General features: G+C 40.4%; 5 protein-coding genes across 12 annotated transcripts; 3 read left to right on the top strand and 2 right to left on the bottom strand.

Moving 5' to 3' along the window:
* The first annotated feature begins 20,287 nt into the window (after window positions 1-20,287).
* Window positions 20,288-41,593, top strand: SLC34A2 (solute carrier family 34 member 2). 2 transcript variants are annotated; one of them, XM_065699555.1, is made up of 14 exons: window positions 20,288-20,619; window positions 20,710-20,765; window positions 26,398-26,512; window positions 26,618-26,755; window positions 27,426-27,554; window positions 28,472-28,615; window positions 29,224-29,335; window positions 30,407-30,602; window positions 31,290-31,385; window positions 33,740-33,860; window positions 34,579-34,746; window positions 36,113-36,229; window positions 36,318-36,442; window positions 38,066-41,593. In XM_065699555.1, the coding sequence occupies exons 3-14, from the start codon at window positions 26,407-26,409 to the stop codon at window positions 38,639-38,641; spliced, it is 2,028 nt and encodes a 675-aa protein (XP_065555627.1). In that variant the 5' UTR covers window positions 20,288-20,619; window positions 20,710-20,765; window positions 26,398-26,406; the 3' UTR covers window positions 38,642-41,593. The 2 variants fall into 2 exon arrangements, with proteins under 2 accessions (XP_065555627.1, XP_065555637.1); XM_065699565.1 differs by lacking the exon at window positions 20,288-20,619 and having other exon boundaries at window positions 20,694-20,765.
* Window positions 41,594-57,651: 16,058 nt separating this feature from the next.
* Window positions 57,652-96,490, bottom strand: SEL1L3 (SEL1L family member 3). The gene is made up of 24 exons (XM_065699534.1): window positions 95,903-96,490; window positions 91,817-92,378; window positions 88,685-88,811; window positions 86,012-86,133; window positions 84,525-84,640; window positions 81,764-81,819; window positions 80,627-80,759; window positions 79,905-80,037; window positions 79,005-79,151; window positions 78,379-78,590; window positions 76,104-76,283; window positions 74,932-75,051; window positions 73,986-74,126; window positions 72,837-72,899; window positions 70,533-70,709; window positions 68,798-68,925; window positions 68,069-68,152; window positions 65,844-65,934; window positions 65,659-65,743; window positions 63,726-63,835; window positions 62,321-62,448; window positions 60,435-60,537; window positions 60,268-60,340; window positions 57,652-58,941 (listed from the first exon to the last, which is right to left on the bottom strand). Exons 1-24 carry the CDS (start codon window positions 95,972-95,974, stop codon window positions 58,775-58,777), a joined length of 3,330 nt encoding a protein of 1,109 aa, XP_065555606.1. The 5' UTR covers window positions 95,975-96,490; the 3' UTR covers window positions 57,652-58,774.
* Window positions 96,227-101,043, top strand: SMIM20 (small integral membrane protein 20). 2 transcript variants are annotated; one of them, XM_065699540.1, is made up of 3 exons: window positions 96,227-96,523; window positions 99,290-99,346; window positions 100,660-101,043. In XM_065699540.1, exons 1-3 carry the CDS (start codon window positions 96,415-96,417, stop codon window positions 100,695-100,697), a joined length of 204 nt encoding a protein of 67 aa, XP_065555612.1. In that variant the 5' UTR covers window positions 96,227-96,414; the 3' UTR covers window positions 100,698-101,043. The 2 variants fall into 2 exon arrangements, with proteins under 2 accessions (XP_065555612.1, XP_065555607.1); XM_065699535.1 differs by having other exon boundaries at window positions 96,342-96,523; window positions 100,619-101,043.
* Window positions 101,044-111,020: 9,977 nt separating this feature from the next.
* Window positions 111,021-250,971, top strand: RBPJ (recombination signal binding protein for immunoglobulin kappa J region). Of its 6 annotated transcripts, none has more exons than XM_065699467.1 (12): window positions 111,028-111,095; window positions 216,693-216,751; window positions 228,847-228,885; window positions 231,938-232,033; window positions 238,275-238,440; window positions 239,561-239,735; window positions 241,186-241,323; window positions 241,539-241,651; window positions 243,787-243,927; window positions 244,959-245,114; window positions 245,848-245,951; window positions 246,756-247,257. In XM_065699467.1, the coding sequence occupies exons 4-12, from the start codon at window positions 231,945-231,947 to the stop codon at window positions 247,069-247,071; spliced, it is 1,398 nt and encodes a 465-aa protein (XP_065555539.1). In that variant the 5' UTR covers window positions 111,028-111,095; window positions 216,693-216,751; window positions 228,847-228,885; window positions 231,938-231,944; the 3' UTR covers window positions 247,072-247,257. The 6 variants fall into 6 exon arrangements, with proteins under 6 accessions (XP_065555532.1, XP_065555539.1, XP_065555547.1 ...); XM_065699492.1 differs by lacking the exons at window positions 111,028-111,095; window positions 216,693-216,751 and adding exons at window positions 222,397-222,418; window positions 250,279-250,971 and having other exon boundaries at window positions 246,756-246,815; XM_065699460.1 differs by lacking the exon at window positions 216,693-216,751 and having other exon boundaries at window positions 111,021-111,095.
* Window positions 250,972-268,339: 17,368 nt separating this feature from the next.
* CCKAR (cholecystokinin A receptor) lies at window positions 268,340-274,884 on the bottom strand. Its single transcript, XM_065665292.1, has 5 exons — window positions 274,764-274,884; window positions 273,794-274,045; window positions 271,555-271,816; window positions 270,007-270,134; window positions 268,340-269,379 (listed from the first exon to the last, which is right to left on the bottom strand). Exons 1-5 carry the CDS (start codon window positions 274,882-274,884, stop codon window positions 268,853-268,855), a joined length of 1,290 nt encoding a protein of 429 aa, XP_065521364.1. The 3' UTR covers window positions 268,340-268,852.
* Between the last annotated feature and the right edge of the window lie 13,474 nt (window positions 274,885-288,358).

Here is a 288,358-nt window from a genome sequence, read left to right as displayed (position 1 = left end):
TGTAGTTATGATTTGCACTTGAAACCAGGGTCAAAGACCTGTAGGATGCTAATAGAAAGTGGTGCAGAGTGGCAGAGGACTCAGAAAGGCCTTTTATCAGAACTGTAAAAGAGTTAAAAGAAGAAGCAGAAGGCTGGCAGTGAGGCAAAAGGCAGGCAACACACTAAGCAGGTGCCAATGCCAAAGGAAGGTGGGGAAGCAGAACCTAGGCTGAGGTCATTGCAAACTTTGGCTAGACAGGTTTCACAAAATTAAGTATTGCATTATATCCGAATGTCACCTCGCATGAGGTAGGTGTGGCCCAGCACCTTTTGTTTGGTGAGTGTAGACATAACAAGTTTGAGAAACCCTGCTTCTGGAGCAGCCAGCCTTTCACAAGCCTGGGGCTGCAGCACTGGCAATGTGGGATCCCCTTTACAAACCCTTTGCCTGCTCACCCATTGCAGGGGTTAAAGGGCATGGCTACTTCATTGTGTGTGCTGGGGATCTGTTGATCTCTCCCACTGCAGCATCTGGAGGTGCATGGTCCTTGGCTGGTGCTGTGCAGAGCAGCCGGGGTACTTGCCTAAGGCTGTGCCGATAGGTGCAGCTGCAGCATCTATGGGTCTACAGCCACACCACCCTCCTGCACAGGGACATGAGAGGGACCTTCTGCACCCTTTGTCTCTTCTGTGCATAACCTGCTGCTTGTTATTGCTAAACTCCTTTTCGTAAATACTTTTGGAAAAGAACAGGGAAAAAAAGCAAATATAGTAACAAATCCAGATGCTTGGTTGTCATCTGTGGATTTACACAATTATCAGGTAGAGGGACTGCACTCTCTCTGGTAGGAATGATGTAGTCGTTTGGTGAATCTCTGGTGATATTATAACTGAGGGATGGTAAAAAGAGCTGAGTACGAGCAAGATTTGTGTGATTTGGCTGTTTCCTTGATGGGAAATAAGCCTGTTGACCAATGGGCAGCATAGCTGGTGTCAGTTGTCACAAGCGATGCGGTTTCAAGTGTGAATACATGGTGGAATGAATCCAAATTTTACCAGCTATGGAAATGGTGTGTTATTACAGGTACTGATTTTCAGCCTGTTGCAGTAATCTTCAGTGTAAATACATGACAGGATTAAACAGCTTGATCTGGGAAAGGTCTGGTAGTAGGAGTGTGCAAGGTAAATAAAGGAGGAGAAACCACAGGTCAAAACAAATAGACATATAAATTATTCTTTAATTTTGGCCACGGTTTTTCTTCCACATGATAACGTAATTTATATTTCTTATCTGTGAATGTCTATTTGCAAATTTAAACCCGTTTAAATTTGTCTTCTAATTATAAACATGCTGGGATGAATACAGGAAATGGAAAATGGATTTGTGATGGATTTGACCATAGCATTTGATTCTAAAGTAACAAATGATCTTGGAAAAATCACTTGCTCTGCTCTGAAAATCCTTTATTTAAACTCCTGTGTGAAGTTTTCAGGCTGGCAGGCTGGCAGACACAATTTTAAGTATGCTGAAGCTAGAGCTTGAATAGTACCAGACCTTTAATTTCATTGCATCCAGAAAAATATTCAAGATCCAAAGGATGGACAGATAATGGCTTGGGATACAGTTCACATTTTTAATTGTGACAATCATTTACTCTGGAAACAGTTAATTCAGGGATGTATTGGCTTTCTCATCATCCGCTCTCTTTAAACCAAGAGTAAGTATTTTCTGTAAGCTTGATTCTTCAATCTAAAATTGTGGGTTTAGTGCAAAGTCATTTCCACAAATTCAGAAGCTGCAGTTGTGCAAACCAGAAGGGTTAATAAATAATCATTCCCTCTTACATCTATACAAATTTTCTTCTCAGTTGTTGCTTTTATAGAACTCTACACTTTCTTGAAGGCATTTCAAGGATATAGTGCATGTTCTCAGGGACTGACACAAAATATCATCACAATTAAACAGCAAGGTATGGCAGCCGCAGTCTCTGGTGTGGAGGAGAAAGCAGAGCAGATAGCAGTCTCCAATCTATTAATAAACCAATGCTAGTGCCATTGTTTCTTTCTCTACCAGGGACAAATCACCTAAATATGCTTTGCTTGTTCTCCCTCCATGAGTTTTTAGGGGATTCTTTTCTCTTGTTTTTCGGGAGCAGGTCCAGGTCTGTAAATAGAAAATACATCCATTAGATTCTGATATTTGTATTGAGAAAGCTTTTCTATACCCTGTAATTTAAATAGGCCTACTGTAGTGAGAAAGGTGCTGTTACTGTGAGGACACAAAAATGCAGCCCTTTCCTTGCTCCTTTTCCCTGCAACGCATGTTACGCAAACCAGTGCTCACTGGTTTGTACTCTCTCAACTTACTCAATTTGAAAAATAAGACCTATTCTTAGACATCCCAAGCATGCAGTGCTACATTGGCCAGCGTTGTGGATATCTGCAGTTCTGGGCATTATGCAGCTTTAAAATTTAGTGTTCATTTTGGTATTGTTCCCTAAGTCGTTTCTTGCAAGGGCAGTCTTATCCAGAGCCATCTCTCTGGATACTGTTTCTTTTTTGGTTGCAAAGGAGAAAGCTTCAGCAGTTTCCTCAGAAGTCAGTGGGTGGTGAGCCTGCTCTGCTGATGGAAAACATGCCTCTTGGTCACTCGCACAGGAATCAAGATAGTTGGGTCCTGTTATGTGCCAGCTTGTGCCTGCACTCGCCTGGTCAAGGCCATAATACTTACAAACTTCACAGGGGGTGTTATTCATGTACTCAGACTTACTCTTTCCATAGTCTTCCCAGACCTAGGCTGGGGTGCCCTATTGTCTGTTTGACTTTCCTTTCATTGTAGGAATGCAACTCTGCTTATTTTGTTAATGTTCAGAGAAGTATGTTGTTGGTGCTAAAACCAGTAACAAATACTCATGAGCACGAAGCCAAGGGAAACAAAGAGAGAATCTGGGAACCCTGAAGTCTTCAGGTTTGGCTGGTGTTTGCTTGGCCTTTTTGTTTGGATTTTTTAATTTATAATCAAATGAAACTTTGACGGATGTGTTTGCAGCTAAGCTGGCTTTATCTGAAAGGCTAACAAACTTTTCAAACAGAATACTCTATTTTTTTTTTTTTTTTTTGGATCATAAAGCTGTCTTCTGTGATACTTCACAAGAATGAAGCAATGTTAAATGTTCAAGAGAAGCCTAGTGGGCAGAATTCAACATTTCCAGAGGCTGGGAAAAAATCTAGGCTTCTCAGATTCTTTTTCTGTCTTTATCTGTGGTTTGCTGCCACCCCAGCTGCAGGCGTTTGGTCATTCACATAATGCGAAAGAGAAGAAAAGTAGAACTGATGTAAAAACTGCATTCTGGCAGACCTTTTTCATGTTCTTCTCCTGTTCTGTGAAATGGAGAATCCTTTAACATCACTCTTCTACTTATTTTCACCTGTAGTTCAGCTCCATATGCTTTCTTGGCTACAAGGCTATTAGCACAGAGGATAACATACAAAACCAAAACAGGTAAGTTTTAGCAAAACCATCCAAACCTCACTATTGTAAATGATGGAGAAAATTTATTTTCTGAGTTTGGTGAAAAGCTTAACAAGTGAATAGGAGGGCTGTAGGCCCATGAAAAGGGAGAGGGAGATTCCGAAGGGCTTTTGTGCTGAAGGGCAAGCAGATATGTAGAACCTAGATGTTAGCATTTAAGACCACCAACACCTCAAAGTTTAAGCCTTTTGTCAGCTAATTATGAGCATCCTTTCTTTTGCTCTGGGTACTGCACAGCTACAAAGTGTGACTCTGGAATCCTGCTGCCCAGGTAGCAGAGGTGCAGAGAGCTGTACCCCACAGTCCCATCTGTGCTTTTCCTCCTACAAGGTTAGCTGCTATTTTTATTCTTTTCTGAAAATTGAACTATTTTTATTATGCTATATGTATGTTATTGTTATTATACTGTTTTATTATATATTTTTAATTAGAGACATGAAGACTGTTGGTGATAAACCACATGACCACCTATGAGAATAAGTGACTCTGAAACGTGGGATGTTGGGTTCCTCATCTGTGCCTGTAACTTGGCTGTCTTGGCAAGAAGAGGAGTGGTTGTCACAGTACAATGAAGACCTTGGTAATGTCAAAACCAGTCTCATTAGATATCTGTGGAATTTGGGCTTCTAATTCACAGCGGATAAGTCTGCACCAGAACATGGCACAAGAAAGACTTGAAGTAGTGTCAACCCAAGCTCATCCATTCTTAAACAGTGCCTTTGTACAGAACTGTGTTCTTGGATCTAAATCAAGGTAGTTGCATTAGAGAAAAGCTGCACCCGATCACATATAACCTGGTAGTTTAGCCACTGCTTAGCACTGATGTGGCAGCACCACTTAATCGCTCTGAATTCTGCTCCCTCAGAGGCGTCTGTGCTTTGTGTCTGTGCTTTGTTTCAGCAGATCGTGAAGACCAAGGTCAGCAAAGAAGAAGCCTGAGACACACACACTGATGTTTGACAAAATGTGCTCCTCTGCACTTTCACTGTAATCTCATGAAACAATTTTTCTTACAGTCTCACTTGCTTTAGATAGAAAACTAGTTCTGTGGAAGTCCAGGAGTCCATTTTTTCTGAGAGTGGAAACATCTAATTTATCCCTTGGGTTTTTGTTTTTAATTTTTTGCCTTGCAATCAGAGTGTTGGCTTGTAAACTCCTCATACCTTGCATACTATTTGTCACCAGAGGCAAGGCTGAGGTTTCTGTAGCATGCAGAATCAGCAGTTGAGCAACAGGGAATCTTTCCTTTGTCGTGATTTGCATGCCATTAGGTTTGGGGCACTGTTACTTGCTTCCTTCTTGTGAGTTGGACATAAATTAGAATTCCTGAGTATTTAGTATGTTTAAATATACCATGACATTTCTTTCCTGAACTGTGTAACTCAGAAGTAAACACCCAATCTTTCTTCACTGGGTGGTAACTGCTGATGTTTGCCAAGCACTGTGCATCATTCCAGCTGAACTCTCTAAGATGGGTCAGTGTGGTACAACGCACTAATGTGGCAGTGCAAGGGCACCTGAAGAGTATTGCTGCTGTAGGATGGCACTATCTCCAGCCTAATTATAATATCCTACCTGCAACACTGCTTAGGTGATGCTGTTACACTCTTTCAGCTCTGGAGCTGGGATGGCAGTAGGTCAACAAACTTAAATGCTGACTTCACTGGGCACATGAATATACCTCAGACTTCTGTAAATGTCATTTGTAGACAAGCTCACACTGCAGTCCAGTCTACATCATGACTGGAAACACAGTGTTTTTTTTTTCTCCCTGTTTTCTTCTTCTTGAGGGGTTTGTATTCTTAGTGGCTTGTTTCTCCTGTGTTCTGGCCTTATCCTGCTGCCTTTGCTTAGGAAGCCCCATCTTCCCAAGGAGAAGACTCACCACTGCTATGCATAAAGTCATCAAGTCCTTCAGCCTAGTCCAGTGGACAAAAAAGATGCTTACTAGTGCCTCCTGGGAGCACAAGACACCAAGGTTATTCCCCTGCCGTAATCCGTCAGGAAGCAGAGGCCACAGCGTGCTGATGTAGCTCAGAAAATCATTTTAGGGAAATAATGCAAATGCACAAATATTTGTAGGCCGCCTCTTCAGTTAAGAGAGGAAAAAGCTGGTTTTGCAGGAGTGCTGTGATTTTAAAAGACAATGCAGCCGTGTGCTCTTCTGCAGTTCCCAATTATTTCTCTCTTCTTTCTGGATGATAAATATTCTTGCTGTGCCTTTCTATCTGCTGCACCTTCCAAAGTATCTCCAAGACTTTCTGCAGTGAAGGTATATGTTGTCAGAATAAACCCTACTTGACAAGAAACCCAGAATTCTTTTGGTCTGAGCACATTCAATGTGAAGTTTTGTGAAGAACTGGCCAAATACTGACACCTGACAGTAGACTGACCCAGGCTGATGCCAGGCTGACGCAGATGGACTGCTTCCAGCACCTTCGTGCTTTGCTTAGTGCTTTTATAATGTTCTTACGCACAGGTTAAGAAGAGTCCTCATGTGGAGGTAACTGAAATACAGATGTCAGGAATTTGTAAGGATTTATTTTTGCTTTATTTCTAGACTAGAACAAGACAGTGACTACTCTGCTAGCATTCGTTTCACTGAGCTTAGACTCTGAAGACACCAGTGGTAGTTCAGGCTGTCTACTGTTAACAGAAAGCAGATAAATCTATTTTTGATAAAGCGTTTTACAAAGGGGAATGAAACAGCTTGTTTTTCCAGTGACTAGAAAGGAAGCTCATTGTTTCTGTTGCTTCAGCGGCCACAGGGTCTTTACATCTGGGATGAGAGAAAGGATAACAAGGAGCCAGCTCAAGAAAACTATGATAATGTAACTAAGCACCTCTGTAGTTAGGTCCTCTTCGAATAAAAACTGCAAGCTCATATTATGGAAAGTGGTTACAGATCAGTAGCTGTATCGTACAATTAAAACCCTGCTTTTAAACTGGATATTCATTATGTGTGTCTATGTAGCAATAGTGTCTTTTATTTCTGTTCTATGGAGTGGAAGTTTCTAGGCAGCAATTTCCAGTACTGAAATGATGGCTCTAAACTCAAAGAGGGTTGATTTGAATTAGGTATTAGGAAGAAGTTCTTTACTTTGTGGGTGGTGAACCACTGGCACAGGTTGCCCAGAGAAGTTGTAGCTGCACCATCCCTGGCAGTGTTCAAGGGAAGGCTGGATGGGGCTTGAAGAAACCTGGTCTAGTGGAAGTGTCCCTGCCCATTGCAGAGGGTTGGAACCAGATGACCTTTAAGGTACTTTCCAATCCAAACCGTTTTATAATTCTATGACTAGCTGTAAGCTTGCTCTCTTCTAAACAGAGGAATTTAAGCACTAGTAAGGTCATGTGCTTTCTTTTGGTCTGTATCACTATAAATGCAGCTCTTAAAAATGCTGATAAACTTTACAGATCTCTTTGAGTTCTTTGATGATCTTCATCACATCCATAAGTACTTTTTACCTTTTCTTGGCAATTGTTTGTTATTCTTACAGTCACTGTTAGATCTAATCAGTTTTAAACATCTGAATCACATGAATGTAAAAGCAGTAATGTAGGTAAAAGGAATTTTAATGTGACTTAATCTTCAAAGAATGGTGGAATTATTTTATGGATTGCTTATATATCTGGAATATATGGCAAGCAACAGCACGAGAGAGGTGTTTCCATGGGACCATCTCCTGAAAGTGTTGTCCTTAACTCAGTCAGTAGAAGAGACGGTAGGAAAGACAAATTTAAGGAAATGATTTGTACATCTGTTTGGGTTTTTTTTGTGAGGATTGTCTGCGTTTTTTGTGTGTGTTTGTGTTTGTGTTGCTGTTGGGTTTTGACTTGTTTTAAAGCATGTTAAGCTTTGTATTTAACTACATTCTTCATGTGGCACTGTAATTATTGTCTACACCCATCATCTTTTTTATCTACTCCTTCTTTTCTTTGAACTTCTAACTTATAAGCTTCCATTGATTATGACCTTTATGTTTTGTTTGCCTATAAATGATTTTCATTTATTTATTTCCTGAGCTTTGCTCTGACCTGCTGTTATTAGGATGCAAAATTTCATTCACACATGGGCCCTCAATTCTTTTCGCATCCAGGAGTGATATACATCCAATGTGGGCAACAGTAAAGAAGCTATCACTTTCTCCATTTTCTGACCATTAGGTAAATGTAAGCTGAACATTTCTAACCTTATCATGTTTGCTTTGTATTCTTACTCATCAGACAACCGGTACTTGGTGTTAAGCATACAAAATTTGATATGCTGATTGCTACTGGAAATTTTGGTCACTTCTCACTGTGTGAAGGGCAATGGCATTAGCTAAATGAGGTGTGTCTTCAGGCCGCTGCCAGAGGGATGCCCCTGCTCCAGAGCCAGCTCCGCTGTTGAGTTGCTCATGTTACCAACTTCTAATATTTTTTGAGTGAAAATGAGCCCAAGTAGTTCCTGACTCGAGCAACTGCTGTTCAAATGACCTTGTCCACAGGTGTTTGCATGGAATAGCTGTGGTTAGAAAAGGATGTACAGTCAGGCCTTACTGGAAGTTACTCACAGACTAAAATTCCTGGGCTCGCATCCCACAAACCTTTCCTCTTTTTGAACAGCAGTCCAACTCCAGTCCAAGAAACATTTCTTTCAGATACTTTATCGCTATAAAACGTACGAATCTCAAAGAGTTTTGACAAATCAGCATTCCCTAAGAAGTAAAAGGTCCAAAAAACTGCCTCTAGCTCTAACCTCATTTCCTGATTCCTTGGGGTTTTAGGCCATGCTTCAGAAAGGCAGCTTGAGTGATCTGCTGCCATTTCTCTTGAAGGGCTCAAATGACAAGACCCTGGATATATGGCTGGTGAGGCACTGGGATATTATGTTGTTCCATCATGCTACGATGAGTGGCTAACGTGTTGAATTTCTCTTCCAAGTTCCTGGTTACCTTTGTGTACAATAGTGTTGAATACAAGCCCATGTTTACTGTGCTGGCCTTTGACAAAATATAAGTAATAAATTGTACAAGCCATTTTGAATCAAATGTAGGAATACCAAAGTTAATTGGAAAGGCTTAGAGGTGGAGGGTGTTGGCGTATCTTCCTTCTTCGCCAGGGTCCTTGAGATCTGCCATGCTGGTACTCCTACCCAGTGTTTCTGTACTAGGCAAGGCTTAAGTTGTGTGGCAAACCTGACCAGGTTCCCAGGAAAGGTGGAGGGACTTTCCTGTGAGCTGTTTCAGCTTTTCAGTTTGTGTTCAAGGGCCATGGAGTGGGCTCCCTCCTTCTTCTCAGAAGCTTCCACTGGTGAGCATAGGAGATGTGCTGCGGCACATCTCACAGCCACCCTAAGCTGGCTTTGTGCTTGTGTCTTTGGCTGTGAGTGGTAGTCCTGAACTGACGTGGACACCCTTCCAAGGTGCAAGCCGTGTGACTTGGCACCAGATGAAGGCTGTGCCAGCTGCTGTGCATGACACACTGAGTAAAATTTCTCTGCTGTCAGGTAGGAAAGCATCATTTGCTGTAATGACTGGAAGCGTCCCCCATTTTGTTTCTCAGGCATTTTTGACACACTGCAACTGTATGCAACGGCATTTGGTGAATAAAGGTTTACAACGACTTCCCGTGCTGTACGTGCAGCAGATACTATGTGCTCTTAAATGCTGTTATTTATTCTAACAGCAGCTGGGGTGATGACGTGCTCTATAAGGCAGTTCTTCCCTCCACGATCTACTTAAAGAAAGAGAATTGCAGAAAAGATTTTTTTAAGTGATACTAGGTTCAAAAGCCTAGAGCCTTAGAAGGCTCACGAATGTAAATCAGAACAAATCTTCTGTACAACCCTTTTCTGGCTGTGGAAATGCGAGGTGTGTGGTTTGGCTTTAAATAACATGATTTGTCTTTGCTTATGCCCCTAGCACAGGGAGGACCTACTCCATGATGGGCTTTAGGTGAGTGGGTTTGCTAAACGTTGCTCAAATGGTCTCTTCCTTTCTTCACCATTAAATAAAATCTGGCATTGTGGGTATCTGTGTCTCCTGTTGATCACCAGGTTAATGGTGCATCTTTGAGGGGAAATGAAGGAAAGACTACTCTTCCTCCTTTGAATAAAACCATTTATTTTCTAGGCCTCCCAAATTCCTTATGTGCGTTCCTGTGAAACTGTGAGCATAGTCTCAGAAAGGAAGTAATATCTGAATCTGGAGGAGAAGTATTAGTGTGAGAAGCATGACGTTGGTGAAGAGTTATCTGACAGATGTCAATAACAACTGACGGACACACAAGGTTCAGAGTTTCATACCAAAAAATTTTCATACTAAAACCCAGGCTAAACATGTATAGAATACGAAGTGGCTGGATGACAAGAACATGAGCAGTCAACTGTTGTTTGCATTAGATGGAGAAGTAGGCCGAGGGAGAGTAGTTCATGTAGCCAGTTCTGTCTTCTTGCACTTCTATAGCACTGAAGGAGTTCTCTTCCAATACTAGAAACTCCATTATAGCTGTAATGCCACCTTTTAACTTTTTAAATCTCAAGCCAAGGCTGAAATTCCTTTAGTGAGGCTTGCTCCACCTGCTAGCGTTAACACTGTACAGAAATGGCCTTAGCATCCAGATTGTCCTAATTCAATGGAAAAAATAAATAAAAGATAGAACTGTCTTGCAAATGTTTCTTGTGATCCCTGCAATCCAAAGCCCCACCCCCCACAAAAAAGTAAAAAAAAAAAAAAAGTGTTATCTGTGAACAGTTTTACTGTGTCGCTGGGATCTACAGACCAAAGTATCAGCAAGTTAAGTGAACTTTCTTTCCTTCTGGCTGGTTGTAAACTCTCTGGGGAGGATGAGATCTGCACGTCTCACCCTGTTCATTGGTGGACGTTTCTGTGTGGCATCGAATGGAAGCACAGGTGGATTTGCTGGCTGCCAAGAGCAAGGACCAGCTCACACACTGACAACTGTGGAGTGCAGAGAACACTTCAGCCCTCATCCTCCTGCCCTCCCTCTGTGAATGCCTGTCCTTGCACACCACAACCAAGCTGTCAGATGTGTGCTTTATGGGGCTTGGTGGCAGCACTGTGCCATTCCCTGTCTCTGCCAGCTCTTCCTCATCACCTGGCTGTGAAGCTCCAGTTCATTCCCAAGGGATGGCCCACCTTTGCAGGCACTGACACGTTACACCAGGACAGCTGTGTGGGGTGAGCAGCCCTGATGTGCTGGGTTGCTCCTGCATCCCATGGATCTGCAGCCAACCGCTGCACCTGAAGTGCTGTGAGCTCCATGTCTGCTCCTACCCGCAGCCAATTCACCTCTTCTGCCAGTGTCAGGGAGCTGCGGGCTACTGTGGCATGCTGCAGCATGCTGCCTGCCTGGGATGAGCAGGAGGAAGGTGCTTGCTGGGGAGATGCTCTACACTGATGGTGGTCTGGGGAGTACAGCTCAAAACAGAGCAACCCAGCAAGGGCTGCGGCTAGGGTAGGAAGGTTTCCACTATTTCCCTACAGCTTGTGTAAGCCCAGATGTTTCAAGTGGTGGCAGCAGGATCAGGGGTGCTGTGGGAAGCCTGAGCAGATGAGCAAGGGGCCATAGGGAGTCTGAGGGAACTGCTCCATGGGTAGGGATAATATGATGCTATGGCATGACTGAAAGGTGGCACATTTTGAACAACCTAGCAGAAAGATTTTTAGCTTTCTCAGACCGTGAGAAAGTCTTCCTGTGTTCTTGTGCTTACCAGTATGGATAAAACTGCCACTAAACCACTTCCTGCAAGAAAATGCTTTCAAAAAGAGAAAGTTCTCAGAAATAGTTGTTCAAAACGGGCATCTCCCTGCCCTCCCCTTCAAAGATCAGTTTTAGCTGAGGACCACCTGAAATCTGGAAAGTTTAAAACAAAGATTGCAGAATAGAGATGTGTCGGTATGTCTTGCATGGTGTGGTATCTATCCCAGGCAACATTAACTTGTCTTTCACCAGGAATTGCTCTTAACCATTTATATCTCTCTTAATCTTACATCTTCAACATGCTGTAACAGATTAATTCTCTTTAATGCGAAATGCGCTATACAAACATCAGATGTCATTATACTAATATCAGACATAATTAGCTTTATGCATTTTGTTTACAAAATACACCAAAGGTTCTGGGAACTGTTCTGTATGTCTCCTGAACAGATTGTGTTGGCTTTCCAATAATACCATTTATGGTCTGTTTTAATCTTCAAAGTGTAAGACCAGTAATAGTAAATATTACACCTTTCAGAATGCGGTGGGACTAAACCCAACAAGAAGCAGTGACTTGCCAGAGAAAATATCAGTAAGTCTGTAAAAAACACTCAATAACATGCTCGATATTTCAAATAGATGGGTTGTACGAGCTATTTCTCCTTCCTCATGCTACCCTTTGCTGTGATGTCTTCATCTCTGTGATAACCTGCTGTGCAAGAGCATTTCGTCTTTGCAGGCAAGTGCTCGATGTATCACAGACCTGAAAGACAAACTGCAACTGATAACAACATTTATTCGGACTACTTCTATGAGCAGAAGGGGAGGGATCGAGTCTTGTGCATTTGTTTGGTGCGTACAATTACACTGTAAACTCCAGTGGAAAATTTAAGAGTTCACGGTGTCCCTATTTTCCTATTTTCCAGGGCTCATACCTCCTCACATTACTTATTCATTCACAAGAAATAGCCATGTGTTTCCCAAGGCACCACATCTAGAAACTGATGCTCCCTTGTCCCCAGGCCTTGGTGCAGCTGTCAGAGTGTGCACTAAGCATCCTCACAGGACCTGCCTCCTCAGTACCCTTTGTCCTGGCACACTGCAGTTCCTAGTGAGTGCCTTGGGTGGGCTTTCTCCCCAGGCACAGTGTGACCTGCTGTCCTTAATGCACAGGGACTGAAAAATATCCTGATTATTACTCCTGGCACTAAGTTTCAGTGAAAAGAGTAGCCACAAGCATGGAAACATTAAATCTGATCCAGGGCTTCAGTCTGTGGAAAAGTCATGTATAACAGTTATTCTGGCAGGTCTGTTTTGAATATCTCTGATTATCACAAGCTCTATATTGCATCCTTTTTTTATTCAATAACATTTTCAGATCAAGGAGTTCCATGGACTTTTTTCAAACTCGCAGAGTGATGAAACAAAGTGCTCTGTGGTGCATGGCATGTAAAAACCCTTGCTGTGACTAACTGGGGACGAGGCTGATAAGTCAAATCTCATTTCCTGTAACTACTAGCAGTTTATGAGGCCTGTGGAGATGGACCTGATAAATAAATAGCAGACCAATCCGAGCACGGCGTGGGGATCAAGGACAGCACGTAACATATTTGTAAATGGGCTATACATAATTTATCGAAATTAGCATAAAGTTACAGTTTTACAACTCTGTAAGTCTTGAGTTACTCATTGGCTGTAACAGAGACACCTCTTTAAATCTTAATATATGCAAAATGATACTTGTTACCTTCAGGTTTTTTAAAAAAAGGAGTCCTTCCACTACAGTTGAGAAGCAGTTCTTGTCTTCTTCCTGCACTAATGTATGCTTGGTACTGAAACAAAGAAACGCCTCATTTTAACATAATGGAAGTCTTGGGTTTGCAATATTGTCATTTTTACTGATACTGCAACAATTTTAATGAAAGTGCACTTACTGATTATTAAGATTTTGTTCCTGTAGACTGATAGAGGTACTTGGCAAGAATCAGATGCAACATTTTAATTAGGTCAAACTATGCCAGGAAATTCATGTTCACCAACAAACATAATATTTGACCATAAATTGGAAGAGGCTTTGAAGAACAGCCAAACTATATACCCAGAGGTTTATCAATCAGTCTTTTCAGAGAGGTAAAATTATATTTTCTTATGCAGAGGAATTGTTCATAATCATTTTAATAGTTAACGACATCTACCTTTTACAGCAAGAGGATGATCTCTGATGTAGTATTACCTTTTTGGACGTGAGCAATCAGCCAAAGTCTGGATCTGTTTGCTTCAAGAAAAAAACTTAATGATGGAATTAGGTATCCTTGAAGTATACCTCTGTCTTTCCAAGAAATGCTCAAACTCATGTTCCATGACTTCAGCTTGAGAACAGGACAGAGAATATTTTGCTGTGATTTGATTTCTAAGTCCCTTGGTTACTTTTCCCTGCCTCACTGCTTGAAGCATCTTCCCGCCAGCACTGAGCCCAAAGATTCACAGATTTATTCAATACCTTTGAGTTCGGCTTTGTGTGCCCCATATGAAAGGCTACTATGTATTTTCCCTGTAAAGGGACACAGCTACAATAAAAGCACTCATGTTGGCTTCCAGTTTTTTAAGGGAAATAGGCAGGAAAATCCCTGTTTATTGGCTGAGGCTGTGGGCTGTGAGGCAATGTTTTCTGTCTTGGATTCCCCTTCAGGTTTATGTTGTGTCTATTACAGTTCTCCTTTGGAAAAGCAAATACTGGTCTCATTACTCCCTTAATTACCCCTTATAAAGCCAAAGTTATTTGTTCAAAAGGTTGAACTGTAAACAATTAAAAAGCAGCTACTGCCTGCGTGCCTTGGTCCGTATGATGTCTTACTTAGGTACATATAAGTTCTTCTAAGTCAATAGGAACTGTAATTATGTGTCTGTGGTAGATTTTAATTTTCCAAAATTTCTGAGAAGCTATGCTGTTAACAGGTAGAGACTGTCTTCTTGTTCCAGTGAAGTCATTCATTACCTGCATCTTAAAAACAGGCATTTGAAGTCTCTCATTACCTGCATCTTAAAAACAGGCATCTGAAGTCAATAGAAGTCCATGCAGATAGAAGTATGTTTGTTAAAGAAAAAACACTGAATTTCTCCATGTGTAATTTAAGGCTGAGGACCCTAAACATCCAATTTACACTGCAAGGAGAGTGGGAACAGTTCCTGTACCACAGGGACAGTGTCATGTTTCTGGGAATAAAATCCTCCAAAGCCATCCACAGTTTTTACACTTGCCAGTAGGACTGGGTCAAAACAGTGTGTGTATGTGGCACAAGAGTCACTTGAAGAAGTTGCTGTGATGGAAGGAGAAAATTTTTCTGATGCGTGGCACAGAGAGGTCTCCTAATTGCAAGATCTCACAACTATGCAGCAAAACTAGTTTGCCTAACACAGCAAGAAAATTACTGTAGTGCTCACTCTGGAGAAGGCTGTTCTTGCACCCAACTTGACTTGAGATCCTTTACTGATTATTCTGGCAGGAATGGAATGGAACAGAATGGAAAAGAATACTTTCAGTGGGAAGGGACCTACAACAATCATCCAGTCCAACTGCCTGACCACTTCAGGGCTGACCAGAAGTTACACCATGTTGTTAAAGGCATTGTCCGAATGCCTCTGAAACACTGATGCTTGGGACATCGACCACTTCTCTAGGAAGCCTGTTTCAGTGTTTGATCACTCTTTTGGTAAAGAATTGCTTCCTAAAGTCCAGTCTGAACCTTCCATGGTCCAGCTTTGAACCATTCCCACATGCCCTATCCATGGATCAAGGGAGAAGAGCCCAGAACCGTCCCCTCCACATCTCCTCCTCAGGAAGCTGTATAGAGCACAGGTCACCCCCGAGCCTCCTTTTCTCCAAACTAGATAAACCCAGAGTCCTTACCTGCTCCTCAGAGGATATTTCTTCCAGCCCTTTCACCAGCTTTGTTGACCACCTCTAGATGCATGCAAGGATCTTCATATTAGATATTAATCATGGGTAATCCCTCATGAACTATACTTTAAGTTACTGCACCTGAGATTTATTCAATACCAGATGGTTTGATTTTGCTGTTGATTTTGCAGATCTAGTTTAAAGATCTGTACAGAATTAGCGCTTTGGATAATTAGTTGTATGGAAAAGAAGTTCAGAGAAAAGAGATCTGTTCTCTCACCTTATGGTAACAGGTTGCCTTTAGGTAACTCGCCTAGAGTTGTCCAAAAGCTGTTTCAGGGATGAAGGTTCAGAAAAGAGATACTGCCAAGCATTTTGCAGCAGTAACAGGGTCACTGATAAAATAATTTGTGATCTTTACTAGAGATTGAGGTATCTAATGGTTTATCTGGAATGTACAAATCTACACAAAATTAGTGCACATACGGCCTTTGAAAAAGCAGCAGTTTTGTGTGAGATTATTGATTGTGGTAAAAACTTTAAGTCACTCTCAAATTCTTCATTTAGGCATAAGTCATTTGGGTAGAAGACAAGCATGGCTGTTGCACCTGGGCAGCTGCGCTGTAGACAGTGCACGAAGGCCAGCAGGCTGCACAACACAGGTGCAGAAGTGGGCAGGTTGGAAATGTGAGATGAGTCTTCTCTTCAGTGTAAACATGCTCAGCTGGCTGCCAGTAATTATACTTGCTCATCCTGCTACCGGCAGCACCATGTCCAGAGTCAGCCAAGGGTTAACTTATTGTACAGGAAGAAAAGCATGGATTTCTTAAAAAACCCCTTTGTACTGTCTGTGAATACTAAAGGAGCCCGCAATCCTGCTTTCCCAAAACACTCTGAGATCTGTACATTTAGGTTTATGCAAGGGTCTAAATATTATTATTTATTTAAGAGCTCTCACGTTTCTCTTCACTTCTTCTCTTCTTCCTTTTCCCCATTACTTGTTTGTTGGGAAGATGCTATTTGCATTCATGAATATGTGTCCAAAGTGGGAGGCAACGGGAGGATGTGGAATATAAGATTGGTTGAGAGAGTGAAAAGGAGCAGGGAGGAGAGGGGGGTGCAGGGTGGGGGCAAGGTAAGGGGAGAGACTATAAGAAGAGTAAGGGAAGGTTAGCATGAGGGGAATAATATTGGGTTTCTTTTGTGATTAAAAATTTCGTACCCTAAAGCATCAGCAAGTCTTTGTTTTGGGGTTGGGGTGGTTTTAACAGATCTTTCTTAAACCTTTTAGTTAATCATTCCGGCCAAACAATACAAGTTTGGAGCAGCTATGATAAGAAAAGTTTTAAAAATTTTCTGGGCTTTAGTTGTCTAAATATGATATATTATTCATATTTTCAGCCTTCTGGCTGAAATCAATCTCAGGCTTCTGGTGGTGTCATTTTTTCACATGTGCCATGGTTTAGTCAATGCCTTGTTGCCCGTGGTCATGCCTTCCCTGGGAGAGGGTCAGAAGCACTTGCTGTCCTGTGGCAAGGCTCTGCAGGGCTCCCACTGCTCGCCCTCTGCCTGGTGCTGCAGGCTCTGGATCCCTTAAATTTTAGTAAGTGTTGAGCAAAATATCCACTAAATAGGAAGTTAAAATAAGATAAGAAAGAATAAAAACAATTGTAATATGTGACTTCAATGGAAAACATAAATATCGTGGAGGATGGGAATAACCCCTCTAACTTGTATCCCAAGGATGCATTTGTACTGGCAAAAACATTTGAGGCATGGTTGTAATGAGATTAAACTGGTTCTGTTGTGAAGGGGCTTCTAAATTATTTTAAGTCCAAAGTCTCTTTTTCCTTTCAAACACATCTACCTGTCTAAATTTTTTGGTCATGTTATTCCTTCATCCTTTCCTGTACTGGAATATTTATTTCCCTTATTATGTCTGAAAGCCCTTTCTGTGTTTTTTCTCTTTGTAACACCATCACTTCACACTTTATTTCCCCTCCCATTCCTGGCATTGGCTCTGTTGCATGCTAACTCTTTATGATTTTATTCATTATGCAGCTCTGGAAGTATGTTAACTACCCTAACTCGATTACTTTTTTTATGTATCATGTATGTGAGATGAAGTGCAACATTGTAATAAAGAACCTTGTGATAGGATTCAAGTCCTTTATACTCTAAATCAGGTGTTCTCTTATCACTGCCAAAATAGTCTTAGGAGTTCTTTACTATTCCAAACTATAGCAGAAATATTGGGCAAAAAATTGTTCTGACAATACATTGCACCCACCTAAAGCAGAAGAGTACAGGGGAGCTAAATTTTCTTGTATGCACTGAAGCTTCAAAGACAAATTTACACTTCTTAATGGGAAACAAATTAATCAATAACAAAATCGTAGCATTTACATTCTGTTCCAAAATCAAAGCCTGCTACAAATACTAATCCCTAGTAAATACCCAGGTGCATATCAAGATGGTATTTAACATTCACAAAACGTATCTTGACTGGGTTTTTTCATTAATAAATTTCATTGCTCAAATATTTACATGCAGAATACTTTTCAGACAACAGAGAAAGCCAGGGCTTCAATTCTTCCAGGTAACTGCACAAAGAAGGAAGGTGTTCAACTGAAAGGGATAAGTCCTTAACCAAATAACTCTTCTGGCTGTAATCCGTATTGGAATCAGCACTGATCTCTCTCTTTAATAATCAGGGCTTTGTGTTTTACATCTCTGGAAGAGGGAAGGCTAATATATGTTAATGCTGTTCCAAAATGCAGACAACTAGATCCATTCAAGGTTTCTGCACAAGTTAAAATAGACAATGAGGTTTTCAAATGATGGAAACAATGCCAGTTCTCTTCAGCAGAGTTATGTAGCTGTACTCGAACACACAGAAATGTTTAGCTGTGCATTCTTTGGATATGTGGAGCACTGAAAATTAAACTGTAAGAGAGACTCCTGATATTAGCTGAGAGTCTTGCTTGTGCATTCTGTCTTTTCAAGCTGTGTCTGCTAGAAAAGCAAACCTCATCATGTGAATATTATTGTTGGTAAATACATATCTTGAGCTGCTCTGATACATTTGTAGTGTGGATGACTTTTACTTTATTTTGGTTGTGACTTAGGTATACTTGGTTCACTGTATTAAAGATGAATGGGATTGACACTTGCATGGCAAGTATTCCTCTTGAATGGGAGATCTGTAGGGGAGCTTGTAGTATCTTTGTGATGTAGACATGTTTCTTGCCCACATTGTTCTAACTTCTTGCAACATAAAAAGAGTGTCTGGACAGAGTTCACCCTCACAGAATTTGCACATGCCAGGAATTTTTTCTCAATCTTTGTTTGAGACTTTTTCTGTGGTTGCACCTCCTGCTAAATGATAGACTATCGCAGATACTATTCCAGGTAGCTGCAGAGGAATCCAGCACCTTTGTGAGAGGAAATCGGGACCCTGGACATTCACTTGCTTGCTTTGCTTTATTAGCAATTCCCTATCCAAAAATATTTTTTTTTTTAATTAGTTCAGTTGCTTCAAAGTAAACCCTGAAGGGGGAAGAAAAAGCATTGAGTTATAGCACTGAGTTATTCTTCCTCAGCAGTAGCATCTTTTGAATCTGTGCTTGATGCGTGAAAAGTGCTCTGAGCTATCGCTCTGACCTCCCTCTTGTCCCAGATATAATTTCAGCCTCTTTTCTCCCAATTCTGAATGAGGGAAAGGCTTCTAGGCCAAATAACACCCACTTTCATCCCTCGTATCTAGCTCTTCCAGAGTGGCTCTGCAGAAGTTCCACCCTGGACCTTCAAAGCACACTGTAGATTGTCTGCCTTTGTGTGGGCTGCCGAGTGACTGGTAGCTTTGAGTGACTTGTTTTTTCTTTCCTAAAGTTCTTTTTGGCAACACAATGGGTATGATCTAGGATTGTTCCCTTCCTAAAACATTAACATGGTCAGCACATAAGATTGTTCTTAGCAAATGGAATGAGCAGCGCTGGAAAAAAAGTGCCGTGGAAGACGTCACCGTGCTCTGGCTGAGCCTTAACTGGGTACCTGAAACGTGCACATCTCGCACCTTCTCCCTGTCAGAGCTGGGTTTCGCAAACAGTGACTCAGAGGAGAATAAGACACAGCTCAGAGAAACTCAAGGATTCCCAGTTACAAGCTTCATCTCATTTCCTACATGTAGGGCATCAATGAGAAAATGCTGGGTTTAGCTGCAATGTTAAAGTGCACTTTTGTTAAGAAAACTGAGCCTGTGAACCACAAAGGTGGACCTTGGGCCCATTTTCCGTCACTTCTTTACACTTTGGGCAGTTCTCCACTTTGCACAGAAATAAAAATCAGTTTCAGTTCCATAGCCATCTCCATGCAAACTGCAGCTGGGAGGAGGAAGTCAAGCCTGGTGCTTTTGTCCTTGGGCTCCAACATCAGCTGTGCCCCAGGTAGTAGGGGGTGGTGGAGTCTACACCATCAGAGCCACTGCAGCCAGGGGAGGTGCTTGTTGGTTCCACTGCGATGATGTGATGCTGCGTATGGGGCTGTGGAGGCTTTTACGATCACCACTTATTAAAAACTTCTGATGCCGACACAGGAGAGGAGTAAGTTCTGACTCACAGCTCCAAAGGCTGAGCTTCTCTGCGGGGCTGAAAGGTGCAAAAAGCAAGAGTTTTATTTTTCTAAGTTACTAAGTCACTAAGCTGCTGGGAGATATGACCCCACACACGCAGACAAAGCAGATCTGCTGATTAGGCTGCTGGTTTACAGCTTATTTTCTCAGTATATGATGTCTGTTGAAACAGAAAAAAATCAGAGTTAATAAAGCTACAGTGCCTAATGCAGCCCCCCTCTCCCTGCTCCTCATTAAGCTCATCAGTAGAACAGACAGCAATGCTAGTGGCTGCTTTGTCTAATCTGTAATACCACACTGTATTGAATAATGCACCTATTTATCATATAGTCTTCTTCCTTGCTAGCATTCTGAATGCAATTATCAAAGGTGTCCTTGCATCTTTAAATCTCATTTAGAATGAGAGCCACAGCCAAAATGCTAATGAGCTTGCCTTAATTGTAAACACTGAGCACTGATAAGAATGAAACTCCATCCTCCGTTCTCAAAGAAGTTCTTACGTGTTTCCTACTTACACAGCTTTTTATCAGATTCTCCTTCGCTTCTGTTCTTCAGCAGTTTAATAGGCACCTGAACAGACAAATAACAGTACTACATCTTCTTCACACCCTTTTGACAGACTTTTGAGATTGCAAAATATTTTTGGAAAATTATTATTGGAAAAAAGATTACTGAATGATCAGGTGGAGGGCAATTTTCCAGGCTGGAACAAACCGTTCCCCAGCATTCACATGAACACATTAGTAACTTGTACTTAAATGCTGATGGGACATTTTTTAGAACGTGATAAGTGTGAAACAGCCCATAGTTTTATCAGTCTTGGTTGCTGCCCACTACTGCTAAAAAAAGGTTGATTGTGATCATTAAGCTGCAGGTAGGCAGTGCCTCTGGACTGTAAAATAGGAATGTTAGTGCGCAGTGATGAAAGCAAACTTTGCTCAACACCTGTCTATATATATTGCAGGTTTCAGTGGCTGCCCAGCTGATCCGTTTGCTCTGTGGTCTGGGAATAAAGAAGTGGTAAGTAAGAAAACTGAGCCCAAGTTTTCTTTCCTTCTCTTTCGAACTTGTTTAGCTTACAAATCTAAAGCTCTGCCAAGGGATGGCAACAGAGCTCTAACATGGAGAACCGGAGTGGCATGTGAAATGTCATCCACTTGTTAGTATTTTCACCTTCTGTTCTTTCAATTGCATTTCTACTTTAAGGAAGTGATAAAAATATCATAGTTCTGAAAACAAACTGTGCTACTTTCTGCCTGCAAATAATGAGATTTATTTTTATGGAATATGATAAAGGAAAAGAGCATTTTATTTGCAGCTGTCAAAAAACCCAAACCAAAACCCACACAGGAAAAAAACTGCCTATAGCATAAGAAAGTATTGTTTTAACTATTATTTGGATTGAAAAGAAGTGAGGATTTTAAGTCATAGCATTCAGTGGCATTGGATACTGGAAAATGTCTAGGGTATGATTAATGAAACATTGGAAGGAAATACTGCCAGTTTGTGTGTTAGCATAGATAGTGTGTAACGTCTGTGTGCTGAAGTACGGCCGTGTCAGGCTATTCTTGATGGAAACATTTTCTGATGCTAATTTGGTTTGATACACAGCAGTAAAAGGAATACATTAGTCTGATGCAGTTAGCTCAACTAATGTGGCAGTAGGCAGAATTCAACTGGTTTCTCAATAACTTTTATTAGCACCTCTTCCATTAGACCAGTAAGTTTTTTATGCCATTACTTTTTCCTCTCTCGATTCTTTACTGTGTGTTGTGTTCAGTATGGGGTAGATCTGTTGTATTTCCTTGTGGGTGGGATTTTGTTGCTGATGCTGTTTTATTGTAAAAAAGTTATTGTTTTATATAAGTACCTAGTAAGCATTTGAAGTAGTTCACTGAGGATTCCTGTCTCTGGGTCCCCAGAGGCAGTGTCTGGTGCTTTGCTTTGTTGTGAATGCAGAAATTAATGTTTGGGATTCATTTTCTCTTCACTTGTTTAGAAATTAGTTCTCTTTACTAGTTTGTTTTATGTGGGTTTTGTTTTGGGTTTTTGTTAGTTTTGCTACGTGTTAGATTCAAGCCTGTGAACAATGAGACTCCGGGATCTGTAGGAACAAACAGTGAGCATAATGCTCATTTTTCTCTTAGCTTTCATGTATGTTTCTATCCCCTGACTACTACATTAGCTGAAAGTTTACATCCTGGCTAAGCCTCCCAGGCTATTCAGAGAAAAACCCCAAGGAGGCAGCTGATGCCAGAGCAAAGACAAGACTTGCTGCTAGTAAGGCTGAATCATTGCTGGTGTTTATTTAAGTCGCTGCCTGTCCTGTCGCACCTGGGGCTCTGTGGCTGCCATGGAACAGGTTCTGGGGCAAAGTTATCAGCTACTGTAAAGTTACCGAATGGATCTGTGCTGACTGAGGATCTTTCCTGTCTCTACATAATGTGCTTCTATGTTGGAAATGATGCATTTCGAGGGGGAAAAGAGTATTTTTTCAAACTGTGTGTAAGAAGGGTTGCTACATGGCTTGGTATTTACTCCTATGAAGTACGTGGTGTATTGGATATCCAATTAGCTGATAAATCCCTTTTTAACTTACAAACTGTAGCATAGTGGTGAATGACAAGAAAGTTAAGGGTTTGTAGAAAAGCTTTGAGACAAGGAGAGAGAGCAAGAGAAGGGGAAGCCTGGCTGAACCCAAAATTAGATTTGGAGCTGCTGAAGCAACTTTTAGGCACATGCATGGTCATGTTGGTGGTTGGTGCAGTGATTACCAGTTGGTTTTTAAAGTACTGCAATTTTTTCCAGTCCTTTTATTTCCTCTTGGAAATTCACTGGGGCTGTTCCCCTGGAGGTGAGATTTCTTTAAGGCTTACTGCTTTGTAGTTCTTATTTCAGGCACAATGTGGCCTCTCAGTGAGCTGTCACGGGTGGAGAGGTACAAACAATACCATCCAGGCACATGGAAGTGGTAGTTCATATTCTCTGTGTGAACTCCAGCAAAATAAATACATTTACTACTGTTTCTGATTTGAAGCTGAGAAGCACTGAGAGCCTAGCTCTGCTGCAGAGGCAATGCTGTTACAGTAAATGAGTCACTGAGGAATGCAATATAGGGCACCTGCATGACACCTAGTGTTGCTCAGATAATTCCCCAGAGACTTTTAACTCTTTGAAATGCTGCAGTGAGAGAGTCAGTATGGATTTATATCCATAATTAAATTATCCATAACTAAATACTATGCTAAACCATAGGAGCTGACTTTGAGTTTCTCCCATGTTTTATTTCAGAAGTTGAATGCCATTGATTTTCATCTATCTCCCTTGTAGGAGCAGGAGGTTTCAGTTTCTTTTGGAGTTAGAAAGGATGTCACACATATTTAGCATTTTCCAAAGGCGAGGAAAGACTATACTTACAACGAAAGGAGCACACACGATGGTGTGAGAGGATTTGCCATGAGGTTCACCGAAACGGACTGGATTACAGTTTGCGCAGGCATTAGTTTTCAGACCTTTGCAATATGCATAGCGTATTTTGACCTGCCACTTTCAGGAGGAAATTAGCTCCCATTTCAGCACAGCTCTGAACAGGTGGATATCCAAAGCACCAGTGCTTTTCCGGACGTGAGCGCCATGACTATGCCCTGGATGTAGGCGTCCTGGCCGGCTTCTTGCCAGCTCAGGTGGGAACCAGAAGAATGACACTGAGACACCCGGGCTGGCACAGGGATGGGCAAAGCTCATCACTCCTGGCACCTCATCCAGCAATTGTGGCTATCCTGCCTTTGGACCTGGACCGGTGTGTCCAGCTGAGTGTAGTAGCTCCTTGATGCAGTGTGCGTTGTCACAAGCCCATCCTCTGCCTGTTCTGTAACATGCTCCTTCACAGTGTAGTTATGTCCTTGGTGTTCAAAAGAGAACCACTATTAGGGTTTTTATTGTCATCTTCATCTTGCGTCAATGTTGTTGGTCTTTTATCCCGTGACATCAGGCTTTCCAAGGGCTCATGTGAGCTGCCAGAGACTGATGCAGTTAGCTTTGTCACCCCACTGCTCTACTCTTCCACAGCACTCGGGTTATCCCCTGAGTATTTTCTAAAGATGTTAATGTCTGTATGTGGGCCAAGCAAGAATTCTGTGAAGGGAAAACTGTAGAATGTAGATTACCTTTGTAGCCCAGTGATTAATTAACAGCAAGCAGCTGTGGCCAGGACTCTAGCAGAGTATCGGGTGGCTCTAAACTAGCTTCTCAGCTGTTCCTCTTAACAAGAGTCAGGATCTGGAGAAAACTGACAGCTTTGGTGATGCTTTCAGGATCTGCGAGGTTCTGCTTTCATCTGTCCTTGATACCAATCACACAGAATGGGCTGTGCTAGTTATACCTCTGCAAACCCAAATGCACAAGGCAAACACTTCAAAGACCTCCAGTATTCAAGTCTACCTTCCCAAATCAGAGGCTGACTAGGGCTCTAATGATTTTATAAACATACCTACAAAAAATCTTCCTCCACGGATGTGGTCAGTTCTCATTCTATGGTATTTAATCACATAAAGCAAAACCAATAATACATGACATACCTGTGGGATCCTGAGCACCTCAGGAATATGGGAGATGCTTATTAAGAAAAAATGCCCTGCTGAATTCTTGAATGGGGGGAGTTTATTTAGGAGACGTTGAGGCTGTTTGTCTGATGATGTTTTCAAGCTCCATTTTCTCCAGTGAGAGCATCAGCTCAGTTTCCATACAGTAATCATGCAGGCTGAATCCTTCATTTCCATACTGAGCATAACAGAAGAGCTGTAGAAGTACTGATGGCATCTCTAGGTATGGTGGTGTCCAGCATATTCTGCGTCTCTCCATGGTGGGAATATGCCGTTGAAGCAACTTCCCTCTGAATTTCCAATGCATTTTCATGATTACATTTCACTTCAGGAGCACTTGTGCTGAGCAGTTATTTTCTTTAGAGCTCTTTAAATGCTGAACATGTATAAATGAAACTTGTTTAACGAGATGGAGGTGTTCTGGCATGGGTGGGGCTTGGAGGTTGTTCTGGCATGGGGGAAAATAAGGGAATTTGCTCCAAGCAATGCCAACTCTTGTTGAAACAAGCAAGAGTGATTTTCTTCCATCTCTTCTGCAGTCTTTCTTTGTGTATCTTGGGAGCTGCTCTGGATCTTGCACCACAGATAAAGAATGTGTAAAATCAAAGTTTTTACTAATGCGATTGTAGAATAATTTTTCCTATTAATGTTGAAGGGGAGATGCTCTTTTCTTTTTGGAGTACCAAAAAATAATACCCTCCAGTAACAGTAAGAGATGAGTGATTTTGTCTGTGACATTTCCTCCCCAGCTAAAGGAGGAGGATGCATGGCTTATTGACATAGGCAGGGACAAAACATTTCCAGCATCAGCTACATAAAGGATTATGATTAAATGAATAATAAATTATACTCCTTTAGAGTGGCTGCTAAATGCAGATGAACCTTGTTTACGGGAGCATGATACCAACCCTGGCATTGACTTTTGGAGGCTGGGTGTATGTGCCCTGTTTATGAGGAGTGCTGCAGGCAGATTTGCTCACCTCAGATGTTCCAGCTGTGTGTGTGCCAGACATGGTAGCCGTGGGCAGCTTTGCCCCCAGCACTGATTGATTTGTGTGGCAGAGAGGGTGGAAGAGACAGACCCTAAGGTGAGACCTTTCTGGGTAGGGTTCACTTCTCCCACCTCTTCCACTGAGTATTTGATCATGCTGGCTGAGCTAACCAACAGCCTTACAAGCTTGGAAAGGCAGAGGAATTATCATATGCTACCTTAGCTCCCCATGGTCACCTTCCCCTCTTTCATGACCCTCCCTCTGGCTTCTGATGTTGGTGAAGTAAATCAGTAGGACTTTTCCAGACTTTGGTTGAAGGAATGGCTGCCTTCTCCTCTTGTGCCTGGGTTAGGTCTATCATGCGCTTGTACTTGTGCTGGCCAGATTGGGCCACCTGATGTCTTATTTTTTAGGTTATTAATACAACAATCCATGCCAAATGTGCTCAGAGGAGTCAGGAACGAACAGGTTCATACAGAGAGATGGGTATATGAGATGGGTAGGCTGACCTTGCTGCCACTAACTCAGCTTCACTTGCAGCATCAGCTCTGAGTTATAGGCAAATATAGACCTGCAAATGGCCACTGCTGCCTAATTATGCTCTTCTCCCCTTGTTCAGCAAGCATCATTCTGGAACTTGAAACTCTGTGATCTTTCTCCACCTTGTCCAGGGTCATGTTCGCCTCAATGCTTCCATAGGAATGAACCAGTAAAAGCAACAAGAAGACTGTTTAGCATATGTGACCTAAACAAGGCAATGCTTTAGGGAAGAACTTTCTTTGCTAAGGTCTTGGTAAGGTTTACCAGTTTGGTAAATGCAGTCAGTTAAATCCAGAAGGTGGAAGAAATAGTCCTCTGACTTTTTGCTGGAAGGAGATAAAATGAATTAAATAAAGGTTGTTTAAAAGCTTTATTCAAGGACATATTGCTTCTGTTCTATTTCCATCTCTTTTGTTTTTAACTCAATAATATTTTTCATATACACTGTTGTAAGTTGAATATTTTGATATATATTTTGATAATACTGCACGCGCATTTAAATCAGCACCACTTTGTTAGTCACAGATCATGGCTCCCTGGCCTGAGGTGGAAAAGCCTGAAACCAATAACTATATTGGGGACTCTTCCAAACAAAACCAGAACATGGCTGGGAAAGAAGGAGAAAATCATAAAGGTAATGTGTGCTCACCTGTGAGTGACAGAGGTATATATGTTTTGTGGATCTTTGGAGAAGACAGAAAGTAATTTAACTGTTTTATTTAATGTTCTATTTTATCAGGCAACGTGGCTTCACTTGGAAATAAAGGGGAAATTCAACCTGCATTTTCCACAATAGCCTTGATAGATGAGACCAGGCAAGAAGAAGAAGACCCATGGGCTCTGCCAGAACTGCAGGATACTGGGATCAAGTGGTCAGGTAGCCATTTCTCAGTAAAGAAGTTACCTGCATTTATTTTTTCCACTAATTCTGTTCTCTTTGTCTCCTTTATTTTTCTGAAATCATATTTGCTGCAGAATTGAATTTAAGATTTGAGGAGAGCCTTGGGTGACACGGTTTAGTGTGAGGTGTCCCTGCCCATGGCAGGGGGGTTGGAACTAGATGATCTTAAGGTCCTTTCCAGCCCTAACTATTCTATGATGCTATGTAGACTTTACACTCTCTCACCTTCCCCGACAGTGAATGAGGATATTATATTTAGTCAGTTAAGAATTTGGAAATCATGCTGCTTACTCTCCTTAAAACACAAGGAATATATGGGAAATTATCCAAAATTAGTATGGTTTTATATCCAGGCACCCATTGGTTTTTCTTTATTCAGTAGGATGACTGTCTAAAACCAAGGTTTTCAGAATTCACAAGACTTTTCGTCATATACCAAATTCTTTTACATGGTAAATCTAAGTAAACAAACCACCTGCTTCTGCAGTAAAAATTTGATTAAGAAGAACATTCTTTCAGGTTTAATTGCACACTGGAGTTACAACACTGTCTTTTGACTTCCTATTCTCTGCTTGTGTGCAGACAGTTCCAGAGAGAACACCAGATACATCAAGCAAGTCTCATGCGTAATATATTTGTTTTGCAGAACTGGATAGAAAAGGAAAAATCATTCGTGTACTCTACGGGATAGGGAAGTTTATTATGCTACTTGGATTGCTCTACATGTTCGTGTGTTCTCTGGATGTACTGAGCTCTGCTTTTCAGCTAGTAGGAGGTACGAAAATGTCTAAACCATGAAGAATAAAATGTAAATTAGGCAGTAAATTTCATCTTAGTGACTAAATTACAAGTACCACTTTTCAAGAACATTCTCCAGATTTATGTGTTGTGTTACAGATTCAGAAGGATGAAGGTTTGGTTGAAGGCTGACCTTCATTTGTTTGAAAGGGCCTTTGTTTCTCAAATTCCAGAAAGCTGTTGATATAGGAACTATTGGCTGTAATTTCGTAGGCGGTTCCTGTTACTTTAGTGACAGTTTGCATGAATACATCTGCGCATAAAACTATCCCATGTGAAAGACATTTCAACAAGGTGAAATATAAAAATTGCACCGAAGCACCCAGCATTGGAAAATCCCCCAAACCCTTCAAAGACAGAAACTATTGAAACGTATTTTGCCTGTCTCCAAGGGTTTAATTCTGCTGATGGATTCAGCAGTGGATATCAGAGAAATACATGAGGTTTTGTCCAGGTATCTTTTATTTTTGGCCACACAGAAAGCTGTGGGAACAGAATTACTCAGGATTATTAAAATAGGGTTTTTTTTGATGTACTAACAAAAATACTAAGGGAGTAGTAATATTTAAATCTATGTATGTGTAGTTTTTTGTCCTGCGGTCTTTCCTCTGATAGCTGTGTTTTTATGTGGTTTCATATGGTTTTATACGGTTCTCTTCAGAGTTCAGTAGAGCTTGTTTAGTCTCTGAAAATGAGGGAATATAAAGTATCTGGCAACTGAGAAGCTGAAAGTTCAGGACCTGAATTTGGATCCCTGGGCTACATCATCTTGCGTACTTCTTGTCTGTATATGTATCTCAATTAAATGGCTGGATGATCTTTAATTAAATGCTCTGATAATTCCTATGGATTTTGCCTCATGCTTCCCTCACACTGAGAATATGATTTTTGTAGGTAAAGCAGCAGGGGACATTTTTCAAGATGATTCAGTGCTGTCTAATCCTGTTGCGGGGTTGGTGATTGGCGTTCTGGTGACCGTTATGGTCCAGAGCTCCAGCACTTCTTCATCCATTGTGGTCAGCATGGTGTCCTCCACACGTAAGTCTGCTTACAGTGTTTGCCCAGAGATCACTCACGAATCTTGGACTGGGGTGCAAACATTCCCATCTGTGTTCAAATTAGAGAAGCTATTGGGTGTAAGAGTAGAGGTGGCAGGTTGTCACAGCTGTTGGTCTGAAATAGTTTTTTTAAATAATAGTAGTAATAGTAGTAGTAGTAAGATGACAACTGCAGTGAAAACCATTGGAAGCCCTGACACTGAACGTATTAATTCTGAAGTACCTGCGTACTTTCCTTCTGTTAGCCAGTTACTGAACTTCATCTGCTTCTGTGGCATCATTTCAAAATTCTACAGTAAGTAGGAAAATGCCTGGGAAAGACGAAGCATCATCTAATCTGGCCCTCTAACATGTGGTGAAAAGGGATAACCGAGAGCTGCAGTTTCAGTGGGATCACAGGACTATGGAAGTACCATGTTCCCAGGGTGCTTGATTAAAGTAAACATATCTGGGTTGGAGCACCTAATCCCAGTGACACCAAGGGAAATCAGGGTTCCAGTGACATTAATCAATGTTAACTCTCATTGGAGCAAAGAGCTTGCTGATGATTAGATTTTTTAATTCACTGCTTCCTTTTCTGCTTTCCAGTGCTGACTGTTCAATCAGCTATTCCTATCATAATGGGGGCAAACATTGGCACCTCAGTTACAAATACAATTGTGGCACTCATGCAAGCCGGGGACAGGAATGAGTTTAGAAGGTATTGTACTCAAACACTAGATCTGAAAAGTTGCTTTTCTTCCTTCTTTGTATGTTTTCTTCTGAATTCCCTACCACGGCTACAGCCATTCAACCTATTGGCCACTAGTTGAAGGTCTTGTTAGGAAAGTCACAAGATGGCCGTGGCTAAGGTATAATACTGTCTAGATATAGGACTTCATATACTTGAAGAAAAGCATATTGGGTTCCTTTAAAAATTTGTGGGTTTGTGAGAATCCACTGTTTTTAACTGGATAAATTTTCAACTTCTCCCACTATAACAACTACCTTTGATTCTCACTTATGGGATGGCTGTACAAGAAGTTAATATTACAGTATTTTGGTTTACTGTCCTTAAAAGAGACTTCAATATTGAAGCTTTTTTTAAAGTCTACAGTAAATAAGAGCTGGTAACTGTAGAGATATGAAATGTTCTGGCTGTCAGATATATACAGTGACAACTTTCAGACTGCCAGTTGACATGATCACTGACGGAGCTCATGGCTTACTGGAGATGGGCAGTAAACTTGGCAATGATATGAGACTTTGATACCTTGTGAATTATGGCATACCAGTAGTAAAATACACTTAGCCAAAGCCTCTGAAAGAAGAGCTGTGGCTCCTCAGGCTGTGGAGGAGAAGCTGGAAGGGAGCTGCTCACCAGTCGTTTGCATGACCATGTAAGAGAGCCATCTTCCCCCAGATCAGGTCCCAGAGGCAACACATGGTTCAGGATTAAAAGTGTACCAAAAATGGGTGAGAGGCAAAACAAATGCAGGCTGTACAGGCATTTCTTTCTCCAGACAAGTACACTTGGCAGCCTCATGTTAAGGACCACTTTTGCCTTTTCTGCTTTGTGTTGTTTCACTCACCTGGCTGGCTCTTTCGCTTGGTCAATGGTGTGGAGAAAGCTTAGTGCTCTATAGCAAAGCAGCCATCTCCTGTGACCCCAGAAATTAAATGATTGCCAATGAAATGGGCTTCATTCTCACTTCTATGATTTCATATTTAACTGATGTTGTGCACATGTTGTTTAACTAAAAGCAGCTCTGTTTTTACTTTCTTCTCTCAGGGCCTTTGCTGGGGCAACAATACATGATTTCTTTAACTGGCTTGCTGTGTTTGCGCTGTTGCCCATTGAAGTTATTTCTGGCTATCTTTACCACCTCACCAATGTTATAGTTGAGTCTTTTCATCTTGAAAGTGGTGAGGATGCCCCTGAGCTACTGAAAGTTATCACAGACCCCTTTACAAAGCTCATCATTGAGGTAAGCTCTTTCTCACTTCAGGGAAGCTGCTTACTTGGTTCAGTCACGGCTAACCAAAATGCTCTGAATGTGTAGGAGAAGAGGGAGCTCCCACTCACTTCTGTGTGTCCTTGGGGTAAAACTCACTAGCAGATGGATTCTTCTTTTTATCCACATTTCCTAAAGCCCCAGCTCTATATTTCCTGTTCCCATTTCCCCCACATTCACAAATACAGTGATGTGGGATGGATGGGATGACAGCCTGTTGCCTAGACATTGGCAGATAGTACTCACCGAGACAGCCTAGTTCAACCAGGACCTGAATAGAGGACATTGAAATTAAGGGAAACTTGCACATATCTAGAGGGACAGCTGGAGGCCAGAGGGGATGCACACAGGTCCTAAAATGACAGGAAATGCATCTAGGCAGTTGTGTCAGTATAGCTGTTTGAACAGAAGCAATGAGATGAGGTAGCGGCTGATTTGGGGAGAATGAGACACAGTGTTCGTGTGCATAGAGCTTTACCTTTTTCTGAGAGTAAAGCCCCTCCTACCTGCTGGGCAGCAGCTCTAGCATTAGAGATGGTCATGCAGGCGTTATGTGGTTGAGCTTCCAAAGGGAGTTATTTGAGTAGAGCTGAACAGAAGTGTGTGATGTAAGCTGGTGTAACACTGTTTTTTTATTTTTATTTTTTTTTTCTTTTAAAGCTTGATAAATCAGTAATAAATGCAATTGCTACAAATGATGAATCAGCAAAAAACAAAAGCCTGGTAAAGACTTGGTGTGTAACTGAAACCAATGTGGTGAGTATCATGCTAAATTAATTGTCAGGTTCCTCAGGAAATACATGACTGATCTGTAGCTGACACTCCTTTTCACAGGGTTGTGAAATTAGGCTTTTAAATGAGGTATTTTTTTTTGCAGCAGCAGAAAAAGAATGAAAACAATTTACTGTAGTTTATGCTCCACTTAAATCAAGGATGTCAGACCAGTGGTGAGCTTGACCTGGTTGCTCTCAGTACCATGCAGGCCCTTGCTTATCAAACTGGTGGTTTGGAGCCAAACCTTTTACTCCTTTCACATCCAAATGCCTTTAAACCCTGATACTCCTACTGACTCCTTGAAAGTGGAAAAAATCTGCACTGTAAGCCAAAGAAAATATCTTTTCCCCTGCCATTTATCTATTGATCTAACCACCATGAGGCTTATGTGTGTTAGGGTGATCTGGTGGCAGCTGGTTATTTGCAGCTTTCTTGGAAAACTGCCCTGGGAGAAAGCCTCTGTAGGGCTACGTCCCGTTGCTCTTCATTCAAGCAACATTGCAGATCGAAGGAATCTGTTGCCCAGATTGACACCAATGAGTATTTTAGTAAACTGTGGAGCTGAGTGTATGGTTTGCATTGTTCAGCTAACTGACAATTAGAGCGTTAGATATACCTTGGATCTCTAATTAGGCTATTCTATTTGTTGATATGTATAGAAAAGTAATTCCTGAATTCCTGAGGCAGAAGACACTTAAAGACACAGAGCAGAGGTTAAAATTAAGTGCTTGGGTTCTTAGAGGAGCCCAGCTCCTATTGAATGACAGTCTGGATGGCCACTGAAATGCTAGCTAGGGAGATAGTGCCAGGAACAGAGCTGTGCTAATGTGAAACTCCGCTCAGGTTACGCAACCAAGGAGCTGGGTATATCCATCTCAGGGGAGGCACGATGCTCGGGCAGCCATACAGCTTCCAGGCCCCTGGCACACACTTGGCTACCCCTTTGCCGCACTGGCTGGGCAGGCACAGCCTGGCTCCCAGTGAGGTCTGAGCCCCTGAGCCCGGCAGACCCCCCCACCCTTAGAAGACAGGCAAGCACACAGAAAGTGCAGGCTGAAGGTTGCATTTGCCTATACACCATTTCTTCTGTATTTGTCTATATTTTGGCTGTGTAACAACTGCCCAAGCATGTAGTCAAATTACGGAAACACATGAAACCCTTACAAGCTTGACTTGAACTTGGTCATGGAAGAGAAAGATCATTTAAATGATTTACATTCCTAGCGGGTTAAACCCACTTCTGGCAAAAATAATAAAACAGACTTATGGCAGGGATAAATGCACGCAGATCCCACATGTTTAAAGCGAAATATAAGGGTAAATATTTTGATCCAAAGTAGCTGCTTTGAAACTCAGATGTCTGAAAAAAAAGGGCAAGAAGCAGCACTGCGTTGCGTTTGTAAAAGCTGATATGCTGGAGACCTCCATGAAAGTGTGAGGGCACTGGAACCACCCCGGGCTTTGCCCATCTACGTCAGCTGGAGGAGGGATAAGAATGCAGGTGTCTGCAGGCAGGGCTCAGCAAGAAAATATGATTTTGATTTCCCTCTTTCTGCAAATAGAATCACTGAAACATGTCTTAGAGATACCTCCTGCTCAGCAGTGTGGTTCGAAGTCCATTTAGCTCTTAGCTGCTCTTGTGGGGAAGTTCAGTTCAGTTAGTGAACCTTTAATTTGCATAAGGACTTATGAACCTAGCATCAGATTGCAATATGTCTGGGTTAGGAGCTCTTATAAGTAAGGGTTTATTGCAGTATATAGAAATTCAGGTTCAGCTCTGTAATAGTAATGCTAATCAGAGCACTACTAATTAGCTTTTAGATAGCACTTGAGCTTTTAAAAGGAAAGTAGTAGCAGATGGGGAAACTGAAGCACAGCAAGGCAGTGTGGGCAGTTTGTGCTCATGCAGGACAAAAGCTCTACTAGTATTGTAGTATTCTGAATTATGGTCCTGTGCAGTACTCACCAGACCATTAACTGCTGTTAAAATGACAATAAAGAGGTCCTTCTTTGGTGCAAGTAAGCTGGGCAATGGCTGTACAGACCCTGACATCAGTGGTTAAGGTACTGATGACTTGGTGCTACAGTTAATACAATATAGGTTTGGGGAATATTTTAATCTTTAAGTGTTGAATTGGCGGACCTGGATAACAGCCCAATTCTCTGTTTAAAGAATGCAAAAAATATTTGCCTTGTTGTCAGTGTGGTGCCAGCTTACACCCCAGCTAACACATTCACCTTTACTGATGAATGCTTGGTGTAGTAAAAACCTAGAACTTTGCATGAGCTCTCAATGAAGGGTGACTGAACTATCTGCTCTGTCCGGCAATTTGTAGACACTGCAGAATGTCACAATTCCACCATCAGAAAACTGCACATCTCCTGACTTTTGCTGGACTGAAGCAAATGTGACATGGACCATCAAGAATGTAACTGAAACAGAATATATCAGTAAATGTAAGTGGTAGAACAGGTTCTCTTCTGGTAATATCTTTATAAGAGTATACAGCTTTCTAATGGTGTTAACAGACCACTTCAGAGGTGTATCAAGAAGCAATCACCTGTATATGGATAGAAGGTACTACTGCATGTGTAGTCAGAGCTGTTATAGCTACACAGCTGGAGTTACCAGCATCATTATGATATCTGGCTGCTGATGGATCTCTTTCCATGCTCCCTGATATCAGTAAATTGAGGTCTCCAGTATCATGTAGCCCTCACTGTTCAGGTGACTTGGAGCTACAGTTACTTTGCTGCAATGGTTGGTTGGATATCTCCATCCATATGCAATGCCTTTCAGGAGTTTCAACAGCCCTTCTCAGGTATGCAGCCACCTCTGGGAAGAGCCAACCCACCATTCACCTCACAGCACACTAAAATGTCCTCACGCTGTTGCATTCCTCCCCCTTGCACATGGTCACCCATCTCCTGCCTGCCCTGCAGGGGTGCCTGCTGTGCGTTTTGTAAGTGCGTCTATATAAATGCCCCTCTTGCCACCCTCAGATGTGGCTTTTGTGGAGCAAGAGAGGTGGAATTTTCACTCCTTGCATCACCCCCTCAAGCTGTGTGCGCTTTGATCCTCTTTTCTTAGAGGCATACATGAAAACCAGAGCTGGGCTTGGGATCAGCAGCAAAAAATGTGGCCAGGCCGATTCATTTTCCTTTCCTTTTTCAGGCCGGCATCTCTTTGCAGAAGCAGACCTGCCTGATCTTGCCATTGGTCTCATCCTTCTGGCTTTGTCCCTGCTTGTTCTGTGTTCCTGTTTGGTGATGATCGTTAAGCTATTAAACTCTGTGCTTAAAGGACAAGTGGCAAGCGTTATCAAGAAAACAATCAACACTGGTAATTATCTGCTTTCCCTGAAGATTGTTTTCAGGAATGACAAGGACACTGAGCACATTTATTGATATCTCTTGTTCTGGAAGCTATTATAGGATAGTTTAAACAAAACAGAAATTATCAAACCAAAATCATACACACACTTTTTTTTTTTCTTTTTTGCTCCCAAGCATGTTATTCTCTTTTTTAAAAAAATCTATTAGCAAACAGAGTAACTGCAGCAGATTAACAGCAACAGAGGCCAAAGTCCAGGCTCTGTTTCTTGATGTATAATCATTAGCTGTTAGAAATGCAGTGTTCCCATCCTCAAAAGATAGCACCGAAGTGCTGAAATGGTGATTGCCTGCACTGGCACAGAGCCTGCATGTTTCTTTTAAAGTAAGTCGGAAAAAAGTTTGTAGTGATTATTGATCTAATTACCTTTGCTTGCCCTGTTCCACTGCTTAACCCTTTCTTCTGTAGGATAGGGCAGCCCCAAATATGTTCCATCTTTCCCTGTGCTCTCCAGGTTTTTTTTCGTCCTGGATCCATTGAGGGCAAACGCTGAGTTTTTTTCACTTGGATACTTTTCTTCAGCCTCCCTTGAATGGAGAGGTTAGAACCCGTAGAAGAGAAAAGCAGTCCTAGCACATCTCTGATAGTGGCTGAAGAGAGGGTTCACAGAAATAGGGAAGGCAACAACATGGTCCCAGGGCTCTCTTCTGTTCTCCTGGGCAAAGAACATGACCTGAATCAAAAATGAGGGATAGAAAGTAATCACCTGTTGGTTACTGTTCATTTGTGATCTACTCTGTGTTCATTTGGGTCTTCTTGACTGATTAAGGCCCCACTTCTTGGCTTAATCATAGTCCCCCCACAGGGGACCATTGTGCCTGTTTTTTCTAATCAGTGTAATAAGCTTTTCTTTGCAAGGGTTAACAAGTGGATTTTTAGGAGGTGTTTGAAGCTGGTTGGAACAAACAACCTGATTCTCTCCGGATGGTCTTCAGAGCTTTCTGAAGATTGATCCATGCAGCAGGTGCCTGGTTGCTGAAATGAAGGCACTCAAGCCACCAAGAAGGTTTTGTTTTGACCTCTGTGGAAACATTTCTGGTACCTAAATATAAATGCTACCCTGGGTCAGGACAAATGTCTACCTAGTCTAGTATCTGTCTCAAAGTGTATTCAGTTGTGGAAGGCCAGAGAAGGAGTACAGCAAACAGGGTGAATTAGAGTAGTGACTGACTCTGTTGTAAAATTGTCAGTTAAGAGGCAATATGCAAAAAATACATTTACATATGAAATGCTTAACAGCCCTTTCGCTGCTGTGTTACTGTTGCATAGAACATTGTGTTATGCTGAAGATGATGTTCTCCCTCTATCTTTTTAGATTTCCCATTTCCTTTTACTTGGCTAGCTGGATACCTGGCAATGCTTGCAGGGGCTGGTATGACCTTCGTTGTCCAAAGTAGTTCTGTTTTCACATCTGCTATTACACCCCTTGTTGGTAAGTTGTCAATACTGTATCCTTTATCCCCACATTTTGTCTTCTCCACCATTCCGAAACCACTCAATCCTGTTTTTTTTTCTCCTAGGCATTGGTGTTATAAGCATTGAGCGCTCTTATCCCCTCACCTTAGGAGCTAACATTGGCACAACCACAACAGCTATACTTGCTGCTTTAGCAAGTCCAGGAAGTACATTAAAATATTCATTACAGGTCAGTATAAACTGGTGCTTCCTTCCTTGACTTCACTAGAAGTTGTAACTTTTCTGAAGATAAACCTGACAAAATTGGCTCTGATGCAAATACACCATGAATGTCATGCCTGATTTTGTATGTTCTATTTATGACAGCTCATTCCTTTCAACTGCTTAGAGCAAAAAGCTTGTATTAAACCTTCCCAGAATGTCAGTATACAGTAAAATGTTACTTTTGTAAATTGGGTTTGATCTGATTAATTCAGAACTGGCACAAGGTGGGTCACTTGACCCCTGAGCATGCAGTCTCTGCAGCTTGGAATTCAGTGCCCACATCCCTGACAACCCTCTCAGATAGTCCCCTAAGAGGATAACCAATTTCTGTAAGTTATCTCCTCAGGACCCTAACTCTGCTCGTACAGTGTAGAAGGACTTCTGTAAGCTAGGTGAGGACCATACAAGCCTTAAGATGTCAAGTCATCTATCTACCTGAGGTTGCAGTGAGCGTCATAGCATCTATTTTCTCATTGTAAATCCAATCTGAGTGGGTTTTATTGAATTCCTTCTCTCTCCGCACCTCAGACTGTTTGAAAAGTAGGCAGCCTGGCTCTTGGGTCCCATTTACCACCCAGTAAAGAACATTCCAGCCAGCAGATAACATTTGAATGAACCCTCTACATCAAAGAGTGAAAAGATAATGAAATTTTCCTTTGTGAATAGGATGAATGTTTTTTACTAGCCACAATAAATCAAGAAAATTACAGAAGTCATTTTATTGTCCTCAGGCACGATAGAACAGATATAATCATGAGATGATGCTATCTTGACCAAGCTCAGATTTCATGATTACTTGTTGTTTTTATAATGTAATTTGAAAATACACCCTTGTACTTTCATATTCATTTTAGTCTGATAACAATTATGGAATGAAAATAAGATACGGTGAGCAGTGAATACACTGGTTTGTTCTGTATATGCTTATTCTGTCTAAGTGACTTCTGAAAGCTTCAGCAAGTAGGTGTCTTTTCACACTTATTTAAAAAAAAAAAACGATTTTGAAGTATGTGAATCAAACAATTGCAAAAGGCCCGGACAGAGTCACATTCCAGGAATCTCTTACAAACTTTTATATAATTTCTGTAAAATTCATGTTTGTGCCATTAATACTTTCTCAATAGCCTGTATGCAATACCTAATTCACACTTCCCATCTTTTCATTAATAACTTATGGGTACATAACCCGATAATGTACAGTTCTCATGTGATTCTCATACCTTAATAACAACAGGACTGTTTCTTGATATCTGTTTGGTTTGTCAGCTTTATTTCTGATGGACTTCATTTCTTGTAGTTGAAAGCTGCATTTTAAGACTTCTCCATCTGCAGGGAGATAAGCTATACCCTCTAAGCCTGTCTTGTGTCCAGATGTTATCCTCTGTAGGCAGTGATCTTTACAATCTGTGAGGTCTAACTGAGTCCTTGCTTCCGGCTAGGAAAGGCCTTGCAGTGAAGGACAAGAAAAACAGTAGGGGGCAAGGGAAGAGAAACTATAGTCTTAGTGCAACTGGAAGTTATAATAATGTGTGTAGCAGCACTTAAAGGCATTTTATCTAATGAACTGCTCAAACATTTTTGCTTTCAGATTGCCTTGTGCCACTTTTTCTTCAATGTCTCTGGGATTATTCTGTTTTACCCGCTACCTATTACCCGGCTGCCAATTCGCATGTCCAAGACCTTGGGAAACATAACAGCCAAGTACAGATGGTTTGCTATATTTTATCTTCTAGTCTGCTTCTTTCTTTTGCCTTTGTTTGTATTTGGTCTGTCATTGGCAGGCTGGGCAGTCCTTTTGGGTGTTTGTCTTCCCCTGAGTGCTCTTTTTATTGCTGTGATTGTAATTAATATTATGCAGACAAGGCGACCACATTCATTGCCTGAAAAGCTCCAAAACTGGGATTTCCTACCCATCTGGCTGCACTCCTTAGAGCCCTGGGACAATATCATTATGTCTTCACTCGCCTTTTGTGGGAAACACTGCTGTGGCTTCTGCAAGTGTTGTAAAGTCAATACAGAACAGGAGGGTGCCAAAGACAAGCAACTGAAAACTATGGAGGTTTACGAAAACACCATTGTGATGGCTGATGAAGAAAGAGTTGGAAGAAGGGCACCAGCCACAGCTTGTGTTGAAAAAACAGGCACAAACAACACAGCCTTATAGGAGTGTATCAACCTGTATTAGCAGAGATACAGCGTAGGACAGTCAGGCTCTTGAAAACCACCTTGGACAAAGCACTGAGGACAGAGTGAACATTTTATTAGGTTCCTGCAGCCAGTGATACATCACTCATCAAGGAATGGAGTCAAACAAGCTTGACAGGGTCCCTAGACTATCTATGATCTGTTGAAAAGCTAATGACAGATTTGCTTACAGAGGATCTACTATGCGGTAACTTCATCCAATGCTATCAGTAACAAACAAAAGAAATCCTGATGTAGTCCCATGAAAAGAGGGATGAAAAGAGTCGTGATCAGTCCAAACTTAATTGAACAAACAAACAATGCACTTGTAGAGCAGCCTTTACTACCTACTGGCGTATTCAGCAAAAGTTGCTTTATAATATTGAAAAAGCTCTGGAAATGAAAAGAAAACAGGGAGAATTCTAATGTTGCTATTGGCCTGTTTGCAGTGGTCAAAAAGGAAAACAGTCATTTTCCCAGAATGGAGAAAATTTATTCTATGTGCGTGAAGGAAAATTAAATGCTGGGAAATCCTTCAGAAGCTCTGGGAATCCTACTCTGGCATGAGGATGTCCATAAGCCCACTTTGAGCCCTCTCTGTCTCCTTTAACACTGGGTGCAGGAGTTACAATCTTTTATTATCACAAACTTAATGCCATAAAAGTAATTGCTCACCCCTCTGCCTGCTGAAGGTTAAGCACTGGGTTTGGAGACACTAGGTGGCTACCAAAGGGCTTGATGGACTGAGGATGTGATTGTGTGGCCATTCCTCTTTCTAGATGGTCCTCTCCTACTATGTTACCCCACAATTCCAGGAATGGTGGCCTGTGTAGGGGAGGAGACAGCCACCCAAGCCTGAGCTTGTGTGGGGAGATCTGTGTGCAACTGTGGCTCCCTTTGGCTGAGCCACAAAATGATATTTCAGAGTAGCGGTGGAAACTGGCTTTAGAGCTACAAAAGAGGGAACCTGGAGAGCAGATTATGGCACAAGACATGTGGTAATCCTCACTGGAGAGAAAGCAGTGTTCACTCTGCACCATCACTTTGTGCTCTGAACCACTCTCCTTGGAAATAATGTGAATTTCACTGGCAATTGTATGTAGCAATCCAAATCCTAAGTAAAATCCGTAAGTTGTGTAGTCACTACTATGTGTAGTCAATCCATAGGTAGTGTAGCACTTGGTGGGAACTTGCTTGTGCTCAAATCATATTGTTACTGGTGTTTTAGTAAATGCTTGTGAGCCTATTTGAATCATGGGCTGATAAAAGGCACAATTTCAGTGCCAGAAAAGAGCATTTCAAAGATGCACCGAGTACTTCTGCTGGCCTCCAGTAGCCAAGATGTCAGGGACTATGGGATAATAGCTGAAGTCCAACCACTAATGTTAAAAGGTGACTGAGTGTAGGCCAAGTGTCCTTTAAAACCAGTTTATGTGTCTCAGTTGTAGATTAAATTTGTAATGGAAATGCTGAGAAGACCCCTGGTTTAACACTCAGTGCCGCTAGAACACATCTACTTTTGAGTAGCTGTTTCTTTTCTGCAGAGCTCTGGATTCAATAGATTGAATTCGGCTATCAGGTAAATACATACATTTTAGAAGAGAAAATCTTTTTAATTGACTTTTTTTAACCTGACATCCAGATTGGCGAACTACGTTGCTGAAAAGGTGTTTGCAAATTGCATTCATACTGAGGTTCCAACTGTTTCTGTAATTGTGAGCCAGTGACAAAATGCTTAGAATCAGAGTGAGTTTCCAAAAGCATCTAGTTCTGGTGTAGTTCTGCTCTTTGGAGGTTTAGTAGCAGAGAGCAGAATTATGCCAAACTATTACTTTAGAAATTATTTTCTTTGTCCCTCATTGTGTTGAAGCAGAATTCTGTCAGCATCTCATTTTTAAATTGGAATTTTGATATCTTCAATAATTCTTCATTTTATTTTCACAATTCTGGATGATTTCAGAATGATTTCTTTAAGTCCCGGTGTGCATTTCCCATGCTCTGTTTCTTTGGGAAAAATATGATGAAAATATCCAGAATTCTTTCCAAGTTATCTTAAGTTTCCATTGACCACCCATTGAAACGGGAAACATTTTAATCTACTTTCACTCATTTCTTAAACAAAGTGCACATTATTTTGCGTCTTGAAGTTAAGCCATCAAGCACAGTGACAATAACTGTGGGAAAGCAGTTCTTACAAAAGAATCAGGGTAAAAATTGTTAGACACATCAGTACTTTATGATTCCTCATTGTAACGTTTCCCTTATGATCTATTCTTACACTCCTCTTTCCTTGATCTGGGCCATATTGTGCCATTGTTTTAGGCAGATTCCGAGAAAGATTTCTGCTTAACACTTGGCAGCACAACATGTCCTGGCATATTTTCTCCCCTGCTCTTACCAAAAGATATTTACACTTTATTTATCATTATTTGAGTGTACAGATTTTTTCATAAGTTATAGAGGAAAAGGCTCTTGATTGTGTTATATATTACATATTTGAAAACTATGCAATGTTTATCTATAAAAATGTAAAAAGGAACTACTGTATATTTTGTAATATAACTTTTAAAATTGTTTGTAACTGTGTATACTGCATAACATGGAGGCTGTTGGCTCCATCAGTAGGTTGCGTAAAGATTGTTAGCAATGCAGAGACAGATTCCTTAAAGTAAAGACAAAAAACACCTACATACTTTCATAACACGGCTTAATGCACAAGGATATTGAACTCACCTTTTCTAAACTATTTGAATTTTCTGTAATGAAGAATTTTGGAAATACAAGGTTTCTAAAGTACTTTTTAAAACTCGTAAAAACTGTATCTTTTAACTGTTTTGAGGACAGCATATGGCTTTGTACCTTGTCATGAATCTTCATCTTGTCTGTCCTTGTGCACTGAATGTAAAAATAAAGAGAAGTTTTAAAAAAATAAGTTCTTTTCACACTATCTGTTTATATACATACCGTGGTAGCTTGGAGAAAAAAAGTGTGCAGACAAGTTCTAGCCTGAGCTGGTGCAATGTACAAGAAATGAGGTTATCATCAAGCATTAGAGAGAACCACCAGAGTCCTGTGTGTTCAACATTTCATGTGAATGAGAGATTTTCATATGGAGATAAACAAAAAGAATTGCTCAGCGCAATTGTGTGGGTCAACATACTTTCTGGCAGGGTTCTGCAGACTGTACCCTGTGAAGGTAAGCATGGGAGAGCAAAGCCAGGGCTGTTGTAACAACAGGATGTGTGGTGAGCTCTAACGAATGATCTGTATCACTGTGCTAGGCCAAGATCCTCCCTCCTACATGAAAGATGGCAGAGTGTTTCCAAAATGCTCCTGTATCTGATGACCTGGGAGATGTCCGGCTTATAACTGCGTAAAAATATCCATCTTATTCTTTTTTGAATCACACATGACCTTTGGAGCTTAACCTTAAACAGAGAACTAAAAAGTACTCCTTAAATGCCTTGAAATTATTAAAAATGTTATTAGACCCCCCAGCAATGAGCTCGACAGTAGCTGAGGAACCAACCCCAAAAGCAGCTGTCATTCCCAACTACACATTATTTTAGTGAAACAAAGATAACAGAAGTATTTCTTATAACACAAATGCTTATGCATTACAGTGTAAACTGTCATCTTCTAAAAATGCAGTAAGCATTAAGCACCCCAGGCCTATGATTTAAAACTTAGAGATTCTTTCACCCATGCAGAAATACCGTAATTCTATGTGCCATCATCTTCCATGACTCATTGTCCAGCAGGAATCAAAGCACATCCAGGAAACGCGCACAAGTTGTGCCATCCATCTCTTCACTTTCAAATCCTTTGCAGAGCAACGCAGGGCAAAGTTCAGTAATGCCTGCAGGTATCTAACAGCAGGCGTGTGTCATGAAGTGCTGCACTTATCAGAAGCCTTCAAAATGTTCAGGATAATGCTCCTGCTACTGAATTCATCCTTCCTCCTCTCTTCTTGCAACTGAACCGTGTTGTTCACAGCTCCTTCTGCTGCTCCTGTGCTGTTTTACCCTCTGCTTAAGTTTCATGTTCACTTCCCCAATTTCAGATTCTCGATAGCACTGCATTTAACCTCACCAGACCTACCACTATGGTAGGGTTCTCATCAGTCAGAAATGCAGGATAAATGCTTCATCCTCTCTTTCTTCACCTTACCAGGTAGTGACGGGCACCCAGTCAGGTCCCCAAGACAGCTGCTGGCCATTCCATTGAGGAAGCTTGTTTGTTCTCTGATTTACAGCAAATTATCTGGGGGGTGCAGAGTGGTGGTGCCATTGGCAGTAGCTTAACCAGCACACACTAGCAAAGGACCTGATCTGGTCAGTGAAAAATAAGCAGTGAGTAGTACTGAGCAGAAAATCTACTTTTTCAAGAGCTGTGTAAGGTAGGATATACTCCATACAAGTACCAGGGAATGCCAGGCCGTGCTTCAATTGCACCATTTCAATAGGCTGTGCTTCCATGTAAGTGCTTTATCTACATTTGGACGTTTTTTCTCTGTAGCTAATGGCCAATCCTGCTGCAGCCACATGCCAAAGGCATGACACTGTATGTGTAAACCCACTCATGATATCTTTACAGTGAGTACTCTGTAGATCTTAGTCTCTTTATTACAATTCTCCTACAAAGGAAACACGTGACTCATACAAGAGAGCTGTTTACTTTGCATATTGCATAGTAATTATATTGATTTGCATTGAGCTGTCCCTAAGCAGGTTTCCCTAACACCTGAGATCCGAGTGTTTCAACAAGACAGAGAAACAGAGCGAAGGTTAGCATTAAAGTGTCACAAACATCCTGTCTTACTCAGCACCTGATGAAACTCTCTAATTGCCATTTACACTTTTGGGGTGTATCAATCCTTTTACACAGCTCAGTGTCTAAGGGCACATTACCATGGCATAAACAATCTGAGTAATTACAGGAGGAGATATTTTGCAATCAACACCACAGCTGATAGATTGGGATTTCTTTTACACAATGCAAAACGCATAAATTACAGGACATGCAAAAAGTTTATGGACCAAAGTCTGCCCTTGATTAGGCAACATGCAGCCATAATTGACATTGGGAAAAAGGGTGCACGTTTGAGTATTAAGCCCTGTTTTAACTGACTAACGCAGTGGCCTCAGGCAGTGGATCTCAAATGGTTGCTAGCAGAAGGCCAGCTCTGGCCTTGCTGTACAGTAAAAATATATGGTATTCACTCTTGCTTGTTGCTTCCAGCTGTTACATTGCCTGCAAAGACATTCTTACATGTACCTACCAGTGTAATTTATGTCTTCTTTCAAGACAGTGCTAGAACACAGTCTCAAGCACTCCCCAGCAGACTGGGAAGCATTTGCTCCTCCTACCCTCTAGGTACAGAGCATCCTTCTCTCAAACATGCTAATGCTGCTGAACCAAGGAACCCCCAAGCTGATGCTCACCCAGTTTGGGAATAATAGGGGCAGGGAATGATATTTCATTTGTGTCCTCCCTTGCCCATATTGCAAGCCTGGGAGGCTGGGGTTTGAGGAGTCATAGAGCAGGAGAAGGGCTGGAGGGACAGAGCTCCTAAATAGCTTAGGACTTCTGGAGGTGGATGAGGTGAAGCTGGTATTGGGCCTGGATGACAGCTTGGACCCTGTGGTCAAATGACTGCGTGTACATCACAGCAGGCAGAGATCACTTTGGATTCACTATCAGCAATTTCAACATGAGCTTGAGATGCAGGGAAAGGAATACATTTTATTTCCTTTGGATAAAAGCAAAATGCCTGGTGAGCCCAGCAAGGCGTCCTAAGCCCTGGCTGATGGATCTGGCAGTCCTTTAGATACCTCATGGTCGTGAATGACCAGAGACACCTCCAGTCTGGTGACAGAGTGACAGAGCATCTCCTGTCCACACATCCTAGTCAGATAGAAGACCACCAGCCACACATTCACATTCTCAGCAAAGTCCTCATTAAAGTGGACTCAAAGCATTCACTGAAGTTGCTAACGAGAGGAAACAATCCAGTGTTCAGGGGCACCCGCTGGCAGGGCTTCATCTTGTGCACTGCTCAGGGAGAAGTGGAGAAGACCTCTCTCCCACTGCAGGATGGCAGCGAGGCCATCTCCCCTCTGATATACACGCACATGGAGGGGTGCTGATGTGTTGGGTGGAAGCACCAGATGTTGGTACATTTAGGACATATATCTGCAGCTAGCAGAATGACCCATGTGAAGAAGTAGCCAGGCACCAGTGACTATAAACCTGGGAAATACAGCTGGGAAAACAACACTGCTGAAATCAGTGACTGAAAAATAGTCAGATTAAGTGTGAGGATCATTGAAGGTCGTCATCTTAAGGTCCTTTCCAACCCTAACTATTCTATGATTCTATGTTTCTGTCATTAGCCCCTCCAAAGCATGAGAGGTCCGGTTTCTGGTGAACTTGGAGATTTTGCTTGTCAAGTGGTCTTCTACTGTTGCGACTAGTTATCCTGTGATGGGTATGGGCATTGCCTGAGAGCAGCATGAGCACCCCTCCTCCTCTGACAGCAAAACTAGCTTGTTCCCAAGCGATATTCAGCTGCCCCTCTTAGATGTGAGTCAGAGAGGTCAAGCCCTGAGAGACAACTTTTAAAGCTGTTAGGATGTGTCTCAGCCATGTGTAACAGGTGACAGGGATGAATTACAGCACACCACAGTTTGATGTGTAGCTTTGGGGCTTTCTCACATCGTATCAGTTTGTTTTTGCCGTGCCTTGCAGGGGAAGACCTGTTGCACAGTGCTGGGAGGAATGTTTGAATCTATGTTTACTCAGCCATTGCCACTGTTAATTAATAATCTGTTTCAGGATACACCACAGGCTGATTTTTGAATAAGAGTAAATAACGAGAGGTTCAGACAATGAAAAACCGTACTGCAGGGATACTACAGGTAAGATCTCAGAAGCTGTTCTGAGTAAAAAAACCTATCTGGTAAGAGCTGGAAGCATCACTCAGCTGAAGCATCCACAAAGGCAAAACAACCTCTGTTGTGTGTTGGGGCATTTGCATGGCAGAGAGGACTTGGCAGGATGCAACAGCCAGGAATGTCCTCCTGGAGCAGTCCCCGCACTCCCTTTAGCAGCGTGGTGGAGCTGCTGGGTCCCAAGGACAACCCCATTCCTGGGGGCTCAGCCACCAGGACTCAGGGCTGGCACATGCACCAGGCAGCATGTTGAGGGGGCTCAGGGGGTCTCCCCACTATTTTGGCCTGGAACAGATTTAAGCCAAAACATCAAATAAATCAGCTTTGTGAAACGCCTTATTTCTCACTAGAAAGCAGCATTTTTAAAGATGACAGGGAAGGGTGGATGGCAGCATTCCTTCAGCGTACATACAGCAGCTTCAACAAAGCAGACTACTGTTAATGGAAAATACCACAGATTAGCTGTTGTTTTGTTGTTTGTTTTTTATTTATTTTATTTATTTATTTAATAACCATATATTTGCACATATGCAAATGAAGAAGAAATGAAAAAGAATAAGCAAACACTCAGAATGTCACCTAATATCTATTGGGCTACAAGTGAACACCATTCAAGATGGGCTGGGGAAATTTCCCCCCCCTTAAAAGCTTCAAGTTATTTTTCAGCTTAGAAAGGGTGTGGGAAAACTGCCCTAGAGAGATACAGTACCTCAAACAGCTGAATCAGGGCTGCTGGGGCACAGCTGGTGATGCTTTAAAGCAAGAGGAGGAAGTGATTGAAGACAGCTGAAAACTGACCAAGGGGAAAACCCTCACTATGGATTGTCATCTTCCAGTTTCAGTGTATGACCAAAAGCTGCTATGCATTTAAGTGTCTGAAGCTCATGGTAGGTAAGGGTGTTTATGAAGATGTGCAACTTAAGATTGTGGTTGTTTAATGAGGATGTAAGTGCCTAATCTTTTTATTATTTGGCACCAGTTGGTTGGTCTGAGTCCATTGTATTATAGTAGAAGGGAACGAGGTGTTTATTCAGAGTGAGTATCCTCTTGAACTAGAGTAGAACTGGGAGAAGGGGAGGGTATTTTGCCTTGGCCACAGCAGCAATGTTCATAAACATGGGCTCATTGAGAATCTTTTTGCTGATCTTTATTGTAGAAATGATACTATTTTCCCTTTCTCTTCCCTAGTTGTGAGAGAACTGTGAACGTTTTATGTACAATCAAAGCTTGCTCTGATAGCTGTGTAGTGGGCATGATGGATATATATTAGTTAAAACTTGATTCTGTCTGTAGGAGGGAAAAGTAGGGCAGTAGATACCTGAATGTAGTTATTGTTCATTACCAGTATAATGATTTAGGAGGGATGGATCAGGCTTTTGTGCTTTGGGTGCTATTAAATACAGAGCAGAATGTTTATCTTTCTGAAGAAAGCTTGTACTTCTTGTTGTGGGGAAAAAAATGGATAAAATGTGGCTAACCATGGGTACATTAAATAATGTCAGAGGAACTGAGGTACTGGGAGTTTTTGCTGCAGATAGATAGAGAATCATGGAATCATTCAGGTTAGAAAAGACCTTTAAGATAATCATGTCCACCTGTAAACCTAACACTGCCAAGTCCACCACTAAAGCATGTCCCTAAGCACTATGTTTACATGTCTTTTAAATGTCTCCGGGGAGGGGATCGAGTTCACTCTCAGTAAGTTTGCAGATGACACCAAATTGGGTGGGAGTCTTGATCTGCTTGAGGATAGGAAGGCTCTGCAGAGGGATTGATGGGCTGCAGGCAGTTGTATGAGATTCAACAAGGTGAAGTGTCAGGTCCTGCACTTGGCCTTGTGTGTTTGCACTTGTTCCACCAGCATCCACCCCTCAACTGCGCTTGTACCTGTAGTACAGGGGAACACGGGAGGGACCTGAATGAGAAAAGCCACGAGGAAATGCCACCCAAAATTACCCTGATACAGGTCAATGTCTATTCTTCAGCTGCCTGTAGTCTTTGCTTAAGACAATCAGCTAGAGCTGGCCCAGCCTGTTCCCAGCAGACCCAGCTCAAGCTGCGCCAGAAGAGAGGATCTGAACCAAATGAGCATCATCAAATGATGGTTTTGTACATCCATAAAAAACAATGGAAATTGGACCAGCCTTGCAGTTTGATTGTGTGATAAAATGCTCAAATACGATGCAGCTTTCTCGGCCGTGAAGGGTTTAAGAGGAAGTGCTGGTTTCTCCAATGGACTGAAATAACTATGAGCCTTAACAAAGGTTGCAATGCAGTCTTAAACCTGGTTAAAATGTTCTCTTCTTGAGTGAACCTCTGGATGGATTGTGTTGGGATTGCGCCAGTCGGGCTGATAGCTGGTAGGACAGCCCACAAGCAGACCAGGAACACTGATGAATAACAGTTGACAGGAGGTTCGGTCAGGTCCTGACCAAACTGCTTGAGGATCAGATAGTCACTTAGTGACACTACTGTTCTAAACAAATTGCACATCAAGATAGATGTGCAGAAAATATTACTGTAGCAAAGGTCTTAACATGCTGAGGGATCATAACATGTTATTTATTATCCAAGAATCTTTTCAGTAGAAATGTATATGGTATATGGGATTACAGAAACAAAATGGGGTTGACAAATGCTACATTAGGGTTAACTCAAGTTTGAGGCAATACAATGTTTAATGTAGCAAAAATCCCACCTGGTTTGCTTTGTGTCAAGCAGCAGAATTCTTGTCCTGGAAAGAAAGCTGAAGCGCCGCAAGTTTTGGCATTGCACTGCCTAGCTTCAGGCATTTGATCACCTTTGTGCAAAGGAAGGAAAGTTAGGCAGTTGAGAGGAAACACCACATAACTTGGGAAGCCATCCATTGGAGAGAATGTTGAGGTGAGGGTTAGTGCAATGTGATGCTGAGATCCTCCAGCCTAGTGACAGGCAGCTCTGGTGCTATCTAGAAGTTGCATAGTCCATATACTGCATATTGTAGAAATCTTAGCCCTGTGTTAGTTTCCACAGGACCACGTAGCAACCAGGAAAGCACTCGTGAGTACCAGCAGCACCTGAAATGCTGACTCTGGGTTAGAATAGCATTGGAGTGTAAAACAGCTCCTGAGAATGCTTATGGACTAGCCACAGTATGAAGCCAAGCTCCCATTCGTATCTTCTGTGCCACAAATACAAGTCTTACTGACGGGACTTTCATCATCTCTGAGGTATCAATAATTTGTAGGGGCAGGGCAATTTTCACTGGAGTGAGAGACATAGATATGAACCTCCTAAGAGGCTGTTGAGGACTGCTTCAGCCTGGGTAGACTCTCTAGTCAAAATGCTGGCTTTAATGATAAAAAAGCTGACTTCTTATACAAAGACAGTATAATTACAGAGCCCTATCTGTATATTGTATGTAAGACAGGAGCAGAGTAGCAGGTTCTTGGACATGCTTGGCACTGGGGCACCTTCACACAGTTTTTTGGCATTACAGTAACCAGAAGCTGTAACCAAAGATAGTCAGAACAATGTACACAAGTATCAGAGTTCCGAGTTCCTTGTTGCTATTTCTCTGGGTCTGAAAGAGTTCTGGAGAAAATCAGTCAAAAATAAGGACAGGCTTTTCAAATGGATTTGGGGGCTTATTACTGCAGATGTTAACAAAAATTGCATAACGAAATCCTAGCTTGTAAGGCAGAAAAAGGCTTCAACTGAGAATCTAACTATTCTGAGCTTGAAAAAATCAGCTACCTGATTGTTACCTTTATGTGGGAGAATGAGTTAGAAATACTAATTTTTAATATAGTTAGACATTCAGCTCCCAAATTTCATAGAATCATAGAATAGTTAGGGTTGGAAAAGACCTTAAAATCATCTAGTTCCAACCCCTCTGCCATGGGCAGGGACACCTCACACTAAACCATGTCACCCAAGGCTCTGTCCAACCTGGCCTTGAACACCACCAGGGATGGAGCATTTGCCATGTCCCTGGGCAACCCATTCCAGTGCCTCACCACCCTTACAGTAAAGAATTTCCTCCTTATATCCAATCTAAACTTCCCCTGTTTAAGTTTTAACCCGTTACCCCTTGTCCTGTCACTACAGTCCCTAATGAAGAGTCCCTCCCCAGCATCCCTATAAGCCCCCTTCACACTGGAAGGCTGCTATGAGGTCTCCACACAGCTTTCTCTTCTCCAAATTTGCGCTTTAGCTCCTGAATACTCACACTTGCAAAGGCCTATGGGCCTTCTCCCGTGATCTTTGAATAGGAAAATGTTTCCTGTAAAGGCTTGTGTTTTCAGTCAGGTCTAGCAGAGTAATTCGGCCTTCTGTTATAAAACACAAGGACAGTTGGGATATTTATTCCTATGTTGAGGGGAACTGCTCTGGAGCAGTGTTTCATTTACATGGTGGTATAAAGTCCGGTCTTTCTGCAACAGTAACCCATTTCAATCAGAAACTGTCGTGTTGAAATCATACAGTATCTCATCTGTAAGTCCAATGCCCAAGGGAACTGTCTAATTTATTACTTTTTTTTATTGGTAAGACACAAATCCTGAGGACAAGCTCCTATATTTACTTCTAATGAGCAGAAGCCTTGATGGAGGACTCTGCGAGAGTGACTCAATGTTCCTAATCTGATGGAAGTAAAGTAAATTTGTCTTGCAATGTAGATTATGCTCCTCAGGATTGTACTTCACATGTGCCAATAAACGTATGTTGGTGTGGACTAGCCTCGAGTGGCTGGGTTGTATGCTGGGGCTGGTGGAACATAAACTATGGCAGGGTTCAAGCTCCAGCTCACAGTCCAGCCATGCCCTGAACCAGTTACGGGTGTTCAAACTCTGCGCTGCTCCCTGTTGCATTACCAGTCAACAGCAGCAATCCAGCATAGTTTAGAAGCTCATGCAGGGTTCAAGTACAATCCCGTCTGGACCTTTGCCCAGTACTGTTGGCTGAAAAGGGACAGTTATCACATCACTGAAGAGCAAGTACAGGCTAACTTGCTGATAGCCCATGCAAGGAACTACTGCAATGAGCCATCCTTGAACTACTGTCTTGACTTGTGCGAGACATAGACTTCCAGGAGAATATTCTAAGCCCTCCTGTACTGTTGCAAACAACATCACTGTATTTATCAGACAACTGCAGTAAAGATCCAGATAGTTGCCCCCTTTTTTTTTTCCCCGCTGGATAAAAGGGTGATGGAGACTGTGGAAGACTCTGGAAGACTTTCAGGACCCCGGTGACTGTGGGTTTAGCGTTTTTTTTGTGTGTGCTCTTCTCCCTTCTTTTTCACTTACTTTAACTTATTCACAGCCAAACAAAAAAGTCTTTCTTTTCCAGCTAGCCCCAAAGTAAAGCACCACACTCTGCAATGATGGTTTTGTGTGTTTTGCTGGCTTTGGCTAGAGTAGAGTTAATTTTCTTCATTTTAGCTGATATGGGGCTCTGTTTTGGATTTGTGTTGGGAACAGTGTAATCCAGGGATGTTTTAGTTGTTGCTGAGCAGCACTTACACAGTCAAGCCCTTTTCTGCTCCTCACCCCACCCCACCAGGGAGTTGGCTGTGGGTGCAAAAGGAGTTGGGAGGGGCCACAGACAGGACAGCTGACCCCAACTGATCCAAGGGATATCCCAGACCATAGGGTGTCATGCTCAGCATAGAAAGCTGGGGGAAGAAAGAAGGGTTTGATGGTGTTTGTCTTCCTAAGCACCCTTTACATGTGATGGAGCCCTGCTTCCCTGGGGATGGCTGAACATCTGCCTTCTGATGAGAAGCGGTGAATGAAGTCCTTGTGCTGCTTTGCTTGTGTCCACGGCTTTTGCTTTGCCTTTAAACTGTCTGTGTATCAACCCACGGGTTTTCTCACTTACTCTTCCGATTCTCTCTTCTATCCCACTGAGAGGGGCAGCGAGCGGGTGGCCTGAGTTGCTGGCTGGGTTAAACCACAACAAGTGTGGAGGAGATCAAGGGTGAGACAAATATGTAAGAGTTTTCAGATTAATTATTCTTCAGTTAAGTAGCACTGATATCATGTATCTTCAAAAGTAGTGTTTTACAGGCTGGACTTCTCTTTGTCCTAGATGTGCAGTTCTTAACACTAGCACTATCTTTCAAATGTTACAAAGGAAATCCTTTTATTTGATTCAGTGAAAGAACCGATTGTGTGTATCTTTACGTATTTGCAGAAGGGGCCTTTATTAAAGCCAAACTTCCATCTTCAGCCCTTGGAATAGTTCTGGATTTATATGAGGCAGGCACACAAAGTGGGATCATCTGCAAGCGGTTGTGGGGGAGGTGGGTGCCTGGGGAATTTACCTGTTACGGTTTTACAGGCAGGCTTACGACCATAAGAATTATTCCAACTGAAAAAGAGATTTTACCTTTTGCACACACCATTAATAAGCATGTAGTGCATCACAAGGGAATTTAAATGTTCCAAGGAACGAACAGGCATAAGGCAGGGGTTTGGACAGTAGCCTGGTTTTTTATTTGTTTCTTCTCGCTTGCTACCTGAATTAGCGCATGGGGTAATGAGGCTTTGTTGGAAAGGTGCACAGGTATTTTATTACTCAATGCTGAACGAGGTGCTGCTTATCCCTGATATCAGCATCAGTGTAACTGACTCTGTCATATAGTGTTCCTTTGCACAAGCCTGTGTCGGGCTGATAGTATCAAAGTGCCAATGATCTCCTGTGTATTCTCACCGGATACGAAAGATATGAAAATGAAGATTTTATCTCTCTTTAGGAGAGGCACAGAGGGTATGTTTGCAGCGTGCACTAAGGTCGTGCCATGCAGGACAAGAGTTAGCCCTGTAAGAGCCCAAGAAACAGGCTGGGCAGCGACACCACTGCCAAATTGCTCCTGCCCCCTGCCCTAAAAGGTTGCATTGACTTCACCATGGTTATCTCTGCATGGCTGTCACTTCGGTTGTGGATTTCAGCCTCTCTAAGGACTTCTACATAGAATCAATAAGGTTGGAAAAGACCTTTAAGATCAAGTACAACCACTGTCCCAGGACTGCCAAGACCACCACTAAACCATGTCACTGAGGGACTCATCTACACAGTTTCTGAACACTTCCAGGGACGGCGATTTTACCATTGCCCTGGGCAGCCTGTCCCAATGCCTGAGCACCCTTTCAGTGAGGAAATTTTTCCTAATAGCCAATCTAAACCTCCCCTGTTGCAGCTTAAGGCCGTTACCTCTTGTCCTATCACTTAGCTGGGAGAAGAGACTGGCCACCTCCTTGCTTCATCCTCCTTGCACGTAGTTGTAGAGAGCAATAAGGTCCCCTTTGAGCCTCCTTTGCAGCTGAGCAGTAAGACTTAAAAGTATTTACAGGAAAGATTTCTGTTCCTCCACAACTTCTCATATTTAAGGTAGAAAACCAGGCTGCTTTCATTAGAGTAGATGTATCTGGGCTTCACCAGTTGGTATTGTAAGCGACTGAATTGAAATGGTTAACTTTTTTCTGGGGCTTGCAAGCTGTGGTTGACTCAAATGAAACCAGAGGAGCTGTCCACCTGCAGCTGTAAGCCTCTAAACCTTGTCAGCTGGGTAGGACAGCAGATGGAGTAAGTAGGGGAGGACAAGGAAGCAGAGACAGCCTGCACTAAGCAACTCCACAGAGCAGAAGGGGAACACTATGCCCTCAGTCTTCCTGACGCATTAGTGGGGACTTTGATTTATCATTCCAGTCAGTCAGTACTGGTGTGTTCTGGAAAGCCTGTCCTGTGGTCTGCAAAAACCTGCTAAACACACTGCTCTAGAGAAAGCAAGCCATGAACCAGCTCTGACCATCTTTGCACTGCTGGATGGCACACACTTGCCAGTGAAACTGGAGAGACTAATCTTACAGTAGTTGCTTGGAGGTGGAATGGAGGCTCAGAGCCTGTAAGTGAGGCCAGTAGTCTCAGCTCATCTGCACAATTAGTCTAAACAAGGTCTGAAGGATATGCTTGAGCATTGGGTGGTTATCTCAGCTCCTAGTGATGTGCTTCCTGTCCTAACTTGAGTAGAATCCTCTTGGAGAATAGCTGGGCACCATTTGGGGGTACCATTTTACACACCAGGACTGGTCCAAACAAGTAGTACATGAGGCAACCAGATTCCCGGGAAAAATCTACTCCCAGGCAGATAACAGAGCCTGGCCTTCATTAGTTTATTAATACAAATCTAGCCAGGAAGAGTTGCTTCTAACTTGCACAAAGATACTGGTTGTGTAAATCCATGACTCAGGCCATGCCATTAATGAACAGATAGAAAATGCTGTGCAGGTATCTCTCTTCCTGCTTTGGCAGACTGTCATAAAACAGTGCTAGGCTCTGCTAATGGACTTGTGCTTTCTCCTGTTCACCTGACAGAACTGATAAGAGCAAATAGCAGCGCTGAGTGTTAGGAGCTATCTAGAAGGCTAATGAGTGATTAAGGAGAGGTCAATGTGGACAAATGAAGTAGAACAACAGGAACTGGAAAACGTGAACCGGGGAGGGAGGCAAGGTCAAGGAATACGTTAGTAGAGGGGAAAGGTCACCAAACACAGAGTTATAAAGGAACCTGTTGCAGCCAGTTTTCTTCTAAGGGGTCATTAGGATGCCCAAAGGTGGATGGATATCTCATAGCACCTACCAAACAACCCAAGTCCCTTAAGCCAATGGGCACATAGCACTGGTGCAATTTAAGTTCGTAACCTCTGTGCTTCACAATATCTAATCTGCTCCAAGTGGTTGGGGGTTTTGTTTGGGGGGTTTTGGTGGGTTTTGTTTTGTTGTTTGCTTGGGTTTTGCTGGTGCTTTTCTGCACACACACCTAATGCTTGCTGTAACATAAGCATATACTACAATTATGCAAGTGATCTTTTAATTTCCACTTTGGTTACTTGTTACTCCGTATCTTTTCTGGTTTTGATGCTAACTTATCTGCACACAACAGCTGTAACAGAGGTGCCTTCTCTTTAGGCATAGACTCACCATTTATTTTTACTGTTAATAAATTATTTGGCTGGCTGGCACTGGAATCAGGTGTTTTCATAAACACTCAAGCTGTGATGCGTTTCCAGCACATCTATATCCCAGTGGTTGCCTTATCTTCACTTACAATGTTCTGTTGGTTATTCAGGAATTACTCCCGTCACCTAGAGCTCAGAAGACAGCGTAGGAAATTGCCCCATGCCCAGGCTCCCCTTGTCTTTCCTTATAATTGGCCTTCTTTTTAAAAAAATCCAGCTCTTTCATTCAACTCTGTTCTCTTTGTACATCCCAGTCTTTCAATGCACTTGGTGCATTTATGGGAGGGAGGAGAGGGTGTGTGGGTGGAATTCCTCAACCAAAGCTTATTCTATCTGTTTCGTACCTTTGTGCTTCATTTCATCTAGGATAAGGGTCAACAGTCAACCAGTGTTAAATGTCAGAGTCCATTAGTCAATGGGGATAGCTTACACAGACAAGAATCTGCTATAAAACAAATCTCTTCACAGATAATCCATGCTTCCCACATGCTTTTAAAGACCATCTATGCTTTCCTAGCAGCTCAAATGGGAATACAGAAGTCCCAACACAGGGTACACTTATACAATCAGTATGTCAGGACTAATTTCCACATATTTGTTCCTTTATTGCTGAATAAAATTCCTATTGCAAGGTATTAATATACAACTTTAAGCACACACTCATGCTGGTATATTGGGATGTAATGTTCACCACTATATGGACTGGAAAGCCGCACTGGACAGTGGTCACAAAGTCACCCATGTAAGGATGCCCATGTTCTGGTCTGTCCTGCTGTTACCCTGCTATGTAATTCAAAGCTGAACAAACTTTTTGGCATAGCTGCAAATTCTGCGAACCGGTTTGAATCGCCTACTGTGTAACCGTAAAGTCTTTAACCACCCAGGACTACCCAACACCACCTTTCTTTAAGCTTACCTTCACCTACCTCCCCTTCCCAATCTGTAGTTGGTATCTAATTCTCACTCACTCAGTGCATACATTACACTGTATGTAATAACTTCGCTCCCTCGTCACTTCCTGTAACACACATCCACTTACTGGGCTGGAGTTAATGACTAGGATGCTGGAGAGGGACTCTTCATCAGGGACTGTAGCAATAGGACAACAGGTAATGGGTTTAAACTTAAACAGATGAAGTTCAGGTTAGATATAATGAAGAAGTTCTTTACTGTAAGGGTGGTGAAGCACTGGAACAGGTTGGCCAAAAACATGGTGAATGCTCCACCCCTGGCAGTGTTCAAGGCCAGGCTGGACAGAGCCTTAGGCAACATGGTGTAGTGCCCTTGCCTATGACAGGAGGTTGGAAGTAGATGATCTTGAGGTCCTTTCCAACCCTAATAATTCTATGATTCTAATTTTAGGTAATTGGGTGCCTATCGTGTAAACAACCACTCAGAAATTCTTTGCTGTCTCTAATTCATTTGCTGAAGATGATTCTGAGCTGAATCAAGGGAGAAAGAGAAAAATGGCCATCACTTACACTACCTTAAGCACTGCCCGTGTTGTTCAGACAGCTAGGCTTCTAAGAAATGTGTAGGAACAAGCAGCATTTTAGCTTTCTACTTGTGATTTATTATTTCCTCACTCCTGTCCTGACTTCTCACCATGGGCTGAAGAAACTATGAGCTTCAGTGGCCTTGTTTCAATTTACAAAAATAACTACTGATAATCTTCCCCTCTTCCCCCCCTATATTGTCCCCTTCTTATTTCTCCTTCCTTGTGGATGTAGTAGAATTACGTAGCTGCTTTGCTTAATTAACCATCTTCTTTCTGGGAACTGTTTGATTCTCTAGGCTGTCAAATAATAGCACCCTAGATCTTATAAGAAGTGAAGGATAATAATTTAACTATTATTACTTCAGCCTTAAGTATTGCCACCATTTTATTGTGAAGAGTTGCTCATCTTAACATACTTTGGCAGAACTTCTGATGCAATAGATAACAATAAACAAAGACCTAACTATTAACTGCTGGCATCAAGAAATGCATTGCAGCTTCAGCAATTGTCTTCTGAAATACAGATGTGAAATCATGTTTCTGGCAAACCTCCTCAAATTAGTTCATTACCAAAGTTGAGAATGTGGGCTTACTTTGGAGAGGAAAATGCAGTCAGCCTGACTGTTAACACTTAACTCTGACCCATGTGTGCTCAACCTAAATCACTGTTGCTTTAGGATTTCAACACATCGGTTGTGATCATACCACCACCGATAAACTCCCATGTGATTAGTATTTCACTAGAAGCTTCAATTTCGCTACCTACATACAACATATATAGTAAAATACATCTTGCACATGTAGCTTACTGCAAGCAATATTTGTGACACGAATATACAAATAGTTTTTTTTGTGACCATCTAACTGCCAGCATCATGATGCTGTGACAATTGTCTATTTGCCTGCAAAGCCTACACTTGACTTTCTTCAAAACATCTGGGCTCACCATCTAAACCTGCGTGTTCTCGTATAAATGCACAGCTGTCCTTTATCAGGTGAGAGAAGTATGAAATAGCCATATATTTGTGTTAAGGAATTTTGAATCAAGTTTAGTTGCACAAGGTTTTGCAACTCAGACTCAAAAATGATGGTGAGCCATTTGCAGTAGATATCAAAAGCACAACATATAACCTTTGAAAGCCAACAACAGTTTAGTATGTACAAGCGAAACTCCTTTGTAACACTTCCAAATAATTGGTTATACATGAAAAGCACACACCTGAGTTACCACTTTTCTGGAAATGAAACATACCTTGATGTGTGTATGCGTATATGCATATATTAATCCCTTGTGCTGTTTGGAGGCTTTTTCCTTTTAACCCATTCCTTTCTTACTGAAAACTCCTATGTCTTGCTTGAAAACCAACAAAAACTCTTCCAGGTCTGTAAGAATGCTGCATTCTTCAAAAAAAGCAAGAGTTGATCGTCCCATTTGAAGTCAGGAAAACAGACACCTAAATACTGTTCTTGAGAATATGCAACAGCAAGATGCTATCTCATCTGAGAGGTGCTTCAAAAAAACCCTCCACATACAAGCTGAATTAGAAAAATATTTTTATTTACAAGAGCAAATAATGTAGTGCAAGAAGAGTGGATTTAACCCTCAGTAATGCATAGATTGGTGCAATTTATAACCTGTGATCTACATCATTTTGCAGAGGTGCAGGCATACCTGCTTTAAAGGTCAGGCCTTTCCTACAGCCACTTAATAGACAATTTTAAATGAGACAGAAGGCATTTGCACTCTGTACTTGTTACCTATATATCCCATCTAAACTTTACCAAATAAACTGTCACTTAAATAGGTGTTTTTAAGAGTTACTGCAAAACATGAAATAAATCCTTGCCAATGTTATCTATGGAAGAATCCAAAAATAAACTGTTTACTCACTTTGTGAGGTGTCACCTGTTCACACTTAAATATTTTTCTATTTATTCATTAGGGAAGTTACTTTGTCTCATCAGTGGCTCTTGGCAGGGCCAGAAAGTGTTTTGTTGACCAGGGAACTGCTGAAACTCATGAAACTTTGCCTAAGGCTCAGCCAGCAAAACTCCTGTGTTATGATCATATTGCAAATCTCGCTGGTGTTTTTCTTCCAAAATAAAACATTATTTCCCATCAAAGAGTTGAGATGGAATATAAAATGCCAAAATCCGAATTGTTATCACTGCATGTACCGAAGCCTTGGCTGGTGTGCCACAGCACTTTGAAAGTGTTGGTGGCCAGGTTTCACTTTTATGTGATTTTCATGCTTCCAACTTCGAAAAATCTTTAACTTCACTAGCATAATACACTTAAAAAAGCCAATTTCATAAGCCATTAGATATGCGAGTAAAATTTCTTCATCATCAAAATTGGTGGGAAGTTTGCTCATTCTTCGATTAGGCAAAGACTTTGCAAGCTTTCTTCAAATCCTTCAATGAAATACAGTATGATCATGTATTGGGGACAGAAATAATTGCATTATCTGTTTGGAGTGTTAAATTATAGGGATGGTTTTCCTCTATAGTGGAGAAATCATATCAGTGAATTTCCCCACAATTTTAACTGTTGGACTGCATTATTAATGCCACTAATAGGGTTGGTTGCCAGTTTTTAGATTTGTAGTTGTTCACATCACATCTTCCCAATGGGACACCAACCTTAAGAAAACTACACTTCAGCTTGTAACAAGAGGATTCTGAGGGTTTGACTCCGGCTGTGCTAAATCATTTGAAAATGTAGATTCATCTTGCTGTATGAGTCTGGTAGCATCCTCATTGCTACTCCCTGAGGAAGAAAGTTCATCTGACGATGGTTCTGCTCTTGCTCCAGGAGAATTATGGGCTTTGGAAAAACATCGAAAGAAATTATTAAAACAGACCCCATTGCATCTAGGAAGTATATTTATAAATATTTAAATGTGTATATAAAAATCACATATAAGGATAATACGCAAGGGTTAGGAAATATTGAAGGAAGAATAACTGAAACTTTAACTGTATACTTTGTATATATGTAGTATGATTCCCAACTTCTATAAATTATAGCTGGTAAGAAAAGAAAGCAGGGTTTCATAATTAGTCAACATATTATTCACAGCTACATATCTTATGTGCTACCTAGGAATTACAGAATTCAAATAATCTTTTTACATTTAATGTTTTTTTGTTTTGGGGGTTATTTTAAATGCTATTCCCTACAGGTGTAGGTTGTCAGCGTGGAAAGTAACTTTTTCTGTATTTTATTACGGAAATATGTCAGAAAGTAGTATTTTCTGAATAACCTTAAACTGCCTCCTGGACTTAAGAAAATGCATTTAGTGGAAGAAATTATTTCCATAACTGGAAATACTCTTTTCACAACATCCCCATCAAGGTCCTCTCTTGCAATCTGAAGTGAAACACTTGGTTGAAGCTGGTAGTGCTTTTTAAATGATGACTAGTTATTTTTGTATGGGATGGTAGAGGTTTTTCCTCCTTTCCTGAGCAATGTAGTTCTGTTTCTGATATCTCCTTCAATACGGTAAAACAAAATAATTGGAGTTTTAATAGACTGAAGCCTGGCATTTGGCTTTCTAGCCCGTAATATTCTTTGTCCCATCAGAAAAAAAAAACAGTATACAGCAAAACTTTCTATTTTAGGACAGGAGGAGTCTGCAGGAGCTGACTGAACGTATTTACTGATTCTGTCACTGACCTGAAGAGGCTGAACTGCCTCTTCCTAAGTTACTCTAATTTATCAGCTCTCCGTACCTTGCTTTTTCCTCCCACCTTGTATCTGAATGGATAGAGTTTATGAAATAGGGAACACAGTCTCATTGCATATCACAGAGACAGTACATGAAATCAGTCATGTAATGATGCTAATGATACTGCATGCTGGGACATGGGAAATAATTTCTTATTTACAGTCACAATCTCTTGCAGTTAATGCTTTTATTAAGTCTCCTTTACCAAGGGACATTCTCAAGAAAGCAACAGCTTTAAACCTGTGTCTTGCCTCATCCACCCCTTTTCAGTAATTAAAAGATGATTTGTGTGTCAGAAGTTGCTGTTCAGAGGTACCTCTACCAAATCTAGAACATCTCCTTTTATTTTAAAGATTTTATTGAAATACAAAGATAACTCCTCTTTCTTCAGTTTTACTATGACATAAACTTAAAATACTTACCAGATAAAGACTGAAAATACTGCACTGCAAATGCAACCAGAATTGATAAAAGAAAGGTTCCCATGAAGTAGATCTGTGACAGTGAGATTAAAAACATGATTACAGCAGTGTAAAGCCAAGGTACTGCTCCAACTGAACTCTGCATGTACCAAAGGAGCAATACATACCAGAGTAGATTGTAAAATATTGTTCCAGAAAACTCTCATGTAAAAATAAAGCAACGCTAATGAGCATGGACTAATTGATTCTTGGTTACTATTATTCCAGCACCTACGAGAAGAAGATTGAAACAACCAATTAGTCCTTTACAATGGCACTAGTCAGCTGGGAATCCTCAGTGGGTTTGCAGCAAACCTCAGTAACCCAGGAAAACAAGCAGATATGATCATCACTGTCTCACAGATGGTGAAGTAAAAATTTATAGATACACCAGATGAAACTCATTGAGCACAGAGTACCTTACCCTAGGAGTGTACTTTTTATTTTCTTGTTAGCCTACAATGGGTCTAAGCATTCAGGGTACCCTTGTCAAGCAGCCACAGTACAAGGCTGTATCTAATATGTAGTATTAGCTGTAACTAATATGAGACAACAGCAGTAGGACTTAATTTAGGATTAGATGTACAAAATTTAGTTGCCTATGCAGGACCATGGTGTCTAAACCCCCTTCAGAGACAACAGAGTGCTGCACAATGCAGTCAGAGCTCAAAGAGCACTTTAGCTGACCAGCTAAGAGGTGTCTGTTGTGGGGTGAGCTGAGTGAGCAGCCTTCTCAGTTCTATCAATTACGACTTTGCCTACTAAGGGTGTTTAGACAGCTAAATCACAGGCACCTATTTTAAGCTACAATTGAATTTTTTAACCAAGCTGAGGAGGGAGGGGTGAGGTGTGCATATAGACACATAAATTTTTTCATATAAAAATTTGTATATAAAATACATATCAAATTTATATATATTAATGTAAAATTCTGTGTTACATATTTTTATATATAATTTTTTTTTAAATGTGCCCTTCTGGACAAAAGTGTATGAAGATGGGAAAAGCCCACAGCACTGTTCACTCTGGAATTACTCTCACTGCAAAGCAGATGGATTGAGCCCAAGTAACAGCAGAATTGAGGTTCAAGCTTACAATCCCAGATGGGCCAGCTGGTCCAGAAGCCCTAATTATCAGACTCGTAATTTCATGTGCAGTGGAGGTCATTTAGGGTACAAGTTCATGCTAACTGCAGTGAAGAACAATTTCAGTGGGTTGGTGGGGAATCAACAAATGACATTTTGATGCTGATATCATGTCCACTTTTTTTCTGATCACACACCACTCTGTAGCAAAACAGAAGATAACCACTTAGTCTGGTTCACAGCCTCACCTTCAGCTTCTCCTTATTTAAATATCTGAGAGGCAATTCCACAAATCTACCAAATACTGTGTAAGTGTCCCATTTCCACTTTTTTTCCAACACATGCTGCTCTTCCCAGGTAAATGAAACCTAAGTTAAGTTCTGTGCTGGAACCAGAGGTCTCTAGGTGATTTGTGCATGAACAGTGCTGGCATGTGCAGTTCAGGCAGCAGAATGGGAACCTTCTTCCCTATCTAATATTCTGTGCCACAACATCTGTGCAGGCTGGAATGTCTTTGCAGAATAAATATGAAGGACTGCTGTTATCCCAGTTATGTATTTGTAAGATCTGTATGAAATTATGCTCTATTTAGCATTACAAGATTGTTTTGGACTGTATACAAATTGTCAGTGCTTAACTAAGGAACTTAAATATATATGTAATATTGTATATTAAATACATTGGAAAAGACCTCCTGGATCATTATATCCAGTGCCTGCTATTTCAGGTAATCACATATAATCTGGTCTCTTTAACAGGCATAAACTGAAATATTTTGGTAATTTAAACATTTCAAGCATGTTGACCTTAACCTGCCTTAAATCAAACAAGTGAACAAAGTTAATAATTACAGGAGTTGCTGTTCTCCATAGTAAATGCTACTCACGTGGAAAACCAGAAGATGCTGATTAAAGGGAAAAAAGACTCACCTGTAATAAAGTTCCTGAAGAAGTGACATACTACTAGAATGCAATGCCCGATCAATTTCCAAGTGATCCAGAATGTAAGAAGGTATGGAGTTGCCCTCTTCTATGACCAGGGCCAAATTAAAGAAACCCTAACAATAAAAAAATCACACACACTTCTTAACCATTAAATTTTCATATATATATTTAAGGCCTACTGTAAGCATCAAGTATCTAAATAATTGTAACTGCCTTCTATAAACTCATTTAGTCTAATGTGATCTTCACTGAGTAATTATGAAAGCCTCCTCTCCTAACCATAACCCAGGTAAATACTGAAAATGCAAAATAATTAGCATTCATTTGTTGTGACACTGTTTTCTTAGAAGTCATCTGGAAAAAGATCTGAGCTTTCTTATTTTAATTATTCTTTAAATGCAGCCACCATATCAAACTCTAACCTTTTATCTACTAGGGAAATACAGACTGAAAGTAGAAATGGATTCCTGTTTCATTCCTGTCCACCTAGCTCTATAGATCAACAGCAACCTGAATAGTGACATTGAGAGCAGAAATTTTCTCCAGACAATCTAAGTCCTTAATCTTGCAGTTTTGCTTGCTTGGACAAGTCTTAGGCACCTCTATGTCTCTTGGAACCATGAGGGTGAGTACATGAGAAGGATTACAAAATTCCCCATCACTTTAGTTTTCATACTTTAAAAGTTCAGGCACCTCTCTTCTTTCCTTTGCTAGTTTAACAGTAATGTTATCCTCAAAACAGAATCCAACTATGCTACCTCTAATAAATTAACATACAAGATACTGTCTGAGGACATCTTCACAGGGACGGTGAGAACAGAATATTGCACCCAGGACACTTCAGGAAGATCTGAGGGCAGGAAATGCAGAGTTGAAACACTGCATGTGTTTGGCAACATGCTATGGGTGTATCTTTGAATTACAAAGCATTTTTAGATGAAGCTTTTGTTGGTGGAGCGAACAAAATTCACCCTAGGATTCACAGAGTATACCAAGGGAAAGAGGCCAGTCTTCTTGTTTGCATCCTAAAATAGCAGAGGATAGGACTGGAACATAACTCAGCAGTCTATTAATTGTTCCTCTTTGCAGCAGCAAAAATATCAAGGTCACAACAGAATCAATAGTGCCAAGGTAAGACAGCACTCAATTGAGCCATTAACTTCTAGCTTTCAAACTGGCCAAATTCTGTGACTGTCCATCTATGGTAGGTTTACTTTCTGTTATCATGAAACAGCAATCACTGACTCGCATAGTATTCTGAAATAGTAATAACTTATTCTAGCAGGCTTCTTCAGTGCAGATGTAGCCAAGCAGAATAAGCAGTCTCAGATAAATGCTCTATTGTTCTAAGCTCTGATGTATTATAAGCACATTATGACTGCAGACCCACCTGTGAATCTCCCTCTAGTGCAGCTTGTGCATACATCCGCATTGAGAGCTCGAGATCTTTAGACTGGTTCTGGTAACCGTAGTAGTAGAAATCACCCATCTTCAAATAAGCTGTTGAAGAAACCAGTAGCAGATCATTGAGTGTAGTTGTGGAAATAGGATTAACCAACTATTAATGTGATGGAGAAGGTAAGAGTAATTCTAGTCTTTCTGTCTAGTTGTCTCTGTGGCTACTTCACACCAGCCTGACCACTGAAAATATTTGTTCCTGGGTGAAACTTCTCACGATTTCTCTTTAATGAATGAATGATACTGCTATTTTCACAAAAACTGAGACTTAGAGACTTTATACTACATTTCTTCTTCACTTGCTGAATCTGTCTTTGGGCAACCTGTAGCCTTATTCAGGTTAGCCCTACTAACTTGATGAGACTTAAAAACATGCTGTCTTGAGTGTTTGTTCTGTACCTGTCACTATGGTGGCTGAACCAATCCCCCAAATTATGGAACTCTGCTAATGATTTTGTTAGTTTCAAACCCAACCCAACTCAGGACAACAGTAGGTATAGAATTATCCTGGTCTAGAAGGAAGCAGTGCCCAGAAAATATTTTACAAACATCTCTCTGTGATACTGTACAGTAATTAATGCTCCAACAGGGTGGGCATTGAGCCAGACAAGAGAAAGCATGACACTGCACTAATCTAGGCTAAAGGGTTTAAAATGATCCCCCCATGATCATGGGGATGCTTGTCTGACCTAAGCATCCCCCAAATGGTTTGAAACATTTTTATACCTTGCCTTGTGTATTTAGAAGTCCCATTTGTTTTTACAGTGGACTATATCACAGCTCTTCCAGGAAGCAAGTTGGTCACTGACCCAACAGCAGAGGCAGAATGGAAGGCCATGAACACTGGTGAATCATCAAGAAGAGAGCTCCCCTCCACCATACCAACAACTGCACCATTTCAGCCCTGGCCTAAAGAGCTGCAGTGATAAAGTAGGCCTGGAAATGAATTCTGCCAGGGTTAGACTCTCTATCCCAGGCCCTGCACTGGGGATTTGATCCTCCGCTACTGCAGAGAGGAGTGACATATAAAATTCCCCTTATATTACTCATCTGAGGAAGAGATAAAGTAATAAAATTCTACCCTTGTTGAACCCAGCAAGTTTTCGAATCAGTCTCACCCCATGAGTCTGAACTTCAGAAGCTCCTCTAATATTGTACCATTGGATTTGCTAAAAGGTCAGCCAAAGTTCACAAATGCTAATAGGGTTTGCCAACTCCTGTGGTTTCAGGCTGTATCAGTGTGATATTCAGTCTCTGCACTGCTGTGTACTTAAATTAGCAGCCTGAATTATTTTTACACTCTATTTTTCATGTGCTTTTTTACAAAACACTTAAAACTTGTTTTTTAAAAAAACAGAGAATCCTTCAGTTCCCCAAAACAAGCTGTGCCAATGCTGATAAACCCTGTACCTTAACAGAAAAACTCATAATAAATTAGATAAGGGGTACTTTAGCCTTCATTAGTTTCTCATGACTCAATTATGATATGGAAGTATATTTGCTTTTGGATTTTGCCTTTGATAAACTAAACAGCATGAGCTTGTAAAGTCTGCCTTTTTCTTAAACCTTGAGTCAATTGCTCAGGCTCCTCAATATTCAGCCCGTTCTCAGGGCTTGGCTTTTTATTATGTCTTTTTATTCATATTTTATCAATTTTATGCCATATAAAGTAAACTCTCAGAAAACCTGTGTGGAAACCCAATACTTGGAATACTTATACCTGATATTCCTATCAAAACACTAAAAAGGAAATGTATGATAAGTGGAGATTACTCTTCCCTTGGCTTGCTCACTCACACAGAAATGATAACAAGCAAACAAACAAAAGGTAAAATTAAAATTCAGAAAGAATTCCTTATACATACCAAATGATGGTGCATTGACTTGAGAAACAGAGAAATTGTAGTATCTCCAAACACAATCAGTTGCTAGGTATTTCCTTGCTAGGTCCTGGAAAGAAAGTAATTGATCCATTCATATCACAGATAAGAAATTAGAATCACATTAGCATTGAGAAGTGTTCCTTTTAGTTGTGAAGACATTTACTTACTGGTCTTTCTTCACAGATGTGTGCTAAATTGGACTGTGACACTTCAATCCCAGTTTCAGCTGCTAAAATATAATGCAGCAACGCTTCATGCCTAACGGTAGATGAAATAAATTAGTGAAAAACTTAACAAAAATATTTTAGTTAAATAATCCCCATTAAATTGATAAAAATCACCTAAGAGCAAAATTTTGGTATAAAGTTTCAAAACAAGGAGGCTGACAAGCCCATGCAACAGCTACACCTACTGGCAATGCTTGGTGTAACAAACCATGCTGGATCTCCAGGATTTGCAGGTTTCTCTCTTGCATTGAGGCTGGATTGGCTCCAATGGGCACTTAGAGTAAGTGCAAGACTGATGATAAAGTTGAATTGATATTAAAGGCCAATTACCTATTTAAATATTTCAGATAAAATATTCTTAAAAGACTCTTCCCTCCTCCACTAAAAAAAATACATAATTAACTTAGATGCATACATATGTCAATCACGCATCCAACTACTTTGATATTCTTTTCCGTTTTCTTTCTATTACTGTAAAGCAAGTAATAAAAGCTAATTCTGCATTTGCAGTATAGCAATTCATTATTGCAGTACAGTGGTACACCACTGCTCACGTGCGCTCCAGAGAGCATCTCTAACATTCTGTCCTGTACCTACTCAGTATTACGGAGACTAAACATCCAAAGTTAAGAGGAAGTCTTTAAGATTACAAGATAAAAAAACAAAAACCAACAAACCAGTTGGTGAGCTTTTTTCCTACCAAAACTTCCTATTAAAGGGTCATGCTTCGAGTGATTCTCTCCACAAACTGGAAGCAAATACGGTTAAATACACATTTGATTTCAAGAGGTGCTTAAGCAAAGAAATTTCACATGAAATTGCACAAGCAGTTACAGAACTAGCAGGTGTAAACTCCTGCTCCCCAGCTGCTTCTGAAAGATTACAAATTATTCCTTGTACTTGCTGTGTACCCTGGCAGCACAGAACAAATCCAGGATATCTAAGCTGGGAAGTCAGTTGTTCTGATCCCTAAGTCTCAAAGGGCAATTCAGAAAAATTTGTACATTTAAGGCCTTTAAATCAGCCACTGAGAATCAAACCACCATGACTAACAGGTATGTAGAACACATGGCTGCTGACACCAACAACCCAGGAACACCTTGTTTGGTCTGCTTGGCAGTGTAATGATTTACATGTATGCAAGATATATGAAGAAACATTCAGGACCAAAGTTTTCAACATGAACATACTCCTATAACTAGTTGAAAACTAAAGTTTTCAACATGAACATACTCCTATAACTAGAGATGACTAGGACCAGTATCTGTAAGTAAGTACCCATACACTCCTGATCACTGGCATCTCAAGTGTGACTCCAGCAGATTTTTACTCCTATCTACAAGGACCAGATGTTCTGGGATCTTAATGCCCTGTCACATGCACAGAACTTTAATGGGACTGTATGCGGTACATCAGAACATGCTACAAAAATATTACAAGAGAGTTGTTCACTCTTAAAAAGTGAGGTCAAGTCTCAGTTACTCCAGAACAATCCACTGATAGTTTCTTGTAGACCTCCTAAGCTTGAAGCACTAATTAAGTACTAACAAGGGAAGGCTGCAGGACTAAACAAGCCATTGTCTTAATCATGTATGACAGTCTGATGCCTGCATATACAGCATCTCATACTCATGCCTACAGGTCACTGCAAAAATGGAGCATTAACCTGGAAGCTACTTTGAAACCTCTTTGTTGGCTGACTGGATACTGCAGCCTCCTACTATACTTTACAGAGAAGATAGTATTAACCATATACAAAAAAACAACAAACACAGTCCAGCAGCCTGAGTATTCACGACATAGTATTAGACAGAAGGGAGAAAGCAAAACACGTTTTTTGGAACAGAAGGAATGTTAAAAGTGAAAGGTGCTCCTCTGGCTAATCCAGTGCACATTACATGCTATAGTACTATGGGATGAAAATCACAGGCAGCAGATACACTATTTTCCTCTACAAACTCCCTCTTTTTCACTTGATTCTGAAAGAACTGTTGAATTATGCTTTGGGTCACTCCCCCTTCCTTTTATGTTAATGAGTGTTTTGCTACTGATTTCAGTGGTGCTGCTATTTGTGCTTTTCTTTGAGGTAATGGCCCAATGTCAATTATTTTATCATGCTATAAAGTGAAAATAGAAAATGAACTTGAAGAGAACAGCAAACATACCATGAAAGTTCCAGATAAGCATTGAGAGCTTTTCTGATGACATGACCTAAGTAGCCATTTTTCTCTGCAATGTGTTTTGCCCAGCTATAGAAAAGAACAAACAACAAAAAATGAACAGCTGTGCTCCAGTAATGTTATTCCAACTCACACTGACTCAATGAACACAAAAGGACATAGGATCACCTTCTGACTTCTTCCATAAGACAAACTATGGGATTTCACAGTAATTGCTCCATCAATCTTGCAACTGCTGACTGAACTGAGAACATTTTGTTCATTCATCTCCACGAGGATACCAGAGACATCCTATGGGTTTTTTTCCTTGGCAATATTAAATTTAATTTTTTTTTTTTTAAGAAAACAAACCTAACTCAGCAAGTGCTATAACTAACTACCTGCCTTTTTCTTGATGCAAAACGCCAGTTCTACCACATCATTAGCCTGGTATTTCTTGAAAATCAAATAAGCATAGCTTTGTTAGATACAACCTCTCAGAGTTGTTCTGGTAAAAGACAGTAACTGGAAGTACTCAGCATTTCTCAAAATCCCTGGTGATTTAAGTAATACACATATTCATGTGGATCAAACTTTACTACCGAAGAGCCTTTTGTCGAGGGGGTAAGCATCATGGAGTATAAGACATTTAGACTACGAACTTAAAAATCATCAATAACCAAAATAATCCCACCAGAAATATATTCTCATTTAACAAACGGCTTCATTCCTTACATTACAGCTTTTTCTGGATCTCTAGGAAAGTCTTCCATATTTCCTGTGATGTAATACAGAGAGCATCGTAAAGTCCCTTCTATATGTCCTCCTTGGGCGGCTTTATAGAAATAGTGTGCAGCAACTGTCTGTGAAGAAACAAGACACAATTAGCAACTCTGCATTATTAATGTTTATTGAGTTTCATTTCTTGGGACTCATTTAATGAAATTAATTAGAAGAGGCAATTGGATAATGAGTGCAAGCCAGTTTAACTACTTTTAACATACTTAGACGAAATAGACCCCTTTTTTTTCTAGCTTTTTAATAACTGAGGCTCAAGAACGTTTTTAAAATCATAAATTCTGGTAATATATCGAATATCAAATAGAAAAGTGTCTAAATACGTTAACCAACACCTGGCAGCATACAAGTCTTGTGTGCACTGACAAAAGTAAAATTAGCTATTCACTAGTGGGGAGGTTAATAAGGGATCCTGGAGAACAGGACCTCATGCCTAAGTGAAGGCTGGGAGGCAGCAGCTATGCTCAGTATGACTAGCAGGGCACACAGTGCTCAAGCCTCTGAAACTGGTTCATAGAAGGTAACACAAGCTGAGTAGGCAGGGCCAGAGCTGCAGAAGTAGGTGGGCTATGTGACTCTCCATGTTTTACCCTCACGAACAGTAATCTGTAATATAAACCGAAGCAGCATACAGCCTTAAATAATTTATTTCAGGAGACTTTTAACAATCGATATATGGGGTTTTTGTGAGTAAGCATGGACTTCAGAGTATCCATCACAGCCATAACAATGTACTTCTCCTTGCTTATGGCTTTGGTGAATAAAGAATCCAGGGCACTTTAGGTGTACGCTTACAACCAGCCAACTCTGAAATAGGTATTTTTGTCCTTGGGGAAGGAAAATGTGTTTGCCAAATGCACACACTGGCAAGCACTGCTGCTGTTGGCAGGCAGCAGAAATGCTCAGTCTGGAGTATATCCAGATCTCAGAACTCACAGGCCATACTGGAAACATCTTTTAGTTCCAAGTACAAGGTCTACTTGCATCTATTACAGCCTTACTCATTATGTTTGTGCTGTTGGTTGTAAACTACCTAGCTGGTTAAAAGAAATACAACCTAAGTAGACCCTTCTTATTAGAGGAAAATTAATTTTGCATGTGAGTGAGAAAATTTAATAAATGGGCTGTGTCACAGAATGACAAACCAAAATACTGCAGTCTCTCAGGACAGTATTAAATAGTTACATCTGCAAGTCTGGCTTGAAGGACTTTCACTGCAGTTCTGAGGTTCACAGAAGCAATACAAACGTAGCATAGCTGTTCACAAGTTCAGGAACAAGGTTCTGCTGCTTTCATCTATTGTGGAAAGCAACTTCAGCCTATACACTTTCCAATCTAAAACTGAGAGAACACAAAAACATCACATAATGTGAGAGCATGCACTATCCTGGTGTTGTCATTGGAAGGAGGAAAGCAGAGGCAGTCCCCAGAGTTAAACCTGTGCCTGCTTTGTTTCTAAATTAAGGAACACAAATACACCCTTAAGTATGACCAAAATATTTGTGTAACATGTCTCTCTAAGCAATATGACTGAATTCCCCAGTAACAACCTGGTTTGTGATAAAAGGTATCAAAATCCAACTCAGAGCGAACACAGCAGTCTCAATAGCAAAGCAAAAAAATTCTAAACGGGGTCCTAACATGGTAGTGGTACTGTTAAATATTTACTTACTTGATTTCTACCAGGTACTCCAGGGTAAATTCCATCTAAATAAAGGACTCCAAGGTTGTATGATGCATCTGGATTTCCCAATTCTTCAGCAACTAACCAGTGTTCAGCTGCTTTTCTGTAGTCTCTTTTAAAATTGTGGTAATACCATCCCAATCCATTCACTGCCTGGGGCAAGCCCTTAGGGAAGAAGAGCGGTGTCAGGTCACACATTTGATTCTACTTTGGGTCATTTTGCAATTCCAACCTGCTGCTCAACTTTGTGTGCTCTTGTGACCTTGCCTAAATTCTAGATGCCTGGATGCACAAGGATACAGCCAAAATTACGCTGATCTGGGATTAAGAGATACAAAGGTTCACTGGCTTTTTTTTCACTTTATTCTTCCTTGTGGCCTCATACTAAGAGCAAGGAATATGACTCCAGTGCTCCAGTGTTGTCTCATTCTACAGAGTCTCAGCTGTGTCTGCAGCCAGATTTGTACTTGCTGACAAGAAAAAATCGTGAACTTTTAACCTGTTTTCTCTACAAAACCATGCCAGGACATCTGCTCTTGTGAACTCTTAGAACCTGGCTGACAGGATTAGCAATCAAAAATCCCTGCTTTTAAACTAGACTATTTCCATGAGAATGACTAGGAAGCAATGAACACAGAACTTTGTGATGCTGTTTTCAAAATGTATTTGAACAACACCATCCAGGTCTGCTTAAGAGAGTCCTACATGCTATTACTAAGTTGCATCTTTGCATCAATAACTATGGATCAAGATGAGAAAGTCTTCCTGGGACAGATTTTATTTTGGTTGCAATGAGTCACCGTCTCCTTCCGTAAACTGGTGGGTCATATGGTGGCTGTAAGTCTGCCAGCAGTTCAAATTACTCTCTACCAATAGACATAAATATGCTATTTACTCCTATTTTATAATGTATGTTTAATAACAAACAAGAACCAGAACAGTGATATAAGGTAAAAACTACATAAAAAAATCTCTGTGCGCAAATGTGAGTTATTTGCTTGCTACTGCTGGCTTCTACACTAGTCTCCTTATGTAATCTCTATAGAAAGAATTGCAGACTACTGGCACTTACAAAGGCCTTCTGGAAAATTATTCCTTTCAGGTTTAAACCGTGTTACTAACTTACCCATTAAAAAATGCAAAAGCAGTTAAACTTTTCAATAATTATGATGTTATTTTTGTATAGGAAATTTGCACCAGAGCACAAAAACGTAAGTTACTAGGTTCAAGGAGAGTAATGAAATTGTTGTCTCTAGGATGCTTCCTGGAATCTGTTCCTCAGATCCTGAGACAAGGGAATTTTGATAACACTGTGAAAGCCAATCAATCTACTCAAGCTTTATCCAAACAGGCAGTAGAACAGGTAGTCTCTCCTGTTTCAAAGGAATGATAGAACAGGCACAATTCTTTTCTGATGGTGGTCAGCAATGAAGCCCTATTGTTACTGTCAGTAATTTCACTAGTCCTGCTTCTCAAAGCTAGGAAGATATTCAAGGTCTAGGTGCTCTTTTATTTTTATACTAAGGGCCAGATCATGGCTTGGGTAATCAGACTGTACTAGATCATTGAACAGATTGAGGCTCCTCTCTGTGGTGCCCCTGCTATGCAAAAAACAGAACACTTTGAGACATCCAGGTCTTCTCCCTGAAGTAGTGAAGAGCTGGTCAGGGAGAGCACATACAGTTTTTTTCCAGTCATCACCATTCTCTGGAGGGGTTCTAACTCTAAGCAGAGAGAACTGGCCATATAGCCATAAACCACCACAGCTCCAGGGTGGTTGGACAGGAAGCCACCATTCTTCTGCATTCAGCTCTTGTGCTGAAGGAATGCATAATCACTCAGTGCAGACTGTGGAAATACAATCCAGACCTCAGTCTTAACTCCTTTTCATCCACTTTAAAACTTGAAGACATTGTAATTGTAGCAAAGCCTGCTGCCATGGATATTCAAAGACACCAGTTCTCTCTACCTGGCTGCGAAGAGATCACCATGTCAAAATTTTAAGTCCTGGTAGGCACCCCTGTGAAAAACATACCCAGTACGGTCTGGAAAAAAATGCTTAGGAACATGAGGCAAAAACATACTCCTGGATCAACTATTCACTCTGTAAGTCACTTAACTATCATCAAATTCCAAAGATGTAAGTAGAGGGAATTTTTTTTCTCCCATGGAGATTTCGGCTTTTTATATAAATAGACATTTTATATACACAGGCATTTTATATAAATCAGAGTTCACTATTATTAGCATCCGGTATAGGACTTTTACAATAAAATATTTATTACATTTTACCTTGGCTGCTGCCTTCTTCATTAATTCCAAAGCAAGTTTTGTATTTTTTTTCACACCTTGGCCCTACGAAAAGGATATGTGAAACAATTTATAAATACAGAAAATTTACAGAAATTCACGAATACAGAATACTGGCTAGTGAAAATTCACATATACACATTGAAACTGCATTTTCAAATGTATACTGTTATTTACTATGTGTTATTCAGAATCTCAATGATTCAGTCTAGGAAAAAATATTTCACCAGTTGATCCAATTGACTTTTATTGGTAAATAACATCATAGATCTTTCAGCAACTAAGGAAGAATAATTAGCATTCCAAGGTACATAGATTGCTCACAATTTGGCAATGAGTAACAGCTCTCATCTTCCCTGAAAAATGATGGCAGTGTCTCCAGAGGAAATACATAGATGTCACTCTGATGATACCCATAAAAATTAATTCCAGACATGGAATTAATAGCTATGAGAGCTCACAATTAACACAAGCAAAACTTAAGCAAGCATTTGGTAGGGAAAAGCCCTCTACAGCCAAAAGATTGAGACAAAGACCTAACGGTTCTTCACCAATATCTCTAAGCTGCAGTACTGGTGAATGTGTTTGGGGTGATGCTGCTTAGCTGATTCAACTTACCTCACTCAGGTGGAGTTATGCCTGAGTTTAGCCTCTGCTGTCTACTGCTTCTAGCAGGGTACAACTAACTGCATGCAAAGACTATTTAATTCCTACTAAAAAAAAAACCAAAACCCAACACCAGAACAACCAAAAGTCACAGAGGTCTAAATAAAGGCCACTCTGAGAAAGGATCAAACTTTCACCTACATCTCTACCCCAAGGTCTATGCCCACTAGCAGGTTAGAATTTTTAGGTGACAAGCCATTAGGAAAACTTAGGATCCACAATTTAGGTGGTATTTTAATCCTGCATCTGGGTAGGAACAAAGTGATATAACTGCTTCAAACTTGCCATTTTTAAAAATGTTGTGCATACAGGATAAAAATCAATACAAGTTTCATAACCATTGATTTTCAGAGCAAATCTAAAAGCATCTGTATACACTCTCACAATGAATCACTACATGTAACTTTAAAACATCCACCTCATAGGAATGATTTTTTTAAAGTGAGACTATGAAACATGACTTACCTTAAATAACACAATGGCATAATCATATATTAACACTGGATCTTCTGTTTCTATTGCACCCTTTGCATACCATTCTATTGCAGCTTCAGGATTCTTTGCCACTCCTTGTTGGCCCCAAAAAAGCATCTGAGCCAATCGTTGCTAGAAGAAAACAACATAAACTCTTATGTTATAAATGCTAGTATAGAATTGTAGGATCAGACTTGTAAAATCCATTTAAGCCTGCAAATGTGTGAAGAAACTAGGTATACACCCTCAACAGTCTGAAAACAACTGGTTATCAAGAATATTCATAGGGCTTCCCAGTGGAGAAATGTACTGATATTAAATCTACATCAAGGTTATTCTTCACAACTGTCAGTACCATGGAAGTCTGGCTTGATTTAAGCAGAGAGGTAAGTGACAGAGGCAGACTTCATGTACGTAATGGCTCAGTATTACAACATATTGCTGCTGGTCTCAGATTAAGCAGCAATAACTGCACCATGTCAAATACAAAGCCAGTGAAAACGACCAGAGAAGGAGGTTGCTAAGTCTTGACAATAATTCCCTTTTGCCTTGCATCATCGGTGGTGAGGCACTCGAACAGGCTGCTGAAAGAAGTGGTTAAGTGCTCCATCACTGGCAGTGTTCAAGAGCAGGCTGGACAGAGCCTTGGGTGACATGGTCTAGGGTGAGGTTTCTCTGCCCGTGGCAGTGGAGTTGGAACTGGATGATCTTAAAGTCCTTTCCAACCCTAACTATTTTATGATTGTTACAGCTTTTTGCATGGTTACTGGATATTATCAGAGAGAAACATGGGAAATAGTTTAAGCTCATAAAAAGAAGCAATTCAGGGTGGAAGGAGAAAATGCCTGTCTGCTCTCCTCCACAACTTTCCTACATAGTCTATATACTTACATGACGTGTGTATAAAATGAAGAAAGGGAAATGTATTACTTCATACCTGTGCAGCTGCGTTTCCTCTTGTTGCTTCATGTTTTAACCACATAAAGACATCACCATTTTCGTTTGTCTGAGCTTTTAGCAGTTCATCATCCATCAGCCTTATCGTTTCAACAAATGCCTGAAGAGCAGGTGAACAGAAAAAAAAAAAAAGATTACACAATGAATTCATACATCTGCCACTAAAAAAGGTTACCTATTTCCTGTTTATCCCTGAAAATTTGAGATCAATTCTGGGTTTTAAAATTCTCACCACCCCTCTACTGGCCAGCACATTAAGACCCATCCTTTCACCCAGTGTAAAACCATTTACTGTTTCGTTACAGCACAAAACTTGCAAGTCTACTCTACAGTGGAAAGATATGCCAAGGCATCAACAACTGAGCCCCCTTTCCCCACACCTTTGTAGTTTTAAATGCACTTAATAATGGCAAAGAAATGCTTTTAAGCCTTTTAAGACTTCTTAGTTTCTATAGAAATCTCTCTTTAAAGATAAAAAAGGAAGCTGGCAGAAAGCTTGATGAAGACCTGCCCTACAGCACTCTTACCTAGGTGCTGTCTGCTGATTTTTTGTGCTTTAGTAAGAAAAATATCTCTGGTTTTGATAAGTTGTGTTGCCTCCTGTTTAGCATTCTAAAAACATTTTACTGTAACTTTATCTCATCAGATAGCTATTTAACAGTTAAATCTTTCCATTAGATTATACAAAAGTGTAAGTATGGAGAGGACAATTCCATCTTCTCCACAAACTTTATGATGTTTGGCTAATGACACAGATCAGTTGCTTAGTAAACACATCCAATTATATTAATAATTAAAATCTAAGTGAGGAATTAGAGCCCAAGAACAAGACTTAGACTTTACTGAAAGACAGGCCTGTGGCCAATTCAGAGGATTTGAGCCTAACTTCGATTTGTTTTCCCCCTTACTAAGAAACAGAGCAATGGTACCTACTTACAATTTGGAGGATTTTGTAACACTCACAGAATCATAGAATGGTCTGGATTGGAAGGGACCTTTAAAGATCACTTAGTGCAACACCCCTGCCACAGGCAGGGACATCAATGAGATGAGCTAGTATTTGTAAATCAAGGCAAAAACATTCTGGCCATGTAAATAATATATGAAGTCATTTGCACAGAAAATGAGCTCAGACACTTTTAACTCTTTTACCTGTTCCCCTTTTATAGTGTGTTGATCCAATGATGTCTTTATTGCAATATTACTGTAATAAGCATATGACAACTCCAAATCAAGTGGATAGTTATTAATGCCTTGGTAATGTTTATAGCCAAGATTCATCACAGCAAGTCTCTCATTCCCCTGAGCTCCAACCAAACTATACAGCAGTCCCTGGCAAAAATCAATAGACATAAACAAGAGTGAATTCAGTGCACATCTCACAAGTTTTGCACTTTGGTGGAGGTTTACAGTGAACAGTGTTCATACCCGTAGCTGATAGACTAGCAATACAACGCAAACACAGTGTTGCAGTTTAAGCCACTCGCTCACTCCCTCTCTTCTTCCTCCCCCCGCTCCCAGAGGAATGGGGAGGAGAATGGAAAGAAGTAACTCCCCCGGGGGTTGAGATAAGAACAGTCCAGTAACTAAGGTATAACACAAATCACTACTGCTACCACCAATAATAGTAATGATAAGGGGAATTACCGATACCCAGCCTGACCTGAGCAGTGATCTCACCCTTCCAGGTAACTGCCCCCAGTTTATATAGTGGACATGACGTGCTGTGGTATGGAATACCCCTTTGTATAGTTTGGGTCAGGTGTCCTGCCTCTGCTTCCTCACGGCTTCTCCTCCTCCCTGGCAAAGCATGAGACTCAGAAAGCCCATGGTCAGACTAAACATTACATAGCAACAACTAAAAACATTGGTGCCATCAGCGCTGTTCCCAGGCTGAAAGTCAAAAACACAGCACTGCACCAGCTACTAAGGAGAAAAATTACTGCTACTGCTGAACCCAGGACACACAGTTACAGAATCAAGCACAATCCTAAAGTAGTTAAAACATCTTCTATACATATAGAAAGATTTGACAGAAAAACTAGATTCTAAATACTTTTCAAGTATTGCACTTATTCTGTCACTGCTAAGTCTGCAGCAATTTTTAAAGACACCTTACGATAGTGTTACTTATACTCTGACACTTTCTATACTCAGCAGTACCTTAACTAGTCTCACTGATGTCAGCCGGAGTTTTTGCACTGAATTCAGTGGAAACATCTGGAAGTTAACAAACACCACTTGAAAATCTTGCCCTAAGGATCTGACAGGAATAGAAGGATGGGACTTGTAGCTGACAAGGTTTCAGCACGAAGCTCCCTTGACATACCTGTTAATTAGTGCTAGACATAGTCTGGGTACCTGCACATTTGCCAAAATCATTTTCAGCGCTACTATTATTTTTCACCTGCAGAGTAATAAAAACAGTGGTGTCCCATCTGTGCTGGATATTAAATTATTTCCTACAATATCTGAAGCAGATCCAATAATGGAATTACTTAGCCTCCAAAATTAGCACTAGATATAACCCATAATTAGGGTATAAACCAGGCTCCTGTCTATGGTTTCTTGTGTTTGAGAAAATACAGTGAGCTTGGTCTCAGATTGGCCTCTCAGGGGTACTTCTGATTTAGTATCCTGTAACCAAATTAGGCAGATCTGCTATTCTTCATGAGCATTTTATATGATAACATTATATCACAATTAAATATCTGTTGGCAGTTTCAGTGTAGCTCTCTTCCAGTGATATATAAACACCTTTCCTTTATTTGACCTTGCAATGGAATCACATGGAAACATTCTAGTTATTTCCAACTTGCCTAAAAGGTCAGGAGTTCACCTGCTCTGCAGTTGGTAAGGTGAAGCACAATCACTTCTTCTCCAAAGAAAAGTATTTTACTTTGGTTACCTCTAATCATTTGACCGTTATGTATATATATTTGACCATTATGTATATATTTGACCATCAGTGCCACAGTTTTGCACACTGTAAAATGTGACTGCTTTCCTGACTCTACTATGCAACCTTTCCACTTTAGGAGATTTGCCTGACATGAGACTATTTTCATACTCATCTACAGATATGGGTGACTCAAGTGTTATACCTCATCCTACCTCCTCAGTGACTGGGAAAAGCGATATGTTCCATGCTGTTCACTTTAACACTATTTTTAGGCCTTACTAAAACATTGATTTCCTTGTTCTGCATGAGCAGGATAAGGATTCTCACCATCAGGACATCATAAAGACTACACTGCCATTAGGCTATTTAGAAGTAGTTGTATTGGGGAATCCCTTCAGCTGCAGCCTGGATCTGGAAGCCATTACACAACTTTTAATTCAACTGATCATAAATTCATTCCATTTCTCAATTGCTTTTAGAAGAAATTAATTTCACAGACATAACCAAACATATTAAATATACTACCTTTGTGCGATCCACAGACACACCAAGCCCTGTTTCAAATATAACTGCAAGGAAATAGGAAGCCTTATGGTATCCACAACAACTGGACTCCACCAAGAGAGGGACAGAGGAGCCCACATTGCTCAGGCCATCAGTGCTGGACAGACCCTTTGAAACCTTCTCAAATATCCTTCGACCAACTTCTAGAACTGTATCACTTCCATCTTCTAACACTAAAAATAAAACATAGGACACACAGTTTCTGCAAGAGTTAAAATCAGGTACTGATTTCCCCTCCTTAATTTCTTGGGACTGGGGCAGATTCTATTATTTCTTACGCTGAATCGTATTCTCAATGCAGACAACCAAATTTCCTAGAGATACAAGGTACTATTGAATAGTAAGAGTGAATAAAAGTCTGAAAGATCATCCCAAAGTAACCAACCACTAAAAACGTATGGATATCTCTATTTCCTTTTATATAATATGCCATACTTCACTTGCAGCACAACATATAAGCCACATTACACTCCATTACTCAGCTGCTACCAAAAAAGATGTGTAAGACATGAAATGAAGTCAAAGCATACTAACTTATATGACATATATTGTGGAGTTTTTTAAAGGCAATAAAATAAAATGATTACCATCTGGAGCACTGAAATCTGTCTCTTTTAATAGTTTGAACAAAGTATGGTATTTTTCCCTGAGCTCTTTTCCCCACATGAAGGCTTCACATTTGGATTTTTCACCATATTTATGAATCAGCTTCGAATAATAGTTTTCACAGTAACCTAGAGAAAACAACATATTTAAGACATGAAAGCTGACTTGGCTGGTCTTTAAAACAAACTTTTGGCAGATAAAAAAAGATATTTCTAAGGTAAACTAAAAAATTAACTAAAAATTTCTAGCGTAAACTAAGATAATGTATTGATAAAAACTCATATACCTAGCACAGACCACTTACAAATATGTATTTCTTCTACTCTCTTCCATATTCTGGTCACAATATATGCAATCAAATTCTAATTGGAAATATAAGTTAGTTTTCAGCACACATTTAAGCTATGTTGTTCTCCTTTCACTGAAGTGGCTGCTTTGATATAAACCTGTCAATTACTACACATCAGGCAACTGTGGCAGAGACATTCTAGCAAAACCCAGCCATTCTGGGGAAAAGGCTTAAAATATGTGTGCCTTTAGGGTCATTTAGGATTGAAACTGAAGAAGGGCAATCAAATAGCTTACATGAAAGCTTGAAACTTTATCTTTGTCCCTTTATGCAACTGTCTTGTTAGAGAAGAAATATCAAGAACATGATTTAAGCTTGTATTCCATGGCATGAAAGTCTTTGCAGGAACAAAACCACAGCTTTAGCTTTAGTTACCAGTAAAAGGCCTAATCTCTTCAAATTGCCTTTTTTCTTGTTATGGCTAAATTTAAGTTTACTTTTGATGATCGTTATCCAGATTCTGGTAAAAGGAAAGAAAACAGGTCTCCAAAGATGACAGTTTAAAATTCATATGTCATAGATCAACACTTACGATTTCTCTGCGCTTTTTCACCCTGCTTTACAATATGTCTGTACTCATAAACTATTTCTTGAATGTCCATGCATCTCTCGTAGTAAAGTTCAATTTGTTCCACTGTTTCTTTGTCATGAAGAGGGTTAGAAATCTATAAAATGGCAAATTATGGATAAATAGCATCCACAGTATCTATTGCTGTCAATGTTTAACTAGAAAGTGTTACACACAAAACCTAAAAGGAAACACTGTTTACTCCAATCAGCTTACCTAGCAAATCATATTAATGTGCCAGGCAACCTGACGCTGGCCACAATAGGCTATGATTTTAAACATTCAGTGTAATCCAAAAAAACATGGATAAACTTCAAAAATTGACTAAGCCTTTGTGACCTTCACCACCTTTTTCAATAAAACCATTAATTTATCAAGTATGTTCAATATTGTATCATCAAAAACTCTGGGAAACAAAGCAATTCTGCTTACTTAAATATAGATATATGAACATTGTTTTACACACTTCACGAAGTCTTATCTTTTAGCATTCGAAGAGGTAATTAACATTCTGAGATTTCAACAGAAAATTATCACATTTTAGTTATATGCTCCCAAGTACTATTATGATTTATAGCTAGTTTATCACTTAGTAAGAGCTTCAGTTAAGAAAAAAAATACAGTAAAAAGCACAGCCATAGCTGGCAGCTAACATCTAAACATTTCCAAATACTGCTTTCATTTACCTGTTCTGTTTCCAACACACTGAGACGATAGTACTTCACAGGTCCAAAGAATGCTTCAATGCCATTTACATATCCACTACCTCCAAGAACAAAGTAGCCAGCAGTGTCATCATAATAGAAATCTTCCCTAAAACTTGAAAACATTAAAGAGAAGTTGGCAATCAGGAAGTACTATGAAAGATAAAAAGAAATATGTATCTCAAAATTTCCATAACTGACAGCCTTAAGCTCATTGCCAGTATCTTCTTTTCTCATCTGTTTACTCTCAAAATCTACTCTGCAATTTGGTGTGGCAAGCTGTGGAGTAAATTTAACAAACCCTTTGTCTACAGACATACTAAACCAGCAAGGTGTTTTATTTTTCTGACCTGTAGGTATCTTCTGGTGTTTTATACATCATTACACAACCTCAGAGATTTCAGTATCACCTCTCCCTTGCACGTTTCTAAAATTGGCATATGAATTTAAGTTATCTGTCTCCTAGAGTTACTGTCTACAAATTTATAATTTCTGGTTTGAAACCATAGAGAAGGAACAACACTGAAGTCTGTCATGCAATTTACTGTAACTGACTTTCTGTAAGTTTTTTTTATCATTATTATGTGCACAAAAAAGAGTGAATCTTAAATTACAGTGAAGTAAAACAATTAAAGATCCATTAAAAGAATATTCAGTTCCTTAGAATGAAGGATAGAGCAAGAACATTTTTTATAGAAATTCTGCTCTCTGCCTAAGCAAATTAGGTAACAATTTCACCACTGAAATCTGAGCTCTCTCACAGCAAAAGCAAAACTTCCCTTGACTTCAGTAAGGCCAAGACTTTGTTTGAAGGTAGATCCTAATACCACTTACCTTCCAATCAGACTTTAGTGAGGGTTATTAGACCCTAGAGCACAAGATCATGCAGCATGTTAACTCGATGAGCTCATGGCATTAACAAAATTTTTTAGCTCATGCTCAATGTAAGTGCAGTAAAATGCAAACTGTTTTTGAAAGCACAGAATGGAAAAACATCCCATAGAAATTTTGAAAATCATCTGGAATCTCAGTTACAAACTTGTGCCCTCCTTCTCCCATTTCCTGTATCTGAACGCACGCACAAATCTATTACTCAACAAAGGGGAAAATGCTGCTTACATAAAAGACTGATGATGATGTCTTTTCAAATTCTTCCCAACACTGCTTACTTCTATCTAAAAGAACACAAAATATTAATTATAGCAAACATGATATTACAAGATTTATTTATTAAGCCATTTCAACTCATAGTTCAGAAGATTACAGCTGCAGCTTGTTGCATCTCCTCTGCACCGAAGAGGAAGATGTCATATACCCAATATACATCATAAGAGTTTAATGGAACGTATTGGCACTGGTCTGTCCTGGCCAACTGCGAGCAATCAAAAATAGCACAGATGGTGCCTACTTCAGCTATTTCATTCCTGTATTCAATTACAAGACATCTGTACTCTGCTGAAACTTTTACCCTTCCCAAGTGTGAAATGCTGTTTTGCTTGATAATAGCAGAGATGCTAAATCTCTCCTCAAGAACTTGTAGGTTACAGGTGAAGAATGGCCATGAAGCTAATGTAAGAGACCATGATTTAAAAAATATCTGGGTTCAACTCCTACTTCTACAAATGTACTTTCAGTATGCTTTCAGTGCCAGACTGGATAAAGGAATTCCGATGCTTGAGAAGGAAGATTTTTATACATGTTGGTATTGTAAAAAGTTGCCTAAGGACTCACAAAACAATCCTGCAAAATTGTTTCACATGCCTGGGGATTTTTAGGGATTCATCTGCATCTTCAGATGCTCTTAAAATCTCGTTAATTTCTTGATGCCTCAATTTCTCAACCTTCCCTAATTTATCTATTTTGTTCCAGATCATGCAGGACTAAATGTATTTAAATGAACAGAAGTGAAATACTCACGGAACGACTTAGGTTGGAAAAGACCTTTAAGTCCTGAGTCCAACTGTAAACCTGTGTAAAGACTGCTAAGTCCACCACTAAAGCATGTCCCTATTCATCACATCCACGTCTTAAATACCTCCAGATATGGTGACTGAACAACTTCATTGGGCAGCCTGTATTCATGCTTGATAATCCTTCCATTGAAGAATTTTATCCTAATATTCAATCTAAACTTTCCCTGGGGCAACTTGAGAGTGTTTCCTCTTGGCCCATCAGTTGTAATCTGGGAAAAGAGACCAACACTCACCTCACTACAACCTTTCAGGTAGCTGTAGAGAGTAATAAGGACTCCCCCGAGCCTCCTTTTATCCAGACTAAACAACCCCAGTTCCCTCAGCCACTACTCACAAGATTTGTGCTCCAGGCCCTTCACCAGCTTCTTCACTCTTTTGGACTCAAAGTGCCTAAATAAGGAGATTCTTCTGTACGTTTTGAGGATATAGCATTTAAAAACTTATTCCAGGAAGATGTGTCATTAAGATGGAACTGAACCACACCTTTACCTCTTCCAAGGAATGGCTCTAAGTACTGAAATGTTCTCAAGTTTAGTCCTATTTCCTCTTTCTTTTCCACAAGAGTATCACTAAACTCTTCATGGCTCCCTTATTTTGTCCAGAAGTGGAATTTTTTGACCATAAGTTTTATCTCACACCTGAATAAATTCACTCTGCTGTCTGATGGAAGAATAATTTTTCTTAATCTAATCATACAAGCAATCCCCAAATTTCCAACAATTCAAGACAAATATACTCTCCATCAACATTAACTTTTACATCTGCACCTGAATCCATAGGGTCTTCCCTTTCCCATGAACTTAAATTATAACTACAACTTAAACAAGCAGAAAAAGACAGTTCTGATTCTAAAAAAAAATGCACTTTTCCCCCCACTTGTCCCTTTAACAGTATATTTAAAAGCATATTATAAGTAAACACACATTTCTACCTGATTTTCTTGCAAGACAATCAATTGCTCACCATTTACATACTTAAGGGTACTTAAAGGTGGGGGTGCAAAGGAACAGCAGTAGCTTAGCCTGTACCTTGCTCTCTCATTGCAGCATTGTTTCAGCTTTATCAGTCATTTACCCCATACTTTAAATTTGCTTAGTTGTTCTTGCCATTAATTAGCAATTTCTTTTTTCAATTCAGAATGTAATCTATTCCACCATTTTCAAGGAAATTAATTTGAGAAAGAGAAGACAAAGGGGGTTGATTATTTTCACATCCTACTATCTTACAACAGCTGAAGGTTCAGACAAGAAGGGATCTTGGGCAGGGATCCTGCATTTTCAGAGCTGCTTTTAGAAGGTTTTGTGAAAAACCAATTGTGATTTCTTAACATGTAAATGACGTATTTTATCTACTACAGAGGTATACTCCAATATTTTTTGCCTTTTAATGATAGTCAATCCTATGCCACTTCGTGAAATATGCAAAACTTAGAAACTGCACATGCCACCTGCTAGCTAACACATCTAGGCAAGAGGCATGCTATGGTACAGAAGCCCAGACTCTTGTATTTTCATATCAGAATGGTAGAAATGGTAAGCCTCCACGTGCAAAGTCCCTCAGAGCTATTCATACCATGTAACTTAAAGCAGATAGATAAGAGACCTGTGCCAGGAGTCCTGGTTGCATGCATAGTTAACAGTGTCTCTGGAGAGCAACCATGAGCCGAGACAGCTACTGTAACACTCAGTATTTCTAGGCTTGGCTCTTACACATCTGAGTGATTTCCTGAAGTCGGATGGTCTCAACCAACATCCTCCAACAATTTCTAGTTATAGATTTTTATTCTTTTGCTATGTAAGCATGTACAAATTACAGTATTTCAGCCTCAGCTATTAAGGGGTTTGTCAGAAGCATAATCAAATTAGACAAATCTCAGCCTTAGTCCAGTAATTCAGTAGCATGCATACCTGTCCACCCTTAAAAGAAAGATCCAGTCGAAACCACTGCTTCAGAGGAAGACTGAAGCTAGTTTTCACTGCAAGGTCATCTCCTCTCATGAGGTGCATCTGAATATGGACATAACCTGACAGAACAACAAACGAAGAAAAAGTAAACAAACACCACAGAAATATAAGAATGGGGTTCCTAATGTACTATTTACAATGATTCTGTCTTCTTCATCCTCTTCATCGCCAACAGAGATCTGGGCATTTGCCAAGCCATACATCAGCTCTCACAGAATCCCAGGGAAATGCGCTCCACAAGTCAGATACACACACCTTGGATGCTAGTGCCCAGGCTCCCACATGAAACCACAGACTCAAAAAAACTGCCTGAGGGCTAAACATACTAAACATAAGGGTGTCACAGTTGATCTCAAACACCAGAAAGCAGACATGACTTGCAGCAAACAGAAGAAGGGAACAGCAGATAATAGTACCTGCTCAACACTCAACTGCTAGGATGTGAGAGTGCAATGATCACGAAGAAGATGACTCTACCCTCCACTACTTGGAACTGCAGAACCTGGACATGGTCTGAGCTCTAAAGATTAGAACAAGCTATTATGGCAATCTAGCCCAACACTGAGAATAAAACTGCCCCAAAACCTCTCCAAGGAAATCTCATATCAAGCAGACAACTTCCAGTTGAAGTGCCATTTTCGTTTGTTCTTCAAAGCATCCAGTTTATAATGGATAAATTAATTAATCTAGATTGGTTACAAGACAGCGAAAATGGAAATAGCAAAAATAACAGAGAGGAAAAAATTAATTGCAAAGAAGGGAAAAGAAAAATGTAATGTCTTATAAAAAGCCAGGTATGCAATTTAAAGACTCTGCACACTTCCTTCCCCTCTGAGCCTGCCAGCAGCCCACAGCTGCTGAATTTCATTCTCTATCAGAGGTTAAAGAGCCGTCTTCTGGTAGGAATGCTCCTCTACTACAAGTGTTGCTAGACTAAGACAGTGCCACCTCTTAACTACTATTGGATCGGGGAAATAGACTGTGCTTCTTGAACACTGCCATACAGGCAAGGCTTTTTTCTGATGCTATTTCAGATTTTTAAAAATTTTCATATAGTATGTTTATAAGACTCAAGAAGAATATTAAAATAATACTTCAATAATAATAGCAAAGGTTGTTCATTGATATAAGGCTGTTTAATCCCACTGTGTGTTCCTGACCTACATGTGAGGATTCAGTCTACTCTCCCGACAAAGCAAACATTTTCTGTAGTTTGCCAAGACTAGATGCTATGCAGCTATTTCTCAGTTTTACCCTATTAATATGGTAGCTATGTTCCTACTGAGACACTATAGTCAAAAAGAAGAATTTTACAAGGGATCAGTTTCACAAAATAGGTCTGATAATACATTTATAAATGTCATTTCTAGCCACCAATCTATGAAGATTATATTAGACCCCTTCTGAAGGCTGTTAATAATATCCCTTACCTTCCTCATTTAGAAATACAGCAGGAGTACTGTACATTTCTTTTGGGTCAATAAAATAGAGTATACCACACAGATCCTTTTCACAGTGGTGGAGTAAATACAGCCAGATAGAAACAGTGAACCTGCATGAGCAAAAATAAACAAAAAATCCACTTTTAATGAGAAATCTCCCTATATAATTTGAAAAGCACACATTTCACTTTAATTTAGCAAACCTGTTTCACACACATGATCTTCAGAACAGAACATATCCTCTGCAGTGAAAACCTTCAGAGCAACAGTACTTAAGGTTCTTGGATCTGTGATCTCCTTTTAACCACACACTTATGTGGTAACAACACGAGAGAAGAGTACAGGAATGTTATCTGAATCTATTCCAGAATGCTGGTTCAGAGCTACTGCCAGATCCCACATCAATAAAGAACTACAAACACTACTGAGACAACTTGGAGCCAACCTCCCGCATGCAGGCTACAGTAGAAAATCCCCAAATGCATGGTCGTGTAATCTTGATTGTCAAAGGCAGTAAAAACTAAGTTGTGTCTTCTATGCTAAATGCAAACTGTGAAAATGTGCTTGGAAGAAGTAGCTGAACATGAATCCAGTGGCTGGGTAGTACGGATAGGTATGAATAGCTGTCACAAAGTTATCACAGGATAAATAAAGGTGGAAAACTATGCAAACTATGTGCAAACTATGAAGTGCTAAATAAAAGCCTGAAGACCCAACAATGAGATCTAGTTAGAAATTTCTGTGCAAAGCTGGCTGAGGCACTAAAAGCAGAACTTCTACTCCAGTATCTAATTTTAAGTAATTTCTCTGTGCCAGACTAAATCTGCTTCAGTGCTTTTAACTGAAACTTGACCACTTATTTCCATAACCTTTCCATAGCACTTAGGCCAGTGCTGAACATCTATATAAAAAACATACCCCCGGTGTACAGCCAGTGAAGCAATACGACTATTACAATTTCTGATAAAAATAGTTCTCTTAGTGACTTTTAGAAGGAGATATGATCACAAAGACTTGTATATTGATTGTTATGACCTACAGGCAAACACTGTGTTTCCAGAAATAGTGCTTATGCTTATATACCACTCTTTTCATCTTTCACCTCTGGCAATATAGCAAACTTAAATGCTGCAGTCTAAATTTAATCCTCAATTGCTAGATTGCCAATCTGAGCACAGAACTGTTCTGGACATTTCCTGGGACAGGTCTGGGACAATGCTGACTCATTTCACATCTCCACTGCTGCAGAATGCACTACAGTGTGAGTAGTCCCTTACAGTCCCAGTCCATCCTTGCTGCAGGCTGTCCACTGGTAGCTACCTCAAATGACAGCTGTCTATCTCCAGTCCTCTTTCTTTACAAATCCCTGATTAAAGTAAAACAAGTAACTTCAGTTAGATCCATCTGCTTCTGTTGGCCTTTTGCTGCAACAGGGAACAACCGCTCACATACAGAAAGCTGAGGGAAAACTCTCTTCCTCTTCTTACCAGAGCTACCCTAGGCTGTCACAACCACAGGCAACCATGACAGGCAATACTGCATGTTAACATTGGAGACACCACCTGAAGGCAAGAGAGGGTGGAACCATGTGCAGCAGGTCAAGGCATGCATAAATTCATGCCATATATTCTCAGCCACAGCTTGAGCACCTCAGGAGCAGAATGCAACTGTGCTGGTGAGCAAAGGGCAGCAAGCTGTGCAAACCAGGCTGTCACCTATCCTGAAGAGGCCAGGAGCTAAAAACTGCTCTGTACTTATGACTTCATAGCTATAGTTTGAGGGCTAGTAATTTGTATGCAACCTGCACTATCTGGCAAGTCTTCTTTGGCACTCTTCTTGTGGTCACAGGCCAAACACAAACCAGCAGGCAAGTTCCAGTTCCTGCGATCATTTCCTATTTCTGTAATAATGTTGCCGGGGTAACAGGATCTGGTGGAAGGGAGATATATTTATGTATCTCTATATATACTTTTTCCTCTAAAGTTGCAAAATATAACTGAAGAGTTGTGACAGTTCTGGGAAGACGAAGAAGAGTAGAAAAAGATAATCTTCACAGAATGATGCAGGGGCTACGGGGTTTTACTCCTGTCCAACTAGGAGAGTTTACAGAGTGATAGTGGAATGAAAGAGTGTAAGCTCAAGCTGTAAGACTTATCTAAGCAGGGGATTCTATCACTAAGGGCTTGTCAGCTGCAACATAAACTGGAGTGTAAAATTATGGGGAAAAAGCTGCTTCACAGTGCTTGCCCTTGCAAGAAACCACATTCTGTACTTGGCCTCAAAAGGATGTTTGAAATGCAGATCTCTCCGTAATGCAGAAAACCCCAGGCTAGCTAGTCATGAGACAGCAATCTGACTATGACAGAACAGCTAACTTACCCTTCTAAAGATACCTAATCAGCTCAGTTTCACCTACTATTGGAACCCCTTACACAGCACTGCACTAACACATACTTTAAGTATATTCCTGAGGTTCAGCTTGATCCTCTCCAAAACCAAAATCAGAGAACAGAAGGAACTGCCAACTAGTTTCCTTTTGTGCCTTTTCTCAAACTGGTAGGCAGTATTCTTTTTATCTGTGGTATAGCCTAAGAGTTTAAATACGTTCTATAGCCTTCAATAATCAATTACAGCCTGCTTCAATTATTTCACTATACTTACATGGGATAATCAATCTGATGTTGTCTGACTGTCTCAAGTTCTCTGTTTTCAAACTGTTCAAATTTCTTCACAATTCCTGTTTTCTCCCCACTGGAAGCGTATATAAAGTTGAGAATCTGGACACCATCTGCAAAATACAATCTTTCTTAAATCTGCCAGACAACAAGCATTGATAATTAATTAATTAGCTCATACTCATACACTCAAATATTTGAATCACATAACAGATTAAAATTAACATAAAACATCCGCGGGTCCTGAAGGAGCTGGCGAATGAAGTTGCTAAGCCACTGGCCATCACAGTTGAAAATCATGGCAGTCAGGTGAAGCTCCTGACGACTGGAAAAAGGGAAATATAACCCCCATTTTCAAGAAGGGGAAAATGTAAGACCCGGGGAACTACAGACCAGTCAGTCTCACCTCTGTGCCTGGTAAAATCTTGGAGCACATTCTCCTGGACAGCATGCTAAGGCACATGAAAAACAACAAGGTGCTTGGTGACAGCCAGCATGGCTTCACTAAGGGGAAATCCTGCCTGAGCAATTTGGTGGCCTTCTATGATGGGGCTACAGAGATGATGGACAAGGGTAAAGCAGTTGATGTCATCTACTTGGACTTGTGCAAAGCGTTTGACACTGTCCCACACCACATCCTTCTCTCTAAATTGGAGAGATATCAATTTGATGGATGGACCACTCGGTGGATAAAGAACTGGCTGGATGGCCGCACACAAAGAGTTGTGGTCAATGGCTCAATGTCCGGCTGGAGACCGGTAACAAGTGGTGTCCCTCAGGGATCGGTGTTGGGACTGGTCTTGTTTAACATCTTCATCGCTGACATGGACAGTGGGATTGAGTGCGCCCTCAGCAAGTTTGCCGATGACACCAAACTGTGTGGTCCGGTTGATATGCTGGAGGGAAGGGATGCCATCCAGAGGGACCTTGACACGCTTGTGAGGTGGGCTGATGCCAACCTTATGAAGTTCAACCATGACAAGTGCAAGGTCCTGCACCTGGGTTGGAGCAATCCCAGGCACAGCTACAGGTTGGGCAAAGAAGAGATTCAGAGCAGCCCTGTGGAGAAGGACTTGGGGGTGCTGGCTGATGAGAAAATGAACATGAGCCAGCAGTGTGCGCTCGCAGCCCAGAAAGCCAACCGTATCCTGGGCTGCATCAAAAGGAGTGTGACCAGCAGGTCGAAGGAGGTGATCCTGCCCCTCTGCTCTGCTCTTGTGAGACCTCACCTGGAGTATTGTGTGCAGTTCTGGTGTCCTCAACATAAAAGGGACATGGAACTGTTGGAACAAGTCCAGAGGAAGGCCACGAGGATGACCAGGGGACTGGAGCACCTCCCGTATGAAGACAGGCTGAGAAAGTTGGGGCTGTTCAGCCTGGAGAAGAGAAGGCTGTGTGGAGACCTCATAGCAGTCTTCCAGTATCTGAAGGGGGCCTATAGGGATGCCGGGGAGGGACTCTTCATTAGGGACTGTAGTGAACAGGACAAGGGGTAACGGGTTAAAACTTAAACAGGGGAAGTTTAGATTGGATATAAGGAAGAAATTCTTTCCTGTTAGGGTGGTGAGGCACTGGAATGGGTTGCCCAGGGAGGTTGTGAGTGCTCCATCCCTGGCAGTGTTCAAGGCCAGCTTGGATGAAGCCTTGTGTGGGATGGTTTGGTGTGAGGTGTCCCTGGCCATGGCAGGGGGGTTGGAACTAGATGATCTTGAGGTCCTTTCCAACCCTAACTATTCTATGATTCTATGATTCAATAAATCCTTAAACACAACTTCACTCACTGCTATTAAATACAGTACAGTCTTAGACTGAATAACCCACAGAAAGTGAAATCCATTTTCAGTTTGTATTAGGAGCAGGGAAAGAACAGACTCATTTAAATCTGAGACACTTCAAGAACCAGTTAGTAAGGAAGAAATCTTCATTTATGTTGTTCACCTAAATCTCATTCTATCTTTGGTTATGTCTTCGTGACATTACTCCACAGCTCTTGGACTTTACCTCCATTTTCAGCTCTCCAGTTTATACTGTATGTATGTATAGATACCAATTCTGTTCTTAACTGATAAGCATAATCCCATAATAAATCTGACAAAGCTGTCCCTGCTAAGAAACAGGAAAAAGATTTTCAAGGCCATGACACATCATCAGCTTTCCTATCTTATTTTAAAAACCAAATCAGAGTATAATGCTATTTCCTCCCGTTTCGTGTTATACTGTTTTCATTTATAATATAATTTTATAACAGAGAAGATGTTTCACACTGTTGTCAGAGATCATGTGCTGTCTCCAACAAGAAGCAACATCATTGCTTCCCTATTTGTCTTCAGAGCATTTTACATGTTAAAGTAGCGAAAACAAATTACACAAATGCCACCATGGGATTTCCTAGGAAAGACACCATTAGAAGCAAATGACCCAATTCCTTTTAGATTCTGCTTTCAATACATATTGAAGAAAAAAAAAGAATTGTCAGCAGGTGTAAAGCTAGAGACAGGTAGAGAGAAAAATAATCAGAATTCAGAGAAAATCTAGAAAGCAGAGTTGTGAGTTTCAGTAATTCATAGTTGGTAAGTCACATTTTCTTATTTTAAACTATAAATTTTAAAATCAAAACTGCCTGTACATAATGTTTTGGGGAAAAAATATGAGAGCTATAACTATTTTATTGCATTATAAAGTCTTAAAAATATGTTTCTAAGTGCATGGCCATCATCTTAAGCAGCAGTAGACTATCTGTGTGAGAATTACGCACGCAAGAACTGACCTAAAGCAGTAAGGACTGAACAATGCTCTCTGAAGAGAAAGGAATGATGTCCATTGGCAATCACTGGGTTTTAAATAACGCTGTTTGAATACATTAGAAAATAGAAGGCCATGCTGCTACAAATCTCCAAGCTGGTGGTGATGAAACAAGTCAGTCCTGAGAGACACGACAGCTTCAGTCATTTGCAACTCTCACCCCTCAGTTATGAAGCTTACATATTCAATGCTTGCCAAGTAAATCATCCTACATAACATTTACTATTTACTACTGGTATGTGCTTTTAACAGCTTACCAAGGATGTTATTTGGGTCCCATTAGTGTCCTGGGGGAAAAAAGTGACATTATACCTACCACTTTCATGAGGGCACTGAGGTATCCTGTTTGCCTGGAGCATCCACAAATAGTCAGCACCCCACTGAAGGCAAACTTTGTGGTCCTTGAATGGGCGCTCAAAAGGTGGAACTGCTTCTAAGAAAGTGTAGTTCTTGGCAATTGCATCCTGGTAGTCTTCATTCTGCTCAGTATCATAGCTGGTAACTGATTTGTGACTAATCCATGCATATAATATCACACTGTGCACTATTATTGAGTTTCTGATGATATAGTCATCTCTGTAAACCATGATGCTTGGAAATTTCAAATGTATTTGTCGAGTTCTGCTAACATACAGGTTCTTCTCATCTTTCCATCTCCTTCTATACACTGGTACACCAGTCCTGAACTCGGAAGAAGCTACTGCTTCCAAGTTGATAATACAAGGCTTAGAACATAAATACTGAACTGAAACTTCCGAACTGTTAAGAACCTTCCTTTCTAAAATGTTTAAATGAATAAAGTCCACATAACTCATGTTTGGTTCAAACTGAACTGCCGTTGTCCGCAATGTCTCCTTTCCAAAGGATAGCACAAAATTCTGGAAAGAAAAACGAACAAAAAACAAAACATGTTAACCAGAGAATCTAAGTTTACATGATTAGTAATATACCTGCAGCAATAACAGAACACTGGGCAAGCAGAAGGTTTACATACCATGCACGAGCTCCAGAATACCAGGTTTCTTTCACACAGCAAGCAGGTGTGCATTACTGGAGAGCTATCATCAAGGTTTTAATGGTAGCAACTCCCTTACATCAAGTTCTCATAGTTACACATGCTTCTACAAACAAACTGTATTTACAGGGTGTATCCTTTCGCCCTTCCGCAAATGGAATCCGGTCTAAGATACTGACTTACACGTCATGCTATTAACATATGCTCCTAGAATCAGCCCTAAAGAGTATATACTAAAAAGTACCGGCATTTAGTCATTGTATTGTCCACTAGTACTGCCACTACATGAAGTTTCCGCATCTTTTGTAAAAGTTAGCTAATTTTGTCACCTCTCATACAGATACCTGTAGGACATCGTAAGAACTAAGGCTTCCTGAGAATGAATTAATGTCTGTGAAGTGTTAAGGAGATTATTATTGAGATGTTCTTACCCTGGAGACAGACTTACAAATCTGAGCAGCAAGACCAGCAGGCATCATTTGCTCAGCTTCTGCTCTCCACAGCTATGCACATACATTATAATAAACTTTGTGAGTGTTTGGACATACATCAGGATCATACTCCATGCTGAAGTTCTTGGACCTACGGCTTCAAACAGCTTCTTTTCTTCTTGCTCTGCAATCAGCATCCGGCTTGATGCACTGCCAAGGATACTGAGGATTACTCAGCTCAGAGGGCAGTCACCAGGACTGCACTTCTGCCATGTCCCCTGATCCATCTAAAACGTTCAGAATTGCCTGTTAGGATTACCAGGGAAGCTGGTCATTACGATTGCTTAAAATAAGAAGATACGTCTTTGGCAACTTTTAACTTTGCTAAGCTTAAACAAATTGAACTGAAATTTATCTTGGATTGATGGCTTTTTCACCGTGATTCTTAAAAGCTTTGGCCAAGTTATTAGTACATTTCTAATTATCAGCATTATGTGTCATGCACCTGGAGGACAAGACCTTCACTGTGATCCAGTATGGGGATCAGTAAAAGTCCTTAATGATACACTATTCTGCTTTTATTTCTTAAGATATGTTAACACTGCTTGAGAGCTACACTCTAAAAACATAAAGCCAGCAAAACCTGTGAAGGCATAAATATGGGTATCAAAAAACAATGCCTACTGAAGGGGCTAAAAATGTAATCACAATTGGAGGCTGATGTCCATTGGAAAAGTTACCACCACATACTGTAACAACACATATGCACAAATACTCATACAAAAGTTGACAAGAGAATCCTAATTTTAATATTAATTTGATTATCTTTCAGAGCTTGACTTGACAAAGATACTATTCTTTTATGCTTCCTACATAATTCTTCTTTGGTCATAGATACCTCTAAAAACATCAAAAGTGCATAGCAGTAAAGACAAATTCTTGTAAATCTCTTCTACTTGGTGGTTATAATTCATATTTCTAACTTTTTTCTTTAATCTTACAATAAAAAGTACTTGTAAACAGCTTAATCCCTGTGATATGGGGCTGCGTCATAAGGAAGATGGTAATATGTTATGGAAATAATGCCACATGGTTAGCACAAAATTTAGCAGTCTAGCAGGTAGACGCTACAAAGCACCGTGGTACCACTGTGTGCCTACCACATACACATATTTACTGTCAAAATACACACAGGCATCTCCCAATCTTCTCAGGGGCTTATCCAATAAAGCAATATGGGAGCTGGCCTCCAGCAATGACAGCTTGGGTCTGGCACAGTTAACAAAGATACGGCAGTGTATGACGGTGGCCATCTGACTTCCAGTGAGTGGCAGAAAATTTGCGGTGGGGATCTCATGGTAGAAAGCTCTGCAATCCAAAGCCAGCTCCTTGTAGAATCAACTCCATGATGCTCATAGAGCACTTAAGCATGATGTACCGTGACTGCTGATGCACAAGCTGAGCTTCAGCTGTGCTAGCCTTACTGCCTTTCCTTTAGTGCCTGTTCTGCTAAATGACTTCCATAGAGTTACTCAAGAAACTTTTCTTCTTTGGTGCCTTGGGTATGAGTTGAGACACATGCTACAAAAATGCAAGAAGCATGTTTTGGTCTGCCATTAGGCCACACCTAACCTACCCTTCTGGAAGGCTCATACTGCAAGGAGCATGGTGCAAAGACCCCTGAGCCATCCCACACCCCTGCAGCAGAGACCACAAACCGTAACCTCTTTCAGACCACAGCTGTGTCTCTATTACCACTTGGCTGCCTCTACACAGGGTCCCCAGAGCACTGCATAATGTGCATAGTACCTTCCCCCCATTATCTCAGACAAGGCAGAGCTAATTGTGTATCATCTCCAACCATGAGAGCGAGGATGAAAGGATTACACAATAAGCGTGATTATGAGATTTAAATATAAAAGTTTCCCAGCACAGTAAAGAGGCCATGTATGCTGGATTCAAACCGTGACCATGAACTGGCAGAGCTCAACAAAAAAGGCTTCATTGTGTGGGGCAACTTAGCCACAAAAATGTAAAAGTTCTTTTTTTCCTTTATCTTTTTCTTAAAACCTGATGAATCTGAAGGAGTTAGCGCAAGTCACCCCATCAGACGCTGGGATGAGAATCATCGTGTGAGGCAATCAGAACAACCAATAGGGAAGTGACATTTTTCAGCAGTGTATTATATACAGAAATGATGAGAAACTGTTCCTTCACTTGCTGGAAATAAGATCTCAGCAGGACCCTCCCGGAGTTCACCCCTGCAGAAATCCCACACAACCCCTTGAAACGGCACCTGTTTGCACAAAGTCTGCAGATAACCGGAGTCCTTTCCCTGGGAACACCCACCATGCCACACTAGATCTTGAGATGCTTGAAAAGGAAACATGCCAAAAAGCTGCCCATCAGCATCAATGCCCTACAGGCATAGAGAGTTTAACCGAGTTCGTGTTCAACAGCGTTAAGAGGAAAAAGCGGTTTAGTAGATGCTTCTAAAATGCATCTGTCTCCGTAAGCCAGCGCAGCCCCACAGTGACACGTGTATCTGTAAGTAGATGTCAAAGGCACCCCCCTTCTTTCAAACCCCAAATATCACGTCACGTCGGGAAAGCTTTTTAACACTTCGATTTAATGACCTCATGTCCCCCAGCTCCATACCGCGGCATAACCGCGGGGCTGGAGGGGTTTAGCCGGGCCGCGCCAGGCCACGCCGGACAACCGCGAGGCTGGCTCCGAGCAGCGGCCTCGGCCCCCGCGCACCCCTGGGCACCGGCTGCGGCCCCGACTGACCACAACTGCAGTCCCGCACCGGCCCCCCCGAGAGCGGAGCTCCGCCGCGGAGCACCCGCGTACCCCGCCCGCGGGGCTGGGCGCTCACAGCCAGCCACTCGCCGCAGCCCCGGTCTTCGGCCGCGACGTGCCATGCCAGGGCAGGTGCGGGGCCGGCCGCACTCACCGTGAGGAACAGCAGGAGGAGCAGAAGGGAGCGGCAGCGGGGCACGGCGGGGCGCTTGGCCGGGGGGCCCATACTGCCGCGGTGGCGGCGCTGCCCAGCCCGGCCAGGAGTGCGCGCCTGGCCCCGCCGACAAGGACGCGGCAGGTCCGGCTTCCTGGAGGAGGGGCCGCCGCCGCCAGGTGCCCAGGGCGTGGAGGGGCCGGGCCGAGCTACACCCGGGGGCAGAGCTCCTTGCGGGTGCCGAGCTCCCCGGCCGTGCCGTGGGGCAGCGCAGAGGCCTGCGCACGCCGGGGCAGCGGGCGCTGGGCTGGGTGCCGGCCGCCGGGCCTGTCGCGACACAACGAACCGCGGCGGGCGCGCCGCGGCACCGGCACCGCCCCCGCCTCCGCCTCGCCGACGTCCGCGCACACTGGGCTGTGCCCCGCCGACCCGCAAGGGGGCGCTGCCCGCGGCTGTTGCCGGTGCGGCCCGGAAGGGGGATCCACATCGGTTCCGGGTTGTGTCTGCCGGCGATGGCGGGGCTGTACCGCACGGTCGGCATCTTCGGTGGTTTCGTGGCTGTGGTGGCGGCGGCTTTTTACCCCATCTACTTCCGGCCTCTGCTGATGCCGGAGGAGTACAGTGAGTGCCTGTGCGGCGGGAGGGGACGGGACGGAACGGAAAGGGAAAGGGAAAGGAAAAAGGAAAGGGAAAGGAAAGGGAAAAGGAAAGGAAAGGGAAAAGGAAAGGAAAGGGAAAAGGAAAGGAAAGGGAAAGGGAAAAGGAAAGGAAAGGGAAAGGAAAGGAAAAAGGAAAGGAGCGCTGGCGGGCCGCCTAAGGGTGCGCTGGGGCTGGCTGGCGGTGGGTGAGAGCGGCCGAGAGGCTTCTGCCCGCTAGAGAGATACTTAAAAAACCCCAACTAAAACTCGTACTACTCTTGTTTCAAGTTACAGGCCAGTATGTGATCAAGGGCACCCTTTAGCTGTTCACTGAAGTTGCTAAGAGGACGGAAATGCAGTTACAAGTTTCGATCAGGGGGCTGGAGCATCTCTCCTGTGAGCTGAAACTGAGGGAGTTGGGTTCTTTCAGCTTGGAGAAGAGGCGGCTCAGGGAAGACCTTAGAGCCCAGGGTTCCCAGTGCCTCCGGGGGGCTTATAAAAAGGATGGGGACAGAGCCATAGGACAAGGCATGATGATTCTAAATTTAAAGAGGGCAGTTTCGAACTAGATCCAAAGAATACATTTTTTACAATGAGGATGGTGAGGCATTGAAGCAGGTTGTAGATGCCCTATTCCTGAAAACAGTCAAAGTCAGATTGGACAACGCTCTTGAGCAACGTGAGCGGGTTGATGTCCCTGCTTATTTTGGGGGGAATGGACTAGATATCCTTTAAAGGTCCCTTCCAACCCAAACAAGCCATTCTGTGACTCTTCAAGTTTCGTTTTCCAGCTGCAATGTAAGTGTTTACCTGAAACAGTGCTAACAGATTCTGTACCGGTTGCGATGGTTTGCTAGAGCTGCTCTCGGTCTGAAGCTGGCTGTTGAGGAGAGCCCACTTTCCTGCCAGTGCCACACAAAACCCGCCGAAGCCCGTCCCTGGGCGCTGGGACCAAGGAGCTCTCGTAGGCGCCTGTAGGTTCGGGTGCGAAGCCCCGCGGTTGCCGGCGATGGCTCCCTCCGCGCCGCGGGAGCGGTAGGGGGAGCACCCGTGGCTCCTGAGCTTGTGTTCAGTACCGCGGCAGGGAGCAGGTAAAGGTTCTGGGTGAAAGTTCTGCCTCATCCCCTTGCTTCAGCTTGTGCAAAAATCAGCAAGGTGTTGACAACAACCTGAAGATGCGATTTCTAGGAAGAAGTAAGAAAAAAAAAGGAAAAAAGTAACAGACTTATTGATCTTGGAGGGACTTTAGCCTTGCATCAAAGATGATGTAGAATTTAACTTGCAAGCAGATTTTTATTTAAGGAAGCTATGCCTGTGAAGTTGAAAACTGCCCACAAAGACAGGTTTTCTACTCTGTGTTCCCATATACAAACCTCATTCTTAATTTTTGCTTATGATGCACTTTCCAAGAATATAATATCAGAAGTGAGACTGCATTAAGGGGACAACTAGTAGACAACATCCTCTTTTGTACCTGTATACTACATAAGCATATGTTCCCTTGTAGGTTAGGGATTTTTTTAGTCTTTGTTTAGCATATAAGTGATGCACAGTTAACAAGTGCTTAAATTTTCTATTTAATATGTAATTCTAAACTTACTGCTTGCTGGTCAAATTCTCCTTTGATCTGACCTTTACTTACTTCTTATGTGCTTTTCTTGGTGCTTATCAGTGCATTGTGAGAGAAGCACAAGCATTAGTTCTCATAATACTTGAGACAAGAACGTGGAATTTCACAGCTGTGGTCCTTGAGCAGAAGTATTTTAACCTCTAGGGTACAAAAGATTTGATTTTTCGGAGTGCAGTCTAGTAAGCTGTATGGCAACTTCTGTAGAAGCTTACAACTTCCATTGCCTTGATCTGTGGTGGATACTCAGTTCTCTGGAGCAACAGCTGGATCTGCCTCCAGTGCCTACCCTCCTTGCAAGTAGAATCAATTGCTGTGATATGCCTGCTAGTTTCCAGTAGCATTAGGCTTGTACCTAGACAGCCTAATAATACATAGTGCCTGGCCATTCTCAGTGGGATAGGATGCTGAAAGGTTTCAGTTTTAAGTTGAACGTAGTTCTGAGTTTCCCCTGAGAATGTGCACCCTAGAGTTGTTTAAAGTTCAGTGGTCTGGGCAGAAGGCTAATTCAGAGCTTTGATTTCCTGCTTCAAAGTACCACAGGGGTCAAGTATTTAACTGGCAGGGGAGAAAAAAGGAGGTGCATTTAGTAAAGGGAAATAACATTGTTTTTGCTATGTCTTGTCTTTCAGGTGGTTGAATCTTTCAAACAAAAAAGAAAAGCCTGAGACAGGCCCATTGTAGGGACAGATATCCCTCCAATACTTAAATTCACAAAGTTTTACGCTCAGTAATTTTGTAGATGCTGTCATGAAATCTGCTTGTGGTAAGATGCAAAATCTTTCAGGGCCTGAAAATGGGGGTCACTGATCTTGGAAAGAATAAATTTTAAGAGTTATGTTCAGCCTGTGAGCTCTTAAAATTTCTAGTCCTTATGTGATAAGATCATGATGTGTTTTGGCATCTTTTGTTGAACAGTAGTCATTACTTTAAGATCTTATTGTTTGTAATCTCTCAAAACAGACAAGCTGTTAGTTTCTCAGTATATTAAGACTACATTCCATCATGTAGGTGGATACTCAACAGAATTTTACTGTGTAGCATGTAGAATGAATAAAATGGGTGCACTCAAGATGTCTGGTATTCTCTTCTTAGTAGTGTCCTTTCTGTTCTGTTTTCCAGAGAAAGAACAGTTAATAAACCGAACTGGGGTTGTTCAAGAGGATATTCAGCCTGCAGGTATACTTGATTCATGTGTTTGCATTGATTGTTTGAAAGACCTTCTTAAAGTAAGACTGGAATACTTAACATGGATTTAAATAATACAGTAAAGAATATATTCAAAGAATATCTATAATAAACTTGCCATGAATTTTTTTTTCAGGCTAATTCTTGAGTCAAAAAGTACAAATTAATGAAACTTGTCTTAAATTGGCTTAACAAGCCAAATAAATTGCAGTAATTCTGTTATTTTCACACTTTCTTCAATAGATGCCAGTTTCCATACTACAAATTAACTTCTGAACCAGAACAACCAAGAACCATGGGTGAGCTGAGCTGTAGCTCACAGTTGTAGCTGTAAAGAATACAGTACGAGAATATTGTACTCTGGTTTGTGGAATACTGCTTTACAACTCAGCTGAAAAACAGTTTATGAGCACTTTGAAGTACCTTCCAGCCTCATGGGTGGGGGGATGAGGCAGAAATCCACTACATACAAAGAAAATTTGGAATGCTAATAGGCTTTTAATCCCAGTTGCCCGTAGAAGGGCATATGAAGGGAATAAAATGAAAGTATGGCAGACTGTCCTTGGTAGTTCATTGTTTCATGGCTAATGGAACTGGCTATTCAATATGTAAGGTTAGCACATCTTGTTTAAAGGCATGAGAGTGCTTGTCTTGATGAAGTAGTTCGTATCTGAGTATGTTAAAGGGTAATGTATTCCTGTTTTTAGAAAATCCTGCCATCAGCATCAGGGGAAAACCAAATAGGATTAATGCTGTGTCATTACTACACATATCAGTTAAATTGTTGGTGCAGGACTTATTTTCCAGGAAAGTGGTGAAATGCTGAAGAGGAGTAGGAAGGGTATTGCGAAATAGAAGTCAGGTAAACCTGCCTTTTGACTAAATAAAGAGGACGGACTGGCTTATTTATCCAAGATGCTGGTACCTGAGGACCAGTTCTCCTCATTATAACTTTTCCATCTAAATTTAGCTGCTGATGAGAAGTTATGAGATCCACTAGTTGAAAGTGAAATCTAGACAAGTTCAAGTACAAGGTGCAATTCTAGATGGTTGTTCCAGCAATATTAGAACACCTTACCTATGAATGTAATAAATTTTTCCATTATCTGAAGCTTAAGATCAAGAGGAAGTTGCCTTTTAAAATATTTTTGCAAGCGTAAGCAGAGCTGTGAGTTCAGGGCAGAAATTGTTTGGTTCCTTATTGTTTCGTACACCAGGCTGCAGTAGCAAACCAATTTTCTTCTATTTTTTTCCTCCCAACAGCCTACTTATGAACTGCTGGTATTCTCATATTTGATTTGTAGGGTTAAAAGTGTGGTCTGATCCATTTGGAAGAAAGTAATGTTGGCGGCTGGGTGTGTTGCAAGGCAAAACTGAAGATAGACATCTTCAGCCGTTTCTTCTTTCACTGAACTCTGTCTTTGGGTGTCGCTGGAGAAGAATTCTGAATATGCTGTGTGGGCACGTGAGGAGCAACAAAGGCTACTGCTTGAAGTCCTAAGAGATAAACTCAGGCTAGTTTTAACAGAGGATACTGGGACATAGTGCACAGACTGTAGAGAGCTGAATGATTCTTGAGATTAGAATTAAAATACTTGTTTCTTTGAGAAAAGGGAAGAGGATTTTTTGTTAATATGTAGACACTTGTATAATAAATTATGACTAGAATAAATCATGCTGACACTGCAGTGTCCTTCCTAGTTTGAGAATTATTTTTTGTGGTTTTATTATGAAAACATGATAAAAGTATATACTGAGAGAGATCAGTGCAGAAAATATAACAAGGTGAGTGTGCATTTATACATTAAAATTTCTTCCTTTTAAACCAGTGTGCATTTTTCAATTTGTTTCGCAAGTAGGCATGCAGGTTAACCTTGGCCAGGTGCCACCCAGCTGCTTTCTGGCTCCTCGACAGGACAGGGGAGGAAATTGGATGAAAAAGCATGTGGGTCCAGATAAACACATGGAGGTTGCTTACCAGTTACTGTTGCAGACAAAACAGACTCAACTTGGGGTAAATTAATGTAGTTTTAATGGCACTTAAAATAGATTTGGATAGCGAGAAACAAAATTTAAAATAGCACCTTCCCACTGCCTCTCTTTTTCCAGGATCAGCTTCACTCCTAACTCCTCCATTTCTTCCCTTCCTGGTCCCCTGAGCAGTTGATGGGCGGGTAACAGTCAGTTCACAACAGTTCTGTTGCTTTTTCCTCCTCATGTTTTTCCCCTGCTCCTGCATGGGCTCTTCATGAGCTCCAATTCCTTCAGGAAATACCCAGCTGCTCCAGTGTGGGCTTCTCCTCAGGCCACAGTGTGGATATCTGCTCCAGCACGGTCTTCTCCACAGGCTGCAGGGGAATACCTGCACTGGTGCCTAGAGCACCTCCTTCCCCACCTTCTTTTCTGACTTTGGTGTTCATACTGCCGTTTCTCACTTTTTTCCTCTCACTCCTCTTGTCTGGTGTTCTCACAAAGGTGCCACCTGCCTGGCTGCTGGGCTGAGCTGTGTCTTGCAGTGGGTTCTTTGCAGAGCCAGCTGGAACTGTTTGTGGCCAGCATGGGGCAACTCCTGCAGCCTGCTGTCCTTGCTGCCAAAACCCTAACTGGTACACCTAATACAGGAGGTTAACACCAGATGTTTGGGTAAAAGAGCAGATACTTTAAAGAATCTCTTTTTGAAAGTACTTTTCCACAGTGAGCATAATGATAGAACAGGCGAGCAAAGGATTGCCCCTACTGAAAATCCTTACCTAAATTCCATGTCTCTTTTAATAATTGTTTCTGAATAAACTATGTGTTTTCAGATTTCAGTGGAAATAAACAGTCTATAATCTATAGCTACAGTCCATAACTGAACCGGTATTGTACTCAAGTACAGGTGTAGCATGTACATTGAATATACTACCTTTTGATGTTTTTGTCACTTCATTATGGTATATAACATTTTAAGGACCACTGCAAGATCATATATGTTATGAAGAATGTATGCCTCATGAGTGTTACTTATGAAGTCAGTAGTTTGTTATTTTTTTGGACATCACACATTTATTAAGGTGACAGATGAAAGACTGGATGTTCACAGTGTTCTTTCCCAAGCCGCTGTTCTGCTACTTGCCATTCTTTTTCTACCTGTCGTTACTGTTCCCGTCCTAGTCAAACACGTTTCCGCTTTGAGTTGATTTTTTTTTTCCCCTCCCCCAGTCTCCTGTTACCACTATAAGCATTACAATTTTTTTTTTTGTTTGCTTGCTGGAAAAATGAGGTCAAACTTGATTTCCTTGAGTTCTCAGGTGATTTCACATGATGGCTGAAGCCGGAGGAAGTGTACGCATTCACTGTAGGGGTAATGACAGATGTTTCACTATATAGCACAGTCACAACTGCTAAAACTGTCACAAAGCTAATTCAGCGTTTCCTAGGAAAAGAAGCAATAAATTGAGGAACAGACTGTGTATTTAATCACTTAATTCTTTCTTCAATGAAACTGTGGAAATGAGGGAGCCTTGGGTTCTGTTTTCTTGGACAAAACATTATAGAGATGCATCAGTTTCAGCAAAGTTGTCTAAAGTATGTTTGCAGTGGAAATACAATATTGCTTAAACTTGGGCTGTCCATGTATAACTGAGGAGCTGCAAAACAAGGAGTTTTTGGAGAAACTGGGAACTGTTAAATAATGCTGCTTCTGTCACTTGATGACGCATGCTTAAAAAACATACGTCATGGTAGTGTGAAAGAAACCACTCTTCAGGATAAGTGATGTGACAGAGGATATTAAACTACTGAGTTAAGAGATAAGATAATCTGCCTGTCATTTACTTTGTGAAGTTGAGCAATTTGCCGAGTCTGGATCTTGCCTAGAAAAATGGATGGTTTCGGATCTGGCTGTTGCTGGCAGGTGCTGAGCCTTCTGCCTTCTTATTACTTAAACATTGCAAAACATTTGAGTACGTGAACGCAGTAGTGTAGCATTTATAGAAGTGTGCATGTTTGTTGGTCCTGATCTGTAGTTCATTCCATGGCAAAAAACCTTTTTAAGTTTTGTGACTGCCTGTACAGTATTTGCAACAGTGTGTATCACATCCTGAAGTGAACCTGAACTCTGGAAAGCGTTGGTTTTAATGATCATCACTTCTTTCTTGCTGTGTTCCACCTAATAAAGTGGGCTGACTGCCCATGTCTTTAAACTGTTAGAGCAGTGAATGTGTTTTTCAGCTCTTTGGTATTCTGTCTGGATAAAACTCAAGTCAACAAGGAACATACTGCAATAATTCTCCAGAACTATTTACACTGAAATTTTCTGTGATTGCTCTGGCATTTGCCAGCTGCCTGGAGACTAGCACAAGACTCAGCTGGGAAGTCCTAATCCTGCAGCTGGCTTTCTGGGCTTAGTGACAAAGCTTTGTTTTGCTCATGGACACTGGGGATAAGCCTCTCTTTCTCCTAGCTACCCAGTAACAGGTGAAGTTAAGTATAGCAAATTGTGCCCCCCAGGACTCTCCTTATCTTGCTCTGGAAGTAAGAGGTTTTGCTACTTCTGTAGCCTGTAACAGCTATCACTTTTCAATGCCATCACACAAAGTTGATAGATATGTTTACAATGGTGGATAATTCTATATAATTATTAGTAGTTGGGACAGACTAGTCTGCCTTCTGCAGAGGAACCCATTGAGTCCACCTGTTCTGATTGTTTTGATAGCAAGGTTGGGACAAAACATTTGATAAAAATGCCTTTTTAGGATTTTTTTAAAACAGTTTTTGTAATTATTCTGTAATACAAATGCATTTTTTTTCTTATTTATACTAGTTGCAGTAAGAACAGCAAATATAACTTCAGCCTTTGGAGGACTGGGGGAAAGTTTTAACCAGTGCTTTGATGCCCCAACAGGGCATCATTGTACTAAGTTTAGGCCTGCTGTTGTATGCTTATAAGTTATGAAATTACTAAAACTTGTGCCATGAAGAACAAGTCTGGCATTTTGGTCTAAACACAGCTTAGTTTCAGAGCATTATAGACTATTGATGATGCAATGAAACCCTCAAGCACAAACACTTCAGAAGGAGTAAATATGGCAAAAGATACTGCAAGCTGCCAGATTATACATAGCAAGAAAAACGGGATTTTTCTTGCTAAATATTGTGTATGTTTCATTGAGATTGTTCACACTGATGAGAGGACATTTTTTTCTGTCCTACTCAAGGCACATTGTTTTTAATTGTTGCTAAGTAATGTTTATTCAGGCTGACTTTGTTTAAACCACGACGCTTCAACAAACGTCATAATTGTTATTGTACATATGGCCTTCCACAAAATACAGCGAAGAAAAAGAAGCAGTTCTTGTGATTTGCAGTCTTCTAAACCAATATAAGTCATGTATTTTCCCCTGTTGCAGTCTAGCAATCATTAACTACTCATTTTCTCAGTACTGTGTACAGTCCTACTGACCTTCAGGTTAACATGCAGACACAGCAGTAAATGAAACACTGTATTGGCTTTTTCTGTAGTGCCAGGCAGCCCAAATAGTATGTTTGATAATGGAAGGAAATTATTTTCTAGCTTCTGAGAAAGTGCTGCAGATAGACACTGTTTCTATGAGGACAGTGTATAATGAGAGAGAACAAAACCAAAGTACAGGTCAAAGCATATTAAAGCTCTCATTTTCACATATTAGCCTCTGATCTGAGGTGTATTTGTAAATATCACAGACTCTGTGGGTCTTGCAAGAAAAATGGTGCAGTGTTTAAGACACTGTCTTGGGAACAGGACTGTAGTCACTTCTCTGTTCCACCATGCTTCTGTCTGATAGCAGGCAAGTGATGTACCCTCTGAGCTTCAGTTCCATATGTAAAATGGCAGTCAGAGTACTCCCCTTCTTTGCAAGGCATGATGAAGGTAAATACGGGGTGTATGTGTGTGTGTGTTTATGCTGTAGAAAACATTTGGTTCTTGTCTGAGGAGTTTTCTTCATGTTTAGGGTAAACAGGCCTGAATTTGTGTGAGAATCTTTTATTTTGGTTCCAAGAATTTAAAATGTTTTGAAGAATCTTTCCTAAAAGGAAACAATTTCTGAAATTTCCAAGGACTTTACACTGCTGAAATATATGCTGTGAATATGGGAGTTTTATTTTCTGGGGAGTCAAACAGAAAACTCACCTGCTTCTCACAATACTGATGTTTTTCAGAAGATCTCCAAGTTGGAGTATAAGCTTCTACATGCAAGTTGAAATGCAACCCACTATGAATGTTATTGCAGTTGCACAAAACCACAGAAAATTGGTCAGCTTCTGCTACTGGCCCAGGTGCCTCAGCAATTTTTTGACATTCAGCAATTTTCAGTGTTTTGACTTGCTACTTCCCTTCTGTAACAATGGGTCCCCTCTTCTGACCTTTGGATACCTGAAAAATAGCTAAAAGTCTTCTAAGATTGCTGCAAGTACTGAGCAGGGGAAGCTGGGTTGCAGTTAAAAGAGGTGAGGAAGATCTGAAGATACTCCAGGGAAGAGAGTATTGCTCCTCTAGCCCTGGAGGAATATCTTGGAGGTCAGGTGATAGTTATGAAGAGGAGACAGGGCATACTTCAGTGGGCAGGAGCATGAGGGACATAGAACATAAATCCATTGCAATACAGCCTTCAGATGCTCTGCTGCTCACAGGGCAATTTGGGATACCTCTTTCCCTCTTCTCTGTTTCCTCCCCAGCAGATCAGAGGTGAACATTTCTAAAGAAAGTTCCTAGCCAAGATGAGGTTATCATGAGCAGAGAAATTCATCTAAGCAGATAATTTCATCTAAGGAGAAATTATCTAATTCTCCTTCACTCTAGCCTACCTTGAGAGGTCAGAAATGAGAGTAACTTGAGTTGGAAGGGACCTTATGCTGAAAAGTGTCTTTAAGGTGACAGGGAAAGGTGCCTCCTTTGCTATCAACTTCTTCCTGTAATTTTGTACAGTGAATATCAGCAATACCAATCAGGGTAGAGGAGGAAGGTACTCCCATTGCCTCAGCAGAAATTCCTGTAGGAGGAGTCCTCTTCAGCCACCCATTCACTCCCAGAACTGGATGGCTCAGGCACATTTTAGGAATGTATTTATTTTTCCACCCTGCATGAAGAGGAAGCCACTGTGGATGTTAACCAAAAAGCATTTGCTCCCTGGTCTATTACCTATGACTTCTGGAGTGCCAGTGATTGTGGCAGGCCAGCTCTAGCCTTATCTCCTCCCATCTACAGATACAAGGAAGGTTCATACAAGAACTCTTGTGCCATTACTGGCTGAACAGCACCTTTAAGAGTCCTCTGAAGCCTGGAAAGCAGGTAATCCTAGCAACAGAATCTTCACTGTCTGCTTGTAGCTTCTTCTGAAATAAGCTCCATTCCCTTGTCCTTCTTATAGTCATCCTGTGAGTGGGTAACACAGGAATGCTGGATGTCACATATAACACAGAATTTCCCATAGTTTAGTCCAAAATCCTGTGTCCCACCTGAAAAACTTGTGGGGTATTACTTCTCCCTGCATTTTCTATGTGCTTTTAATATGGGTTATGTGATTTGGTGGCCTCTGCTGCCTGCTCCCTGCTACCTCTCTCTGCCTCTGGATCACAGCAACGATGCCACCAGCACCCTTAGGTGAAGGAGCCTGTAATGAGCTGTGAGGATCTAAAGAAGGCATTCCCATACATGAAGTCTGACAATCCTACTAATATCTTCCAGAATTCTTCCTAGTTGTTTTCAGCTTTTATTTTATGGCAAAGCCTCTTGTTACTGTTCCTTATTACACTTTGCAGTTAAATTTTGTCCCATAGCTACCGTTCCAGCTATTCTTTTGCACTGACATTGCCTCCCAAGTTTAATCAGAACATTTCATTAGTATACTGCTATTTTTTGTGCCAGACAATTGTTACATCTGTCCCTGGACAGCTCTTTGAGGACCGCCACCAGTAAAATCCCTCCAAGCCAATGACTTCCCTTTTGTCCTTTCTGCTTTAGCTACTTTCATACTTGGCTTACAATTCCTACAGCTACTAATTGTGTCCCACGTGACGTCCTTCAAATGCTTTGCTGAAGTACAGATGGAATATATCCCCTGAACTTCTGTGGTGTTCACACACAGCTGGTGTGTCCCATTAGGTAGCAAGATTGATACTCTGACATGTTCTACTTTGGGAATTTTCACTTGTGTCCCCACTTTGCATTACTGCAGAACTTGCCATGTGTGTTGCACACAACTTGTGTGCTCCTCTGGAAAGAATAGAGCTAGGCAGATGTTTTCCAAAAGAAGTCCCAGAAGCACCCAGACATCCTCATAATCTTTCTTTCTTGGTGCATTGGAATGCATATAAAATGAAAGACTGGGTCTGTTAGAAGTACCTAAACATCATGAGAGCGACCTGCCGCTCTGTCAACATTATTGTCAGACTAAAGCCAAAACACAGCACTGTACCAGCTACTAGGAAGAAAATTAACTCTATCCCAGCCAAAACCAAGACATTCCAGCCCAGGCAGAAAGGAGAGATATTTGCTGCTGTTGGTTACTTTCAAAAGCCCAGAAGTTTATATCCATCCTGTTTCAGTGTCATTGATTATTGACTTACGAGAACCAAGCCCAGCTAATAGAAAATTGCTGTAACCAGGCTTGTGTCTGACAGCACAAGCCTGGTTTTATTTAGTCAGAAAAACTATCACTCATGAAACTCAGATCAGGAAGGACAGTTAGCAAGCCTTATTGACAAAATGTGATGAAGTGAACTGTCACATCTGCATTCACTAGCAAAATTATTCAGGAGGGTGTGAAGGAATTTACGCCTGGTTCTGGTTTCTGCAGGTCACTGGGTGCTGCTGACAAAGCCAGCATGATTTCCAGATAATGACTGTTTTGAAGAAGATAATTTTCCCTTTGGAATCATAGTAGACATACAGATAAAGGTAAATACATAATGTTTAAATTGTGCCAATGGTTTTAGTGGAAATGTACTGATGGCCCTTTGTGATTCAGTTGAGAACTTACATCCTGTGGGAACTACCTGGAATAGGATTTGTATGCTGTGTTGGATCCTAGAAATTGTAAAGGTGTCTCACTTTATTCAATTCCATGCCCTATATACAGCCAGTCACTTTGTTCTGCCCTTTTCTAGAAGTCTTCCCATGATGGCTAAAGTTTGGATCATCTTTAAGTCTCTGAAGAGAAGAACATAATTTGTTCCTGGTATTTTCTGTCTTCCAAGATAAAATAAGTTTGCATGCTCCTTTCTGTTGAGACTATCATGAATCTTCAAGACAAGGTTCTAGCTCTAGCCATAAATGTATGAAAGATTTCTTATCTTCTAGATTATTTTTCCTGTCTACATTTTCAGGCAGACAGCTTCAATACTAGAAGTGTCCAGCTACTAGGTTTTGTGCTAGTAGTACAGAAACGCTTAGTCACAAATACAGTTTGATTCTGAAGAAGCATTTAGGATTACCTTGCTTAGGAACCTGGCTCCTGGAGCAAGTATTTACTATAGGTATGGGGCTTCTTACCACTTAATTCTCTCAGGATTCAGGAATTTTGTCTCCTCTGCAGGTTTTGAGCTAAATCAAGGGAAATACTGAGCTTCTCCTTTAGATATAGGGACCTGTGTCACTCATGGTCTGTCTGTCCTGAAACAGATCCTGAGCGGGATTTTCAGATCCCAACTATCTGAAAATGTCTTCTGACATTTTCAAGACTGTGTTGTGGGTGAATAGCCTTCTTTGTGTATGAAACAGCTTATGAAATGTTACCTCTCCTGCATAGTATGCAGGATGGTAATATTCATGTGTGCTTTGCTGATGTTACCTGGATGGGAATGGAAACTGTACCCTCTGTTCTGTTGTATTAGTTAATGTGTTGACTCCTGTTACTGTTAAACTTCTCTCTCAGGAACATGGCAGGGGAGAGTCCTTAAAACTATCTGCATATTCTAAGTCTGTATCCTTTATTGTCAGCTTAATATGAGTATTTCTGAGTTGAATGCCAGCTGTTATAAGTCTTCCTTATAATTCTAATGGATTTACCTTCTTGTATCATCTTGGAATACATTACAGTGATACTCTTGAAGTAATGAAGGAAGGGCCACATCCATTTAAATTTGCAGAAGCTGGGTCTGGGGAATTATTATATTTAGTACAATGCTGCTCCATATATTTGCTATTGTAGGAAGTGACAGGGAGTTTTCAAAGAGGAATTACATGTAGGAGAGAACCCAAGACATTCCTTGGGCAGGAATACCCTTCCCCTAAAGAAAGTGAAAGCTTAATGCCTCAAGTCTGCTCTGAATGTTAGAGATCTCGTTAGTGTGTTTCCACTGTGTTTGTATTTTGTTGATCACAAGGGTCACAAAGAATCTTTGCCAGGAAAATGTTAACTCTAATTGAATCCCCAATCCCAGATATGAGGCAGAAGCAGTCTTTCCATTGTTCCTTCACAAATGTGCTATCTCAAAAGCAGTGGTATCACAAAATCACAGACTCTAGACCGGAAATTACTGTTGTAGATCATCTGATCCATTTTGCTTCTGAAAGTGGGGCAAATTCCAGAATCTGATCAAGTTGCTAAGGATTTTTGTTTCAGGATTATGCGCTGTCTTGTAGCTAGTCCCTCAACCTAGGATAAGTCAGCACAGGACATCATCACCTCTGGGAGCACTGCAAAATGATTGTGCATTTTGGTCAAAGCTTGTCAGACTGTACCAGGGACTATGGTGTTGATTGTCTCCAGACTTAACAGCTCTGCCCTGGAGAAAAAACATCCTTGCAGTGATTAAAGAGTTCACCTTTGTCCCTTTGCTGTGTGTAAGATGGCATAATCAATGAATGCCAGATAAGCTTCTGTGCAATCTTGAGGGGACAGATGCAGAGATCTACATGCCACTGACTGGATCTATCTATCTGGCCATCATTCAGCCTACAGTAGTTTTAGGGAAGTAGAGGGTCATGGTGAAGTCTCAGTCCACCTGAGTAGGGACCTGTCCAAGGAACACTCTCATTATGTGTCCATAGTGCAAAGAAAAGCTAAAGAGCTATATTTGCTTTTCCCACCATAGATGAGGGAGTGGTAACCAGCAGTTACTGCCTGGTGAGAGTATGGATAGAACAGGCTTTTGAAAAGATGCCAGGAGAGGTGAGGAGCTATTTCTGGGCAAACTGGCCAGCCATGCTCCCTTTTGAAGCCTCACTAGCAAAGAGGTATTTGGCAGCTGGAAGGTAGGCATGCAGTGGGGCACGAGTGATAATCACACCTCTCTTCACCCAGCAAAGCAAGAGCCACAGTCATGTTTGTGCAAACACCTTTTACACACCAGCAAAAGAATGGGGGCTCCTTACCCCAGTCCAGGACAAGAAGAGAACCATCCCCCAAAACACCTCGAACAGTCCAAACCATCTACTGATCTTCAGCCTAGGCAGTATTCCTGTTCCTCTAAAGGAGGGCTACTACTGTTTGGAAGTGCTCTACGCAAGCTCTTTCCAAACACTCTTCCATTTCCCTCAGGCTGGAAGTCATTTTAGATTTGCCAGCTGGGACTTGGCCCTTGGGCCAATTCCAGCACCTGACCCTAGTTCTTTTGTCAGAGTGAGCTGGCTGATCCCGTGGGACATTCCAGTGTGCCCTGACGCAGGTGGTGCTTGAAAAGGCACTGCCGGACTCTGCAAGGAGGTAGAAAGTGACAGCGTCAAAACTGAGTGGTGGCAAAGCAGGGATCTCCAGCTCCTTCTGATGTTTGTTTCCTGGTGAGTGAGTGGCATGTTTAACAATATTCTTACTGCCTGTGGTGGTAGCAAGAAGTGATACACTAATTGCTTTGCCTATTTCTGGTTTTTGAATTTTAGAATATCTGTGGCTAAAGAGGTAGTTACTCCTGTATCCCAGAAGACTCCCCAAAACAGACACTAATATCTGGATAATCACCCACTCCTAAGTGTCTGAATGCAGAATGAAACTTCTGGTTTAGTATTTTCTGTGCTGCTTATTTTCCAGTGAAAGCAAATTGCCTTTTGATATAGAATACATGGTTTGGTCTCTGGGGAGCCCTGTCTTTGTATTCTTCTTATGCATTATTATTTAAACCTGAAGATCTCAACCAGTAGCCTGAGTGATCGCAGCTGAAGAATGCAGACTGTTCCCAGGAAAAAGGTTAAGGGGAAGAAAAATTGCATTCAGTTCTGTTATGTAACCAAGAAAATAAATTCTTTTGGAGAGGAATAGTGCTACATATTCCTCCTCAAAGGTACTGTAAATAACTAACATAGTTAATTATAGAATTATTCACGACTGGGAACACGGATGTTTGGTTCTCCTTGTTTTACAAAGAAAGAAAAAGGGTCCTCGATATGTTGAGTGCCAACAATTGGAGATTGTTTTTGAACACTGATAATGGAGCAGAGACTGAGGATATGGAGGATTGTCTCATGTACGCTGATGGCAACAGTAAAACAAAAACTAATGGTTTATCTGCAGTCATGGTCATAGCTTTTATTTAAAGCCTGGTTTATATTTCGAGCTCTCGCCAAACATTTGCTTTTGCCAGTTTCTGGATTATTTATCAGCTCAGACTGACATATTAAGTTTTGGGCCTGTGATATAAGTCAGATGCCTAAATTTGGCCTTGTATAGGGAAGAGTGAATTTTCCCAGCCTAACAAGCCAGAACTTGGCCTGTCGAAGGTGTCTGCCGTGAGGGACTAAAGGATTAATGAAGTCTGACTCCTGTCTGTGGAAGCCGCTTTTGAGAGCGATCCTACTCAGTGGTTAGTAAAACAGGGCTGGCAGCCTTTCAGTGTCTGTCTTCAGCAGGGTCACCTCTTTCACAACTACCTGTTACGACTCCATTTCCAGCAGCTTCCACACAACCAGCTGGTCTCAGTGGGTCCCCCCAGCACAACGGGTTAGAGGCATTTGCTCTGGGGGTGGCTGCTTGGGTGGCTAAGCACCATGATTCCCCATGGGAGGGAGGAACCCTGAGCTGTTGTGAGGGGTGTTTCTCCAGGTGTCTCTTCACGTGTCGGCTGTTGTGCATGAATTCACAAGCCCAGCACAGTTGGCACCTGTATTCTCGGTGTAAATGCTGTCCCCCCTCCATCACTCAGTGTTTTATAGGCTGGAGAACTGAAATACTCCTAAGTTGTACTACTGGTCCCATGCAGCTGATGAATTACTGAGGAAGCCTGTGCTTAGCTACAGGACTCCCAGCACGCCTGCCCTTGAGGAATCCAGCTTATACTGCAAGCTGTTCTGGGCACAGCCCGGCTTTGACATCTCTGCGCTGTCCTGGGTGACACCTTAGCTGTCAGCTGTTTGCTTCCCTGCTGCCCAGTGGAGTACGCCAGGTGCTGGTGTGCCTGCAGAGAATCTCCCAGCAGGCTTGTGATGCTGGGAGGACCTGGGGAGGTGGCCCTTGTGGTCTTTCCTTGCAGACACTTCAGGACGCCGAGTGTTTCTTCTATCCCAGCTGCTGGGTACCTGAGGTACTAGCTATCATATGCTTCATCTGAGAAATCTCTTGGCTGGTTTTGTGACCTGTCTAGGGATGGCAGCTAGAAATGCTGGATCCCAGTTTACTCTGCAGTTATGAAGCTATACAAGCATTTGCTCCAAGACACTACTGTCCGTTGTTTGTCCATTACAGAGTCTTTGACTCTAGTGATTTCTTGAACATTTAAATATACTCTTAAGACAGATAACTCGGTCCAAAATACACTTCTGGGAGGAGGCTAAGCAAACTTTCTGTTATGATCTTCAGAGTAGTGATGTGCTTTATATGCTTTATACACATCACTTGGTATACCAGGAGGTCTAGACCTACTGACAATTTCTTTCCTTGCCTGCTATTTAAACATAGTTACAGTTGCTTCTCAGATTTATCACCAGAGATGAAATAATCTCAGTGGTGATGCTGTTGTTTCTCCTCTGCAGTCTTTTCCCTGCAGGATTATTCTCACAGAGTTTGCTGGGTAACTAGAGTTGTGGCTCCTTAAGATAGATGGTCACACCTGTGCTTTGCCACCTGTGATTCCTGAAGACAATGTTGGGATCTCCTTGTTGAGAGTGATAATTCATCAATCTCTGTTGTGGTGTGACAGCAGCTCCTCTCTGAACTTTCATGCATGGGCCTTGGTAGACCTGTCCAGTCTCTGCTTAGACTTTTCAAGACCCAGCAGTACTTTGAGCAGGAAACTTGTGTGTCCTGTGGGAAATGCAGCTACTTGCATACTGGGTGTGTGCCTACACAAACTGTCATAGGCTTGTTGGGGGTCACATGGAGAGACCATGGCTGGGTGTCAGACTGCATGATGAATCAGCTTGCAGGTATATTGGATTACTTGGTAGGCACCTTGCTGCCAGGCTTTTTTGTGGCCTTTCTGTTGGCTGCAGCTTGTCTCTGGGCACGTCTGATCAGACCTGCATCCAGCATGGGAGGTGATGGAGCAGATGGGTGTTACAGTACGAGTGCAGGTGCTGCCCTCAAAGAACACGGATGACAGTGAGGCATGTGCTCAAAGTGAGAAATGCAACAAGTCATCCTACCTGGGGTAGGGTAAAATGTCTCTTCAAGCCAACCCAAACTTCACATCTTCACTCTAGACTCAGCCTCTTCCCTTGAGGAACAGGCCCACTTTGGAAGGATGGATGCACTGCATGCAGTGATGGAAAATATAAGGTCAACAGGCCTATAGGGAATCTGACTTTCTATTTAGTAAACAAATACTTATTAAAAAAAATCCCTAAGAAGCCGTGGTAACCTTATGATGACCTTACTGAGCTGCAGTACATATGGCTGCTTTGTGGCAAGGGTTCTGCAGGCTGCTGTTTTATAGTATTAATGACCTTAGCCCACTTCAGAACAAAAGAAGGCATATTTATTTAATTTTTCATGGTTAACAAGACAGTGTTGCTGAACAGGCTGTCCTAGTATTGTCTTTGAAAATAATGTGTTTTTCTCTTTGGTCGTAAAGAACTCATAACCCTGTTCCGGCCATGCTAAACAATCGGCCTCAGGCCCCAGTTCGGCAAAGCACTTATGTGCTTACTGAAATGCTACTGTCAGTGGCACTTACGCATCTGTTTAAAGTTAGAAATGAAAACTCTAGAATTCGACTGAATCAGGGCTTCGGTGGTAATGCTTTTAATTGTAGTTTAGTCCAATCTTCCCATTGACCAGTAGATGGGGAAAGTGAGCCTCCTTATAGTTACGGTCAAGGTTTTTCTGAATGCAAGGTTAAACTGTAGCCCTCGTTGGCTCTTAGCTCAACAGTCTGCTTTGAACGCGCTTTACCTTTGTACTGTAAGGGTAAATCACTTACTTTGACGCAATTGGACTATTTTCTTTACAAACATGTGTCGTAAACAATTGTTCTATGCCTTGAAATTCTGAGATTTAAAATTATGTTCCTTTCTTTACACAGGAATGGAAACAAATCTTTTGAAGGTTTTGCTGTCCGAAGATGTGGGAATGAGTGTTCCCTCCCCAAAACTAGCCAATAGTTAGGTGTTTACAACACTCACAGGGATGCAAATGATCCAAGTTTTAGTCTCTGGTAGTCTTCCATGTGCCTGTAGAGGGTACCGATAACAAGATCACCTTACCTGCCTTTGGGTCATCTTCTCCAATTCTCTCCTCCAAAAGCTGTTGTCACTTTTATATATTTATCAATGCACCAGACTTGTACAGACCACATGAGTGACCACAGTTGCTGGCCACAGTTGCTTTCTGCCCGCATTTCTGGCTTCCTGCTCACACTTCATGTGACATACTTACTCAAAGAGAAGCTGACTCTCAAAGTAAGTCAGTCCCTGCATACTGCCTGTTATAAAGAGTAAAAGCTTTTTCTCAAACACATAGGAACGTAGTTTCCCTTTAGACACAATCACACCTCTGCATGTTCTTCTACATATTCCCTGACTGTGTTCTGCTTTGTTCTCATTCCTTGGAACTCAGCTTGGTAGTGTGAGCCATGGAACTGGTTGTGTTATTGCAGGCAATATGGTGCAGGTACAAGAACCATTTCCTGCCTTACACTGGGGCGAACAACACCAGTGAAGATGGCCTTATGTAAGGTAGGAGCCTCTGCAGCTGCAGAGCCTGGTGACAGCAGGGACCTTCTGCTTGTCCTCTAGATGAAATATCATTGTTTGGCTAGTTGGGTCTATCTTGCCCTTGTGGAAGCAGCTCCCACTGTTCAGCCTTGAAGAAAAGGTAATGATGTATCTATCCTGATTATATTAGTGTGGGGCAAGCTTCCCGAGGTAGCTGGGTGTAAGGGTGAAGAAAACTGTATCTATATTAAATTGGATAGGTGAGGCAAATACTTGTTAATATAAAATAAAACAGCTTGGCCAAAGATTATTAAAACAAAACAACAACAAAACAACCCAACAAACCCCACTCTTCCTCCTCAAACTTTCGAAAGGTGGAAATGTGATCCTGTCTTCTGAGATATATAGGGAGAGCCTCAGCTTCTGGGCTTTAACTAGTTTGGCACAGGGGTTTATGTGCCACCATCTGTCATTATCTGTTTGTGATAGCCAAAACTTCACTGGGTGGGAGGAAGCATGGAGGAATTCCTGCCTGGATTAGCATGACTTTGTGCTTTTGCTTGAAGCCATTATGTGGTTAAAACCAAGATGGGTAATATTGAGTACAGAGGGGAACAAGGTTTAAGCTGGTAAACTGAGAGCAAGTCCTTTGCAGACAGCAAAAGTAACCAGACTCCACAGATGTCTAAACTGGTTAGATTCTGGCTCACCTTCTCGTAAACTGCAGCATACAGAATATAGGCACTACCTTAACCTATTCTATACTTTGGAGGAGCAATTTGTGTTACCTTTTCCTCGTGTCATTCAAAGAGTGCCCCAGTTTCTCCCTCTTTCACAGCCTTATTAATGCCCTTGGACCTCATCTGTAACACCACCTCCTCCAAGGTGAGCAGTCTGACTCAGACTGGGCTTCTCACAGCCAAATTCCTACAGCCTGCTGCAATCCTGCTGTCATGACTTTCCATTCAGTCTACTGACAGTCCTACAGCAAAAATTCCTTTGGCTCCTGCCACATCTACCTTCACCTTTGAATGTTTTCATCGGCTTACTATGTCTTGAATGAAATTTAAATTCCTCAGTGCATTTTCAATTAGCATTTGCATTTTGTTCACTCTGCATGTTGACCATCCAGCATCCTCCGAGTTCTCCCTTGTCCTCATGGTCTTCCTATTTGTTTTCTTCATATCCTTCCCTGTTCCTGAAAAGATGTTATCCTAATAAGCTGAGCAGTGTTACTAGCTCTCAACCCCCCTACTTTCATACTCTACTTCTGACCTTCCCTCAAGAGCCAGTGATTTTTCTTAGTTTTCTGCTTTGTGGATGGAAAGAACTTTATAAGGCGTGCTGCTCCTGGAGTAGGTATAAAACATGGCTTAGACTGCCCAGGCTCCTCAGGAACATGGGTTGTGACACAAACGCAGCATGAGGCAGCTGGAAACACCTACAGCGTGCGGTAGTTTATACTAAGCCAGCTGTCAGTGACATGCTGGCCTCTGAGGAAAGCTGTGCATGTTGTTAGCCAGAGGTATCTCAGGAGGATTGAGAGTCTGTCTGCTGTTTGGCTCCTCACAGATAGCAGATGTTCCACAAGAAGGTGAAACATGCAATACATGACTGTATTTACTTGAAGCAAATCAGAGCTCAAAAGAAGTCAGTGGTCCAGCCAAGTGTGTTTACTGCTGCAGGAATGCTTTTGTGCTGATGCAGCATCTGAACATTTTGAAAGCATTAACAAAGGTGGGCTAATGCCAGTGTGTGCAGATATATTTGAGCCAGGGTTTTACTGCCTGTTTTGGATACTGCCATTGATATAGCCTGCACTGACTTTGGTACTGCAATGGCTACTTGGCCAAGTATTTCCTTAGCTGCATAGATGGTTTCTGCATCTGGTGCTGAGCTCATGTTGATGCAGCTACATTGGTAACAGGAGCTGAGCAGGCCACTGCATGGCTAGCTCAGGTGGGTACCTGTGAGCTGCAGTCACTTTAGCATAAAGATACGTTTGCCCTATTTTTAGGAGGAAAAAAAAGCCTAAGACCTGGAATGAAGACAAAAGAAAAGTCACAAAGATACATCTCTCCTTTCTGCAGCTTCTTCTGAGGGGAGGGAAATGGAAAAAGTCAAATACTGGCTAGATTATCACTGATGAAAATAGGTTCAGGCTAGGCTGTGTCATATCTGCCCGCTGAGTGAATGTTCAGCTCATGTCTAGTACAGGGGAATGTCAAGTGACCCAGAAGGGTCTCTTTGTGTGCATGCATATTTCCCTCATTGACCAACAGATTTCTGTTTGGATGCTGATTTTGAGATCCAGAGGTCACTTGTTAGTCTTCAGGGGCATACAGATGATGTACCTTTAGCCAACAGAAGGGTGTTAATATAGGGATTTCATATTGTTTTTCTAGTAAAGAATGTCCTCCCAAATAAATATTACCTGGTTCTGGGTATGTGCCAGGGGTTATGCGATGAGTGAGGAGCCAGTAGAACTGCCCCAAACAATTCCAGCAAAGCCCTGGAGACAAATAGCTCCAGGATGATTGGGGGTGGTTCTTCCTCCCAAATATATCCCCAGGTAATTGTGGTTGATGGCTCCTCTGTGAAGGTCTGGTGGTGGTCCTCTACTCACTTTTCCACAACATGCAAAAGGGAGCTATCTCTGAAAAGTCTTGGAATGGACAAACAGCCCATGTCCTTTCAACTGGTGTAATTGTTTTACTGAGAAACTCACATTGTTCCCTTTGCTCAGCTTACTCCTGGTGGTTTTCTGCAGCCATTTCCCCCAAATGACCTTGCTTGAACCAAAGTGAAATGAAAGGCACTACCTACGATCTGCTTTGAGTCCCTTAACTACAAAATGTTTTCAGTCTGTGGAGAGGGTTTTTTCCTCTCTTGTTCTCTCTGCTTCTTGGCTGCCCACAGTGGCAGCCGTATCTGTTTGATTTGAGGAAAGCCTTCCATGTGCTGCGAGTGGCTCCTTCTGCTAATAATTTGTTCTCTGAGCCTGTTGCTGCACAGTATAAATAAATTTCACTGTTTAGCACTTTCCCTTTTTGTGCCCCTGCTGCTGGCAGTGCGTTGACCCACCCTGGTTTGTTTTTCAGATTTATCTGCCTTTGCCTTTCCTATATGAGACAAAAATCAAAGTTTAAATTAACAAAGCTGTATTATTGGTGCATGCTTTGTTTTGGTTGTCTTGTGTTGTACTTAAAGTTCTACATGAAACAGGAATTAAAATGCAGCTGACATCCTGGAACAATATTCAGTTTGGTCAGAGAGTAAGACTTTATCCCACTTCAAGAAATCTAATGGTGAGTGCTGAATAGATGCAGTCTCTGTATAAAAAGCATTCAGCCATCCTGCCATGTAAACTTAGTCCTTTTATAAACTCTCTTAATTTTGGCCATTCTGCATGTGTATGCTGCTAGAATGACCAGGATGTTTAGCACATCAGATCTAGCTTTGCAGTGGTGAATGTAGGTACTGGAAGTTCTCCAGGCATGGTAGTATGCATGCCCTGCAACCTCTAGCTCAGAGTAGGGTAAATATTTAGAGTGGCTGAGCCCAGTTTGGGCTCTGTGCTGTTTTAACTAGATTGTTTCTGCACCACACCAGAATCACTGCTGAGTACATGTACCCCTAATTGGGTATGATGAAGGCCACAGTCATATTTTTCATGTTTCCAAATCTGATGCTCAGAGCACTTGAGATTGTTTTTATTGTGTGATTGTGATTGCATGTGCATTTTAATACAGGGAAAAACAGACTGTAATAGCCTAATGAAGTCCATGGGGTGGTTAAATTTGCCTACTTTCTTGGAAATCTTCATCATTCCTGTCTTCCTTAGGATGAATAAAAAGAATCTATCAACCTAGACAGTATTCTTACTGTGTACATTTGAATCTTTTTATGGCATAAATAGGTTTCACATAACTTAAATCAAGGGTATTTCTGCTTCCTTTTCTACTGATTTCTTCTAAGCAAAGGAGGACATCTCCATGCACAAGGTAAAAAAGGCTAAGAGAAACTAACCCTTTGCGATTTCCATTTTACATATCATCTCTTGGGGTGGGGGGGGGTAGAGGGGATGGAAATGACAGACTTGAAGGAGGGGAAATTTGTCACCTTAACATTGCAAATGATGTGAAACCAGAATGTCCTCCCACCACAGCATGTGTTTGTGGTGGGTAGGCGGGGGAGATGCAGGGAAGAGGTGGTGGTATAAAAATACCTTGTAAAAACAAATGTTTGGCTAGGTGAGTTTGTCACTTCAGTCAGACTAGAGGGGGGAAACCAGACAGACCGGGGGTGGTTGGGGGGAAGAGCTTATGTCACTTCTGCAAGGTAAATAACTAGACAGTGTCGCAGAAATAGCAGTCAAATAATGAGCAGGAGAAGATCAGATATTAAACAAGTAGGTGGCCTAGAAAGTTAAGATGAAGGAGTAAAAGCTATGAAGATCATAAGAAACAGTTAAACATGTGGCAGATACTGAGCAGAAGGGTGAAAAAACCCTGAGATACAGCACACAGACTTGCTAGTAGCCACTCTTCCTGTGCTTTCATGAACTGAGAAGTGTGATATTCTCATTTATCCAGATAATGATTCAGAACTGCCAAGTCAAATGCAGACCAGGGGCTCTATATGGTAACCTGACTGCTAAATGCAGTAACATACTGCTAGCATAGCTCTCCCTGCACAGGATGTTTCTTTCCATGTGCCATATGGAACAGTTTGTACAATCCACAGGGTCCAGTACCATGCAAATGTGAGCAGGCACCAACATGACCACCCACAATGGCAGCGAGGATGGAAAATGACAGTTTGCCTTGTCTTGCTCAGGAACAGTTTGTATGCTGTGGTGTGAGACAGACATCTCCATGTTTTGGGAGCTGTCGGGTGCGGGAGCCGACGGGAAGGAGGGTCAGGAGGCAGGACTGTGCAGTTCATGTTGGTGGTAGCAGCTGTCGGCACTGGGAGGGAAGTCTCCTTCTTATGTGTGATATTTATAGTTTTTATTTGGCTTTAATTGACTTCCGCAGTGCTCAAGAAGGAACCTGGCCCAAGGAAGATTGAGTGTGTGTGACAGAAAAAGAGAGAGAGAAGAGGTGGGGAGAGAGTAGGCTGGTGAGGTGCCCTTTACATCCAGTAATCTGTTATCCAGACGTGTATCACCCTGTTATACAGACACCTTCAGAAGCCACTTTCCTTCCCACTTCTCATTCCCCTGTTGCTTTAATCTCTCAACATTTGAAAGTGGCTTGGATGGATCTCTCCATGGAGAGCTTTGCTCAATCAGACAAAACCTGCCCACCTGCTTCCTCTCTTACTTCACTAGGAAGTGTGCCATTCTCCTGCCTTGGTGGAGACTTTTGGTGATGGCTTATTCTCCATACCCCATGGTGTGGGACCTGCAGGGTATGTCAGCTGAGGCGGCGTGAGCAAAGCTCTGGTGCTGTGCACGAGAGGTCTGTACCTATTGCAAGGACTTTATGGCAACTCACCCCCTCTACTAACAGACTGGCTGGTGAGGCTTCAGAGGGGGACAGGACTGTGTTTAGTGCAGGACAGGTTTCAAGAGTGGCATATGCTATGGCATATGCTTGTTGGTGCCTGATTTCCAGTCAAGGATGGAAGAAAGATCATCTCTTCTCCTCCTCTGACCTAAAGCATGTTGCTGAGGTTTGTTGCACAGGGTGGAACTTTCCACTAGTAGGTGTTTGTACAAATTCAGCTATATCTGGCTATCTTCATATATTGATGTGCAGTCATTTCATACTTGCATTTTACAGAACAGCAACGGGTATTTTCCCCCTTCAACAAATTTCAAAGAAAATGCACTAACAAAACATTGTTGGAGAAACTCTGCACACTCCAGTCAGCAAACTGAAACCTGGAATACCTTCTGACACCCTGTCTGTGCAGCTGCATTGTTGCTTTGTCCTCCAGGGCTGACTTGGAGTAGCTGTGGGGATTAGTAGTCTGAGTTCCCTGACTTACATGCATGTAATATTAATGAAATATTCTGGTGGAAATCTAGCTTTTACATTTCAGATTTGTTTCGTTGCACCAGTTGGTGGATTGAAACTGCCATCACAGCAGCTGCCTGAATATCATGTAACGCAACATGCCTTGATGCCTTGTCATATTTCAGTGTTTGCTCACAGCATGAACAGTCCCAAGCATTGTGTTGGGTTTTTTATGAAGGACCAGAGTCAGTGAAATAGAAGGGATCTTTTTTCCTGCCCTTTCTCACAAACCCTCAATTCTCATGCCTTTCCACTACGCCTTCCTCCCACCACTTTAGTGATCACCATTTTTTACTAGATTTCTGATAAGAAATGCAATATAGAAAGCCTAAGTAGGTGCTTCTGCATATGTCTTACTGAATATACTGAGGTCTTCCTTAATATAGTGAGCATATAATGCTATAGTAACTGAAGAGTGGATGTTACAATAGTGAAAGCCTAGAGATGTACAATTAGTCAAGAACTTTTTTATGGAGATGTTAAAAGTAAAACCTAAAACTTTTCATGCAAATTCAGTACTTGTGATGAAACTCTGAGGAGAGTTTCTTACGTGTAGCATGCAATTTCTGATAAAAGGGGAGAGAAGCTCATTGCAGGGTGTCCAATAATCTGGTTGCTCGGCAATCTCTGAGCTGTACAAGACCAAGTTCTAAGTTCTCAGATGAATTAGAAAAAAATAGGAGTAGGAATTAATCTCTTCAGTACTGTAGATAACTGTCCTAACTTTTGAGTGTCTTAGCTTTCGAGGAGGGTGCAAGAGTCTGATTTCTCTGATTTCTGTGGTTTCTTTGTGTGAATACTCTCTGGGTCCTTGTTCCATTCTAAAATTCTTTTTTTGTTAAAAAAACACCGAACAAAACCCAACAAACTCTGGGATTAAAAGTTTAAGTTTTTTCAAATTAGAAACCTTGTTATTCACCCAGCTAGAATAATAAAAGCTGTAGGTGTCTTGTGAATATGAGGCAAAGAAGAAAATGTGTTATTTCATTGGCTCTGTGTGAGAGCAAAGTCTGGGCTTCATTTAAAAGTAAAATGTAAATATATTTTTGCTAACTTTGGTTTGTGACAGATCAAGATTTGACATAATCTCTTTTTTCCTTGTGAGCTGTTAAAGGATTCAGACCAACTTGAGCGCAATATACCTTTGACAGATGACAGCAGGATTTCATGAACGATTTGTGTCAAGGCGACTGCCCCTTCTCCAGAACCAGCAAGTGGCAATAGCATTTTAAAGGAAGGATATCAGAGAGCAGCTTGCTTTTCTCACTTGTCATCATTATTTGTTTCTCTTCTGGCCGAACCACAAGAAGCAGGTTAAGGATGACACAAACGAGCAACAAATCACGGGGTGGAGGACAGAGCATGTGACAATGCCCTGGCTGTGGTGCAAACATTTGAGCTACGTTTTGAAAGCCTGGATTTGTGTTCAGTAGAGTTCATGAGTGAAAAATAAGAGTCTTTGACGATAACAATCAACAAGCTCAATCTCATTAGCATCTACCCTTCAGAGAAGAGGCTGGAGTGGATCCCATCAAGCTGTGATTTGGTTCAGTGCACTAGGGAAGGTTCCTAGAAGCATTCCCCCAGCTTCTTCACGCTGTGCACTGAGGGGAAAAAAACAACATTTGGCAATTTGTTGTCAATATTTGTATAACTCCTGATGCCACTAAAACTGCATATGCAGGCTTTAAACTAACAAAAACAAAGCCATGGCCAAGCTGGAGAGCTGGATTTGTTTCCATGCGCAATTAGGTTTATTTGTTTAGGTCTCATTTTATTTGCTTTCAGATGACTCAGATAGGAGTATTGCAATCCTTTCAAAGTGAAGTAGTGTTCTGTGTATTTTGGGCATTGGGCTAAGCCAAATGTGGAAAAAATTGGCTGCTCAATAGTATTTTCCTATCCAGAGGTTTTTCAAACTTTTGAGAGGAACTGAAGGAATGTCCCTTCCATGCCAGGCCTCCCCACTGTCCCCCACCCCCTTCACAGCGTCTCTCCACATTATTGTAAAAGAGCACAGGAATTTTAAAACACTCCTCTGTTGTACAACTGTTAGCAACTGCTCTTACTAATTACCTTACTATTATGCTGCATGCTTAAATTCTTGCTGGTGTCATCCGTAGCGTGCTGCTGAGAGTGCCTTTTAACCCATTCCAATAAGAATATATGGATGGTGCACTGCTCAGAATCTCCCATCCTGCTAGACCAGCTCTGGGTTTGCTGAAAATAATTTCCTGCATACATGAAGGATATTTACATTTTGGCAAGTAGCCACGTTTTCTGCTGGGAGTTAGTCACTAACGGCAGATTATTTTCCAATGGACATGCTTGCACGCTATCGGTGTTAAGAAAATTGTCTCAAGTCTCAGTGCCGTGGTGATCCTTTATCTTCCACCTTCAACCTGCAAAAACCAAAACAAAATAGGGTTTTTTCTTGTCTCTTCTTCTGTCTTATATGAGTAGGAGGCAGTGGCCTTTAATTGGTGCTTTAGGCACCACGGTGTTTTGTGGGACACTTTTTTGTTGTCTTTGTTTTCTTCTGATCATTTTGCTTCTAGAAATGCCTTCTTGAGTGCTGTTTCAGAAAATGTAGACAGTAAGAATAAATCCACATTTATTCCTATTTCCATGAAATAAAAAGGTTAAAGGATTTTCTACACTCACCAGAAGTATGCATCTGATTTATGGCCTTCCTTATTGCTCTTCCCACTCACACTCATAAAAGAAATATAGTAACAAAGGCTAATAGACAATCTATTTTAAAGTTTGTCCTGATAAAACCAAACTGGAACTTTATTCAGTCTTAAATGTCAATTCTAAAATTTGGAATGTTTTTATAATCAAGAACAATAAACGTGGAAAGTCTTTGTGGAATGGAGCTGCTGCTCAGCACACTGCTGGCCCAGTGCTGCACACACACTTCAGGGACAGATGGAGTCTGCACATCACATAGTCTTCCCTGTGCAATAGCTTGCTCTGCAAGACTGCTTGGCCCCAGGAGGGACTGAACAATGCTTAGGATATGTGATTTGTTGTTTTATTTTGCTTTTAAGAGGATATGAACCCAAAATATACCTATGAAAAATGACCAAATTGAGATGGGATGTATATCTTCAAATACAGTAAAGAAAAAAAAAAAAAGCTATAAATTTCCAAGCCTGTGATAAAAACTAGAAGTAATAAGGTTGGAAAATAGATTGGATGGTGTCTAGAGACCTGTTCCATGCCTGTGATGCTTTGTTTCTCTCCCTTTAGCTGTGGAGAACTGAGACTGTCAAAATAGATAAAACCCATTTAGTGGCCTTACTTAAACATGGTATCACTTTATAACACCTTCAGGGCATTTCAACGTTGTGCCTGGAAAGTCTCCAGCTACTCTCACAATGCAGTCCAGTGCGCAGGCTGCAAACCTCCTGCCCTCTCTCTGCATGCATCATTTTGCTACATGCAATTCTTCAGGTCTAATCGAAGACTGAATGGAACTATGGACTTCACTGGGAGCAGGGAGAGGGGGCTGCATCAGGACCTGTCAGAGCTCATATTCTATGGGCTAGTGGTAAATATTCAATTTCATTATCAAAGTATGCTGTTGATGCAGGACACTTAATTTGACTTCTGTTGACTTATAAACATAAAATTAGATTTTTTACACTGCAAATGTGGAGCCATTCCAGATGCATATGCTTCAAGAACACATGAAAACATAAAACCAGTACACTATATTATAGCTCCCTCATCACATAAGATACTTCCTACATTAAACTGATTTTTACCATGTATGGGCTCCTTTAGTTGCCATGTACAATTAACTGGTAAGACAGACTTTTTTTGGCATGTTATATGTACCTTTTGCTTTTTTACTTATACCACATTGCAAGCTACAGCTGGGCAGGTTGTGATTTCAGCTTAAGATGTTTTTACCCCTTCCTTCCTGCAGATGTGTAGGTGTGTGTAGGCAGATACTTGCTGATGTCTGGCTCGTAATTCAAATATAGAGACTTGAGGGCTTACCGCCATTTCCTGGTGTGCATTACAGGTGAGCCTGCAAGGGGAAGGAGACCCTGGGGAAGAAAACTAAGAGAAAAAGACTTTAAGATCTAAAAGCATCAGCCTTGAAGTTACAAGGCAGAGTTAGGACATGGAAGGAAGGCAGACTGAACTTTCTCTTCCAGGTGAAAAGGGACCTGAAAAGTTTAGGACTAATTAAATCTTATGGCAGTGACAGTCACAGGTAAGATAGTGCACACATTAGGTTTCTGTTATGCTATCCCTCTGTTCTTTTCACTAAGACAGAGTGAGACAAGTCTGTATCTAAATGTAAGCTCCTGTTTGATTTCAGAGTACAATAACTCACCTTGAAACATTTCTGGTGAGGTATAAGTAAATCTCATGGTCTGGATGATACATACATGCTTTTCATCTGTTATGAAGTATTACCTTTTAGCTGAGGTGGCTACCAGCCATGAAGGAGTAACTTAGACCACTTGAATATTAAACATACCTTAATCAGTAATGACAACACCAAACGCTGGGAAGCATGAGGGGGAAGAAGGATGGGGGGAGATGAACCACCAGTGGTGCTCTGAGGACTGAGGAAGACTCTGGGGGCTCGGAGCATACTCTGTCCTGGTATCCTCTGACACTGTTTTTTTCTCCATATCTGAGGCTTGATGCACATAATTTGCCTAAGTAAAACAGAGGAGAAACTTCTGACTGTTTGGACCTACAGGTGCTACTGTCAAAAAACACTTTTATCCCCCACTCATGCAGATCAAGCTGTCATCCAAAAATCAATTATTTTGATAACCTACTTGATTGCTTCTTTGTGATGTTTCACTTTCTACCAATACTCTTTATTACCTTATCCTGTTAATTTTGAACAGGACTTTCAATTTGGCTATGATTAATAACCATTATGTATATTATGATTAATAAACCATTATTTACATTATGATACACGTTTACTTACTGCTGCATTTCAAAAAGTTAAAGTTGCTGGTTTTTAACTTTATACTCTTCAACAAAGTAACACATATCAGGCATCTTCATTCCAGCAAATTTTTCTGTGTGGCTTTTCTTGTTATTGCTCACTTCCTTATACGTGTATCTATAGCTATGTGGTCACTCAGCAGCAGATGGGAGCTCCCTCTGCTTGTGCTCTGAGCTGTGACTGTAGTTAGCAAGGTGCAGAGCCCAACTCATAAACTTGCAGCTGTGGCTTAACACTTCTATGGCTACATAGCTTCCAGTCAGCCCTGAGCGCCGAAACATCTGTTGGCAATGTACTTTGTAAATAAGCCCTGAGTGAGTCAGTGTAGTGGCTTCCTAGACAGAGGAGTATTATACAATTAAGTAGTACATGGAAGTAACGTGTTTCTGCCACAGGTAGCACAGGTTTGAGTCAGAAGTCCAGTAGAGCTAAATGATGTCATGTATGCAGGTCAAGTGAACAAGATCACATTTGCAGCATTGAACAATAAGGCACAAGTGAAGGTAAAACTGCAGGTTGTGAGACCACAGGGTTGCAATTTGAGACAAACCTTCAGACAGATGAGGAGAAAATGGCACCACGCAGGACAAGAAATCTTCTGACCCTTCTGAGCTGACATGCAAAGCAGAATCACTGGAGAAAGCTCTAATTCATGGTATTTGCCCTTTCTTCCCTCCATGACTCCTTACTATCACTCTGAAGAGTGAGTGGGGCAGGGGACTAAAATTGTGAAGGTAAATGGCACCATGATACCTGCCAGCCATTTGCAGAAAAGCCAGTGTGCCAGAGAGAAACACAGGTCTGTAGTACAAAACATGCTTATATGAGGGGGTGAATCTGGGGGGTATGAAACTGCGCCACTATTTGACCATGCAGGGCTGAGCTCTCACTTCCATGTGAGAGGGGAAAATCCTTGTGATTGCATGTTAAGGCAAAAATCCATCATTTCCACCCTGCTTTCATTCACCTCTTGCTAGCTTTATGACTAAGAGTCTCTCTCTGTTGTATCTCGTGCTTCCTCTGTCTCTTGCTACGTTTCTTCTTCCCAAGCATCCCATTGAGGCACTGTGTAGAGCCTGCACACCCTTGCCAGAAGCTGCAGCAGTCCTTGGGAGCATGTGCTGTGTCTCTTGCCTGCCCTGTGCACAGCCATCTGTAAATATCATCCAAGCCCACTCCTGCACCTGCTTTAATCGCCTGTGTGCTTGCTGAGGGCCCGGCTTTCCAGAGGAGCACGTGTGACAGCTTTGCATTGCTTTTGGGACTCAGATGTTCTCTCACAGTCTCAGTATTTGTCAAGGGGACAATCTTCTCAAGAAGTGTTATTCCAAACTGACCCTTTACTTCAGGGTCTGTAGGGGTTCAACACCTGCTGATCTCATGTAGGGATGCTGGCCCAGGCGCAGTGGACCATGACCACTAGAATGGCCATTTCCAGCAAACCATAGTTGAGCAGCCGCTCTTCAGTCGCCCTTACCATCCCACAGATTTCCAGTTAAAAGCAAAAACAGAGCTGTCTGCAATGAAATGTACCACTTGCATAGCAATTGCTGCACTAAAGGACATTCACAGAAGTAAATGAAAGCCATGCTGGTAGCTGTTGCCCCTTTACAGCAGCTTCAAGAGCTCTTTCTGTTTTCCTCAGCTAAAATGATGCCAGGATGCTTTTGTTGCTTGACAGGCTGCTGACAAGAGCCCCCCCTTTGCCTACTGCCGATGGTGGTCCTGCTTACCACTGCTGGGCCTGGCAGCTGGGGTCTGCCCCACCGCCTCAGCCAGGAGCAGGCAGGGCAGCCCTGGCTCCAGCCATCAGGCACCTTCCTATGGACGGGCTGAGGCCGGGCCAGGACACGGGGCAGGGCATGGCTGTGGGGAACTGGTAACTGACCCTGCTGTGGTGACATCGGGGAAGGGACTGATGGCCCCCCCAGGGGAGAATGAAATGGGGCCCTGGGCAGGGTGGGGAGCCCCAGGGGCTGGCAGGGCCCCAAAGGACGCTGTGGCTTTCCGGTGCCAGTGTCACCCCGCGCAGGAGCCGGCGGCACAGCACGTGCAGGCCGTGGGGCTGAGGGTGAGCACACCTGCCTGCTCCAGGCCAGACCTCCCCAGGGCCTCCTCCAAGTCATAAACCTCAGACTTAATCAAATACTGGGTTTTAATGCTTCTGCCAGAAGAGGGTGACTGCTGGATCTGGCTCTTTTCCTGGATAGCTAGAGAAGCCTTAGTAATGCTGATGTCTCCTGGGTGTAGCCAGACAAAACTATCATCTGGCCAGGCAGTAAACAAAGCCATTTGTTAAAGGTGAGTGCAAAATCTCAGCACGGGCCTGGCCTTCTGTCTGTAACCGAAATGTTTATCCCATTTGTGTTCAAGTCTCCCTGCAAACTGGAGTAAGTTTATGCCTCAGCAGAGCACTTTCAAATGGAAACCCAAGGAGAACATCAAGCACTCAGCATCTGAAAAGTCACCTCACAGAGAGGCAGCCATCTGTAAATGGGTAAAAGGGTCCCAGTGCCAAGGTTAGTTTCCAGCAGGTAAGAAGGAACTGGGAATAACCTGCTGCTTAACAACCACTAAGGAAAAGATGGCATGATAGCAGAGGCTTCAGTTTATTTCAGAGGCCTGACTTTTGCCTCCGTGCTTATGGCAATATTCTTCTTTTGTGCAATGTTTCCCACCTGAGCAACAATGCTGTTAAGGAAGAAATGGTAGTGTTGATGAATTATTTGGTGTTAGCTTTCCAGTCAGAAAAGTGAGAAGAGATGCATTTGTCATACTGAGGTGATGTCACTTTGGGACGGGAATAATGTTTTTGGACTACAAGATAATTAATGTCTGCTACCCCTAAGGGTTTGATTAAACTATCAAGCACCAAGTGACATCTTTGCCACATGACACTTCTTTGGAAACCGTAAGCACCAGAACAGCATTTCAGCGTATACTTTGGCTAACGTGGAGACATTGCTCCTCCCCAGGGCTGAATTTGTCATGACTCCTGGGCGGTGAGGAACCTTTGGTCTCTTGAAATAGGTTGTTTCCTTTTTTTGAGAGAAATAAGAAGACACAAGCTAGGGATTAATAAATATTTTGCATTCCACAATCAGCATCATGGAAGAAACTCTATTAAATTATATCTTGGGGGAGTTGGTCGATGAGAAAATGAACATGAGCTGGCTTCAGTGTGCGCTCGCATCCCAGAAAGCCAACCGTATCCTGGGCTGCATCAAAAGGAGCGTGACCAGCAGGTCGAAGGAGGTGATCCTGCCCCTCTGCTCTGCTCTTGTGAGACCTCACCTGGAGTATTGTGTGCAGTTCTGGTGTCCTCAACAGAAAAAGGACATGGAACTGTTGGAACAAGTCCAGAGGAGGGCCACGAGGATGATCAGGAGACTGGAGCACCTCCCGTATGAAGACAGGCTGAGAAAGTTGGGGCTGTTGAGCCTGGAGAAGAGAAGGCTGCGTGGAGACCTCACAGCAGCCTTCCAGTATCTGAAGGGGGCCTATAGGGATGCTGGGGAGGGACTCTTCGTCAGGGACTGTAGTGACAGGACAAGGGGTAACGGGTTAAAACTTAAACAGGGGAAGTTTAGATTGGATATAAGGAGGAAATTCTTTCCTGTTAGGGTGGTGAGGCACTGGAATGGGTTGCCCAGGGAGGTTGTAAGTGCTCCATCCCTGGCAGTGTTCAAGGCCAGGTTGGATAAAACCTTGTGTGGGATGGTTTGGTGTGAGGTGTCCCTGCCCATGGCAGGGGGGGTGGAACTAGATGATCTTGAGGTCCTTTCCAACCCTAACTATTCTATGATTCTATGATTCTAAATACTTTTTTTGCTGTAGGTGTTTTAAACGCAGATAACTAATGTTGGCACCAGTAAAGTTCCTTTAACTGAAGGAATTACACTGATAAAGAGTGACAAACACCCACCTTATACCAAAGGGATGGTGAAGGAAGACAGAAACATCAGCAAAAAGGGGAAGGACATACAGGTGAAAGAAAAAAGAAGTCACACTAATATGGGAGAAAAGCAGACAAAGCAATTGTTAGGAAATTAATCAGGGAATTATCCCGACATACTGGAAATCTCTCCGTTCCGCAGGCAAATGGACCCTGCTGTGGTAGATAAAACTGTCCTAGCTTCTAACACTTTACTTCTAATAGGTAAAATCTGTCCAGATCCTCAAATGTCTTCAGCCACCTTGTCCAAGTTCATGCAAGTGCTGTGCAAGAAAAACCCATGCACGCTATAGCTCTGATACAGTAGGGAATACAGCAGGTGAAAAAAGAGAAAGCTAATTAAAACTAAATATTAGAATGTTGTTGCAGTCCCATCATGGAGATTGATGAAAAATTAATTTTCATTTAAAAATAAAGGGCAAACAGTTGTTTTTTATATTACTAATTTTTTCTTCCTTTTAAGAAAGATGCCAAAAAATTTTATAATGTTCAGCTGTCTTCCCATACATTGAGCTTATTTCCTGCTCTGTAGCTTCATGACTTATAAGGACATCACAGGCATGATGCTTTGTTGCTCCATAAGTTTCCCAATTGGAAGGAAGTTTCTTGAGTAAGTGAAACAATAGACATGAAAATAATAAAGGAAGGAACATCCCCATAACTTGACTAAACTTACTGCATTCCAAACAGGGTGAAGTGAGCAAAAAACCCCAAACAAAATCCAATTTGAAATATTTTGTTGGACTTTATTTTAAAACTTTCTGTGAAAAGATTCAATAGATTTTTAATTTTTTTTATCCTCAACTTCTTTTGGGTGAAGCTGAATTTTCAGGATCCAGACCTTCTACTGGCTGTAATATTTGATCGTTGTTAGAAAACTTCAGGCTTGGATTCCTGAGACTGTTTCGTTCACCTGTATCAGCCAAAATGCCAGAGAAACAATTTGGGCATGCAGGGCCCAAACAGAAAGTGTTTAAAATGTTGCCTCATCATTCAGAACATGAAGATCAAGATTTATTTCCTTCTTTTTCACATGCTGCAGGAGAAATTGTCTCCAATTTCAGTGATCTTGAATAGAAATCATTTTGCTGGCATAATGTGGAAACCAGAGAAAATATGAAATAAAAGGTGTTGAGTCAAAAGCTATAGTTAACTGAACAAGGTATTACAAAGTTGTCCTTAATACGTTCCACTTTTATTTAAGTTTTATTAAATAATTATGTAACCTGATGCCTTTGTTTTATTTGTTTTACGGATTTGTGTGTTTCTTAGCTTGCTAGGGCATGGGATTGGAAAATCTCATGGAATTTGTCATGGCTTCAAGGAAGGAAGTAATTCTTTTCTGGAGTCAAGTTCCATGTGTGACAGAAAATGTTTGTATATTCTCTCCCTCAGTGAACTTACTCGTGTTGAAAAAGAAACCTATGAACTGCAGTGGTTTTAGCTAGAGATATGAACTCGTACCATTAGTACCAGGAACAATAGTGAGCACCCTCCATCTTTGTTCAGCTGTCCCTGTACTTTATGTCCCTGTGCCAGTCACTTTGCCACTATATTGCATTATTCTGTAGAAACCTGATTCATAGTTCTTGGAACAGCTGCCTGAAGCAGCAATTTATGGTAAGTCCCGGAAGATTCAGTAAATATAGTAAAGTTCAAAGGCCCACCATTTTTTGGAGGTAGGTAGAATGTAATATTTCTGGAACTTTTACACTTTTAAACAAAGGCTAAACATCCAGTTCAGTATTGGCAGAACTTCCTGCTGAGGTCTGGCAAGATAGCTGTGATTGAAATAAGATTTTTATGCCATACCTGTGGAGACTCAGCAACACATAAGAGGAAGTGATGGCACTGCTTTGGTGGCAGTGGTGCCCTATCTCATTCAGACAAGAAAACCCTTGTGGCACATGTGGAAGGAAAATTAAAGCTCACCTGAGGAAGCACAGCTTTTCAGTTTCTCTTACGACTGCTACCAGGTAGAGATGAATTGTTTGAGGAATTTGAAAGTGTAAGTTGGATGCAAGACATCAAAAAGAGCAGGGAGGCATTTATGTTCTCACATGACAACCTAGTTGTGTTATTGCTGTGAGTGACTTATAGCTTTTCCTAAGTAAAAGAGAACAGTAATTTGGTTTTTGGAGACTGATTTCTGTTGAGGAGCTAAGGGATGGCAGTTTCCACCTCTGGGTATCTTATCAGCAGGAAGAAGAATGTGATAATACGCAAAACTTTGTAGGAGTCTCTGTGATTCTCTCTAGGCAGCCTGTTAGAGAGCAGTGAAATGTTTTGGATTATTAGAGTTCTTGAAGTATGAAGGAATTATGTGAAGTAGTGAGATTTCACTTTTATACTTTCCCTATAAAATGTATGCTTACCTTAGTAAAGCAGAAGTGAAATGCATGTTGCCAGAATATTTAAGAGCTCTGAACTTCACAGAATCAACCAGGTATTTGTTCGACACATATGGTAGACCTGAGGTGTGTCTCTTGTGTCTGCTTTTGCACTGTTGAAAACATTCCCAGACTTCACAAACAGGGACTATCACCTGGTCAGTAATATTCTCAGAGGAGGGTAGACAGTGGGATCTGAAGCTGCAGTCTGGTTGCTATGAACTGTTACTGCTGGCAACCCTGTATGTGAGATTTATAGGTGAATGTCCTACCCACAGCTTTGGGAATTCATTTTTCTCGTGCTTTATTAATAAACTGTCTTACTTTTGCTGAAGGAATTTATAGCAATATGGATTGTTATTGTTAGTACATTGAAGAGCATGGAGACTTTTGAAAAAGACCCACATCTTTTATTAAGTGATGAAGAAGAGTGTATGGAGAGCTGGGGTGGAAGGTAAGGCTGCAAAGTATATCACATCTGGGGGTTTTTTTTGAGTATTGGTGAGACTTCTTGTGCCCTTTGCTGAAATATTTCCTGCTGGACACTTAAATGGAAGTGTTGTGGTCTAAATGGACCTTGTGTCTGAGTGGATCTGGCAATTCCTATGTTAAACGTTAAACCATTTCTGGAATATACAAATAAAGGAGCAGATAGATTGCAGAATGCTATTAAAATTATATCAATTTCTTTCCATAATCCTTTAAAGGTGTGGAAATGAGGTTAAAGATATTCACAGAGTTCATGGTTTATTTCATCCTGATTTGTTATTATATTGGAAAAACAAGTTACCAAGTCAGTGTTCTAATCATTTTTTTCCTTAGCTGTTGATAATTCCTTGATCATGTTGCTTTTGGAAGCCTTTATGCTTTACTCACAGTCTGGAAATCATTCTCAGTTTCCAAACGTTGGTCTCAGACCATCTTGCTTCTGTAAAGTGGTGCCTTGCTTCAATTTATTTCTCAGACTGATAGGTTACGTGGAAGTTCCCCTCACGTGGCATCTCACCACTGCCCTAGTGTGTGTGTATTCTTGGAGCAATCACCACATTGCAATATAAGAAATGTTACAACCATTACTGAAGCGCTTAAGCATTGCACATTGAAATACTAAATATGCTGAAGAAAGCATTTCAGCTTCTTTTTTAAAGATCTGGAATACAAAGCAGCCATCTCCTGCTAGTACTACAATTAGGATCATAACATATTCTAAGACTAGATTTTTCAGTTGACTTGAAGTGGCTTGTGTTAGTACTTAATTTTTAAACAGTTTGGTTTAGTCTTTTTTGCTTTATTAGTATCTTGCAGCAAACTATACTACGTGTTCATCACAGAGCAACTAGAGATCTGGGACAGAGGGTCAGGAGGAACAGATGTGGCTTTGTAGTTGCAGGTTAGAAGTTCATTCAAGTGGGAGGGAAAATAGCTATGTGTCTCAATGGGAAACAGCAAAATAGGAAAGGGGCAGCAAGTCATACATGTCTCCAGAATGCCTTGCATCTATAGGATGCAGCTTTCTCTGAAGGGTGGCTTTTCTGCTACTCTGAATTTCCAAAAGGCGCAGAAAGCATTAATCTGAAACATGAAACCAGGCCCAAGGTCCTAAGCCACACTAAAATAGCAGTGTTGTTTCATTTTCCAGCTGAGTAATTACTCCTCGGAGCCAGGGAGAAGGAGGGGCTTGGAATGCCACTTGGAAATGACTTCCCCCACACACACCTCCACATTTTTTTAAAGACTTTCCATGCAGTGAAGTCAGTGCTTAATTCTGAGGAGCACACAAATGGTGATTAGTATACAGTATGCATGAGGAGTACCTCTTCAGAACTGCTGGGGGACTGCTTAAAATAAAATAGAAGCAAAAGGGGAAAAGACATTTTAGATTCCAGGTTGTCAAATCACAGAGACACATTCAAGGTCCATTCCAGTTGTTCTGTATCAACAGAATGGTGCAGATACACAGGCTGTTGCTCTTCATGTTACTATTCTTAGGATGGTCCATGTCAAAAATGATAGGGTACTCTCCAAAACTAGGAAACATTAAATTTCATGATATCCACCACAAAACTGAGAAGTATTTAGGGTACTCAGCTGAGAAACTCACTTTCATAATATTGTCCTTTGGCCGCTCTGTTCTTGACCACCTTCTTTCCACACGAGTAAAAAGAAGCGTTCCTATTCCTTCAACTTCTCCCTTATCTAGTTACCATCACTCTTTTATCTGACTGCCTATGTTCCTGGCTTTATTTCTCCTCAATATAGAACTTACCTATTATAGAATCATCATCCTGGTTGGAGGGGACCTTAAAGATCATCTAGTTCCAAGCCCCTGCCAAGGGCAGGGGCACCTCCCACTAGACCAGGCTGTTCAAAGCCCCATCCAACCTGGCCTTAAACACTTCCAGGGATGGGGCAGCCACAGCTTCTCGGCACAACCTGTGCCAGTGTCTCACCACCCTCACAGTAAAGAATGTCCTCCTAATATAGAATCATAGAATAGTTAGGGTTGGAAAGGACCTCAAGATCATCTAGTTCCAACCCCCCTGCCATGGGCAGGGACACCTCACACTAAACCATCACACACAAGGCTTCATCCAGCCTGGCCTTGAACACCTGTTTCAGATAGAAGCCATTCTGTTTTGTCCTATCATTAGATCTCCTTGTAAAAAGTCCTTCTCCAGCTTTCTCGTAGGACCCCTTTGGGTATTGAAAGGCTCCTCTAAGGTCTCCTTAGAGCTTTCTCTTCTCCAGGCTGAACAACCCCAACTCTGCCTGTCTTCATAGGAGAGGTGCTCCAGCCCTCTGATCATCTTCATGGCCTCCTCTGGACTCTCTCCAACAGGTCCATATCCCTCTTGTGTAGGGGGCCCAGAGCTTAATTCCAGGTGGGTTCTCATGAGAGCAGAGCAGAGGGAGAGAATCACCTCCCTTGACCTGCTGGGTATGCTTCTTGTGATGCAGCCTGGGATACAGTTGGATTTCTGGGCTGTGAGCATACATTGCTTTACATTGCAGGTACCACAGGCAGTGTCACCTCTTTCCATATCCAGCATTTGATGGCTTATTGCCCCCCTGCATATGGCTATGTACGGGAGTTATCAGGCTTCTCTGGTGGTGGTAGCTTGAGTGGCAATAAAGACCGTCTCTGTTCTGTGTCCTGATGTGAACCCTGACTGCGAGAACTCCAGAAAGCTGGCAGTTGTACGCTGTTGGCACTTTCTGGTTACTCTGTTTTTAATAGTTTTGCCCAGAAATAAGATGGCAATTGCAGAGATCTTCAGAGGATAGTGTTTCCTTCCTGAGGAGTTGAAAACCTACTTATTTTTCAAGGAGCATGATAGGTGGATCTCTCTGACTGAGGCACTGGCTATTTTCATCTTTGGCAGACAAACGTCTTCTGCACTGTTACCAATGCAGAAAACCACAGAACTGTTTCATAGTTTATGACTCCGATTTTTTACCACTTTTCTTGAGCTTTGCCATATGGATATGGGATGGAATCATCCAGAAGTGATGAAACAGGTAGTGGTATCTGTTGGAAGATGAAGCATTTTTTTCCTGTGCAGGTTTACTTGATCTTACCAGTCCTGTATATTGATGATTCTTTATAGATTCCAGGGATCTAACTTCTTAATCAAATTGCCTGGCTTGATCTGTTTTGCGTAGTGAACAACTATTCTGGTTGTAATTGTGCGACACTTTGAAAGAGTGATTTCTGTCTGTCTGATTCACTGAACCATCTCTCTACCATGATGAGCTTCCTACCAGTGTGGGCAGTTTGGAATGTATATGTTGATGGCAGTTAACATCGGGTAGTTGGGCTGCTGGTTAAGGTATTAATGAATATTTGTTTTCCTAAGGTGAGTGAACTTTCCAGAGAGGAGGTTCTCTTTAGAAACAGACCTGTTTGGTAAGAAAGCTCCAAAGCACCGAGAGAGCAGTGGTGAAAGGAGAAACTTGGGCTTGATAATGTCCTGATCAAACCAGAAAAGTGGTATGCTGGTTTCACTCCATCAGCCACTCCTAAGTGTCCAATCCTATGCATAAGATTTGTAGAGCATGTAGCTGTTCAGCCAGCATGCTTTCTCTGACCACTTTCAGTGAAAACCCTGCAGATATTACTTCCTATTTGTCTTCTGTCCAGTAGAAGATTCTGGTCTAAAGTGGCTGTGCAGCCACCCTCTATTTTCTATTTGTTCATTTTACGAATTGTTCTCACAGACTAAAGAGCTCTGTAGACCCAAGAAACATCTGTAATTGTGTCATGGACAGGGCTGGCTAGTCCTTATCCAACACTCAACCTGCCAACATATCTAAGATAGCTGTTAGTGTAATAATAAAGAATTAGTTCTTGCGCTTTATATACTACAGCTTAGCTTTAGGTTTGTGAGAGTGGGTTGCTATATTTGTTGGGGGGGTGGTTCTTTTTATTTTTCTCGAGAGCTGTGACTCTGTTTTTGTAATGTCTGAAACTAATTTCTGTTTCTCATCATTCATAATCAATTCCAGTCCTGTCAAATATTGTATAAAATGGTGCTGCGCATTTTTTTCCTACGTCAACCATTAGGACTAAAAAATAAATACATATAATAGGGCCAGAATCTCAAGCCTGTGAATATCACGATTTGCAGCATCTGAAAGTTCTTTTTCTTTTTACCGACTGTATTCTCAACTACCGATCTATTCAAGTTTAGCCAAAGCCATGTCGTTCTTGTTCTAGTTCCCATTAACAAAACACATAGCTTTTAATTTACATTCTTGGCCTCATTTATGATGATAATGCAAAGTTACAAAACAAATATAAGCAGTGAAGAACCTCTAGCTGAATGTCAAGTTCCGCTGTAGGATACATGCTTTGGGAGTCCCGTGTAGGCAGCTTATCTGACAATCAAGCAGTTCTTTTATAACTCATTTAAAACTGCTGGAAAAGGTAGTAATGAGAAGCATTTCCCAAGTGATGTGAGAAAACTAATGTTTCACTAACCAAAAATCTCAGAACACTCGTTACTCAGTACCCGCAAGCAGAGGAATGTGGCCTCTAAAATATGTGTGCCTCAGAAAGGAGTCAAATGGTATTCTGGGCCAGCAAAGTCTTCTTAAGACTCTGTAGGTGTACTTTTTGACTCTTCCTGAAGAAGTTCAAGATACACTAGTTGTGAAGCTTACATTCTCTCTTGCTTTTCCTTCTTCTGTCACCTTTTTGTGTACATAAACAAGGAATGCTGTTAGTACTGCTTCCAGTGGCAGCTCTTAGGCAAGTGAAGGAATGCCCAGTACAAACTAGTTTGCTTACCTCCAGCATGGGCTTGTAGGCGTGGGAAAAATATATGAATGGAAAATGCCATCCTGACTCTTATACTCTATTTTTATTGTATTTTTGAATGTTTATGTATGAGCCTTTAAACATCATTATTGTGAGCAATGGAGTCAGAGAGTTGTTCCTTCTTATGGCATAATTCTCTTTGTCACTATTGTGCATATTACCTTCTAAAACCGGACTTAATCTGTGGCTTGGATTTGTGGGAGCTGCTTTTCTTGGCTTTGTTACGTAACCGCACTTACTACTATGCCAAACAGCCTGCCTGTTTCAATAGGATGATAATTGGTGAGAGCAGGAGGGAGGACAGAGAGGGGATGAAGTGCCACGTCTGCTTGGCTCTGCAGATATGGCACCTCATACCACAAAGCATTTGTAAACGTATAGCCAGCAGTGTAGGTGGAAGTTGCAAAGCATACTTTAGAAATTACTTCTTCTCAAAGCCTCAGAAATCTTGTGGGCTCAAAATCTTCATCAGCATACTGATGTTTTATAAGTTACCAGCTGTCAGCTGAGACGTGGTAAATCCAGTGTGAATGCTTTTAGCCCACAGAGAGCGTAAGGCAAGTTGATGTCGCTTTGCCTGGGAGGAAAGATGGCCAAACTAAGCCATACTGTTTGGCCAAATTAAAAGTGTGCAGCCAGGTATTTCCTGGGGCTCAGCTGATTTATAGTAACTTGACCCATGCTTGTGAGTCCTTCTGCACCTTCATCTGCAGCCAAATGATGTTCAGAAACTGAAATCTGGAGGGACAGCTAAATATAGCCATTTTTAAATTTAATTCAACTGCTTTGGCACCAGAAAGTGTTTCAGAATTTGCTCTGGCCAGATGCATGGAAAGAATGCTTCCCTGACAATGTAACACTGATTATTTTACAGATTTCTACACTTTGATATAGCAAGCATACAGGAGGTACCCCAAAAAAGTCTTTCCAGTGATCTTGTGGAGAAAGATTTCAGAGAACAACTCAAGAAAATGGAGTTACGTGCTTTTTTTTTTTTTTTTTTTGTTACCACTGGCTACTCTTGCAAAACTGCAGCGGGGATTACAAGCGTACAACTCATGCTACACATACTACACACAGTGTTACTAAGTACAGTACTGTCTTACAGGAAGTAAGGTTTGGATATCACTCTTGGGCCTTGAATACATTGTAGTTTGAAATGAACAGGAATTACAATTTCATCATGTATCAATTGATATTTTCCTTTGACAATTCAACTTGTATTCGATTGCCATATTCTTAAGGCTAGAAGGGACATTATGTTCTCCTGTGCTTGTCCTTCCACGTGACATAGCTTGCAAACACTAATTTTACAATTCCCTATTGAAACAAGCCTAGAACCCAAGCAAGCTCGACACTGCAAGTTTGTAAAAGTCCATTTTTAAGAAGAGTCAGTTGGAAAACTCAGGCTGCACACACTCTAACTTTAGAGGAAAGTTAATCTCATTTAGAGCTGAACTTTGTGCTTGGCCTTGACTCATTTTTTTCCAAGTAAAAGTAGTATCTGGCAAAAATACCCCAACCCCCTCACTTATTGGGTAATATAGTTCACTAGTCATTTAAAGAACTGTAAAAAGATATACTTGGGAGACTTCATCCCTTTGGAAGGATGCAGGGTACCTCAGATGCACAATAGCCCCTGCTATGGTGTGAAGTGCAACAGTATTATTTTGAAAAAGCAACTAATTACAAAAACTTCTGATCAAAACCAAGATACAAATAGTCCTCATCTATCCCATCTTCACTGAGGCAATGACCTATTTGGAAGAAAAAAGTTTGGATTTCACTTCTATTTTTTATTTAATGACTAAGTGTAGACACTGAAGAAGGGAATTGCCTGTTTTTACTAGCTGATTCCCTTTCCTTCCTCCTTGGCTCATGTGTCTCTCTGGTGAGTAATGGGGAGGTTGCTTCTCTGGAACACAAGGGGAAAGTTTCAGTAAATTGCAAAAGCATGTTTGTTACTTGGAAGTCTTTTGGCACATTTTTGAGCAAAGTTCATGGAAACCTTAAAACTATTCTGACGAGAGACTTAGAGGCTACGTTATCAAAAAATAAGCACCAACGCACAGGGACCTGCTTATGTAGAGTTCATTGCAAGATCAAGAATCTAAGCTGTTGTGCAGTCAAACAGGTGTGCATAAAATACACTGCTGCATCTGCAGATGAGGCAGTTTCCCTGTCATGGTAATATACAACTCTCAAATATGCATGGATGTCTCCATGTTTTATAAGGATGACTTAAGTACCTGATTTTATCTGAGAATTAAACTTTCCCCTAACTTCTTTCCCTGACCTTTCTCTTTTCCATGTGCATGAGATAAAAGTTCGCCCCACAGAGCAATCTAGACTCTAAAATGTTCTGCCCTCAGAGACAGCATGATGTGAAGCAAGATTAGTAATAAGCTAATATTGGAGACTGATATGTTCTTACAGAACCTTGATCTCAGAAGGACTTCTAAGTCCTCCCACCAGCAAGTTGGGTTTTATTTTCTCATTTTAAGAAAACCCATCAGAACCTAGGGATTTTTAGGGGAAATAAACAGATCCTCAAGATGGCGAAGGGTGTTTTGAGAGGGAGGAGAAGATGGATGTCCTCTGGCATGCTTTGAGGTCTAGAAGAATATGCTTGCACTAGTATTTGGCTGCCTGGATTACATTTACATCTGCAACTGCTCATGTGCTCTCTGGTTTATATGTCTGCTTTCTGGCTTTAGTAGTCATATTAAAAAAAAGATTTTTCTTTTCTTAAAATGACCATTAAAAATGGATATTGCACTTGTGAAAGGTGTTAACTGGGCATGCTGAGACACCTGGGACACATATGTAGCACAGGAATAGTTTTTGTGTTTCACTACCACTATCTTTCCAACTCAACCGAGAGAAAACAACTGTAATAGGAAAAGGAAGCTTCATTTTCCGTAGCCCTTTAGGTCTTGGCTTACCCAACAAGGAAGTCATATTAACGTCTTCTCTGATGATGACTTACATGATGCAAATAATAGACCTTTGCTGAAAATTGAACTGAAACATCTTCATTTCATACAACACATAAAAATAGATATAGGTTATCATTGGCAAGGTTTTAATTAGAGGCCTGATAAGAAAACTAGTTCATATGCCAGCATCATTTTCCTGAGCTTCTCATAGTTCTTTGAACTTGTGCATTTTTACCAGTCCTGTACCCACCTTGGAGAAATTTGCAGTGTGTCCAACAGGCGTGTGTCTGCATGCTTGCAATTGACTTTAAAATACCTGCCGGTATGGCTGTTGTCAGCAGTTTGCTCTGCCTTTGTGCTCTTCTTGCATACTCACATGACCTGCAACATCCTGGGAGGTTTTCTCTTTCCCCTGTGATTCACCTAAATTCTTTCCTTTCATATTTACATTTCATGTCAGATGTATCTACATGGCGTTTGACTTCTGCAATACACTGTCTTAAAAGGCAGACACACACACATACTCAAACGGACAGGGAAGCTGTTGAAAACTCAATAGATGTGACTTAAATGTCCTGTACTGGGAGAGCATAAGAACATAAACAACAATCCAGTATCTGAAATAAATTATATTAGCAAATGAAAGCCAAGGGGAGAGCTGACATAAGCAATCTGCCTCACATACAAGGCGTTAAATTTCTAGAAATGCCCCATACGTGTTGACTGTAACTACCTAACTCTGAAAACATTCATACACATGATTTGAAACAACAATTCATAAGAGTAACAACTCTGACACTGGGTGTTGCCTTAGAATTAATGACTGTCCACGATTAATGGCCCTCAACTGCGTTTGAGCCATCAGCTCCTCCCAGCTAGTCATTAATCCCCACAAGCAACTCTCAAACTCCTGTTGTCCATTTGGTATTGGACAAGCTGAAAATACATTGTCTTCAAACATTGAAAAAGCTTACAGCAGCATAAACTTTCTCTACTGCTTGCTTGAGGTTTGTGCTAGGGAAATTTCTATCTTCAGTCTGGTCCTAAGTTATGTCTTCTACATACCTTTTGATTCCCACAATTAATCACAGCACAGCACCATAGGGAAAGAGAACTTCCATGTGTTGTAGTAATGAGAAGCCTCTAAGAAATGTGACTAATAGAAGAAATGCGCAGCTTAAGCTGTGAATTAATAATTTATGTGAATTGCAAACAGGACTTTGCATATGGTGCATGTATGATTACAGTTGAAGCTGTTCATGCAAATAAAAGGATCTACAAAGTAGTTGCACAACTCAAGACCCAACTCACTTCAAGACTAGGTCATAGTAACTCTTATGACCTGGAAAATGCAGGGCTTGGACACTCACAATATATATTTAATCTGGGGCTGTGACTTTGGCTTTGAAGTGAGATTCTGATCTGAAGAGAAACACCTCTAAAAAAATGGCATGCTCATTTCATAAAATCTTCTTCCTAGCCCTGTACTGCAAATCATCCCTGCTAAGCTTGGGAACATAAATCCTGAGCTGAAAAGCAGCAGTAAGTAATGCAGGAAGTGACAGGATTGGCACTGGAGCTGGGAGTGAGATGGAAGGAGTCACCCACATAGTTCCTTGCTTTACAACAGGAATGAGCTAAAAGCTGGGATTTCCATGTCATGGAAAATATTGTCAATTTGCAAACTGCTCTTCTTCAGCATGAAAACAGCCTGAAGCTTCCTGTGGAATGGAAATTCTGTTGAAATATTCTGTGAAAAATGTGTCACAGTACAAACAGAAGACCTCCCAATCCATAAACCAAAACTAAGACACAGCTGTCCATATATAAACTAAATGATGAGAAACAGCTCATAGAATATCAAAGGTATTGTACAACATTACATGTCCTGTGAGACAGCATTGCTACACTACTGCATGAGATGTCAATAATAATATTTTAAAACCCGCTAAAAAGAAATGACTTTTCATGACAGATTTCATTTTTAAATGTTCATAGATTGTCTGGTTTTGGTTTTAGGGCAATTTGAAGTCTTGTCAAAATCAAGTTATTTTGGCTTCAGATTAAAAAAAACATTCCTTTTTAATCTCTTTAAGACCAGTGCTTAGAAAAGATAAAGGCACATCAATCCAGTGCAGAGTTGCAGTGCTAGTACCTCACACAAACCAGTGCACCAATGTTACTGAACAAAGTGCCGTGTATCTGTTTTGAATTGGCTCCTGTCGGGGCGTCCATCATAATGGTGTCTGCAAGTCTGAGAATGTAAAGCTACTCGCTTTGCGGCCAACCTCTAACTACTAATAAGGGTTAGAGAAAAAGTTTCCTTGGAGGCGTTTCATCCCCTAATTCCTTGCACAGATTTTCTAAAGCCCTTCTCAGATGAAGTTGGCCTTAAGTCCTGTCAGAGACAAAGGTTTAGACCACAAGGACAACAGCAGCTCCTGTGCTCCCACAGCCATGGCTTCCAGTGCCCCAGGGCCCACGGGAGCTTTGGGGGCACTGGAGATGCTTAGTGCTGTTTATAGAGGTAGGCTTCAATCAGGGCCAGCTGCCAGCATAGGCAAAGCAGAGCATTATTAAGGGTGACAGATGTCCGGGGGCAGCAAACAGGCTCTGCAGCTTGCTTAGTCTGTTGGAGGTCCTGCTCCTTGGCTTGTCACCATGGTCTTTGGAAGGGATGAGCAGCAGGGCAGGAGCTGTTGATCTTAAGGCCTCTTCCAACAGCAGGATGAGTAATGAGGGCTCTCCCCTCAGTCTTTGTCTTACCTCTGCCTTTTGCCCTCCCTTCCAATGACAGAAAGAGTCTGACCTCTTATCCACAGGGAGGCAAAATGCATTTTTGTCTGCTGTACTGAGAATCTGTGAGGCCCTTCTGATGCAGCGACCTGTAATTCCCTTGCCTAAAGAACAGGGAATGTGGGGTAGCAAGTTTGTGAACAGAGGTAAACAGGGAATTTGTGAGATGCAATTTTTTTTTCAGTGAGAGGTTTAACAGTAACCATACCTGTCAGGAGACTGGGAGTATACCGAATATGACCAAGTGTGTTTGTGCTGGTGTAGACAGTCCAAGAGTCCTTTGAGCTGACTGAATATGGCCAAACTCTGACAGGAAAGCCCTGACCCTTGCTAACACAGGGTGTCTTAGCTTGGACATGGCTATCTGTGGCTTGCAGACCACAGCTGGCTCACAGCTGGCCAGGCTGGAGTCCAGCTATTTACCTTGGCCATGAGTCTAGCAGATCACTGGGACAGCTAAACAAAAGCCTGGTGAATTCTGGGTGGCAAAACCTGTTTTGGACATCTTTCGTTTCTACTCTTTTATCATGCTTACAGTCTAGGCTTTTTCTTCCCCTGTCACCAGGCCATTTACAGTTGGACCTTCAGATCACATAGATCCTAAGTAAGACATAGTCAAACAAATGAAGCTCCTAACTTTGGGTTTTGCTACTGCCTCTTAAACATGGTATTTCAAAGCTTTTCACAAAGATGATAAAGAAAGCCTATAAAGGTGTCATTGTGTCTGTTTTACAAATGATGAAACTGAAGGACACAAATGTTTGATGACAGACCCAAGAGAGCAGAATGCACATGAGTGTGAGAACACAGATATCATTGCACCAGGGTTTGGGTCCTAACTAGAGGATCATAGGGCAATGCTGTAACCACTTCAGGCTGAGATATTAATTTATTTCTATTTGCATATCAGACATGTCACTGCTGTGATAGACAGTGGGACTACTGTGATAGTATTGTAGTTTAACTGTAATATTACAGTTAATTAGTGAAAAGGTAGTGTTCTAGAGATCTGAATGTCAGATCATGGCTTTGTACACATTTTGGTTAATAGGGTGGTGACAGTGGTTGAGAATTGGCAGTGTCAGGCCAAGAAAGTGATGGGAAACTTTTTAAAAGGTGAATGCTTGCACTGGCAGTAAGAGTACATAAGATAAACAAGAAGAAATCCTCTCACAATGAGGGAATGTATCGATTCCCAAAGATCTTTTTCTAATACTCTCGGTGTGAGCATAGTTAAATAAAGTATCTGGCAGCAGCATTCACTGCTTATTAACAGAAGTTCTAATTAATCTAAAGTCAGCTCAATCTAAACAACAAAAAATATTTGCAATCAATCTGCAGTGTTCTGAAGCATCTGGTAGACTCTCCCTTCTGCAGTATTCACATCTGAGTACCAGGCCAGAAATAGTTGTGAGCTCCCTAACAAGAGCTATGTTTTCTGTAATAACACATCCATGCACATAGAAACTTACAAGATGACATGAAAAGATTACAAAGTAGAATAAAATTGTTTCCTTCCTGCACTTGGATGTGCGATCAATAAATCAAGGCCAATGTGAAACAGGTGCAAGAGGGGTGAAATGGTCTTTTCAAGGTGTATAGGAAGTAGAGTGTAGGCTCAAGCAACATCACTTTGGTGGTGCTTGGTGGTCTGGGACTGCTGCACGAGCCTGGGACATGATGCCATCCTGATGTGCTGCCCATGTGAGATGAGTCAGAAATAGATAGAAGCCCTATTGCTGGAAGTTATTTTATTCAGGTTCAACTGGCCTATGTGTGGCTGTGTAATAAGGAAGCTGTGGCTGGAAAATTTCAACTAAGAACTGATTTCCAGTGGAGAAATGAAGCTTTTAGGTAGGTATTGTAGAAACAGCAGGGTGGATAAAAATTGACCTGAAACTGCCCAGCACTGATGCAGGCCCAGGCATCCATACACCTTCCTGACAAGTCACTGTTAACCTTATGTGAAGTAGATTTTACATTGTTCCCAGGTGTTTATTGCAGTCTCTCACATCTCTGACTGAAACCTCTGCTTAACAGCTTTGATCCAACAGTGTACAAATCCAGCAGAACTGCTTTGAGGATCCGAAGTAGCAGCTGCCCAGGCCTGGTCCTGCCCACTCACTAGACTCTCTTCGAGCATGCTACACTGTTCCCCACGATGGTGTAGAGATGTGTCCAGGACAGCCAGAGGAAGAGGCTGGACCTGGCCTGCTACCTTTTCCCCCAGGGGTAAGAGGGAGTGGGTATCTGACAAAAGAGCACAAACAGCTCCATGCTTTTGATACCTGCAAACCCAGGCAGAGGGTCACAGAGCCACCATCAGTGTTTGTGCCGGAGGTGGGATGGTGCCTCTCCATGTGTGTGCCCCAGCATAGCATAGCAGACACACATCACAAGCCACCCCTGCATGGGAGGGCAAAACCCCTGCTGCTGCGTGGGCTGCCCAAGCTCAGATGAAAGCAAGGTCAATCAGCCAAATTAAGTTTGCCAAAATATTTGAAAGTTCAGAAAAGCTTGTTTGATCGCAGCGAAGTCCATTCAGCTCTAAAATCAGCTCATTTTTCCTCTACAAAAGATTGCTGAGTGTGCAAAGCTGTAAGGGATGAGATTGAGAGAGCACCATATGCTATTTGAACAAAGTTATGACACTTTCTTAGACAAGGCTGGTGTTAGCCAGCGCTTCTTTCTTGGAAAGCAAGAAATACAGTCCTTCCTCAGTTTGGCAGATTATGAGGAGGGTTATTGGAAAACCCCTGCTAGAGAAGGTCCAGTGAAGGATCATGAATTTGATGAAGGGACTGAAGCATCTCTCCTACGTGGAAAGGCTGAGAGAGCTGGAACTGTCGTGTCAGGGTACGTGCCTTGGTATCACATCTCAGTTTAGATCAAAACAAAAGTGGAAAAAATGTTTCTTGTGTGGCTACTCAGAATTGACTCAGCCTGCAAGACATGGGACTGATGCCTCTGGAAAGGGACTTCTGAACCATTTTGAAATAGGGGTTAGCAGAAAGTGACATAAGGGCATTTTTGGCTTCTCTGAGATGGATCACTCTGAGGATATCTTTTGTTTTAATTCTGTCATTTTACTGTTCCCTACAGCATTTTGACAATTGAAACGGTAGCTGTGATTGCGGTAGTTCCATGTCTACTTCCCCTCCCTTTAAATAACTGGTTAGAAAGAGACCTTTAGCAAAGTAACTCCTTTTAGTTGCATGGCTTGCCTGGTTATTGCCTTAGCATTGAAAAATCTCTTGCCCAAAATGAAATATTTTTTTACAATGAAGTGGAAGCTTATTTTACCAGAATACTATGTTTCTCCTGACTGTGACTTACCTATACACGATGCATATGCCCTCACATTTCTTTTCATTATGAATGAGCATTTTTCCTGGTTTTTATGTTATTTCATTTTCTGTGGAACCAATAATAAACATTTTCTGTCACTGTGCATCACTAGAGACGATGCTTCAGTTAATAACTACATAGAGCTTTGGCTATGGAAGCTTCTTGCTTAGAACTAAGAGGAGCATGGAAATTAAGGACATGCTGTATACCACTGATGGCTCCTGTTTTTCCTCCTGTGTGCTTGTTTTAGAGGAGTTGTGTATAAAGCTCACTGCACTCAAAACCAACAAAGATGGTCTAGAGTGTATTTTTTCAATGCTATTTTAAACATGTGGTTATGGCTCTGACAGACACGGTTTCACCAGCCGCACCCTTCTCCTTTTCCCAGCTTCCTCAAATGGTTCCTCAGTGCCTGAGCAGATTCACTCCACGTGGAGCAGTTGTGCAATCTTACATCATCCCTCACTCTCCACCTTCCCATTTCCCTTACCCACCAAGAAAAGAGTTGCTCCAATACATTCAAGACTTAACCTGAGCATTTTTTAATCAAAGGTCCTCGAGTAGGCATTGCTATAATCTATTTACATGCTTTCTACCTATTAAATGACCTACAGTTTCATCTCTACCGTGTCTGAATTTCACATTGGACAAATTTTCAACAATACTTTTGTCACTGGAAAAGATCATTGAAGGAGACAAAGTTTTGTGGGATTATTTCCTCATCTGATACTTCATTTATCAGGTAGATAGTCCTTGATGATCCTTTACTTCGAATTAGAATTACCTTTTCATGTATTTTAGCCACAATATGTTGAAATAATAATAGAAACATTATTCTGATGGAACACTATATAGGTAAACAATTTAGTTTTGCAATGTCCTGTAGAGAATTAAGCAGAAAATTAAGACTTTTACCAGTGGAGTATTAGTGTAGGTCTGCAGAAACTGCGGAATGGGCTGAAGATAGGAGTAAATTACAGGTATGAATACAGACAGCTTTCACTGTTAGTTTAAATTATTACTGACATTTTCCGAAGTACCATTTTATACAGTTTGTGTCACCACTCTACCTGCTTATTAATACATGTGTTTTAATACACATTCCTGTGGCACAAGGAAATAATTCTTTTTCATGGATAAGGAGCTGAGAAACAGAGATGAAGCAATTTACACAGTCACACAGGAAATGTGTGGCTAACCCTGTGTCTCTTTAATGCCATTCTGGTGGTGCAACTACAGCAGCAGCTCTCTGCTTGCCAAAAAATAAGTACGACTTATGCTACAGCCCTGCATTCAATATTGTAACAAATCAAGATGATTATTAACTTTTAATATATTCTGAATGATGCAATACATAGCCCTATACGTAGTAGTTATGAATCCTAATTTACTCTAATTTATTTTACCAGTTGTGTTATTGCAAATTGCTGCTGCTGTAAACACAGGATTTTGCAGCAAAGTCTAGAGACACTGACATACCATTATGGCAAGAAGTGAATGAATGGTACTTGTTCTACTTTATGTGATTCATTTCCCTCCTACCACTGTAAAGCAGAAAACTGCTTAACTCCAACCTAACTCTAGACACCAGCTATAGTTACTGTCACTGTTTTGTGACTGCCTGCTTAGGCACAGAGTTCAGACTACCTCTACCCACAATACCTCATATTTCTGTAACACCCTTGAATATGTTTCAGAAATATCTTGATGGAACATAGATGGTGACTGCTATTAAATGATGATTTTCAATGGCTTTGGACAGACTATGTTGCTAAATTCAGTTGAGAAAATATAGCTGCATATAAAACTCTTTTAGATTTAGCATGTATCATTGATATTATGTGGAAGTGCTTGTATAACAAGGACATAGACTACTCTGCAACTTGTGTGGACCCCTTGACATATGTCCTTTCTGTGGCAACTGTAAGCCCATTATGTACAAGTGTATTGAGCTCACCATACGGCAGTCCCTCTTACAGGTCCTCTAAAACCTCTTCATCAGGTTTTAGTTTCAGTTTTCCCCTTGCCTTTCTATTTACATGCCCCAAGCCACCAGGCTGTAGGATATATAAACACAACCTCTTCAGAAGTTCTGGCTGTGTTAATAAGCACTCACCTGGTATTCTCTACAGTGAGATGATGGTCCATGCAAATTAGGTTTAAGATGCTTGCACAAGCATCCTGTATTAGCTTTCATGCACAAAGTGAATATTCATACTGATCCTTGAAATTCATTAGTCACCCCCAATAATTTCACATCTAGGAAAAAAGGCTGCACAATTCAGCAGTGAGGCATCCAATCTGAGTGATGCTAAGTGGACAATTTCTTCCTTTTTGATTCATTAGTTACCTTCTTGAAGAATTCTTGCTGTGAATATATAGGACTAGGGAACCAGTGAAAAAAGGAAAAACAATTAGAGGCTTGGTAAGCCTGAAAAGTGAGGCTATCAGCAAAGAGACAAGTAAGACAAGTAATCAGGAGGTACATGGGAAAAATACTAAGTAAGCAAATAATGGTCAGCGCTTTAAGGGTTAGCAGCATGCCTACATGGGTGTCCAGCATAGGTAAGCAAGGCTGGAGAAAGAATTTGGGTCCTGGAGCAACTTTTTCATGCTATGTTGTTGCTCAGAGGCAGTGTTGGGGAAGTCCCTGTTCCTTCCAAGCTCCACTAGAGAGCTAAGAAAGTACTTGCTACACAGGCACAAGGGAAACAAAATTAAAACTTGCAAACTATCAGATTTGCATTGGAAGCTTTGGTAATAATAATGATAATTTTAATAAAGTGAATGATATTTCCCAGCTGTAACCTCTATTCTTAAGGAGGTTCCAGAAAAATGTGTTGATAAGTAATGATTCAACACTGGATTCCTGATCTGTGCTCCTATTAGGTTGTTGATAATTAGCATCAGAAATATGTTCTTATCTGCTAGCCACAAATCCCATCTTCTCTTCCTCCTCTTTTGGGTGTGTGTTCATGAGGTTTGACTAACCTTGTTAAATAATGCGAGGTAAAATTGCAGTGTTCGATTTCATGACAAGAAGAGGGGAGAAGCTGTGGTTAGTCAGTCTGAAGTAAAATCCTATCACAGCTGAACAGTTTTCAGCTTAAGTAAGTAGACAAGCAAAGACTGAGTAAGCTCCTTGTTTGAAACACAGGTCTTTCTTCTCTGATCAGACTACTTCTGCTAATCTTGTACAGCAATAATCTTATTTTCTGTTGTTATTTTGATGACCCTGAATTTGTTTTGAGCATTTCCATGGTACATTTTGCCTTCAGAAATACTACTCGCTTTCAAGATTTCGGTTAAATACCTGATTTCTTATCTTGCTTAGGTAGTTCCTTTATTTCTTAGACATCTCTGTTTACTTAACGAGAAAAGAGGTTACAGCTTTCATGTGAGTTACCTAGCTGAGTGAGGACCTGACTCTGGAGTAAAACACTTCAGCTGAATTCTGTTGGTGGCCTTGTACAGATATATACAGGCACTGAAATGAGAGTACATTTCTGCTAATTTCATGGGGTAGATGGTCAGAGCTAACGCAAGTGACCACTTGACAGTGGCCTAAAGGTACGAAATCCCTTTATTTTGTTCAACGCTAAAAAGAGAAGTGAAAATTGTCTACACCTTTCTAAACAGGAAAAGTATCAGAACACCAAGACAGAATTAGAAGTTAATTTTTGCTTTTATCTTTATGCTAAATTCTTAAAATTCACCGACGGAAGAATCCAAAGACCAGGCAACTCCTGACTAAGAAGAGACCAAAGTCTAATTCCTGAGTACAAGCCTCTGGGTGTTGGAGTAATTTGAATTTTCCATTACCTCTGACTGGGCTGAGGCTTAAACTCTCACAAAGGAGCAGGAGTGGTAAGCTTACCTGGACTTGATTTGTCCATTTGTTTAATAACATGCTAAAGAGGCATTGGGAACATACATCAAATTCAGGGCTTGCTTGTCCTTACTTTGGAGGCTCTTCATATGGAGCTGCCAGCCCAGAATCATCTACATCTAATAGAGGAAGAATGAGAAGGGCTAAAATGGAGCCAAACAACTGAATAGCTGACTTTACAGCAAAGAAAGACATGTAAAAATAAGTTTGAACCTGTAGCCTAAGTATTAATATTTTTTGCCCAACCCAAGGATATGATCAGAATGGTGAGATCTCTATGAAGTCTTCCAAAAAATTTGGTAAACAAGTTGTGATCAGCCACATTGTGAGATGGAAATTATGCAATTTACTAAGACCTCAGGAGACCTGTGTAAATTTACTGATAGCTCCTTGCCTGTAGAAGGCCAAATAAAGCCCCAGCATGTTCCCAAATCCTTGAAATCTGTCTTTTCCACTGAAAATGGAATTAACCCTAAGTATAAGCCTATTGGTTAGTCAAGGACTTAAAAACTGTCTTTTCAAGAGTGGCTGGGTCAAGCAGATTCTGTATTTCATCACAGGGGCAGGACAGGATCTAACCAGGATCTGACCCTCAGCAGTTAAAAAAAGGATGCTCTAGAGGCATTGCAAGCAAGACTGAATGCCAGTAGGAGATGAAGGATGACATTATAAGGGAAGCAAAGATGTATTTACATTCTTCACTCTTGAAAGTGAAAAGAAAAAAAAAAAGAAGGAGAAAAAAGGGGGGTGGTGGCAGTGGGAAGCAATTTGGTATCTCTACAATTCATCATGTAAACAAAAGATGCATCTAGCATTTCAGTTGGCGCTATGATAACTGATGACTTTATGTGGGGGTACATTATTACATACCTCATTTCCAAATTACCTAGCTTATTCAAGCAAATCTTTCCAAAATGTATCAATTAGATTAGCTCAGTGCATCCATCAGCAGCATTCATACTGTGCTGAGTTCAGTTTTTGTGGTGTCTTCTTTGCAGTATTGTTGCTCTTATAAAAATTCTTTCTGTGATCCTTTCAGATTTCCAAAGTCGGCTGCATCCCAATTCTTCCAGCAGTGGACATTTTGGGTAGTTAGGGATAACTATTTCCAAAACCACATTTAATTTATTTATTACCTCATCCCAAAACTTATTTTACCCTAGGGCACAACCAAACATGTGTAAATAATTATCCTGAGAATGTCCACAGCTCTGGTAAGTATGATCTTTTTCTTTAATCCCTCTATTTTTCATTCTTTCTCGTGTCCGTTGAGTCCTGCAGTGACATTTCTTCTGGATAGATTCAGCTCTGAGTCCATGTGCAAATTCATTTATGTTTCAGAATATTGATTCATCTTTAGCTGTTCAAGTAATGATCTATATCTTGGTCCATGAACTCTTATGTGCCTGTCAAACATTTTAGGGATATCAAAAAAGAATGTAAAAAATGAAGGCTGTTTAAACTCCACTATGCCCCCATGGCTGGTGATTCCTCTTGGCTACACATGGTTGAAGATGCAGGGCCTGCCAGGAGGAAACATTAGGCAAAAGGAGTAAGTTGGAATTTAGCCAGTACAAATCAGATCTTGTGTCTCTGATTTTGATTAAAAAAACCAACCACAAAACCTCTGAATTCCTCAGGACAGAGAGCTGTCTTACAAGCCTGAAGTTTGTTTAAATGCAGCTATTTCCATGGTCTTCCTTCCAAAAGAGGGAAAGAATAAATATCAAATGTTTACTGAACTGCAGTGGGGCCATAGGAAGAATAAAGTCAGGCCATTCTGATTTGAAATATTTTTGTTTGAATTTCTCTGATGTTTGATGTTCTATGATGTCCCAGGTGAGTCCCGATTCTAAGGCTGTGATGAGAAGTGTTAAAAAACCCCAACAAATAAACAAACACAGAACCCCACAACAAAATCCTACAGTAGAGTTTGGAGAAACTTTCAGGCAGATGGGTGCTAAATCTCTCTCAGGTATTCAGATTTTCTGTTCTTCATTGCCATAGAATAGACTCTTCAAACTTCCTCTCAAGTCAAGAGAGTTGCACATTAAAAGTATGCTGGCCCCTGTTCAATGTAGTGTAAAGAACCAAACCTGTTCAGTCTAAATATTACAAGCAGCTTAATTCTCACGGAGACAAGTTCCACCTATGCTAATTTATCTTATCAGGAAGCTTGGTAAATTAGCCCCAGGCAGCCATCACCAGACCATCTAAAAATTGGATGTGCATAATGTAGAAAAAGTACTAAGCACTTTCAGATCTCGTTTACTTTGCTGAAGATGTGGGAGCTCAATATATTTCATATTCAGGCTCTTAACTAGGTGTAAAATTCTAATATCAGTGGAGGCAATGGCAAAGCTCCCCTGAGTTCAGTGCTGCAAGATTACTCTGACTGGGCTAATAAGGGACAGGTACTTCTTCAACACAAGAGCAGTTTCACTGCAGCAGTGTACCTGACAACAGAAGTTGACTATACAGCTGAAACGGAGGTAGCTCTTGGTAGTATTGCCATGCGGGAGCGAGTTCCCATTGGAACCATTTGTTTTTAATCCTGTAAACAAGGTGATTTAATATCTGCCACTTTACATTTGTAAACTCCCCTCATAGTCTTACCATAACTATAAAAAGGAATAATTTAGATGTCTGCTTTTATTATTAACTCAAATGGCAGCAGTATGCTTGGTTCCATAAAAGACTTAGGAGTCAGCATGCCCCCAGAAATATTAATCTCACAAACATAGGAAAATCACATTTAATGGAAGCCATAGGAAAAAAAAAAAAAAAGCTTTCATAACTAACTTTGATGCTTATTGTGTTTGCTGGACTTTTGGGGGACAGTTGTCTTCGGGAATGTGAACTACATTTGAGAGGCTTTATAAACAAAAGTATTCTGCATGGCCTTGCTCTGTGTGTGCGTGTCATTTATTGTATTTGTTGTCCACTGAAGCTAACGAGCCTATCCACAAGAGTAAACATAAGATGATAAAATTTTCCCCGTTTAGACCCTAACTCACATCTCAAGATGTGTGACCAAATGTCGGACATTCCACTCAGAAGTCCAGATGAGCTCATCTCAGATAACTCACTGTGTTTCCATCTGGTTCAGATTTGAAGAAAACTATTTAGTTGGAAGAAGAAAAATACATTTTGTATCATTTTAATGCTGAACAGATTTAGTGACATACTTGCTTATTTAATCTACAGCGTTGGAGAGTCTAATGAACTGAGTAAGATACATATCTTGGCTCCAGTTCTGTTCTAAGATACACCAGAGAAGCCCCAATTGACTTAAATGGAATAGCATCTTTGTTAATGAGTGCAAAATGTATTCCCATGAAAAAAAGTGTACAAGCATGGTACAAATTTAAGTATTTCAAACTATTGGAAATTACTTAACAGTTCATCTGTATTTATGTCTTGTGTGTGTGTTTTTAGAGGAACAATACTGTTTAGTCAATAAAATAGTCTGGGTTTTTTTCAAGTGAGGAATTCGAGCTTGTAACTCCTGCTCCCAATAGCTGGAGAAATAATAGGTATGTGAATCTTCCAAATTCTGGTGGGAGAGTGAAATCTGGTGTTATGCTGCACATCACACACTGCCGCTGTGTGAGCCAGACAGGTTACCTTTGATATAATACAGCCCAGGCCTGGGGGATGCCAAGCACCCATTAAAGAGTTCATGGCCATACACTACTTTTCAGGAAAGTGGGTTTTCTCAGGATTGTTCAGATAAGTTTCCTTTCTGTTGTACACAGAGGGACAAGTGACATTAAAAAGAGCTCTCCCCATAGCCCAACTTGAATAGGGAAATTCTGGTGACCTTATCTGGAGAAACTACCAGATACCAGCAAATGTTATCATCCTGCTTAAACTGGCATTTGCACTAAAATAAAAAATCTCATTCTGTCCATCTGCAGCTGCTCATTCACTCCCAGTTCTGCTCCATCTTTTTTTCCTGTTGCACGTGCCTGCTAGGTCTCATGGTGAATAAGATTAAGGGAGACGCTTGGATAAAGCTGTCCTGTTGTTTGTGTGGGAAAAGACCATACAGACAAGAGATGAAGGTGGGAAAGTATAAGCTGTGTCAAGGGTCAGATCCACATTGTTGGTGGCAGTTCCATTTCATGCTGGTTAAAGTATTTCACAGTACACTTGAGGGTATGTTTTCAAGTCTGAATAAGAACTCATTGCTTCTGGCCCAAGATTTACCTCTAGTTCAGTTGTTTGAATGTATTTTTTTCCCATGCTAAGCAATGCATATGTAAACGTACAAGTTATACTGCAGAAAAATACAAGGGTTCGGAAAAAAGTGGGTCCAATTTTTGTTTATGTGTTGCGTTTGTTGTACAGTTCAGGTTTCTTAAATGTTGTGCTGTCAGTTTATTTTGCTACAGTTGCATTGTCGTCAGAGTTGTGAGATAAAAGACTTGATTCTGAAGTGCCAAGACTGAAGTGCTGTTTTCAGTGCAACTGATGAGAGAAAAAATGAGAGGTCTGCTTCTTTTCCAAAACGATGCTACAATAATGAGTTGTACAGAGAGCGTTATTTAGGACTCAACTATAAAACATCAGGAGTCCTCTGACAAATCTTTTTTTGTCAGAAAATGTCATTTCGTCGCAGCATTCAAACACTGAAATGTCAGCTCACCAAAATTTGGCAAAATCACTCCTCCAGATGATATATGGAGGGAAGGAGAGATGAAGCTAAGAGAAAGAATTTGGCTTTCTCCCAGGTGTGGAAAACCAACTTTCCAACCTCAATCCAGTTAGTGAAAGCTCTCCAGAGGGCTCTCACCCTTTCCTGGGTAGTGCAGCTACTATGAACCTTCTCTGGGGTCTTTGTCACAGAGATTTGCTTTGTTTTCAGTGGAAAGGTCGCGGATTGCATTCACATGCATACAGAAACAAATGTTGAAACAGTTTCATGAAGCAGAATTCCAGTTTTCCAGTCAGCCTTCCTTGCTATGCTTTATCATCAGCTGAACTTGGTAAAAAAGGAAGTAAAAAGTAGCCTTCTCTAAAATGAAACAGACTCAAGGGAACATATTTGAAGCAGATATAAATGCCAAATTTCCATTGCCAGAAAATGATTGAGAATGACTGAGTGGCTGAGATGTTCTGTCTCCTTCATCATGGACAATCTGAAGGTGGGAAATTTTCTTATAAAGAAATGAAAGAAGTGGGCACAGAGATTCATGGGTGTTAATGTGATCTTCTCTTTTATGGCATGCTGACAGTCACTGTTAATAATTACTTGGATATTTTTGGAGACTTGGGCAAAGAAGGAAAGGGAGTTAACTCTCCTTTTTCCCTTTCCATTTAGCTGCAGCAAGTTCTTGTGAAGATTCCTTCACTGCCTCATTTTGAATCTTTTTCAGTTTTAACTGTCCAATTGGTAGAAGAGGAAAAAAGTGATTTTGTTATTCTTACTTAAAACTGACTCCTAGTTTCCTGGGGACAACACAAGACAGAGGAGAGGGAGGAGGGAAAGCAGTATATCAACACAGCAGAAAAGTTCTTATTTTATTTCTTCTGAACTTGCTTGGAGAAAATAAAAACATAGCAGAAACCCTTATCAGCCACTCTGGAGACCTGGCAAATTGACACTAGTGCTGGGCTGTCAAAGGCAAGCAATCTTGGTTATCTTGCTGGTTGCAGGATTATAGCAGTGATGCAAAAGAAACAGTTTAGGACAGAATAACTAAATAGATGGCAAGAATAGAGAAATATTAACTGAACTGGAGAAGGAAAGGGAGATAGCAGGGAGGGGCTGGGAAAAGGAGCCTGAGCTTTATATGCTGGATATCACTCAGAAGTTAACAAAAGCTGGTAGAAATAAGGTTATCTGTTGGATCCTTCCCACTGAGTGTTTGTCCATGCCATATTTTAACATTAGGAGAACTAAGGTCCAACAATGCCATAAATAATCCTGAAGTCCCAGCAGACTGGGCATTTTGTGGCACAAAGGTGCTCACTCTTTCAGCCCTCCTGGCATCAAATTATGGACTGAAAGTGGAAATAAGCAAAAAAAGATTACCCTTTTGTTGGTTACCAACTAAATAAAATTTCCTGCTCATCAGTTTTGGGCCGTTTCTCTCATTTCTAAGATGTAATCCCACTCTGCTGCACTTCATTCAGCAAGCATTTTCTTCTGAACTCCTTAAACCTTTCTCCCTATAATCTGTACTGACTTTATAAACTCTTCCATGTAACACGCACAGGGAAAATTTTTATTTGGACATGCAACTTATCTTGTCAGTTTTGGATTAGTGGTTTTGGTCCAGTGACTTAGCCACTGTTAGTTTCTTTTAAAAATAAACTATTATTTTACAATGATTTTTATTGTAATATAAAAAAATCTCATATTGTCTGCTATCAGAAATGGCCACTGAAGGCTGATAAGCCAGCAGTCCTAGGGTTTCTGGAATAGTGGACTGCCAGTTTGCAAAGGTGTATGTCTCTCACAAATACGCCTTGCAAACTATGTTGAAACCATCTGATGGAAACCCCTGTGTAAGTGTCCCTGTGTAAGTGTCCCTGTGCTATGTGCTTTTTCCCTTAAAGATTCATAATAAACAGAAATAACTTAAGGACATATTCAGACAGCAGACTCATCGGAATCAGTTGTAAGATGCTAGCTGTGTCCTTGGCATTGTACCCAGTATTCACAGATGTGATCATGTGTAACACAGGGTTCAGCCTGAGCACCAGGAACTACCTGGAACCATGGCTAAAAGCCATGCAGTTGAGTCGTCAGCCTTCACCCTGGCCTTGGTTTCTGAAGGAAAGCTAGCATGGGCACACCAAGTCTTGCAGCAACTGTTTCTTCCTACTGTCACATACAAAGGGAATAAGAAATGAGAACATAATGCAAAGAACACTGCAGGGAACATGAAGCAAAAATTGTTCTTCAGTTGGAAAAATGTCATCATCAGATTTCCTCTTTTTGCTTCTGTAAATTGCAGCACTAGAGGAAGGGGGAAGGGAGGAAATTTTTATTAGCTGTTTAAATGGTGGTACAAACACAGACTAGCAAGTCTTCTGTTAAGAAACTACTTTTTTCAAAGTTGTCTCAAGTTCTTCAGACATTAATGCTGGGGTTTATTACACTGTTTGCTTCAGTATCAGTCAACTCTGAAATGAAAATACTCACCCTCCAGTGCATATTGCCTCTTCATAGTGCAAAGAACTACTCTGGTACAAATGGTATTTCATTCTGAGAGGCAGAAATCTAGTATTTTGCAAGCTGCACATTTATTAGTTCATCTGCTGTTTCACGTAGCTGATAGAGAAGCTAACATAAAAAATGGCCCAAAGAAAGATAATATAAGAAGATGGAAGGAAAAGCCAGTAGTCCTTTCAGATTCAGTTTTGCTAGAGCTTCAAGAATTTAGGGTCCTGTGACTCTGAGTCATGCCTGTGTTCTCCAAGATACATTGGCATCCCTTCCAGCTCCACTTCTCTGCATTATTCTCCAATTGAGTTACTCATGCTAACACCACATTTCAAAACCCCACTTTCTTCCTCTACTGAGTGCTACCATGTGTACCGCCAATAAAACCTCATTAGTATAGCTGCAATGCCATGAGGTGGTCTCATGACTGGAATGTGGGCATATGTGACAGCAGCTTGGTCAGGGTAGGTGTACTGAAGTGAGTAGGTGCTGCAAGCACAGCAGGCACAGCCTGGCCTGCTACCAACAAAGGGGTGTGCTGAGCACTGAGCTTTACCTGAACATGCAGCTCACATCTGTGGAATTCTGAAAGAGGAACCAGTGAGTACCTTTCACAGAACACCTGGTCGCTGCATGCAACTGCCTGGGGCATCTATTTGGTTGTATTAAGAAGAAAAAAATCTTGTGTGGCTTCAATTTGGATTTGCTAAGCATCTGATGCTGAACTCTGAAAGAGACTCTAAAAATAAGAACCAGCTTTTAAATACAGAAAGGCTTGCACCTGGGGGGATGACTTGAAGTCATCCTATTTTAAACAGGAGCTCAGTCTAACAGAGGAAGAGGAGTGCTCTATGATTTTGTTACCTAATGCAACCAGAACACGGCATGAAATGATTAAAGGAGAACAGTGAGCCAGTTCTCTAAAGCCTAAAACAGTTCTAGGCATAGTTACTTAGGAACAGAAACTTAACATGGTAACTCTTAATAAAAATTGGGAACTGTTCAAGGATCTACTGCTGCTTTGTCCATGCACAGCATAAAGGAGAAGTACATGGAAACAAGACTAAGTTACAACTCAACATATACAGGTGATGAATGGAAGTCAAAAAAATAAATAGACAGTTTGCTGTCCAAGAAAGAGACAGTTCTGGCTTGTGTTCACAATGGAGCAGGAATACACATTCTCTCGGCTGGACAGCAAATAGTGCCACACTGTACCATTAGCTACCTAGCGCAGGACTGTGTAAATGCCTTCAGCACATCACGCCGTTCACTGGAATTGAAGCACGAGTCTGATGCCTGCTCAGTGTATGGGAGGAAATGTTTGAAAACTAACTTTCAGTTCAACAGACCTGATTGCCTCAAGGTGTATTTACTGTCCTGTCACTGCAAAACACCTACCTGTGTATTTACCTGGCTAGATCTCTTACTGCCTTTCTGCTCTCTTTTATTTCACCAGTAAAGGTGGAAGGGAAGGAGAGAAAGGGAGAAAACCACAAACCAGAAAAAAATTGAGAACCCAAAAACTGTTGCAGAAGGGAGATTATTCTGAAATGTTTTCTATGAAAATATTAACATATTTTCCTGGCTTTATTGAGTGCATGAAACAGACCTGCTATGTTCTGGTGCTTCCTACACTAGTCAAGGGGAAGTATGGGCGGCTTTTTTTGCTTCTGGGTTTTTTATTTGTTTGACAGGATTGTTCAGTCCTCATCTTTCTATATCCATTAGAACTTCCCATGGAGAAACCTTAATATTTCCACGCATCTCCTTAGTAACTAACACTTAAAATAGTAAAATCTCAACACTGACCTCACTGCTTGCTCTCTGCCCTCCAAAACTCCCGATGATATAAAGGATTCTAAGAAAAGGAAGTGGGGTGTGCAGGCATGGTCCAAGAGAGGGATTAGCTCCATGAAGACATAAATCCAGGAAAGAGGCTGAGCAAATGAAGGTCCAGTGGAGGAGCTGTCTCCCAGTGGCTGCTGTATCCATGCTGTTGTGAACACCACACTCTAATAACAGTACTATCTAACTTCCACTTTTTGTGTTTTCTTTGGAGAGAAAAACTGCCAAAAGGAAATTCTTTTGCCTATGGCCAAGTAATGTTATTCAAAATTCCTGTGTTAGATGGGGGTTGCTAAAATCCCTTTGGAATCTCCCTTGTGCAGTGTTTCTGTACAAACACAGCATGGCACTATGTTAAATCACCACGGCTGAATGATCTCTGCAATCCATGGCATAAGGAAAATAGATTGATCATATGGATTGAATCACGATAGGAAAGACTAATACAGAATATATTTTCTTTAATTAGGAAATCTTTCTGTCTCAGGTGCTCAAAAAGTGAAGTTAATTCATGTAAACATTTTACATCTGGGTAGACTTAAAAATACATCAGCACAGACTATGTTAAAGTTGTAGCTTCCATGGGGAAATTCTATCACTTTCAAGGGCCAAACGCTGAAGACCATAGGATTTTCCTCTGTAGAACCAGAATGAAACAAAACAGCCCCCATCTCTCCCCTTGACTATTGACAGCAGGCACCAGAGCTCCATACAGGAAAACAGAAAATGAGCACTAATGAATTCTGAAGTGAACTTGCCAAGTTTCAATACTGTCTTCAGTTAAGTCTCTTCTAAGATTTTTTTCCAAGTTATTCACAGGAAAGAAATAGCTTATGAAAACAGGAGTATAATTTCAGTGGAACCATTGACATACCCAAGAGCCTAAGTCAAAACATTTTCATGTGAGTGAGAGTCTCTATAGCCATCGACAGAATAGTACGTGTCATCAATTTTGGGGTTAATCTGGCAAAGAGATGTGGGTACAGTTACGTGCTGTGCCCTGACTGCCTCTGAAAGTCTTCAATACTTTTAGAGTACCTATTCAGTTCCTTTGGATACCATGCAGAGATGACAGAGACAACTCTGAACCTTCTCATACCGAGATAATTTCCAAAGCCAAGTTTCAGATACTAAAAGATAGTCCCTGAATGAGCAATCCTTGTTTCTGGAAGCAGGATAATCTCACTAGCAAGGCACAGGTTGCTTTCCAGCAAGGCTGACTTGCTAAGCAAGCATGGCTGTTGTTTTCCCAGGGCCTGCTTTGCTGCTACATGCTTAAACTGAGTAGATTTATATGTCCCTGCACTGTGCTGCTTAGTTGTAACTACTGGGTCTCAGTTCTTTGTCTGTAAAATGAACGCAGTAACAGCCTCCTCCTGCCTTGCACTCATGTAAATGGGAAAATGGTAGAAGACAGAAAAGCATGTGGGTGTTTCTTGTAAAGGTTACTAGACCTGTCTCTCAGTATCTCTTTTTCTGACAACTTTGTGAATTTTGAACCTTATCGATGCCAACCGGCCAGGTGATTTCATCATTTTATCCACAGTCCCACTTTTATCCTGTTTCCCTCTTATTAGTCACATCCAGGTTTGGAGAGCGCAACAATCCAGAGGGATGGTAAGAAACAGGAGAAACAGAGTCATCACAGAGCTGATGCTGGCCTCTGTGAGCCACAGAAGGCCTGAAATGCAGCGGAAAGCTGGCTGGGTCAGAAGCTTTCCAGCCACTTCCTTTTTCTGCTCCTACCACAGCAGGATGTGTGATGGGAGGTACCCTATGTTAAGACCTATCCTGAAACTCAGATGATTATCCCTTGACCACTTAGTATGTTTCTACTGGTAGATCATACTGTCAGTGCCACTCAGAGTAGTCATACTAGATGGAAGAATGTCAGAGTAGCCTTCTCAGTTAGAAGGCTGGATACACATGACTGTTTTTGTATGTGAGCAGAGAAATATGCTGCCCTGTAAGGTAAGGAGGAAAAAAAAAATCCTGAGGTTGTTAAAGGTGCAGGCAAAACTCCTCTCGGTATCCTCTCTTCCCTTGTGTGGGTCAGATATCTCACATACAATATATGTTCCACAAGTTACTGGCTCATTTTCCTTCTCTTATTATGATCTCTTTTAAAGCAGAATTTTGGTCTTTAAAAGCAAGCCCCTGTCCTCTCACATTTAGGAAAAGTAAACAACTTCTCTAAAATCTGTCTGAATTTCTCTGCAGTGGGTTTGTGGAGTTTATATCACAGATCTGACAGTCATAGTGAAAGAGGAATATGACCTACTCTATATATGAACCAGGAAGTCTGCTCTTTTATGTAGTTAGTGAATTTCACATGAAAGATCTGAATAGCTTCCTTTTTCCACTTCAAGTTAAAAATAACAGAGCCCAACCCAAAAGCCAGATGGATACAGAGGGATGTGGATAAAGTAGGAGACTGTGAATCCTGTGGCTCAGGAGGTCATAGCGTTGCAAGAACCTCACATGCTGATACTGTAAACCAGAACAAATGTAAGTCTTGCAAGTGCTTATCATGACACTTAAACATAATCTTAAACCTTTCCGCAATGTTACTCTGCCTTATATTAGCTCTTTTAGCAATGTATTTTCCAGAAAAGTGGACTTGATGTAGGAATTGCTAATTAAATGATCTATGTCTGGTGTTATAAGGAAACAGAACTATGTAATTTTTATTGATGTCAGTTACATTTTGCTTGCCCTTCATGCCTAGTTTTGAGAGATCTCATATTGGAAGGTGAAGAGATTGTGTTTTTAGTCTGTATTTCTAGCTATCTTCTCCCTGTGAGCCATATGGCTACAATTTTGGGCTCCAAATTGGAGTCTGAATGTCTCTCTGGATATGTTTAAATTGTACAGTAGGTACAAGCTGTGAAGCACCTCAAGGTGGCTGTTTTCTAGTTGTTGCTTCAGCATGTGGCTGAGGTGTGTGTTGGCTCCCACCTGCTCATAAGACCCTCCTATTGGAGGGGGGTGACAGTGGGCATCCGAGTCTCACTGAACTGTGACCTGGCATGTGGGTGTATGGGTCAGTGTGCCTTTTGCACACATGAGCTGGGCAACCAATAGCTCATATTTGTGGGTCTTCGATGATGACTGATAATCTCATTGATTATTCTCTGCCTTTTAGCAGGAGAGTAGAGGTAAGTGGTGGGATTCAGTATATAAAACACCAACCTGAAAAGACAAGCAATTGAGTTGGCCAAGAGTTTCTACAGCTGGCATTGCTTTAGCAGCTTCTAGAAGAGTGCAGTTCTTGTTTTTACCATTCAAGAATGATCTCAAAAACATGGAGAGAACTCAAGGAGGATCCACAGCAATGGTTAAAGAAATGGCAGATGTACAAAGACTCGAAGGAGCTCAACCTACGTATTGGGAGGGTGACAAAGTTAAGGGAGAGTCTGCAAGTCACACTCATTGGAGACGAAACAATTAGATGATAAAAGGCTTTCCAATCCAGTGAACAAAAGTACAGGGCATAGAATATGTGATCTGAGGCCTCCCCTAAAAGCCCAACATAAAAGAAAGTCTTTCCCAATAGCTCCACTTTGGTACAGCTGAGATGATCATGGAGAGAACTGCTCCTTCTGCTGAATCCAGTGCAGGCAGTGCCTCCAGCCTGACAAATTATGGCTGATCCTGCCATCAAAAGTAGCACTGATCAAAGCTCAGGCAGCAGACTCCCAGTGACCAAAGGAAGTGCTGGACTTATTAAACTGGATGAAATTTGCCAGCCACAGGATGCAGTGAGAGGAACAAAGTGACCTGACTGCAAAAAGGGACAAGTAACCTTGGGAATCAGGTGAGGGGAGTTATTTTCTAAAATGGAAAAATATTAATGCTATTTGTCAATTGGTAAGATGTTACCTGGAAACTGTTCACTCATGTTTGAGAATTCAAACTTGTGCATGGGTAGAGCAGGCACCTGGACAAAATGGGAAAAATTGCTCTTGTAGAGCAGGCATGAAGGAGCTTGTCTTGTTTATCATAGCAAAAGAAAGGCTGGGAAGTGATACAATTCCTTTCTGGAAATACGTCAGAGGGCTGAGCACCACGAGAGGAGAAAGATATGTGAACCAACAGCAGGAGACAGAAGATCAGTAGGGAGATGGATGGATAAATGGATAGATGGATGGATGGACAGATAGATACATAGTCACATTCAAAGTGACTCTTCTCTGTAGCAGTCATATCGGAGGCTCAAAAAGATGGAAGCTGACATGAGAAAAATTTCAAATCGAGATGAAAACTTTAATTGTGATTGTAATTGTAGCAATTTACCAGTTTGTAATAGATTCTGTCTCAGTGGAAACTTTGAACTGAAAATGGCACATTTTCTCTAAAAGATATATTTTTGTTCATTCATAGTGCTGCTCTTGAATCAAGAACTGTTTCATGGAACTCATACAAATCTTATTTTGCTGTGTGTCAACTAGATAATGCCCACTGTGCCTAAAATCTTTTTGCTATCACCCTCATTATTTAGAGCTCCTTTTAAATAGCAAGAACAGTGTAAATCAGTCTCAATGAAAATAAAACTTGGGATCTATGCTTTAGCACTTCTGTGAAACAAAAATCCATTGTTTTATATGTCTTTAATCTGTCTTCTTGAATGGTTTTATTTCATACATGGTGATAGCTCTGCAGAAGGCTGTTGTTAGCTCACAATAATAGATAGCCTCTAGGTTAACTTCTGGAAGTAACTCTGGAAACTAGTTTTCAGGCAATGCTCCAAGAAAAAGAGGCACATATTGAGGAACTGACATAACTTTTTAACACCACAACCAGCATATTTCTTCAGGCAAACCCAGCCAAAACAAGTTGCCAAAATCAATATTGATCTAGTCCTTCATCCAATCAACAAATGCCAGTGTTTATAAGACAGAACTTTTCTTGGTTAAAGTTCAAAGCTAAACGCCAAGGATTTTCAAAACTATTAAAACGAGAGGATTTAGGTTTCCAGAAACTCTGGCGTGCTCTCAGCCTCAGTGGGTATTCTGAGCCATCAGAAATTATCCCCAAAAGCTCCACAGTTTTTGTGTAGAAACTAATGTTGGACTGACAGCAAGGAGAACGTGCATACACACATATATGTACACAACAGGGTACTTTACAAATCTTATGTCAAAAAATGGCACTTCAGATTTTTCTGGGTCACTGAAATTTAGTAGCAGACTAAATTATGCAGTACGATTCAGTGGCACTTGCAGGATCTCCTGTATGTTGATAAAATATCTGCTCTTCCAATCCAGGAAAATAAAAACCGTGTTGGGTTCAAACTTCCAGGAGCTTGGGTTTTATAATCATAAATCCATTGAATCATTGCATAGGCATGAGATTTATTTAACCTTTTCCTTAAGATGTTTCTTTAACAAAACCTGTCAAATATCCTGAATTTTTCATAGTAATAATATGTCCAGGGCTATGCAAACCTAGAAGAGGAAATGCTTATCTCTCTTAATGTTTATCTCTCTTAGCAAGAAATTTTCACAATTCCTGTCAAAGATTATATTCCAGAGTCTGGGCTTCATTTTGTAAGACACCCTGTAGGAGCTTTAGATAGACAGCATGTAGATGGGTACGCCATATGGCAAAAAGCCAAATTTGCAACAAATCTTCAGCAAACTCAGTAAGCGGGAGCTGCAATTTTGAGAGTCTTGAGTAAAAATCTGTGTTCTAAATAATACTGTCAAGGTGTTCTTTAAATATTACTGCATACTGCTGACTAGCTCTGGCAGGCCATTTAGGTAATGATGAAGCCTCTTGCTTAGATACTGAAGGATAAAATCGGGTTTATTTTCATAGCCTTTAAATTCCACAAGCCATAGTGTAGGCTGATTTTTAACAGGCTTATATGGTACTCTGAGGCTGCTGCTCTGCTTTTTCCTTAGATTTAGGATTTTTGGTTTCCTAGCTTGAGGGTGAAGTGGATGGAACTGATCGTAATTTCCAGTGTTAACTCCTAAAATACAGGTATGTGCCTATTTGCTGAAGATTTTGGTTATTCATTGCACTGAGGGAAGAGAGTGCTGCCTTCTCCTTACTTTTGCCATCTCAGTGGCCCAAGACAGTCTCTAAAGCATTGTAGCAGTTCCTCTTTGTGCTTCTGAATACTTAAATAGACATAACAGACAACAGTGCCTTAAATCCCCACCTACCATGTAACATGCTAATCCTGGCTGCGGCAGGGGACCGTTTTCTTACTGTCTTCTTAAAACTCAGGGGTATGTTTTTGTAAACAGGAATGCTCTGATTATGACAAAATGAATGCAAATTGCATTAGATTCACTTTGCCTTTTTGAAGTATGCTCCCTAAAACATAACATGGTGGATGATACAGTCTGGTATCTGTTAATCAGGTTGCAAGATGAAAAAACTAGTGTATTACAGAGTGGGAATCTGGTACATAAATACAAAAAGGATATTGTCTTTTTAGGTATTCTGAGAGTCCTTCTTCTATGCAGAAAAAGTAAGGATTTGTGCTGTTTACTTGTGAACACTCATAAAGAATAGGTCTAGTTCTTCCAGAAATTGTGCATTGTGGTCTTAAGCTATACCACGCTTTAACTTTTGGGTTTCATAGTTATAGCATAGAATCTGTGGTTGGATGTACATTTCATGCAGCTAGTGTCACAGTTTACAAAAAAAACCAAAACACTAAACCCAACCCCCAGAGCATTTTCTCAGAGAAACCCCCTTGCCCATAGGTGCTGGGTCATTATCAAATTTTAGATGTATTTTCAGAATGAGCATCCCACTCGGATGTTACTAGGCCAAGAAATACCTACTTACCTTTAGCCTTTACCTGCAGGTCAATCATGTTTTCTGTATTAGGAGTAACTTGTTCTGGGTTTAGGGCAAGCAAAGATAAGGACCTCTTACGCCTCCCCACCAGGAGAGCTAGCCCTCTGTCCAACAGTGTAGGTGCTTTGTATCAACCTCAACCCAGAACTGATCCCACAAAACAAGCAGGGTGTAGTACCATGAAAAGCTCCCAGCAGCACCTCAGACACACCAAGACCAAGTATCCAGTGGGGTAGGGGCAAATAGGAGCTCAAGCTCCTGCTCTGAACTGGTCAGAAGGAACATTTCACAGCAGGAGAAGGCTCCCACAGGCGGCTTGGTGGATAGGGGCCAATCAAGTCTCCTGCTGTGGTTACATGTGCTGCCTTGCAGATGGAATGGTTTTCATTGTGGTAGCCTCACCTAGAAGTTTCACACACTTGAAAATGATGAGAAGATGCTGCTGTCATGTCTCAGCCCTTATCGTTGTAAGGTTCCATAAGCCAGTTGGACCTGTGGGGCCTAGGAAGCAGGGGTAGACTGGGTACATACCAGAGCCTGGCTACACTTACCAGGGGAAGAGTTTCACGTTTATCTGCTAATAGGCTATTATGAATTTTGGCTACCTGTTCTTATTTAGTTCAGGGTTTTTTTAAAGGGCTCCTACATAACTGCTTCACTGTGAAGAATTTCACTGTGATTTCTAAGCCTGCATAGGGTTCACTTGTTCAGCATTTTTGGATCGACTTTGTCTGTACACCAAAACCAGAAAACCCTACCCTCCTCAGCCTTTGTTTTTTGATAATCTTTCAGGATCTTGCCTAGAAGTAGATGCACTGTTCATGTGTCTTCTCCTCTCAGACACGGAAGGCTGTTGTGGAGTGGACATCCAGTGATATATTTTGTTTTCAGGGAGATGTTTAAAAGTATTTGGAATCTATTGCCAGTAAATATTCATAATATTCCCTGCAGAAAAACTTGTTCCCAGAAGTTGCCATAGGTGACATGGAAGTTCAGGAATGATAAATGTTTCTTTTTGCTGACGACTTCACATTTTCTTCTTGCTGCTGACATTTAGACAAAGTTTTCTGCTGACATTTGAAAAAAAAAAAAAATATTTTCCCTGTCCAGACGTTACTGGCCAAAATATCACTTCTGTGCTTACTTTTACATTCTTAAGTTCCCAGTTGTCCTAAATGAATTCTTTTTTATTGATCTAATGATTACTAGGTTCAAATTCTCCCTGATTATTCTTTCACTTTATGCTTTATATCTGTAGCTGTAGTAGGAAAGCTCAGCTGCTTCACTTTAATACTTTTAGTAATCTTCCTTTCTGTCTGCCTACCCTCACACACTTTACTGTAGGTTAGTTAATGGCAGGTGGCTGCACAAATTCATATGGGGTTTTTTTCCCCATCACTTCTGCAATCTGAATTAGCGGTACTTTCCTTCGCACACAGTTCTAGAAAGTGCGTCTACCCCATCTGTTTGGTGCCTTTGTTTACGTGCTGGTTTACAGCAATATGGTTGTAATTTCTTCACTACTTGTACTATCAGAGTGTCTTATTATAGAGGCGTCTCTATTTCCCTGATGACATCTAGCATTGTCTGTCCATCAGGTTCTGGACTTGGCTTCTCTTTTAACTCTATACACAATGTTCCTCAGTTCTGCACAAAGTCAACTCGGGCCAAAACTTGAGGTTGCAGTGGTCACAAATTAATATGTTTTGAAATGGCCTTACCTTCTAGAACTAACATCCAGTGCAATCCTTATTAGTTCCAGATTTGCACAGATTTTTAAACGCTGCTAATTCAAAACTTTTGAATTTACTTTTATTACACTCAGACAATTAAAAGCAGGCTGCACAACAAGAACAAATCTGGAACTTGTTATGACACCATTGTTGTTATAACAGTTCTGGAAGTTTGTATTTTGAAGTGAGAAAATTGAAAGTTATTCTGAACAAAACCAATGCCTGTGAATACTAAACTTTTAAACTCAATTTCACTGCCTTTGGTTTTTCTACCATGTGCAAAAATATTTCCTAAAGAAAAAACCATGACAAAAAATAATTTCTTGAGTGTCATTATCTGGCTGCCAATCAGTAAGTAAGAAAGAAGGGCACAAGTCTGCAATAACACAGGAAAATGAAAAAAAAAATATGCATGCCAAATCCTAGCAGATCTGAAAAGTTAAATCAGTCTTACCTCAAATGCCAGAACAGCTGGGGAGAGGCAATGAAAACGTTCTGCAGAAAAACCTATTTGCACCTTTGTAAGTTGGAAAGATTTGTTCCATTTATTGCTGCCAAGGGAGGGGGAAGACAGGGCACAAGAGAGTTTTGCAGGAAGCATGCTTGTGATACTCTTCTAGTTTATCGCTTAAAATGACAGGAACCTGTACAGGACTGTTCCTGATGTGCAAATCTCTTATGGCGGTAATACAGACCAAGAATAATATCTTGTGTTGGGTTTGTAACTTCATTCTCTACAGAAAAGTCCCTTCATTCCACAGCACGGACATCTGCTGGTTTCTGGATTCCCTGGATCTGCACCAGCAAAATAACACTTTGCCTTGGAGCCAGGTTGCCGATATCCATGCTTGAACCTTTGCAAATTCAGTTGAAGTCTGTACCAGTAAAATTGCCTAGCAGTAAGAGGACCCACACTATGCTTCATGTCTTGCTTCTCCAAACACTCTATAATATCCTTTATCCTACTGACAATACAGGGATGGAAGGCATCATATATAATGAACACGCACTTGCCAAGAATATTGAAATATTAGAGAGGCAGAAATAATAAGTCTCCTGATTTTAAGCCCCATCAGCTCACAGTGCCAAGTATCATTCTCCCATATGATGCTGTTCTCTACCATAACACACAAAAGAAGTAATATTCTACAGTGTCTTGTTTACAGCCTTGAGACTTTAAATACCTGCAAGGTTAAAGGCGCTATTCCTTAAGGCTTTGTTGGAGACTGAGACAGAGATCTGAAACCACATACAACATGTTAAAGGTATAATACAGAAAAGACTCTTCTCTCCCCCCACAATTCCTTTTAAAATAAAATGAACAAGAATTTCTAGCACAAAAAAGTCATCCAAAAACTTCCTCATTTTGCTTTGCTGTTCAAGCTACTTCTAGTACCTATGAGAGTGAAGCAGTGCAAATGAGAACTGGTTCAGTTTCACAGAGGTATAATACTTGGTACACTACATTTCCCTTATAACTTGACACCTTGCATTAGGTGGCAGAGAGGACTATACAAATAACAGGAAGTTTCCTGTTAAACCAGGAAGCTATTTTTAATTCTTTTTTTTTTTTTTTCTCAGAAGCCCTGCAGAGATATACGGTAGTTACAAAGCAGTGATGCATTGCCCTGTTTTTCATCTGACGCAGCACAATGGCTGCAGGGGTTTCCTGCTTTGGAAACCAGAGCACCCCAGAGCTATCTAAAAATATACATTGTTAGCTGCAGAAGGTAGACAAAACTAGTATTAAAACTAAGGCAACACTAAATGTTCAGGCAAGTGTCAGCTTTGGAGCCTTCTGAAACTGCATTTAGGTGTATCCTTAAATGATGGTCTAATGCCAAGCTCAGACAGGTACCACTGGGGACATGCTTTCCTTCCCGACACAATTCTATATTGTTCAGACACAAGAGCACAGGAAGTTTAAGAATTAGAAAGCTATGGACTTTTCCTTATGCAGCAACATTAACCATTTTTCTTTCATGAGTGAGTAGGTGCTTGTTTGTCAGCCATAAAGGGGATATTTTACAAAACAACCCACAAAGGACAGCATTAAAAATTGCTGGGCAGAGAGACTTTACCCAAGTTGAAGAGGAAACAAAATTCACTATTCTTAATTTACAGCTGTTGCTCAGCATTGTTCAGCATTTTGTTTCAGTGTAAAGAATACGGAAAACCATGGGACCTGGATATGATCCTTTCATGCGATAAAATTCCTCATATTTTAAACATAAAGAGGATGTACCTTGTCAGCAGAGCCTTACCTTTCCCTTTGTTAGGGTAACCCTGCTACATTTTGAGGGAGTCCCACCATTTGTATCAATTAAATCTTTCTTGGGATTCAAATACCAACATTTGCACTGGAAGCAGCCAAGTCCCAGAATATCTGAAGGGATGAAATTTCGGCATTTTGAAATTTGTTTATATGAATATTAGAGGAGAAAGAAAGCCTGAGAAATTTCCCATTGAGCAGGCAAAGTGAAAGAAAAAAAATCATTCTAGAAATACCAACACACATAATTTCCAGAGTGAAAGGTGCTCTCTAGGGACCACAGCTTTGAGAAAGCAGCTGCTAGTGAGGGTAGGGAGTAGTGAAATCAACAGGAATCATGTCAGAATCTGCCATGGCTTTGACACTCCAGGCAGACTTGGGGAGCCTAGAAAGCCAGCTGGACTGGAAGCCTGGAAACCCTGGGACCCTCGGCCTAGGTCGGTCAGAATTAGCAGTGAGCCTCTGCAGCCACCTCTATGGCAGGTTGCCTGGCCAGGAGGCAAATTTTGGCTTGAGCTGAGGTTGCAAGCTGACTGCTACAGAGATGAAAGCCAAAATAAAGCTAAAGCCAGAGCTTCCAAGGCTTCCTTGCTCTTGGCTCAAGTAGGATCCAATCCCTCCTCCCCCCTGCAAGCCCCTGGCCCCTGGATTGCTTATGCGGTGGGCACAGTAAATGTGTCTCTAAAATGCCAGAAGAGACAGTTGCTGTCATGCCATCATTCCTATGGTTTTAACCCTACAATATAGGGTTCTTCCTGCCCATCTTAATTACGTTGCTGAGGACTAGGCTGGGATTCTCTTTCTCTTAACTGGGTCATAGTACATTAACAACTATCTATGCATCATGTGTCAGCTGGAAGGGAACTAGTAGAAGAACAGTGTAAGAGCTTGCCTGAACCAGAAACCTCAATGGGTCATTTTGCCTTTGTTTTTACTACCCTATAATTATTTTCTTTTCAATGTCACTGTTCAAAGGACCCAATTAAAGCAGGTCTGCACTTTGACCTGGGAACTGAGTACAAACCAAGAGCGACTGTACTCCTGAATCTAAACTGAGAAGTAAGTGGGCACACAACACATCTAGTTTTTTTAAGATGAGACACTTGTATCCTCACAGTGAGACAATGAAAGCTGTATATCAAAACCATTATGAAACATCACACTGACATACAGTGATCCGATTTAAGACCCAGATTGACATAAATAGAAAACAGATGCTAAAACTGTATTTATGTGGATTTTGATTGAAGGCTAAGCCTGTACTCTTATCTCTGAAAGTAGCCAATATCAGTTTTTCTGAAGGTATAATACTCTGCTTCTAATTTCATACTTTGGTAAATGAGAGAAATTTTGTCTTCACTGAGCCAGTGGTCAGCCTGTGAAGCAGGACTAATGCTTGTAGAGTCTCTCCCCCGCTGGTACTGTAGCAGCGGAAGCAGCTGCAAAGACATTACAGAATGTAACATCCATCAGTTTATTGACTGATCTTTATTCCTCCAGTACTGTATACGAACAGATATGCAAAAAACCATTGTCCTAACAAACAGAATAAATAATTAGTAGGCAATAGGAAGAGCTGAAGTTTACATGCAACCAGAGTTCCTTTTTCTTTCCTCTTTCCATAAGATACATCTTAACATGGACCAAGCTCATTAGTCACATGCAGAGTGACACTGCCCCCTCACCACCCCCCCCCACCCCCCCAAGTCTCTCTCCCCCTTTTTCTGTACTCCTATAAAGCACAAAGGGGTGGGAAAACACTGTGGCTGCTTCTTACTGATTACTATATATTTTTGTGATAAAATGGTTTGCGGGACTATCAGGATGAACTCCAGCTGACTGCTTCCAGTCCAGCAATATTCCATATAGCCAGGAGCTAACCCTTGAAGCATTTCCTTCTTTCCTTGGGCTCTGCAGTGACAAACACTGGCTAGTTATCTGTACATCTTGAGTGTTTCTCTGTATTTCTTTAAAGCAAGACAAAGAGGCATTCAATAGGAATTTGCCTGTATTATATAGCTTCTACTTCTGTTTTCGCCATTACCATGTATCAGCTCTGTTCATGTTCCCAAGCCAAGTTCTTTTCATATTTTCCAGATCATTCAAGTGCCTGCACCCAGTGCCCCAGCAAGGTTTAATGAACAAGTCAGTGTTACTTTTTAAGCAAGCAATTATTTTTGATTCATCTCTTTTCAGATCTGTAAGGGAAACAGAGAATTAAAGAAACTAATAGAAATGAGTTCTTGCTGCCACTACCATGAGCTGGCTCTGAGCCAGAGCCTGTCTAACACTTGCAGGAACCATGAGCATGAGATGAAGGCAGATGATGGCTTTTCTGTACAGTGATTAATAGTGATGGTCCACTTTCACTCTTCTCATGGAAAGAAGTCAGACAGTTCTTGCAGAAGAGCTAAACTCAAGAATATTCCTGGTCAGCCTGCAACAGGGAACCAAGATATTCTCAGACATAATTAGCTCATCCAACCTTTCCCCCTACTACCAAACATGTAAGAAGTTCATAGATGGGGCTATGTTTGGGAGTCTGGTACCAACGATTGTTTTGTTGCCATCTGAAGTAGCTCAGATCAGGATTAGGTATTTTGGATGAAGCTTTGGGCACCAAAGTCCATATATTTCAAGGCTGTTTTCCATTTCTGCTGGTCTGGAATACCTCCAGAGATGAAGTTCCTTCATGCCATGTCCTACCATTGTCAGTCTTTAGGAGAAAATATCTCTGTCCCTTTCATAAGAAAAACACAGCAGAAGCTGGTTGTGTCCACTAAGTTCTGACTGATCAGTGTAAATTTTTTGTTCCCTTTCCAGCTATGGTTTTTGTCATCTCTGACATCTCAGCCTACAAGAATTAGTTTTTTCACCTGTATCGTTGACAACTTTTTATGTCTTGCATTGGTGTACTGGAGCATGTGACCTAGCAGCAACAACCTCTGACATGACCATATCTGTAGTGGCCATGGAGGAATGGGAAGTAGTGCATGCTGTAACCTGTAAGCAACTTCAGCATCCAATAGGTGTTCTTTGGTCTTCCCTTATCTAGGGATGACACAGTAAAACCAGGATCCTAACTTTAGTCTAGTCTCCTCAGTGTAGCTTTTGTCACTTTTCTACTTGCTTACAATGACAGAAAATAATCCTCGTGTTGTGGTTTTACATCTGGAATCTGACTCTGGACATGAAGTGAATTTATCAGTGCAACTGCTATCCTTGTGCTCCTGATGACTAATATGTCAAAAGAAATGCTGATGCTAATAACACTGCATCTTCTCACACAGAATTTATGTGAGAGCTCTTTATCATTGTGTTCACTTGCACTTGAACTTCTTCCTGGAGGATGCTAGTATGAATATCGTATCTCTTCAGGCAGTGTTGATATTAAGGCTGCTATTGGAAAATGAGTCAGCACTTTCAAAAACTGCAGTCTTGAGTTGCCGGATGCTTAACCCTCTGGGAACACTTTTGTATTGATAGCCAAGGACTCCTGGAGGTTGGGCTGGACCAGCTGGGATGGTACTACTTGAGATGCTGATCTTGTTTGCAACTTTTATTTCACCCTAATAAAGTTTCCAGTACTGCCTGTACTGTGAATGGGCACAGATGAGCTGATAAAACACAGATTTAAACACATCTGAGAGAATCTGAGTTAGACTATAATTAAACTTGCTTTGGGATCTATTCCTTCTAATATTTTCTTTTCAGAAAAGCTGTGAGCATTTCTGGCTCAGCTGGTGAAGGAAACATCCTCCCTGCTACAGGCAATCCTTCAATGCAGCCAGCTGGAGTCCCAGTCCTCCATTGCAGAGCTTGACCTGAAGATGAGAAACACACCTAGATCCTAAACTCTTATCTTCTTCATTTGGCATTGCTATTTGCATCACAAGTCCCTGACTTCATTATCATGAAAAGGCCTTTATCACACAAAACCGTGACCATAGCTCCAACGAGCACGGCATATTTTGAACTTGCATAAAGCACATTATCTTACCAGACCTTCCACTTGCTGTCTGAAAGCATCTCCTAACATTGCCTACTTTAATTTTAAGGACAGGAGCCAGTGCAAGTATTCCTCTGGACTGACTGTAACGGAATAAAAAAACAGTGCAGCAACTTTCTAGGAAGGGGCTTTTTTTTAAATGAAAACAAAGCCTATTGACTGGAAATGATCTGAATGTGTTTCTAGCCACTGCCAGGTCTCTTGGCAGCATGAGTTGCCAGCTTTCCTTTCCTGTTTTTTTTTTTTTCCCCTGATAACATATGTAAACAATCAGTAGTACACTTCAGAAGACTTACGTAGGACCTGTGCATAATGTGCACACATAATACAGGATGGCGAAATCTACTCTATCAGAGGTAGGATTCATTCTGTCATAGGGCAAATTTGCATTTGCAGGATGATAAAACAGCATGATGGTAATGGAGCTACTTGCAATTCGGGGAAACAGATGCTGAGCACAGGGTCAGATGACTGCAAGCCTCTGCCCAAGGCACAGCATGCCATGAAGATTGCATAGTCCTGGCTTGCCACACTCACCCCACAGTTCATTCCCATTTGCCCCTCTTAGGCTGACGGAAGCAAAGAGGTCATTACTGCAAAAGCCAAAGTTTTGGAGAGTTTAATAGGGTCTTCACATTTTCCTCCTCCTGGCACATGAAGCTATTTGATAAAGTTGTGAGGGAACCCTGAAGTTACTAAGTGCTACTGAACTTCATGATGAAGGTCAACATTGCTCACAGCTATTGTTTCAGGCATCAGTAATATTTCTTCAGAAGGACTTAGCTCTAAATGAAAACTGAAACTGTGATACAATCAAAGTAATCCCAAAGGGTTTTGGCTCTAAACTATCAAAAGAAATTATACATATATTGCCAGGTAGGTCTTTCCCACCTTCTCATCTTAAATCCTCCATCAGTTCTACAGACGCTCTTAACTTGAAGTCTTTTAGACATCTTTGTGACTGCCAGACTAGCCATTTGGACCAGGGAAGGAACATGATATAAAAAGACAGAAGAGGCTGCAGAAATTACTGCTGAAAAACAGGAAAAAAAAAAAGTTTTAAAAATAAGGGCAAAAGGACGCCTCAAATCCTCTCCTTCTGAAATGAAATCTCAGGAACCAGGGAACAATGAAACTTGAGGTGGGTAATTATGCCTTCTGATCTGCAAGCTGTGACCTGGGATGCTCCAGGGCAGTCAAGGGTAGTACCAGGTTTGATCACTGAAAGATTTCAGTGGCATTGGGTAGTGTGCACAAAAATGTGTTGTGTTGGTTTTTCTTGTTTCCTCCACCAGTGTAAACAACACAGACTCATGTCTATAAGAGTGTCCTTAGAGACCCTGACCTCGTGGAATATCCTTGATATTAAAGGAATTGTAAATGACACTATCAAATGAACCCCTGGCTCAAACAGATGACTCTTCATTATTTTGGGCAGTATTTAAACAGAAGTGAACACTACCATTTTGACACAGTAGGAAGTTTGTAAGTACCCAGAAAAGCCTCACTCACTCAATTTATTGAGCAGAAAAATACACTGCATTATTACATGTCATGTGCCAGAATACTTGACACTGTGATGTCAAACAGAGCGAGCAAGGTGAGCACGTGGCAAAATGATAGGCATGTTGTAAGTCATGGACAAAATGTACTGTACCGCACAAAAGCAACATGTGAGTCAACTACCTCTTCACCCTTCCAGCACTTATGTATTACAGACTGGAAGATAGAGGAATAAAGAAAAGGCTTGAGCACCCAAAGGACATGCCATATGTGTTCTTCTCTCTAAGGAGCTTTGAAAACATTTCACCCCTAGCTGCAGGGCACACCTACTTTGTAGCTGACTGTGGGCAGCAGATGTCATGTCCACAAGGCCATGCTGCCCCCTATTCAAGTCCACTTTTCCTGGTCATTATATCTTTTCATGACTTGTAAGGCCAAGCTATCCACATGCACCCCTCACTCTTATTTTAAAACTTAGCAAGCAATCAGATTGCTGCTGCTTGTTCTCAGTGGCCCGCTATGCTCCATAAGGTAAGCACAAGGAAAAATCTCTAAAAGCTGGGCTGTTTCTATTTCATTTCTTCAGACTGACTCATACTCTCCAATCCCTTGTCCTTAGGGAAGATACAAGGAAATGATGTAATTCTTTTTTGGGTGTTTTTGTTGGTTTTTTTTTTTTTTTTTTTTTACATGCTTTGGACTTTTGGCATCATCTGCACTGGGCCTGTTTTTTAATTAATCTGTTTGGACTGCACTGAAGTGAAAGCCTGTGCTGTCTGTCTCTCCGTACTGACTTCTAATAGGGATGTAATGGTTGAGGATAAGAACTATTGATCTCCGTGACTTACCAGGTGACCCATTAACAATTACTTAGGAGTTTTGCAAGCTCTTTAGAGATCAAATTTAAAAGGCTGACCCAATATAAATTTTGAAAGTCTGATATAATATTAAAACCCATCTGTTTCAGAGATGCAGTTGTGTTAACTCCTGCAGCTCCGAACTTGTCATAAACCTGAGGTGGTAGGGAAGATACTTGACATTTTTGTGTTAAATTGAGAGAAGAAAATCAGAACCCTCTAGGAGATGTTAAAAATCTGGATGCCAGTTTTACAATGAGCTCCTGGTGTTTTATCAGACTGAAGTGAGACCTTATCTCTGAACACTTCTATTGACCACCTCCAGTTCAGATTAAAAACTAAATCTGAAGCTATCTCTAGTGCCTAAGAGGAAACTTTTCATTTTGCAAAACCTGAGGTGGAAAACTTAAAATATTTTCTGATCAGGAAACAAATACATTTGGGTCATAAGTAGAAAGGGAGGTAAGGTGTGCTGAGACAGAGGATGCTCAGGAGGTGGAAAATGTAGGTTTGAGTCCTCTCCGACTCAGAAAGGAGCTGAACATGGCTGTCTCTGGAAGTTTCCTAAACTAGAATGACATTTCAAGGCATAATTGCAAAAGGCGTTCTAGATGCAGGTTTTAATTAGTGTGTGATGCGCCTGGAGTCTGGAGCCACAGCTGACTGACAACATCGTAGCTCCCCAGGGAGCAACATCTCCCAGCTCTCTGGTCAAACTTAGCCTCTCATCTGGGGATAGGAAAATTACAGTCTGAGACACTATCCTCAAATATCATTGGCAAGAATATGAACCAAGTTGGATACTGCACAGGAGCAGATGGCAGCCTTTTGCAAAAAGAAATCTTTCCTGCTCCTGCCACTCATACCGAATTCAGCCCTTATGAGAGCCCCGGTGCTGTTGTACTGACACGGGTGTATTCATCGGGTCTTGACAGCAGTAAGCTGCAAGTTGACAGACACAGCTCTGAATATGTGCAAATACACAACTGCAGGTGCCAAAGGAGCCTCCACATCAGAATAAGGAGGCTTCCAGTGAGCTCAAGCATGTCCATAGCAGCAGAGCCCATCTGCCTAAATTTCTTGCAGTGCCCAAGTTTTTAGGTGCCACCATTCCCTTTGGCAGATAGCAAAGCAACCTGGAAGGCAGATTGTGGGTATGACTCACAAGTGTAAACATGGGTGCCCTCTATTAAGCTTAAGCAGAAGCTACAGTTCTAACAGCACATAGTATGAACTTCAGGACATAACTGCTATTTTAAGTGACCAAATCCCTTCATGGGTCAGACCCCAGTGGAAGAAATTCAAGAGTATTAGAGCAAAGCAAATAGAGTACACTACTGTAGGAATTCTTAGCAGTCAATTGCTTTTTCACCATCCACTTTACTTTCCTTTCTGTTGGCTTTCTGGAAACATGCATTCACTCAAAATGTGCCTGATTATTTGTTGAGAACAAATGTGAAAATCATATATATAGGAATTAACTGAAACTAGATTTTGTACTTGTATCAAAATCTAGTTTGGTTTCTAGCAGCTGCACTAGAAACTTGTCTGAGCTCTGGCAACCCAGCTAAGGAACTGAAATTACACAAATGAATGTGACTAATCAAAATTAAAACATTCAGTGCAAAAAGTTAGCCATCAGGAGTAAATAAACTTCAGAGCAGCGTTTTAAGACCAAAGTAATGATTCATTCAAATAAATAAACTAGGAATCAGAAAGGTAAATTGTTAAGTGTTGAACTCTTTCTTCTGCTTTTTGAAGCTTTAATATTCCTTTGCTCAGGTGGCAAACTTTTAATAGTAATGACTTGACAAAAGCTGAAAATCATCGACAAAGTCAGAATTAGCATTCGGGACTTCTGACCTCTGATCTCATGCTCAATACATCACGTGTTGCATTTCCAATGTTACCTGTAATCAACTCTGGTAGAAGGGATTAAGAACAAACGGAAGGTGACTACTTTTTTCAGACTTCATATCCGATTCTTTCCAGATTTTGACAGAGGTGTTTTTGGTTATTTTTTCCCCTGAGAAATGTAGAAGCAGAAGAGAGAGGTTGCTTTTCATGGAGCTTTAGAATGTATCGACTTGCTTTTTAAGAATAACTATCAAAATAAGTTAGCTGGAAAGAAAAAGTTCTCTTGTTCAGATGCTGAAAATATATTTATGTACTGTACTCATTCCTTAAAACAGAAGTGAAAAGAGAAGTCTGCGATACAAGCTGAGATACGAAAGAGAAAGCTTCATCCTAGCAGCAAACCCAAACTTTGTATGTGGGTGAAGTTTTAAGTATCAGCTGCTTAAAGATTCCAAATATCATCATTTTGAGTTACTACATCTGTGTCCTTTTTCCTGCAGACTGCCCAAAGTTTGTCAGCTAGGGAAAGTGATCAATATTGTGAGTTTTTCCAACTGAAATGGCAGAAATTACCTATTTATTTTAATATTCAATACTTAAGTGAAAGAATTTTCAAGTACTTTGCTTTAATTGAAGCTGACATGACTCCAGACTTCTGTTCTTCCCTTTACACTTTATGCATTCTCATGAAATCCCATATGGAGCAGGACCTTCTTCAAACACAGACAATTAGACTCCTTTCCTGATTTGGCAAACCCAAAACTCTCTTTTTTTTGAAAATTGAAGTAAAACTTCCTCAGTTTACATCACAGTTATTTCATCATGCAGCTTGGAAACCAGCTTTTCATATTGTTTATGTAAGGACCACAATTGTTATCACTTGATAAAATAAAACCCGATAGTCTTGAGTTGCATGTAAAGTACATATAAGGATTTCTCTGCTTGCATAATGATTCAGCATAGCTGGTTTTGGTCTTTGCATCATTAAACACAGAGAACTTACCAGAGGTTGCTGGCCAGAAAAGCAGATATATGACTATTAGCATGCAAAATTGCTGGCTTTGCATACAGCAGGAAAATATGCAGTGTCTTCCCAAAGCCACAAAAACATGTACAGTTGCCTATACATTAGCATTTTGGTTCAGAGCAGTAACACAGTTTTGAAACAAATCCCATCCTCTGACCATCCTAATTTCTGCGCATTAGTTCAGTTCACAGAGCAGTTTTGGTGCACAGAAGCACTGAATTCCCTTTGCTGCAAACTAACCCAAAAGCAGTGCACATGAAAGGCACTTCAGACTCCAGTGGGGATGTAAAGAGCCCAAACCAAGCAGTGGGCCTTTGGGATGCTCTAAACCACTTGCATGGTGAGAAGAGCCAATCCAAGGGGTGAAGTTAAAGGCAGCCTGAAGTTCAAATCCTTGAAGGGCTTATAATGAACGTGCTGTTTCTCGGCACTAACTACTTCAGTATGCTGATCTATTTCTGTTATGATGAATTACTCATTAATGTAGACATAACCAGCCCATGAAACATACCCCCAAAATCCCACACCAACCAACCAAAGAGGTATCAAATAGGTTTTTGCACAGTATTTTGAGAAGTATCTCTACATGTTTGTTTATCATGCTGATAGTTCCTATAGAGCTCTTGTTATCACATTCTTCTGTGACATAAAAAGTACAGCTAAAATTTTACAGATGAAGGAAGATACCTTTGCTTTAAATTAACTTACAGTTCTGATGAAAAAATCCTGATATGGTAGATTTGAAAATACGGTATCAATTTTTGTCTGCTATCCATGAACCTGACAGATGAAATAATAAACACAGTCTGATTCTTAAACTACTGTACAAAGGGGGATTTCTGGTGAGACAGATGTGATTGTGGTTTCATTTTACAACTGCTGAAGTATCTGTAGGTTCTTTCAAAATTATAACACACAGTCACTCACTAGTAAAATTATCATAAGAATATAAGTTCTATTCTGTACTACTCACTATTCCTACAGAGAAAGACAAACTGATCACTGTTCAAAAAAATGGGGATTGTGGAGATGCCATGGGTCATGATCAAATTAAGTTTGTTGTTTTTTTTTTTTTTTTTGACCTAAGCAGTAACTACAGGAGCAATTTCTCAAGACTGAAAGTAACTGCCAACCTAACAGAGCACATGGAAGCATTTTAAACCTGAATGATAACTGGGATTTTTTTAAGAAGACAATTAATTTCAAAAGTCTTTGTCATCAGGACAGGAGCCTTCCTTTGGTTAGAAAGAAAGTTTAAGATGATGACAGCAGGGTGCTGAAAGGCAAATGTAGGTAAATTGAGCTCACCCACTTCCAACTTAGGCAATACAGTATTTACTCCCTTCTCAGCTCCTGGTGGATATTGCTTCTTGAACAATAGTGTTTCTATTTTTCTATCTCAATTTTTATAGTGCACATCGCTGACCTTTCAGAAAGTACCAAGAATTTCCAGAAAATCTGCAAATGTTAATGTTCTCTCCCAAGCAATATTCTCTTCTGCATGTCTACTTTACTGTGCTATTCCTGAAAAAAGCTGCTACCTGCAGTGAAACTGTTGGTGCTGAAGACCCTGTCTTCATCCTGTGCAAGTTTCAGTAGACTGTAATTTGAAGTAGCTTGAGCTGGACCTCTGGACTGAAAGGCCATAAGCCATGTGAAGACATTTGTGGAGCTCCTTCCAGGTTAGTTGTTTTGTAACAAAATTCAGCTCTTGCATTTCCAGCCCACACTTCACCATGAACTAGCACCGTAAGTGGTGTATGAAAAGGTACCACGGTAGCCTGAACTCTTGGATGTCCCTCTCAGAACTCCCACCATACAGCCAAGTAGATAGTGGTAAAAGATAAAAATCCTAGCCATGCTGCTTTGGTCTGAGCGATCGGTGATACTCTGGTTTCCCCTCTCCTGTGCACTCTCATAGCTGATGCAATAAAATATAAGGAAAAGGAGAAAATGAGCTAGCTCACGGCTTGCTTTCAGGCAGCATGTTTTTTCTCCCTGTTGTTCAGAGCAACAGTAAGACACACCATCCTCCTGGCTCCTTCTGCTTCTCCCTGAAACAGAGGGTGAGGATGTCAACTGTCCTGATCACAGCATCACATTGTCCCTGGTGTGGGACCTGGCATCTTCCAGTCACCCTGTACTTCGTGTTAGTGAAAGAGGGGGCTAAAGTAAGCATGTCTGTATCTCAGAGAGGCAGTGAGAGCAAATATTAGTAAACTCTTACTTTGTTTTCTTGAGTCTTGCTATTACAACTATATTCTTTGAAAAAGCAGTGCAGAGGTGTCAAATATGACAATAATGATTTATTTTTATCACCCCTTGTGCAGTGATTAGCATATTCTTCTTTTGATTTTTGTCCTCCTGCCGTAGGCTTGCTCCCTCATTCCCATTTAATTCTCCCCCTTCCCTCTTTCCTCCCCCTTCCTTGTTTTGTCTCCTTCAGGTTCTTTCATTGTCACATTGTGCTCCTTCAAATGCTGCACACATTTTGTCAATGGAGCCTCTGTAGTAGCTGGAAACTGAGAAGACCCTGTACTGCTGCTTGCCAGGCAGCAGGGGAGCAGGGTTTTCTGAGTTTCCAGCTGCTTTTGAAGCAGCACTGATTGGTTTCCCTCGCTGCTGCAGAAAAGGCTGGCACACGGGAGCAACAAATTCAGCATGTCCTTCTGGCCTATTTTCAATAGACCTGCAAGTGCCAGAACAGAGATTGGGAGCAATTTGATGCTGTCTGCTCAGCCATCCCTCTATTTACTGAAGCAACAGTCTCTCCCTTTGCTTTTCTACTTCTTTTTCCTTCATTTCCTCAATTTCTCTCTCTGACGCATCTCTTTCTAGTCCACTACTCCATCTTAAATTAGAGATTAAGAAAGAGGACCTTAAAGACACCATTTTTCTCTTGTGCTACTTTTGTAGCAGTATTTAAGCTGAGCAAGCACAGTTCAGTGCAATGGTTTAAAAGGTGCAAGTGGAACAGAGTAATGTCAGCTACTCTTGTATGCCCAACGTAAAAAGACAAAACAAAAGCTTACTAAGTTTATTAAATCAAGACAACACTCAATAATCCCTTCAGAAGATTTCTATAACAATGAAAAGTAACACCATAAACAATGGGAACAAATATATTTATTTATTAAAAGTTCTAAATATCTTTTTCTTCCTCCTGAAATTTTAAGCATCTTCAATATGCTTGGGGAACCCCCTGCGTTATATGCTTAGGAAACACCACTGCAGAGACTTCTTCAATCAGGCAAATTCAAGGGGCAAAAATACAATGCTGTAAGTGGGCAGAGGAAGCAGTAAGAAGGGATGGAGGACAAAAGCCACAGAAGTCCACAATGACCATATCTGTGCCCTAGGCCAGCTGCAAATCACTAAAATATTGCTTTCATAAAGCTACATAATTGTATTTTATGAATCCATTATTTCCAAATGGTCATTTATCTGGCATTAGAAACTGGCAGATGTTACTGCAGAAGCAATTCAGAGAAAATACTTGGAAGAAGAGAGGTTAGTACATCTGTAAATGAGTTCAAGCTAGATACATTAAGAAACTGAATATAAGTGGTTTAGGGGTAAAAATCAGGCCAAGGCTCCTCAACCAGGCAGTAAATCTGAAGTTACAGTGGTTAATCCCAGATCAGAAATGTCACCACCTCTTGATGCAATGTGCTCAACTGGTACAGCTCAAGGTAATTGCTCAAATTTCTTCAAAAGACAAAACCTTGCCTCTGTGCAGTTTGGGGTTGATCAAATATGTCTTTTTATCCCATGGTTGTCATTAAGGCAGCATAAAGAATAAAGCTGGCATAAACAGCCAATATGTATTATGTGCTCTGGCTGATGCAACATAAGTTTCATTGTGCCTGATGAGGACTTAACTTTTACTGCCCAGAGATCTGGTAACTTGCAGAACTAGTCTTTGCAAAAACACATCTACAGCCTCAAAGGGTGATGCTGATGAAGTAAAGAGGCATTATAAGAAGTAAAACTGTTATTCTGGCCTAGGTTTTCCCAACAGCTCACCTCCCACCTAAGTACCTAAACAAAAAGTTTCCAGCGCCACCTCTGGATGTCATGTGGTTTCAACTTTAGACTCCTAAGCTTTATGCCTAATTGGTCCAGACACTATAAAAATTCATTTCAACTAGGCAATTTGTTCACACAATGACAGATTTACAAAGCAGAAGAATACAGTTTATCCAGGGCACCATTTCTTTTAAGAATGACAGATTAGGGTTGATGATGAGGGAGTATTCCATCAACAAGACCATGCTTCATCAGGAACATGCCATGGAACGACAATTGAACAACATAGTTGTTCCATCGCTCATGCAGTAAAAGCTTTATCAGAAAAAGTAATTACGCAGAATGTATCTGTTCTTGTGTTTTACTTTTGTGAGTGAACACAGGATTTGTAAAATATCTCCTGAATACAGAGGAACTTTATTTATCTTCAGAACACATGAAACTAGTCCTAAATTTCCCCAGCATCATTTAAAGAGTATGTCTGAACTGTGTCCAGAAAGATGACTGAGAAACCCAGTCTATTCCCCCTGCTAATCTAGTCACTGGCTGCCAGAATAAAGCCTCAAACACAGGTGCAAGCACCAAAAGGGATGATTTTCACAATGTAGCACGTGTCTGTTACGGACTAGAGACACAGGACAACACACCACTTCTCTTGGAATAATTTTGGGAATGACTTTCAGTCCCTATGTGTTTGAGGGCAGATTTACATCAATTACCTGGGGGTTAAAGGATCTTTATCCTCTCATTTTACTACTTGTGTCCTGACAGAGCCACTCTGCCAGCTTCCCATCACCTGCCTTCCCCTCTCCTAAATTAGAAACATCAAGTGATTTACGCTTCACATGCATTTTAATATGTACCTAAAGACTGACTACTCTTCTGCAAGATTTTGCTTCAAACTCAGTTCCACAACACTCAACTGTTAAAAAACAATAAATCCTTTTAGCTCTGATCTGGCACTGAAAGGCTACCTAATTGCAGTACAAACCTGTGTAGATCAGGTCTGTGCCGAACGTTGAGGGCTAGTGCCCTCCAAGTACAAATGTGTAACTGAGCCTGCTGATGTCTTCCAAGGGAACACGCAAAGGCTGCTTCACATGCCCCCACAGGCTCCAGAACCAGCTCTGCGGCTCCGGCTGCTGGTGCGTCCTTGTGCCAGCAAGGCCAGGGGGGTGGAGCCGGGAAGGCATGTGGGTGCAGCTACCTGGAGGTCTCTTCTTCCATATTATGTTTCAGGCAAAGTATCCGAGAAAGCTGTCAAATATTACATGGACTGGAGAGGCTTTATGCAAAAATGTCCAGAGTGGAGCTTAGTAAAAAGCAACTGAGGATAGGACCTAACAAGATTGGGTTTGCTTGTGCCAAAACCACTAATTATCAGATGAAATGTCAAAGATTATGTATGTGGAGATTAAGTATGCAGAAGGGCTGTGACAGACACTGCAGCTATGTGAGGCAGAGAGTACAGCAGTCCTTCATGTGTTTTTGCTAGTACACATGGCTTCTAGCTATTTGGCAGTGAGCCTCCCGTAAAAAAAAGTTTTGGGTCCAGCTCCACCTGCCCTTTTCATAGCTTTCCAGGGCTGCTACCCATTTCTCTCACCCCATGCTGGCACTTCTGCCTATTTTAACAGTGCTGATGCTGAGACAAAACTAATAAACTCAGTTGAACACTGCTGAGTTTGTCCCGAGCAATGCAGATGTCTGAACTGAGCTCCATTGCTCCCCTGGTTCCATTTTGATGCAGCACTGAAAACACTGTACTCAGCCCTGCAGCAGGCTAACCCAGATCAAAAAGAAAACTTGCACTTTACCTCTGTGCCTTAATATACAGCAAGGAGAGACACCTCCAGTTCTAGGCACGGAAGGTGTCAGTCATGTCTGTGTATGCGTGTTCAGCCAAGGGTGCAGGACAGCACTAGTGGAAGGTTTGCAGTACCTTGCAGTAATGCCTGATGTGTCACATTGGTGGTGTTGAAGAGGCTGTTTTTAGCAGAAGAAATTAATTACTCACTAGTTGTTGTTTGGGATGAAGAGATGCTAAAACTTCTCATTTGATTTCAACATCACAGTGACACAGTTGTACTCATCCTGTTTCCAGGAACTGTTCAGTTTATGTCAGTCAGGGCTCTCTGCATCTCACTCCAGCACATGGCATAAGCCCTGTAAAAAGAGATAACGCTCAGACAAGCTGGGATAAGTGGTAGAGATCATCTTGCTGCTATTACAGAACAGTATATCCAAGTGTTTAACATTAATAATCTGAGCCTTTCCCATTTAACTATCTTGTAGAGAGTACTCAGAAAATAGGAGAAGAGGAAACAAGAGACCCAGGCACCCTTTTAGCGATGCTACGTCAATTATACATACAATGATCACTAGGTTTGGGCTTATTGGTGACAGTTTTTCTTCCCTTCAATTTGTGTTATGGCCTGAAATCACAAAGCTGTGATCCCTGAGAATCTCCTTTGTAATGCATATCAACTTTCGTTGTGCTCCTTTGTTCCCAATGTGATGGAGCATTGTGGTGCCTGTGTCCAGGGAGCAGGTTCGCTTTATTGTTCTTGTAAATATGTACTGCTGGGCGCAGCTCAGTGGACGGCATTGAGTTTGTGCATGACTGACGCCGACCCGGACAACTGCTCTGACCCCCAGCAGATGGTGGTGCAGGGGCTGCAATGATCTGGAAGTAATAGCATGTGCCATTTCTTTTTGTCTGGAACAGACAGCCAGACCCTGCGTTTCCCTCCCCTGAGCAGCAACAGCTGTATATACAGTACGAGCTGGTGAAACCCTAACTGTCACTCCAGTCTTCCTCCTCTGCCATTAATCAGAAAACCTTGGGCGCTGAGATTTCATCAAGATTAAACACTATATGAACACCACATAGCTCTTTCCAATGTTAATAAAATTGTGTGTGTTGGGGCACAGATCAGTTGCTTTCCTAGAGAAAAATGATTAATAGTTAAAAATACACCACCCCCAATGTTACACTCGATAGTGGTGGATTCACTGTTTTTTAACCTCTACCCAGAAAAAGCCAGGGTACAGGAATCAGTATTAACTAAGAATTTCAATGTTTAGACTACAAATAGCCTTTACTGTAGCTTTAGTAAATTTTCATTGTCATTTGTATTTGTTTTTATCAGGGACAAAAACAAGTGTTTCTTTGGCAGGAAGGTATAAAATGGGTGAAAGTCCACAAGTGATGTTTTTTTTTTCCAAGGCCATGGGAGATTTATTGCTTCAGAATTATAGCAGAGCAGTTGGTATCTGATTTTGTAAGTGAGAGGCCAGATTCTTTATAAGTCATTGTATATGGGGCATCTCATCAGAGGTAAAAAATGACAAATTATTTTGTGTTGGAGTTAATAATCATCCACTGTATGTTTGGCCTGTGTTACCAATTGCCATTAAATTGTCCTGATGGTCCAGAAGGGAACTTCCTTGGGATGGACAGGGTAACTGCTCCCTGCCCCTCCTCTCCCAACCCTAGCCGAGAAAGCTATCAAAGAAAGGGGCTGAAAACCAGCTGCGCTCTGAACATTGTATTTCTGGCTGCTGTAATGCTTCTGCGAGGCTTTCAGCCAGCAGGTCAAAGAAAGGCAGACTCACAGTACTCAAAATGAGGAACAAAGGTAGAGCAGGAATAATGGCCACAAAACCTCTTTAGGCTTTTCCCCCACTCTGTATCGGCATAAACACCTCTTGAGGATTTCACACACAAAACCCTCAATCTATAATCCCACATCCAAACTGCTAGACCATTCTCCTGAGACAGCAGACACCTTTACATTGCTTCATTCAGAGCAATCTCCTTTCTGTGCAGGGGAAACCTGACCTCAATTTGCCCCTCTCATGCTCCCCACATTAATGAAATATTCCGGGGAGACCTGAAGTCTCCCAGGTTGCAGCACCTTGACACTGCTATAATGTTACAGTCAGCCTCTGCTGCTGGGCCATTGGCTCAGATGTGTATTTTTCATTACCTTTCATTTATTCATCCTAGACTTGAGAAATGACCTCACCGAGTTTGCTGAGACCAGCTTCAGTCTGACAAGCCCTGATCTTCTTAAGAAAAAAAAATATTAGAAAATCCCTGTTCACCTTCAGTGTGAAACCACCTTGGGCTCATCACCCATCGGGGTGGGCCAAAGGAGAAATTATTGAATTTCTCTTTATATGACTTATAATGAAAACCAGTGTTCAGTTGGAATTCCTTCCAGACTTTCCTGATGTTGTTTCTAGTCACGCCACCTCAAATAACAAACACTTAAGGAAAAGTAGCTTTACTTTCTTGACTAATCCCATTAGCTTTAATGGGTCTAATTGCATGAGTAAAATTATGCATGTGCTTATCTCCTGGCAAGGTCAGTGCCAGTAATGAGCAGAAAAACAAACTGATAATGAAGCCATGAGTAATAAGAATGGCTAGATAGCTGGATTTCTAGAAAAAAAAAAAAAACTGCTGTCTGGAACATTAAAAATGAAACACCACTTGTTAAGACTAAAAAAGAGAGAGTAAATTCTGAACCAAGACTGACAATAAACAAAATTATACAGAAATTCTTTAATTAATTAGCATCCCTGACATGTCTTCAGTTACCTCCATAACAGCTATAAGCTCATTACCTTAGTTATAACTTATCTGTTCAACCATTCATTTATGCGAAGCTCATCAATATGATATCCAAGCACTAATGAACTTTAGTGACATGAAAAGGTCACGTGTAATGCCCTAAAAGGAAAAAAATCAAAAGATTATTTTATTCACAAGTGCCAGCCACCCTGGGTCTGAGCAATGAAATATTCTTAGGCAATTTGTACGGAATTTATTTTCATCAATTTCTGCCTGAAATAGTCTTTTTTGGGGATGAGGATTATGGAAATGAGCTACAGAACAGCAGAGGTTCAAAATGAGAGTTAGACCAAGTCCACAACAGCTAGAATTTGTGCAACTGTTCTGGACAAAAGGAATCATCCAAATAGATACCAACATGGCAGTATTACAAGATTATTTTTTAGGATTATGTGTTCTTTGACCATGCCTTTAGACTGCTTTAAAAAATACTGTGTTTCAGGAATGTATAACTTCCTCAATCTTTTAAATGAAGAAACAGCCCAAACCAAGTATTATCTTTATAGCCTGAGGCCATGGACAGTCTCTGTAAGCCACTAAACACACAAAAATAGTTTAACTTCTTCACACAGGACCAGCACAAGACTTAATCATCACTAAATTCTCCAAATAGTTTATGCAGTACCTAGCTTTATACTCATTGTGAAGCAATTAGTTTCCTAACTCCTCTCTTGCCATAACTAGGACAATTCCTGTGTGCACATATTTCTATGCAGAATTACAGGTTAAGATTTCTGTCTATGCTTCCTCCCATTTGACACAGTGTGTGGTTATGACTGGGACCTAGACTTTCTTAGGACATAGTAAAATGGGCTGGTTTATAATGTCAAATAGATTTTTAGTGGTGGTTTTATCAAGGGGTTCTGTGCTGTTTGTGGTTTTCTTTTAGAGTAAGCTGCTGAGCTCTTTTTGTACCTTGTTATAGTTAATCTGAAATTCCCTTAAGCACTGTATCCAGCAGAAAAATGTGTATAATCAAGAGTGTGGGTTTCTCTCATGTTTTGTCGAACCAAATGGATTTCATTCTTTGAGGGCTTTTCCAAAAACACAATTTACTTGCAGGTAAAGGTGAAGCATGTCAGCATACATTTTCCCAAAGAGCCTCATGAATGGGAGAGTAGACTAGCTGAAAAAAATCAGTCACTGAATTACAGTCTTGGGTGTGAGATGTCTCTGGCAGTTTAGAGGGTAAGCTAATACGTCATGAAAATAATAAAACTGCAACCTCACCTCTGGTTAAAAAGTTTTTCTGCACAAAGACATGTTCTCATATTGATTCAGAACTGTAGCATTGCCAATTCAATTTGTATTTATATATTAATAATATAAATAAATCATCTGGAGCCATAGCATAATCTTTAAATCTTCCTTTTGCTTTGTTCATTATTTGTGATAATTCACAGTCTAACTGACTAGTTAAATCTTTCCTGTCCTCTTGATTTCAGTGGGATGCAACTTATTTCCCTTGGCAAACACTGCTCAGAGGCAGTCCTACCAGGAGGAGACAGACTAAAAAGGAGCTGTATTTTGGAAGCAGGGAGATTTTTAGTTTCTCCTGCTGCACTCCCTGTCAGTAATGACTCTGCAATCTCGGTTTAACCTCAGAACTGGTTTGGTGGGTACACACACTGAGCATGGCACAAGGTCAGGGCAGTGCAAGAGCCATGCTCCTGGCAGCACCAAGGTGTGTTCCAGTAAGCCTCTGCTCTGCCAGTGCCTGTGGCTGTGAATGCAGGGCTGGAGGTGCCTGGTGGTAGTGGGTAGCATCTCCCAACTCTGCCAACATTCTACTCTCCAGCTGATTCATAGGTTCACTGAAGTCTGGTGGTACCGGCAGATGCACTCTGAGGATGGGGTGGGCTGACGGCACAACCCACTGCTACAGAGTACAGCTGCGTGTGGAGAGCAAGGCTAAGGGAGTAACATGGTGCCACAAGTAGCTGGTGGGCAGGCAGCATGTGTGTAAGAGGAGGAGCACTGTGCAAGAGAGGTTCAGAGACAGACTATTTGAAGAGCCCAGTAAAACTAAGAAAAAGAGAGATGCAGGATACTTTATGCACAAACAGAAAAAGACCTTCAGCTAATGGAAAAAAAGTACAGATACTTTTATGGGGTAGGGTGAGGAGCAAAAATTTAATGCAGTGCAAAGTGTCTTAACAGTGTGTTTTAGAAAAGTATTTAAAAATAAGAGGTTACAGAAGTCACTCATTAACCTGTTCACACTGCTAACCTACATAACCACATGATGTTATTACTGTTAACCTCATCTTCCCTCCTCCTCTTCCTTCCTATTGTTTGCTATACTCATTGCATCTTGCCTTTACATTATAAAAATGATCTGTGAAGGGACTGTACTTGTTTGCAAGGCAACATCAGTAAGGCTCAAGCCCGACTGTACCTTTTGGGAACTATCATACTAAGGCATACCTCAACCAGCATTAAGATACAGATTCATACCTTCCTTTTGCGCTACCATCCTCTCTGAGGTAATGACACAAGCAAAAACTACTGAACAGCGCTCCTGCTGCACTGCTAACTAGCCCGTCCTTTTTTCCTATCATCCTCAAGACAACATTGCAAATCCTCTGAGCTATGTTGAACAACAGCATTGATTTCAAACAGCAGAGGCACTTCTAGACATCAGGCTGCCAGCTAGCAGCTTAAGCGATAACTTTTGTTGGCATGTGCACCACAGTTCAGTCATAAGGTATGTTCTGTGGGCAACTGCCTGTTTATTTTCTTTCCTAGACACGCGGTTAAACCACATTGTACATCCTGTGCTTATAAAATTCCAGCAGGCTTGTATCACAGTACCTACAACTAGAATGTGTGATTTACAGCACCAGATACAAACTGCAACATCTCAAGATAAACTTGCTGCTTATGGTGAAGATTCAGCTGTGTGGTTCCACTATTTACAATGCTGTTTAAAGTCACTGGATTTTATAAATAGGTAGGATTTTACAAGACACAATATGGATTATTTTTTATAAGAAGGCAGACTCAAATGAGAAGGGTACTCTTGGTTACCTTGAGTGTCTCTTACATGGCTGTGCTATGCACATAAAAGAGACAGGGTGCTCCTACACAAATGGTTGCAGATCTGTTGTCTTCCCATTTTTCCCCAAGCCAGCGAGGCAGGAGACAGCTGCCAAACAAGGAGCCAGCCAGCATGTTAACTAATGCTGTGCCCAAAGGAATAAGCTTAGGGGAAGCCCAGAGCTGAGGCTGAGCTGGAGAAAGTTTGGTCTGGACTGGTTGAACAAGCTGTTGAAATCTTCTGCCCAGTGATCACACCTTGCACCCACTGTTCCTGCTCCTGTCTGCCCTTCTCCTGTAGAGTTCTGCTCTAGAGTTGCTCAAACATTGCTGGCTAGCAACTCCTTCAGTACCATTGGCAAGACAAAACTCCAGGACAAAAGATCTCCTCCTTGCCCACACAAAGGGCCTGATCCCTACTGACTGTCAGCTCTTGCCAGGGTCCCTGTCTTTTCTTCTCTTTCCACCCAAAGTAGGATCCTTAGAAGACAGATGCACAGACCTGGCTCTGTCCACATCTGCATGTGTTAGTGAATCCAAAGAAGTAGGAGGTGATCCTGTCCCTCAGTTTATGAGTGAGAGTAAACTGGATTTCATTCTTAAGAGCCTTCCATTTTTGAAGGCAGCTAATGATTCTGAGCACCCAGCTGGAGCCACCCAGCAAGGCGTCTGCTGGTAAGAGTGAAGCCCAACACTGGCTGAAATTACATCCTTCAAAGGTGCCTCCAAGCTGTGCTTCTCCAAACCATCTCTGAAGTGATGGGCCTGATTCAGAACCCTTCCACCAACCTCAGGAGGGCTTACATCAAAGATCAAACTACTGATTTGCATAGCAAATGCAACATTTTAAAAGGAGCAAACCTTATATTTAAATGCATTTTCCAGCTCCGGAAGTGTTTACATTCATTACAGACCAGAAAGTAGGGCTTAGTTCCCCAGGGTACCAGATGCTTTCAGTTTCCAATAAAGTCGACAGGAATTGCTCACACTTTACCATGTGAAATGCAAACATAGCAGCAAGAAGATAAATTAATGCATGAACAGTATTAAAAAAACCCTCTGTGGTTTTATTATCTTTCCTTCCACTGGATACTCATACAATTTCAGGCTATTGTTTTTGGTTTGAATAGTATTCCTGGCCTTTTGAACTACACACTGTTTATCACCAACACGAAAAAAAAAAAAAAAAAAAATCCGTGATTATTTGCTTTATAATGTACTTCTGCTGGTGATGGAAAAGACTACAATAGTTTCTCTAATAATTAGTTCTTTGAGATAATATACCTGCTCCAGTATCCAATTAATCCGGTTATCAAAATGCCTTCTTTGTAAAATATTAAAAGTCTAGACACTGCAGATTATTGTGTGCTATATTTTTAGATTTTCCAGTTTGATTCAAAACACACTAAAAGAGGGGCCCCATCAAATGACCATCTAGAGACAGTCCATGGCAAATATCCAGAAACCATTCTTAATGGAATGGAGCGAGCACGAGCTGAGATCATTCTTTAGCCTTGGGAGGGGAAAAAAAAAAAAACACAACAAAACCGAGAAGATGTTTTTAGGAAGAGATTTCCAAATAGATTATGAGCCAGTCTCTGCAAACAATACAGAGGATTTCCAGTATGCATTATGCTTTTGCCGAGAACTGCACCTATGAGGGAGCCAACCAAAGTCCTTTCGAACCTAATGAGGAGGTGGAAATCACGATGGGGAAAGTCCCTTAATGAGAGCAAACAATAGCTGTTTGTACAGTGAGTAGAATTACAGCAAACTTTGTTGCCAAGTAATATCTTAAAACATGATTTTACTCATCTGAGACATTATTCATTGAATTAATATTAGCACTGGAGAATGTATGTGAGAGAGAAACCCAAAATCACATTTACTGGATTAATGAAATGTCATCTTGTTCTCTAATTTGGAAGACAGCAGAGGTACGGAGGTGCAGTAATAAAAATTATGCAGGTTTTGGAATCTCAGCAGATCTTTAAATCAACATTGCATTTGTGCTTGAAGCTGGATTGACATGTTATACTAAATACAGAGAGGAAGTTGAACAGACAGGGCAGAACATTAATGTAAAAAGATTAATTTTCCAACATGGTCTTCTAATGGACAAGGAGACCCTCACCTTGAAAACATGTTGTTAAACAAATCCAAAACGGGAGTCTTCTTCTTTTGCTACGTCAAAACGCTGGTGCACATCTGTAGATACTTCTGCTCCCGTGCCTTAGCAGTTATCTGAGAGGTCACTACAAGGTTTGCTGCATCAGTTGAAGTCTTAACAGACTCAACGACTTGTGTTTGCTAAACAAATGCTTCTTGTGCTTTTGGCTGCAGATGACAAGAGGTATTATGAAAATAGGCTTTTCGTTTGGAACCGATTTTTAAAAAGTGATGGAACATTTCAGTGTAACAAATCCATTGGCGCTAATGCCTGTGCCTCCACATCCCAGCCTCCTACTCCAGCATTTTTATTCGCTATTTGGAAATCCATTTATTTTCATTTTCCCACTGTTTCCTGTATGGAGTCCTGTACGAATTAATTTTTAACCTCGATAAATAGGAAGTGCTCAGTCCGTACTGCCTGACAGAGCCACCAGACACAACACGACAGTTTTCCTCCGGTCCGTGCGGTCTGTCTTTCTCTGGCTATGGCAGGGAAGCGAAGCTGCTCGACGGTTATCAGCTTGGGGTTTTGTTTGACTCAAGCGATTCGTCTAAGCAGGCACTGACAAAACGTCCTCAGAAGCCCCCGTTTGAACTCCTGAGAGATTTTATACAAGGAAAAAGAACCCCTTCATCTCCCCCACCCCCCCCGCGCCGGCCCCACAGCCTAGTTACCCAACAGCTGCCTCAGCCCCCAGCGCCGGCCGCGCATGTGCCGCGCCCACAGCCAGCACGAGGCAGGCGGCCCCACACGCGCTTCCCGCGGGGTGAGGGGGCCAGGGCGAGTTCTCCCGCCGCACTGGGGCCGGTCCCGCGGGCTGTCAGTCACCTCTGCTCCACCCCCCAGCCCCGAATGGTTCCTCCCCGCCAGCGGGGGAAGGCTCAGGAGCGAGACGCGCGAGCGAGCGGAGGGAATCCCTCACTCTTCCGTCCTTCCCCCCCGCCCCGCGCGTTCTGCTCTCGCGAGAGCTGCCGCTCTCACTAGTGCCCGCCGGCCAGCCGTACGCTACTCTCGCGAGAGCGGCGCGGTTCCCACGCCTCGGCTGTTGTGTCTGAGGGGAGAGCCCGGGCGCGGAGTGGGCGGCGCGCGCCGCCTCCTTCCCTCCTCCCCCCGCCCCGCGCGTGTCTCACGGGTCCGCGCACGCGCGCTCAGGGCGCTGGGAGGGGGGCGCTCTCGCGAGAGTAGGAGTTTTGGCGAGAGTTTGTGGAAGATGGCGCCTGTTGTGACAGGGTGAGTGCGGGGGGTTCGCGGCGCGGCGCCGGCAGCCGGCTGATTCTGGGGGTGCCGGCGCACCGGCTGCTCCGCGCCCGCCCGTCGGCGCCTCGGCCGCCGCTCGGGGGAAGCGAGGGCTGCCCTTCGGATGGCCCTGGGGCAGGCCCCGGGGAGCAAACCCCGGGGGGCTGAGATCCCGCCGGGTGGGCACACGGGAGGAGGCCCCCCGCGCCTCGGGTGACAGGCCGTGAGCGGTCGGGGCCCCCGCCCGGGGGCACCCTGGCGGGGAGGGCTCGGCAGGGCTCGGCGCTCCCCTTGCTCCTCTTCTCTCCGGCGCGGGCACAGCGGTCGGGACTCCGTGCGGGGTCAGTGCTCGTCCTGGCTGTTCCGGAGGGGTCCCTCTCTGAGGGCTTCCCAGAGAGCAGTGGAGCCCGGTGGGGACGGACCCTGGGCGGGCATAGGCCGTTTCCCCTTCTCTGCCGCCGCAGTTCAACCTGCCGCAGGAGGGGGACTCCCGGGCTCCCTCGGCCGCATACCGGGGAGCTCTCGGACAAAGGCTTTTGCTCCTGCAGTTCGTAGAAGTTGAGCGCATCCTTTGTGCCCTGCCTGAGCCCCTTCGCACGGCGGGGTCTAGCTGCAGGCCCCCAGCCCGGCCCGGGAGCGGGGTGGCTCTGACACCGCCGAGCGCTGAGGTGGAGCGCTCCCGGTCGCATCGAGGGCGGTCAGGCTTTCCGCCGCTGCTAGCAGGACACCAGTTCCCGCAGGGTGGGGGACTGAGGCTCCCTTTCTCTCCTCCCCGTGCACCATTCCCAAGGCTTTAGGGAATTTTAGCTGCCTTTCTCCAAATATTGCATTGCAGCGAAGGTTAGCAGCCTCCCCACCCCGCTAAGCCACGCTGGAGTGTAATGAATGATAGTCGCCATCCCTTTCAACCACACTGGGTAATACTTAATCATAGCTAGCCAGCTGCAGCGTGTGTCACTGTAATAAGTGACACCCTCTTAGCCACCTACAGCTGATGAATAATAACAGATCCACTGCTGGTACACAGTGTGCAGTCTCACCTGCAGTGTTACATTGCGTATTGTCATCCTCACCACATCTTGAATTCTGCTGCTTACTGTAAGTGCCGTGTCCTTAATTTTGGACTAGACTAAGCACATGTGATCTCCCTCCGTGTTGAGGGAAGGGACAGTCAAGAGATGAACGGGCTGTTTCTATACTCCACCTGTTTGTGCAAATGAAACCCTAAGTGGTGAAAGTACTGCCCTGTCCTTCCACAACGTGGACCTTATTTTATGATTTCACAGTGTGTCTGTGACCTTCTGTCTTCCCTGTGGGATTACATTGTCTACAGCGTTGGCTCTGTGGTTAGAGAGCAGCAGCCTGCTTGGGGGTGGGGTGGAGTTGGTGGTTGATGCTTTTGTTCTCATGGAGAAGGTAGCATTATGGTATTTTGTTGTTTTGTTTGGCTGCAGTAGTGTTTCCAATTCCTCACTCTTGTTTGTCGAAAACTAAACTGAAGCTTTTGCTTGATTTCTCTCCTGATAGAGGCAGCTTGTGGCTGATACACATTTTCCCAATTAAATGTTCTTCGGGCAAGCTAGTCTTATTTTGTTGTGGTTCCTGGAGTGTACTGTTCAGAGGTTAGAGGTGAAAAAAGGGAGCAAATGCGTTTAAAGTTTGCTATAAGTTTTAGTCTGTGCTCTAGTTAGCAACTAAGTTTTTCCACGTTTCTCTTAGTGTATTCATCTGAATATTTGGGTTCTGTTTCCTTTTGTTTATTGATTATTACAGGTTTGTCAGAAGTGTTCTCATGTTTGTGATGTTACTTTTATTATTCTCTGAGATCTGTTACAGTGTTGATAGTAACAACTGTAGATTATTTATTTATTAGGAAAACCAGCATTTTACTATGATTGGAAAAAAAAGGTGTGTATTTTAGGTTTTTAATGCTGAATTTATTGTTCAAAACCTGTAAGTTGAATAATTCTCTGAAAAAGTAATCTTGTTTTCTTACTGTTACATATTTTTAACATTGGTAAAATTAAGTCTGTTAACTTTAGTTAATGTTACAGTTAGATTACATTGAGGAGTCTGATTTTTTTATGTCCTGTGTTTGAAGTGCAGCTCTGATGCTAATCTGTCTGTCTGTGTTAATATTAAAAATTGATGTTTCTTCAGTAGCTGATTTTTATTCTTTTTTTTTTCCCAATAGTAAAGGCAATTTTCTTTATGTAAAAGCTGATTTGCACAGGAAAAAAAAGTTCCTGAAATTAAAAAGCTTAACTGAAGAATGTAGTATGCAAATACCATGTTGTATTTTAAGGGACAGTTTGCAGTTCTTAGGGGTGCTCAAACTTTGAGGTAAAGCGTATGGTGTTTCTGCAGTCAGTGTAAGCTGAACGTAAAAGTACTACAATTTTTTTTCCTGCAAAAACTTTGTGCCTAAGCTTGCCTGATAGTACATAGGTTTATGCTGCGTTGGAACGCAATAGTAGGAATTTACTGCAGTGATTCTGGGGGGCAGTCAAACTACATTTCCAGTTTCTTGTTTGTAGCATCTGGCACACTGCTGCTACTTGCATCACATCACATATGCATGGTGTGATGGAACCTGTATTGCACAGGAGCGGAACTATAATGAGAAAGTACACAGGAACATCAAACAAATAACTGAAAATGATTTACTAACTATTTGAACCATTATTTAAAATGGAGTGGGTAATTTATGGCTGGAATAATAGGATAGTATTTTGGGGGTTTGTGGAATATTTTTGGTTTTGCTTGTGAATGATTTAGGGAAACATAACTGTAAGATGACAAAAATAATGAAAATAGTTTTTAATTAGAGAAGCATTTACATGAGTGCAAAACATTTTGTTGTAAATAATTACTGATACAACAGAAATGCATATAGGCCTCAATTAGTTTGTAACTTTCTGTGCTACACCTAACACAACCATATGTATGACAGAAAGGTTCTATTCCAAAGAACTGAATTTTGTGTCACTTTACAGTGACATAAAATATGGAATAGTGTCTCTGTAGCCTGGGACGACCTGATCTTTAAAATACTAGACAGTTACGCAAGAAGCTATTGCAAAAAAAAAAAAAAAAAAAAAGGGCAAACAAAAAACCAGCAACCAAACCCAAACCACCTTTGCAATTCCTGTGCCACCAAACAAGTGATCAAAATTTTAGAAATGATAGATAAAAATGAGAAGTGCTAGGCGTTTGTTTGAGTGCTTGATTGCCAGTGAAAACCTGTGTTATCACAGTATAAAGGATAGTGTTTGGATTATTTTTCAGATAGGTTGAGAAGCCTTGAAAAAGACAAAATAACTGAGTGGGCTTGTCACTGCTAAGATGTTTTCCATAGGCGCTGTAAAGTAGACAGTTGTTTTAGTAACACTTTTTAAAGTATCAGACTATTTGAATTATGTGTCTGAATTAGTCATCCCACAGCTCTGTGGTTAAGAGGTGTTTCCTGACCCAGAATATTTAACGATATAAGGGTAAGACACAGGAGAATATCTGGCATCAGTGCAGTGAATTTTAGCATAGTGGTCTAGGTGTGCCAGCCATGTGGTCAGTTTGTTTGTTTGTTTGTTTTTAGTGAGTGCTATGGAAACACTTGTAGGTGTGTTTTGGAAGAATAAGGTGCTGCTTTGTGGAGAAGTTCAGAGATGAAAATATAACAGTTGATCAAAACATGAACCTCATCTATGTCCTGATTAGTAATTTTGGGATGAGGGTGTTGACCAGTAAGGGTCTTGAATTAGAGAGTGAAGCAGATGCTGCTCAAGAGATGGGGGATGAAGGGGAGACTTGTTTGTTCTGACCTTAGGCTATAAAAGCTGTCTAGAGAGTAGCATTCAGAATGAATAGAACAAGTTCAGCTCTGGTTTTTGAAAGATGAACACAGATGCTTTGCTAGTTCAGATTTAAACTGCTGTGGTCACAGGATAAAATTTAAGCTACTAAAAGGCTTATATTAGTGATGTGATAGGCATTCCCAGGATATGAAAACCAGGTTAATTCTAGGACCGATACAGAACCATAGTTTGAGGGCTGATGCTTAGTTTAGAGTCCAAAAGTTAGTGACTTGCAGTAGTGGAAAGGGAACTGAAGCAATGAAAGAGTAAGACCTGTGTTTTGTCTACGCTGAGCTGATAGTGAGGTATCTGTACAGAGAAAGACACAAGCTGGTGTACTAGCTTGGACAAATGCAGGAGATATGAAGTAGAAAGTATGCTGTGGTTAATGGCAGGGAGTTAATAGTTTGATTTCAGTCCTGGCCCAGGATAAAGGGAATGAGAATGGAAAGGGGTGCAAGACAGGAACCAATTAAATGATTCATAAAATAGCGCAGGTGAATGCAGAGGCTTCTTAAGGAGGATGCACTGAAAGAACAATTAGAATGATAAGGGATGAATCATGAGACCAACATGCCAAGGAAACCAGGGAAAATATTTCTGGAAAAGGAACACTGCTGGTAGTCTTGTGTGATTGACAGATCTAGGAAGATGAGAATTACCTGTTGATTGTGAGCTTCATTGGAGGGTTAGGCTGAGAGATGTTAGTGAGAATTTTCAGTGATGCTCAACGTATAGAAACAGGATTATATAGACTGTAGGTGTAGAATTCAAGGGAAGATGATGGGATCTTCAGGCTACAGTTTCTACTGTCACTGGAGGTTTAAACATATTGCTTATTAAGATTTGAGTAATAGCATAACTACGGCTATTGTATAGTGTGTATGCACATGATGTGTGTTAAAGGTTGGGGAAAAACTCATTTATAATCAAATGAGTAGATGGTTTTGTGTGACTAACATTTAAATCATTATCAAAGAGCATATCAGTGTCTTTAGTCTGGCTATTGGGAAATCTTTGTGGGCAGTATATCTGAATGAGTCTTCTGAGATGCTTGCAAATATTCTTTAACCTTTTGTAGTTTCAGTAGGTGCAGTTTTATGAAGTTAAGCTCTTGATTTTGATTTTAATTACTTTTATTGTTTATTCATTGTATTAAGTACCTCCTTGTAATTTCTGACTTATTCTGGTTGATAGTAGCACAAAGAAACTTTGAAAACAATCTTTCTGTAGCTTGATTTCTCCAGGAAAGATCTGTAGACTGTTTTATTAGGCATAGTACATGTGCTTTTTAATGCTAGTTAAAAGGCAGTACCCTTTGCTGATATCTCTTTGCCGTCATAATTCTTTTAAGCATGCTATTCCATTCTGTGAATTGCATAAATGATCACTAGTTTGTGAATAGGAGTTTCTTTGACTTGCTAATTTCTGCTTTGCAGTAATAATTGATTCTACGGTTGTTTTTCATTATTTTGAGCTTAAGCAATTTCTATCTTTACAAAGAATGTGAAAAGAAGCTAAAGTAGCCTATAGCTACTTGTAAAGTCCTCCTAAAAGACCTGTGGTGCCTTCATGGGCAAAGATTTTTAAGCAAGTTTTTATAGTTAGTAACTCATTTTTGGTGAAGGGTACAGTTAAGATGTGATATGTACCTGTTCTATTCGATCTTAGGGTTTGGTTAAAATTGAAGAGAAAAACTGCAATGTTGAGCTTGTAAAATATTTAATACAAACAACTGTTCTCTCTTACACAGTACAAAATAATAGTTTCACATTTGGAGAGTGAATCATGGCAGCAGAATTTTAAAGTTTCAGGACATCTTTTCTGTGTTTGTCATACTTGCCATTCTAAATGGTTTGGATGTTAATTGCAAGCACAGTATTAACTGACCTAAATGCCAGTGTAATATGCTGAATCACTGCTTCCCAAGAACATTTCACAGGCAAGGTGTACTTTTGAGTGGATGTTATTTTTTTTAATTTGTGTTATTGCAGTACGTTAAAAATCTCAGCAATTGCAGTGTCTGTCTGTTTTTACAGCGTTGCTTGGTTTTCCCTGTGTATTTAGGTAAAGACAGGAAAAAGGTGAACATCACGAGCTATATTGTCAGATGAAATCTTATTTCTGTTGACAAAACTCTATATGCCTTTTAAGTGTATAGTATTTCAAGGCAGGTTTATAATTATAGGTGTAAAATTATGTTCTTGATCTTACTGAACTTTCACTATTTTTATTTGGCAATGCTTACAATGTTCTAATATGATACACTTGTCTTGAACATAATTGCAATAATTAATCATTAAGATCATATGAAGTAAAGAAAAACTATGGAATTATGGTTATTTCTTTTCAATGTAAAAACTTGGAAGAGGAAACAGCCAATACATTTCTTTGAAGAGAAAATTATTAATAGAAAATAGCAGTTTCCATATAACTAGATTCTGAGTCTTGCAAAAGTAAGCACTAAACTTAGAGTTTGACATTATCTCATTTCCTGGGGTTCTACTGATGTTGTGGTTCTCTTTGCTCATAATTCGTGTGTGTCTGTGTATTTTGTGGTTGCTGCCTTTTGTAAAAAAAAAAAATGTTAAACACCCTTTCCAACCTAAAGAAACTCTTTCACTGCCTATTTCGATGTCACATCACTGGCCACTTCTCAGAGCCTGTGTATACTATTTAAAATAACTTCATTTTCGGAAAAATACTTCATACTCCTCAACTGGAGTTTAGTTAGCCAGATAGTGATATATGGCCATGTAGCTTCACACTCTTCAGTTTGTAACTTGTAAGCTACCTATCTGCAGTGGTAAATTTTTTTAGCAAGCAAGAGAAGAAGGTATGGCTTTCAGTATGGAAAGTGTGAGAAATCTCTGGATTAACATCGCAATTTTGCATCCTCAGAATAGACAGAGGCTGTAGTTTTACAGGGATAATACTGGTTTTGTGTTCCATTTAATATTTTGTGTAATTTTTGAAACGAGTTTGACTGATATATATGAACTCTTACTATAAGATACAATTACTGAAATGTTTCACTATTTTAATTAATCTGATTATTCAATGAATGGCATGCTCCTGGGGCACAATGTGTTATTTCTAAAACAGTCTGAACATTTCAGTCGCTGCATGTTTCTTCAGTGAGTTTGTGAGGCTCTTTTTTGGATATGTCTTTTTATGTAGGTATGTCTTTGAAAACATTCTTGTTGAATTTAAGTGTATATTTCTGTAATTCATTTAAATAAAATTGGTTTTGTTGCCTCACTTGGAAAACATGAAGGCATTAAGGTGGTTGTGCATATACATGCAACCGTAACTTCTCATTTGTTTCTTATTCAGGAGCAAGAACTATCTCCTTTGCGTTGTAATTGTATGACTAATTTGTATGAAGTGCCATTTAATAAGTATATTCAAAATTCGGAACAGTTATAATGGGCAACAATCTGTATCGGCAAGTGGTCATTTTTGTCTGCTGTGTGTGAGATTACACCTGTTACTTAATTTTTGTACTTCTGGTAGGTGAGATTCAAGGGTATAAATTGCAATGGGTCATAGTCTTTTTGCTGTAAATTTAAGTATTTGTAGTTATTTGGGTAGCAGATTTAACACAATTTTCCCTTTAAGAGTACAGGCACAAGCAGATACTTCCCAGTATGCATAAGGAAAAAACTCTTTCTGTTGGTATTCTTGATAACACTGCTCAGTCTGTAAAACATTCGATCTGTACTTTTTTTTTTTCAAACCTGTACCTGTGGCATGTTTCCAGTGTGTGGTGCTTTGAGAGATTACCAGGAAACTTGGTATCACAATGAAACTTGGTCAGGCAGCCATGAAATTCAGAATTTTCTGAGCCCGAGAGAGAGAATTTAAATGTGTAAAATACCTGCCCCTAATTTTTGACAGACCATAGAAGTGGCACAGAGTGAAAAATACTCAAGGCAATATCCTGCTTTCCTTTTCCTGGTAGCTCTTATTTTTACTCTAAAATTTAATTTTGTCTGGGAGCAGTGGCAGAGGATCTTGCAGGTGGTGTTTCTTCTGCAAATTGCAGATTGGGAACTGCCAGTGTAGAAAATAAGGTTACATTTGTTTGCTCACTAGAAGAATTTGTGAAATGGAGCTTTTATCTGGTTTTGATATGGTGGGGGGGGGGCTCTCTGATAATGGGTTAGTGCTTTTACCAGTGCTCTTACATAAAGAGAACTTCAAAATGAAGGTCTAGAGGATCACTCCAAATTTATGCTGTTGTGGAAGAGTTCTAAGGCCTGGCATAGTGGAATAAATAATAATTATTATTTTGTTGTTCCAGCCATCTGCGTAAAAGCCCTTCATGTCCTGAACATGAAAAAACAAGCAAAAAAAAACAATGACTTGCCAAGGTCAAACATAGAGTCCATGGATAGGTGGAAATAGAATTAGTCTGCTGATTCGGTTCTTGTTGCTCTGTGTGGTTATGGGTTGTTTGCTGTGCAGTTTGCTGCAGGTGGAATTGTGTCTTCTCCCTGCTGTGACTGTGAAATATGGTCAGAAGATACCTGACTTTGTTAGTTTTTTAATCAGTATAACAAAAAGATATGGTAAGGAAGACTGAGAGTGACTGTATTCATGATTCATGTGTTTTGGTAGTAGTGAGGGCTGTTAGAATAGACACTAAAGAGGTGCTGCTCGTATATAGTCGAGACATAAAAGCAATAGGTAGGGCATGACCAGTGGGTAACTGTGGCTTGAAGAAAAATGAAGCGGCACTGCAATGTGGTGTAGCCATGTGTTTATACTATTGAAGAAATTATCCTGTATAGGTATTTGTTTTTAAAATTCAAAATGTTCTGTTGCTTTCCACATCAGTCAGCCAGCTCTGGCTTCAGTAGTGAGTGTAAGAACTCAGAAAAGAAAAGCTTTATTGAAAGACTGGTGTTACTCTGTGTGTGTGTGTGTGTGTTTCTTTTCACGCTGTCTTAGTTTTGTAGTTGACACATAGTGATGACTAGTAAAATCCTTAATAATGTAATATCTTCCAGAAGTGAGGGGGATACAGCAAAAAGCTTTGCCAGTGCTGGGTCCTAGGGTGTTACAATTTTTCTTGTGTGGTTTTTATTTGTTCGTTTGTTTTCTTTTCCTGATGCATTCCATTTCTTTTTAGTAGTGCATGGTTGGTATTATTTTTGGCTTTTGTTTACATGTGTGTTACAAATCTCTCATTAATAAGTTATGCAGAATAGTTAATCAAAATAAGTATTTGGCATCAGGCTTCCTCTTTGGAAGAGGGTTGTAGCACGCTTGATGCGTTGTGACAAACTTGGCAGAGATGATACTAGCTTTGAGTCCTAATCATGATGTAAAAGCTTGAGAGATCTTCATATAAGCACTAAATTTACAAGAGTGGCTTCCAGTATTAATTGTTCTGCTGATGATTATGAAGGCGAATGTGCCTCTCGGTTCGTCTGCTAGAGTGGTAGAGCAATATAGAATCATAGAATCATAGAATAGTTAGGGTTGGAAAGGACCTCAAGATCATCTAGTTCCAACCCCCCTGTAATGGACAGGGACATCTCACACTAAACCATCCCACCCGAGGCTTCATCCAACCTGGCCTTGAATACCGCCAGGGATGGAGCACTCACAACGTCCCTGGGCAACCGATTCCAGTGTCTCACCACCCTAACAGGAAATAATTTCTTCCTTATATCCAATTTAAACTTCCCCTGTTTAAGTTTTAACCCGTTACCCCTTGTCCTGTCACTACAGTCCCTGACGAAGAGTCCCTCCCCAGCATCCCTATAGGCCCCCTTCAGATACTGGAAGGCTGCTATGAGGTCCCCACGCAGCCTTCTCTTCTCCAGGCTGAACAGCCCCAACTTCCTCAGCCTGTCTTCATACGGGAGGTGCTCCAGTCCCCTGATCATCCTCGTGGCCCTCCTCTGGACTTGTTATGTATATGTCATGTATAGATAGAAAATAGAGAGTTCTCTAGATCTGAATTTTTTGCCAAAGGTCATCAGAAACAGGAAAGTTGAGGCAGAAAAACTTACTCTGATGTCTGTTTTAATAATACAGATGTTGGCCAGGTTCATGTTCAGTTTTGGTAATGCAGAAGATAAAAATTGTGTTTGCAGTGCTTATGTTTAGACAGCAGCATTCTCAAAATACTAAGAACTGTTAAAACGTGAAAACTACACTAAAGCAAACAGCAGAACTTTTTGCATTTTATTTGCAACGGGCAAAATACCTGTATTTCACAATAGTTAGCAGGCAAAACAAGCTGTTATGAAACAATGTTTTGAAAAGGTCTTATTGAGAAGGTTTGCTCACAATTAGCTTGTTGAAGTGATAAATCATACTTCAAATGGTAGCAGAGGAAAAGTAGACCAGGCTCTCAGTCATTCACAATTCTTTAAGGTTATTAGAAAGTATAGGACAGCTCTTCTTGTTGGATCCCTTGAGCTGTAAGGATAATTATTCTTCTTTTGGACTAGCTGCTGCATCTACATGTAGCTGTTGAGACTGTAGTAAGTAAAAGATGACCTCAGAAGACTGTTAAAGGTAGCTGACAAGACAGAGTTTGAAGCTAGTCCTTGTGTGAGTATTGCCTGAATCTAGGCGGAATTTCCATTTGGAAATAAAATATAGAAGAGTGAACTCTCTGGACATACCCAGTGGTTTTCCAGTGTTTCATCCAGATAGTTTTGTTTTGGAGACAGTTTTTGTTTTTGTTTGGTTTTTTTAATTTTCTTAATATTGTTCAATACTTAGCAAACAATCAGAAAAACTGAACTGACTCTTGGCTGTTGCACCTTACTGCTGTATGGCACTTAGAGTTACCAGTAGACTGGTTAGACCTGTCAGTTTGCATAGTCATGAAAGTCACATTGCATCAGTTCAGTTTTGAAGGTTTATCTTTTTCAGTTAGAATGGCTCGTAAACCCAAAAGCAACAGACCTATATTTGCCAGGAATTATTAGGCAGTGATGTGTATTACATCTGTAGAGATAAGAGGCTTCTTCACTTACTGGAGATTTTCATCTGTGCTTCTTGTGCACAGGATTCAAATTGTGGATATTGTTGTTTAAGGTACATTCTTAACATAGATTTTATGGTGGCACTTTTGATACTTGCTCTATTGTGTTCAATATTCTCCTATTTAGTGTCCAGATTTTAGGCAGTTTCTTTCAGTAATACTTTCTTTTTCAGGATGGAAAATACTACTGTACCAGTGTCCAAATTGTTTTCCTAACTAATAGTTTCTCCTTTGTGTTTTGACATTAGTTGAAAAATGTGTATAGCCACTGCTTGAAATTCCTTTCCTCTGATTCTAGTTTAGATCTGGTCAATTCTGCTTCCTCTTGTTATATATAAAGCATATTGAAGTAATGTTGAGGTTTTTTGTTTTACATAGTTGCTTTCAGCCTTGCTCTTGCCTGAACTTTGTGAACAGCCCTCAATTAGTTTTGCTTGTACACCTCTTCATGGGGTAGTATACTGCAATACTTTGTCCCTTTTTTTTCAGTGAAGTTTCTGTATAAGCCCTATTCTTTGTTCCTGGGCAGTCTGTGTTCACTTTCCTTTGCCCAGAGCAGTACTTCCAGAGTACTTCCCGACAGTGTTGCTCCTTGCTCTGGGTCTGTCATGTTCTATTTTCTCTCCTCGCCCTACGGCCCCCTCTCCCTGTTTTTTGCTGTTACTAACCCTGTCAGGCTTGTGTTGTACTTAAAGCATCACCAGCATTATCTAGAGAATGGTGAAGTCACTGTTACTACTCACCCAGTGTGATAATCTAACAACTGTATGTTTTAGGTCAAGTCCAAACCCTATTCCTTACTTTTTGGTACTTGGAGCTTGGCCATATCAGTGTCTTTGATTGTGAGAGGGGATGTCTAATAAACACTGGTATGCTGCTTGTCTCTCAGCTAAAGAACGGGTGAGGATTTGAGATAAAATAGAATCTAAAGAATTCAAGAACTGCAGATATCTTGTGTAACAAAAGACAAAACATTGATACAGAGGGATGAGGAAAATTAAGTTATATGGGGAAAGCCGAAGAAAGATCCTAAGTGTTAATAATATGAAGGCAGGAAATGTATTTTATGAGGGGTAGGAAGAAAACACAGTAGAGGATCATTTATTTTAGAGGAGTTCTCTTGGTTCTCTTCTCTCTTGATATGTTTCTGTCCTCTTCATCATCTCAGAACTATATGGGAAATTTACTATTTTGTTATCCTTTTGCTGCTTCAAGAGGGATGGATAAAATAGAATCCTGAATGAATTCAGGGACTGCAGTCTGTTCCTAGTGGCTTTGTGGGGAGTATATTGAAAGCGGTGAAGAAACAGAACACTTTGTTCTTACTAACATGTTGTATTTCTAAAGCAGCAGAACTGGGAGAAAGGATTGGTTTTGGAGTGATGAAAGCAAACAAAGTAAAGCTGAGACCAGGTTTTGAAAGCTGAGTTCTGTAAATAAGCATTGCCCAAAAAAGGGTGTGTGTGTATACACATAAACTTTAGGTTGATTGTTATACAGCTTTTGTTTTACAACTTGAGTTAATGTTTACTATACATAAAGTTTCTCCTAACATAAGATGGGTTAAAAGAGCATGTGTAACTTTCTGCATAAAATTGTAACTTCTCTTTTTGCCTTGTTCAGTGGTTGAATTTGCTTTTCTTAATACCATTTCAGAACCTTAAAGAAACAGTATTCGTACTGTGGTGTCGTCTTATAGGTTAAACATTACCAGTTTGTTTGTGGTTCTTTCCTGTGTTTGTTCTCATCAGAGGAGGAATCTTTAGTAGTTTGTAGATCCTGTGATCGACTTGTCATGAACTTGCTTGCTATTGGTGCACCACAAAAAATATGTATTAGGAAGCTTAACATAAAGATATTCCTGAAGTAGGTATGTAACACTGGTGCACTTTTTCTTTCAAAATGAGTGAGCCTCATTTCACTCTCAGTGATTAAGCAGCTTTGGCTAAAGCATTCCTCCCCCCTTCATTTTGCAACATAATTTAAAAAGTCAAATAGAGATGTCCTTTGGATATCAGAATTGAATAACGGTTTTAGCCATCAAGGCTCAAATGTGTGCAACCTTTCTCCTTTGGTAAAAGGAACCTTCAAACATTCAGTCTTGCAACACTGGACCATAGTTGGAGAAACAGGAAGCAAACACTTAGGCTTTGTCCCAGATCTTCATTGCTCCTTCTGTCTGTAGCCTCTTCCTTTTTTCAGCTGCTTTGTTAATTTCTGCCTTGGAAGCCAAAAGTAACTTCATGCTGTTCTCCTAAGACTTGAGTCATTTATCAGCTTCTCCTTTGCCAGATGATCTGTAATGGAATCCTCTACGTTTTCCTTCTGCCTGAGGCCTTTATCGCGTTGCCTACTTGCTTTTGCCTTTCTGTTGCAGTCCTCTTGATTCCTTATTCTGTCCATTTTCTGCAGTGTCTACAGTTAATTGTAGCTGTTAGAAGCATCATCTTGGGGACTCAGAGTTCAGAGTGTATTAGGTTTTGGCACAGTATCATTCCTATAAGTAGCCTGTATTCAGCTATAACTCATGCTGCTTGTAAACATCATTTGTTGGGTGGCATGCTGGTAAAGGGAGCCCTTTTTACAGAAAGGATGGACTATGTTGGTTTTCGTTACAAAACCAGTCAGGACAACTCTTGGGGCCTCTCTCTGCTCCTTGTGTATTATGAAGAGTGATGCCCTCATGGTGAATATGTTAGATTTGTCCCAAGGTGCGCTCGGCATGATCGATGAGATCTTGTAACTATTAGAAGCAGCATAGTTGAGCAGCTGTTGGGTGCCTGTCATGGCATTGTGTGTGTGGTTGAAGAAGATCTTTCCTAAGGGACCTTGTGCTTTGTAGTTGTCAGCCTCTGGGGAAAACTGGAAAATCCTTTCCTTGGGGAAAAAGAAAAACCTTAAATAAACCAAACAAATAATCGCCACACTCCCCCAAAAATTTTGGTCTTATTCTGTTCTCCAAAGTTGGAAACATCTGGTAGCAGGGCTGTATTGCATGCTACCAAAGCAAAACTGGTTGGGACTCTCACATGTAGAAGCTCAGTTTTCTAGAAGTAAAGACATGACTAGTAGAGATTCACTATGCTTTTCCTTACTGTTTCTAGTTAGTTTTATTAATAAGCATTTGCATGATCATACTGCACTTGACAGCTGTACATATGTTCCATGTGCACCTTCAGACAGCTGTGGTGTTCTGTTGCAGTGTTCAGGGTGAGTGGCTGCGGCTTCCGAGATGCAGGCTTTTCAGATGTCACTCCAGTATGACGTTGGCTTTGCTGATGGGTTAAAACTGAATTTTAGTTCAGGGGTGGGGTAAACCTTTGAGACTGATCATGCTGATTGTGCCAGGCTGCTTTGGGATTTGCTTGCCCATCTAGTATAGCCCTGTTAGGTAGCCAAACTCTCCCTTTTCATCTCTTCACTTCCCCATTGGTCTCCAAAGCACATAGTATGTGTCCTTTGCTGTCTTCAGTATACTTGGACCATGAGGGGTCCAGTTATTAATAAAAGCTGTGTTCATTCCTGGCATCAACATAGGGCTCAGAAATCCCCTGAACTGAAAACTGTCATACACAGGAGAATGTTCAGGGGCAGTACCATTTAAGCTTGTTTGGTTCTTACTCTTCTTCAGCTGTCTGCTAATCCTGTTGTTGGAGATGGGCAGACGGATTGCTGGAGGCTTGACCTGAGTAAGAATAATGCCTGCATCCGCTACAGTGTGAGCAGAAGGCTCTGTACTTCTGGGTGGAGACTCTTATCTGACCTTCCTCCTCATAACCTCACTCACTTTGCAGCAGCAAAAGGGAGTGGAGGGGACTGGATGGGCAGTAATCAAGCGTTAAGGAAGGGAATGAATTCTCTAAATACAAAGGTAGATAATATGTGTATGGAGGCATTCTAATCTTTTGTCTCTTGATTCTCTTTAATTTTCTACTACTAAAGAAACTTTGTCAGAAGAAATTTTGGAGTTGGGAAAATCAGATTTGGCTATTTCAGTATGGATTTTTTTTGTCTGATTCTTGAAATTATTTTTTGCTAAGGTTAAGAAAATATTGAATGGCTTTTCTGTTTTACACATGTTCTTGTATTTAGCTGTAGGGAAGTTGGTCTCCCCCCCACCCCGCACCCCGGGAGTTTCCTGTGTATATGGAAAAAATACAGAAGTGAAAAATACCTCAGGCTTCCAAACCTGCTGCTCACATTTCACTTCTCCCACTACCCTTCTTGTCATAGAAACAGTTCAGCAGTTCTTCCTCTGTCCCCATAGCAATATCATTTATTTAAAGAGCTAGACACCACCATAGCTAATATGGTCGGTAACTTGCCACACAAAGTTATTGCAACAACCTGTGAAACCCGGGGTGTGTGGGGGGGAACAACAGCAACCAAAAAAAAAACCAAACACAAACCCAACAAATTACAAAGGGATGTACTTTTCTGGTGTTTATCTTTAAGTTACCAGAATACTTTATTGGGCTTTTCTTCAGGGTAGTAAATATAACATAATTTGATACCTCTTCCAACAGGTTTATAGTCATAAATAAATTCAGTACGCAACTCATAGTTGTGGGGGGCTTTTTGTTTGTTTGGTTGTGTTTTTTTTGTTTAAAATCCACTTAAGGCAGGTGCCCTAAAATTGTGTGTGACTCAGCAGTAAATGGCATTCTTATCATTAGAAATTCTGGAGACCCTCTGCAGAGCAAACAGTTGGTTTCCATATTTCTTATGCCTGTGTGAACAGAATGTAGATACGAAATTGAAACGACTTGCAAGATGAAATGTTGGTATTTATTCCATATGCGTGAATGCTGTTTTGACAATATTTAAACTTTCCCATAACCTTATAAGATAATTAAAGCACTTTCAAATTGGTGTTCTGAATTTTCTTCATTTGTTTAGACTGCATTTTGCATATGCTGTTGTCAAGTAACAGGGGTTTTTTTTTGGTCTCCAAGTTGTTCTATAAATAGCCAGACTAAAGAACTTGTGCTTCCTATGCATTTGTGCCCTGTATGGTGAGGAGAGTTTCTTGGACAGTATCAGGAGTTCCTTCATCCCTAATGGGCAAAGTGTATTTGTAGTATCGCTAAGGCATACACTTACTATCTATTCAGATAGTATATGCAGAGTGACCAGCTCTGAAACAGCGTGTAACTTCCAAGTTCTGCTTGTCCTTTTCAGTGACATCAGTGTTTCGGAAATGCCTATCCAGCTTCCAGATTTCATAAAAGTCATAGCAACTTAATTGTTAAAACTTTAACTTGTCTTCTTTTTAAACTTAGAATTGATGTATGGGTTCCAAAGTTACTGCAAAGATGGTTAATCAGTTTTGTAGCATAAGCTTCATTTTTTGGAAACTGCAGAAATAAAGCAATGAAGGAGTACTAGCTGTTAGTGGAGTACTGGGCCTGCTCTGTGGACATGTTAGCATGTCCCTGTTTTCCAGAATGCATTAAGGCCATGGAATAAAAGCTACCATCTCTCTGCAATGCTGAATTCGAAGCTGTAACTTCTAATATAGGTCATCCCCCAATTTTCTGCCGGATGAGACTTTTTTGTTCATTTATCTTGACTGCACAGGCATCTGCATGTTTTAATTCGGGGGTTCACAGAATCACAGAATCGCAAGGGTTGGAAGGGACCTAAAAAGATCATCTAGTCCAATCCCCCTGCAAGAGCAGGGTAACCTACAGTACATCACACAGGAACTTGTCCAGGCGGGCCTTAAATATCTCCAGTGTAGGAGACTCCACAACCCCCCTGGGCAACCTGTTCAGTGCTCTGTCACTCTTACAGTAAAGAAGTTCTTCCTGATGTTAACATGGAACTTCCTATGTTCCAGTTTACACCCATTGCCCCTTGTCCTATCACTGGATATCACTGAAAAAAGCCTAGCTCCATCATCCTGACACCTACCCTTTACATATTTGTAAACATTGATGAGGTCACCTTATCTATCTAATTGCTGAACTTTAATGATCACATATATCCATGATTTTCCCATTTTTCTTGGAGAGCTCAGTCTGTCTGTTTGAAGCAGCAGTAGGCAGGAATTGTGGGAAGCAAATCTCCCTATTGATTAGCCTGTTCCACGTACTACACAGTAAGCAGCCATGTGTTGACCATCTCTTTTAAACTGGTCAAGGTATGACTGAGGCACATTTGTAGCTGCTGACCTTGCTAACTTTAGTTGTTTAGTACTTCAAAATAGTTTTGACAATTTACTTTCCCTTGTGGCCTGAATGTACTTGAAAGGATGAGCAATGTTTTGAAAAGAGCTTGCATTGGGAGCCTTTGCAACACTGCTTAGGCATGCTTATCATCCAGTAAAATCCTTACACAAAAATTTATGCCAGCACAGGCATTATTCTGGGAAACGAGTGTTGTAGCAGTCCCAGGTTCAAAATCATGCAGAAGTTAAGTGCTGTTGGGTAAAATATTCTTTTAAATACTAGCTCTTAAACACTAAAAATACGTAGGTCAACTATAATTTGTCTCAGAAACGTTCTTGTTTTCAAGTTGGCTTCATAGTTTACAGTGTACTCATTAAGATGCAGGGAGAAGTTTTACCAGTAATTTGCATCTGTGTGGAGTTTAAACTTGACAAACCTGAAAAGCAAGCCTACTTGAATTAAGTATGATTCACACAATTCCCATTTAAAAAAATGGACAATAATAACCGCTTTGCGTTTGTACTGTACAGATTTTTTTTTTTTCTTACGAAAAATGCCCTGTAAAAGCTATTTAGGCACAATAGGAACATGTGCAAAGTATGTAAGAGAATTGTGATATTATAGTACTGGGAGAAAGTATGACAAGATGTTAGCCTGCTGTCATCCCAGACATGTAGTTTAATCTTTTCAGATGGTTGTTGTAAATGCATTATGATAAGAAGGAGTAAAAGTATATTTTTGGAGTGTCTGTTTATCTTGTTCAGGGATCACTGACCCGTTTACCGCAACAGTTATTAGAAGTATTTATCATATTTGATCATAGGCTTTGCCGAGACTGTATTTCTCTAGCAATTTGTTTCTAAATATTCAAGTTTTGCAATTAAAAATAGCGCTAATTGAAAGCAACGTCTAGCTTATATAATTTTAACAACAATACCCTTCTTGTTGTATATATCCTGTTTTTTAGTAATCAAGTATTTGTTAAATTGGTGTCCTGGGTTCAGCAGTAGCATGTGAATTTCTGAGACTTTCATATGTGGGAATGATGTCTTAATTTTTGCAGGGGCTGTAGCTGGAGAATAAATTAATCTCTTTGAAACGTAGAACTATGAATCAGTTCACCAACAATAATTCCAGTGTTTTTAAATATTATAAAACATGTATGTTTTTATTAAAACAGAGGTTTGTAAACTGCACAGGGAGTATCACCTAGTTTTGCTGTCTAGTTATGTGGCTTTAAACCTTTAAGGCTAATGTGTGTGTATAAATGCTTCCCAGTTGGAGACCTTTAGCACAACCACAGTGAAAAAGATTCACAATGAAGAATGGTCTCCAAATGATTCAGTTGTCCTAGAAAGCTGAAAAAGAGCCTTCTAATTCTCCCTCTTTTCTGGGATGTGTGTTTATTGCTGCTGTTTTTATATTCATGGGATGATGTATTCATAAGCTTAATTACGAAACAATATACTTGAGATTGATTAATTCTAGGATGCTGACAGCTCATTTTGCAACTGCACCCAGTTAATATTAGTGTAACCGCGTAATTCTTGGGTGATGCAATAATAAAACATCTGAAATCTAGGAAACCCTGTAATTTTGTAAACCAGGTTGGTGCCAAATACGGCTTTGTTAAAAAATATATGTATTTACAGATTTTGTGTCATCATTTTGATCTACTGTGAGGAGATTAATTTTATTTGCCAATTTGCAAATTACTGTTTGCATGGAAACCTCCTTACGAGCTGATAACCTATTCTTTGCTTACATACTGGTATCACTTGTGATACCAGTCACAAGTTAATCTGATTATTTAAAGAGCTAGACACAATAATACCTCGTATGATAGGTATCTAGAATCTGTGAATGAGACATAGCTGCATAGCAATAAGCTTATATAAACTCTAGCAGTTTCCTTTTAACATACATACAGAGCTGCTTCCATTTTGCATTTTGAAGGATTTTAAGTATGGAAGTTGGAGGAAGAAAGGGAATGAGAGGATGCAGACTGTAATAATATTCTGTTTACAAAAAAATATTCTACAATATAAAAAGTTGTCTCAGCTGACTGAGTTGCTGTAGAATCATCCCCACTTCCTAAAGGTGTTTTGTAGAAGTATAAAAATACAGTAAAGATTTTTAAAGATGGCTCTTGAAATTTCTGCTTTGGTGGGCTGAGCATTGTGTATACCGTTGCATTACCGTGCATACTATTACATTATTTAAAATACACTGAAATGGGTCTAAAGTGAAGGTATGGATGCACCAGCTTTCTAATAGTGCTTTGCCACCAATGTGGGAGGTCACATTCTCCTTTTGATTGCATTGTGATCATGCTGGCACTCACTGGATTCATGACTGAATCAGTAAAATTCACTTTCTTTCACCCCTCTCCTTTTCTAAAATACAGGTTTTGTTCTGGGTTATTGGTTTCAATCTGTCTGCGGAAAGGTCTGACAAGTGCTGGAGTAGGGGGTGTAAGGGTAGGTCAGGGTAGCTGGGGGAAACTGGCAGGCACCCTGTGTTTGGTGGTGGCACATCAGCTCAGCTGTCTGTGTAGCCACACTCCAGCTGTGAACTGGGGCAGCTGGGGCACAGACACATTAGCTTACCCTGACCTAGCAGAGAGGTGGGAAAGACATTTGAGACAGTGGTGACTTGAACTGTCGCAGCAAGACTTGTCAGAGTCAGTCTGCTTAAACCTTAGAGGTATTAGTATGCTTAGCTGTCATTTTGCATTTGGGATGAGAGTCTTGGAACTATCCTAAGCTAAGCTTTGAGTAAGGATGTTAGTCTGCGGGTAAGATCTGTTAATTATGTTTAAGACTTAGGTTTTGCCAGTCATTTTCCTTACAAAATTTCTCTGTGTTTTATTTTCTTACATATAGTTCTTTCCCATGAAAGCTACAAACTCGGTAGAATGTAATCGAAAACAAGCTTAGCTGCTTCTTCTATGTAATCTCTTTTGGCTTCTGTTAAAGTTGAATTTGCTGAGGTGACCAAACAGCTTTCTGCAACCAAACCCACTGGTTTCCTTCTGTCTCATGCTTCCTAGTGTATTAGTGGTGTGACAGAATGATGGACTGAGTTGGCTCCCTGTGAAGGTCTGAGCTCTGCAGGTGGTGGGTGCAGGGGAAGCCAGTTGGGGCACTTGGAGCAGGACATTAAGCCCCTTAGAGACAGATTAGTATGCTCTCCTTGTTTTCCTGCTGGTAGGAAGCAGTCGCTCCTTTGTTTATGTGGGTATGGAGTAAGGAAAAGTGCATGGAAGAGTGATTAACCTATTACTTTATTAGTGCAGTGGTTAGAAATTTTGAGCTGTCCAATGACCATCCCTGTCGAGAACCTTTTACCTCTTTAAGGGATGTTCAAAATAAGTACATATTTGCCTTTATGGTTAGTGAGGTTAGGTTGGCTTTTTGAGTCTTCCCCCTTTGCAGTTTAGTATGGTTCTTTACCACTTCCTTGCAAAATCATTCACAATTTCTGCTTCTCTTATGTATTTTTGGCTTTACAGTGAACGGTGGTAATTCAAAGGAAGCCATGAACCTTAAGTTTTGTCCTTCTTTTTTATTCAGTGTTTTTAAGTTGCCTTCTGCACAGATGAGTGCTTGTCTTCCAGTGAAGGATGGAAGGTGTATTTAAAGAGGGAAACTGTTCTCTGAACAGCAGACATTCAGTCATTGAAAGCAATGTTGAGCAAATCCTCAGGTACTACAGTATAGGAGGGTTCCTATATTGGCAGGAAAGTAGGTGAAAAAGTCTTCTCTTTTGTCTGATTTGTGACTTTTGTTAAATAAGCAGGGAAGAGAGGTAACAGGTTTATTAAAGTTGATACCTAATGCAACTAAAAAAAAAAGAATCTTATTTGCAGTTATTGGCAGATGGTAAACTAAAAAACACTGCTTTAGTACTCAGTAACTTTGTTCTTACTTAGAAATCTAATTTCTTATAAAAGGTAGCTGCTTGGTTTTCAAAGGTTTGCTGTACTAAAATTATGGTCAAGGGGGACATAGAACCACTTAGGAAATAAAAGTCAAGTTTACTTGTGAAATTATCTATTCACAGGTGACGTGCAAGGTAAGATCTAGGGGAAAATTTACTGTGCTAGATGGTCAAGAAGAATCCAAATAACCATACACTGAGCAAAGTAGTTTTTGGTGACAGCTGTGAATGTGGGATGTTACACATGGAGACGTGCTTCAGACTGCTTTTTTTGTGTGAGCAGTTTACCATTGTTTTAGTAGCCAATTTTGTGAAATACATGCAGTTGTTTTCCTGACAGTCTTTTTCTGTTTGAGCAGATGAAGATAAAACTAATGAGCCTTATATTGCATATTCCCTATGCAGTTACAATAGCTGAGCCAAATTATATTGTGTTTTAGGGACTGAGATCCTGTTGGCATGCTGGTTTTTCAAGCTGATAACACTATCAGTTGCTAAGGTAAGTGTGTGCAAATCTGCAGTTTCCGTCTGAGCCAAAGTTATTAGGGAGTTAATAAAAATAATAGCATGTGAATATAAATGAATTTTATACATGGAGTAATTTTTTATTATGTTTCTCACATTCTACACCATTCCAACATTTTAATGGCAACTTAAAGTTGATATATCTAAGTTCTTTAATATACTTGAGGTCTTTGCTACAAGTATCTGCAGCAAAAAGCAGAAGCAGGGAAAACACATCTGCAGATATATGTTTAGGCGCTTTCTTGTTCTTAAATAAGCTGTCATTACTTCTTGCCTTACTTAGTGTGGCAGAGTTGTGTGAGTTATGTCTGGATTAAAATTATAGCCTTTTTGGACTATACCTTTGATTCTTAGCATCATGAGCAAGTGTAGTAATTTACTGGATGAAATTTTTTCCCAAAGGTAGGTAGACTACTGTAAAGAAGTGAATTTGGTTATATTCTGTAAGTTGTTCAAAAGTGAGCCTATTTACTGATACTGCAAGCTGTATTTAAATTGCAGTTGTGGTTCTGCGATTTGCTTTTTATGGGGATTGGAAAAGAGAGGGGACAATAACGAAAGCAGCGTGGGAGGATGAAAGCGGGTCAGAAAAGGGAGAGGGAGTTTCTGATTGAACCAGTGACTTCCAGTGAGAGGGCGTGACTAAATGAAGCAGAGCTCTTTCTATTGTATTTATGTCAGTATTATTTGATATAGTGCCAAAAGTGTATATAGGGCTGTACAGTAGAAGACTTGTTTCAAACACGTAAAATGTTCCCTGTGCTGGAGGACTTAAATTCTTTAAGTGTAGGCTGGAGCAGTGCAGGAACATGCAGTACAAAGATGTGATAGTGCATGGTTGGTGGCATTCACCCTGGAGCAGGTGGGTCTTTTTTTTTTTTTCCATATTGTTTTTCTTGAAGAGAGGGAATGTTTTGTGTGTTGATGGAAAGCTTTCTGGTTTTGTGATTTTAGGGGCTGCTGTGCCCCCTACTTCCACAGAACCACAGTGCAGTTGGACCACCCATCATTTGCTCTTTGCAGAGGAGAAAAGAACTTCAGGAGTAGGAGAAATGCTAGCATTGTTCATGTCCCTTAGACAGTCTCAACTGGTAAGGTTGTAATTAACTTTACCTCATTTTGTAGGATGGATTAGAAAGAAGGTACATTGGGTCAGTGGTATTTCAAAGCAGATTGGCTGAGGTTGGCTCTTTGTACATTATGTGTGGATATGAAAACTGTATTTATTTAAAAAAAAATGGGTTAGCTTTTAGTTCAAGTCCTAATCTTCAGGACAGAGTCTTTACAGCAATATTTATTACCATAGACAGTGTGATGAGAATCAGGGCCTAAGTGATGCTGGCAGGCGAAAGTGAGAGTGAGCTGATGACTGCATGTGACTCTGTTAGTGCATGTGCTCATCCTGAATGATGAACCAGCCTGTGGCGTGATGGGTGATCTGGAAACTGTCATTTTGCTGACTTCATTAGCAGTAAAGGATCACGCTTGTGCACAGTTGTACCTGGAGGGAGCAACAAGGCAGATCAGTGTGATTTCTGCAGCAGTTTCTGTACCTCAGGTGTGTGATATTATAGAATGAATAAGAGCCTCTGAAATGCATCATTTACCTGTGTATTGCATTCCATATGTCCTACATATCTCCTTACATAAATCACAGTACGTACACAGCAGAAAAAAACTGACTCCTAAGACAGATACATCATTGCAATGTAATGGATCTGCATAATCTTCATTGTCATGTTGACCTTTCTTAGAACTGAGTAACAGCCACAGCAGTATTTTTATTGAGGAAGTAGCACAGCAACAACTTATGTGGTTGTGCTAAGTGAAAGGAAATAGTAAAAGACTATAAAATGTTTAGGGTAAGGAGTTAAAAACTCGTTTCTCCAAGATTCCACACAGGTAAAGCCACAGTAGTTAGTGGCATTCACAGTGTAGGCTGGGTTGTATTAGGCTGTATGGCATTAAGTTACAACAAACTGTAAAAAGCGGTGGAAGGCAAATTGAAAATGTGTGGGAGGTGGAGCAGAGTAGCCTGAGGAAAGTGTATCTGCTCACAAGTTTCTGAAGAATGAAGGTTGTGTGGAGTAGTAGGCTGTGGAGTATAGAGTGACTGAGAGAATTGCTTCATCACTTGTCCTTTCTTTTGACAATACAAGCTTGTTTATTTGCCTTTTAGTTTGTGTTTCCAGTGTGATGGATGGATAATAAAGAAGGTACATTGGGTCAGTGGTATTTCAAAGCAGATTGGCTGAGGTTGGCTCTTTGTACATTATGTGTGGGTATGAAACTTGTATTTATTTTAAAAAATGGGTTAGCTTTTAGTTCAGGTCCTTATCTTCAGGATACAGTCTTCATAACAATGGATGTTACAGGTAGTACAACTGTCTTTGTTTTCCTTAATTATCTGACCTTGGTTTTGGAGAAGATAAATTAGCCATTTGTATGGTTCATTTATTCAGTATTCTCATCCATGGAAAAGATAAATGTGAAATATTCTATTTGAGCACAAGTAATATTAATTGCTTGCGTTTAGTTCCATCCTGACTGAATTCATAGATCCAATTACTTGTGTTCTTCATTAATCACTTAAAAATTGCGTCCTGTAGGTGTTTTGGGTTTTTTTTAAATGGATTAAACCTGTAAAACATGACTTCTTTGAGCTGTGCATTTTTATCATTCGTAAATCGTAGGAGCTGCATGTTTTCAGCTTAATTTAAAAAATAAAGGATAGCAATGTAGAATAAATTGCACTTATAGAAACTAAATGCACCTGGTATCTCCAACAGCAAACAAATACTAAAAGTGGTGTGAATCAACAGCTATATTTAATGTGGATTTCATAGCCAGTTGTAGCAGAAACCACTGTGTGAAATTTTACAGTCTTTTTTATATGCCAGCTCATGCCGGATCATAAAGGGCCATTTTTTAAAACATAGGAATTCTCTTTGTGTCTGTAAAATCAGCAGATGGGATCATGTGTCCTAGTGATAGATGATCTTTTCCCTTGGAGTTGTATTCTAAAAAGTTTATAAGAGAATATGGTTGTGTAGGTGAATGCACAAAAATATTTTCGGTATTTGCATGTTGTCTTCACAGAAATCTGTGCACAGAAAAATAAACCTACATGAACAGCAAATCTCTTTGTTTTAAAATGGATACCTGCTGCTTTGCTTTTACTGTTGATGTATTGTGATGTTCTAAATGTTGAAGTATGCAAAACCCAAGTCTGATATGAAGTAGCTGGATCTTACCATGTAGGTTGCGGTATACTGCTTAACCTATGTGAAACATTTTTAACAAATGGAAGATTAAGGGATAGCTCTTGAGGAGTGTTCAGTGTGTCCTGTACATGGACACTGTTGTATGTTACTGAGTTTGATAATTTTAAGCATGTTTAAAGTCCATGAGTGCAAGCTTTCCTTGGTGCCTTTTCAGTTCCTCACTCATTTGTCTGTAGTAAGCAAATTGAAGCTGGAAATGGGCATAGGATTAGAAGGGAGAGGGAAAATAGTCCCAGCATGCTACTTGAATCCATCTCTTTTGACTTTCTTAGATGATGCCTCTGCTAATGGCTGAAAAAGAATATTTTATATTAATCCTCAAACTTTAAGCCTAGAAAACCTAGGTTCCTAAGTGAAACCTACATTTCACTTTCCTGGATCTTAGATACAACCTCAGTAGACCAGGTAAACCTAGAGAGGTTGTGTACTGGTGATCTTGTAGTACACCACATTTAATGTATTTGTAGTAAATGATCACATAGCAACTTGAAATTAATTATTTGAAAAGTATTTTTGTTTCTTATGGTGGAAGCAGTAGGTCCTGCCATGATGAGGATTGTCTTGGTTTAAAAGCTGAATGTACATTTGAAAGACTTAGTAGCTTTTCAAGTATGTAGCAGTTGTTTTAAAGTTGAGGGAGAATAATAAGTAGCTATAAATTACTTGCCTTATTTTTATTTCTTTCTTTAAAAGGCTTTCTTCTTACTGTTCAACCGCAAGCTCTTCACGTTCATTCACAGATTCCAAGCTGCGTAAGAGGTGTAGGAGAAGGTTGCATCTGACAGTTCACTGTTTTTAGAACTGGGGTTAAGTGTAGCACAGAGGTTTCTTTTGGTACTCTCCTAACTATGGTAAGCCTGTAGTAGTTGAAGTGGCAGTATTTCTTCCTCTCCAGTCCTGTCATACTTAATGGCTTTTGGGATACCCGGTATTTGGTAGATATTAGAAATGTTGGAACTTCAGCCTCTCACCAATCTTCGTTGTCACTTCATATTGTTGGAGAGCAGAGGTTGGAATTTCTTATGTTTTCTCTTTCTGAATCACACAGTGTATTCTGAAACTTCTCTGGAGATTATATAAAAATCTGAAATTCGTTTCATTAGCCCCCTCCTGTTTCAAGCATTGTTTCCCTCAAACCTCCTTTGAGGAAGTAAAAACTTTCTTTGGTCACTCTGTTCTGTATTTAATTTAGTATTCTTAACTCATGTCTATCCTCTAGTAAGCCTATGTGAAGCACATTGTACTTGTCTCAAAACCCATTTCTTTGACAGCTTTGTTTAAGGCAAGTGGGACTTGCCACTTGGTCAGTCTGTGGGTCTTATGTTGTCCTGGAGAAGTGATCACCATTATCTGATTTCTGACAATGTTGGGAGGTTTGTGGTTTAGGAGAAGGAGCTGGAAGGATTCAACTGAACAGTTACAGGGTAACTTCCTTCCAAGGACATTTCCTTCTGAGCACTTCTCTGGGGATTGTTTCCAGAATCCATGCTGAGGTATTACAATCATCCCTTGTAGCTTATTAAAGAGTTCCTATAACATGTTCTGCAGCAAATGCTGTGATATGTGCCCTTGCTAAATTAGTCAAAAGCGCCAACAGGTGTCCAGTTGGAAATGATTTGACGGTGGGATATTTGGGAGTTAAATGCTTCCATTAAACAGGCAGTCTGCCTTTCCGAAATCTGGCACTTGCTTCCCGTGTAGAAAGCATCAGTTTTTCTTCAGTTTTCTCGTTGTATTGGGTCTGGCTGGGATGGAGTTAATTTTCTTCATAGCAGCTGGTCTGATGCTGTGTTCTTTGCGATAAAAACAGTGTTGATAACACACTAATGTTTTAGCTTTGGCTGAACAGTGTTTGCACAGTGTCAAGGTTTCTCACTATGTCCCGTCTGCATCCCCCCCACAGTGACTGGGAGTGCACAAGATGTTGGGAGGGTACACCACCAGGCAGATGACCCAAACTATCCAAAGAGATATTCCATGGCATATAGTGTCAGTGATAACATGGAGAGGAGGAGGGTTTAGCAAGGTTAACCCAGCGTTTGCTTTGGAACTGGCTGGGCATCTGTCTACCCTTGGGAGGTGGTGAGTGATTGGCTTGTTTTATTTTGTTTCTCTCTTCTTCCACTTCTCTTTGGTTAAACAGTTTTTATCTAGACCTACGAGTTTCTTGTTTTCCACTCATGCTTTTCTCTTCACCTGTCTGATGGCAGGGCAGAGTAAGTGGCAGTGTGGCTCTTAGCTGCCTACCAAGCTTAGCCCCCAACACCCATGCTGATCTCTTCATGTTTGTGTAAGACAAAAAGAAGAAAAAGAGATCTGAACACATGGCTGTTTCCTTTGTGTCTGGATTCTTCAGGGTAAGGCAAGTATTTTGCTTTTATTTTCAGTGTTGAAATTTTTAAAACACTGTGAAAACTGTCACAAAAAAAAAAAAAAGAGAAGGCAGTAACTGTAGTATATTTTGTCTTTGCATATTCTAGAGTTAAATCTGAATGCTTTGTCTTGCCACAGGCTTTTCTGGTGCCTCATCTCCCACAATGTTCTCAGGCCCATTCTTCTCACCTAGCAAGTCCTAATTTGCCACTCATGTCTTCCCATTCTCAGTCCTCATTCTTCCTGCTATTCCCCCCACATGGGCCTCTCCAGCATGCTTGCTTTCTGCTCAGCTGTTATTCCTGCTGTATTCAAATTTGACAACTCTCTTGTTTTTGCCTCTCTGGAGAGCACTATTTACAGAAAGATCCATGCTGTTCCTACTAGATGCCAAGAATTGTGTCAGTCTATAGGCCAACTGAAGATACAATTCTTAAGGCAAATGACTGAAATTTGCCTCTATTTGAATGTTGTTGAAGTATTTTTTAAGGCTTCTGTGCTCGGTAAGTAAAGGTGGATGGAATTTATGAGGGACTGTGAAAAGGATGTTCTTGGCTGAAGGCCAATACCGGAAGAATTTGAAGTTCATATTCCACTCAGGAGGATGCTAGAGCAGTTTAGAGACTACAGATACTCAAAAGTTGAGGATGGGATAACATGTGATTTTTTATTTATTTATAATTTTTTTTTCTTGCAAGTGGCACATCTGTGGTTAATTTTTATTTTTCCTTCCAAAGTTGACTTGAAATGTAGAACTATTGAAAAAAAAAAAAAAAAAAAAAGCAGTTCAGCCCTTACAATTATGCTTATCTCTAGAAAGTAAGACTGTATAACAGGAAAAAAGTTTGATACTTTTAGTAAAGACAAATAAGTTATAGATTGTCTTTATGCTTTGTTGTACATGGTGGAAGCAATGGACATTCACGTTCCTGCAGCCATAGAAAACTATACTATAGTACCTATTGTATCTGAGCGAGGAATTCCAAACAGGATTTGGTATTCTGATATTTTATGAAAATATTTGAAACACTCTATATGTTGTGTCATGCCTTTACCTAGCCTGAGAATATTAAAAGCTTGAGCAAAATTAGTTAGTGTACTTGGAAGATTAATGTTAGTGCACTTGTTCATTTCCATAGTTACTTGATGTCAGTAAAGAGGTAAAAAGAGTAAGTTTACTTCGCATTCTCTGAATAGGGAAAAGAAGTTTGAATAAAAGTTTGAACAGCGAACTGGGACTTGTGAAATGAAAAGGATGGACTTGAAAAGAAGACTGATTTGGGATATGATGTGGGAGAAAAGTTACGCCTACAGTACAAAATGGGGAAGTGAAATTAATATATACAAGGCATCAGAAAACAAATAAAATACATGAAAATAATAGAATAGAAACTACTCGCTAGAGCAAATACTGGGAAAAGAATTACTAGAACAAGTAAAACTTGCTGCTACAGCAAGTGATTATGGTGTGACTAATGCTCACACTTAGGTTTGCAGTGCAGTGCGATAGGGAAATACTAATAAAATGCAGTTTGTCCTGAACTGAATTAGCAAGGTTTTTTTGTTTTGTGGATTAAAATGGCAACTTGACAGTATGTCCAGTGTTCCAGTACAGTGCACTTGAAACAGTGCTGACTCTTGGATAGTAAAATAAAAAAAGGAACTTGATGAGCATTCAGATATAATGATATATAACTTATAATTGGGATTTAAAATTATATATATTTAGCTTGTTTAATAACCACTGTAAGAATAGAACTGTGATACATTACCATATCCTTTTGTTATCCATCAATCTGCAAATTTTCAAGATGTAAACAAAGAAGAAGTCTGGAAATAGTAAGTATCAGGAGAAATTCCAGAACAGTAAAATCCAGGGAAAACCTATGCAAGAAAAATAATGCAGTCCCTGTCATCTCTGACAGGTAACCTGGAAATGTCTGAATTGGCCTGTTTTTCAACATGCCAGTGAAACATTAAAGTTTGAAATAACAGCAATCATCACTTGTACAATGTCTCTCATTAGGACAAAACCATAGATAATGTGTTTCTTGCACTTTCAGATGAGCTGTCCTAACATCAGAAAAAGCAAAAGGCCTCAGTCGTTTCTTCTGCAACGTAGTTACTGATAGTTTTTTGTACTTCAGATTGTGTTGTCAATAGAGGTATCTCTCAAGTCTGCAGACATAAGGAATGAATAAACCAGGTGAACCATTAATGGTTCATATTTTCGTGTGGTGTTTGTATGTCTTGAGTTTTGCAACATGACTGAAAATCCGGCATCCTGGGTGCAATTGCTGCTGTGGAATATACCTGGTTTGTAGAAGTATTTCACTGGTCTGTGCCTTCTAGTCATCAGTGATGGAAGTTTAAGAATGTAAAAGACTAAATGTAAACTGGGTTGATTTGTTGGGGTTTTTTTCCCTCCTGGTAACTTCTTTGCTGCTGATAGGGAATGGTTTAGGTTTTCCTAAGAACGAGGTTATAAAAAATAGGTCATTATGATTAGTAGAAGCTAATGGAGTTCTGTACCCGACTTCTCTTTAATCTTTTGAGTCCGTTTGTGCTTTAGCCTTCACAATATCCTTTAGCAATATGTTTCACAACTTAGTTATAACAAGGTTTGTAGAGCCGGGGAAAAGATTTTTATTCTAAAATGAAATTTTCAGGTATTAGATGTATTTTCCAGTTCCGGTGTTTGCAAGCCAGAGAACAGCCAGCTCTTTTTCACATTTTGCGTATCTCGTATTAGTCTCCTACGTCTTTGCTGCTTTTTCTCGTGTGCTCACACTCACTAAAAGCTGAAGTGTTTTAGCCAATTGCATATGAAAACTATCGATCATCCATATTGACTTTTGTGGTGTGTTTTATTACTCCGAGTAACTTTTTTCCCCGTATGTTTTCAGTGAACAGCAGGCAGTTTTCAGGAGTGTGGGTGTGTGGCAGAATAATGCTGTGACATAGTAATGTTTGTGTTTCCTATTCCTTTCTTAATCTTTCTTGAATTCTAACTTGTTTAGCTGTTGCTATTGAGCTATGGAGATTTTTTTTTTTTTTTTACTGGATGCGTAAGAATGCAATGTCAATCAACCTTACGCATGTACTTATTGGATACTTATTTAAATAATTTGGTTTATAGCATTCCTGTACAAATTCACATTCTTTTTACTAAAATATAGTTTTCCCTATGAAGATGTCTAGTGATGGAAGTGGGTCAGTTAGAGTTCTTAGTTCTGGGGAACATTTATAGGATCTTTGAAATTATTTTGAGGTGGTACAGGAGAGTGCTGTTCAGTGGCATGAAGGCTAGGGTACATAACCATCAACTGGCCATCAAGATAACATTACAGAGGAAAAAGTAGCTGAATTTAATTCAGAGCTAGGAAAAAATTGGACTTTCAGTAAATATGAATATGTAATTTATTCCTGCTTTGCCCCGCCATCTAATGTCTTCCAATGCTAAAAAGGGGCATACAAGAAATCTGAAGAGGGACTTTTTACATGGGTATGTAGTAATAGGACAAGGGAGAATGGCTCTAAGATGGTAGAGAGTAGATACAAATTAGATATTAGGAATAAATTCTTTACTATGAGAGTGGTGAGACACTGGAACAGGTTGCTCAGAGAAGCTGTAGGTGCCACATCCCTGGAAGTGTTCATGGCCAGGTTGGATGGGGCTTGGAGCAACCTCATCTAGTGGAAGGTGTCCCTGCCTATGGCAGGGGGGTTGGAATGAGATGATCTTTTGGGCCCCTTCCAACCCAAATCATTCTATGATTCTATGAATAATTAAAGATCTACCAAATTTAGTTTGCATAATGTCTTGGAAGGTTCATGTTGCTAAAGGTAGCCTTTTTACAGGTTCACAAGTTGGTTACAGTGACATTACTAACTTTATTTTGAATGGAGGAGGCTAGGGAAAGTTGGCATGTTGAAATATAAAGGTGGTGCACTGAGCATCAGATGATCAGGGTTTACCCTGTGTATCTCCAGAATGACTCGGTGCTTTAGCTCTACCTCTGAAGAATGGGGATTTTGGTGTTTTTTCCTGTGTGGTATATTCAGGATTTGACTAAAGAAAGATAGGTGTTTATTTCTCTAAGTAATGGCTTCTTTTTTGTGTGTAGATGCCTCTATTATTAATAAAGTTTTTTAGGCAGCAGTAACTGTACATGCAAGGGGACTGAATCATCTATGCTCAGAGTTCTGCATGGCTAGATATTGCCTTACGGGAGTGGAAGATTTTGTCTGGGCATTTTTTTCTGTGTTAATGTGGTTTCTGATGTACTAGTGTCCTCATCTTGGATGGGATCTCTTGGCCACGGTACAAGCAAGTGTGGTGTGTCCAGTGTCTCCTTTGCTCCAAAATAGGCACCTCTTAATTTTTTTCTTGGGGAATTAAAATGTGCGGAGGGATTGAAGCAAAGACTCTAGTTCTACCCCAGATCAGACAGTTAATCTATAGGGATATTGTAAATTATTGCTTAAAGATAATCTGTTGTCTAGCTAGTGAGTCACAGACAAGTGAATCCTCTGCCAGATTTAATGATCCTAGGTCTTCAGGGGAGAACAGTGAGGTGGGATGCACACACCTACTCACACTGTTACCCGGGAAAAATCAGAGGCACAGGGTATGCTTGGGAGATGACACAAGGCTGATCCTGAAAAGATAAGCAGATAAGCTTTGGGATATAACTTCCTGGCTGCCAAGTGGCAAAGCTGTTTCAGTTTTCTTGTAACCTTTCTGCATTACAAATATGATAATGCAGTGATACATACCACAGAGGGAAACAGAAATGAAGTACATGTCCCATAGATCTCAAAATTTAAAATACATGAACACAAATCTTGCAGCAAAAATTTTGGTTTCATTCTTCATTTGAAGTTAAAATAAAACCAAACAAGTGAACAGTATGCTAACAATAACTAAGTACAATGTGAAAGGAGCTTCTGTCTGGGTGGAAATGTAAATTTTAATTTCATTGTTTAAACTGAAAAGAAGCAATTTGATTTCATCTTGCTTATTCAGTTCTTCTGCATAGGAAAGACTGCCAGTACTTTAGAAGATTAATTGCTCAAGTTCTGAAAAATAACTTCAGAATTTGCTGAATGTTCTTGTCACTCTTTTAAGTGCTATTCTGCTCAACTGTGTAGTGCCGTTAGCTCTGCATTTTTACTTTGTGCATTTCTGGAGTTACTCCCATGAAATTGGAATACATCGAATCATTCCACCACCAGTTGCTGTAGAGTTCAGGACAGATCCTCGGCATCAACAGTGGAATTTCTCATCACATCATTTACTTGTCCTAGAGAGCCTCCAACACTGTTGTAGGGCAATATTAGGAGAGGGGAGGGTTTTCACTATCCCAGAAGTATAAAGGCAAAGATAATGACCACTTATAAAGGAGTTTGCCAAGTCATAGAGATATTTCTGAACATTGGCAGCAGAAGCAGACTCTCTTATGCCTCAGCTTATTTTTAGATAGAAAGGTGTTAAGCTAAATCTACCTCTTATCTTTTGTCCTTTCCTTTTTTTTCTTTTGTTTCTTTTTTCTTTTTATTTTCTTTTAACTTCCCTCTTTTTCCTTATTTTAGCTGTGGTTGTACTTCCATGACAGGTTGATGTACATTGCAGCAGCCTTTCTTTTTTCAGTTTTTTTACCTGGTCATTTTGGTTTAATCTGAGTATGTTTTTGTTAATGAAAATGTTTCTATCCTGTGTAAACTCAGTTTCTTGTATAAATATATACTTTTGTGGAAAGTCTCAACTGCGTGTAAGGAGCATCCTCTCTGTCGCGAACAGTGTTAAAGCTCTGCCTCAGAACACATTATGCCTTATGGCTAAAAAACCAAGTGTATAACAGGGTATTTCTGGATCATGCTTGGCTACGTTTGACAAGGGAGATTTTTCTTACAATTCTGTATCAGCATGTATGAAATATGTTGTCATCCTTTTTGTAAGAAGTCACTAAGGATAAGCAAATTTATGAGGAATTGTCCTCATGGGAAGCATTCACTGTGATTTGTCAACTTGGAGATTAGTCTGTTGATTTCTGTATGGTGATAATAATTGCTTTTTGTTGGCACTTCTGGTCAGTGCTGTGTCAAAGATCCTTTGGCTATTTACATAACTGTGATACCTGAACTTTTCAAAACTGATTCAGAGAGGAAGTAAATGTGACTTTAGCAAAGGATGTCATCCAGTGTTCCAGATAAAGAAACCCCCCTCTGCTAGTGTGTACAAAGCTATTGCTAGGAGATGGTTGATACTTTAATAGTAACCTCTCCAGAAAATTACAATGAAAAGACATCAAATTTCAGTACGTTTTCAAAAATTGTAAAATTGGGATAGTATTTCACTGTAAAATTATGACTAAGCACTTTTAAATTAGCATCTTCTTTTTTTTCCCAGGAAATTTGGAGAGCGACCTCAACCGAAACGGCTCACCAGGTAAGCATCAAAGAAAGTCTGTTTTTAATAGTTTTCTAAAGTTACCCTTTTCATTCCTAGAAGGATTTCGAAGTTTAAATATTTTGGCTTCCTAATAACACTTTTTAGTGCCAAAATTCACTTGTGTTACTGCTGTCATGCAGCAGGTAAAATCAAAATGAACACAGTACTGTCAAGGAGTGATCTTAACCAGTTTTTGATGAAACCTGAACAGTCGGAGAAAGCATCAGTTAGTACCATCAAGTCAGACCATTCTGGAAAGGGTTTAGAGGGATTGAAGTACAGTGCCTGATTTGCTCCTGGTCTGCCTGGAAGTATTTACACCAGAATCTGTCAGGTAGTCACCATTGTTGTAACACAGTCTGTGCAAATGTTTTTTATTCTGTGCCACAAACTCTGCTGATCTAAAGTAGCCACTGAGTTTATAATCCATTGTCTGCTTGAAGTATGATAGGTGTGCAATTTTTCAATAGTTCTGTGTGGTGTTAGTGCTGTATAAAGACACCACTCTGGCCTGCTTATATTTTGAATGAAATTTATGATGCCTTATGTAAAGCTCAGGGTGGGGAGGTGCATTTACATTTTGTGTTGGATATACCTGTCTCACCATGTTTCTGGATAAGCTTCAGGTTAGCTTGTGTATTGTTAAACTTAATTTCAGTGCAAAATTTATCTGTACTGACTTATAAGTAATTGAACAAACATTCCTGTTTCCCATTGGCCTACCTATTTTCAGGGATATTTAAGGATACTAAGTTTTAAATAATGAACTGGTTTCTATCTTCAGCAGTAGCATCTTAGTATCACTGTGAAGTTACTGACAGAATTTGTCTTCTATGATTTAAAAAGAACAACAGAAATAATGACTGTTCAGTGTAAGCTCTTTTAAATAAGTATTCTATACCTGTAGTGACTTTAAATTTCATATGCAGGATTTTAGGTACTAGATATGCCAGGCACTCTTTCCTGTGAGTAGGCAGCTGGGAACTGCTAGCCATCCTTCAGTGGCTTGTAAACCTTTTCTATACTTCTAGAGGCTGGAAACAAACAATGCTGAAATGGAAAAACCTTAACACACATTTTTAAGAGTATGATTGGTTTACGTAATGCTACAAAAATGTATCTGTAAACCCTTAAAGGTGTTTAGTTCAATTATTGGGAAATTATTCTGACTCTTTGTGTGAAGGCAGTCCTGTTTGTCTGATAATCTGTTTATCATCATGCAAGTTCCAGCAGAACAGCACTACGTTGTTCATACTGTGCTCGTTGTTTTTAGATGTAAACTGTGAAAGTGCTACATTCATAGAGAGTTTTAAGATTTAATAAAAGAAAAATGTTGTGTAAAAATTACAATGGTTGCGTATTTTCTTTATCAGCGGGAGGGGTCCGAGGGGAACATTCCTAGTTCTCTTAGAAGCTTGGATTGTACAAGTCCACTGTAACAACAGACCAGGAGAAAAGGCAGAATTTCATCCTCATACAGTGCTAAATAAACATTAACTAGCACCTAGCGTTTGTGTGCGTGGGTTGCTGGTTTTTTTTTTAAATGATAGTCAAGTCAAAAGATTTTAGTGTGACAGATGTTCTTAATTTATTATGACACTGTTCTTAATAGTATTTCAAATTGTCAGATAAGTTTTTAAACCACTTACATGCAACTAATAATATCATAATGAAATGTATAATAATGATTTCACAGTGAATTATGTGTTGTGGTTTAAAATGTATTCTTAAACAGTGGTTGTACATAAAAGTAAGTCTGCATGCTTCGAGATAGATCTTCCATCTGTCCTTTCATGGATAAACACCGATTTTACCAGTGTCAAATACACATTGATCAAGTTAGTCCAAATTTGAAACAGAAATTCAAGTCTTTGCTCTTGTATCTTGCTGTTTACAGAGATAATTTCACACACTGGTCACTGTCTTATGCAGACATGGCGAATGCAAGAATTTACAAAAAAACATTATTAACAAAGCTGGATTGTTGTCGTCCAACACCCGCCATCTACTTGCATTCCCCTGTGAAACTGTATGTGGGGATTTCTTTTGGAAAGGGCCTTGTAAACAAAGTACTGCTTCCATCCAAAATACTTCATCTTTTTTTCACTGGAAATGTTTGGTTTTCTGGATCTGTCCAAAGAGAACTCAACAGTTAGGTACAGTTTGAAAAAACAAACTGACCCAAAACAAAAAACCTCAAACAACAACAAAAAAACCCAAACAAAAGAGCAACAAAAAAACCTTTCCTCTGTTGGGTTTCATCTCTTCATATAACTTCCTTAAAATTCATAATTTGTTTCTCTGATTGATGACTTTGAAGATGAGCACATTGGTGGGCATTCAACCCACAAAAGCTCCTCCAGGGACTTAAAAGTGTTCCTGTCAGCTCTCCTACACAGCTAAACCCCAGGGTGTTGAATTTGGCATGCTGCTTAATGAACAGTTAGATTATTATACAGAAGAATGATAGGGTGTATTGTTCTCTTACTTCTCTCAAGGAATCTCTGTTAGTGTGTTTAAGGTAATTACAGCTTTTATATGACGTCTGTCATTACATTGGTGTTGAACGATAGAAAATCTAATTAATTTTTTTTTTTTACCCAGTTGTATGCAGGAAGTGGAGACTTCCTCTAGAAAACCAGATGAAATGATAAGCTGGAGAATCTTTTTCTTTTTACTATCTAAGTTGGTTAAGGAGACAATATTCAATTAATAAAGTGTGTTCTAGTCAAATATTTGTGGCATGGACTTTAAATGTGGTGTAGTCATTGGCATTGATACAATTTTACATCACAAGCATCTGTTCTGGAAAATGTAGTACTTGTAAAAATGACCACAGACCCTTACTGCTAGTTTCATGCAAGAGAGTTGCTGCTTTTTGATGTGTAATTGTCTTAAAAACCAAAGCAAACTCATCTTGATGCTGTTAATGGTTGCCTTTTTTGAACTTCAGGTGTTGGGGTTTTTTGTCCTAAAACTTTCTTTGGATTATTATAATTATAAACAAAACAAATGAATTTTCAAAGCTTATTTTGTCTTTAATTTTTAGGGAAGCAATGCGAAATTACCTGAAGGAGCGAGGTGATCAAACAGTGCTAATACTCCATGCAAAAGTTGCACAGAAGTCGTATGGAAATGAAAAAAGGTAAGTTCTATTCTTTCCTGGCTTCCTCTAGAGTTCCCAGCTAGGGGAAGCTGTAGGATGTGGTCTGGTGTGTAGCAGGTGTAGAATTCCTCAGATCATACTATAGACTGAAGAAGTGTAAGGCAAAATGTGTTCCTGAGATCATCTGATCATGTAACAAAAGCTGCAAACCTGTGGCAATTTTCTGTGATGATGGCTGTTCTACCAACAGGTTCTCTATCTGTGCATGAAGTTTTTCTTCCATTGAATTAAAATGGCTCAAATTTTAAATCTTACATTTTAAGTTTGGAGTAAGCAAGGTGATCAATGGTGACTATTTGTAGAGGAGGTTTTTCTTGACTAATTTCGAATTAATATGAAAGGGAAATTACCAGCCTCAGTAAGATATTCTTCTGAATCAGATCTGTAATAGCTTTAAAATAATAACAGGTCAATCATAACCATATTTATGGTTCTTTAACATTCTCTTGTAAAAATCAGTAGAGTACAACTTACAATAATGTGTAGTTCTCTAAAGGACGGAATCTGTAAACGTGAAGATGAATGCTTTTTAGGTAAAGGTGAATTTCCTGCATTCTTCTCTATGCGATATTTTTACTTAATGACTAGTAGAAGCAAATAGGACAGTCCTTCAGATGCAGATTTCTAGTCCTCATGGCAAAATAGAATTTTAAGTATAAACTGTATTTTTCTACCTTCAACTTTACTAAAATAAGAAGTGCAGTATTTGGTTAGTTTTCAGATACTTTTTATTATTAATATTTTTTTCGTCACAAAAGACTAAGTATTCAGTACATTAATGGTTTTGAATTTTTAACCTTACTTTTACACTCACTCATGTCCTATTACATCGTTATGTTTTTTCACAGTTTTCTGAGATCTGAGATTTTAACATACTTAAACATGAAGGTGTTAGAAAACAGGAATGTTAGAATTAAGCCTGCAAAGTCCTCCATTCGTTGCTGCCAATCTAACTCACACTTCCTGATGTCTGTGAATCGTAGTTGCAGACTATATTTTCAACTGTTCTTCAGTATTCTGTGCCTGACTGCTTGTCTTTTCAATATGTGTGGTCCTTTCTGTTAGCCCTTTCTTTTGGGCAGGGTCCAGGTTCTGCAGCTCCATGGAACTGTTAATTCAAAGTGCTTTTTAGATCTTTGTGCAATTCTTGATGAGACTCAAATGGGAAGTCAGCAAAACAGGAAGGAGGAAAGGCATGGAAGCAGACAAGCGTGCTGCATATCTGCTCTGTAACTATACAGCCTTCTTGCTCACTGCCAAACATAAACGCAAAAGTGTTGCAGTGCAAGGCCCTGCTAGTAGTAAGTGATAACTTTAACCCTTTGCAGCCCGCAAGATTTATCATGGCAGTATAGAGGTCTCTGATTGTTATGTTGTCAGATTGTGTTGTCATTCAAGAGTTGAATAGTTGACTCATTACTGCAGATGAGTAAAGCATGTTACTCCCAAAAAATGATGGGTGTGCCTGCAGATAAGACAGTGATTTTCTAAGCAGTGTATCTGTAACTTCAATCAGTTTTTTCTCCAGGGGCTGCAGCAGTTCATGAGGGCAGGAACATTTTGCAAAGTTGTCCCATGTATCATTATTTTGGAGAGCAGGTTACATTGAAAGAAGGGAGAAAATAAAAAGATAAAGTAGTGATTTTGATTGTTCAAAGTTCCGTTACAGTTTGGAAAACTTAAATAAGTGTTCTGAAGAATACAGGCAAAGCTTCAAATTGTTACTTGCTAAAAGTTTCTGAAAGCGCCTATGTGTAATTAATAGAATTGCCATAAATTCGCGTTGCCCTCAATATACGTGTATATTTCACTTGATTCTGTTAAAAATCACTTTTGCATGTATGTTACCAAAGTACTAGTAATGCTCAGTAAACTAGTTATTGGTTTCTCACTGCTTGAAATGATTGCTAACTGACATAAGGCATTCTTTTACCACTTCAGATTTTAGGAGGTGCAGTTCAGTGGCCTATCTCAGCACAGTTGCATTAGTTCATGAAAGGTATCTCAGATTAACCTCTTTAAAAATGGGAGCATGTCAAATGAGTCTAGAGAGTTTCAGAACTCAGTAGATGACTAGGAATGAAAATGTTTGGATGTTTGTCATAGTGAACTGATTGCCATATGGGTGTGAAATGAAAGTTGGGAATACATACTAAGCTTTCATTATCCTGTTTAAATATTCCAGTTTTTCTTATGCTTTAACACACCATTTAAACTGTCTCTGCTGCTGTTCTGCTAGTTCCTAGACTGTTAGCATCAGTAATGATGGCATGGATATAATCTGGTTAAATTTTAATCCTTGAAGAATAAGTTAAATTGCACTATTTTTGTAACTGAGAAGTCACATTACAAAATTTCTTAAAGTCTTAAATATAATCTTAGTCTTTAATTTCTTCATTTCAAATTATTTCTTACATTTAAGTTCTATGTCTTTCAACATAAAACCTAAAAAAAACCCTAAACAAGCTTCTACCTTTTGTTCTGGTCTTCAAACATTGTTTGTTGTGAGATCATGGAAAATATTTATCACTAGTAAATGTTGCATGGCATAATTAAAAGATTAGCACAATAACTACCTTTCAGTGTTCTGGTGAGGCTTAATAGATGGTGAAATACTCTGTTGAAAACTCGGGGTACATGGCGCAGTCTCATGTAGTGTGGTCTGGTATAAACAGGCCTTACAGAAACGCAATTCCAGGTTGTTGCCATGTGGATGGAGACTTTTCTGGATTAATTTGAGAGTGTTCTTGGTACTTACCTGTAAATAACAATAATGAAAGGATGTCCACTTTCTTCAAGTGGACTAATATTAACTAGCTTTGCTCTTCCTAAAGTTAATGTTGTTTAGTCTGATAAAGAAGCCAGGACGTAAGAAGCTCAGGGGTGGACTTCAGTTGAGTTTAAGACTTTTTGCCTAATGTTTCCTGTTGGATGGCAGTCATCTTTGAAAAGCATTCAGCTGATACTCAGGTGATGTTTAGTGATGAGTGTGGATGTTTGGTGCTTCTTACACTATTTCCGTATTTATCTTTCACTGAGACTCCTCTCTTCAGAGTCTGAACAAGTGTGAACACGCAACATTAAGGTCCTGCGTTGTTTCGCTGCATGTTCAGCACGGGATTGCCACTCTGCTCACAGCATAGAAAAGAGGTTTTAAGAGAACAAACCCAATGAGGAAATTGCATCCTACATGCTTTTCCAGCATTATTTCTTGTACTGAGTATTTTCAGCAAGTTCAGAAGAACCACACACAGCTGGCTTTCCTTCCAACATGATTTTCTTTTTACTATAGGTCATATTAATACTTCAGAAGAATTTTTACCTCCTACTCAGTCTTATTTTAGTTTTGTGGTGAAAGTAGAGAGAAGTAGGCCCTGTAAATCAAAGGTTGAAGGAAGAGTATTTTCATTTGTTCCACCAAACATTGTCCTACTTTATTTCCCATCAGTAATACTGGAAACTACCTAAATTAGTTATTTTAGGGAGGTGATTTTATTTTTCTTATTTGCTTATTGTAGTTATCTGAAAGCCAGCTTCTCACATAAATATTTACATTCCTATTTACATCAGAAATATTAATGAGAGAACCTGTTTACAGCAGTTATTTTATACATATCAAAGATACTTTCTTTAATCATCTGTGAAAATAAGAAATGCTCATGGTTTACTCACACTATGTTGGATAGGAAAATTATAATTAATCTCTTCTATACATGAGTTTCTGGGTTTGTAAATACAAAGGAAAAAGTCCTGAGACTGTACTTGCCTATATCTGAAGGTTAGGAGAGTGCACATAAGGAGTCGCATTCCAATTGTGGATGTCCAGATTCTTTCTTTCTTATTTGGTAGTTTAAACCAAACATAAAATTGTCTCAGCTTAAAAAGTTTCTGTCTTTGTTCAGTAAGCCATAGTTTTCCAAGGTTTTTCTCTGTGTGCTAATTTGAAAAGAGCGCTTTAATTGTTGTGGCTTGTTTTCTCTCTGTCCAGTGGGTTAAAACTCGTTTCTCCTGGATCTTCATTGCCACCTAGTGGCCATAGCTATTCGAAGGATTTGGTGTAGAATAAAGCTGTAATGAAAAATTATATGAAAAATTTTGAGGATTGTTTTTCTTTTTTTCCCTTCTGTTCTAACATTAAGAAAAATACAAAAGAGTACATGAGGAAGAAAGGTAAATGTGTGATGTTGGCTTTATGGTATTATATCTACTTGGAAGACAGGGGGTATGTATTCTTTTTTGCAAAGTATTGCTCCATTAATAAAGGTTGATATTAATTTTTAGTCTGTATATAATTTCTTACTGGAAGTAGCTTATACCTGTTGAGAATAGAATTAGTGGGATACATCTATTAACACTGAAAGTATCTTGCGTTGTCATTGGAGTTCACAAGCTGACTAGCTATATGGTGTGCTTTTTCTGGCAATATGAGTTTGTTTCCAAAGGATCTTTTACTTGAAACTTCCTCCCCAAATAGTTAGGAGTTCATTCATAACCCCCATTTGAAAAGTATTGTTCACAGAGGACCACAATCATGTTTCCCCTGTCTGGGATGGCAGAGTAGGCCTTCTAAGCAGCGCTTGGGCATGATCCCTGCCCTTGCTTGACCCCTTACCAGTCTAATAAAAGTGTGATTACTTCTTACACTCTTGCTTCCTTTCCACCTGCACATATATATATATATCTGTGTATCTGTGTATTTTTTCAAATGTGATCACAGGTGTCTGCAGTAGACATTTTCTCAGTCTGATGCTAAGGCAGTTATTTCTTGCTTTGTCTCAGTTTTCTCCTAAAACATGCTGAAAGTTGCAGCAACCAGGTGACAATTTTGGTATTTACATCTAGATGCAGGGTGATATAGGGCATATAGATCAGATTGGTCCTGTAGAAAGTAGCATGCACCTTGTACTTTAATATGAATTTTTTCTTCTTGATCATTGTCGTTGCACTGTCTCCCTCACCAGTAAGTGCTCTTAAGATCGTTTTTCCTTTAGAGAAGCATTGGGGAAAATTAGGACATGTCTCTGTTTGAAATAAATGCAGTTGAAAAGTAGGAAATGCATTCTTGGTTTTGAGATAAAAAAATTATAGTAGGAAGGGGGGGATTTAGTTGGCACATAACAGAAAGTCATGTTTTACTTAAATATACTCCTGCTCAGTCATTCAGCATCTTCATGAGGAAAGCTGGGACAGCAGAGGTCAGGTAGTGGAAGATGAAATGCAAAAGGCATAATAGAAAGCAAAAAGGGGATATACCATGTGTGCTATTTCATAGCATGTATTACTGCTTACTCCTTCTATTCATGGTCATTTTAAAATTTCAGAACTTTATTCTTACAGTAATGAAAGTTAAAACAACCCATTACTGCTGAGTAATTGAAAGAGCCTGGTCACCTGTCCCTTGGTGAAAGGCTTCACAGTGGGCTGTTGCCACCCTAGGGAGGTGCTTCTGATCATGATAGGATGAGGTGTAACGGTTTTAAACTAAAAGAGGGGAGATTCAGGCTGGATGTGAGGAAGAAATTTTTTTACAGTAAGGGTGGCAAAACCCTGACGTAGATTGCCCAGGGAGCTGGTGGATGCCCCATCCCTGGAGGTACTCAGGGCCAGGCTGGACGTGGTTCTGAGCAACCTGATCTAGTTGAAGATAACCCTGCTCATTGCAGGGGGGGTTGGACTAGATGACCTTTGAAGATCCCTTCCAACCCAAACTGTTCCATGATTCTATGAAGATGTAACATGTATTCCATTTAAAGACTGCAAAGAGATTTATGCTTTGTTGAAATAGACTCCCTCCTTTGTAATGATGAAACACCAAGTGTTTAGAAATTGTAGTCAGCAGTTGTCCATTAAATTAGTTTGTGGAATTGTTCTGTGTGAATCATGTTATGCACCTAAAAAAGCAAAACACTGTCATCGCTTTCAACTTTTTACTTTCTTTGAGAATTTCTTCTTTCTAAGTGTAGAAATTGCTTTATAGAAATGCAGAATGTTACATTGCATATATTGAACTGGAAAGATACTCAGTAACTGCATCTCATGCTGATTTTGTTTTCTTTTTCTTTTTTTTTGATTTGTGTTTTGGAGAATCTTCGTGCAAAGGAAGGGCATGTATGTAGAAACGTGAATGCAAAGGGTAACTGGGCTGAGCACACAACAGTGTTGGTCTCAAGAATTTTCTTGAAAGCTGTGTATAATCTTATAATGTGCTCTTCATTTTCAGGTTCTTTTGTCCTCCTCCGTGTGTCTATCTTATGGGCAGTGGATGGAAGAAAAAAAAAGAGCAAATGGAACGGGATGGTTGCACTGAGCAGGAGTCACAACCTTGCGCCTTCATTGGAATAGGAAACAGTGACCAAGAAATGCAACAGCTGAACTTGGAAGGAAAGGTAGAAGAAACGTAATAAACCACTCATATTACTGCAAAAAATATTGTAGCTATATAGTGCATATTTCAAGGAATACTTTTGCTTATTTTTGATAACAGCTACTACATAAGTGATTTAAAAGATCTGTCAAAAATATGTAGGACAATTGATTAGGTGGATTTGGTTCATGGGATCGTAGCAGGGTACTAACCTTTAATGTGTAGGTTGTTGGTTCAGAGTTGGTAAACTGTTAGATTATTTGGTAGGCATCAGTGATTAACTGAATTGAGGTTTTTGGCTGAAACTCTTTGTCTGTCTCTCTGGCTTTTACATGAATGGATAATATTGACAAAGAAGTATTTGAACGCCATCTGCTGCCAGAAGTGGTCTTTAAGTCGCCTTGCATAAAAATACAATTCAAATGCCGTCTTAATAAATTTAGTAAGATTGGTTTGGGGTTTCTTTCAGGGATAGAAATTACTATTAAAAAAAAAATACGATATTTGTGATGACTTAAACAGTTGGAATAGAACTGGCAACATGTCAATGCTCATTTTAGCTGGTTGTTTTGTTAAGCAGTATTTTATAGCTATCTAGTATTTCCAGCCCAGTCTACTTAGAAATGCTTCATATGTTGTGAAATAGGGAAAAGAATAAAAGTTCTTTTTGAGATTTTTTTTTTTCTGTTGTCAGCTAGCATATAGCACCTAGCCACATTTCACATTTCAAACCGCAGTCATCTCCCAGCCTGTCAAGAAAAAATTGGCTGAACACTTCTTCTGCACAGGCAGCCTCTTGTGCATGCCCAGTGCACTACCTGTATAGCTCTACTATAGCTCTACTCAAATATTATTTTTAGTAGTGCTCTTAATCAGATGGATTTGACACAGCTGTAGTATCTAATCATCTGGTTTCTAGTCCTGATAAGGGTCTTTAGGAAAAGGCACTGAAGTCAGGTGCTAAACTTCACGAAGCTAGACAGTAGTCATAAAAGATACCCATATCGAAGAGATGGAAAAAACAGTTTCTGATCTAGTTTAGAAACTATTGCATCAGTTTTCATATTTTGTTCATAATTAAATATATGTAGTTTCTTAAACTGGGTTGACTTGAAAAAACAACAGTATGTTTTCACCTACAGAATTATTGCACTGCCAAAACATTATACATATCAGACTCAGACAAGAGAAAGCACTTCATGTTATCGGTAAAAATGTTCTATGGCAATAGCGACGACATTGGTGTGTTCCTCAGTAAACGGATCAAAGTCATCTCCAAACCTTCTAAAAAGAAACAGTCACTGAAAAATGCAGACTGTAAGTATTTTACACTTCTTTATGTAGCAATTCATTTTGCCTCCTGCTGATTTTTTCTTAGGTGTTCTTATGATTACAAAGTAAATACAATTTTCAATTTCTGTTTTTCTGATGTATTTCAGACTACACTGAGTTTTATGCAGTCACAGTTAATTATTTAGTAAATACAGAAGGTCCACAAAAAACCCTAGGAGTGAATCCTTGTAGACAAATGAATAAAGAATGCTCTACCTTAGATTTCTAAGCTGTTAGATCTCTTAAGCTGCCTGATGTGGTGCTTAGGATGGTCTGATCAGCTTCAAAGAGATAGCTTTCAAGTTGTAATAAATGGATAGCATCACATTAGCCAAACTGCACTTCATCATAGCACAGCCACCTTTTTACTATCTCATGCCATTTGCATGTTGTTTTTATTTTTAATGTTTTGCATGGTTCCTTTTATGTAATTGGTCAAGAGAAAATCTGGTGATATTTCACACAGATTTATTTGCTTACTGTGTCTTTTCAAGTAAAGGTATCTCTGGTGCTAATGTATAGCTGGGAGCATTTTTGCTTTTCCCTCAGAGTTTTTTCCTCCATACCACTGGAGCACCTCAAGAGATACCCTTTTTTGTTTGTTTGTTTGTTTCTCTCTCTCTCTCTCTCTCTTCACTAGTGCTTTAAAAGGCTCTTCCATCTGTGTTGGGCTGGAACCCATTTCACCTATGGAATGTGGATCTCGGGGCGTTAGCTTGCCACACAATTAAAGGCAATCTGTTGCTGTGCAGTTCACGCCCGTGGGTTCAGAGTATGCACTGTTGACTTTGTGTTCAGACAGATAGTTTTGATGGAAAGTAAATATGAACCAAGCGTTCTTTGGTAGTAGATATTAACCAAGTAGAAGAAACATGCCTGTTTCATAGCGAAATGCTAGTTGCATTTCTTTTCAGGGGAGCGGATTTAGCATTTCTCTCTCTTGAACATTAAGTAAGTTCAGATACGAGAAAATGTCAAATTGCATGGTTACAAGTTTACACAGTTATGTCTGTCTTCCTTTCAATTGATTGTGATTATATGAATAACTTTTTTATACTTCATATATACTCTGAATGATCACTGAAACTTGGAGTACTTCACAAGGGCAAATTAATGCTTAAGCTCAAATAATCAGTTGTTGGAGAACTAGGAACAGGAGGAGTTTTCAGCTGGCAAGCGCTGGCCCCTTTGGCTAAGTGGCAAAATCCTGTGAACTAGCATGCCTTTGGAGAACAGCCCAGTGTATGTTCCCCACTTGTAATTTTGTGATTATTTTTGATCTGTCGCGAATATAAATATTTTCTAAATTTACCAATGGTTGAGAAGGATGTATTAATTTCATCAGTTTATTTTACTGTATTTGTGAGGTTTTGTTACTTTTCTATGTAATCATGAAGTAATTTTATAATTTCAAGTCTGTATGTGTTCCTTGCAGTATGTATTGCATCAGGGACAAAAGTGGCACTATTTAATAGACTTCGATCCCAAACAGTTAGCACCAGATATTTGCACGTAGAAGGTGGTAATTTCCATGCCAGTTCACAGCAATGGGGAGCATTTTACATTCACCTCTGTAAGTAAAAATGAAGCAATATATATTTTCACCTCCTTCCCTCCATCCCCACAAAAAAAAGGTTCTGCATTTTTTTCCTGCATATTAATTGCTCATATGTGGATTTGTTTTGTTACTGACTGTATATTTGATGTAATAGTGGGATGTTAAATGTGCCTCCTATTGGGGTAAACAGTGGATAAAACAAATAATGTGAAAATTCCTGTTTCATGCAGTGGATGATGATGAATCAGAAGGAGAAGAATTCACAGTGAGAGACGGCTACATACATTATGGGCAGACTGTCAAACTTGTATGCTCAGTCACTGGCATGGCACTCCCAAGACTGGTACAGTTTAATTTCTCCAATGCTGTAATTAATCTGTAGATTGCATAGTGTGTGTAAATGCGTAGTTGGGCTTGTGTTGTTTACAATATTTGGCTTTATTTTTCCTTTCAGTAATATATGTTTGATACGGAAAATGGCGTTCAATTTAATGAAAGTGTATTTTTGTATCTGCAGATTAATTATGTAAGCAAAGAACAGCTTGTAACATAAGTGTAGGGAACTTCTCAGAATTCAAACCTTCCAAACTAGGTTAATCTGCAAGCTGTCCTTAAGAATATGTCTATTTTAAAACAGTAATGTAGGCCCTAGTGTAGCAAAATAGTTTAAATACTGATATCAAATAGCTGAGTAAAGTCTTTGCAGCCAGCAGCACTATTCCATTTGTTGAGTTCAGCACAGCTTTAAAAATGCTCTTCCAACTTGAATCTGAAACCACTTCTGTGTACTTCTAAGGATATATAATGATATCAATATCAGCTTGCAAAAGCATTTTGGACATTTATTAATACTGTCTGTTTTAAATATGGAACATTGAAAATGCCTTTGTAATTACTTTTTTTAGAAAAAGACAATTTCAGGCCTTGTCTTTGTCACAGACACAAAATTGATTATAACCAGTTATGGTTTGTGAACCAAACAAATTATTGCTGTAATGGTTTTTATAAATAAATTACAGATTTATTTTTTACTTCCTGTTTTATGCACTTAATGTCAGCCTAAGTGGAATTTTATGTGACTGATAATAAACAATGCTTCATATGCAGTCCTCTGTGAAATTGTGGTTTGCAGCCCATTATGAACTTCATACAAGGCTTTGCTAATTTCACTTTTAACTAGAAACAATTTTTAGAATGTGCCAATGTAAAACCAACCTTCCCTGCAGGCAGGTTTTTGTTCCCCTTTCCAGACATCTTTTACTAGGACTGTATACAAAATTCTCTCCTAATATCAAACTTAGCTAAAAAAGAAAACTGCTCAGAGTAAGTAGTATAAAATGATCACTCAAATAGTTGTTTTATTAATCACATGTTCAGTGCACATGACACTCACTAAGAGGATCTCACTTTATCTGTGGGCTTTATGATAATATTTTCTTATTGCTGAAAGGAGATGCCATCATTTATGATTCCAGAAACCTTACTTTTAGGTAGAAATAGATTAAAACAAATTAGGCTAAACATTCCTGTTTTGTTTGCTGTTGGGAACATTCATCATGCTGCTTTGCAAGATTGATTGAAGGTAATGTGATTAAAAGGTAACTTGCAGACATTTTATGGGTTAATGCAAAGAACTTTGAAGAAACAAGTTAACCTTGAAACTTATATTGCTATTAATGCCATTTATTATAATTAGAAATTCCAGAGGACATGGTTGGCTTTCTGATTGTCAGCTTAGAAATCTTCAAGCACTTTGGCTGCTGCTTCTGTTGATGTTGCATAGAATGAAGTACTAAACTTTTTTCTAGAAGCTGAGTTTAAATTCCAAGCTACAGACTTCCACTGTCTGTAAGGGAATAAATTTTTTAATTTTTAAAAATAAATTAGTGTAACAGCTCTGAATTAAGCCAAGAGCTACTTTTTTCACTGAACTGTCGGATGTGAGGAACAATTGTTCTTTGCAGTTGTCTTTAAGTAATATTTAATGACCACCTATTGTTAAGCTACACTATGATTGTTATGTTTGCAAAACTGTACTTAAGGACATCTCAATACCTACAAAGTAAATACTTATTTTCAACTGTTCTCATTCAGCAGCCAGTCTGCCACAGAATGTTGTGGATGCTATCAATGATGGAAGATTCTGTAAAAGTCTGTTAATACTTGACCTACTGGTTGTTTGTACCATGAAACAGAACAAAAGTAGATTTTGCTGAAGCATCAAGTTTTTTCTCTACTCTGACTCAAAAAAAGATAAAATATACATGCATGCAGCACACTGAAGATGTAGTATTGAGTGTCACTTCAATGTTGTGTTCTTACTTCAAAAGCATGGAGAATTATGAATCTAATGTTGGTATTAAAACAGGAGGCATGGAAAATTAAAAAAAATCGTTTTACTAACAGTACATGTGTAATCTCCAATGTAATGAAATACAGAAATTGACCTAAATATATATGTACAATTTTCCTTCACAGATAATTCGAAAAGTAGATAAACAAACAGCGTTATTGGATGCAGATGATCCAGTATCGCAGCTCCATAAATGTGCATTTTACCTTAAAGACACTGAGAGAATGTATTTGTGCCTTTCCCAGGAGAGAATAATCCAATTTCAAGTGAGTTGTTTAAAACGGGGTTGAGCTTGGAAAGATCTGTGGCTCCTATCCTTGTTAACACGTTTCTCTTGCAAGCTGTTTTCAGTGCTTTTTTTTTACATGATCATAGCAAAATGAAGAGTCCACATGAGAATGCAGCATTGATCTTAACTTCTTTTCGTCTAAACTGGTAAATTCACGCTAGTTGAAGTTTATCTGACATTTTGAAGAGTGAAGGTTATGGTTACATATGTAGATATCCTTAAAGCTTACTGGAAGAAAACAGAATATAGGTATTAAAATTAGAATTTTTGAGTCCCATTTTTTTTCTGTACCTGTGTTTAACCTATACACAGTTTTCTTACCGGTTGCTAGATGATGGAATTAGTCAGAAAGGTGTTTGTTGCTGTAAAAAATAATTGTCAGTGTATTTTCTGTGTATGCATGTATACTAATTTAATACTATTTACAGGGAGACAGTGGAAGTTTGACTAATTTCAAGGTTATCAGTTCAGCTTCTCTCCCATGTCTGCAGAAACACTGAAATATGAATCTATGATTCTATAAGCTTGTGTTTTCTATTATTTTGTGGATGGTGAAGAGCTCTTTAAAAAGAAAAACAATCTTGGCCTTATATAAATCATAGCTAATGGAAACTTATTAGACTTGGAGTCTGTAGGTGTTTTAGTCACTTTGCATTATTAAAGCAAGGTCTATTTTAAATAGCTGCTTCTAGTTGGTATAGTTTGTTGGTTATTGGCTGTTGAATAATGTTAAAACTTTGAAAGTTGAACTGAAACAAAACCCAATAATAAACAGAAGGTTGGAAATGTGACAGTATCACAGGTGAGAGTTACAGTGTTCTCACAAGCTTTAGTTTTCTACTATTGCTGAAATGTATGTGACTGTTTCTTTAGGTCATTTTGTTACAAGAAATATATAAGGAAACATGGTTTTGGAATAGACATTATTACTGGCTGAGTTGGTTTTTAGCTCTGTGACTTGGCAAATGAGTCTACAGGTCAGATTGAAAACTTTTCTTTCTTTCTAAGGCCACTCCATGCCCAAAAGAACCAAATAAAGAAATGATTAATGACGGAGCTTCTTGGACAATCATTAGCACAGATAAAGCAGAATACACGTTTTATGAGGGGATGGGACCGGTCCATGCTCCTGTGACACCTGTGCCTGTTGTAGAAAGTCTTCAGGTAAGTTGGTTGGTTTTTATTTTAATTTTTTTCTAATAAACTCTCTTATGTGAGATTATTTTTGTCATGCAGATTTAACTTTCATGGTACCATTGTGGAATACTGTAGCAAAGCATTCTTACTTCCTTTATAAATAGGAAACTTACTTTATGTCGCAACAAGTTTTCTTACCTACATTTCAGAATACATGAGCCTGTCCATCATGGGAATAATATTAATATTGTTCTATACATTAAGTACTTTAGAGTACTTTGGTAGTAATATCCTTAGGATTTCTACTTTTGTTTGATTATTTAGAAATTGATTTTGGCTCTTAAACCAACCAACTATAGATCAGACAGAGCCAGACATATACCTTGTTAAGAAAATCAGCATTCTGCTGTGGAAAAACTTGAAGCTCTTCTAACACATTCTCCAAAAGATTCTTTGTTCTTTGTTTTCAAAGCCTTATTGACTCCTGTTCTGAGTAGCCACTATCAAAACTTGTAAGCTCTTTCAGGATATCAGATTAATTGGCACTATCTTTTAGATGTGTTACTTCTTTTACAGTTCAGTTGTGTAGGTATTTGTTTCAGTTTTATCCAGCTGATAGAAACAGCACTGTTTACAGCTCTTATATGCATGTGAAGAATATTTTCTTGTTTTGGTTTTCTTCCTCAGAGGGAGATGTATATTTTTATTAATACTTTGTTACAGTGGATTTTCTTCTTTTTTCTGTTCCATTCCTTCCCAGTTGAATGGTGGTGGGGATGTAGCAATGTTGGAACTTACAGGACAGAACTTCACTCCAAATTTACGTGTCTGGTTTGGGGATGTGGAAGCAGAAACCATGTACAGGTACAGTATTTTCTACTACTTTTATGGTGACTGCATTTTACTGGATGCTTTGAAGAACATATATTCACACGTACACACTGACGCGTATACATTGTGCCCTGCAGAGAGGGATCTGGGAGTGCTGGTTGACAGCAGGCTCAATATGAGTCAGCAGTGTGCCCTTGCAGCCAGGAGGGCAAACTGCATCCAGCTGGTCAGAAGAGGTGATTGTTCCACTGTATTTAGCATTGGTGTGGCCTCACCTTGAGCACTGTGTGCAGTTCTTGGCCCCACAGTTTAAGAAGGATATGGAGGTAATTAAATGTGTCCAGAGGAGGGCAACAAAGCTGGTAGGATGTAGGCTGGAGGGAATGTCCTGTGAGGAGTGGGTAAGGACTCTGGGCTTGTCTAGTTTGGTGAAAAGAAGGCTGAGGGGTGACCTCCTTGCTCTCTATAGCTTCCTGAGGAGGAAAGGTGGAGAAGGAAGTGCTGAGCTCTTCTTCCTGGTACCATGTGCTGGAATGCATGGGAACAGTTCAAAGCTGTGTCAGTTGGGGTTTAGACTGGACTTTAGGGAACATTACTGAGAAGGCACTCAAACACTGGAACAGGCTTCCTAGAGAGGTGATTGGTTCCCCAAGCCTGTCAGCATTTGAGGCATTTGAGAAGCACTCGTAATAATATGCTGTAACTTTTGGTCAGCTCTGAAGTGGTCAGGCAGTTGAACTAAATCTTTTGTAAGACCCATCCAGCTGAACTGTTCTGATCTGTTCTATTCTCTAAGCTTAGGTTTTATTGTGCTCAGTTGACTCTCTCGTTTTCCAGGTGTGCAGAGAGTATGCTGTGTGTTGTTCCAGACATTTCTGCTTTTCGAGAGGGCTGGAGGTGGGTCCGTCAGCCAGTCCAGGTTCCAGTAACTTTGGTCCGTAACGATGGCATAATTTACTCCACCAGCCTTACCTTTACGTACACACCAGAACCAGGACCACGACCACACTGCAGTGCTGCTGGAGCAATCCTCAGAGCCAGCTCAAGCCTCATGGCTTCCAGTGAAACAAATACAAACAGCGAGGGAAGTTACACAAACGTCAGCACAAATCCAACCAATGTCACATCATCTACAGCAACTGTAGTTTCCTAACTACTGTTGTTTGTCTGGACTTTTAACTGACTTTTGAGTGCTACATTCAAGAGATCTGAACAATTTTTGTGGTTTCATGGGAAAACACCTTTCCATTTTGGGTGATGTTATTTGAACCTTGTTACCTGCAAGTGCTGATCTTAAATATAGAAGCCACAATAAAAAAAAAAACAAACAACCACCAACAACACCGGAAACATAAGAACTCTATTGAAAATCTATTTTTCAGCTGGTTTTTTTTTAATGGGCAAAAAACAAAAAATGTGGCTGGGATACATGTTGAGCAAACTAGAAAACATGAATACAACATAGTTTTTATGGACCAAGGGACTTGTATAAGCTTTAGTATAAAAGGTACATTTTCACCATACCTTTTTTGTATCACAACATATAGTACACTTTTGTTACCAAATAGTTTATATTTTTTTTTCCTCTGAGCTTTTGCTCTGAAGTATATTCAGGTTCCAAGCCTGACCATGCTTGTATAATCTAATTACCATACTCTTCCAGTTTTAAAAAAATATATATATTTTTGGTCTGTGGCTGGAACTGTTCCTTTTTTTAAACTGAAGTCTTGTGACTTTTTATGAACTGAAATTGTTTTTATTTCAGCAAGTAGAACCTTGTAAAGGCCAGCATATTTTTTTTAAGATTATATGAAGTCTGTGCAAAAGCTTTAAAAAATGCCTCTGCCTTGCCTGCAATACATGCAATGTATGTTAACTTTAGTGCTCTGTTTTCAGTCATTGTTAATAGTTATTTCTGTTTTCCTTTTTTAAATATGTATTTATAGTGATAATTCATGAGGTTCTAACATTACGTGAGTTTTTTTAAAAGTGGCATCTCAAGCAGTCATATTAATGATTGTTCATGTCACAGGCATACGTTGGTGTTTTTGAAGGGTTGTTACTGGGTTACTCCCCCTCTTCCTTGCTCAGTCATAGTACATCTGAAAATGTTTCAGGATCTGTTCAGGTTTTTCTAATCTTGTACATAATTTGTATTAAGTGTAAGTTAAATGTTTTATTTCAAAAGTGGAATGTTCCCAATAACTTCATTTGGCAGCATGTCTTCTGTCTTGTTGGCATGTAACTAAAGTACCATGAGAAATATGTGCTACAAATGGGATCGGTAGGTAATGCCCTTCATCATTTGAGAATCACAACAAGCATGTTTTTCTTCATACTGTTCAGTAAATTAGGCCAGACCTTGGTGTAACACTTGTATTAAGAACGTGCTTTCATTGTGAAGTGATCATACCATAATAACTAGAAGAAAATTTTATTACTTAGAAATGGGCAAATAGAAAACCATAAAAGCACTATGAAGATGTTAACTCCTTCCATCCTTATTTCCTGTGGGTTTCTCTTTCCCTGCCAACACCTTATGCAGCATTCAAGTCTTTTCTCCATCATAAATTCAAGGCTCATTTGCACTTTGACTTTGTTGGTTGTTGCATTTGTTTTTCATTTTGACTTTGCCATGGTTTTGTCCCTCCTTGTAGACCTGCCTGCCTCATTTGTATTTGAAAGGATACCCTAGTAGTTCATTTGTAGTCACAGAACTAGGCATAGACTCATAGGACAAGTTCTGATAGTGTGATCTTCCTTTTTGAAAGCCAAAATACAAATTTTGTGCTGTGTTCAGCCTTTTCCATACCCTGAAGCAAGAGTCACAACTGCTGTGTAAATGTGAACCTGTGGCTTCCTACAGCGTGTTGCTTACAAGCTTATCTGTTGACCATTTTCATAGGGTTTTTATTTCTGACCACTTATTCCGGTTTCAACACCCACCACCATTTTAAAGCATTGTCTCTGCACCATATTTGTGTACCCTGTGCTCCGTTCTACTTGTTTGCTTTAGTGCTCTGTTGTATATGTGAAACAATGTGGTTAAAGGAAGAAATCAATTATAAAGCATATTTAGCTAATAGTAAAATCGGTGCCACTGTCCTTTGAAAATGTGCTTGTATTCTACCACAGGCCTTCATATTTGCTATTCTGTCTGACAAAATTTCTTCCCATGACGTAGTCGCAATGCTGGTTCTTAGCACTAGTGAATACTGCCTCACCTCATCTCCGTTTCAGTGACCAAGGGCAGAATTCATTGTGGCCTTATCTCTGTTTTAAACTGTTTACTGGCATTTACTTGCAAATCTGTTTACCTTTGTGAGTGCTATAAAACTTTGTTTTAATTGTGTTGTGGCAGGAATCATTTCACAGTGTTTTTGTTAGAAGCACATAAGTATCTTACAATACGGCTTAATTCAAGAGCCACAGATTTTCATCACCAGTTAGACTGAAAATTAAAATAAGCGATAAATATATATCAGATTCAGAGGGTATTCAAGAAGAAACCACAATATACACACGGTAGACAAACCATAACAAGCCTTTTAACCTTCAAAGACTATTTAAAATAGCTTTTCAGAACTTGACACATGCTTTTATACTCATTATTTTAAAATTTTTCCATATAAATGCAATACTTTTTATATTCAGTTTCTGTACTTACAGTAATTTTGCCCAGTAGATGCAATATTCCTTGACTTGTAAAGAACCTAATGATTTAGCCTAATATTTGGTGTTCTACACACTACAGCAAAGTGGGTAAAAAAAGGAGACTATTAAAGTTCTGCTTACAAGATCATTTTAAACCCCATTTTACCCTTGGGTTTGTGGCTCCATTGTTGCCAGTAGTTATTCAGTAGTACAGAAATGGTCTTCCAGGTCCTTACTGTTGTTAAGATGTCTGGTAGTTCAGATATGTTACCTTCCTGAACTTTTTCCTGTGGGGTGATATTGTTACATTTATTGGCCTTGTGAGCTGTTAATCAATTTTCATGCTATTAACAATATCTCAAGATTTTGATAAAACTACGTTTAGAATGTTTCAGTATGAAACTATTATAACTGTTCAAGTCTAGCTGTGTTAAGTCTGCTGTTAATTCTGTATACATAGAAATTGAGTCTGTGTTCAGAATGTTGTTTAGTTCCAACTATAGGAAGAAAAAGTATAAAAAGCATACTAAGTGCTCAAATTTAGCAATGCCTTTTTCTTACTTTCTTTTGTTTGGAACTGTGTTTCAGAATTCAACACTAGCATAGTCTTTAATAAACTGCTGCTGATGTTTTTCCTAATTATTTGCCCAAGGGCATCCAACGACTGTGTTAATAATGGTATTCTGTACTTCTTTTCATTGCACAGACTTGTAAGATCAGAATGGTTACCTGAAAAGACATGAACTCAAGACATAAATCAGAGAATTCCCCGTATGCAAAATTTTAATGCCAAATGAAGCAAAATATCTATTGGAAGTAAGCTACCCACTTGTTGATTGAATGACTCCATTGAGGTGTCCATCTTGAAACTAAGATGCTCTTCAATTATTAACCATATTATTCACTTTCTTTCAAAAGCAGCTGTGTTTATGAGTACTGAACAAATGTGTATACTTTCCTGTGCCAGACTTTTGACTTTTATTTTCAAGCACTGTACTGTGGGATTGAGTGGCAGCTTTGTTAGAAAAAGAAGTATATTAGGGTTTCTACTTAACCCTTTTAGGACTGAATGACTTCTTCCCTTTAGATGCTGTAAATTAAATGAGCAGTTCTAACTTTGTAAACGTGCTGTGTTCAGCACTGCATTTGCCCCATCTGGAGGTGCTATGCTAATGACTTCTTTCTAAATCCTGTAGCATGTGTATACATTCAGTCTTAAAAGGGTTATTTTTACAAACTGTGCACCTGTAAAGTTTCTTAGCAATAAGGTAGAAAAATGAGCAAGTTTTTACCATAATTTTGTAGAATTAATTGCTCAGTTCCATATTTCATCAAGAAAAACCCTGCAATATGGGCAGTTTTGAGGATTAAATAAAAGTGAAATGTAAACCACATAAAAGTGTTTTTGTCAAGTGTACTCTGTGTGTGTGTATGTGCATATACTATTGGGTTTAATTTTTTTTCCCTAAAGAGAAAATGCCATGTTACTTTTGATATGACAAATGTAATTGAGCATCTGTACAGTGATTTAAAAGTAGTCATGATTTGATCAGGTGTTGAAGCTTGCCACATTTTTGCGGATTTGTTCAATGTTAACCAAGGAATATGGTTTTTATTTTCTTATTTGTGTGAACAAACAGTGAGGCCATCTATGGAGCCAGAGCACCACAAAAGAAAACCAAGCCAGGAGTGGAAAAGTCATCACTAGTTGTGAGGCTGTGCATACTGGACTCCACTTAAATGGGATATGGAATGTCCACCCAAAAATCCAAATCATTTTTGTTATTGCTTGTATTATTTCTGGAGTTAGATAAGAAACTGTTTATTTCCATAATGTAACAAAAAAAAACCCAAAACAAACAAAAACCAAACCAATAACTGGTTCACTTTTTTAATGTTATTTATTAAATAAGAAAAAAAACCTGTTTGTTTAATTTTAGCTACTTTATTATTGTAACTAGTATACCTGAGTTGTTTTCATCTGCTGCAGGCTGTCACTTCTTTCAGTTGGCTAATAATTAGAAGTAGGATTCAGCAAGCTAGTTTGTTTCTTTCTTTGACAGAATACTCTAGTAGGCCCATAAGGAGCTTGAAATTATGCACTCTTTTAGTTTGCAAGCACAGGTGACACAGTCACTTGAAAAAAGTTTCTGAGATGGGATGTGGACACAGCAGAGAGAGAATCTGGAATGGCAAAAACCTACCAGTACTAGTTTTGTGTTAAATCCAAAAATCACTGGTTTATCCATAGGACTGTGAAGGGGCCAGAAGTGATTGTTAAGAAAGTGTGGTGAGAGCAAGAGAGGTGTCTTTGGAAAACAGATCATTTGACTAAAAGAAGCATATTACAGATTTTTATTGAGACATCTGCAGAGGTGAATGCCATTGTTATTAGGACACATAAAGTAGCCATAAACAAAACACTCGTAGAGCTTCTGCTGTTTGAAACAGGGACAGTATGGGCAGATTACATCTTAAAATTATTTTGCAAGGACTCTTGCAGTCTGCTTCAGGAATGATAAATTGATTCTTCTGGAACAGAATAGGAATTGCATCTGAGGTTTTGGCAGACAGAACGGTCATTTGCTAAACTTTAGTGTTGGTACATAAGAAACTGCGTGGGATGATGCTGGTCTTAGGTGAAGAGCTATGGATAGAAAAAAATCTCTTAATCTAAACCTTGACAATTAGCTGTGTAAACAGACTCAATAATAAATACTGTTAAAATCCAGAGTAGAGGATTAAAGGGAGAATGGTGTGAAATTATTTGGCTGCTGGAGAGGATTCATTTGGAGGATTACATGGAATATATGCTATTTCAGGAGCATTCAGAATTACAGAACTGGGGCATGTAGTTCACATTTCTCAGTGTCCTGTGTAGATTGGAGTTGTGTGATTCTGAGAAGGGTAGAAACCACCTGTATGTGCTCAGTGTGTCCATAAAGGATATTTAGTTCTGATACCCAGTAGCACATTCTTAGTGTGAGGCCAAAAGCATTGAGAATTAGCCCGTATTACTTATTTTCTCAAGTATTTAACAATACTTTTGTATTGAATATCAGCATTAATTATGTATGCTTAAGATAAATAAGTTGAGGAAGTCTTCAGCAAACTTGGAAGCTAACTGCTGTCTAAAGAAGATCTGATAAAGCCGCCTGAATTTGACAGCTTTCAGATCCTGCGGCTCCTTCAAGTAAGGAAAACGATGGTTAAAAGCTTGCTGTCACCTTTTCCATGCGCTATTGCCTTTGTATTCTTGTCTTGGTTCCCTTACTTTTCATGTAGGGGAACTTTTCCAGATCCTTAATTAGTTTCTAGTTTTTCTCTGAATGTGTAAATTTTGCTGCATAATTTAGGAGCAAGGAGTCGGTGTTAACTAAGGTGAACTATTAACTTGTGAGACTAAGTGCTGTCATTTCTGCTGTTTCTACTGTTGTGCTGTGGGATGGGGGAGAAAGAAATGTTCGTTGTTTTTTAAGCTGCTTGTAGGTAAGTTGAATGGAAGTTTCTACAGACCTGGCCTTAGTGTCTGTAGGTCTTCATCTGAAGATGACACGCGTAATTTGGAACTTTACAAAGGTGCCTGTGAGTTTTCATCTGAATGTGGAAATTCTTTGCTTATTACTTACCTTTTAATTATATTTCTTGTCATGTTGCACCCTCACCTGTGTTCATTAAAACCTTAAGAACATCTCTGCTTTTAACTAAAATACCATTGTTCTACTTGCTGATTTGTTCAGTGGGAATTTGTCCTTTTCCACCTCTGCAAATTCCCACAGACATGTTTCTCAAGCAGGATGGGACCTTGTACCATTTGAGCTAATTCTGTGCCCTGCCTCCATCTCTTACTTTCTACTTCAGCTTCTGAGTGACTTGACTTTGAGGCCTTTGACATACAAATAAATAATAGCAGCTGCATTCATTTTTTCATTGTTATACCCATACTTTAAGATATTTATAATAAATTGTTCTCCGTTGGCCATACTGTACAGAAGGAAGGATTTCATTACAGGAACCACAGCCTTGCAGACCATATCATCAGCATATTTTTAAAACCTTTATAGTTCTGCTTCAAGAATACAAATACATAAAAGGTAGAAGCACCGAGGTGTACATAGTGTGTTTTCTGCCTGGAAATTATAACCAACTGGTCACAAACATTTAAGTAGTCCTTAAAAGCTCCAAGTGAGTTGAATTCTGTTTTGAACCCAGTGACTTTTTTTTGAGTCGGTGTGTTCTAGTGTTTCTTCTTGATTTTGATAATTCTGATAAATTCTATGTAATCTGTTCAGAACTAATCCAGCCAAGGTATCTGTGCTGTGAAATGGGATGTGATCCTGAGAGCCACACTACTGTCTTCATTACACATGGCAAACATGACAGCAGTGACTTCAAACTTGGGTTTTTTGTCTTCATCTGGATAACTTTGTGTGATACTTCTGTATGTGCACGTGGTTGCACTGTTCTCTCTGAACTCTAAATATTTCTTTACCTGTATAGGCATGTCTCATGCAGCACCATAGTGATACACACACAAGCTGCAGACACAAATGATCAGTTTGTATCTTGTTAGCTTCCATCTTTTGGTTTTGTCCCCAGTAATCTGTTACTGTGGTGTCTTAAATTATGTCTTTTTCCTATTCTTGTAGTTTTTTCTGTTTTGGTTTATTTTGGTTTTCTTTTCAATGAAGTGTGCTTCAAATTCCTTCAGTTCTCTCACTGCCAACAATCTTGCTTTGTGGAAATTGGCAAAGGGCAAATAGAGGATTCATGGTAATGTACTGCCCTAAAAAACATAATTGGGAATTTACAAAAAATGTGAGAGATTCAGCAACATTATATTTTAACATGTAAGAAATCATTAGGTTAAGAAATGCTATACCTGATTCTTTAGATGTATTCATATCTTGGTCCTAATGAAAAGTATTTCTGTGCTTTGCCTTTGAAAGCAAGAATTTTAAATTTCTCATGCTGCTTAACTTAGTTCTGTGGAGTTCTTTGCAAGACTGAATTCAAACAAGCACCTTGACGTATAGACAAGGCAACTGCAGATTTACCTCTTGAAGTCAATACAATTTCTGCCACAGCATCTACTTTCTTCTTTTGAGGGAAGAAAGTCAGCAGTCCCATTGTTTCTTCAGCCTGATCAGATTTTATGGGTGGTAGAGCCTGATTTGTGTGACAATTTAAGTGGTGTGATCAAGTATAGTTGTTAAGGTGGCACAGTCTTGTTGCCTGCAGCAATACGAAGCGGAATTATCTTGCAAAACTATTAAAAACTACAAAAAACTTAAAATCTTTTATTGACAAAGTAGGCAACTAGCATAAAATTCCAGTTAAAGAAGGAGTTCAGTTTCTTTTTTTTCCAAATGAAAACACCTTGTGGCAGTGCTGTGCAGATCACTGCTTAGTTAGTGCAAATTTCAGAAGAGGTCCTAGCAAATAATTTCTGAAGGGCCTCATGTGGATTAACCTCTGTGTGGGCATGTGTATCTGTTTTGACAGTCCTTTTGCTGCTCCATACTGCTTTTTACAGCATGCCAGGGTTTAAGGAACTGTCAGGGTTTTGGACTCTGCTTGATGTGATGACCTCAGTTGTGAGACTGATGTTTATGTCATTTCCCCAGTTCCTTACGTTCAGAAAGTTTTAGACTTCTAAATCAGTTTCTGGTGAAGGGTTTTCCTTGGAGATTCAGTAGACATAGAAATGGAACAATGGTCTGAAAAAAGTTTATTTAATTTACAAGTAATGTGAATAAGGAAAATACTTTTTCTGATTTTGGAAGTATAAATGCAATTGGTGGGTGTTTAAGCTTTCAAGTACATCTGCACTTTGTACCCACTGGTTTATTATTCTAGTTAATTTTATGCTATTTAGTCAGAGAAAAAAGGTTAAATGATTTTTTTATGTGTTGGTTTATATTCTACCTTCAGATACTTTGGCTCTTGAGCTATCATGAGCCAAGTATGTTTCATCCTGAAATTTATGATCTGGGTGTCTTTATATCCTGGACTACTTTAAAATTCAGAGATTTAAATGATAAATTTTGATAAAATTCTGCTTTTGCACAACTTCTTACTGTCATCTGACAGGTAAACTTGGACAAAATAGCTATCAGCTACACCACCCAGTTCTTAGAAGGCAGACGCAGGGACTGTGAGAATGAAGACCTTGGGCCCACTGTAGGAGAGGATCTGGTTCGAGACCATCTTCAAAATCTGAACGTGCGCAAGTCCGTGGGACCTGATGAAATCCATCTGCGGGTCCTGAAGGAGCTGGCGAATGAAGTTGCTAAGCCACTGGCCATCATATTTGAAAAATCATGGCAGTCAGGTGAAGTTCCCGATGACTGGAAAAAGGGAAATATAACCCCCATTTTCAAGAAGGGGAAAATGGAAGACCCGGGGAATTAGAGACAAGTCAGTCTCACCTCTGTGCCTGGTAAAATCTTGGAGCACATTCTCCTGGACAGCATGCTAAGGCACATGAAAAACAACAAGGTGCTTGGTGACAGCCAGCATGGCTTCACTAGGGCGAAATCCTGTCTGATCTATTTGGTGGCCTTCTATGATGGGGCTACAGAATTGATGGATAAGGGTAGAGCAGTTGATGTCATCTACCTGGACTTGTGCAAAGCATTTGACACTGTCCCACACAACATCCTTCTCTCTAAATTGGAGAGATATCAATTTGATGGATGGACCACTCGGTGGATAAAGAACTGGCTGGATGGCCGCACACAAAGAGTTGTGGTCAATGGCTCGATGTCCGGCTGGAGACCGGTAACGAGTGGTGTCCCTCAGGGATCGGTGTTGGCACCGGTCTTGTTCAACATATTCATCGCTGACATGGACAGTGGGATTGAGTGTGCCCTCAGCAAGTTTGCCGATGACACCAAGCTGTGTGGTTCTGTTGATATGCTGGAGGGAAGGGATGCCATCCAGAGGGACCTTGACACACTTGTGAGGTGGGCTGATGCCAACCTTATGAAGTTCAACCATGACAAGTGCAAGATCCTGCACCTGGGTCGGAGCAATCCCAGGCACAGCTACAGGTTGGGCAGAGAAGAGATTCAGAGCAGCCCTGTGGAGAAGGACTTGGGGGTGCTGGTCAATGAGAAAATGAACATGAGCCGGCAGTGTGCGCTCGCAGCCCAGAAATCCAACCATATCCTGGGCTGCATCAAAAGGAACGTGACCAGCAGATCGAAGGAGGTGATCCTGCCCCTCTACTCTGCTCTTGTGAGACCTCACCTGGAGTATTGTGTGCAGTTCTGGTGTCCTCAACATAAAAAGGACATGGAACTGCTGGAACAAGTCCAGAGGGGGGCCACAAGGATGATCAGGGGACTGGAGCACCTCCTGTATGAAGACAGGCTGAGGAAGTTGGGGCTGTTCAGCCTGGAGAAGAGAAGGCTGCGTGGAGACCTCATAGCAGCCTTCCAGTATCTGAAGGGGGCCTATGGGGATGCTGGGGAGGGACTCTTCATTAGGTACTGTAGTGACAGGACAAGGGGCAACGGGTTAAAATTTAAACAGGGGAAGTTTAGATTGGATATAAGGAGGAAATTCTTTCCTGTTAGGGTGGTGAGGCACTGGAATGGGTTGCCCGGGGAGGTTGTGAGTGCTCCATCCCTGGCGGTGTTCAAGGCCAGGCTGGATGAAGCCTTGTGTGGGATGGTTCAGTGTGAGGTGTCCCTGCCTATGGCAGGGGGGTTGGAACTAGATGATCTTGAGGTCTTTTCCAACCCTAACTATTCTATGATTCTATGATTCTAATATAAATGTGTTAATATAGGAAGCAAAAAAATCCATGTCTGCTCACTGGACATGAGGATGGTGAAACAATAAACTAGGCTTACCACCTGCATGGGATTGTCTTCAGAGCAAGGAGAACATTTTAATACATTGTGCAGTCATAGCTTTTAAAAATTACGTGTGAACCTCTGTTTGCATCTTGTTCCCCCAGCTACCTTGAGGACACAGTTGTGAAATATGGGCAGTTTTGCTATTCATCTCGCGGGATCTGAGAAAAAAGTATTAACCAGTTTCACATTATATTACAATCTAACTTCTCTTTCTCTTACCTGTACTTTCATTCTGTTTTAACAAGTGAATTATTTGCAGCTGGTCGTATTAGAGTGAACACTAACAATATTGATGTTTTTCTTGTTTTTCAGTTAATTTGATAAATATGGAAGCATTTATTTTAAAAATGATGGGGTTTTTTTTCTCTACCTAGCCAGCTAGTGAAGTGTTCTCTGCAAAAGCACTATGGCATGTTCAATGCAGATTGGACACACTTCATTTTTCTGATGCCAGAAATTCACAGTCCCAATGCAGTAATATCCTGATGCAAACGACATTTGCCCATGTTCGAGATGAGGGTGAAAAAAAAAGAGTTTAGACCTTAAGTAAAATGTAAGTACTGCCAAATTATTACATAAGATAGAAGGAGAGAGCGAACAGCAAAGGCAAATGCTAGCTTTTAAGCAAGGCTGCTGGAAATTCCAGGGCTCATGGGAGTTATGAATCATGTAATGTATGCAGCCATTATGAAAGTCAGAGTATTACTTGTCATATAGGCCAAGAGGAGATGCTGTTAGGGGTTTGTTCCACTGGCCAACAGTGCTGCTGACTCAGAAGGAGGAATGATGACACATGAAACCCTTCCACTGAGTGCCCGCTAAGGTGTCTCCTTGATGGCCAGGACTTATGAATCATTTTATTCTAAAAACTAACAATGTAAAATGGGAAAAATCAAATAAGAGATGAATGGTAATAGCAATGCAATCAGCTGTTGGACTTGAGCAGAACTGAGTTACAATCTGTCGTTCTCCAGCAATTCATTTATTGTCATTGGTAAACAGCCAAGAGCTCAGGTACAAAATATCAAATCATATACATGATGCCTACTAGGAAAGCTTGGGCATGTGTGCTGTCCAAGTTGAAATCATCTTGAATTTACATAATCAATTTGATGTATTTCAGAGCCACATAGAGCAAGTTTTTTAAAAAGTAGAAAAGGGTAAAAAAATAAAATCTGGTCAAGATACTTGCTTTGCATGCAGAGCTGGGACATGAGTAACTGTCTTGCATCCCACTGAAGTACAGTAAGTTTCTCTAGAGATTTCTAATCTGTTTTCCCTGGTTTTCCATTTAAGAATAGTTTATATAGGCATTGATAAAACCCCTGCCCAGAGAGGTTGTAAAGTCTGTTTTCCATGTAACCTTTCAGTGGGTTCGTTTCACTTGAAATAGGGCAAGCTGAGGTTTAAATCCTTTCTCCAAACCAGGAACAGAGATTCTGTCTTGGATTAGAGAAGCTTTCTCCCTGCCAAAAAGGGTTCACTCTGAGTGCCTCATCTCCATCAAAAGTTCTTTGAGCAGTTAGTCCTATAGGAAAGCTCCTGATGAACTCTCACTTCACTGAACTTCTCAGCTGAAGCTGAACTGCAAAGTTCTTCAAGGAGTAAATTATATCCCAAGACAGAGTAATATGAATGATTTGGTGAGCACAAATGACAAGCCAAGTGATGTTAACTGAGCTGTCACCTTCAGTAGTACTCTAGGTGCTTGATAAAGGTCTAGGCACAGCAGACCATAAACAAAAATGGAAGGGATAAGAATGGATTTGTGTTCAAGCAAAACTGGGGGCTACTGGAATTGGAACTGTAGCTGCTGTCCGGAAAACTCCCACTGGCTGTTTGATGAGAAATATGCCAATGTGCTGGGTTTCTACTTGCCAAGCCATCTAAATCAGTCAGCTGAATCAGCTGAGCTTTTGAATGGAATGATGCAGGAATCTCAGCTGACAGGCAGAGCTAAGATTTCAATTCACTAGAAAGGTGAAAGAAGAATTGTTGCCTTGTAACTGCTACAAACCCTCTGGCACCTTGCTACAACACTAGAACTGTTCTATCTGCTAAAAATAACCTGAAAAAATAAAATAATAAATGCCTGCACTTTGGGTCTCATGGAGACTGTACATCAGTGGCCTTCTGAGCCCCATACCACCCCAGAAATCGGTGTTTGTGGTCAGAAGTCCCACTGGATACACTTGAGTATAGGATTCTGGGCTGATGTATTTAAGACCAGTAGGAACAAACACTTAAAAATAAATATACAATCTCATTTCATATACCCAGAGAAAAGGGAAGTTGTGCTTATTCTCACATCCTTACCCAGATAAACTCTCATGGATGACAACAGATTCTGCAAATGTAAGCCCCAAATTGTTCGTAACAGCTGCTGTTTGGGAACAGGATTAGATGGGACTGACCCCAGGCTGGGTTTGAAGCAGAAGTATCTAATGGAGTATAAGGGGTTTCCATGTCATCAGCAGTACCTCAGGTATTCTGCACCTTTGTTTAGACCATTTCTTGCAAGATTTATCCCTTTCTGAAGATTTCTGTTGCAGGTCCACTTACCCAGGCCAAAAGACATTTAAATGTCTGTATTTAAAACTAATTTCCTCTTACTTCAGTACAGACACAATCTATGTACTCATTTGGTGGCCTGAAAATTCTGCTCCTGTTTCACCAGGTGCCAAAAGCTTTAATCCACTCTCACCTTGCTGCACCTCCTTTAACAACAGATGTGTACGTGCTGTCAGTCCTTGAAATGTATTGCGAAAAGTGAAATCTAGAAGATCTATTTGTGTTGGTGACCTGTGTCCGAGAGCCTTAGATCTGGCACGCTTCATATGGACAATGGGAATTGCTAGAATGAAGAGGTCAGTTAGGGGAGGTGAAAGAGAAAGGTTCATATTAAAGCTAGGAAACAAAGTAAAAGGAAGTCAAGGCAAATGTGAAATTTTGCGGTATAAAAAAGAAAACAAGGAAAAGTGGATATAAAGTTATTTGATTGTGTAACTGAAAAGCAGGTGTTCCCAAGTGTCCGTTCTTCAAAAGCCCTCACGACTGCTATCTGAGATAACTGATTGCACAGGTGGAAGGAGTCTCACAGACCAAGAAATGTGCTCAAAAGCACTTGTACAAATATGTTCCTCCAGAGAAGACCAAGGACAGATGTACATAAATAACAATTCTTGGCTCGGAAGCAGAGCCTGAAGTTGCACAGATGGCTGAGTTTGAGTCCACAGGCGCATGGAAATAATAGCAAAGTTCTTCAGTTTGTTTTATGTAGTGGTAGATTAGAAAGCATTATTCAAACTAAATTTGGAGGAAGAGCAGATGCAACATGAATCAGTTATAAAATTGCATTTTGGTAAGTTTATATTAATTTAGAAACATGTTGCTCTTGGTAAGAGTCAGGAGAATAATTGAATGTACAAGGCACTGTAGTCTAAGCAGACACATAGATTTGGAAATTATTGTCTAGAAAAGCCAGCTGGTAGCACTGGGATACACAACAGACTGCTGCTGTCAGTCAGCAGAGTGAGGACACAGGACCTATAGCTAGAGTGAGCTGGAGGTGGGGCAGGAGAGGCAATAGGCGTTTCCTCCTAGCAGAGAGTACCACTCTTTAAGTTCATTTACAGGATTCTAGTGAAAAGTAGCATCCTGTTTCAGTTACTGGTAACTAATAAATGCAAGCACCACAGTTTGGGTGGGAGGAGAGTGTTGGTTGTGGGGGGGTTTTTTGGTTTCTTTTTAAAATAATCCCTTGCTTACATAGGTACTTGTTTTCCCACTTACCTGACCACAGCTGGGGTTTATGGTTTCTGAAACCTTTGTCACTTCCAGCTCAGTCCGATGGAATACAGGATCCTTATAGGATACCTCCTACTGTGCCAGTGGTGGCAGAGATGAGATCTGGGTTGGCTGGTGGACAAGACATGGAGCTCTCAGTAGGATGCACAGTGAATGCACGGTGTTCTGAGGTATTAGGCTTTGGGGACAGAGGAAAGTAGTGTTATGTTCCCCTAACCCATCAGCTAGATGAGAGCAATGTTCTGCTTGCTAGCAGTACAGTGTGTGCAGCAGATTCTCCATGGTCCTGAGAGCACTTCTCCATCTGGCTTCTTGGCTTGGGGCATGCTGGTGAGACCCCAGATCCGCTTGCCTGGTCGGTCTTGCTGTCAGAATCTCTTCAGCAGCAAAACCCTGCGCAAAGCCTGTGAAAAAGAAATTCTTTCCGGAATAGATTCTTCCTTTCAAATCTCCATTTTCACCCTTGCTTAAAAGCACACCCTTGTGTGCTTTTGTACACAAAGTGAAGGTGGGTTTTCCTTTCATCTTGCTGCCTAGGCAAAACTTTGCCCCCATGTGTCTCCTTCACATACAGGGCACAGCTGCTTTTTCTCTTTCTCTCAAAAGGGAGCAAGATGAAGGGAGCATTCTTGACAGTCCAAACCCAGAAAGTTTGCAATGATTCTTTCTCTCCGCAGATCAGATCACATTGTCCTTTCCTCCTCCTTATAATTTTTCCCTGAATCTACAAGGCCAAAACATTTCCCATTCACCTTCTTTCCCTTCTATTCCTATCCCAGCCCTATATTTGGGCTCTGCAGAGCCATGTTTCAGCTGCAAGTGCATCGAATTCACCTTTTTCTTCAGTCACGATCTTGCTCCTCTACCCACCTTATTAATCTCTTTCAGATCTCACAAGCAACACAGGACAAAGCTGTGCACCTGCAGCTTGCTCTCTGCCTCTCTACACAGCCTCTGTAATTGGAGGCTTGTTAGTCTTGGCTTTGGTGTGTAGCGAAGAAAGTCTCTGTGGGTTTTAATGGATATTTGACAAATGAGTGCAGCAGAGGAGTGAGGCTGGATGCTAATAAAGATTTGACGTCTTGTGGAAAACGCTGCCTTTCAATGAGCATTCTTTGAATTTTGACCAGCTTTTCACTAAAAAGGAAGGAGATAAATGCGACAGAAAAAAAATGCTTGAAAAATACCAGGGAACACACAGCTATGCCCGTCTTTCCTGGACTGTATTGTTTTGCTTCAGTCACTTGATGCTATTTAGACAGGTTTCCTATCCAATAAACATGAGGGCACTGAGAGATGCTTTCTGGATCTGCAGTCCCAGTGAAATGAGGCCTTTGATATTAGCAGGACTTTCTTCTGGTTAAAAATCCATGGTGAGGGCCTGTCTCATAGCTGAAAATTTGCTTTGGTCGCTATTGGATTTTTCCTTAACTCAGTTGAACACTGACCACATCTGGACCACAGATAAAAAGCTCCTTGTCTTTAAGACATGGCAGCCTCCTCATCCTGTGATGACCTCTGCCCTTCCCCATCGGATAAACAGAGGTGTGTTAAATTAGCACCCTGGGTAGCTACAAGGGGTTGGGGTTTTGGCAGAAGCAGCAGCTGCACGCTCTCTGACACAATGCATTGACTTCAGGCCATAACCACAGTGTTATTTTTCCTACCCGCAAGTGGACTGTGGCAGGACCATCTTTTGGGAAGATACCAGAAAAAGGAACTCCAAAGGTAGAAAGACAGAGTGTCATAGATGACATTACTGTGCTTATATTCCTTCATGGTAATAGCAAGCCAGGCACGGTAACGCTGCCAGATGCCCCTCACAGGGATGTGGACTCAGTTTTGAGCTGTTTCAGAGCAGGAAGCAGCTCTGGTTGCTCTGCATCTGCCCCAGTTTAGTTATGAAGTCCTGAAGATCTCAGCGTTAGAAGGCCCGTAGCAGCTTTGAAAGAGCCAAGGCATCGTTCTCAGCTGGCTGGCCAGTTCTCCTTTGGCTGTTGTCATCTGGTAATTGTGGTTGCCCTCATGCTTTCACCTGTGTGTGTCATTCTTCACTTGGTTATAAATGAGGCCTCTTGCCAGTTGCTAAATGTTCCCAGAACATGGCCCTGAACCACTGTCCATGTAATTAAAAAATGGGCTCTGAGAGCAAGCCAAGAGCACGATCAGCCCCTCATCTTTATGGGTTCTGTAGGTGTCATGCTTGCTTTGTAACACCGGTGTTCGTACCATGTTCACAGGAGCTACTTGTCCACAGTTTTAAATCAAACTCTCATTATAAGTTGCATTTCTTTGTTCTGTCAGGAGATATATTTAAATTTTTTAATAACTGCCAAAATAGCAGGAAGTCAATTAAACGGTGTTTACCCCATAGGGGATGATTCCTACTTGATGTTTGCTACCTGCTGATGCTAATGAAGACGTTTTGTTCTCGTCCTCAGTACAGTGGACAACTGACATCTCTCTAGCTTGAAATCAGTGCTTTTTGGACACAACTGGGAGCAGAAGCCAAAGAAAACTTTTCATGCCATAATTATCTGTAGAGATGCAGACAAATAACTCCTAGCAGGGATGATTTGGTATTAGGCAAGCAAAGCAAGAGCTTTACAATTCACAAACATTTCCTTTGCAAGTTTGTCACTTTGGTAGGTACCCAAGGCAGCCTAACAAGTATTGCAGGAGAAAAATAAAAAGGTAGTGCTAGAAATGGGTCTTTTTATAAAGCACTCACACAGAAATTCTGGCATCTCTAAGGCACGCATTTCTATGTTGTGGATGTAACTGATGAGAGAAAAGCTGAGGAAAGAAGGCTGGAGCTGTATAAAAGAAATGAATAATGCATATAGAAAAATGGGTAATAAAACTGAGGTCAGAGGGTGAGCAAACTGCTGACCTACATACACCTGAGTGAGGCGTGGTTCGGTTGGTCTGTGTCGTATTCTGAATGGAAGAAGACATCTGCAAAAAAACCAGCCCTCTCTACCACCCTGATTCTTGTGCTGTAATAAAAAGATTACAGCCTCTCCTTTCATATAGTCCTTACTCAAAGCCATTACATTTTCTCTTTCTTGAATTTCCTCTTGAGAATAGGCATCATTTGCCACCAGGAGCATGAAGTTTAGCTCAACATCCATTAACTTTAGACTGAGTTAAAAAAAATGAGTCATTTTTATCAAAGTCCTGAGAAATGGAGGAGGGAGTAAGTACTGTCCTTGGATCCGAAGACACTCTTAGTTTGTACATCTTGATTGTATAAAAGTGCATCATCTTATGAAAAAATGGGTACCCAAGAAAATAAAGTAGGTGAGTAGCTGTTAGAGTCCACTCAACACCTACATGGGTACTTCCAAGATTAATGCTTCGTGAGGAAACAAAATGAAAATAAAACCTGTATTCACCATTGCAATGGTAACATCAGAAGCTGCTTTGGCTGCAGTCATTAAATGGCTGCCACATTCTGGTCTGAGCACAGTGTGAGTATACCCGAGTGTAGATTAGCTCTGATGCAGGAACGTGAGCAGTGTTATACCCTGCGCTACGCAGTTGTTCATCCAGATTCTCCTGGCAGCTGCTAACCGTGAGGTCCCTCAGAAGGCAGCTGCCCTCAGATGAGCCCTGTGCCCTAACACGGTTGTGCACATGGTCTGAGCAAGTGCCTGCTTTAAGGGAAATCCTGCTGAATGCCGTTAGAAACTATGCGTGTGTTTATTTGTTGTGCTTTGGCTGCAGTGTGTCTGTATTGCATTGTAGTATTTCAGTATTGTCAGACCCTGAAATGATCTGTTCCATGCCAGAAGAGTGTCATGACGAGCCATGATGTGTAAACGCAGGTTGCACCATCCCTGGGCTTGGAGGCAGGAGGAGCAGGCAGGAGCCCGGACTGGCTCACCACCTTGCCAAAAAGGGCTTGGCAGCATCACAAAAGAGGTCACAACTCTTCTAAGGGGATGTAAACTTCCAGTGTCTGCAGCTCCAAATGCACATGCTACTTTTCATTCAGAGCACCTGCATTTTGCCTTGGTAACAGTCAAATATATCCTCAATTTTCACCCTTCCCACCAAGTGCTCTGTTTAGCAATAATTTAAGCATCTGCCTTAAAGTGACCTTAATAATAGAGGCTGAAAGCAATAATGACAGGGTAGAAAAGGAGGACTTGGACGTTATTTTGTGCTATGGTTTTGTCTTACAAACTAGAGCATACCACTTATTTGAGCATGCCATAAGCTGGTGTTCAAGAGACGCAATGTGTGAACTCAGACATAAGGTTGTAAGAGACGATTGCAGAGCTGTTGCACTGTGGGCAGGATATATTGCTTGGAACAGTGTGTTTCAGGAGTCTGTCAACTGTGGGTGATAGGGGGAAATGAAGATGAAAGTGCTTTCTGGGAAAGTAAATCTGGGAAGGAAAATAAAGCTGTCAAAGAGGAAAGAAATTCTAGCAATTGTTGATAGGGGAAAGTAACCTGGAGACTGAGAAGGGTACAGAAGAAAAAAACCATGGTGACATGCAGCTGAAAGAGATAACAGAAAGACAAAGGGAGACAAAAGAACAGGAGTCGGGGGGGGGGGGGGGGGGGAAGGGGGAGAAGAGAAAGACCTCAAAGATTTACAGGCATTATACACCTGAAAGTTTTTGGTTTGTCATTTAAGTGCTACATCCGGGAAACAGATTGCCTTTAGGTTAGGTACTGCCCATTCATTGTAGAAGAAGACTTTTGGGTAGGATTTCTGCCCCCAGGCCCTATAAACTAATGTTAAAACAAGGAGATTTCATGGTCTATTTTATTTTGATATATTTATTCCACCCACATTTATTGCTGAAGATACATTTCCACACAAAGCAGTATCTAAGTTAAAGATGCTGGGACAATCTCACAGCTCTTCAGCAATGAAAGGCAACATTTGGAGCCAGGAATGACTACTGCAATGCACAGATCAGGTAAATGTAAATGTCATTATGATGCATGCAGGTTGCAGGAAGGCTAAAATTTCCTGTGCTAGGAAAGCAGGGCAGAAGGAGACAAAATGACTGGATTGCAACATCGCATTCTAAAAACTTGATTCCTCCCCCTTGCTGGAATTTGTCTTAAGGCTCATGACTCTGGGAGCTTGGTTGAAGAGTTAATGCATCCATTTAAAAAGCAAAATGTGCATAGGGGCAATGGAGGGGAAGAGTGACACATGCACAGACAAGCCTTGGAGAAAAGGAAACGTGTCTGTTCGGGCGCATTTCTAACCCTCCCCTGATTGTCGCCCAACTGCCACTCCATCAGCATCTTCTCCTGCCTCCCTCACTTCATCACCTCCAAATTGTGCTCCCTGACAGTCACGAGTGGGGAATCAATCAGAGACTCCGCTCCTTTCAGCTGCAGGTACTGAATGGAGGCCACAGGGTGCTGTGATCTGATTAAGGCATTGTTGAAAATAGCTTTTACCTTTCATCTGAAACCACTATTCCTCGACTAAATCAGTTGGAGCTGGTAATGCTGCACATACTGCTACTTAGGCTCTAAAGGTACCAGAGCATCTACAGCTACAAAAAGGAATTTACCTTTTAAACTGCATACAGAGTAGCGAAGTAGATGGTTTCATGGTACAGCACATAGCAAAATTCACATCCTTTCTATTATAAAATGTGATTTATATAAATTTTTTTTACTTAAACAACAATTTTTAAACTATCTCCTATAATAAAACCAGACTTTTGAATGGTGTAAAATACTTCACATATATTTTTTCTGCTCTCACTGTTTTACATAAATCCAAAAGCAGTGAAATTTGTTCCCTCAGTTTCAGCACACAGGGCAGGTTTCTAGAGGGTGTTATCCTTCATCCTTCAGTGAAGTAAAATTTTCATTTCATTGTTGTGAATTAAAGCCCATAATTTAATTTGGTGAGTGTTTGCAGAAGGTCAGGCCGGTATCAGCAGTCTCGGCACTGTTCCAGGAACAGTGGCACTTTATTACCGTGCAGGGAAAACATTGTTTCTATGGATTGTGCATAAATACTGTTCGGAATTATTTTTGTTTTAATTTCCTGTCTGTGGACAAGCTGGATGCAACAAAAAGAACGGCCAAAGTGGTGTGCTAAGTTGTACGGGTAAACCATGTCAGGCATTATCTGAGTGGAGAACGTGGATCTGAGTGCCTGGAACTCAAATTGTATTTCCAATTTAAAACCATTCTGTAAAGAGATCAGATTTTCCTGATTAAAAACCTTGAGAGAGATGATATTTAATATCCACATCTACATTCCGTGCTGTGCTCAAGTTTAATCTCTGTCTAATAACGAGTTTTTTAAATAATATTGATTCAGGTGAAAGATAGAAGTGTTTCCAACAGGATATTTTCACAAAACAAACTAAATGACCTGAACACCCACACTTACCTGTGCACTGCACAGGAAAGAGACTGTGATCCTCGCTCAACAAAACACCAACAATTGCATCATTCCAAGTGCTGAGTCACGGTTACAAATACATGTGCTTGGAGAAAATCATGTACAAGGAGAAAAAAGCTTAGAAAACTGTGTTTTCTGACAAAGTCTGTTCACTTTTGCTCATTGCGTGTGTTCTTTCTGCCTTTGTACATCCAATGGCTTCTATTTCCACATGGGCAGTACCATGACAGGAGCGACTGCAAATATATATCTGTGAACCATGTGACTACACTGGGCATCATCCTACATCTTCAGTCCCGTATCTTTTGTAAAATCACCTCTTTGCCTTTATCTCAAGCACTTACCCCGAGTCTAAATTATCCATTTAACCCAGTGTGATTATTTTCACACAAGCCTTTGGGAGTCATCTAAGACCTTGCCACCTTTACGTGTGAGTGCTTGCAGCTGCACAGAAGAAAACCACTTCTTTGTGCTTATTTGATGGAGTTTATTTAAACCAAAAATACATTGAATTATGTTAATTTAGGTTATTGCCAAAGTGAAGAATGCATTCCATCCACAAACTCACCAATATTTATTTTCATTTTATTAAGAAAAAAATGAAATTATTTGACTTAAAAGCATTATTTGCACATGGACAAGCCCATTCTCCCCACGCCAGAATTCTTCTTTTAACTGACCATGACACCAAAATGATCTCAACATGGATTAGCTGAGATAAATTAACATGAAAAAATACTACAGATGTAATGGAAAGGTTTTGATTTTGAGACATAGATATTGAAGACTGCAACACATGCATTCATGTTTGAGGAGGATCTATTAGTGTCTCGGAAATTTTAAGAGATACTCAGACTGCAGCTGAAAACTGAGCAAACCTGTTGATGCAGAGGACACCAATTTTTACAGGAGAGTTTATGACAAATAAAGCATCTTCTAAGGCTTTTTATAAAGTCCCTTATCTTCAAAGAGCCCTCTTCCTCCTTTCTACTTTTGAAGGGGAAACGATAAAAAGCTCAGACAGTGATAACATCCATTTCCCATAAAACTCTCACTGCATTTACTGTCACTGCATTTACTGTCAGCTGAAGTGTTTCTTTACCTCAGAACTAAATCGCATTCAGCTGATGCCACAGTCACTTTCCAAGATCAGATGATAAACACTTGTATTTCTGTACACCACTTGTTGCTTCTTCTGCCACAGCTCACAGTGGTGCAGACGCATTCATGTGCATGTAAGAACATTTGGAGAGTGAAGCCCCTGTTGTCTTTCCCTCCTCTTCATCACCGACCTCTCCCCGTATCGCAGGGGGCTTTTGCTTTGCACAGCAGGTGAAAGTGTCCAGAAAACCCATGCGGAAGCGCTTGTTCATAAAGCAGTATATGATGGGGTTCACGCAGGCAGAGGTGTAGGACAACAGGTGGATAAAGGAGATGGGAGCCCCTGAGAGACGCTGGTCTGCGGAAGTGGTGTCAAATGCGCGCCAGGCATTGACACTGAAGATGGGAGTCCAGCAAAGGAAGAACAAAACCACTATCACCATCAACATGCGGATGACGAGCTTCTTGGCCATTAAGTTGGCAGAAGAGCTGCTGCTTCTCACCCTGTCTATTTTGCTATGGCTGGTAGCAGAGAGCTGCTGCAACGGCATTTTCCTTTTTCTCTTGGTTTTGTTGAGGTAGCATCCATCTCCGTCCTCATATTTGGCACTGCAGGTACTTGTTTTTCTTTCTGTACGTACAAGTTACTGCTTAAATGGTTGGCAAAACATCTCTGAACAACGATTCAAAATAAGAAACTGAGAATGGTGTCTAAGTCTAAATAAAAAACCTTATTCATGGCTGGACAACTGCTGCAGAGAAAGCACCGGCCTACTTCTGAGTCAGTCAAATACCAACTGCTTTGCGTCCACTATCTCCCAATATTCTTACATCCTAGCTCCATAAAAATTGATGCAAAGGATGTAAGAACACTGTTTACTCCAGTATTCACTGGAGATAATTTTCAAAATTATGTGCTTCTATCTAAAGTTGACAAATTTTGTGGTGTTTATTGCCAGGAATGGTCCTGATCCATGGCCAGAAAAAGAAATAAATCTTGGTATTTCCATAATAAGAAAATTAAAATTTGATATATCCTGCCCAGAGTCTTTGTAAACAAGTCGCAGATGAGGAATTACCTGCTAGTGAAGAATGGAATAACTGCAGTCAACAAATGCATCTGGCAGGTTCACAACCATAGCTGGCCATAATGATCATTTTTGCAAATAGTTTTGCTTTCAGTAGCCTCAAAATGACTGCTCAGATCTTCAACTCTAACTTGAAAGAACCCCAACCCTGGGTATACATGTATTGTTACCTCGTGAAGGTTTTCTCTGGCTGGCATCAAATTTTATTCCTCTGTAGAGTTCCAGAGAAATAAGGCCATATGCAACCATCATTATAATCCCAGGTATAAGAAAGAGCATGAGCAGCAGGAAAGTGTACCTAAAGAATCAAAAGAGAAACTGAGACCAGAGAACAGCACAAAACTGGAAAAGCTCCTTTTGCTCCAGGTGAGAACCGGAGGTGTATGTATGGCATGTCAAGATTTTTTCTGACAAAGCATTGTTTTGACAGCTCTGGAAATCAGGAGCTTACCAAGTCTTCTCCTTCTTCCCCAGAAAAGTACAGCAGGAACACAGCTACTGTGGCTGCAAAACATCCATCACCCAGTCTCTGCAGGCCCTGAGGAGATGGGCACCCCCATAGTGGTTAGAGGGAGCAGAAGGTTTCTCTGCCCAAGAGCAGGGCTCACTGCTGTTACCAGGTGAGCATCGGATGCCCTGTACTTTTGAAGGATGTAAGATTTGCCTTGCAGAAGCCAAGCAAGCCGCTGCTGATTCTCAAAGGAGCCCCTGGTATGGGCAGTCATTTCTTCCATGAGCTCTTACGTGCCAAGGGCCATGGCACATATGGGCAGGGACAGGGCAGCCATGACCTGGGCTTTCATCCCTGCAACCATGCAGAGCCCTCAGGGAGGGATCCCAGGGCCAGCCACCCTTCAGCAAAAGGAAGCAGCTTTTACTTGATTGCACTTCTGTTAATCTTCTAGGCAGCTTCTGTAATGTGATTACAAGTTGGGGACATAATTATGTTTAACTGCATTCATGAGCCTATGTCTTTTCTGCTCCTTGGGACTTTAGCGCAAACTCACTGATGCACCTGGGAATCCACGACACCAGGGGGAGAGAACTTTTCCCTGTACCTCCCTCCTCATCTGTACTCACACTGCTGAATAACTGAGACTATGAATGCATTAGTATAAATTTGCTGTTTATGGATACACCATCCTGAAGTGGTGCACACTTTAATCTTGTTCGCAGTTCCAACTGACAGTCAGTATCCAAAAAACTCTTACATGTTCACAGTGCCAGTCAAAATGTTCCGTCATTGTGCAAGGACACGACATCTAAGCAATATTTCTGCTTCTCTGCTTCAGAGGACCTTCAGACAAACAAATTAATGGGCAAGGCAGCACACAGAGGGGCACTTGTATGTGCCTGCGTCTCTCAAAGATTAATCAAGGAGTTCTCTGAAAAATATTTAAGTTTGTGTACAAATGAGTCAAAGCAATACTCCTACTTGAGGAGTGACAGATGCTTGCTTTACAGCAACAGTAGGGGTTTAGCAGACCACAGTGTGAGAATCATTGCCATGTTGGGCATCATTCCTGTGACAAGGGAAAAGTCATACAAGTGTCAAATGTAAGCAGCTTAAAAATATGATTTTTTTTTTACTTCTTAAATAAGCATGCTAGAAGTGTAAATGTATGCTGAACGTTAATACTTGATTTTCAATAGGCTTAATGCTACCATGAAATCCTGTTTTCTGCCAGATAATTTGCTAACAGTCAGTTATGTCTTACCAAGACTGCTGGATGACATCACTTGGCCAAAGGAGCCGACACATATTTGCTGTGGTGTTGTTATACTTGGTGAAAGGTACCAGCTTGCTGTAAATTGGGTATGGTGCCATGATGGTAAAGGAAACACACCAGGTAGCAGCAATCACCTTCAAGGCATGAGATTTTGTCTGCCAGACCCTGGACTGCAGAGGTTTGCAAATGGCACTGTATCTCTCCAAAGATATGGCAACCAGGTTGAATGTAGACACACTTACAGAGACACCTACATATATAAAATAAAGGTTAATTGTTTGTTTTAAAGGTTCATTTCATTTCCAAATAGTCTAGCTAACTTTCTGAATGCGTAGGGAAAATGAAATATAGAATTATTTATAATCTAAACTCTATATAAATATCATACTGATAAAGTCAGTGAAGAATATGTGGGCAACAGGTCTGGCTATCCAGACTGGTTTCTGCTCTGCATTTCTCTAATGCCAGAAGTCCAAGAGAAAAGATTCGTTCTGTCAAGCCACAAAATTCTGATAGCAGGGAAAGAAGACACTTCTCCTCCTAATTCTTCTCTTTACCACTGTGGTTTATCCACTCCACTAATTGGACTGAAATTAAAACAAGCATTTGTAATCAGTGGCATTATGCTGTTAACTACTATTTTAACACAAAAGTTCACAATCCCTCTTCTACTGCTTTAATTTTTTTAAGTATCCTGCTTGACTGGAGATCTGATTTTCTCATTTAGGAGAATTAAATATTCTATCACTTTTTAAATTAGATGCTAATGGAGTTACAAAGCAAAGCTGAAGTCATGAAGCAGAATCTTTGTCCTTCAAATGCCCTTAACTTTTCCTGATTATTTATTACAAAATGCAGCACAGTGGTCTGTATTTCTGTCAGTGAGGTGCCCCAGTTTATCACTACAAGATTATAAATATTTTTTCTTAACTTTGTCACAGTTTTTTCTTTCACTAAATGAGTTTCATTTAATAGTCTTTGTGAATGTTCTAACACGGGTCAAAATATAAAATGCCAATATCTTTACAGTTTGCTGTACACAATTTATCTGTAATTTAATACAAGTCATCCCACATCTTAAAATGAAAAATTGAGCATAGGTGATGCAATGCCTGTCAGTGTCAATTGAAGGCCCTGTCAAGCTGAACTGATAATGGGAAATACCCACATTCTGTCTCTTAAAACACCTTCATAATGAAAAATTTCATGTTTGAATATATTTCACTGGATTTTTTTTAAAGTAATTTACACAGTGTGAAATAAGAGGAATACAACAACGTTTCAGTAGTGGTTTGTGGCATTTATGGCAGCAATTCATTACAGTTGTTTAAACATGGCCTTTAGTTTTATTGGCTTTATCTACAAAAAGATGTTGATTTCTCATTCGCACACTTTAGGTGTGTACTTTCACAACACAGCAAAGTTCTCAAGGGCACTGGTTGAAAGGGTACCCGAGGTTTCTATAAGGGACTGAAGGTGTCCCAGGGTAGCAAAAGCTTTACACACTCTTCTCCTTTTTTTTTTGTTCTTAAGAAACAACAAATGCACATGAAGTTCTGGAAGTGACACAATCACTTACACACACGTACATAATCCAGGCATTCTGAAACTCTTGGCTCCACAAGTAAAGGGAGTATGGCAAGGCATATAAAAGTAATGTTTCTTAAAGCCAGCCTCTGAAACCTGTATCTGTACATCGTGATCTCCCGGTGAGCTCTGATCACAGCTGCTCTGTTCTCAGAAAGTGCCTGCTCTAACTTCCAGCTCCACAAATGGCACTGGCTTTGTCTGGTTTTATTTCTTTTTTCATGTGTCACTGCTACCAAAAGTCTGTGGGCAAAATCTGCCCTTAGTGAGGACCCTACAACCCTGTCACTTCTGGTGGGTGATCTGACCGCTGCTAATAAACCTGTCAGCGACAAGTAAGCAAGCACATGTGCTGGGCTCCTCGATAAGGCTTGATCATGCAACATATTTCTCACTTAACCTCTCACTTGATCCAGCAAAAGACTTCTATATGTTGCTAAAATTAAGTGGGTGCCTCTGCATTTTGTTGGATCAGGCTGAGGAAACTAGAACCATTATGACACTATGAAGCCGTTCCTTTGTGGTTTTGGTAACTGTTCAATGCCAGATGAAAATGATCAGTATTTTACAGGTCTCTAATGACCTTCTCACCTACCTTATCAGTCAGTCTTCAAAATAAGTATAGATCTCCAAGACTTACCCATGAAATAAGTGGCAGTTTTGCAAACAGTGCTTCCAAAAATAAAATCTTTCAGCAGGTTGGGGATGAGGGTGAATGGCATGCAGAACAGGCAGAGCATCAGGTCACTGACTGCTAGCGACAGCAGAAACGTATTGGTGACTGTTCTCATCCGCTTGTTTCTTATCAGCACTGTGATTACCAGGATGTTCCCCAAAACGCTGAGTAGAAATATCAGACAATACAGCAGTATTCGAATTATCTGATGCAAATCTGAAAATTGTCACAGGGAAAGATCAGGTATGCAGTGTACAGCTCATAGACTAGTATCGTGTTTCAGCCTTTAATCAAAAGTTAAAAGTCTTTCTGTATTCAGTTTTATTAAGGTTTATGTCTTTATGCCAATGCAAAATCAATGGAAGTGCTGCAGTTTTTAAACTTGTTCTGATCTGCCTGAATTGCATATTGTTAAAATACAATAGATGCAATAATGTGTTCATTTGAAGAGCCCACAGCATTTTGGGTGCACAACTCACTCACCATAGGAGATCCTCCTTTATGCAGAAGTAAGAAACGATACAACAATCAAAATGTTTTAGTACATGCATATTTTTTCCACCCTCAGATTGCTGTAGTTTCATTCATAATCACTTTCCTACACGGCATCAGATCAGATAACTTCATTGTTATTGAACAGCTGAAAGAGTACAAATTATGTTTCTCCAAATCCTTAGCAGAGTTGTTTACATTTTGTGCCCAGTACTGCTACTGTTTTAGTTCTGCATTATATCCAGATTTTTTTCGAATGAATTTTACCTTGGAAAACCAGCACATACTAAATTCTTTCCTGCCTGTTTCTCATCCTAACTTATCAGCAAGCAGTTGATTTTACACTCACAGAAAAAGCTTCCTGTGTCTGTTTCTTTCCATAATATCTCTATTTCCAGCTAGAACTAAAACTGCCTGGAAAAGCCTGTTCCTCTATACATACCTTTAGAAGGATAAGGTGGATCATCCACACAGAAAAAAGTGTCATTTTCCAAGATGATATCGCACAGGAAAGCAGTAAAATTGGTACTGTTCCCAAGGAAGCTAGCATCAACTATTTCCATTCTTCAGTGTCCACAGGTTAGCTTTGATGAAGAAGAGGGTAGGTTTGTAACTACCTGCCCATTCTTGCAGTAAACAAATACATTTCTGAATGAAATCTCCAGGAGAAACACAAGACAGGCAGTTGTTCAAGGAAGCTCTTCTGTCAGAAGCACCTGGCACACAGGTCCTGTTGAGGCTGAACAAGATTTATTCCAGGGGCACAGAAAGCAGTCCAGAAAAGCAAAGCATGCATGCACAGACACGCTCATGCATATGCACGCACATACACACACACACACACATCCCCTCTGGTACTTTTTTAGATCCACCCTTTTCTGTTACTGGACTACTGTGGGGATTATAAACAGGCTAGAAAAAGATTACAGCATTAACCCCTTGCAAGATTGCTCCTACTCACAGCTCTACAATATTTTCAGAGATACTCTGTTATGCCACAGCAAACAAATCACAACCAGGGAGTGATCAGAGTGATGAAACCATCTCTCAATCAACAACATTTAAAACGGTAAGAGTAGCTGAATAAAAGTGCAGAGAAAAGAAAAACATACTGAAGATTTTTTATGCCATACATGAAAACAATTCTTACCTTCGTGTTTTTCAGAGCAGACTAAAGACTGGGTATGCCCAGAAAAACAAGAGCTGTTACATTTGTCTCTTTTGGTGAAATGCTGGCTTCATACAAAAGCACTGTACTCACCTGATCCAAACCCCTGCAAGTCAATAGAAAGATTCACTAATGTCAGTGTTCTTGGATCAAGCCTTATGAAAGTACGGTATCAGAATTGTTGGTTAATATAAGCACAAGCCTACACATTTTCTCAGTGCAAGGACTTGTATACGACTCAGATACAAACTTGATGAACTGATAAACGGTGGCACTTTAGTTACACGTTAGTATAAAAACACAACGATCTTGTTTGTTTAGAAGAAACCCTTTCTTCTGAATTCTGCTTTTGAATACATAAATATTGTCCTCTCTGGTGCTTTCACAAAGTTGTAGGCTTTTAGCTTCCAGTATACAGATTGTTTATGGCAAAAAATGTAAATTAGTGTTATAAATGAATCTCTGCTATAACTCAATGAAAACAAATCTCACATTTAAAATCTCTTCTATGTAAATAGGCAAAGCAATAACAGGTTCCTAACAACAAGTCTGGACCCCTTAAAGTTGATATACACAGACTGGAAGGCCTGGATTTCTTTTCCACTCTTGACAGCTTTGCTTTATTATGCCATTAATGGGAATAAGTATGTAGGAGAGTAGAGATGAATATTTACACCTAGAGTTCTAATTACTAAATTATCTTTTCTTTAGCAGATTAATTATAGTTTTTCCATTTCTTTTACAGATTTTTTGCAGTTTTTGAAAATCTGAGATAAAATGACTCAAGCTGGCGATCGGTGTATACCGTGTGTGACTGTCTCAGCTGAAAGAAACATTCAGACCAGCAGGACTCAGTTCCAGCTTCAAAGGTGTAATGTACTGGTAGGCAATTAATCTGGAATGACATGTTCTCAAAATGGGAGAAAATCATATTGAAGAAACTAAAATATGTTTCTATTTCGGCAGTGATTGAGCATTAAGTTTGAATATTAGGTACCAACATCTCTGAAACCCATTTATTTCTTAGATGCCCAATTAATTTTATTTTTTTTTTAATGTATTCTATGGTTAAATTGATGGGTGTTACTAATCACCCACTCTAGTAAATGACAAATGCTCATTTCATTGAACATAGAATTGTTTTTTGTTGGTTTAGTTTTGAATTTCTTTGTAATTATTCCAGTATTTCCTGAACATTTTCTCTGGTATTTTAAAGTTATTATAATATCCCAAACAGCTGGAATGTCAGCCAAGACAGGTGCCAGTTTAGTAATGGCAATATGCAGAAAAAGGAATGGATGCTTTTTGGAAAGGCTACTGAGCTTAAGTTGCTTTTTTGCTTATCTTCGTGTAAAACAGTAAGATGCAGACTAGTCTGAGCTGCCCAGATTCTGGTTAACAACTGAACTTTCCTACAAAAATTACTTCGTATAGAACAAAAATCAAGGGCAAACTAAGGCAGACCAAATTGTGTAGCTACGTCTGCCTTTCTAAGGTGTCCTTTATATCTGAGATATAATCCTGCTTTCTCTATGCATATGAGACTCACTTCAATGAAGTCTTTACGTTTTAGAGCATTTTCTTTTGTCATGAAGTAGCATTTGGTCTGAACAATTTTGAGCTTTGAGAAACCTTTATGTATCAAAAGAAGTTACTATAATTTTTTTATAATTATTATAATGGTCTGAAGTGCTGCAAAACACAGGCTGTGTAATTGTGTTTAGCAATTTCTTTACTGAATTAAATAGCCTGTAATGGAGTTTAAATCTTTCTGTAAACAAGATGTCAGATTGTTGTTCTGGGCTTAGTCTTAATGTGGAAGAGACCTTTTTGGATTCCTGGCACCTTCTATTAGGTCTGCATTAGAGAAATGATTGGATACGTATTCATCTGCAGTTGTGTTGAATGACTGATATTACCAGTATTTTTATTTACCGTATTATTTATTTATCATAGATGAGTTGCTATTTGAGATTGGATTCTCCCTCTATTCATTTTAAATCTACAGTTTGTAAACTGGTTGTACCACTGTACTTTTGGGGTGAGGGGTTCATTGCTGATGTTCTGATGAGTTACAGCTTGGTTATTCCTGTACCTTGAGGAAGCAACGTTACAGTAAGGAAAAACATTAACTTTTATTTATGTTGTCAAGTATAAACCGAGATTGTGCACTTGTCAACATCTGCTGGGTTTCCAGACTTGCTAAACTGAGTTGCATAAAGTCTTCCATGAAGTGTTCAAGACCTGGTTAAAAAGAAGAAAAAAAATTGAATGAATGAAGGTCTGGGGAGACATGGTCAGGGATCAGGAGGGAAGACAAGATTAGGGGGGGTCATCAGGGGGATCATTTCAGTCTAAGAGATTACACTGGGGCTATTGTTTCTCACTGCATCATAACAGACAGTGAATTATTGTTCTGAAGTTATCTTCTCTGTACCTGTCATGATTTTGTCAGGTTGATCATTCATTCTTTGTAAACAAGCAGCTTCATACCTTCCATTAGCATCATGGCCCAGGTCTAAAATATTTTCTAGCTATTCCATACAGTCTTCCACAGATGCTGACACATAAAGATGAACCAAGGATTTAAGTAACGGCATATTAAGTTTTTGTGGTTTTTCCTGGTCCCTTCCTAATAATTCCTGTAATTCTATTTGCCTTTCTTATGACTATTGAGAATTGAACTGATGTTTTCATGGAAGAACCTACTGTAAGTTCAGCAGTCTCTTTCTTGCACAGTAATGTCTAATTTAGAGCCCTAAATTATTCAGGAAAAATTACAATTGTTTTCTGCTTCGCAGTGATTTTTATTCTTCCATTTTATCACAAAGAACTTTCTTCAGTTCTCCAAAGTCAGTTTTTGCATCTCTTCTCCTTGAATGACTTGGCGTCAGTACAAAACTCTTCAACCTCACCTCTCTTTCCATTTCTGGAGCTTTTGAAAGGGACAAACCACTGTAGCAAAGCTCCCTGTGGGGCTCCATTCATAATTGCCTTTCACTCCTACTTTCCATTCCTACTTTTTATTTCCAATGTTCTAATCATACCATTCCCTGTTTCACTCCAGACCAAGGGGCTATTTGTCCATGGTGTTAGAAATCACTCCTAAACTTCTTCCCTGATTCTTCTTGTTCTTTCTGGCAGCTTCCCTCCCTCAACCCAGAGAAGTCTTCCAGGATTATCCATGAACCTTGACTGCCATGTGTCAAATTATCTTAGGTTTTAAGAAGCCCAATCTATATAAGCAAATGAAGAAACAAAACAAGAAGTGATACAGCAGCTCAGTGATGTGGGTTGTGCTCACAGTATGAGGCAATAAAGTTTCAAGGTAAAGAAACAAAACACAAAGCCTGAAGCATGCATGCAAGTCATGGGAAAACTCAGCATGTATTCTACTAAGTTATTAAGACTTTTACCAGCATTGCACCACTAAATCACCAGTTATTCATGGATCACTGGCTCTGTGTCCACAGGATGCTCATGGATGCCAGGAACTTGGCTTCCAAGGATTTGCCTCTGATTGCCAGCCTAGGGGGAGAGCACCTTTTTCACTCCTTTGTCTTTTCCAGGGATAGAAGGAAATCAGACCGTTCTATTACACTTTTTCAGAGGAAGCCCGGAGTCATGTTTGCATTGCAGCTCAGTTTTTCTGGATGTGCAAATTCGGATGATATTTCTCAAGTTTATTGTCCTGAATTACGTGTGAGCAGATGGCTTCATCCGTTGCCATTCATATCTTCCCAATACAAGCCCACTGGTGGTGGCAGTGCATAAAAGCACTGACAGACTGTGCATAAGAAAGCCTGCCATGGCCGTGCTACATGGAGAACTGTCAGAGAGCAGTGGGCTCTTGTGGAGGACATCGTACAATATTCTTCTCCTTTGGAAGTCCTGGACACAGCTGGCCTTCAGTGGTACATACCACTGCAAGGTCCCACTAACCCACTTGCTCTCAGTGGGGTGAGAGTCTGGCCACAGGTGCAGTTCAGTACAGCAAACACTATAATGCCAGTGCATGTCTCTCGCATCAATCTCAACTGTATGTGGGAAGGTGTGAAGGGCCAGCTTTCCTGAGAGAGTACCTAGCCCAATCCCAAAGGATGGGCCTACTACAGTGTTAAGACATGCATCCTAAGCACATGCAAGAAGGCTGAAATCGATGAGGCCAGCAACTGCAGCCAGAGACTTCAAGTATTCAGCAGAAATGCAAAATGGACCTGCGTTAGATGCATCCTGCTTTGTGAAGGCTCTCAGTATAGTCACATACCATGCAGAAAGCAAACGTGCCGGAGAGCACAGTGGCGGAAGGCAGCACTTGGAGCATAGACATGAAGGGCTGAGGGGTAAGTACTGAGCCATGTTTGACTCCAGAGGGTACTAATTTCAACCAAAAGCAAGCCTGAGACAAGTGAGGGAATGCTGTCTTGTGCAAATATCAACAACTGGGTAGTTACTGTTTGAACCACTCTGGATCATTCTGTTCACATGCTCAGGTCTCTAAATCTGTAAGGTGTAGCTTTCCTTTACAAAATTTGTGCAGACCATGTGTCCAGAGATTTTTATCCATTTTCCTCCTGTGCGTGCCAGGCTTACAGACTGGCTCATAATTCCAAGGGTTTAGTTCCGCTGGAGCCCTTTTTAAACATTGGCATCACGTTGGCCCATTTTTTTCTCGCTGGCAACAACATAATTTTAAGCAAGAGATTACATATCATGTTTAATAATTTTACTATTTCCTTTAGAAGCTTTGGATGAATACCATCTGGCCCTGGCCTGAGCTGGATTCAACGTCTGCTGGTTAATTAGCAGACTAAATGAGTAAGAGTTTGCTATAAACTCTTGATTCCCCTTTTGGAGTGGATTTCTGCATGAAACATGTGAAGATCAAAAAATTTTGTTTTTCTAGGCATCTTTTTGGATAGATTTACTCAAATGTACAGCCAATAATCGTAATGTTTGGACAGTTCTGACTTGCCTTTTTAACATCATTTCTCTCCACTACCTTTAGCTAATTGTACGATAGGTCACTCTCTGTGCAGATAAGTACCATCTCATTATCTCTCTGCAAGCTTTAAGAGAGAGACAAAAGGATGCTGCTTTAATGAAATACTTGCTAATCACTGAGGGAATTTTATTATTTAGGAGAAACCAAAGAACCTGGCTGTCTGTTCCACTTGAACTTAGTCATGCATTATCTGAGATGTTGGAAGTTTTAGGCAAGAACTTCCTTTGAGCTGGCTGCTTTATTGACAGCACTAATTTATTAATAAAATTGGCTTCGTTAAACAGGAAATAATTTAGGTACTGTAGTTTACCTCTGCAGATAGTTTAGAGAAAAGTATACAGAAGTTCCCTGTATTTGAAGGGGAGCAGGCTCCTAACCCATGGTAACAAAATAATCTGATATTTTATTTCCTTTTTTATTATTTTAGCCTTAATGCTTTTTTTCCCCATATAATGTCAAAAACTGAACACACACTGTCTTTGCAGCCAAAACAGTTGTTGTGCTCTGTCATTTCATGCTATGTATATAACGCTTTTCTTGTCCAAAACCAAACCAGATCAATTTACAGTTGTCTTGTTTTTTTTTTCCTGAAGAATAATCATCTGTTCATTTTTTTTCATTAATTTGACAAAGATCTTTACTTAAATTTAAATATAAATGCCACTTGTAAAATTATGAATTTGGAAAAGCTTATGTTTATCTTGTGTCAAACCTACAAGTATTCTTGCTTTATTGCCAGGCCTTTTTTGTCCTGGCAGATGAACTAAAGTACACGAATTAGAAGAAATATATATGGAAAGTCATGATCTATTTCTGTTCACTTGCCAGGGTTATGTTGGCATTAGGCCACTGAGTCAGTGTTGTTACTCACATAGATACAAACTACAGGGAGATCTCGATTAGGCCAGCTTCTGGAGAACACACAAAATTCTCAGGAACACGCTGATTTTAAGCCTTTTCGAGGTGACCTGAGCTTCAGTCTTATCAGTGTCCCACAGTAACTGCAATTAAGACCAGTCTATCATAGTCATCTGAACTCAGTAACAGATGGATGAAATTTACTTCAGAGCACCTTGATGTACCATCAGTGATTTCTGAAATAGCATCCACCAACTGTAGAGGGGATCAAAGGCAAACAAGTTGCTCCTGCTGCCTCTGCAGTGCGTTTCCAGTGGTCATGTATGACAGTGCTGTGGCATGTAGTTTAATAAATGCCCGGAAGACACCACAGATTTCATAGATGATACTCCATCCGGATATCTCTCAAGGTACCTTTTAAATTATTTTGGGGGTGACTACTTTTCTTTCTTTGGAAATGCCAATTCACAGTATTTTAACTTTGTGGATGTTTGGGATGATTTAACACATGGCCAAAGTGGTCACGTTTTTTGGATTATCTAAACACCATCAGGTGTTGCAACCATTAATGTGCTCATTTGAGCATATTTTTGCATACTAAACCAGCATCAGTCAAAGTCAGAATTCATCACATGTTCTAAGGTACCAGTCCCCTGAGAGTGGTTTCTGAGATACAGTCATGACACAGTTTGTAACAAACAGATAAAAGATGGGCTGCCACTAGAAACAGCCCCTGTAGGTTGAAATGTCAGCAACAGAATGGTATAACTGTTCAGGATGCTATTCAACTCCTTAATAAAACTCAAAACTGGAATAATAAAATAAACCTCTACCTGTAACAGCTGAGAACTGTAGTCTTTTCTGTTTAAGATTCCAGCCAAGCACATAACAAAGAGTCACTACTGTTTTACTTCTAGAGGTTTTCATTAGCAGATCTCAGAAGTATACAGAAAAGGCCAGTTAAGTTAACTGCAGTCACTATGAGTTTCAACTTAAAGATGAAAAAAATGAAGCACAGGAAAGTGAAATATTTGACACAGGCCACTCAACGGGCTGCTGGAAGAGTCAGGAAGAGGAAGGCAGTCTCTTCAGACTTGGTCCAGTGCTATGTTTATCAGACAGCTCTGGTCTCAGAAGAAGCCCTCCTATACTTGTGACGTTAAGATCAAATAGATTTCCACATTTCCACAGAATTAGATAAAGAGATGTTAGTTTCACAACACCAAGTCATTAAGTGACTGGCTGAACAATTAATTGGGAGGAAATAGAGAAAGTCAGCTGGCGTATTATTGGGTGAATCGGTACCAGCATGTCTGAAGCCAGGGCTTTAATTTAAGAATCCAAAGTTTACGTGTCTTACTATGTACGGTGAGAAGTTACTTTGTGTTTCATGACATCTGAGCTGACATCTACATTTTTGAGGAGTATCAGTTTCTGTAATATATATATAAATACCTTTAAGGTAATACTATTGAAATCTGTTCACTGACATCTGACATCCCAAGAACCATATGATCCTTGGCTTTAAGAGAACCTGAGGAATGTGAAGCAAGAGCATTGTATCCATTAGAAAACTACTGAAAATTACACTTACATTCATTTAATCACCAACAGTAGTTCTTGAAAGTTTCAGGTTTTATAGGAATCATAAACTTTCGGTGAACAGCAGTGACCTGATCTCACAAATTTGCACAAGTCTGCACAAGAAATTGAACATAAAATTTGCTTATATTTTGATGAATACTGTATTATTCTGTAGCTAAAGAGGAGCACATACAGCCTCACTTTTTCAAAGTAATTAACTGGCTAAGTCTCTTATCAAGAACTGAATATGAATTTTAGTCATTTGGGACAATTCAGACCATCAAGTAAGGGCAAAGAATAAGAAAAAAAGAAGATGGAAATACAGTATTTGCAGGAGGGTATCTAGTTATGAAATAGCTATCCAGAGCTATTTCTAAATCTAGAGCTCTATCTGAAAATTTTAGGACATCTTTAGAAGACCTTTCTGCTATTACTATTGGTACAACACAGACAGCTACTATTGTCTACAAACCTCTTCCAGTTATCTCCACAAAGAAAAAACACTCCCTCCTTGAAAGTACTTAACCCAAGTAGGATTTTGATCTAATGAAGAGCAAAACACTGTGATGTCTAGAATTTTGCTGGTTTTCCATTGTCATGATTTTGCACGGAAGGGTACTCAGGCAGTGAGATGGTGGGTTGTCCCCAAGTTCTGGGGCTCCTAAAATGAAAGTAAGATATTAAGCCAGGCACATGACTATGCATTTTGCTGTACACAATCAAGTATTTTACTGTTTGACTCTTGATCTTTTACTGCAACAATCCGAAGGCCAGGGCTTTTTTTGTTTTGGAACTCTGTGGCTGATAGTTTGGACTAAGTATTGAAAAAGTAAGATGAGGTACAGGGAGACCATCAGGAGTGAAGACGATTTACCCCGGCTGAAGTTCTGTTCTAGGTCTTCATTTCTGGGATGCTCATCTTTATTTGTAAATTAGCCAAATCGTCTTTGCATTTTGGACTTCTTTGATAGTATAATTGCTGTCCAATAACTGGATATTGAAAGCTGTCAGTTACAATTTTTTGAGAAAATGAAAGAGGTGGATCAAGCTCAAATACTGCCTTATTTTAACTATTGTGCTAAGCACTCCTGGGAGTATTTGACAGTATTTCCATACAGAGTGATTTCACAATATTATTCAAACAGTGAAAATAATAATTTCTAGAGTTGCAGCACAGACTGGCTGTTAAATGGTGGTATTATTGGCCTTACTTGCAGTAGTTTTGTCTATATAATTCTTAAGAAAACACACTCCAAGGAAGAATTGATGTAGTTAGTTTGGACTATTTGTCTGTGTTTATACAATATTACATTGTGCAGGGAGTTAATGTGACTGAAAGCACGCAAGTCTTAAATTCATTTTCATTGTTTAGTCTTTGCTTATGGTACAAAACTGTTTTAAAGCTGCCATGGAGAAGACACAACTCTCAAAAGAAGGGAAAAACAAAAGTCCAAGGACAAATTCTGCTCTGAATTCTCTACACTCCCTTTTAGACAGAGCCAGACCCAGTTAAGAGGCCATGGTATTCCCAGATATACATAGAATCATACAATGATTTGGGTTGGAAGGGAAATCAGATGAACATATCAGAAGTTGGATCTTTGGGGTGTAATCCCTGTATACAGAAAGTTACACAGTACATTGTTGATTTTGCTTTAACAAATATTTGAAAAATTGCAACTCATGTGGATGATTTCTCTCAATAATTTTTGTGTGCCTGACATAATTTTCTTATGTTTGCAATTTCATGCATACTGGTTTGGCGCTTTCTGTCATCAGCTACGCTGGCATTAAGCATGCTCTGTACAGACAAAGCAGTGCAAAACAGTCACAGGTCATAGCAACTGTGGCTACTGCGTCACTTCTTGGATACCTAATTTTTTCCCCAGGGTTCTCCTTTTATTCTAGTGCATTCATTTAGCACTCCTGCAATGTGGGGAAAATTGAAGCAGGAGAACTATTTCTGATGAGACCATGTCAAAAGATCACTAAGAATTAGTATTTTATTTTTACAAGTTTTGTTTCGAAGTTGCTGGAGCAAGTAAAGGGGTTTTAAATAATTTAAGTGACATGCTAGTGAAATGCTCCCAGATTCTACTCTCACTCACTCTGCTTTTAAACCTATGAGAAGTATAATATTGCTCAAACCATAATCTTACAGTAATCTTATCTCTTTATGTTTCATTTACATTTCAGTTAGAAAGCCAGAAGTGTCAGCTGCAATTTTATACTTTGTAAAGACAGTTCTCTCCAAAGTCTTCACTTAATTCTCAATGACTGCTCACAAAAGTTGTTATTAGAAGTCAAACAGGAATGCTCTGGCAAAATAAGAAGTAAAGCACTATTTATTTCTTTAGGTGTTAAAGTGAGTCATTTCATACTGGAATATCTTGTTCACAAGACCTTATATAGAGAAAGCTGGAAATCTAAGATCGGATTCTGTGGGAAATATTCAAATAAATTCTAAAAAATCAGATCATGATATAATTTTCTAAATACATTTTCAGTTTTAGGAAGGAGTAGGTCATATGCAATTTTATCACTCCTAAGAAGATAGGAAACTTGTTTTTCTGGTCTGACATGTTACTAAATATCCAAGTCCTTCCAGATTTAATGCTGTTTGAGAAGAAACCGGCAGTACAAATTGATATGTCTGTGATGAAACCCAGCTTACTTATCAAGAAGGGAGTAAATTTCATTCCCCTGAATAGTACTGGGGAATGAGAAACAAAACAGGTTCTTTCCTTAGTTACACTTTTCCCATCATGCTGTTTACTACATAGTGACTCAGTTAGTAACATGATAAGGACTTCTTTTCCTCTGTACTTTCTTTGATGCATCTTCATGAGTGCTTCTCTAACTATTGCCTTTCCTATCTGTGTGATTTCTCCTTCTTTAAACCAATTTAACCAAAACTGTGAATTTGCAAATAGCATCTTAAGTCCTGACTGTTCATCCCTTAGCCCATGCAACAGAGCTGTATTCAGTACCTTCAACAGAGTTCTTACCCAGTGCTAAGGAGTAAATAAATGGTTAGGTCTCAGATTTGTGCCTCTTGGAAAAAGGTATGAAAGCCTGTAGCACCTCACTGCATAAGGAAATTAAAATATATGTATATTTTAAATGTAAAAAGTAAAGCACATTAACTCTTCTCACAGTTAAATGCACTGAAAGTTAAAACCACTGCATGGCTATGGGCATTTGGGGGTTTTAGTGTCCTAAACCACTGCATAATAATGCCAAAGCAAAGTGTTTTTCTAAGTGAGCTTTTGATTATAAAATCAATATGCATACATATATTTTCTCCTCAAAATCCTTTACCAAATCTTCTCTATAGGCTATTTTAAGTCTTTGCCCCATTCCTATCGCAAATCTTCACAGTTATATTTGGGGAAAAAATTAACTACGTCTTGAAAACAGATTGTTTAAAAGAATCAGTGTCATCTCCCACTACTATTTCCCTTTAGGTCAGTACATGTGTGGGGGACAGGTTTATGTGTTACCTCCTTGATAAAAATCTGTATCATTTTACCAAAATCAAAATCCTCGTGAGGGTGAGCCATTCTGCTGTTGAACATCTCCAATGAGGTATTTTAATCCTATATTTTAGGTTGATGCTATACATTCTACCCAGCAAAAATTTACCTTGCTTGCCTTTCTATGGGTGCAAGCCTGAATGCAGATTCAGACAAAGACCAGGAATTTTTTATCCACTGACTACTACTGTATATCTACATATTCATTTAAGGTGGCAGCTCCTTTTATCCCATCTGCTCTTGAAAACAGTGGGTAGGAATGCTGGCTGCAGGGGTCCTTCCTATGAAGAACTAAAGTGATCCATGATAAAAGTCACCAGGATGGGTAGGGAGGTATCCTGCTGAGGGGTGGTTGGATTATTGCAAGTTACTGACAAACTTCAGCTCAGGTATGTGGGCTCCCGGAGCTGGATCAGGGAAAATCTGACTTTAAAATATTCCACACCTTAGCTGTCTAATGAATCACAGTTATCCTTCTGACATTACATATTCCTCCAATTACATTGCTATACGACTGTTTATTCACACTAATGATTGATAGCCTCAGCTAGAGCGATTCTGTGCAGTTTTGCTAAATTGTTTTACCAGCTTCATTATATGTGTCTTCACTTTCTTTTTTTGCCATGAATACAAATAATCCCAACTTTTCTTTAGCACTATGACCTTTGTGAATGTTTTCTAATTTTCCTTCCTGGTCTTTCTGGGAATGTGCTGCAGTACAGATTGTAAGATTCAATCCTGCATCCTGTTCATCAACAAAGTAATACATTTTTTTAATGTAGTACCTCTGTCCTTTTTGTTCTGTAGCAAATCTGTTTTTCATTAGAAAGATTTTTTTACAGAGCTCTAAACAGCGATGCAAAACAAAAAACCTGACTGCATTTGTATCTTTAAATTCCTTTGCTTTCAGTGTGCAGAGCTTCAGCTGAAATCAAGTCATCTAGGTTTGTGCTCCCTAGAGCCGAGTACAATATTTCAGTGCCATTTTTCCTTTAAGATGTGTACAATAGTTTGTATTTTGGGGGTTAGTGAGAGCAGGGTAGCCTGCTATTCAATGGCTCTTAATCCAGCCTTCAGAGCCGTGGTTTACATATGTTTTCTCTTCCACCTCACTGTTCCACTCTTTTCAGGTGGTTGCTTTGAATTCTTGTGAATGTTCTTGTTATAAGCTTATTTCCACAGTAAAAACTGATCATTTAGTAGTGATTCGTTTAACAGGCAGCATTAATGCTCAATGCTTTAAGATTATTTTCTGCAATAATATATTCCTGTATATAAGCAGAAAATTAGTGTAGAAATTAGGGCTCAGTTTTACATTTTGGCTTAATCTCTTCTGAACTAATACAGGACAATTGCAAGTCTTTTGATAGATAATTCTTTAGGCCCCTGCCATGGCCTGAGATCAATTAGAGGAGACTCTATTCCATAGTTGGTGAAGATATTCATTCAGTGCCCAGTGCTCCCTTCCGATGGCATAAAGCATTTATCCGTACAAGGAAAGAAAAGTGCCGTCAGCACCATCAGTGGAGACAAAACTATGAGACACTCATAAGGTTCTGCTTGCTATGTTCAATTCATTCAGCATTTCCATTGTCTGGCAGGACATTACTTAAGATCAAGAAATGAAGCAATGTGAAACTCCTAAAATTAGACTGATAATCCTTAATGTTGTTGATAGTCAAAGTCTAGCTCTCTAGTTCAGCCACATATTAGATAAAACATGTAACTTCTCATGAACAATAGTCTGCAATAAGAGAGGTTTTCTGCCCTGACGAGTGAAGATACATCATCTAGGCTTCCTACATCAGACTGCATCAGTGGTATTCGGGAAAAAAATCTCGTTACTCTACAGGAACTGATTATTTTAAATAAAGTATTGAAACTTG

This window comes from Lathamus discolor, chromosome 1 (genome assembly GCF_037157495.1).
Source record: "Lathamus discolor isolate bLatDis1 chromosome 1, bLatDis1.hap1, whole genome shotgun sequence".
Lineage (NCBI taxonomy): Eukaryota > Metazoa > Chordata > Aves > Psittaciformes > Psittacidae > Lathamus > Lathamus discolor.
The sequence above is the reverse complement of the archived record's forward strand: the minus strand, read 5'-3'. Positions and strand labels throughout refer to the sequence as shown.

What these genes read in the sequence shown, in the direction of transcription:
- SLC34A2 (XM_065699555.1), top strand. Translation starts at nt 26,407, where the DNA reads ATGGCTCCCTGGCCTGAGGTGGAAAAGCCTGAAACCAATAACTATATT. An exon ending in AGAAGGAGAAAATCATAAAG is followed by an intron (nt 26,513 to 26,617) that starts GTAATGTGTGCT and finishes CTATTTTATCAG; the next exon opens with GCAACGTGGCTTCACTTGGA. An exon ending in TACTGGGATCAAGTGGTCAG is followed by an intron (nt 26,756 to 27,425) that starts GTAGCCATTTCT and finishes TTTGTTTTGCAG; the next exon opens with AACTGGATAGAAAAGGAAAA.
- SEL1L3 (XM_065699534.1), bottom strand. Translation starts at nt 95,974, where the DNA reads ATGGGCCCCCCGGCCAAGCGCCCCGCCGTGCCCCGCTGCCGCTCCCTT. An exon ending in TGAAGAAGGCAGCAGCCAAG is followed by an intron (nt 70,710 to 72,836) that starts GTAAAATGTAAT and finishes TTCTTCCCTAAG; the next exon opens with GGCTTGCCCCAGGCAGTGAA. An exon ending in GTATTTTCAGTCTTTATCTG is followed by an intron (nt 58,942 to 60,267) that starts GTAAGTATTTTA and finishes GTTTTTCCAAAG; the next exon opens with CCCATAATTCTCCTGGAGCA.
- SMIM20 (XM_065699540.1), top strand. Translation starts at nt 96,415, where the DNA reads ATGGCGGGGCTGTACCGCACGGTCGGCATCTTCGGTGGTTTCGTGGCT. An exon ending in GCTGATGCCGGAGGAGTACA is followed by an intron (nt 96,524 to 99,289) that starts GTGAGTGCCTGT and finishes TCTGTTTTCCAG; the next exon opens with AGAAAGAACAGTTAATAAAC. An exon ending in AGAGGATATTCAGCCTGCAG is followed by an intron (nt 99,347 to 100,659) that starts GTATACTTGATT and finishes TTTGATTTGTAG; the next exon opens with GGTTAAAAGTGTGGTCTGAT.
- RBPJ (XM_065699452.1), top strand. Translation starts at nt 195,246, where the DNA reads ATGGCGCCTGTTGTGACAGG. An exon ending in CAACCGAAACGGCTCACCAG is followed by an intron (nt 228,886 to 231,937) that starts GTAAGCATCAAA and finishes TTTAATTTTTAG; the next exon opens with GGAAGCAATGCGAAATTACC. An exon ending in GAAGCAGAAACCATGTACAG is followed by an intron (nt 245,952 to 246,755) that starts GTACAGTATTTT and finishes CTCGTTTTCCAG; the next exon opens with GTGTGCAGAGAGTATGCTGT.
- CCKAR (XM_065665292.1), bottom strand. Translation starts at nt 274,884, where the DNA reads ATGGAAATAGTTGATGCTAGCTTCCTTGGGAACAGTACCAATTTTACT. An exon ending in TCCACCTTATCCTTCTAAAG is followed by an intron (nt 274,046 to 274,763) that starts GTATGTATAGAG and finishes GACAATTTTCAG; the next exon opens with ATTTGCATCAGATAATTCGA. An exon ending in CCAGAGAAAACCTTCACGAG is followed by an intron (nt 269,380 to 270,006) that starts GTAACAATACAT and finishes TTGTACGTACAG; the next exon opens with AAAGAAAAACAAGTACCTGC.